At 46.3% G+C, this 286,664-nt stretch overlaps 6 protein-coding genes and 2 long non-coding RNA genes across 14 annotated transcripts in view; 5 read left to right on the forward strand and 3 right to left on the reverse strand.

The window, feature by feature from the left end:
* The first annotated feature begins 38,443 nt into the window (after positions 1–38,443).
* On the forward strand, positions 38,444–42,680 carry SLC32A1 (solute carrier family 32 member 1). Its single transcript, XM_006188631.2, is given in 4 exon segments — positions 38,444–39,072; positions 41,431–42,306; positions 42,308–42,370; positions 42,372–42,680. Coding segments are annotated over 4 exon segments (1,581 nt in total). The 5' UTR covers positions 38,444–38,679; the 3' UTR covers positions 42,621–42,680.
* Positions 42,681–50,031: 7,351 nt separating this feature from the next.
* On the forward strand, positions 50,032–79,039 carry ACTR5 (actin related protein 5). 6 transcript variants are annotated; one of them, XR_004313230.1, is made up of 10 exons: positions 50,032–50,705; positions 51,856–52,085; positions 54,755–54,924; positions 56,746–56,964; positions 57,834–58,015; positions 64,284–64,400; positions 65,145–65,284; positions 66,352–66,484; positions 67,572–78,040; positions 78,793–79,039. XR_004313230.1 is itself a non-coding variant. In XM_032462296.1 (9 exons), exons 1-9 carry the CDS (start codon positions 50,307–50,309, stop codon positions 67,827–67,829), a joined length of 1,848 nt encoding a protein of 615 aa, XP_032318187.1. In that variant the 5' UTR covers positions 50,032–50,306; the 3' UTR covers positions 67,830–78,703. The 6 variants fall into 6 exon arrangements, 1 of the variants encoding a protein (XP_032318187.1); XR_004313229.1 differs by lacking the exon at positions 78,793–79,039 and having other exon boundaries at positions 67,572–77,309; positions 77,925–78,703; XR_004313233.1 differs by lacking the exon at positions 78,793–79,039 and having other exon boundaries at positions 67,572–69,251; positions 77,925–78,703.
* A 14,336-nt stretch (positions 79,040–93,375) lies between these two features.
* Positions 93,376–109,091, reverse strand: LOC116657807 (extensin-like). Its single transcript, XM_032461196.1, has 2 exons — positions 109,080–109,091; positions 93,376–94,534 (listed from the first exon to the last, which is right to left on the reverse strand). Exon 2 carries the CDS (start codon positions 94,267–94,269, stop codon positions 93,376–93,378), a length of 894 nt encoding a protein of 297 aa, XP_032317087.1. The 5' UTR covers positions 94,270–94,534; positions 109,080–109,091.
* Positions 93,433–187,215, forward strand: PPP1R16B (protein phosphatase 1 regulatory subunit 16B). Its single transcript, XM_032462298.1, has 11 exons — positions 93,433–93,578; positions 118,759–119,109; positions 164,228–164,298; positions 168,143–168,288; positions 170,900–171,003; positions 172,538–172,662; positions 174,724–174,849; positions 175,400–175,475; positions 176,139–176,268; positions 176,362–176,530; positions 182,525–187,215. Exons 2-11 carry the CDS (start codon positions 118,860–118,862, stop codon positions 183,032–183,034), a joined length of 1,707 nt encoding a protein of 568 aa, XP_032318189.1. The 5' UTR covers positions 93,433–93,578; positions 118,759–118,859; the 3' UTR covers positions 183,035–187,215.
* Positions 152,218–179,322, reverse strand: LOC116658013. Its single transcript, XR_004313234.1, has 4 exons — positions 179,312–179,322; positions 162,039–162,045; positions 157,308–157,310; positions 152,218–152,886 (listed from the first exon to the last, which is right to left on the reverse strand). It is a non-coding gene; the product is annotated as an uncharacterized LOC116658013 (long non-coding RNA).
* Positions 187,216–189,084: 1,869 nt separating the features above from the next.
* On the forward strand, positions 189,085–206,871 carry FAM83D (family with sequence similarity 83 member D). Its single transcript, XM_032462297.1, has 4 exons — positions 189,085–189,604; positions 198,936–199,103; positions 203,007–203,131; positions 205,439–206,871. Exons 1-4 carry the CDS (start codon positions 189,125–189,127, stop codon positions 206,415–206,417), a joined length of 1,752 nt encoding a protein of 583 aa, XP_032318188.1. The 5' UTR covers positions 189,085–189,124; the 3' UTR covers positions 206,418–206,871.
* Positions 206,872–213,050: 6,179 nt separating this feature from the next.
* Positions 213,051–276,060, forward strand: DHX35 (DEAH-box helicase 35). Its single transcript, XM_032462299.1, is given in 22 exon segments — positions 213,051–213,201; positions 220,044–220,177; positions 230,458–230,535; positions 237,337–237,441; positions 239,381–239,442; positions 240,285–240,354; positions 242,153–242,212; positions 247,113–247,196; positions 247,198–247,226; positions 248,314–248,410; positions 249,282–249,440; positions 251,299–251,509; positions 255,651–255,775; positions 259,280–259,334; positions 262,161–262,256; positions 262,560–262,654; positions 264,223–264,300; positions 265,763–265,892; positions 268,890–268,971; positions 270,884–270,955; positions 272,015–272,126; positions 274,840–276,060. Coding segments are annotated over 22 exon segments (2,019 nt in total). The 5' UTR covers positions 213,051–213,161; the 3' UTR covers positions 274,885–276,060.
* Positions 257,680–286,664, reverse strand: part of LOC116658014 — a 29,749-nt gene continuing 764 nt past the window's right edge. The window contains exons 1-3 of one of the 2 annotated variants that reach the window (XR_004313235.1): positions 286,448–286,664; positions 285,877–285,963; positions 257,680–258,965 (exon numbers count right to left, since the gene is read on the reverse strand). The exon at positions 286,448–286,664 is cut by the window's right edge and continues 162 nt beyond it. This is a non-coding gene — a long non-coding RNA (uncharacterized LOC116658014). The remainder of the gene's footprint in view (positions 258,966–285,876; positions 285,964–286,447) is intronic. The other variant, XR_004313236.1, reaches the window with a different exon arrangement.

The following is a 286,664-nucleotide window of genomic DNA, read 5'->3' on the forward strand; positions in this document are numbered from 1 at the left end:
GTGATGGCTGCCACGTGTGTCTGGGGCAGTATTTACTCTATGGCCATACTGCCTCTGCTCAGGGATGGGGCAGCTCCTGGGAACATCATAAACCCAGCTGAGGCTGAACCGAGATAGTAATCCTCATAGCAGCCCTCATCCTCCATCCCCTGTCACTGGACATCCTGTATTCAATCACCCACATATTCATTTCTTTTAATCATTCTCTTCTTGACTGTGATAAAGTCATTTTTATAGCGCTGAGAACGTGCATTTCATTTGAATTAAGTGTGCTGCAGTCGATCAGTTTTGTTGAAGAATCAGGCTGATAAAGGAAGACATATTTCAGTGGTTCCCTTCCTTTTAACTGATTGTTCTCCAGGACACTATTGTAAGTCTCATTCAGGGAGTGTGTGTATGTGACCATCTGCATACCCACTTCTAGACCTCTGGAATGCTAAGACCATCTGGAGCCTATTTGTAGGAAGGACATCAGGGTTTTCAGACCCAGCAAGGGTCCCTGTGTACATGATTGGCATTCAGACCTCAGAACCGCATGTCTTCAGGGACAACAGTCAGCCCTCTGTATCTGTGGGTTGGGCAGGCACGGAACCCGTGGGGCGCGGAAACCACATAGTCATTTTATATAAGGCACTTGAGCATCCGTGGATTTTCACCTCCTGGAAGGGTCCTGAAACCAATCTCTTGTGGATACAGAGGGTCGACTGAAGATGAGTTTGGACAATGAGCATTTCAATAGCAACCAGTGGGAATGGAAAACGGGAGGATTCTCCCCCACATAACCTGCTCTGAGTAAACCCTTATGCCTGCCAGTGGTGGAGGGGAGAGTGTGTAAGCACAATGACTAGCTGAATTTTCTTCTTGGCCAGCTGGATGGGATTTTGAAACTGATCTTATTTGATTTTACGAACTAAGTGATCTGACAGTTCTGACTCCCAAAATTACGGAGTTAATCCAGCTTATTTCAGTGATGTTAAATGGGGTTGCACAAGTATCCCTGACCCTGGGGAACCTCCTAAGTTCTTCCGCCTGTCAAGCTGACTACTTCGTTATAAGAGCTGGCATCTTCAAGAGGCCAAGTCTGCTGGGGCCTCCCAACCATGGTGCAATGGACAAACTGGCTGAAGGAAGAGACCTTCTAAAGATGCCAGCCTGGGCCAGAACTGCCGTGTTTAGGGACAACATGTCACTGACTCCCATGGGCCCACTCTGCCTTGGTACCCTTCCTCATTTCATCTCCAGTCATCTCCACCCGTCTCCCTCTAGGGAGGGACTTGAGTGTGGAGTCCCCCAGAATGAGGGATGGCTATCAGGTACGTGATATGCATGTGTGTGTAGATCCCTGTGTGTGCATCTGTATGGGTGTGCTCTGTGTGTACATGCATTTTTGTGCCATTTTACAGTGTGCACATGTGTGTGCATATGTGGTTTAGACCCTATGTACATGTTTGTACCTTCTCTGCATATGTGTGCACAGTCATATATGTGTGTGCCTGTGTGACCACAGGCGGTAGGACCCTTTGATGACGGGAGGAAGTCCCTCACACCTCACCTCTCCCTCACCAAGAGGACTTGTGTGTTGCTAAGGAATGGCCTGCAGGAAGGATCCACCCACTGGGTGGCCCAGGAGGTCCTAGTCACAGTCTGGGGTTAGCTGCTTCTCTGCCTCAGAATTCTCCTACATGGTCAAACTGAGGTGGGAAGCCCCATGAAAAAGACTAGCAGGACCCCCCGGCAAGGCCACTGCTCTCCTGCCAGCACCATCCAGTTCCCTGGCCCGGCGGCATTATCTTCCCTTTTGCCTCTGAAAGGATTCTAGGAAAGTGGAACTTATCCCTAAGATTCTACTGGTTCCCTGATCTAACTCCTGATTGGTCTATTTGTAGCACCTCATTTGCATGGAGCTCACTCCTAGTCGGTCCATTTCTATCACTCCTGATTGGTCCATTTCTACAAAGCTTGTTCCTAAGTAGTCAACTTTGTTACACCTTATTTGCATACGATGTTGCCAAGTGTAGACTGGCAGCCTATAAAAGCCTGTATAAACCTACAGATGGGATCCAGAGCTTGGAATGTTAACTCCTCTGGGCCCATTGTGGTAATAAACCTGAGTTCTCCAGTTCTCCGAGTGCTGCTTGGTCTCTCGCCCGGATCCGGGTTCCTGTCACAACTGAGCTGTAACACTGAGCTATAACACACTCTGCTGTAAGAAAACCACTGAGAAGCACATTATTCTCATATCAGGAAGAAACAGTGATGACCTCAGTTTACCTGTTTGAAGAGACAGTGCAACCCTGGCCCCAGATTGTCCAGGATTCTAGAGTGTAGATGGAGTGGTACCCTCCAAGCCACCCACTGCTTCTCTCTCCTCCACCAGTGAGCAGGAGAGGGGTGTCCATCATGCGAGGGGCCAGCAGTTTTCACCTGGCTGTGCTAAGACCTTAGGAAAGTCATTTCACCTTTCTGAGCCTCAGTTCTCTTATGAGATAGAAAACTGCACAAGATTGTTGCAGATTACATAAAGTTAAATCCTATATAAAATGAGGAAATGCTCTCTGACCAGGCTCTCCCGGAGGGCATGGACCATGTCTTCTTATCTTTTTCCTCTAGTGCTTTGTAGGGGACCCAAAGAGTGGCAAGATCTTAGTTCATGTTTCCTAAAGGTCTGGATGAGTGGATGAATGAAGAAGCGTGTGACAGTTTAATTTTTGCGTATTCTAAGACTGAATTTCTCAGCTGTGTTTCACAGAGCATTATTATTCCTTGAAGTCTCAATGGGGGTGGAGGGAGTCATTGTAAAGGACTATTCTATAGGTAAATAATGTTGGAATATGGAAGCCCTTGGGGCATCCCAATATTAGTTAATAAAGTCAGTGCATGTTTACTGAGCATCTACTATATGCCTGGCAGCATTATGGATGCTGGGGATAGAAAGAGCTGTCAATAAAAGAGAAGAAAATATCTTCACTCGTGACGCTTCCTTTCTAGTGCTTGTTAGTATCTCACATTAGGCTCTGAGAAGTCCAGCAGTAAAGAAACCTCATAAATTTTGTTTAATCCAATGTTCTCCATATTTATTTAATTATGGAAACTCCCTTTTTCTGAAATTAAATTTTAAATTTGCCTCATTTCTCATTACCTGTCCTACTCCAAACTCCAATCTCCCCCAGAAGAGCTATGGAATATAGTAACTAAAATAACCAGTTCTAAAGCCATGACCTGGCTTCTGGATCGCATCCCCACCACTTGTTAGCTATGCGACCCTGGGTAACCCTCAGTTTATTCATGTGTAAAATGATGATAATAGCAAGGATTAAATGAGATAATGCTGTATCTTCAATGCTCAGTACTGGGCCTGGTGTGCAGTAATTATTTTAAATAATATTTATCACTCCAGGTCTCCTCAAAATCTACAAGATAATGGCCAAGTTCCCTACACGGTACCCGGTGCTCTACTCACCTCCCCAGAGTCATCTGAAATTATTCTCCCTTTTATGATCTGGTTATTCAGAGCCACTTCCCAATCTCCATGGCTCCCAAACAGTCCCCAGTCAATTCATACCTTGGCTCACATGCTGCTTCTTATACCTAAAATGTTGTTCTCTGTGCTGCCCGCCTGGAAGACACATCTTCCAGACTCACCCCTGGAATCACCTTTATTACATTTGTACTCATGCCTTATCCTCCAGCTCCAATTAATTCACTAGCTGGTTGCACTTGTGTAAGTTACGAGGAAAGGCCAGTAGAAGAATCACACAATAAGCAGAATCACGACAAATAATTGTTGTTCTATGACTCTAAGTTTTGGGGATGGTTTATTATCCAGCAATAGACAACTAATGCAAGCTCCTTGATGTTAGCAAAACTGGCCTCGATTTATCTTCATCTTGATCACTGTCATGCAGAGGAATCCCTCGAACCACTGATGAAGCCAGGAGATAGTAAATACCCGGGATTGTCTTCTCTCCAGACTACAGCTGGGATAAATGAGGGGCATCTCGTAAATCACCAAAGGAAGGACCCTAGTAGGAAAGAACTGTCTGAGAGTGTGCCTATCAACAGATCAGTGACAGACACCTTGAGCTGTCCAGGGGTCTGCTTCTCTTATTCTCAGGGAACCCAGTCCCATTCTCTGTACCTGGCCTCTCCTGACCCAGAATCACCCTACTCAACCCCTACCCTAAGTTGGACATTTGTTCAAGTCAAATTTAAGTAGAATGTTTGTATCCTCACCCTTCCTTCTCCTTTCCACTCTCCCTTTCGGGAACCATCTGACTGTTACAATAAAAATCCAGCTTTATGTAAATACCCTGTCCTCCAAGTAATAAATGCCATTAGCTGAGCCCGTCTGAGAAACCGCAGGCTTTTAAACATCCATCTGAAGATCTTTGAAAGCTCTCTCGAGGCTGTTTCTCATAATTCACTAAGTGGGAGTTGGTAATAGCTGTGTTAAATGGCCAGGCCTGGCAATTCGCAGGAGGTGTGTCTGTTTGCGTGTTGTTGTTGGTGGTGGGGGGTGTGTGTGCTGGGAAGAGGATGTTCTTTCTTCCATGCTGATCGGTTACTTATTTTTAAGAGTCCCCCTGGGGGCTCACAGTCTTTTGATGAGCTATTAATGAAAGAGCCAGATCTAATAATTAATTTCCCCAGAGTTATTATTTGTTGTTTTGGCAACAATTCTCTGAAAAGCCTTAATATTCACCTCGCTTCCCAATGGCTGAGGAGGGCCATGAGTTGAGGGGAGAAATGGAGTCTACTCATTCCATAGTCATATATTGAGCACCAACTGTGTACTCTGCACTAGGCACTGCATTAGATCAAGATACACCCCCTGCCTTCAGGGATCCTTCAGTCTGGTGTATGGGGGTGGGTGGTAAGACAGGCAGTGAATAGGAAGTTACAGTACATGTGATGCATACCACGGAGGGGACAATGGAGGGGGCTGTGGGAGTATGGGGGGCACATAATCCAGATCTGAGGAGTAAGGGAAGGCTGCCAGGAGGAAGAGTCCTTAATGACTGCTTAGAGTTATCAAGATAAATAAGAAAATAGAGAAAGAGAATGCTCTAAGAGAAAGGATCATCATGTTCAAAGACTGAAAAGAGAAAGAGTATCCATAAAATTCTGGTGAGAAGGTGGAGTACCAAGAATTCTCAGTCATTGTTAGTGGGAGTGTAAATTGGTACATTTTATAAAATAGTTGGGCATTATCTGGCAAAGTTGGAGATATGCAAGGCCTATGATCCAGCAATCCCATTTCTCTCTATAGATACTTGTGTACACATTAGAAGACACATACACAATGATCATAGCAGCATGATTTGTAATAGTCAATAACTGGAAACAACCCAAATACCCATCAACAGTAGAATAATTAATTGTGGTATAATCATATGATAGAAAACTATGCAGCAGTGAAAAATGAAACGAACTATAGCTATGCGTAACAACATGGATAAATCTTTCTTATATTAACACCAAAGAATACATACAACATGAATCCATTTATGTTAAATTAATAAAAGGCAAAACTAAGATATTGTTGTGGGATACATGCAGAGATTGTAAAACTATAAAAGAAAGCAAAGAAATGATTGACCATAGCAAATGGAATAGTGATTTATTCTAGGGGGGAGGATGAGGTCATGATTGAAAAAGATCACATGGGGAGTTTCAGGCAATGTTCCACTTTTTAATTTGATATTTATAGATGTTTACTTTAAAATTATTAAATAACTGTACATTTATGTCATCAATTTTTCTAGATGTGTGGTGTGTTTCACAATTTTTGTTAAAAGAGGCAAAAAAAAGATCACTGTAGCCTCAATTCCTGGGTCTCTACTCTGGTCACATCCATAAGAAGCCCAGCATGCTGATGGGAGGGCTGGAGGTGGCCTCAGGAACTGGCGCCAGCATCCTGGTTTGGGGTGTGTGTGTGTGTGTGTGTGTGTGTATGTGTGTGTGTATGTGTGTCTCCTAGGTAACTCTCACAGTCGTGGTACCAGGGGTTTCCTGGTATCTGAAGTCCTTGAGAGTCCCTTAAATGATCTCCATGAAATATAGCATGGCTCAGTCTCCAGAGAATCTTATGTGAGCTTGGATATGAGTTTCACAGGTTTGAAAGGAGCCAGGTGATGCTCTTGGAGAACTTGAGGAGATACAGGGTATTGCTTTGTCTTTTCACCTGTAAGTCCCCAGCATCAGCTAGGATCTCAAGGTGCAAGCCCGTCATGAAATCCAACTTCAGGGGCCTTGGTCTCGCCCCTGTGGGCTTGAGGTGGGTACACTAGAATGGACGTTACCATGAAGATATGGTGTGGTTCTGGGTGACTCTGAATCCTTGATGTAAATGGACCTTGAATGCAGGATGTGAGAAGGAGATGGATGTCTCAAGGTGGTCAGAACTGGAAGGAACATAAGTGATATTCTGAGTTCAGCTCTTAATACTTTTTAGTTCTTGATTAAGTCTAAAGTCAACTTTATAATTATTCATTTATAAGAGTAATACATTCTCTTGGAACAAGTCGTACATTATGGAAGTGAGTAAAGAAAATGTTATAGTTTCCCCAGCCCTCCTATGCTTTCAGCTTGTGAGTGAATCAGCATGAATAGCCTGGTATACTTTCTTCCACATGTGCCAAGCTCCTACACACATATATATAAACACAATCTGGGGCTTTTTTTTTTTTCTTTTTCAGAAATGTGATCATATGGTATCATTACTCTCTAACTTGACATTTCACATTACAACATATCTGGACATCATTCAGGATCAGCCCTTCCAGATCTAACGTATTTTTTCAATAATATGCAATATTCCTCAATTGGAATTTAGCATAATTTACTCCATCAGTCCCTTGCAGTAGACTTAAATAATTTCCTGTTTTTGCAACTAACAGTAATGTTCAACAAATACCCATTGCGTATATCCATATGTCCTGATAACATCTTTTTTCTGCAGGATAGATTTTCAAAGTCAAATTGCTGAGTGAAAAAAATGCACTTTTTAATTTTAATGAATCCTGACAGATTACTTTGTCTAACTGTTGTAGTCATTCACGCTTTTACCAGTGATATAGGGGAATTCTCATTTCTCTGTTCCCTTTCCAATCCTAGCTGTTATCAATTCACAGGGTTTCCTTCCCCCAATATGATGAACAAATGAACAAAAGAGGGAAAAAACAAATCAAAATGAACACTGCAACAAGAAAAAAAACCTTGTTATTATTTTTATTTGTACTTACCTGGTCATTGTAAAAGTTGATTATCTTTTCAAATGCTTGTTCATTTGTTTTTTCTTCTCCAAGAAATGCTTGTTCGTATCATTTACTCATCTTTGTATCAGATGATGGCTCTTTCTATTATTGATTTGCAGAAGATTTTTACATATTAAGAGTAACAACACATTGTCTATCTTGTGATATTTCATTTATAAAGATAGAGAAGTGGTAATGCAGAGGGGAAATGAGTTGCTTAAGGACACCAGAATGCAAATATCAGAGCAGGACAGGGTCACACTTTTAGATTTCCTGCACGGGGTTTCATCCCTTGTCCACTCCACAGCTTAGACCATTGTGGTAAATTTTCTGGGAGTTGCTAGAACTAATTTTCTCATAGTATTATCTTCCTTCATCAGATTCATCTGATGCTTCATTAAAATTCAGAATCTGGAGTTATACCCAAAACCTACTGAATCAAAATCTCTAGAAGTTGAGCCAATGAATCTAAGAGACCTTTTTATGCTTTTCTTATATTCACTAAAGTTGGAGAACTATTATCCTAAACTCAAAATCCTTGCATAGGCACAAAGGGAACTGTCTAGGAAAACAGGGGTGGAAGCATAGGAACAGAGCTGTCACTAGGCGTCTGTTGGCCTCTTGCTACCCTTAAGCCAAAAGCAAGCTTTTGTGGCAATAGGGGTGAATCTAATATATCACTTTCTTGCTGGTATAAAGGTGTAAATGTCAATTTCTTCTCATTTTTGTGAAGATTTGACAAAGCACTTAGAGCAGCGTCCATTTTAATCAACAAAAAAGCCAGAAAGATCACAGGGCGGCAAGTGTGCCATATCCTATCTGAGCTTTAGGTGGATTTGAAATTGCACTTTTAATTAAAATTGGCATTTCTGAAGCTCAGAGTTGGAGCTGGCCGTTTTGCTGGGGGAATTGCAGACAGTGAGGCAAACAATCTGAGAGGGAGATTTAAAGGAGCAAAGAGGAAAGCTTGTGTACGAACAAGAAGTGCTTGTTTAAATAATGAAGTGAAGAAAAGATAATGTAAAAAATGCCTTTGTGTTTAAATAGGTTTCCTTAGAGACCCGTGTAATTGAAGCTGAGCTGTCTGTGGTGCTGACGACTGGAAGAGTGGAAAGCTTGTCAGAGTTAAGTGCCTGGCCCATACTTACTTCTCTGTTCATCAAGTTTGGCCTCTTTGGTCAGTTTCTTTTCAGTCAATGATGAACACATTGCCTGATGTTATACCATAATATTATTTATTTACTTAATCCACAAAAGTTACTGATCACCTACTATGTATAGTGTGTGGTACTCTGAGGAATGGGAAAAAAAATGTTAACCCAGAATCATTGGATCCTGTGCTGTAGATGTTGCAGCGAACCTCAAAGTTGATGTTAGTCCAAGAAAGATCTAAGGATTTTGTAAACCAGTAAAATTTAAAAACAATCAAGGACAGTTCCAAGTAAAAGACATTTAAGAACATTAACTATCATTTACTCTCTCCATCTTTTAATAAAAACCAGTACATTCACAAACTGAAGGAGTACGAAGTCCATAATCTCAGAATAAAACAGTTATTTAAAATAGATTTATTAAAACTCACTTCATTGTCCTCACTTTTATAGTTTCACTAAGAGCCACAGAAAATTTCATCACACACTGGCATCATTTTAAAAACTGGCATTTGGGAATAATTGATCCGTCATCCAGGCCCTCAGGAAATAAACAGAATCTCTATACACATTCAAATCAGAGGTCATCTACCTTCCGGGTGCACATCTGACCTCCAGGTCAGCCTGTTGGACAGTCTTTTTAGAAAGTTCTTCTTCTTCCTATGGTGACAGTGTCTTAAATATGGAGGAGGAGTGTGTCTATGGGAGTAAGTGGGTGGGGATGGAATTAACACTTGTTGAGAACCCACTATGTGCCAGAACTGTGACTGTGACGGATCCTATACCTAATTTATTCCACATAATCTGATGTTCACTCTCATTTTGTGAGGTGGGTAAAATCAGCATCCCAATTTGGGGATGGGAAACATGTTGCATATAAGAATTTAATTTATAAGAAAAGAACTTTCAAAGATCAATTTAGAGAGAAACAGTTAGTCAATAAATGGCAGAAGGGTAATTGTTTAGAAAAAAATCTGTTTCAATCTTCACATCAGAGCAGTCATCAAATAAATTCCAAATGAGTTAAATATTTAAACATAAATCATACAAGTCACATAAAGTATTTTTAAAATAGAAGACATGAAATTGAAAAGTTATCAAGTCTCAGGAGGAAAATAGATTTTCAAAGCTTAGGAACAATTGGAAAAAAAAGGAAAGTTGAACAATTAAATATTCAGGGTGGAACCATTCTATTACACTTCTTTTTTAATCTTGTTTTTTCAATTTTTAAAAATTTTTAATTTGTTTTTGGGGAGGTAATTTATTACACTTTTAAATCTCATTTTGCGAAAGTCGATAATTTGAGATGCTGGATATATAAAATTTTAAAGTTAAACCCATATTGATCACTTCTGGAGTAGAGGAATTGACTGGGAATCCTGTAGAAAAAACATTCTCTATTTTAATCTGGGTGAAAATTAATCGAGCTGGATGCATACTTGAGATTATTACACCTCACTGTGTGTTAGTTATACCTTGATTTAAAAAAAAAAACAAACAGAAAAAAGTAAAATCCACTCCAAATGCAGTATCTCTGTTTTGGACTACCTAGGGGAGGGAAACCAAATTTCTATAGCAGTAAAATTTCTTGAGATCATTGTGTCTTGTGTGAATTCAGGTCACATGGTACTGACTTGATCCCAGTTCGTATGAAGAAGATTTGAAGGTTCTAGTTGACCACAAACTCAATTCTTATGATTCAGCCAGTAAAAGAAAGTGCATAACCCAAGGTTTTACTGGTAAAGCCATAGTGTCAACTGGGAAAAATAGACACCTGTCTTGGTAACCATTACCCCACCAGGCTGAATTGACTTCTTGTTCTACATGGCAGAGTGTGAGGAGAAAGGCAGTCCAGCCTGAACTTCGGAGTGATACTGGCCTGTGTTTGAATCCCAAATCTACCAAGTATATGTTGTATGACCTTAAGAGAATAATGTCACTTCTCTGAACTCAGTCTCCTCAACTGTAGAATGGGAATGCTAATAGTACCAGCACTATAAGGCTAGTATAAAAACTCAGTGAGGTGCTGTAATACGCTTGGTGTAGTGCCTGACACAACAACGCCCTCCACCTCAGCGTTAGTTATTATTAGTGGTATTGTTAGCTGTGGATTCCAGGGTTTCTCCTCGTATGTCATCCCCATGGGATTCCTGAGGAAGTTTCTTTTTTGAGGAACTAGGGAAATTGTGCAGTCATTTGCCAAGAGGACTGAGTTGCTTCCCCCCCACCGCCTCCCGCCACTGACCTAGAGGTGCCCCAGAGCCTGCGTGGTCGCATTTTGCTGCTTGAGTTGCTGCAATCAATGTCCAAGGCAGCAAGCAAAGCAGGGAAGGGGGCTGTGCAGGAGTGAGATGAAGAAATCGAGAAGCCAGCACAGCTGTGACAGGAGCTCATTGACTCCTTCCCCCCAAGGGCCAGCTTGGCCAGCTGGGGAGGCCTGTCATTAACTCTCTTTATTGTCTACATTTTTTGCCTCACTGACTCATCTGAGAAGGCAAATGGGACTGGCTTTAAGTCACTCCTTGCATGGATATTGCTTCATTGGCTTCTGGAACTGAGAGGAGCTGGAATCACTGAAAACACTGACTGCCCAGCAGGCATTCACGCATGTCAGATGGGAAACTGAGTATGCACATAAGTTGGGGTTTGTCCCAGGAACTCATCCTAAAAGGATCATGGTAGTTTCCACCCAATCATGCCTTTGCCCAAACCCAGAGTCTCCTACCTCTGCCATTTGGAGGGTCAGCCTTGTCTTTTCTGGCCAAACTCATAAGCTCACCCCTTGCATTTTAAAAAATGTGTTCATATGGTATCTCCCCAAACGGTAGAAGCACTGTGTCATGGATTTGGCATGTTGACATTGATGTGTTGCATACTTGCCATGAAACAGACTCTCAGAGCCTCAGTCTCCTCGTCTATAAAATGGGAAGGATTACACCTGTCTTGAAGGGCTGGGTGAAATTTAATAGCATTATTCTCCACATTGAACATTTACCAGACGCTAAGTGCTTGAACAGTATACCAGATCTTAGATAAGACTTTAGATCTTATCTGATATAAGTCAGATCTACCAGATCACCAGGAATTATGTCCCTGAGAATTCCAATGTTCCTGAGGTATTAGGGAGGATCTCTGAGCTTCCCCAAAGAGTTAGAGTGTGTGACAACTCTCATTTATCCAGACTACCCAAACCCTCTCCCATCTGCTGCCCACCTACCCTCAACTTGCCCAGGGTTAAGCTCCCAGTAGTTGATGCTCCCCTGAGTATCTCCATCTCCATTTTCATCCTCTGTGGAACACAGCCTCAGACACTCAGGTGGGGCTATGCTACAAGGTAGTGAAGCCCTTCTTGACTTTCCAAAGAAAATTAGGTGGAGAAAATGCACTCCTATTCAGTAACGTGTGCCAAGTACCTGCCCTGTTTGGAATTGTGGGGCCTCCATGATTCTCCTCTATGACATGGAGAGAAGATGTGTTTTGCTCAGGATCAGTGAGGGTTGACAGCAAAGCTGAAGTTTGACCTTGGGTGTATTGCTTCCTGGCTATTCCTTTCACAATGGATCAGCCAAAGGCACATGGAGCATTCCTGAGATAACCTATCCAAAGTCTGTTCACATAGCCCTCCTTGGGAATCAGCCACACTGTGACTGCAAGTCAGACCTTGGAGCTTTCCCTGATCAGCAACTTCCCTGCTGCAGAACATACAGAACTAAACAATGCACTGGCTGATTCCAGCCCAGGAAAATCTTAAAAAAGTTTTTAAGCTAAAAGATGGAACCCAGGACTCTCCTTCTGCCAATGTGAGGATACATGAGCCAATAAGTTAAAGAGAGACCAGTTTTGTATTAAAAGTTCAAAAAGATACAGGGTACTCAAAGTAGATGGAGGACAGTCAGGGAGAGGTGGAATGCAGGGGAAGCTAAGCAGGGATCTCATTCTTCCCTAGTCCCAGGCATTGCCACCTGCCATTACTGTGAATTCAGTCCAGTTATTAAGCCTCCCTCATATTTTATTTCCCCACTTATAATATGGGGGATATGATAGCACCTACATCACAAGGTTGTTGGGTGGATTACATGAGCTGCAGCACATCAAGAACTTAGAGCACGACACAGTAAACTTTGTTATTGTTGTTGCCACTTCCTTCAGATTCCTTCTTTGGCCAATATTGGTGTGGAATATCTAATTGCCCAAGTCCTTCTTGTTTAAGGTCAGAAAGACTTAGCTTCAATCATTCTGCCATGACCAAAATAGCCTTTTCTTTAAGCACTGAGCAAGTTGAAAAGTACAGACCCTAAAATAACACACCATTATTTGGCCTGCAAAGGACGTCTTCTCCTTCCCTCACTATTCTCTGCCTCCTCCCTCCCTCTCCTTTTCTTCCCTCCTTCCCTTCCTCCTGCCCTTCTTTCTTTCCTTACTTCCCTCCCTCCCTCCACTTCTTTGTAGAAAGCTTCACGATGCGCTGTCCCTGGTGCTGACTCATTTTTTCTCCCTTGTTCAGCCAGGGAAGGTACACAAATTAAAAGATGTGTAATGCCACAAGCTAGGGAGTATTGAAGCTGGAGACATTCCCCAAGCTAAATTCTGTGCCTTTGGCATGGCCAGAACTGCCACAGTGCCCCAAGAAAGATGCCCAGAGATACTGACCTGGCCTGGAGATGCCAGTCTGGGTTTTGCCCCCTTCCCATAGCCATTAACTTCAGAGCTCAGGGCACAGACAATTAGTGCCTTATCTGGGTACCCCAGGGACTGCTATTGGTACAGTGATGGCTCCACTGGGACCGTGAACGTAGAGCCCAAGCAGGATACACAGCCTGGAGATAAGGCTAAGAACAGACTCCCTATGGCGCTCAGGTGCTGTTCATCAGAAATCGACAGCCTCACAGCCTTGGCTGGTGACAGGCACAGGATGATAACAATGCCATGTGATCAGTAGCCTTGGAGGACAAGCTGTCACTGGCTCACAAAGATAAGGGAACAATGAGCAACCTCTCCACCTAGGGAGGCGCCTGCACAGAGCCTACAGGGCAAAGCAGCAGGAGCTGAAGCATGTCTCAGACCCCTTACACCTCACCAGGGCTTGCTTCTCCCAGCAGGCCCCTGGAGTTCCCTCCTGTCACCCTGGGACCCCGGCCCCCATTATGCACTCACTTTTCCATCCCCTGTTCTCTGAAGTTAATCATGTTATTTCTAGAGCACAAGTGTTAAAAGGTGATAACAGACGAGAGGTTTCCTTCCCACCTCCCTGCCCCGCAGAGGCTGCTGAGGGAGTGGAGTATGTGTGCGAGGGAGGGGAGAAGATGGCTGGGGGAGGGGGACTCTAGATGATTTATCCAGGCCATGGACTCCACATGAACAACTGCTGAGCCGCCTCGGAGGCAAACCTGAGGCCAATTTAGGACTTTTGAGGGATCAGGAGGGTTGGCATGGAGGGGCTACAAGCAGCATTTTCAGGTATCTTCCCATCCCACCCACTGTGGAGCAAATCTACTGACCCCACACTTGGTCCTAGTTTGGAGAAGGCTTCTGCTGCCCTGGCCTAGCTCTGCCCTTCCCCGCTTTCCCTACGATCGTCACCGCAGTCATGAAGTGGGGAGCCAAGATGCCTTGACTCTAGTCCCTTCCCTGGTCCAGCTTTAATGTGTGATCTCAGGGGTCATAGGTAAGTCATTTAGCTGTCTGGCCTCAGTTTCTTCACCTGTAAACTGGAGTTACTAATGTGTGACTGTCAGATCTGCCAGGTGGTATGAAGTTCCAGTGAGGTAAATATATGGGTGGAGGAGGGAAGTCTGAGATTGAGCCTTCACAAAACAGGCCCACAGAGCAGGGCTGGGTGTCAGCCTGGGCATCCGCTCTGCTTGACTCCCCAGGGGTGAGGTCACCCTCCCGCAGTTTCCCTTTTGTATTCTTTCTGCTCCTCTTCTTCCACACCTGTGCTGTGATTTCTTACTTGACCTCTCAATTCCAGTGACTTCCACACCTCTTCCCCCATCTGTTTGTACACATGGATACATTCTGGACTTTGTTATCACCCATGACCTTCCCATCTTTGAAATATTAAACTTTCTGATGATAGCCTCCCATGTTCTCAACTGTCTTTCCAGTCTGCCTTCTCTTTAGCATTACCAAGATCTCCAGTTTCTTACCACTTCCATTTTCTACCAACACACCCCGACTGCTGCTTGCAATATTCTCTTTCTACCTTATCAAGAGCCCCTGAGTCATTGTATTAAACATTTTCCTAGAAATAGCTCTTTTGTTCTTCTGCTGCCCTCATTTATTCACTCACTCATTTACTTATGCAATACATTGTTATTGAGCATGTACTGTGTGCCAGGCACAGTGCTGGGTTCTAGAGAGACAGTAGTAAACAAAACAGACATTAATTCTCCTCAAGAGCTCCACAATTTGATATAATCTAATTCACTCTTGGCCCTTACATTTGGGTGTTGAGTGTTCCTAAAAATTACTGGTTTCTAACATTCTTTGGACTCTCACTGTTGCCAGAAGTCCTTCTACATGCTCTGTACTTTCCTTCTCCCATTCCCCAGTGACTATCTCAAATATCACCCCATTCCTGAGCTTCTGCTATGTAAACTTTCCCCAGTCTCTCCAATCTGACGACCTCGCTTTCTACATCTCTGCAGTTTGAGGCCTTTAGGTCTGATAATTCTCAACAGTGGGGTTACACTGTATATGGCATAAGAGCAGAGGAGATGACCCTCCACAGTATCTGAATTTAGTCTTGCCTCTGATATGGTCTTACCGGGCAATCTCAGATGAGTCTCAGTATTCCCATCTTTTAAATGGGTGCTGCATTGGATCGGTGGTTCTAGTTATTTTAGTGTCCCAACATCTTCAGAAATTGTATTGAATCTATGAGATTCTCTCCTCAGAAGGGTACCCTTGCACACACATTCCACTGACAATTTTAAGTTCATGGACTCCCTGAAGCTCACTTAAGAGCATGTGGATTAGATCAACTCTGTGGACTTTTCAACTCTTTGGCCTAAGAATTGCTGATCTTAGGTTGCCTCCAACCCATATTCTAGCCTTTTCCTACATCAGGCTGCAGAGGATAAGAGGCAGAGTTTAAGTGTTCATTGGAGGAAGCAGAGACAGGAATGATGGTGGACAGGTGTTTCTGATTCTCTCCATGGGCATAATAGTATAAAAGAATTTCTCTTCCTTAGTCATGTCCCAAGAGTGCTGAATTAGAAAGTGTGGGTGTATTATCTCTTACTGGGTAAAAAAAAAAAAAATACCCCAAACTTAGCAGCTTAAAACAGCAGTAAATATTTATTATCTCTCATAGTTCTGTGAGTTAAGAATTTGGAGTTGGCTTAGCTGGTTTGAGTCTCTCACATGGTTATAATCAAGATGTCAGCTGTAATCTGAGGGCTTGACTAGGACTGAGGATTCACTTCCAAGGAGACTCACTCACCTGGACAGCAAATTGGTCCTGGAAGTTGGTGAAAGGCCTTGATCCATCCCCACATGGGCCTCCCCCAAGGCTGCCTGAGCATCCTCATGACATAGCAACTGGCTTCCCCCAGAGCAAGTGATCCAAGAGAGAACGAGGTGGAAACTGCAACGTCTTTTCTGATCTAGTCTCAGGAGTCACATATTTTGCCATTTCCACAATATCCCATTGAATATACAGGTTAGCCCTATACACTGTGAAAAGAAACTGCACCAGGGCATGAATTCCAGGAGGTGAGAGCCACTGAGGGCCATCCTGGAGGCTGGCTCCCACAGTGGGAGATGTTCCCAAGGGGGAAACTACCTCATAAGTTGGGAGACTCTCAGTCATATCTGCCTGGGCTTTGGGGGACATCTGTAAGTCTTTAATTGTTTATTTCCCTTAGCATTCCAGCTCCATGAGGCCAACTAGCAAAGCTTATTACTCTTTCATTACAAATATAAGTGTATAATTTATCACCGTGTCATGAGTAGTGGTAACAGCCAACCCTTATGTAGCAGTTACTATGTGCCGGGCACATCCTAAGCACTTGACATATATAAACTAATTCAATCATCAAAAAACCCTATGAGGTAGAAGTTATCATTGTCCCCCTTTTACAGATGAGAAAACTGAGGCACACAAAGTAAATTCCCCAAGGCCACACAGCCAGCAAGTGCCAAAGCAAGAATTCAAACCAAGGGAATCTAAGGAGTAGTGCTCTTAATGTTGCAGTTGACCACCAGCAGAAGGGTCATAGATGGCACGAGATGTAGAAGCTCCCAAGTTCCCCTGGGAGCATTTAGAGGAGGTCAGTGGCTGGGAGCTGGAGAGGACCAACACATAAGGGCAGGAGCCAAGGAAGAGCTTGGGAAGGAGATGGGGAGGGGCAAACTAAGAGGCAGGAGATGCGTTAAGCTGGGAATCAGATGTGGGAGGATAGAATTTGGCCAAAAGCTGTACAGACAGACCACCAAGTGGTCGAGGAGAATGAGGATGACATTAGAGGCCCCGGATGCAGCAGTTTGGGAGAGGGATGAGTGGGTCCCAGATTACAGCAGGCTGGAGTGAATTGGAGGTGGAGCAGCAGGTGTAGACCCCTCTTAGGGGAGGCTGGCTGTGATTGAAGAGGGAGGCAGCACTGGGGAGCGTGGGGAGAGAGGGAAAAGGGCCGTCCCAGCAGGACGCGAACGGTCTAGGACAGAGCCCAGCCTGAGCCCCGCCTCCCACCCAGGCCAAGCGGAGCAGAATCTGCCTGGCAAAGGTTTGTTCTCGATCCCAAAAGGAAACCTTATCCCAGTGAGTGCCAAGTGAGGCCTGAAGACACAAATATTTACTCGGCTTCTTCCCTTCTTGTTCAAATAGGGCTTTGGCTTTGAGGCTGGAGGCTGGCTGCTGTAGCCAGGAGGAGAGAAATTAGTGAGGGTGGAAGAGTGTGAAGGAGCAGCAATTGCTCGTGGGGCCAGTAAAAAATCCCCCAGGCTCCACAGCTACTGGAATCCATTAGCTCATCAAAGCAGCTAAATAACACCCCTGCTCTTTCAGGAGACATCTGTTCAAACAAAGGCAACCTTTCCCCCACACCATCCATCTCCACTGCGTGCCCGCTCTGTCTGACTGTGGCTGAGCCAGTCCTGTTGGGTTATGTGTTACTGCCTCTCTGTGCTCCAGGCTGTAAGATGGTGTGTTATTTCAACAGAGTGAGGGTGTGTTATATTATTATTGCGACCATAACCGTATGCTTCTCTGGGGCTGTGCCCTGTGTGGGTTTCTTTTTGCCTGTATGTAAGAGTCCGTGTTTGCTGCTGTGTCTGAACTACTCTGTGCATGTGTGTGTGTTTGCAACACTGTCTTGCTGTGCAACTGAATTACGTGGTGTGTGGCTATGTCACCACAAGACTTTAAAGTGTTTTTTTTCCTGTTGTGACAATTTGTTTGCCATATGTTATTTTGAGATAGTGTGTTACTACGCGTGATTTGGTGGTTCCCTCTGAGACTTCTCCTCTGTGGGGGTGTGTTTGTGTGTATACACTATAAAATTGTCACTGAGTTTGTACATGGCTATACTATGCCATCTGGTCACATACAAAGGTACATGAACGGTGGTTTGACAGGGTGAAACTGTGGGAACTGGGTATTGTGGTACATACAGTGAAATCGTGTGCCACTGTGGGCCCTTGTGTGTTTTAGTAAGATGCCTCATTGCGATGGCTAGTGTGAACAGAAGAACATAAGTCTGATTTCCCTTCCCAGTGGACCAGGGCCACCCTCAGAAGCATCTGGCCAGATGTGGCCTGGATGGTGGCTAGGGTGGGGCACCACTTTTCCTCAACTGCTGGATGAAGTTTCAAGCCCCAAATCCTAGGAAGGACCAGGTCAAGGGCAGAGGCTACATTCAAGAGGCAGTCAGCCCAGGAGCTGGTCAAGGGAAGGAGCCTATAGAGAAGGGAGTGGTGGTCAGGTTTGAGGCAAGGACCCAGCCTGGAGATTCCAAAACTGTCCAGTAAATCCCTGTTGCCACTTTGATGTAGCAGGGTTAGACTAGCAACGTCCACACACATCCAAATCACTTAGGATATTTTTAAAATGCAGGTTCCTAGGCCAATAAACAAAGGTTCTGATTTAGTAAGGCTGGGGCAGGACCTTGGTGTCTACATTTTTGGGGGTGTCTACATTTTTAACAAGAATCCCGGGTATTCAGGGGACCACACTTTAAGAAACATTGAATTCCAGGAACCCTAGGAAAAGATGCTGAGAACATGAGGTACAGTAAGGACCTCCAGGTGAAACAAGGAAAGAAAAGAGGGGAAAAAAGGAGAAAGGAGAGGGAAGATGGAGATGGGTGATGTAGCAGGCGTTGTCAGAGCCCTGCCCATATCTCCTGAACACGCCCCATCCCGGGCTGTGCCAAGTCCGAAGGTCTCCTCACCTGAGCCGGTGCCTGGGGCAGCCTGGACTGCCTGGGAGTCAATCCCCAGCACCCAGCATCCCTTAGCCGGTGATGCCCGGGAGTGGGGAAGAAATGCCCTGCTCCCTCACCCCCCAGGCGGCACAGTTGGAGGTATGTGCTCTCAGAGGTCCCCAGTGGGGCTGAAGCCCAGCTGCCCTCAGCAAAACTTGCTCAGCAGCCCCCCTCCTGTGTGTTTCCTTGGCTCTCTTCCCTTCCCTCTCTGGCTTGCTCTCTGACTGGTGCTTCCCGGAATAACCTGCCATCTAAAATACCGGCGTTCATGTCCTAGCCTCAGGGTGGGCTTCTCAGGGCTGCCAACCTAAGACAGGTAAGGAGAAGGAGCCCCAAGGCTCCTCAGTGTGAAGAATCTAGGGGTGCTGATCAGAGCTGGCCCACTGGAAGAGCAACTGGGGTGGAGAGTCCCAGGCTTCTGCTCCTGCTGGCTGTTTGAAACCCTCAGGGGCTACAGCTGCCTGCTCACACCCCAAAGGGGTAAGTAGAGAAGGTTATCTCAGTACACCTGTGTCTTATCTGGTCTTTGAGGTTCCAGATCAATTTGTTTGCTCCTTGGAAGTCTCCACTTCCAAAGCATTGTTCTTGAGGCCAGAGGCTGTGACCACCCCCACCTCCACGGGCCTGGCGGCCAACAATTCCACTCAAAGACACCTTCCAGGGTACCCCTCCTAGCCCCTGGCCTGGGGAGGCTGCAGCAGGCTTTGGCAGGATCTGCTAAAACCTCTGGCAGCTCCAGTTCTGGGACCTCCTTCCAGCTCCATCTGGATGGAATTCCTCCGCTCAGACTGCTCGGAAGCGATGCCTGCGCTGTCAGATGCTGCCGCTCTCCAACAAACCCAGCCTGTCTCCCTTGGGCAGCCCACCATCTGCTTTGGAAATTTCCTGCAGGAATGTCCTGCATGAAAAAAAGACCCCTCTCGGATGGGACCCAGCTGTCCAAAGTTCAGCCCCTGTGAGTAGAGACTCTGGGCTTTCTTCTGGGGTCATTTCAATGACAGTCTTGGACAAATGTCCAGCACTTCTCAGACTACACAGCACCATTCCAGTCTTACTCCCAGTGCTGGAAAAGTGAGGGCTGTGGGTCTGATCCATGGGTCTTCGCAAATATGTTTCATTGCAAATGCTGCCCTTATGAACGGGCGGTTGCCCAGGGCACCATGGTGAGGATTCCGAAGCTGTGTCTGAACTCAGAAGATGGTTGCAGAGTGGCTGGGTGATGGCCTGGAGCCTGGAGTGGACAATGGTAGCAGACTGTCGATGACCCGCCCTGCATTCCCTTGGCCACCTCCAGGCTCATTTCCAGCCTCGGCAGACAGGTCCAGGACAGTTCCATCTCAAGTGTCTGGTTCATTTTTCTTTTCAGCCTGAAGGCTTTCTCTGGGGCCATGAGCATTAGTCCAGCCCACTCACAGGGCAACCGGGAAGTGCTGGGGAACCAGAGAGGGGGGCACTGGGAGTCAGTGGGGCCATACTCCACTTTGTCCCTTGGGACAATTCTAAGTTACATTCAGTGTGATTCCTTGGAGGATCTTCAATACGATGGAGCCCCAGTTGTCCACAGCAATAACTCACTCATCGGCATACCCTTCTTCCCTTGGCTTTCTCCCTACCTGCTCCCTCAGCGTGCTTCCTAGGATCATCTCACAAATAAACCACTTGCTCCTAAGTTCTTGCTTTAAAAGGAACCCAAACTCAGACAAGAGTGATGGCAAATGTGTCCACCCCCTGATTTGTACTGGGGCTGTGACCACAGCACTGAGTAGCTTCGACTCTAAGTGCTGGGAGGTGGGGTTGGGGAGGGGGATAGAGGCAAATGAGTCAGAGTCATAGCCTTGGAAAGACCTGGACTCTTGGGGCTGGTGAACATCTAAGTAAATAACACCAGTGATGTCCCTAAGCAATGCAAAACAGGGGGAGCGTGGGGAAGGAAGCAGCTTGCCTCTGCATGAAGAGGGCCAGTGGAGGTTTTCTGGAAAAGGTAACAAGATGAGCTGAGCCTTAAGGATGAGCATGATTCTTTGTCCTCCGTGTCCATGATATAGTGTCGGCTCTTCTAGGAGCACTGTCTTCACCCCCTACTTCCTAAAATGGGTCCCACCCCTCAACAGCGGCTGTCACAGCACCTGAACCTCTCTTCAGAGCACTCCACAGCACAGGGCTGTTTGTGTGATTATTTGACCAAACATCTGGCTCCCCCATGAGATCACAAGCTCTATGAAAGCAGACTAAGCCTGATTTTGGTGACGTGTCAGTCTCCAGTATGAATGCACCTCCTTCCCCTCCCCTCTGCCATTGCCCTAGGTCTGGCTTCATCATCTCTCACCTGGATTCTTGTACCTGCCTCCTTGCCAGTCTCCCGTCCTCCTCAGAGCCACCCTGTACCACCGCTGGTGTCACCCCCTGCTCCCCTCGCTCCCAGCAGCTGTAATCAGTCCCCCTCCCCCAGGTGAGGGGCTAACTCTGACCTTGATGGAAAGGGATTATGTCTACTGCCTGAAGTGTTCCCAGGCTTCGTGTAAGTCTTGGACCCCTACCCACTGAGTGACAGCCTTGCCCTGAGAGCACCCCAGTGTGCAAGCTGGTAAACGGAGGCAGAGCCCCTTCCTCAAGGAGAAACTCTTGGATTTCTCCTCTTCCACGCAGCCTACCCAAACTCTGTCCACTTGGGCTGTATTGGGTGCCTCCTTAGTGTACCCTCAGTCCCCTGGGCTCCCCTCCAGCTGTCTGCCCTCCAGGACCCTGCTGGGTCTGGATCAGTGCCCACAAGCCCATCAGCCCAGCCCTCTCCAGGTCCCCTCTTTCCCTAGGGACTGCTTCTTTGGGCCCCCAGCCTCGGTCCACGCCATGTGATAGGTTCACAACATTGCCACCTTCACCCCAGGGTCGACTCCTAAGGCCCCAAGCTCCTGTCCCTCAGTCCCCTCTGACTGGAGGTGTCTGGCTCTGGACCAGCTCAGCTGCCCAGTCCCAGCGCCTCCTCTTCTTCACCAGCCCAGGCTGCTTGGCTCTCCCTTATGTACTGAAGCCTCTGTTCCCATGCTGGCCCCGTCCCCTGCTCCAGCCAACGGAATACTTGCAGTTTCTCAAATGCATCTCTTAACCTAATCTAACTTAACGTTAGAATGCCCTCCCCCCTCTCTTCAACTGGACAACTCCTGTGCCCTCAGGGCTCAGCCCAGCTGTCACCTCTTCCAGGAATCCCTTTCCCCCGTTCTTCTGGTCACGAGACTCTTTCGTTGGGAGCCATCTTTTCCCCACATTACACCTAAGCTACCTAAGGTGAGCCCCACTCTATGACCTCTTTCCACGTTATGGTCAATGGGTCCCCGATGCCTAATGTTTAGAACATAATGTGACCTCATCCCCACCTGACAACTGAGGCACATTCATGGGAGTGAGATGAGGCTGGCACTGCTCCTGTGCTCCTAGAAAGTGTGGGGTCCAACAGGCCTGGGGTTGAAACTCAGATTTGCCACATGCTAGCTGTGTGACCTTGGCCAGAGCCCTGCAACTCTGTGAGCTTTGATTTTCTCCTTTGTAAAATGGAAACGTTAATACCTGCTTTTCAGGGCTGCTGCGAGAGTCGGGTGAAGTAATGAGCATGAAGTGCGTAGCCTGTACCTGATATGTAGGCAGAGCATCACCAAATGGTAAGAATAATTGTCATGAGACCAGTCAATTAGAATACCTCTGCCACTTTTGCAGCCAGAGCAGCGGCCAGGAGTGGACTTTTGGCTCAGACCTGACTGTGCCTGGCTTGTGAATGTTCGTGAATCCTCTAAGACCCAGCTCTGGCGGGGGGAGAGGGGGGCCTGGACAAGTCAGATGCAGTTTGGGATTTGTGTTGAGGACCTGGGTCATCGAACTCTGGGTGATTGATGAGGCTGGTGGGGCCATGGGAATCTGGGCTGCAGGGTTGCAGAGAGGATGCCCGCAGCTGCAGCCTTTCCTCTGGGTGTCCTCATCAGAGCTGTTCTTAGAGGCAGAAAATAGGCCGTAAGTCTTGACCAAAACACAAACTCCAAAATGAGGATGGAGAATGAGACATCCATCAATGAGCAGCGGCTGGGCAGGTGGGGTACCACCCAGGCCAGAGGGGACTCAACCGCATTCCTCCAGCCTACGTACCTCTAGTTGTCTGCTTGAGCTTCTGCCTGGGATCATGCCTTTAATTCTCCTTTCATGTCCAGGCCAAACTCCCAACTTTTGGTGCAGGAAGGCCTCCCATCAGCTCTGGCTTTGACCAGATGAACTCACCCCTGCATCCTATGGGCTCCTGTCCAGACTCTAGTTTGAGGTCTGGCATTTGTTTATGATACCAGAAGTATCACTTAACCTTCAGCATTCATCTCCAACCCAAGAATGACCAGTGCATAGCACTGTCCCCTCCTACACTCAGGGCAGACATCACTAATTGATCAGACAACCCTTCCTATTGAGGATACAGTTTGCCTCAAAATCCAGGGGTCCTACAAGCCACTGCCAAATGACTAGGAAACCCATTTTATTCAAGCAAAGGTCTCTGGGCCCAGGGGACAACAATGGTAATGATGATGATGACATCGATAATGGTGGTGATGGTGATGATAATGGTTTGATTTGCAGATGTACCTAGTGGCCTCAGGCTTGCAGAAGGCTATCAACTACATTACTTCCACAGTTTATCCCTGTAACCTTTGAAGATAGGTAATTGTATTATTTGGGTCTCTTTAGGTTGTAAGTAACAGGATTTTTCTCTCAAACATGCTCGATAAAAAGCCCCACAGAGAATGCTGATGTCTAGGCCTGGCTCACATCACGGTTCCTGGGATCTGCAGGATTGGCCCCACCTATGCCATAGGCACCGGGGACGAATTATTATGAAATGGGGTGGGGAGCAGGTGATTCTCCCAGAGAATGGATCCTAGAGTTAGAAAAAGCACAAGTCCACAGGAGTAGGATTGCCTCCCCTGCCACCCTTTTTCCAGAGGAGGAAAGTGGTTGCTCTAAGAGGGCAAGTGCTTTGTCCAAAGCCACACAGCCAGTGGGTGGAAGAGCCAGGATGAGAACCCAGGGTCCTAAAACTCTGAGTCCTGGATGCTCTTCCCTTCACAAGAGCCACTTCACAGAGGCTAAAGCAAAGTGACCCTAACCACCTTCGAGAAAGCCCCCAAGACAAAGCACTCTGAGATGGCCAGGACCACAAAGGCTCTTTATCAAAGCGGACAGAAGGTGCCTCTGTTCTGCCATGGCTCCTCCCCAAAAGGCCTGGGCATGGATTCAGAGGGGACAGTGGAGGCAGGATGAGAAGGCACACTCCCCTCCCAGCCATCAGCCAGCCCAGGCGCATCCTATATCCTCCAGCTAGGTGACAGCAGGGGTCCAAATAGGCAATTAATTACTGCCTGGCGGCCGCTGGCTCCCCCACCCCTCTGCCCAGCCAAGTGTGTAATGAAAATGGGAGCAAATCAGACTCCTCTGCCCAGAGGGACCCTGGCCCGCTCAGCTGAGGATGCGCTCTGGGGGAGCCTGGGAAGGGGGCTGAGAGGCAGGGGTGAGTTTATTAAATCAATGAGCTTCTCTTGGCCCCTCATCCCTCACCTTTCCCTGGTTGTTGGCTGCAGGTACAGTGTTCTCAGGGCCCTGCTCAGAAGTGGGCCCCTCCTGACAGCCTGAGTAGAGGATTATTGTTGACATTAATCTTCCGTGATATGAATGGCAGTGTGTTGGGCTGTGTCCTGTACTTCACAAACATTCTCCCTTTAAATCCTTAAGTGAGTCCTTTGATGTAATTTTTTTTAGTTTTTATATTTTATTTTATTTATTTTTTAGGGGGTACTGGTAATTAGGTTTTTTTGTTTGTTTGTTTGTTTGTTTGTTTAATAGAGGTCCTGGGAATTGAACTAAGGACCTGGTGCATGGCAAGCATGCTAAGCTCTACCATTGAACTGTACCTGCCCCCCTCTAATTTTTAATCCCTATTTTACAGATAAGAAAGATTGAGACACAGAAAGGTGAAATGGGCCCTCAGGGGATGGTATAATGTAGTGGTTGGAGTATAGGCCCACTTAACATCCCCGACTACTCACCCGATCTGGCCTAGGCAAGTTACTTAAGTCCTCTGTTCCTCAGTTTCCTCACCTGCAATGTGATGACCATGGTCATATGCACTTCACAGGGTTGGCTAGGACAGTGTTTCGTGTGAAGCATCAAATAAATGGTAGCCATGTGGCTTTAGAAGACAGGTGCCATTCTGTCCTGGTTCCACAGTAACTTGCAAATAGTAAATGCACTAGATGCATAAAGTGGATCATAACACCTGCCATTTGCACCCCACACACACAACCAACACCACGAGGAGCTAGGGAACTTTTCATTCACCAGATTTCAGGCACATTCTGAATCCTCTCACCAGCCAACACCTCAGTTGCGTATGGTTTTCTGTGCTTTGTGTTAAGAACCTAATGGGGAGTTTTATTTGTTCCCAGAGGAGCCATGTAAAATTTGGGGGTGAATTTGCTTTTATAAAACTCAGACACACACACCCTTGCTAGAGATTCTTAGATATTCCCCCCAAACCTAATTGAAAAATTCTTACCCCTGAATAGGGGAAATTGACTCCCCCCGGCCATCCAGAAAGACAGATTGGCGAGTGTGCGGCCACGGCGCAGTAAAGGGAAGAAGAAGAAAAACTCAGTCCAGATCAGTGGCATACAAAAGGCAAGTCACTCACAACTAAAGTGAGCCAGGGACTGCCCCTCCCTCGCTGACAGCTTTCTGGGGGTTCTTGGCTCCGCCCAGCCTCTGAATCTTGAGGTAGTGGGGCTGGGCTAATTCATTTCCGGTAGCCCTGGCACCCTGCCCGGGGCCCAGCACAGAGCAGGAGATTGGTAAAGGCTGAATAAATGGATGAGTGAATGAATGATGTATCTATTGGGGGGAAGCTGTAGAATATAAAGAAAAGAGGGAAGGAAAGAGAATTAGAGAATGCTATTCTCAGCTCCTTTAGGATGCTGCATAATTTTTATATTCTGATGTGAAAGATCTCCAAAGATAAATTAGGCCAAAAAAAAAAAAGAAAAAAAGGAAAAAACCCAAAGGGCATAACAGAGTATAGAATGTACTACCTGTTTTGTAAATAAAACAGGAAAAGGACAGTCAGAATTTATATTTGTACTTGTTTATACATCTCTGCTTGTGTGTAGGCAAATGGCAAGAAACCAGTAACAGGGATTAGGGCGGATCAGAAGGTGGGAGGGTGGGAAACGGGTGAGAGGGAGACTTTTCACTGTGTACATTTATACTTACGTCTTGTTATTTCTCAACCCTATAAAACAAACAAACAAAAAATAAATCAAGAAAGGAAAACAAGACAACAACAACAAAGGAAATATCTACTCCAGGAAAACACTGAGTAAGAGTTACGCCCTTGTGTGATGCCAGTGGAAGGGGGGGGGGAGAGACTTAGTTAATACCTAGTTACAGCTCATCTTCTCAAGGTCTTAGCTTAATTAAGGGCTTGGAGATCACCTAACCTATTGATCTTGGACCAGAGAGCATTAGGTGAATTCTCAGGAACTCTGAGCTTTCCAAAATCGTTTCCCTGACTCCCACATCTCTCTTGCCAAAGCCTCCATGATGGTAGTGGCTCCTGGGGCTACAGACGGCAGGAAAGAACTCTTGGAGGCTTGGAGACCAACCTAGGGAAGGAGGAGGAAGGAGAAGAGGTGAAGGGTCTGAACAGAAGAGGCCAGGGAGCAAAAAGAAGGAAACCTGGTTCCTGCCTTCATTGCCCCTCCCCCATCACCCACCTGTTGAGAACCATTGAAAGATCCAATATCTTGGAGAGAGACTTCTGCCAGCCATAGAATCAGGTAGGGGCAGTCCTATGTGGACACCCTGTCCGATCTCCAGGGACAAGGAGCACCCCCTGACATCAGGGTTCCATTTATAATAGCCCAGCGTGGAAGGTGCACCACTGCTTTTACGCAGCATTGAACTGGGAGGGCCCCAGGGGCTGAACCTGAGCACCAGGAGCTGGGAAGACAGCGTGGGGTCGGGGGTGGTCTGCAGCACCTGCCCCTGGGGGCAGGACTGACTCCGGAGCCAGAGGGAGGAGGCCAGGGGCTGGGGCTGGCTGGCCTGACTCTGAGGGGCTTGGGTGCTGCCCAGGCACAAGGATCTCTCCCCATCTCTGGGATGTAGCCTCAGAGACCTCGCACAGAGGATCTCCTGCCTCAAGCAGGCCTGCAGCCTTTGAATGTCTGACACTGAGGGACACTGTCTATAGGGGGCTCTGTGGTGAGCATGCTCATTTGGTTTTTACATCTTTGAGTGGAGGAGGCCTCCTAACCTTTCAGGTACCTTCATTTGTAAGTAGCCCAGGCTATGAGTCTCTAAAAGGACAACCCCAGTCTTGGTCTCCAGCTGCCAGGAGTAGGGTCAGAGGGAGGCCCCCAGCAGGCTTGTAGAGCGCCCCATCCTTGGAGCCCTGCCCTAGAGCCTGGTCATCCCTCTGTCTGAGATGAAAGACTGGGTCGGGGCATTGTCTCTGGTATGTGCAAATGCCATTTTCAGAACAGGGTCTGTTCATTCTTGGAGCAGACCCAAATCTCATCCCCACCTGTCAGTGTCACAGCCTCTTAGGCTGAGCATGGTCAAAGCTGGAAGTAATAACAACAACAACAACAATAATAGTAATCACAGCAGCCGTTTACTGAGTGTTTCCAAAAAGGCACAGGACTTTATGTCCGTAATCTCATTTAATACTCACAACAATCCTACCAGCAAGGCAGGCACTTGACGCCAACTGGCAGACAGCTAGTCCCCCTCTGGTGGTGACAGCTATGACATGGGAGGCTTGGGAGCTGTTGGCAGTCATGTTCCCCCGACGTGGAAACAGTTCACAGCGGAAGGAAACAAAGGTGACATGTTAAGGAAACAGAAGTAAGGAACTGGTCCCAGCTCCCCTAAGGCCATCCTGCTTCCTGCCCTCCCGTCATTATCTGGGACACCAGCATCCTTCCAGTAATGACTCTTTGGACCTCAGCTAGTGTCTGAGGTTGAGGATAAATGAGACACTACATTTAATGAGGTGATTTAGCACATTAGATGGAAAAATAAAGCCTCAGTAAGTGGTAACTGCTATTTCTATTCTTTTTTTTTCTTTACTGGAGGTACTGGGGATTGAACCCAGGACCTTGTGCATGCTGAGCATGCGCTCTACCACTGAGTTATACCCCACCCCCACTGCTATGACTATTCTTAAGAGAGCATGGACTCAGCTCAAAAATACACCCTAAGAGGCAGTCCAGGTGTGTAGGGCAGAAGGGCAAATTCTGTTTCCTATGCACCAATTTGAGCTGGGTGGTCCTGGAAACCCCTTGGACAGGACAGGCTTGGGGGCCAAGAGGAAAGTGGAAGGAGTCCCAGCAGGGAGCAGGGGGTGGTCTGAGCAATGATCCAGGGGCTGAGATGAGGAGACAGGTCCTGCTGAAGCACAGACTAGGCAGCTTGGGGACACAGACCCACCTCCCCCTGGCCAGGGCTTGGAGGCCAGGGGTGCTTAGCATCCTCATGGGCTCTCAGGACAGTGGCTTGTCCAGGGGCCTGTGGAGAGCCTTCTCCACAGCAGGCTCTGTGCTGAGCTCAAGGATACAAGGACCAGTAAGACACAGGCTGTCCCTGCCTGTACCTGCAACAGGCCAGGGCAAAGCAAAAAGAGTGGTCGGAGTACTTAGGACAGGCAGACCCCAGACTTGGGGAATCAAGGAGAGCTTCCTGGAGGAGGTGACATTTAAGCAGTGACCTAAGAATGCATAATAATATAAGCTAATACCCATGAAGGATGTATTACATGCGAGATCTTTTAGATGCTTTATCTTCTTTAAAATAATCCTCTCTGCCTCCCTAGGAGGGAGGTCCAATTATCCGCATCAATCAGATGAGGATACTGAGGCTCTGCTTGGTGAAGTGAGTCTTCTGGCCACACAGCTACAAAGTGGTGGAGATTGGATTTGAACTCAGCCCTGCCTGCCTTGAAGTGTGTGTTCTGAACCACAGAAATGAGAGTAAGTGGGGGTGGGGGTGGGAAGCAGGTCACTCCCTGTAGCAGGAGGACGGAGATCCAGTTGAACCGCGGACGGGAAGCTACTGAGGCAGGGTGGGGTCAGTACATAGGGGGCCTTACAGGTTGTGAGCTTGGGGGAGGGAGTTTGGACTTCGTCGTGGATGCAGTTGGATGGTAGAGATGGCCAGACTTGTCTTTAGAACTTGACCAAGTCAGCATCCTGCTCACAGATGCAGCTTTCAGTGGCAGGGGATGCCGGCACGTAGGCTCGGCAACGCAGGCTCGGCGTGCCACTGCCTCCCTGGAGGACAGGGTCTTCTTCTGAGACCCACATGCCTCTCACAGGCCCCCTTGGGGCCCGGGCGATGGAGAGGAGGAACAAAGTGACTGGGCTTCCAGCTGCCCCGCTCAGATCCTTTTCCTCTTGAGTAAGGAGTGAGCTGGGGCCTCTCAGCCAATCACAAAGCCCACCCTAAATGGGCCATAATGACTCCTGATTGCTCCTTTGTCGCTGAGCTGGCTCTCAGCTCCACTTCCCTCTGAGGCTATGGGGAGGGGGAGGGGGCGGGGACAGACCAATGTGCACTGCCGGTTTTCTATTTTAGGATAAACTCATGATGTGGGGATCTGAGCCCCCGTGGCCCTCAGAAATCCAGGTGCCAGGCACAGATGAATGAAGGAGGGTGGTAAATAATGGAGGTAAATAGAACCAGATCCCACAGTGGGCAGGACTTTACAGTTTGCACAGCATCTCTCTGATCAGGGGTCAGACTAATGAGTAACAGGCTCAGAGAGGGATTAGTGAACAATCACAAATAGTAGATAATGGAACCAGGTGAGGTTTCATTCATTAATTCAGTCAGCAAACATTTATTCAGCACCTACTGTGTGTCAGGCACTGTGCCAGGTGTTAATATAAACCTAGCTTTTCCAGTTGTGACCACAAGAATAGCTCCCTCTTATGGAGCACTTAGAGGTGCTTTGCCACTGACATTTTATGTGTTGTCTCACTAATCTTTCTACCAACACTGTAAAGTAGGGTGAAGCAGGTGCTTGGATGGGGCAGGAGGTGTTTCTTTGTCCATCCTAAAGATTGATATATGTCAAAGATGGTTCACAAATAGGAGCATGTGGAGAGAAAAGGGACTGGGGGCTGTGGAAATGAGAGATGGTCCAAAGGGGAGAGGTGACCTTACAATGGATGATCACGCAGGTGACTCCAGGAGATCCTATCAAAGAATTCACATCCCATGAAGGGTGGGGAGCCTGGGTGAGTTTATCAGAACACACACACACACACACACACACACACACACACACACACACACACACACACACGGATTGTGTTGTACTGAAGATCTTACTTGAACACAGAGTAAAAGCCTCTTTCATATCTTGCTTTGGACTCCGTGTACAGCTCTGAGCACCGACCAGTTAAATAATGAATGTCTCAGCTTCTCCCACTGCTGGAACATCATTCCAGGACAATCATTTTTATTCTCATTTAACAGATGAGTAAACTGAAACTAAGAGACCCTGAGTCACCTGCCTGGGTCACTCAACCAGGAGTGGCAGAGTGGACTCTGGAGCTGAGCTCTGAACCAACATCCCCCTCGGGCTATCACTGGCCCTGTTAGTTGTGAGGGCAGCCTGGGTGTCCTGAATACCTGGCAGACAGTGGGTGGATCAGCTCAGCCCCTCACTGTAAAGCAGAAAGCCCCCACCCTCTTTCCTCTCCTCCCCACGGCCCAGCTCTGCTCAGAGCTATTAACCAGGTCACGCTGGCTTGTCCCAGTCCAATAGTTCCCTTAATTGCCTTTTTATAGCACGTCGTACAACTGTTCATTACACTGTCATATTTCCCCTCGAAGGCAGCAGTGGGGGAGCAGAACCGAGGATGGGGACCCGTGCAGGTGGCAGGGGCTGTGTGTGGGGCACCAATGTGTGAAGCTTATTTTCTACTTGGTCAGAATGAATTAAACTCGTGCCTCTCACACTTGACTAGTACACAGACCACTTGAAAAGGGGGGAAAAATCACAGCCCCCTCCCAACAATTGACAAATTATCTTTATTATGATTTTACTGAAATACGTACAAACATAGGTATAAATCCTTATCCTTTTAGCTTTATACAACTGGAAAAGCAAAGACAGCATACCAGTGTGATACAAAGCTACAAAATCAGAAATGTCAAAGTGACACGATTAATTTAATGTGATGGATGATGTGTTGCTAAAATTAAATCGCTGCTTGTGCAGTGTGTATGTATGGCTCTGTATGCTTCAGCATTCGGTCCCCCTCTGTTCTTTTGTCATAAGGCCCACGACAATTGAAGCAGTATTTGGTAATCCAGGGGATCTAGAATCTGCTGGTAGATTTTTTAGATACGAAATAATACAACATGCAATTAACCAGTTCTGGGTGAGAGCCCATGCACTCCAGGTTAAGAAACAATCGATGTCCCAGGAGTCTCCCCATCCTGTGGGAAGCGCCATGTGCTCTTGAAGCTGGAAAGCCCAGGAAACAGGGCTCAGCCCTCCATGGCCACTCAGACTTTAGTGAAATCCACAAGCTCTTCTGAGCATCTACTGTATGCCTGCTCTGTGCCTCTCCGCCTCCCCGTCCCATGGAAGTTGCCAGAGTAGTTGGAAGGAAGATAAGGGTGACCAGAGTAGACATATATGCCAGTCAGTACAGGGAGAATTCCCAAAAGCAAGCAAACATGGAGATCTGCTTGGTATTTGGCCAGTGGGAGCCAGATCTGGACTTCAGCCCTTCCCTGGCATCCAAGGCCTAAGCCCTTCCTGGCAGACTCACTGAGAATGTGGAGGTTATAGGGTCAGCTCTGATCCTGGGTTTGAATCCTGGATCTGTCACTACCTGGGTGTGAGACTTCGGGCAAGTTACTTAACTTCTCCGTATGCCAGTGTCCTCATCTGTAATGGACATGAAACCAACCCAAGCTGACAGAGATGCTATAAGGCAATAGTGAGAGAACACAGGCCAAGCACTTATCCTAGAACCTGGCATAGAATAAGCATTTGTTAAATATTAATGTTGGTATCTCACTAGACTCCAACTCTCAGAAGAATTGGAAGAGAAAGAAACTTCTAGAGTGGGCTCTTAGGCTGGAGACCATAGAGTCACCATGGGTGGGCTACCAAGGATCTGAAACTCTGTGTGACATTTAGTGCTTGTTTCTGGAGAGAGGATCTTTAGCCTCAGCAGATGTTCAAAGAGGTTGTGACTTAGAAAAATCTTTGGCCACTGAGCAAGTGCTGGTCAGGGGCTGGCAGATCACTCAGTGTCTTAGCTTCAGCCCTGTAACAAAATACCACAGGCAGGGTGGCTTACACAACCGGCATCTGTTTTCCTCGCAGTTCTGGAGGCTGGACATCCCAGATTAAGGTCTGGCAGGACTGGTTTCTGGTGAGGACTCTCCTCCTGGTCTACAGATGGCCACTTTCTCGCTGTGTCTTCACATGGCAGAGCAAACTAGCAAGCTCTGGTGCCTCCTCTTTAAGGGCACTAATCCTGTAGGATCTGGGCCCCACCCTTATGAACTCACTTCCACAGAGTATCTATCTCCAAACAGTCACATTAGGGGGCTAGGGCTTCAGCATAAGGGATTTGAGGTGGGCACAATTTGGTCCCTAGTACTCAGGGAGGTGGGCTATCTCTGAGTGAGGGAAGGTTTTGACCAGCAAAGATCCTTCTAAGTAAGGACCATGCCCAGTTCCCCTGACCCTCCATATCCAACACCTCCCCACCCATCGTCCTTCCAACCTTCCCCTTTTCCCTGCTTGGGCCCATCCCACACCATCTCTTCAAGTCCAGCCCTACTGTCTCTGCCTGTAGCCTCCAAAGATGACAGTGGCCTAACCTAAGGATTATGGGAATTTAAGGAGACAATCCCCAGGGTGATTTCAACAGTGCCTGGCATGCAGAGAGCACTCAGTAAAAGTTAACTCTGAACCAACAGGTTTGAGGGTCCAGGAGGTCAGACCTACATCAGCTTTGTACTCCTGGAGTCCAGGAGCCTTGTGGCAGGGCTCACTGGAGTCAGAGCCTCCGCCACAGCTGTCTCTCCCAGTTATAACCAGTAACCCACAGATTCCCAAGGTTGCTGGGAGGTCTTGCAAGGAGTCCTTGAATCTAGATGTGCAACCCAAGCCCTCTCAGAACAAAAATCACATCTCACATGTGTATGTATGGCTGACTTTCGACTATCTAGAAGGTGATGTGAGCCTAAAAGGCGAATCCATTTAAAAGAGCTACAGAACTGAGAATTCAGAGCTGGATTTTGGCCAGTGCCCATGTATGTCTCCTCAACCAATTATACCAAAAGTTCATGGAGGGGGGATGATTTTGTGATACACATTTACCCAAATCACAAATGTTTACTGAGTCTCTACTGTATGCTGGGGACCCAGTGGGGGAAGAGGTTGCCATGATCCCTGCTTCCCAGTAGGAGGCTATGTTCTCAGAAGAGGGCAGGAACCCTTGGTTTAACCCACCAAGTCTGGTCCAGGGCCCCTTCTTCAGTTCCAGGCAGCTTCCTCTGGTTTCAAATGCTGCCAAGGGCCAGGCCTAGGTCCCCATATCCCCTGCTCCCTGGCTTCTTCTCAGAGCCATCCACACAAAACGCATGAACCTAGAAGCCCAGAAGTCGTGAATCCAGCCTCCCTTGCCCTGAGTCAGGACTCCACATGATCTCTGAGAGGACATCCAAGAATGGGATGCACACTGTTTCAGCAAGGAAAACCCCTAATCTTCACAAAGTCATTAATGTGTCCTAATACGTTTGGCCTGAGCTAGCAGAGGCAGCATCTACACCATCCATGGTGCCGCCTCATTTGTCTCACCAAAGGCAGAAGATCCAAGGTCTTTGTTATGGACCTGGCTTGCCCCCATGGAGCCCTCAGCCTTGCCATTCACTCTCCACCCTTGTGCCCATGGACATGGCATCAGGAAATTGGGTTCTGGTTTGAGGCAAGATGGGCATGACTTTCCCCAGCTGTAGGGAAACCTCACCAATGCCCTAGCTTGAAGGGAAGGAGGGGGATTTAGAGTCAGTGCCCGTCCCCTCAGCAGGAAAAGGCTCACAGACAGAACATGCCCTGGAAAAGGAAGGGGAGGGGGTCTGCCTGTGATCATTCAGCCCCAAAATGATGCTCATGATGTTGGCTTTTCAGGCCATTAATTCAAGGGCTCCATGCCCCACCCCCATGGTGCTGGCTGCTCTGGGAGATAAGCCCAGTTCTATTTAACCCTATTTATTCCCCCAAAGTGTCCTCCATCTCTGCTAGCCAGGCATTTAACCCTTTGGGTACTGGAGGAATCAAAAACAGAATAATCTCACGTTGGCAGAGGGACCCCACCTGGGTCCAGGCCACAAGACTGATCCAGAACATAGTTCTAGCTTCATGGGACTTGGCAGGAGTCCTGGGAGTCCCTTACTGCTCCTTCTCAGGCACCCCAGGTACCCCAAGATGGTGGGACCTTGTGTGGCCAGGGAAGACAGCCCCCACCTCCCCTCCCACGACAGGCATCAGGGACAGCTCCTGCTTCCTCACCACACATCCTCCCAGTCCCCATATTCTTACACACAGATCCAGGTTCTGACATCGGCCAAGAGGAAGGCTGTGGCATCTCTATCTCTTTTGTGCCCTGCTGGCTGCTGCCTCTGCCTGTCATGTCCTGCTCTGTCTCCCTGCTGCCTCTTCTAGCATGTTCCTTTCCATGTCTCCTCTGTCCCTTTCGTCTCTTTGTTTTCTCCTCTTTTCCCCTTCAGTGATCACATAGGGGTGGCCTAGCCTTTGTGGCTGCCTGACTATTGGTCTCTGTGAATCTGTGTGTGTGTGCATGTGTGTGTGTTCCTGTGTCTGGGTGTCAGTGTTTGTATGGGCTGGCCTGTCTCTGACCTGTGTGTGTTGCTCTGTCAATCTGTGTGAATCTGCCGGTGTACTTGAATCTGTGGGTTGGTCCTCATTTCTTTGTGCGTCTGTCAGCTGGCTGGTCATTCTCTGTGTGTGAGTGTATGTGTGTATGTGTTTCAACTTAGGAAGCCAGGCTGCTGCAAATTCCTCTCATGAGGGTGCTCCTGGAGGAGCTGTTGGGAGAATTTGGAGATTGATGGCCTCACCAGAGCACAGCCCAGCTCATTACCAGCTAGGTAGGTTGTCCTGTTTATCTTGGGAGGCTGCCTGCCTTCAGGTCAGCCCAGGATGGGAAGGGGTGAGGACAGGGAGGTGGGGGCAAAGCCAGAGAGTGTGCACTCAACTCACTTCAACTCTCAGGGCCAATCACAGGCTTTTTCTTGTATACTCACTTTCCCCCAGACAATGAGCAGCAGCCACTGGGTATAGCGATAACCACAAAAATGATACCAAAATAACTGCTACCATGTACTGGGCACTTAGCATGTGCCAAGAATTTTATAGACACGATCTCATTGAATCCCCTCAATAACTCTAGGAGTCTGTTGCTATTATCACATTTTAGGGACGAGGAACTGGAAGCTAAGAGATGTTAAGTAAGTCATCAAATGTCACACAGCTGATACGTGATGGAGCAGGATTTTCCAATAAGGGATGGGCTGCTTGGCAGCTTGCCATCCTGGCCTTCAGCCTGGGAAAAGGTATTTACTGCAAACAGCAGGAGAGGAGAGGAACAGAGGTGTTCCTCCCCAAACTGCTCACATTTGATTACAGCCAGAAGGACTGGAGTCTGATTTTGAATTTCATCACTTTTGACAGTGGGGTGGCCAAACACCAAACAACCAGGGAGAGGAGATGGAAGGACAAGATGATGTCACGGAGGGGAAGGTACATTGAAGCAGCATCAGGGTTCCGGGGTCCTAGCCCAGCTCTACCCTGGACTCTGTGTGACCTTGAGCAGGACACCTTCCTGCTGGGCCTCGGTTTGCTTATCTGTCCAATGAGAATGAAAATGAGGCTCTGTTGGGATGCTTTAGGGATGGTTTAAGCATTACAGAGAGGGTGATTGGACTGAGTGCTCTCTGAGGTCCCCACCCCGAAGAACTGAGGTGGGGAACAAAGATAGGGACGGTGCCTGTGTCATCTTCAGCTAGAAGAGAATGCCATGCACAACAGGGCTTTGAGGAGGTTTGCTAAATGAATGAGTAAATGAGTGAATGAATGACATCATTTCTCACTACTCAAAGAACTTTACAGCCCTTCTTCGGTCCTGCAACAGTGAACATCAGCAGGGGAAAGGAAAGAGGGGATAAATACTCTGGATCCTCATAAAATCCACACACTGAATAGGCAATGATAACTGATACCTATGTGTCATTGATTCACTTGTCGGAAGGCATCGATGACCTCTTCAAATCTTGGTGTGTATGGGGGCACTAGGGAACTCTAGTCTCTGCCCAGATCATCTCCTGTGCAGCTAAAGAATTTCACCAAAAACAGAAGGACAGGGATAAGGATTAGGAAGTAGAGATCTTTGTGTATAGGAATCTGTAGGAAAAAGGCTCTCTCCCAGCATCTGGGGTTTGGGGCAGAAGGGTCTCTGTGTAGGGTAAATCTCTGGGATGGGAGATAGGAGGGGATTTTTCCCCAAAGCCTCTTTGGAAGAAAGTATCTCTGTGTTTTTGGGGCGGGGGGTGGGGAAGGATCTCTGTCCTGTCTTTGTTCTGAGTCCTATCATGATTTGGAGGGTCTGTGTTTGGGAGAGGGCGCTATGGAGAGGTTTTCTTGTCATAGTGGCTGGGAATGGGGGCACTTCCATTTAGGGGGAGGATTTCTGTCTTGGTTTTTGCCAGGCAGGCTCTTGGGGGAATTTAAGGGGGTACCTGGGGAGGGATTATGAGCATCTCTGTCCAATGTAGTGAAGGTTCCCTATCTGGAGAGGAGCTTCTCAGATGACTGTGAGGTGCTGGGGGATGGGGGGCAAGGGGTGGGTAGGGGGTAGAAGGGAAGGCATGTCTTGTCTTGGCAGCCTCAACTCGCTGGTCAAAGCCCTCAGGCCGCCCTACTTGTGCGCTGATTTGAGCTAATCTAGAAGTGTCACAGGGGAGGAGGAGACTAGGGTTCTCAGACAGACTGGGTCTTGGGAGGGGGATCACTGGGAGCCCTTTTTGTTTCCTTCAGATTCTCCCCCATCCCACCCCCAGTCACAGCCACTAGTTTTCTTCCACCTAGGGTGGGATGGCCAGGTCGCTGACGCAGCTCTTTACGGCTTAGGAGTCCAGGGCAGAAGCCCAGCTGGGAACACACTGCAGGGACCTACACCGAGCGGCAGACCCGCAGGGAGACACAAATACAAAAGGACTCATACAGGCAAAAACGCAAGCAACCTCTTCGGGAACACATACACTACATAATCTAGCACACAAGCTCTGCGCACACGCAGGCGGAGATGAGCGCAAAACTACACATTTACAGAATAAACAGTTACCAAATCTCACCCTTGGAGTCCACTCGGATCTAGCCCATAGCAATATCTGATACAGTGTCGGTCTTTGTCTCTGGGTCTTTCTCCTACTCTCCGGCGTACACACACGCAACTCACTCAACAGAAACAGCCTAGGATTTCACGGACCCCAGCAGCCACGATGCAAGCAGGTCTCCAGCGCACCGCGCGCCTCCGCTCCCTGAGCCGGCTGCGAGCCCTTTTTCGCTCTGTGCGAGACACCGGCTGCGCCCCTCCGCGGCGTAGGCACTCGAAGACCCGCATCGAGATTGTCGACAGGTACCTTCAGTCCTTCAGTCCTGCCTCTTACAGACCCTCAAACGAAAAGAAAGCTAACAGCCAACCTTTTGCCTTCGTTCCGCACACGTTTCGGGGAACTGTAGCAAGAGACTAGCAGAATCGCTTCCATCTCGGCGTCCCTGGACGGGCGGAGACAGCCCCAGTGACTCAGACCCGGGCTGAGCCTTCTTTAGAGCGGTCCTCGATGCCGGATACTTCTGCCTTCAAGAGGGGCTTGCGACCCGGTTGAAATGCCAGTGATGGGTGCCAGGGAGACAGATCGATGCCCAGACGGCCCGCGCCGCCGGAGACAGGTAACTGTCCTTCTGCCTTTCTGGGTGTCTGGACCAGTCCTTGGCCAGAGGATCTGGGGCCGAAAGGCTCCCGGACTCTGGAGGGGGTATCAGGGGACGCGGGACTTACAGAATCTGCACCCAGGATCCCCCTCCCTCCCTGCTGCGGAGAAGTGGGAGGGGCCAGGATCTGAGTTTAGCCCCTCCCCCAGAAATGCAGCACTCCGGCCCCCATCCCGCCCTCCGTCGCGGGGTCCCTCCTGCTCCCTTCCTGTTGGCCCTTCTCCTGTCCCCATCCCAGTTCTCCGGAGTCCTTCGGTGCCCCTTTCTCTTCTCCTTGCCCTCTCCTAACGCCTCCTGCCTCTCGGAGGTTCTCCCTCCCCATCTTTCCTCCCGCCCTCGCCTAATTCCAGGGGGCGGGAGCGTATTGGGCTGCGCACGGGTGGGGGCGCCTCGCCGGCTTCGCGTAGCTGCTCTGACGCCGCCGCCGCCGCCACCGCCGCCGCCCTCCGCAGCCCAGCCTAGCGCCCCGCGGCAGCTCCGCAGTGCACTCGCCGCCGCGGCTCCGCCAGCCCCGCTGCCCGCCTGCCCGCCCGCCGGGTCGGCCCAGAGCGAGCCTCAGACACCAGCCGAGGGGGTCATGAGCCAGTGCGCCCCGGGGCGCCGCCGGGAAAGCGAGCGAAGATAGCGGCCTCGCGTCCCCCTGGCCCTCGCCGCCTTTCCGCCCGTCCGCCACGTTCCCAGCCCCTTCTGTCCTTTCCTCGGGTCCCGCCGCCACCATGGCGACCCTACTCCGCAGCAAGCTGTCCAATGTGGCCACGTCCGTGTCCAACAAGTCCCAGGCCAAGATGAGCGGCATGTTCGCCAGGATGGGTTTTCAGGCGGCCACGGACGAGGAGGCGGTGGGCTTCGCGCACTGTGACGACCTTGACTTCGAGCATCGTCAGGGCCTGCAGATGGACATCCTGAAAACCGAAGGCGAGCCGTGCCGGGACGAGGGCGCCGAACCGCCCGTCGAGGGAGACATCCATTACCAGCGCGGCGGCGGCGCGCCCCTGCCACCCTCGGGCTCCAAGGACCAGGCCCTGGGAGCTGGTGGCGAGTTTGGGGGCCATGACAAGCCCAAGATCACGGCGTGGGAGGCGGGTTGGAATGTGACCAACGCTATCCAGGTGAGCGCGGGATTCCCAGCTCTGCTTGCCACCCCCCACCCCCAAGTTCTGTGCACCAGGCTCTACCCTCAGCTGAGTCCTCTGGCGATCTGGGCCTCGAGATCCCCTCCTGTACCCGGGATCTCTCCTTCTCCCATCCCTCCTAGCCCTGAGTGGTAATCTATGCCCCCAGGCGATGTCCCGATCCGGCACCCCACACGCGGCCCTAGCCGCAGGACAGCTAGGCTGAGGTTCAGTCAGTGACACTAGCCCTGAGACCCTGCAAAAGCGAGGGAAACAGGACGAGGGGGAGTGGGGAGGAGTGAGGGAGAAAGAAAATCAGGATTGGACGGAACAGTATCGCCTGGGACTCCGGAATGGATTCACAGCTGCATTTTCGGGAGAAAAAGAGAGGGAGAAATCGCTGAGCTGGGAGTCCCCTCCCTTGACATACGCGAAACACACGCGTAGACACCACGCATATGCATAGGCAGGCCCACATGCCCACAGCCCCCTCCCCCACGAAAAAACGCTGGTCACAAGTGCACACGACATACATCTATATATAGATCACAGGGTTGTCCTCAAACGCACGAATTTTATACACCCCTACACCTCCCCTCTACAGAAACACATACCTGTACATACCAAGGGCACAATCGTAAACCCGTTTGACGATAACACATACACGCACAGACTCATGCATACGCTCTCACGTGCAGCCCTGTCGGGGACAAACAAGTATACGCAAGCACACACACACTTGTGACCACACAAGCACAATATGGCCACTAGTACCTCAGCGCTACCTGCACACAGACTCACCCTTCTCGCCCGAAATCCCGGTTACACCGCAAAGAGGGGACCAGCTCCTTCGTGTGTGACCCTGGCGAAGCCGCCTCTAGATGCTCTGAACCGCCTCTGGTCGCCAGGCTCGCCACCCTGTCACCCCTACTCTCAACCCTCAGTCCCCACCAGGGGGCGCCCTACTCCGCCGGGAGCGGGTTTATAGTATGCACAACGACCCCGGGAGCTGGCGATGGCGGGCAGGCCCCGACTCCCGGAACAGAGGAGGCCTCAGCCCTAGGCGTCCCCGGACCCTGCGGCTGCACCCTACACCCCTGCCCCTGGCGTCCCCAGAGCGCATGGTCATTGGGGCGCAGAACGTGGGTTTCCCGGTAGCTGGAGGCCGCGACGGGGTTGTTCCGGGACCCGGGCTCCCCAGGGCTCCGTGGGCCCCTGCGCGTTAAGTGGACCCACCCGAGGGGCCTCCCGCTCCAGGACGGAGCGGGACGGCCACGCGGAACCGAGGACCGGAGACCGCACCTGTCTCCGTTGCCGTTCGCACCTTCACCTGGGGCGTCTTTGAAGGCCCGTTCCGGAGGCCTAGAGGGAGGCCGGGGTGGGAGGCTGGAAGCCTGCAAGTCTCGAGAACCCTGGATTTCGTTAGCTTTGCTTCCCCGTGTGGATTCTAAACCCTCCTTCCACAGTTCTGCCCCCCCGGATCCCACAGCTTCAGGTTATAGACTCCCGCTTGATTGCGCCTTTCACAAAGCACTCGTCCTTTCCCCGTAGGCCCCTAATCCTGCTTGTCTCTAGCACTTCCACATCGTCCCCTTCCTTAGGAATGCATCTCTCCGATGAAATTCCTGCCTGGCCCAGAGGCTCCCCAACCCAGCCTCCCCAGCCCCGCACCTCTGGCCTCACCCCTAAAGCCCTTCACCAGCAACCTCAGGTTCCCTATGTTCTGTCCTCCCTGCGGCCTTGCCCCACACTGAGCCCCTCTTCCTCCCTACTGTATCTCCTTCCCCTCCCACTGCTGATTTTAACGGTCCCTTCTCCAGTTCCACCCTTAGACACCTGCGTTTCCCTCGTTAGCTTCCTTGCACCCCATTCCAGCCCCACCTAAGACTCCATGTCCCCTTTTCTTAGTGGCTGAGGCTCTGGTCTCTACCTTTCTCCTCGCCTTTTACCGGCCAAGCCCCCTCCAGCCCCTTCTCATCTTCTCCCTGGTCCCCACTTCTGATTCTGTCCCCAGGAACTACCCCCAAGGGTCTCCCCATACACCTTCCCTCTTTGTGACTTGACCCCAGACTCGGCCTCCTCCTTACCTCCCAGCCATTAAGCACAACTTTCTTTCTCTCGTTCCGTCCTTAAACAGTTCCCCCTCCATCTGACTCAACAGCTGAGGCTCCCCATTAGGCCGCTCTACATCCCCATTCCAGCCTACCCTTAACCTCTCCTCGCTGTGGCTTGGGCCCAGTTCTCACTCTCCTTAGCGCCGCCTTCTGGCTACAGCCTTAAGTCACTCCCCCAGACCCTCTCCCCCGAGACCGCTTCCACTAAGCGCCCGGGTCTGGTTGCCTCTTCGCTCCGCAGGGCATGTTTGTGCTGGGTCTGCCCTACGCCATCCTGCACGGCGGCTACCTGGGATTGTTCCTCATCATCTTCGCCGCCGTGGTGTGCTGCTACACCGGCAAGATCCTCATCGCTTGCCTGTACGAGGAGAACGAGGACGGCGAGGTGGTGCGCGTACGGGACTCGTATGTGGCCATCGCCAATGCGTGCTGCGCTCCGCGCTTCCCCACGCTGGGCGGCCGCGTGGTGAACGTGGCGCAGATCATCGAGCTGGTGATGACTTGCATCCTGTACGTGGTGGTGAGCGGCAACCTCATGTACAACAGCTTCCCAGGGCTGCCGGTGTCGCAGAAGTCTTGGTCCATCATCGCCACAGCGGTGCTGCTGCCCTGCGCCTTTCTTAAGAACCTCAAGGCCGTGTCCAAGTTCAGCCTGCTGTGCACTTTGGCCCACTTCGTCATCAACATTCTGGTCATTGCTTACTGCCTATCGCGGGCACGCGACTGGGCCTGGGAGAAAGTCAAGTTCTATATCGACGTCAAGAAGTTTCCTATCTCCATTGGCATCATCGTGTTCAGCTACACGTCGCAGATCTTCCTGCCTTCGCTGGAGGGCAACATGCAGCAGCCCAGCGAGTTCCACTGCATGATGAACTGGACACATATCGCCGCCTGCGTGCTCAAAGGCCTCTTCGCGCTCGTCGCCTACCTCACCTGGGCCGATGAGACCAAAGAGGTCATCACGGATAACCTGCCCGGTTCCATCCGCGCCGTGGTCAACATTTTCCTGGTAGCCAAGGCGCTGTTGTCCTACCCGTTGCCCTTCTTCGCTGCTGTCGAGGTGCTGGAGAAGTCGCTCTTCCAGGAAGGCAGCCGCGCCTTCTTCCCCGCCTGCTACTGGCGGCGACGGGCGCCTCAAATCTTGGGGGCTGACGCTGCGCTGCGCGCTGGTCGTCTTCACAGCTGCTCATGGCCATCTACGTGCCGCACTTCGCGCTGCTCATGGGCCTCACCGGCAGCCTCACGGGCGCCGGCCTCTGCTTCCTGCTGCCCAGCCTCTTCCACCTGCGCCTGCTCTGGCGCAAGCTGCTGTGGCACCAAGTCTTCTTCGACGTCGCCATCTTCGTCATCGGTGGCATCTGCAGCGTGTCTGGCTTCGTGCACTCACTGGAGGGCCTCATTGAGGCCTACCGAACCAACGCGGAGGACTAGAGCGAGCCCCGGCTGCGCTCCCGCGCTCCCCTCCCCTCCCGACCAATCCCATCCCCACCAGCCCCGTGCGCCCTGCCGCCGCGCTTGGGAAGCCAAGCTTTAAACATCTCTGGTTCCTAATTTCTGATTTTGGGGGTTGGGGGCGGGGGGGATAGGGTTCCACAATCCATCGTGTCTGCGTTTCTGTTGTCCTTTATTTTACACAACATCCTGGTAGCCGGGGAGGCGAGGGCGCATTTGTGGGCAGGGTTTTCTGTCCTTCCAGGAGAGGCACCGACACTTTGATCCCTGTCACCGAAAGGGGTGGGAAGGGAGGGAGAGGGGGCGCAACTCACAGCGCAGAAACTTGACCTTGGGGGGACATTTCATAGGCATCCGTGCTCGGAATCTGCAACGTCCAGCCATTTCCAGCAAGAGCGCTTCCCATTCCGGAGACATTTCAACCCTGCATCGGGAAAGGCTGGCCGGAAATCCGTTTCGGGTGGGCGGTTTCCTTGCGCGAAGCCGGGAGGCAAGAAGCCGCGGCGGGGCCGGCTTGCTTGCCGGTTTTCAGGAACCCAAACTCATCTTGTGCAATTTATCAGGTTGTGGAACTGTTCTACTGTGCGTGTGGTGTGCTCGTGGTGAATAAGATGAAATGTATATCAGAAAAAAATCTATCTCTAATTTATAGTGCGGTGCATAATTATATCCGCAAATAAAGAAGAAACAAAGGCACTCGCGGCCTTGTCTCAGTTCTACATTTTCGAACCCGCGGGGATCCCCGCGCTGAGCGGCGGAGAGAACGGACTCTGGCCCGCCCGGTGAAGCAAGTGGGGAAGAGAAGCAGCTGCAGAGCCCCGGGAGAACTCCAGGCAGTGTGAAGGATGGTCAGCACCAAGGAGAGGCTCTCCAGATGCTTGAGGGGTGGGGGAGGACTCAGGGGAAGGCGCATGTGGTCCGCCCAAGGTTTCGGTTTCAGTGTGGCCTTGGCCCCCCAGTTGCCAGGACAAGGTTATTTCCAAATCTCTTCCGGGAGGGGGAGGTTGAATCCATGTGAAATTTGGTGGATGCTCCCAAGTTCCAATCCTTTAAAAAAAAAAACACCAATTTTTTAATTTATGTACAGAAAGCACCACACTGCAGGTTTAACAAATATTTAGAGAGGGTTCATCAGAGCTGGGACTGTGCTGGGTGCCAGGAGAAACAAACTCAGCCGTGCCCCCCTGGAACTTACAGTCTAGTAGAGGACAGGCAGGCAATAAACAGGGACACAGCAGTCTACAACATGCCTACCAGCTGTGAAGAGAGCTATAAAAGAAGTCAACAGCGAGTTGTATACTTCCCAGCTGGGTGCCAACCTGGCCTCCCAGGTATCTCTCACCCTGGAGGAACCCCACCCCACCCCCAAGTCTGAGCTGGAGTTTACACAGCCACAGTGAAGAGATCTGGCTGTTTGGAAACATCAGCCGTAGCCATTCCCGTCCCAGCCTCCTCTTTTCCTGAGCAGCCTGTCTGAGAATGTGTTTGCTTAAATTACCCAGAGGATCCCATTCTTTTTGGTGCAGATCCAACTCCAGGGGCAGCCCTCCTGCTGCCTTCAGGAGAGCCAGTCCTGGGGACGTTGGAAAGGGTCGTGGTCAGACTCTCCAGTTGGGATCTGGGAACTCGGGGAAGGCTGGACCTTTCCTGGGGCTTTCTCTCACTGCGAGAGAAGGCACGTGGGAGGTTCTTAGTCTTTACCACCAAGACAGAGGCCTCATTTGGAACGATTTCTTCTGGTGCGATGGGCGCGCGGGAAAGAATAGGGAAAATGCCGAAGTACCCTGGCCATTTCTCCCTGACCACTGCGACGGCACGCGTGCGTATATGCTTGTGTGAGAGAGCGCGCCTACTGGAAGATAAGCGCGGCCTGTAGGAGGGGTGGGGGGAGGGGTGGGTAAGGGTGGGGGTGGGGTGGGGCTGTATCTATGTCTTGTGAAAGTCTTGATGAATGTGTGTGAGTGCTTGTGTGTGCAGGGTATCTGTGAGCGCCTGCTTGCGACAGAGGTGACCTCTCATTGCCCTGGTTCTGTAGTCACCGAACGGGAGAAGAGCAAGAAGGATAAAATTCGGTCCCTTCGGCCGCTCGAGGCTGTGACGATTTAAACTGGCCATTAGAGATGTCCCCTGTCACCCGCCTAATGCCCCTTTGTCACTATTGTCGCAAATTCAGGATCCGGATCTGGCCAGAGGATTCTCAATTTCTAGTCCCTCTAATGCCCTCTGATATTTCTGAGGCCTGGAAAGCTAACTGTTCATCTTCCAGCGCCGCTTCCACCGCTTCTCAGCGGGTCCACCCACCCTGGGGTGCACTCTGAGTTGGACCTCTGTAGCCTCCAGAAAAAGCCTGGACTTCTGCAGTGGAAGTGAAAGCGGGAGCGTCACGCTGCACCAGCTCTGTCCTACCCGTCTTTAAAAGCACAAATGAGACACCAGGCAGGCCCCAGACTGCTGCTGCCACCTCCGCGGATTCGCCTGGATCCGCTGCACTGTATTCTGGCTCCAGGCTTTGTGCTCAGCTTCAGGAGCTTGAGTCCCCCCCACCCCCCACCCCCTTCGCGGGTCCAGAAAGGCTGAGGCTGGAAAGCCATGCTCCTAGGCGCCCCAGTGGAAACCCTGCCCCCTCGTGGGCAAGATACCCATCGCCAGATTCTAATTCAGGCCGATGGGAGAAATAAGGAGCAGGAAAAAAAGGCATCCATCTCTGCCTAACCCCCAACACCAAAGTGCATGGATATAAGTTGAGAATTCCTGAGCTCTCCTGGGTCCGTGATGAGCTCGCAGTACCAGTCTGAGGGAGGTGAATAGGCCCCATAAGGTTAATTCCGGGGTCGATTGAGGAGGGAAGGAATCCACCCAAGGACCGTGCACCCTGCCCCCTACCCCGGGTTCCATCAGTTCTCATCTGTTATTAGAAGAGTTCTGGCTCAAGGCGCTTCTGACCCTGACCCAGCCCAGGACCTTGGGAACCACCAAGACCTTGTCCCCCGGTGGAAGCCTCTACCCTGTTGGGAGCTGGCCCTGCCTGGACCCCAGCGGTGAGAGCGCAGGCTGCTGGCACTCACAGAAGGGTCTCCACCTTTAGAATTCTCTCTCAAAAAAAAAAAATATATATATATATATATATGTGTGTGTGTGTGTATTTAATGGAGGTACTGAGAATTGAACACAGGACCTCATGCATGCTAAGCACGGTGCTCTACCACTGAGCTATCCCTCTCCCCCCACAATTTAAAAAATTTTTAAATATAAAAATTTAATCTTGATCTTGATTATTGAAAAAAACTTTTGCAACTCCTTAAATTTTGCTCTCTTAGCAAATGCCTCACTTTTTCACACTAGTCCCAGCCCTGGGTGTGAGGTAGAGCTTGAGAAATGAGTTCTACTCCCTGGAAGTATGGATTGAGACTTTTCAAGAGTCTGGTTGCAGTTGATGCTACGGTGGTGCTGTGGTCGCCACTTCTGCCAGTTGTGGGGTCCAGGAGGGACCAGGCAAGGATGGTCCTCTGGCCATGAACACCCCACAGGATGATCCAGCAGTGCTCAGCCATATGGGCTTCCTGCAGCTCCCAGCAACCCTCTAGGGGTGGAGTGAAAACAGGGTAAAGAGACTGAGGATGCCGCAGAGGGCATGGTACGGACTGTAGACTAGGGAAGGAAGCACAGTCCAAAGGGAGAGTGCAATGAAAGGAATGACTATTGTTTCCTGGTACCTGGCACAAATTCTGGTAGGCACAAGGATTTTTTTATCAAATATTTATTGAGTACCTACTATAGGCCACACACTGGACTAAGGACTGTTCTAGGCCCCAGGGATGCAGCAGTAAACAAGATAGACCTGGCCTCTGTGGGAGGGGTCAATACCCCATCCTATGTCCTTGCATGTATCTGAGTTCACCTGAAGCTGTGGACATTTCTCAGGAACCTGACAGTGAACGATGACAAAGCGCCTCCCTCCATCTGTCTCTCTTTTCCTCTGCCTGAGGGCTTTCTAGGGTACCTTGGAACCCAACTTGGAATTGCTGGGGAGTTAAAAGCCCCCCAGTACTCAACTGGCAATAACTGCACATCTCCTGTCCTGTGATGGGATTATTTACGGTCTATTCTAGAAGGTATCTCAGATGGTTCCCAGCAGGATTGAACCACATATGTCCATGAGCTCATCAAAATACATTTTATTTGGCTTTGTCCCCCTTCCCTGTCTCTGTTTCCCTACTTCCTCACTTGTCCTTCCTGGGAGCGCCTTCCAGATTATTAAGTGCACCTGAGTCCTTCTCGCAGCATCTGCTTTTGGAGAAAGCTAAATGCAGACAGCTCCTGTATTCACAGTGCTTGTAATTTAGGGTGGTAAGTCCCAAATATCTATCCTTAGACAGGTGCCAGGCAAGGTGAGTCAGTATCTGGGCTGCAATCCACACTGGGTGCTGCAAGACCCTGGAGCATTGATTCTCATACTTTGCTTCCTTTTACAGTCACCTGGGGAGATTATAAAGTTCCTCATGCCTGGGTCTCACCTCATATAAGGAAATCAGAATCTCTGGGGGTGGGGTGCAGACATCAGCACTTTTCAAATCTCCCCACTCAGCAGTCACGAGTTTAAAGCAATGATCAAATTGTGCTGGGTGGGAATTTATAGATTCCCTGCCTGAACAGTGGGGTAAGTTCTGGGTTAGATCTCTCCACCTTGCCTTTCTGGGGGGAACTCCCTTGTCCATCGTTCTCAGGGCTTTTGGCTTTGCTCTCTGAGTTCTTTCTTATCCATGATCCTCTTGAGAATTTAGGAGAGTACCCCCTCCTCGAGGTGGCACAACATTCACACCTGGCTTCCTCCTGGTGCAGGTTTGGGACCCTATGGTTACCTTAGAAGTCAAATACATAAAGAAAATTGGAGTGCAGGCTTGTGGTTTCTTGCCATACAATTCCCTCAAAACTAAGTGTTACAGGTTGAATTATGCCTCTCAAAAAGATGTGTGGAAGCCCTAACACCTAGTTCCTGAGAATCTGATCTTATCTGGAAATAGGATTGTTGCAGATGTAACTAGTCAAGATGAGGTCATACTGAGGTAGGGTGGGTTCTTAATCCAATATGACTGTATCTTTATAAGAGGAAAAGAGATACAGAGAGACACAGAGAGGACACCACATGACAATGGAGGCAGAGTGTGGAGAGATGGGTCTACAAGCCAAAGATTGCCAGCAACACCAGAAGCTCAGAGAAAGACATGGGACAGATTCTCCTCTAGTGCCTTCAGAAAAAGCATGGACCTACTGATTCCTTGGTTTTTGGAATTCTAGCATCCAGGACTGAGAGAGAATAAGCTTCTGTTGTTTTCAGCCATTCCAGTTTGTGGTATTTGTTATGGCAGCCCTAGGAAACTAACACAGTGGGCTTCTGATCTATCTTCTAGTCACTTCCATGGGCAAATAATCACAGCCATGGATTTTGTCTGATACTACTTTGTGCAACAGAGTAGCCACTAGCCACATCTGGCTATTTAAATTTAAATAAAAATGAAATAAAATTAAAAATTCAGCTCCTCAGTTGCACCGCTAACATTGCAAGTGTTCAGTGGCCACATGTGGCTAGTGGCTGCTGCATTAGACATAGTGGACTGTAGAACATTTCCATCAAGTCAGGAAGTACTACTGAACACTACTGCTATAGCTTATCAGTCACTTTTCTCCTGCACAGCAATCCTAGACTTTCAGTGGATTATAAGAACAAATGCTTTTCTTATTCATGGGTCCATGGGACAGCTCAACTTTAGGTGGCAGTTGGCTGGACTTGGCTCCTGCTACAGTCTGTGTTGGGTCTCCTCCACGTGACTCTCACTGTCTTTAGACCCAGGGCATGTTCTTCTCATGACCAAAAGCAGGAGAGTAAGAGGGCAGTCTAAGCCACACAAGTGCATTTAAAGCCTCTGCTTAGATTACATTTGGCTAACAATCCACTGGCTAAAAGCAAGTCACACGGCCAAGCCCAATATTGATGCCTACAGTGACAGGCCCTACAAAGTTACATGGCAGGTGGTATGGATATATAATCCTATTATAGAGGAGTGAAGAACTGGGAACAATAATCCAGTCTACCTCACCTATACATAGTGCTTCCCCTCACCCCCGAAAAGGTAATACTTTCATACAGTTAAAAAAAATCAAAAGTATATCCAAAAGTATGCAGTGAAAAAGTCTCCCATACCTGACCCACTCACCTTGTCCCTTTCCTTTACAGGTAAACTCTTTTTTTAAAAACTTTTTTTATTGAGTTATAGTCATTTTACTACAGGTAAACTCTTTTATTGGTTTCTTGTCTATCTGCATGAAAATACAAGCAAAACCATATATATTTGCTCCCTCTTCCCCTTTCTTAAAAGGAGTTCCCTATAAACCTGCACTGTCTTCTCATTTCTTTAAAAAAATCTATCTTAGAGATTTTTCCATATAAGTATATATAAATGTAGTTCTTAAACCTTATGTTCATTATATTTAATGTGTCCTGCTCCTCCCTGCTTTCTCAGTTTAATGATGGATACCTGAAAGGGTCTGAGATAATGGCTTGTGTTGGAAGGCAACACTTTTAATCTGACTTTGCCACTTGATTGGCTCCTGATTTGGCCTAGAAGTGTTCTAGAGGTTATTTAGAACGTTTTGGGGGTCTCATTTCTTGCTAAGGATGATTGCTTATAATTAACTTGTTTTTATCTCTCCAAGTTATGTTCCAGAGCTGGGAGGGCAGAGTCATGGCAGCTGCTCTAATTCTTGCCAATCCCTTGGCTGGTAGAAAGGGCGAAATGCAGCAGGGAAGAATTTGCCCAATCCTAATTTTAGAGCTAAAACTGGAGCGAGTGGTGGTCATATTACCTCCATTCCCACCCCTATTGGCTAGAACTTAGTCACATGATCACACCAAGCTAGACGACCATGCAGGGGAATTGTACCACTAAAAGGAAAAGAGAATATACATATTAACAACTAGCATGTCCTTTTCTCATTGTTTGAGGTATCTGAAAGGGCAGTCTGTAGGAATTAATAAATAAGTCTATTTTGAAAGTTTCTATTGTACTATAAAATATAAGATGCAGAAGAGTGCACAAATCATAGGTGGATAGTTTGATGAATTTTCACCAAGTGAACACGCCTGCACAGGGCGCTCCTTGTTCAAGAAATTGAACACTCAGTTTCCCTGAATTTGTTTCCTTGACAGCGAGGCTAAGGGCGAAGTAATCATGTGGGGGTGGAGCCAAGGACGGTTGAAGGTGTTACGCGGCAAATAGGGCGTGGCTAGGAGGAAAGGGAGGGGGGCCCTGATCAGATTTGGAAGCCAGCGAGGGGCGTGGCCTGATGGCGTTACGCGTTAGGGGCGGAGCTTACTGGCCCGGAATCCCGGCTAGAAGGAAGGGGCATGGTCAGGTTGGATGTTGCGGGGAGGTTAAGCCACAGCCACGGTGGGCGGGGCTTAGCTATCCCGAAGGCGGCCTGGGTCACCAGGGGCAGGTTAGGTGAAAAGGCTGGCCGGGCTTAGCGAGAAGAGGAGGCTTGGAAGCCCCATTTACGCGCGAGGGCGGAGTCTCGAGCCGTTTGGGCTGACGCTGCGTCGGGGCGGGGCTTTGCGCCGTCTTGGTGGACGCTGCGCCGGGGGCGGGGCTGGTGGGCGCGAGCTCCAAGATGGCGGTGGCCAGTGGGGCCGCGCCGGCTGTGAACGTGTTTCCATTCCGCGATGTGCGGGCCGCGCCTGATCCGGTGCTGGAGGCCGGCCCAGTGGCACACGGGCCACTACCGGTGCCATTAGTGCTGGACAACGGGTCGTTCCAGGCCCGCGCCGGCTGGGCGTGCCCGGGGCCGGACCCGGGCCCTGAACCCCGGCTGCAGTTCCGCGCCGTGTGCGCCCGCGGGCGGGGCGGGGCTCGTGGCGGAGCAGGCCCGCAGGTGGGCAACGCGCTGGGCAGCCTGGAGCCGCTGCGCTGGATGCTCCGGTCGCCCTTCGACCGCAACGTGCCGGTGAACCTGGAGCTGCAGGAGCTGCTGCTTGACTACAGCTTCCAGCATCTGGGTGTCTCCTCACAGGTGAAGGGCGGGTGGGTTGGGGTTGAGGGGAGGATTGAGATGTGTCTCCGGGCACTCTGCCCTCTGAGGGATTATAGTAACTCCTATAGTCCTGACTGTCATTTAGTCGTTCACTTAATCAAATATTAAGCTCCTGTCGTGTGTAAGCCCTGTGCTAGACGCTTGGGGTTTAGCAGTGAACAAAACACCCTTTTCTCTTGGAGCACCTAATGCTCGTTTGTTAATAAATTCATTTATTAACAAATAGTGTGAGGAGCACCTACCCTGTGTCAGGCACTTTTCTAGATGTTTGAAATACATCCATGAACATAACACAAAATCTCCTGTGCTTACGGAGCTGGTATGTAAAGACATTCTAGTATGAAAAGACAGGCAGTAAACAGTAGAATTCAGTAGTAGATTCTATGGCATGAGAGGAGAGGAGAGGGTTACATCTTTTCAGTAAGATGGTTGGGGAGGACTCAGGGAGAAGGTGATGTTTGAGCAAGGACTAAGGGAGGTGATTGAGGGAGCATTATTCTGGAGAGAGGGATCAGCCAGTAAAAAGGCCCTGAGGCAGGAGTGTGCCCTAATCCTAATTGAAGGCAGCCAGAGTGAGGGGGAGGGTAGTAAGTGGAAGAGGAGGTCAGAGAGGTACCGAAAGGGCAAGTCACAAGCCTTACAGGCTTTCACTCGGTAGAATGGGAAGCCATTGCAGAGTGTTGAACAGAGAAGGACGTGACTTATATTCCAAAAGGATCACCATAGCTGCTGTATGGAGAATGGACTGGCCTGGGTCATAGTGTAGAAACAGACCAGTTAGGAGGCTGTTGCAGTTAGGAGATGGGGATGATGGAGGAATTGGGGATGTGGTAAGAAGCAGTTGGATTCTGGAGATATTTTGAAGATAGAGCCAACAGTGTTGGCTGACAGTTTGGTTGGGGCTTTACTTAAACACCTTAAGTAGACCTTACTTTCATACTTTCCAAAACAATATCCAGGAGAGATGAGAGTTTTACAGTTGCTTCTGATCAGATTTTTGATTGGAGATCAAAAGCAAATTCAGCCCTTGCAATGAGGATTTGGAGGGTTTGGTTTTTTTTTTTTTTTTAATGCTTTAAAAAGAGTATTCTTTCATCACCTGTCAACTTACTCTTTTCTTTCAAAGTAGGGCTGTGTCGATCATCCCATAGTTTTGACAGAAGCCGTGTGCAACCCACTGTATTCACGACAAATGATGTCAGAGCTTCTCTTTGAGTGCTATGGGATTCCTAAGGTTGCCTACGGAATAGACAGCCTCTTCAGCTTCTACCACAATAAGCCAAAGAGCTTGATTTCCAGCGGGCTCATCATTTCATCTGGATACCAGTGTACACATATTTTACCCGTCTTAGAAGGGAGGTGAGTTGGACTCATGGCATTTGAGTGCTGTTCTGAGAAACATTCAGGAAACATTTATTGGGCACTTACTTTAATGGTGGAGTGGAAAGAGTGAGTACTGGACCACAAACTGGCCTCTGGGCTTAGCTCTGACCTCTCTCACTGTGTGAGTACAGATAAGTCACTTACCATCCATCCTTTGTGATCTCCTGGATGGAGCTGGGGTTGATGGTCTCTGAGGTCCAAATCCATAATTCTAGAATTTTATGATTCTGATTTATGGTGAGATAACTAACACAGTACCTGCAGGTTGTAGGTGCTCAGAAAAATGTTCTGAGTAAATTATTTAAATATATTTAATTTAGACTGTCTTTTATTCGGGAGTTACTTTTTAATTAAGAGCTTATTTTGTTGTTCAGAGCTCTTTAATCATGTTTGTTTAGACCTTTCTTTTCAAGTACAGTACCTAGCACTTAACAGTTGCCTTCATAACTGTTTCCAAGTTATATAAAAGGTGAGGGACAGTTTCTGTCGTGTTTAAAATCCATGTTTGTTTTATAGTTGGGCTGTTAAACAGTTGTCTGATAAAGAGACTAGGCCAGCATCGTGCTCTCCTGACAAGGTTTCTCTTTGCATAGAGAGGGTGTGTAAGTGGGAGAGGACACTGGCTTTGAAGTTGGAAGCCTGGGTTTGCAGCCCGGCTACGGATGAGGTACTTAACTTCATTTAGTTTCCTAACATATAAACTTGGGAAAAACTGATTCCTCAAGGTTACCCTCAGGATGAAATGAAATAATGTGGGTGATGGCACTTTGTAAAACAGTCTGAATATTTACATGAAAGTAAATGCTGTTGAATTTATTGAGCCCTATGTGTAGTGAGAATTTCTCTTGAAGTTGTTACAAAAATTCATGAACAAAAAAGTAATTCTTAGACATTATCAAAAACTCCTGATATACTGAGTATTCTATTTTATGTAAACAGAATATGCAGAAATTAAAAATTATATAGTTCTTTTTTATGTTATATTGAGAGAAAATTATTTTACCTGAAGGCTAAGGAATGATCAGATTGGAGCATAGCCTGTTCTATGCTGCCATCTGCTGGTGAAGTATGGTATAGCAGTGGCATTTCAATATACTGCTGGTTCCTAGTGCTCTGCTTCTCTTAACTTTCTCACATTAAGAAAATGAAGTCATGAAAAAATGCTCAATATCACTAATTATCAGAGAAAGGCAAATCAAAACTACAATGAGGTATCACCTTATACCAGTCAGAATGGCCATCATTCAAAAGTCCACAAATGACAAATGCTGGAGAGGCTGCGGAGAAAAGGGAACCCTCCTACACTGCTGGTGGGAATACAGTTTGGTGCAGCCACTGTGGAAAACAGTATGGAGATTCCTCAAAAGACTAGGAATAGACTTACCGTAAGACCCAGGAATCCCACTCCTGGGTATATATCCAGAAGGAACCCTACTTCAGGATGACACCTGCACCCCAATGTTCATAGCAGCACTATTCACAATAGCCAAGACATGGAAACAGCCTAAATGTCCATCAACAGATGACTGGATAAAGAAGAGTTGGTGTATTTATACAATGGAATACTATTCAGCCATTAAAAACCGACAACATAACGCCATTTGCAGCAACATGGAAGTTCCTGGAGAATGTCATTCTAAGTGAAGTAAGCCAGAAAGAGAAAGAAAAATACCATATGAGATCGCTTATATGCGGAATCTAAAAAACAAACAAGCAAACATAACATAAATACAAACAGAAACAGACTCATAGACATAGAATACAAACTTGTGGTTACCAAGGGGATGGAGGGTGGGAAGGAATAGACTGGGATTTCAAAATGTAGAATAGATAAACAAGATTATACTGTATAGCACAGGGAAATATATACAAGATCTTATGGTAGCTCACAGAGAAAAAAATGTGACTGAATATATATATGTTCATGTATAACTGAAAAATTGTGCTCTATACTGGAATTTGTCACAACATTGTAAAATGATTATAAATCAATAAAAAATGTTAAAAAATGTTAATGTTAAAAATGTTAAAATGTTAAAAAAATAAAATAAAATGAAGTCACTCTGGTTCTCCTCCCCTTCACTTCAGGTCAAAGAGGTCTTAGGTGACTGCAGCAAACTAGCATGTGTGTGTTTGCATCAGTAGTAGTGGAGTGTCTAGGGAAGGGGCTCTCAATCTGGCCTACCCTGGAGCTACCTGGGAAGCTTGTTAAAATGCATATCCCTAGGCCCACCCCAGAGCAAATGAGTCCTGGGAATTAGCATTGTTTAACATTTTCCACAGCTAACTCTGGGATATGTGGCCCTGGGACCACAGTTTGAGAAATATATGATGAGTCCATGAGGGTCTAACTGTAGGGTGTGTGTTCTTCCCATTGAACCTGGTTTCCTCCTGAGACTCTTGCCAGAAGTCAGATGTTCAGGTAGCTGTCTGGACATGGACTAGGAGTGCCTGCATTGTGTAGGAGGTTGCACCAAGGGAACTTTGAATTCCCTTCCAACCGTAAGATTTTATGTTCCCCCAGCTGGTTGGTTTCTTCCTTGTTTGTTTACATTAAATTATCCTTTTCCATCCATGGTGCTCTATATTCTCTCCACAAAAATTTGCCAAAAATTTCAGTGCTGTTTTCCATCCGTTGGTTGTAGGTTAGATGCTAGAAACTGCAAACGCATCAATCTGGGAGGAAGCCAAGCAGCTGTCTACCTCCAGCGTCTCCTGCAGCTGAAGTACCCTGGGCACCTGGCGGCCATCACTCTCAGCCGCACGGAGGAGATCCTGCACGAGCACAGCTACATCGCGGAGGACTACGTGGAAGGTGAGGAGGAGGACGCCTGCTTGCAGCTTTTGGATGTTGTCTACCTTTGGGGCATTCCTTAAATTGTTGCCAGGATGACTCTTGTGCACTGTTTTACTCTTTTTACTTTTTAGCATTCCCTTCCCATTTTGGTATTTACTTTCTTAATAGACTTTTCAGTCAGCTGATAACTGACATATGTAGGTTCTTTTTCAAAGTTATTTTGGCTATTCTAGTTCCTTTGCCTTTAAAATATAGATATTAGGATCAGTTTGTCCGTATCTACAAAAAAGTTCTGTTAGCATTGTGATTGAAATTACATTAAATCTGTAGATCAGATTGTATATAAAACAACATTCTAAATGTAAATCCAGATATAATATTAAATCTAGATTGGGGAGAATTGACTTTTTTTTTTTTTTTTTTTTTACTGTGTTGAGGCTTCTAATCCATGAATATATGTCTTTCCATTTATCTTGGTCTTCATTGATTTCTTTCATCAGCATTTTATAGTTCTCATATAGATCCTATACATGTTTTATTAGATTTATGTCTAATTATTTCTTTTTTTACTTCAATTTCCAATTGCTTATTGCTCTTGTATAGAAATGCAATGAATTTTTATTTGTTTACCTTATATTCTGTGACCTTGCGAAACTTACTAGTTCTAGTTTTTTTTGTAGGTTCCTTAGACATTACTAGGTAGATGTGTCATCTGTGAGTACGAACAGTTTTATTTCTTCCCAATCTGTTTGCCTTTACTTCTTTTCCTTGCCTTGTTTCACGGCCAGGCCTTCTAGTGCAGCATTGAACAGGAGCGGCAAGAGTGGACATCTTTGCCTTGTTCCTAATTTCTGATCGTGTGGAGGGGAAAGCATTTAGTCTTTCACTATTAATTATATGATGTTAGCGCTAGTGTTTTTGCAGATATCCTTTATCGAGTGTAGGAAGTTTCTTTCTGTGCCTAATTTTGCTAATCATTTTTATCGTGAAAGGATTTTGAATTTTGTGAAGTGGTTTTTCTGCATCTGACATGATCCTGTGGTGTTTGTGCTTTGGACTGTTAATATAGGAGATTATAGTGATTGCTTTTCAAATATCGAACTAACCTTGATTTGGGGAGGATAAACCCCACTTGTTCATGTGTTTTTTTTTCTGTATTGCTGGATTTGATTTGGTGAATTTTTTGAGGTTTTTGTGTCTATGTTCATGAGGGACATGGATCCACAGTTTCTTGTACTGTCTTTGTCTTGTGCTGGATCCTGGCGATGCCGGTCTGATTAAATGAGCTGTGTATTTCTTGTGTAGGTCTTAGTGTTGCTCTGGAGATGACAGTCATCAGACTTTTCACAGTCTTCTTAGAATCTCTTCTTTGCCTCTGCAGGTGGAGCGAGCAGATGCTAGCCCTCCAGAGGCCCCTCTGTCCTTCCTCTGTCAGGCTGGGCTTGTCGTATGTGTCACAGCCACATACGTGGGAAACCCAACAGACCTTGTCATAGTTTTTGCTTTCGGTTGTCAAACATATTTTAAAGAACCCAAGAAGAGGTTAATCTGCTGTGTTCACCCAGTAGATTTTCATCACTTCTGTTGCTTTTTCCTTTACTTCTGGTGCTCCAGTGGTGTCACTTCTGTCTGAAGAACTTCATTTAGCAATTCTCTCAGAACAGGTGTGTTGGCTTCATGTCTGGGTTTTCCAGCTGCATTTCGTTGATCGGGTAGATTTAGAGATGGGGTGGTGTGTGATTTCTCCACCTTACTTGGGCCTGGAACCCAGTCTTGACTTTCTCATCTCAGTGCTAATAGTGTTTCCATTTCCTGATTTCCAAAACCATGCCTTTGAAGAATTGCAGAAATGGCGGTGCCCCGATTACTACGAAGACAACGTCCACAAGATGCAGCTCCCGTTCTCCAGCAAGCTGCTGGGCAGCACCCTGACCTCCGAGGAGAAGCAGGAGAGGCGGCAGCAGCAACTGCGGCGGCTGCAGGAGCTCAACGCCCGGCGGCGGGAGGAGAAGCTGCAGCTCGACCAGGAGCGGCTGGACCGGCTGCTCTACGTGCAGGTAAAAGCTGGCCCCACCGCAGGTCCCCAGCCTTGCTCAGCACGGTGGGCCCAGAGAGTTTTCTTCCGATATACTCTCCCTCAGCCGTAGAGCGCATCAGCTGTCTCAGTCCCCCTGGGGTCAAGGAGGAGGCCGGGGGATCATCCGCATGGAGGTCGTGGGGCGCAGAGGGTGGTGTAGCCACAGGCGTTTCTGAAAGAGCTGTGGCCTTTGACCTTGTTCATTAATTTTATCCTTCTAGCCTCTTTTGTTTGACCTTTAACTTCTTTTTAGAGCTGGTTCATTTATTTATCCTGGTTTATTTGTTTTTTTCCCCATGTCTTTTTTGGGGGAGTAATTAGGTTTATTTATTCATTTATTTTAATGGAGGCACTGGGGATTGTGTGTGCTAAGCATGCACTCTACCACTGAGCTATACTCCACCCCCCCTTAACTTTTTAACTTAAGTGTAGTACATGTGATACAAAGCACGTGGATCTTAGGTGTGCAGCTTGATGAATTTTCACAACTGAAACACACCATGTATCCATATCCAGATCAGGAAATAGAACATTACCTCCTGTCAGTAACTCTCCCACCTCTTCCCACCCAAAAGCTAACATTTCTGACATTGGTCACAGACATGAGTTTTGCCTGATCAGGAGGTGCTGAGTTGGTGGTGCAGTGGGAGCCCCGAGACAGCTGAGGAGGAGGGCAGCTGTGCGCCTCTTGGTGGGAGGTGTGACTTTGTAGAGGGGCAGGTGGGGACCTCAGGGAGCCCTCTCCTGCCGCAGTTCTCCGTTGAGCATCTAAGCGACTTGCCTCCTTCCTGTGTGGGATTGCCCTGATGCACATCGTTGAGGGTGACTTGTGACTGCTCTGCTTGTAGGAAGCTTCTAGAGGAAGGCCAGATGGATCAGTTTCACAAAGCTCTGATGGAGCTGAACATGGACTCCCCAGAAGAGCTGCAGTCCTACATACAGAAGCTCAGTTCAGCGGTGGAGCAAGCTAAGCAGAAGATCCTTCAAGCAGAGGTCAACCTCGAGGTGGATGTGGTGGAGAGCAAGCCAGAGGTACCGCGGGCCTTGGGAGGGAGGTTCCGCAGGGTTGTGTAGAGAGAACGGCCCTTTCTCAGGGCGGGAGGAGTGCCCGGGGAAGACTGACATCAAAGGGGTTGCGACCAGACTTGGGGGAAGAGAGCAGGTGTGAAGTCTACAGGGACATGGATGGGGGCGGTGATGGTGCTGAGCTGGTGCCAGCTGAAGTCCTGACCCTAGGGATTTCACCCAGTAGAGCTCTGGCGCCCTGGGGGAAGTGTCGAGGGGGAGCAGCATTCACACACCAAACATGTAGCCCATCTTGAACCTGAACCTGCCACTCTGATGGTTCCTGGGCGGTTAGTCATACATCCCCTTAACTTTCCCCTGATCTTTTATTGAATATGTTGTGGTTGCCCTTCCATCTACCTCGTTTCCTTCTCCATGCTCCCTAAGGACAGGGGTATGCTTCACACATAGTTCAAGAATTTTTTCCAGCCACTGATAGCCATGCTCAATAAAATGTTTGTAGGTTTATTTAGGATCAGCTTTTTGTTAATTACCAACACTGACTCTTTGATCTTTGGTGTCTCTCCTTTTTGTTTCCCTGCCAGTGGACTGTTAATCAGTGTTGATGTGGCCAAAAGTGGCTGGGGTGGCGGGGCTGAGCTAGGGCCCTAGGTGATTCAGAGCCAGGGCCTGCGTGGTGAAGGGGTGGCCTGCAGGTCACACCTTGGCCCCAAGTCTCTGGCTGGCTCTCCTGTCTAGAACTGGACAAAAGTGGTAATAAGTGGATATGTTATTCCCGAATCTGTCATCTCTCGAGTTCTAAAACCAGGGAACTTGTTCATTGCCTTGTGATACTTCTGGGGCAGGATTATCCCATGCAGCTATTGGTTTTTGTTTTTAAGTCAACTTTCTTTAAATTCTAAAACCTGTATTTTTGGAAAGTCCTGTGGAAAGCTCCAGTTTGATGCCGTGTAGTGTGGTGCTTACCAGTGACTTCAGAGCTGCCTTCAGCTCAGCAGGCAGCCTGCTGTTGCAGGGACTGTCTTGGCTGGAGGCTGGCTCTTCAGGGCTCCTGCTCTCAGCCTCCCCTTCCCCACCTCTCTGACAGGCTGCAGACACATGAGGGCAGCGACCGGCCACGAGCCTGAGTGTTTGATAGAGCCAGTTCCTGAGTTAGGCGTCCTCAGCCCGGTGTTTGGGGTCACAGAGATGTGCGGTGAAGAGACCTGGCCCACCAGCTGACCCCTGCGCAGCGTCCCAGCTCCGGGGGCTGATGTGCCTTTTCTAGTTTGCTCCTCCCACTTCTCATGTCTGGGCTTCAGATTTGAGCTCTTGTTCACTGGGATCCATACCCAGGTTGCCTTTGTTGTTAGTTTATCCGCACTTAGTTTTATCATTCTTATGAGTAACACGGCCACAGGGCGTGAGCATCTTTATACCAGGGATGTGCCGTTAAGCCATCCTGCAGGTGGGTGATTTCAGACTTAAAAAGGGGAAATCAAATAACTGAAGATGTGACTCCCCAGCAGTTGGGGAACTGGGTTTTCCTTTGCTCTGTTCATTTTTCTGCATCTGTTACATGCCCTGGTTCAACCACTCCGTTCACCCATTCAGCAGATGCTTATTAAGTCCCTGCTTGGTTTCTGGGCTCTGAGGGTACATATTCAGATCTCTCTGGGTTTGGGGAAATTTTGGGATGTTGGACTTTGTTTTGTTTGGGTTTTTTTTGTTTTGTTTTGTTTTTTTGTCTTTTGGTGGGAGGCGGATTAGGTTTATTTATTTTTTTTATACATGTATGTTTTTTAATGGAGGATTGAACCTAGGACCTTGTGCATGCTAAGCATGTACTCTGCCACTGAGCTATAACCTGCCCCCTTGAAATGTTGGACTTTCAAAGGCTTTTCTGTGTACAACAAATTTGATGAATTGATCCGTCCCTAAAGCTCTGATGGTCAGTCAGCATTCGTTGAGGGTGATTGTTAGAGATTAGGATCAATTACAGCAACATTCATGGGCTAAATTTGGCCGCAATACTGACCAGCCAGTTCTACCTTTCACAAAGTATTTGCTGTATTTTCAAGCAGTGTAATTCTTTTAGGATGGAGGGCATAGACTTATGTGGATCATAGTTCATATTGAAATGCCATCTAAGCAGTAATGGCTGAACTGAATTAATATAGCTAAATGTTTCAACAGTGTTTTTTAAAATCCACCTTTTCCTATAGACCAATCTATTCCAGCCCTCGCTATTCTGCAAGTATTTGATGGGGGTGTAGTAAAGCAGTACGTAGGCTTTGTTAGCATTCCTAATCAAGTATTTAGCCTAGAAGATGCTCGCTTTGCATCGCTCCAAGTGCAGCGTAAGGGGGCGTGAGGGGGAGAGCACAATTTGAGAGCACCCTCCTTTGTTGGGAATCACAATGGGCCAAATATAGAACGTTCTCTTGCCTGACGAGCCAAGACCAGAGCTGGCCTCTGCATGTTTTGTGCTGCTCAAGGCTGTTCCAGGGAACAGTGCTGCATCTTCTCTGATGTGCTTGGCAAACAGTGGTTCTGTTCAGTTCCAGAAGAACAGTTGTGTTTGTGTTCCTGAATGCCACGCAGTACATGTGGAGACCCTGGCAAACCCTGGAGGGTGAGAAGCCAGCCGTGGTAGAGGAATCTGTGCCCTGTCGGATGCCTGTTGTCGGCACTGAAATCACTAGCTTTGCTCTCCCTGAGTCATGTGAACTGGGCTAAATAAAATTTCTTTTTACCAATTTTAGTGAAGCTAAGATGTTATTTGTAAGGTGACATGCTTTTATTAAAAAAAGTTATTTTATGTTGAAATAATTATAGATTCACAGTAAGTTTGAAAAGAAGTACATAGAGGTCCCATGTGCTCTTCACCAGTTTCCCCCAATGGTAGCATCTTAGTAACTGTAACAAAACCAGGAAATTGACGTTAGCACAGTTAACAAATCTTACTCAGATTTCCCCAGTTTTCTATGCCCTTGTGTGTGTCTAAAGTTCTAGGCAATTTTATCAGGTATAGATTTGTACATCAGCTCCACGGTCAAGATGCAGACCTGCTCCATCACCACAAATATCCCCCTTGCTTCTCTCTCACAGTCACACCCTTCTCTCTCTCCACACCCTCCCACCCACTTCCTAACCCCTGGCAACCGCTAATCTGTTCTCCATCCCTGTAATTTTCTCATTTTAGGAATGTTGTATAAATGGAATCGTAGGGTTTGTAGCCTTTTGAGTTTAGCTTTTTTCACTCAGTATACTTTCAGATGTTTTTATTTTAGGGTGTATGTGTTGGTGATTATGATTTTATATTAAGGTGACATGCTTTTTGAATATAACTAGATGTGAAGGTGGATAATAATGTGTTTGTTGCAGCCAAGAAGGCTCTTTGAAACCCCGACATCTTACAGTCCTCTCTACTCTAGAGAAGCTTGAGGGAGTATCCCAGGGGCCCGCCACTCCGTGCGAGACATGGGATGCCAGGGACTAGGGGTGCAGAGGTGATGAAGATACAATTCCTACCCTCCTTGGTGCCTCGAAAAATAGGGCTGTAGCAGCATAGTCAGACTGTAAGAAAACTTAATCAGGTGCAGTGGCAGATGTGTGTGGGAATACAGATGGAGTTTTGAGAAAGGCCTGGCATATTGCAGCTGAGCCCTGAGAGATTATTTGACTTCAGCAGATAGCACATGAGGAAGGAAGGGCGTTTTAGATGGAGAGAACCGCACACGTTCGGGAGCAGAGCACATGGGGTACAAGAGAGTGGGCGATGGTGCCGGGGAGGGAGGCAGTGGCCTGCCTGTAAGGTCTCTGCCAGTCAGCCTGGGTAGTAGCCTTGAGACACACACAGCTTTCACAAGATGCTGAGCAAGGAAATAGCCTGACGAGATTTTATTTTAGGAAAATAACTGGTGGCAGTTGGGATGGTGGATTTAGGGAGAGGCAAGGCTGGAGGTGGGAAGACAGGATGAAAGTGTGCTGTAGTCATCCAGGAGAGAGCTGACATGGACCCGAAATTTGTCAGGAGCCATAGGGATGGAGGGCGGAGGAGGACTCAGATCTTGGTGCCGCGTAGGAGTGGCAGTTGCTGATGATGATAGAGCCTGTGACACGTGGCCAGACCCTGTGCAGGTATCATCTTGGTTAGTTTTCATATTCCGTAAGTACTGTCATCATTCTCATTTTATGAATAAGGAAACCGAGGTTTAGGCGAAGTGAAGAAATTTGGTCCAGGTCACACCACTAGAAGGATTGCAGCTGAGACTCGGGCACGTGCAGTCCAGGTCCAGGTTCTCTCCGGTCACACTGAGGTGGGTTGAAAGGCAGAGGGTGCAGGGTGGTGCCAGTGGACAAGCTTAGGGAGGTAACGAGCTGGGTCTGAGCGCCTCATCTCTAAGGTCTCTGTGGGGCAGCAGCTGGGACTTCCCAGGGCCCAGCTGTGGAGGGACCTAGAATCCCATGGGAAGTGAGAGAAAAAGAATGCCCAGGCAGGCCCCCGCTGCGGGGTTGGGGGGCGGGAGACAAGCCAGACAAAGAGATGGAGACAGAGTGGTCAGAGAAGAGAGGAAGCAGAGGGGTGGGCGGGAGTGTTTTGAGACCATGGGTGGTAGGCTCAGCCTCGGATAGGAGGTGACACACTCATGCCTTTGAAGACAAGGAAGGGAAAGGACAAGAAAAAAAGATCAGGAGATGGGATGGAGATTAAATAGGTGAGTTGGTTTTTTGAGGCACAGAAGGCGACCTGCAGGAAACGGTGGAGCAGAGATTAGAAAGGGGGCAGAGCAAAGATTGTCAGGAGAGGAGTCAGACACCTGCCGTGGGGGCTGCAAGGAAGCCGAAGAGTGACACGGGTGGCCTGGTAGCCTTCTGGGGCTTTCTCGACTCCTGCCTCACCAGAAGCCTGTTTCACTTAACCTGCTGCTGGATGAAAAAGCACTCCACACTTAGAAGCTGGAAGCAACAGTCACGCTGTTGTGTTCACAAGTCTGATGGGTCAGGAATTCAGACAGTGGAGGAGGGCTGTCTGGGGCCTCAGCTGGGATGACTTGGGCAGTTGGGAACTGCAGTCCCTGGAAGGTTTTCCCTTCTCTGGCATCTGGGCTGGGATGACTGAAAGGCTCGACTCAGCGGGGCCACGGACCTGATTACCACGCAGCCTCTCCGTATACCTGAGCTTCTCAGCACGGCTACTGGCTTCCAGGAGGGACTTCTGAGGCGGGTAGCCAGAGAGCACATGTTGACGGGTGTGGCCTTTAAGAGTGACTTCGCTTTTTATATTTGCAGCTGATACGAGTAGGTTCTAGAGAAGTGTAGTTAAGTGCTGTGAATTACGTCAGTCATAGACCCTGAGGGAGGAGGGACTCAGAGGACACGCACCAGATGTAAGGCTCTCCCCCCGTGCAGCCTCGGTGGTTGGCATTGAGTCTGCTTGAACCCTCCCGAGACACCCTCCCTTCAGGCAGTCCTTTCTACAGCAGCCATCATGGTTAGAGCATTCGTCCACAGAACGCAACAGAGCATTTCTTCCCTTAACTTCTCCCATTGCAGTCCAGAGGGTACAGCTCGTCTGCCTTTCACGTGGGAGGACAGATGTCTGAGGACAGCATCCAGGACCATCCCCCCAGCTGCCCAGCTTCCTTTGTTCAGGTCAAAATGAAAGGTGTCCTGAATCCTCGATTGGGGACAGTGCCTGCATGTCTAGTCCCCAGTTCAGGTTCGTTGTCATGAAGAGGAAAGCCTGTTCTGCAGGACTTCACAGATAGGATGCATTCGGCCACCTTGGAGTCTTTAGTCACATCCCCAGCCCATTAAGGGCTAACAGTTAAGCCTGTTGGTGTTGGCACATATGTTTGTTAATTATTAAGACGTTTACTTAATTTTGCCTGTAGTCCAAGCCACTGTGTAGGATGCCAGCTATCATACCCTCTCCCTGGAGTTGTGTGTGTGGAGGTGTGGCTGGTACTGGTGGCCAGGTCTCCTCGGGGCACCAGACTTGGTGCTGGCCCCATCCCAAGTTGTCAGAGAGAAGGTGGGAGTCAGTGAGGCTTGTCTAAGTAGGAAGGGTAGGGGATAAGAGCAGAGCCCATCCCTGGCTTTTTAATCTTTTAATCCTGTGCTCATGTGTGTTCTTCTTTTTTTAATAGTTTAGCCAAGTGTTCGTAGTTTTTATGTATTGACATACTTTGAGGACGCTGGGTGAGATCTTTTTGGTGGCAGTGAACTCAGAGAACTAAGGCTCCCCGAAGTTACAGGTTCTGTTTGGTTGTGTGCATCCTTTTCTCAGACCCCGGACCTGGAGCAGCTCGAGCCGTCTCTGGAAGACGTGGAAAACATCAACGACTTCGAGCCCTTGTTTTCAGAGGAAACGCCCGAAGTGGAGAAGCCAGTGGCCACAGTCCAGGTTGGACTCTTGTAGCCTTGACCACGCTGGTGCCTTGAGGCCTGATGACATGATCAGTTAGGTCTAGTCTGCGTCTTTAGGAGTATTTTCCCCTAAAATCCCAGTTGTATGTTCTAGAAAGGAGAGTACCAGTGCTGGAAACTTCCAAAGTCAGGGTTTCCCCACCCCGCCACCCGGGTGACTGATTGAGGTTGCAGCACCAAGCTCTGAATCTGTGAGAAATAGCCTGCCTGGTGGGAGCACTTGGGCGAGTAACTGGGGACTTGTGACCCGAAGACTTGGCTTTTCATGGTTGTATGTGAATTCAAGCCGGGGTCATAATGCTTCATCCCCATTTGCACCTGTGTTTCTTGTCATTACAATGGTGACCAGATAGACTGGCCTGAGGCTGAGACGTACCTGGGAGAAAGCTTTCTCGGCTGTGCAGGGACCCGGGCATGGAGCAAGGCCCTGGCAGGGGACACAGCCTTCCAGAGCAAGCCCTTCCGCCACCGTTTGTCACCAAATCTCTTTCCCTGCATCTCAGGGACCATCTTATGGTGCAAATACATGGTGGTTTATAATCCAAAGGTCAAAGAAGGTAGAAGGTGAATGATCAAATCAGGAGAGTTGGGGAGAGGTCATTCTGACATGAACAAAGCACAGAAGCTGTATTGGAATAAGAAATGCAATTTGAGGGAACTGGCAACCGAGATGTTTGTCATTATGGCCTAAAAATATCTTCTAAACCTTGGGTTTTTAAAGCCCGTGTTTAACTTGGCAGCGTACCACCAGCTGTTTGTTGGGACAGAAAGAATTCGAGCTCCAGAAATCATCTTCCAGCCGTCCCTCATAGGAGAAGAGCAGGCAGGCGTAGCGGAGACGCTCCAGTACGTCCTAGACAGGTGAGGCTGAGGCTTCTTTTCCGGCTGTTTTCCTGAACCATTTCCTTGAATTTTGCATCGAATGGTGGGTTTGATGGCTGGGCATTTGGAAACCTCCCTCACTTTCTCCTCGTTGACTTGCTGCTGCTCGGAGAGTATTCTTTCTCTCTCACTAGGCCTGGCACGGAGGTGGGGGCTCCTTGATTCTTTTCTGAACATTTCTGAACGTGAATATAAATTGTAAAGTTTGAGGAGCTTTCAAGAATTTCTTTTGAGTTTGGGCAACATGATAATATATGTGCATTGGCTTTCATATAAATCTTCACATTACTGAAGATGAGTGATTCTAAATCACCCTAAAAATGTGCAGAACTTACAAGTGTTTTCCCTCTTTGCAGACACTTTATTTAAGAATTTGCTTTTCTATACGAACATGCCTTCCCCCACCCATTTATACGGCATTTTCCTGCAGTGTGAGTTTTCATATTCAAGTTGGACAAGTAGGGAACACAATTTTGTAGTCCTCTGACTGCTGTTGGTTAAAACAGGATGGAAACTTACACACAGCACGAAAAAAAGCTGTTGCAGCTACCTTGTTTGAGTGGCTTTGAACTTTGTCTAACAATGGGTGGGAAAGTGATCAAACATGTATAAGATAAAACTGGTATTAAAAAAAAAACACAGGTGATGAGATGGGTCCTCAGTAGAGGCAGGACTTTGGAGGGTGATGGAAATGTTCTGTAACTTGGTTGTGGTGATGGTCCGTAGGGTATATAAGTTTGTCAGACTTTATCAAAATGTATTTCAGTTAATCCTCAATGAAGCCAGTTTTTTAAAAACATGTCTTAGAAAGGCATAATATTCTAATCATGTGAAGGAAATGGACTGGCCACTCAAATTAAGGTTTTAACTAGCTATTTGGCCTTCTGTGAAGACACAAGTGAAAAATGGAAGGTGAATTTTGTTGTTTTTTTAACTTTGTGAGTAGTATTTTCTGGTTTGTACTGAGAGCTTACATTTCCACATCCACAGTCTCTTCTAATGTTCAAGTTGGAGGGACTGTAGCGGAGGAGTGGTTTCTGTCCTAGGTACCCAAAGGACGTTCAGGAGCTGCTGGTTCAGAACGTTTTCCTCACTGGCGGGAACATGATGTACCCTGGGATGAAAGGCAGAATCGAGAAGGAGCTTTTGGAGATGAGACCCTTTCAGTCTTCTTTTCAGGTACCAGTTGTTCATGCAACCAGGCTGGTCCGAAAACAGCATTAATTATTTGTTTTCTGATTGCAAAGGTAGTGAAGTGTAAATGAGAAAAATTCCTTTATACTTCCATGATCCAGAGAGAGCCACTTTTGACGTTTTCATGGCTTTCCTTCTGGTCTTTAGTCTGTGGTTAATTTTTTTTTTAATTGAAATATAGTTAGTGTGTCAGTTTCTGATGTATAGCATAATAGTTCAATCATACATTTACATACATTTATTCATTTTCATATTCTTTTTCATTATAAGTTACTACAAGATATTGAATATAGTTCCCTGTGCTATACAGTATAAACTTGTTTATATGGTTAGTTTTCAAAGCAGAATGGAAATCACATTTTTGTACTCCTCTGTTTTGTTTTGATGGACAAAGAAAGACCTGCATCCAATAAAGATTCAGAGCATACGAAAGCGTGGACATTGAGAATAAGGCCTTCTCTTTACCCAGACCCCTGTGACCCAGACCCCTGGGTCTCCTGAGGATGAGGTGTTTGCCATGTAGAACGTGTAGGGTGGGGTGGGGTGGAGAGAGCATTTCACACAGGGACTAGCAGGAACGAAGGCTCAGGGGCCAAAAGCTTGTTGAGGGCTGAGCAGTAGCTGAGTGTGGCTGGAGTGGTTGCAGTTTAGAGGCTGGTAGGGCCCATGTGGTGCAGGGATCAGGTCCAGGAAGGCCCTTGTCCAGGTCGAGTGCCACCGCTGCTCCTCTCACCATCTGACAGCTCGTGGTCAGTAGCATGGGATCAGGAGGCAGAGCAGCTGGTCCCCGCCTTACATCCGACTCCCCGCCTTGGCCCCAAGTGGCAGGTCTCCTACGGATAGAATAGCTGACAGTTGCCGATCCTGGGAGATCATGGCTTTGCATTCTTGTGTGCTTTTGTAGAGAGTCAAGGGCATTTCAGCTCAGCTCTTAGAGGGTGCAGAGATAGACCTACCCCATCTTGGGATCAGTGGAGCCCCCCTCTGTGTATGTTTCTGGGAGTAAAGTGTAGCTGGACCCACCAAGCACTCAGTCCCTGAGCCCTGATGGGAAATGCCCTTCGTGTTTCAGGTTCAGCTGGCCTCGAACCCTGTGCTGGATGCCTGGTACGGTGCTCGTGACTGGGCCCTGGACCACCTGGACGACGAAGATGTCTGGATCACCAGGAAGGAATACGAGGAGAAGGGAGGTGGCTACCTCAAGGAGCACTGTGCCTCCAATGTTTACGTCCCCATCCGCCTGCCCAAGCAGGCCTCACGCTCCTCAGAAGCCCAGGCATCAGGCAAAGGCTCGGGGGCCAGTGGAGGCGGTGCCAGCGAGCAGGCGTAGCCGAGGGGCCCCTCCAGAGACCTTCAGCCACGTCGGCCAGTGTGACAGGGCAGTGACTCTGTCAGATGTGCCCGACCCGAGTCGGCTGGGAACATTTGGCTACAAGATGGATTTCTTTCTCCTGCGGAGAACAGTTAAGAGCCACTGGGAGCTACCCTTCAGAAGTGTGTTCATCTGGGGACATCTGCAGTGAAGGGACTGTAAGAGGCTGCTGGCTTTGCTGAGCTGTGAATGAAGACAGTATGGGGGACGGGGATGCATGAGCTGCACAGGCTTCCTCCTCCCTGCATTTTAAAGCCTTTTTTGTTTTTTGGGGTTTTTTTTAATCCTTTAAATTTTGTACTGTCAGTGTAGATATTCTTCCAAATTTATTAAAAATTGTGTAGATGCCCAGCAGGGGGCATTCTTTCACATACACAGGAAAAGGGTACTGTTCATGGCAATAAGAGCAGTCACCCACGAAGTCTCAGGGGCTGGAAATACGTCCCCCCTCCTGTATGTCTGCTCAGGAATGAAAGGGGCCCAAAGAGAGAAGTCACATTGTACGAAGTCACTCTGTTAGGGGCCTGCCTGGGGCCCACTTCTGAGTGGGCAGGTGGGGGGCTAGTAGCCCAAATATTGTTTATATTTTCTTTGCTGGAAATTTTTCCACCACATGAGACTTTCCTACAGTTTTTAGAAATTTCTGTCCCTGTGAGTTTCTTGGCTGCTTAACTTTTTCAGGCCTTTTTGAAGAAAGAAACAGACTGGAAAGGGTTGGTCCTGTACCCTTTTCACAACCTCACATTCCCTGGACCTTTGCAGCTTCATCTTAAATGGACAGATAACCCCTCTCTTTTACAGAGATCGTTTGGTGAGAATTTTAACTCAGACACCAGTTATCAAGCCCAGAAGGCCCCTGAGCTGCTAGCATCCTTGTCACAGAATCCATACGTCTAAATCCCATGGAATCTCTAGCCCATCCTCTGATGAGGCTACCTCAGAACCAGGCTGCCCATACAGTTTACCAGGGATGATCGCCTGCATCTCCAGCTCTCAAGGGCTGAGATGCTGAAGACCAGAAAGGGGCAGTGGTGGTGGAGGAGGAGGAGGAAGACTCAGGCCGACTCGGGATCTCCCAAGCCCTTGCCAGGTAGCACTCAGCCATCCACAGCTGGGCCCAAGGACTGATGAGACAGTGATAACGAGCATGAGCTGTCAAGAAAGGACAGTTGCAAAGAAGGCCGGACCAACCTCCATGGGAGAGGTTTTCATATCACATTTCCAGGAAGAGGAGTGATGCTAACTACTGTTAGGCCTGGGGAGACGGGGGGCTTTCTCCCATAGGCAACACTTTATTTTTAAACGCCTGACCAGCAGCAGTGAATGCAGAGGAGTGCCATGGAGGTCAAGCCTTGCTGAGAAAGGACCCTGGGTGGGCAGGTAAGCTGAGACACAGCAGAGTCAGACAGCAAGTGTTAAACTAGGCCTGAAACTGGGGAAGTGGGCTGTGATGAGGCTGAGCCTTGAGCTCTCCCACTTTATCTCTGACCCCTCACACTGAGCGTGCAGTGACCTCCCAGGACACCCCTCACCCTCTCACACAAACCACCAGCTGAGCACTCATCATGATACTATGAGCTTTTTCTCTGCCCCAGGGTGGTCTCTTATAAACTGTCAAGCGTTCCCTGAGATCATGATGTTGGTTTCATTCAGCCTGGAGAATCCACAGCCCAGTGCTGGACCTGGAGGGTGCTGAGGGCTCACAGGATCTTTACTGAATGACCAGCTGTTTGGGTAGATAAATGAATGATGAAATCTCTGAACAAAGAAAATTTGAGAATAGCTTGTTCACTCTGTTAAGAGGAACCATACTGAGGATGTCCCCTCAGCCAGGGAGCCCTACTCATGGAGACATCTTAAGTCTTCCCTTTGACCCTGCCAAGACTGTTCCAGGATAGAAGGTGGATGTGACTATAGCTGAGTGGTCTGGGGGCAGCTGTGAAGGATCAGACACCCAGAACCCAGCTTCAGGCTTTTGTCTAGGGTTGTGGCAGGAGGAGGTAGCCCAGGGAAGGGAGAATCTGTCTTAAGATCAGACTTGGCTCTGGGGTTGAGTCAGGGCAGCTCTGAAGGTTGGGTGGCCACGTAGAGCGATCAGGGCCTCTTCCTGGCTAAGATGTGGTAGGGGTATCCCACCGACCTGCTCTGCCTTCATCCCCCCCACCCCTTTGGACTAAAACAAACTTTTACTGTTCACAGAGTTACATCTGAGTTGCAAAATCTTTTCCCCTGTACTTCCCCATTCATTCTGGGCTGCCACAATCTGACAAAGTGTAAGGACACATTTTTCTTGCATTTGTAGTGGAGCCTCTGCCTTCCTTTGCATTTTGCCCTTTCTGCCTCCCATGGGCATCTCTGGAAATAAACAGTTTTACCACAGCTGCAAAAAAAAAAGTGGAAAGGTAAGAAAATAGGAGTTAAGAGTGAAATAAATGTTAAAATATGGGCAGAGAACACTAAACCAAGAAATGGAGAAAAACCAATTCATTCAAATACAATATGCAAAGATTATTTTATGCCTACCTAAGGGATTAAGTGAATAAGATGAAGTCTTTCATTATAGAACTTTGTGACTGAATCATTTCAAGAAAATTAGAAAATGAGAGAACAGAGGATTAAAAATGTAGGCAAAGAGACTGTTTACTAAATAAGGTTTCTTTCCCCCTGAGCACACAGCTGCTCTGTATTTCCCAGCCTCCCTTGCAGTTATACATGTAGCCACTGGAGTTCTGGCCAGTGGAGTATCAGCAGAAGAGGTGTACACCATTTCCAGGGCTGTCTTTTACAAACCCCCTACAAGAGCCCCTCTTTCCCTGTCCCCTGGCTGAACAGAGAGCAGTCTTAAGACCCAAGAGGAGCACGGAGCCATAACATGGAAAGAGCTGAGTCCTTAAAGGACTGCTTGGAGCAGAGGCCCTGCAGATTCTTCACTACATGAGAAATAAACTTACTGTATGAAGCCACTGAGAGCTTTGGCCATATCTGTTATAGCAGCTAGCATTATTCTAACTAAAACTGTAGGTTAAAAATAAAAATTTCATTAACTTCATGTTAATTAGGAGGGTTTGTTAAGGCAGAAAAGTTTTAAAATAATATGAAATAAGGAGAACAGTGTGACAGTCATCCCCTTAGTTAGGAAATGGGAAGAATTCCTTTTATAGTGCAGGAAGATCAAGTGAGAAAGTGAAATCACCCAGGGATTCCAGGAAACATGGGACTAAGCTGACCCAGAAAGACCCCTTGCGCCTGCTACAAGGTATACAGGAAGTTGATATATATAGCTTAAAAAGCAATGCTGAACTTAGAATCATAGATACCATGAAAAATCATGGAAATCAGAAATTAATACCAAAAATCCAGACTGGTAACCGAAAGTTGGCACCGAGGCAAGCCTTAGGTTTCAGAAAGAGTCATAAGTCCTTGGGGTGGGGAGGGACTGCAAGTTTTAATGCCTAAGCAGGGACCAGAGATGTAGCCTGGGCCCTCCTGAAGGGAGGAAACTGGAATAAACTCCCCGAATAAATAATACTAACTCCGCAAGAGTAGCCGCAAAGAGACTAGAAATAGAACCAATAGATCCAAACCCTTGGGAAAGCCAAGCCCAGTAGTAGAAGGGAAGCTTGGGGGCGGGGGGGTGGAGCAGCCTCGTTAATACGAAAGTAAAAAGTAAAGTGGCATAAATGAGTTCAAGTATGTTAATCATAATGTGAATAGATTAAAATTGGCCTGTCAAAAGAAAAACGAGGAAAGAAAAGAGATTGGATTGAAAATACGCTATATAGCTGTAAACTATAGACAGATTTACAATGTAAAGGGCTAGAAGGTAAACCAAGCAGACGGATACGAAACAACTGATCTGCTATAGCCGGAGTAACATCAGGAAAACAGTCTTTAAAGGAAAAAAATATTATTAAAAAGGGACTCTTCGCTTAGTAATAAACAGTTCACACAGAGATATAACAAGCCTGAACCTAACCTGTGTGCCTCGGATAAAATAGCCACAAAGTGAATAAAGCACAAATTGACAGGATTGTAAAGTGAAACTGACCAGTGGAAAGTGCCCAGGAGGCTCAGGATTCAGGAGCTGCGACGACGATGAGACCCAGGAGTCGGGTAGGCCTGGCACATCTGGGCTCTGGGCAAAGTCCAGTCCCCTTGGTGCAGCAAAGGGGGACTTGAGGCTCGGCAGCTATACCTGGACTCCTAGCCTCCCCCTCGGGCCCTCCCAAGGCCTGGGCTCACTGGAATGTTGGCTCTGGCGTTGATGGTCCCCAGTCCTCTCTGAGAATGGCTGTGTTCAGGAGGAAGGGAGACCTTCAGCTGGAAGCCACATCCTTTCTTCCTCTAGCAGCAGGTGTACCCCCTCTGCTTTTCTTCCTCCTGCCTCTCTGCTGGCGCCTCTGGCCCTCAGAACTCTTGTGGGTCAATCTTAGAGTAGAAGCAGACAGAGGCTGTTGGATAAAACCCAGTAGGAAAAACAGGCAGATAATTCCATCAAGTGCATTCTGGTAACTTGGGGGTGTCTGGGACCCCAGTCTTCCTGCTCCCCCACTTCATTCTTTCCATTGCTTCCCCTCCAGCAGCCGTTGGCAACCAGAGCAGCCCCAGGATTTCCTCTTGTCCAGCAAACCTTAGGGGCATAGGAGCCTGCCCCAGCAACTCTGCCCTCTGTCCTTTCATCACTCACCTGCTTGGTGGCCAGGACCCTCACCTTGGGGAGCAGCTGAGGTCAGGGAGGTCAGGGTGGGCATCACAACTCAACAAAGGCAGCTGAGCCCTGGGAAGTGGCAGATGGACACTGACCTACTTACCAGCTTTTCCCTTTCTGTTCCCTCCTTCCACGAAGTCCTCTCCTTTATTCTCCAATTCAGCTTCTTTTTCTGAGCACCCAGTGTCCCAGGCTCTCTTCTCTCTGCCCCTCACTTGTCAGTGCTCTTTTTCCTGTCTCAGGCTCAGGGAACCCCATGGAATCTGACTGTCCTGGTGACACCAGAGACATTTCCCATACCACACATTTTCACTGACCAGTCACCATGAGGTCAAGATGAGTCTGTGCTATAGGGAAAATAAGGGTGGTGGAGTGGGTTGAATAGTGTCTTCCACCCCTCAAGTGCTATGTCCAGGTCCTAAGCCTGTGAATGTGACCTTATTTGGAAATAGGCTCTTTGCAAAATAAGAATCTTGATGTGATATTCTGGATATAGGGTGGGCCCCCCATCCAATGAATGGTGTCCTTGTAAGAGGAAGGAGAGGGAGCATTGACAACAGAGGGACAAAGCCATGTGAAGACAGGCAGAGATGTGGTCACAAGTCGAGAATACCAGGAGCCACTAGAAGAGGGAAGAGGCGAGGATGGACTCTCCCCTAGAGCCTGCGTGGGGAGTATGGCCCCCGTGACACCTTGATTTGTTATCCAGAATAAATCTCTCTCATCTTAGGCATCAAGTTCGTGGTGATTTGTTTTGGCAGCCCTGGAAAACTAACACAGTTGGCCAGTTGAATCTGGGAATGAACCTGAGTGTAGAGGGGAAGGTGTGAAGCCATAAAGAAGTAAATAACTTGCCCATAAGATGGAGGAGTCCTAGCAATAGCAGAATCTGGATAACAGACGTAGAGGTCTACCCCCAGGTAAGCACTGACGATGAAGGAGAAGGGAGAAGGAAGAAGGGGCTTGGAAAGTACACAGGACCGGATCAGGCAGTCCTGGAAAGGCACCCTTTTGGAGGGTGAGGGGGGCACCTCGGAAACCCGAGGTGGGGTGAAGGGAAGCACAAAATGGGCTGACCCTCCGAGACTTAGCAAAGCGAGGCTGGACCAGAGGAAGCTTGACCATGTAAAGGTGCCAGTCAAGAATCTCTCATCACAGCACCAGGAGGGGGAGCACTTGAGAAACGTGGAAAACCATCCAAGCCCCCTCCCTGCCCCACTCTTTATCCATCTCCTCCTGCTAATAGTTGTTTAGGTAAATCTAACATGCTCAAATATGAACATTAATAAAATTTCAGCCTCCTTATGGGGATATAGTAAAAAAAAAAAAAAGACCAAAAATTCAAGCCACTGTAATGCAAACATTCCAACATGAATTAAAGATAGACAAGACAGTGCAGATGTGAGGACACCACAGAACAAATGAAACATTTCGTAGAGATAGATGTGAAATGGAAACTTTGCAGGACTCAGCAAAGAAATGGAATAACAAGGAAAAATTATCTCACAAACCTTAATTCAAGATGCACATGGGTGAAGATGTTCAACTGAAAAAAAAGGGAAAAACTTGAAAGAAAATAAGAGGAAGTTATAGTGAAGGAAAAGAGGTAATGGAAATTGAATCAAATTGGATATAGTTGAAGAAAATACAACTATATTGAATTTTGTATTGAAGAGGAACTGGAGAAAAACAATGGAACAAAATTAATATTTAAAATAGTAATTCAATAAAATTTCCTCCCCCTGAAAGGAAAACACCTTGAATATAAATGCTGTAAAGACACACTGTGTGCATGGTTGGGAAAATTGACTCAAAAGTGTCAACTCTAAAGATCCTAGTAAAATTATTATGTCAAACTCTGGGAAAGGTGCTAGTTAAAAAAGAAATCCTCTGGCCTCTAGGGAAAAAAGACAAGATGGCTCATATAATAAAGAGTAGATGGCATCAGCCTCTTAACAGTAGCGTGTAATTCTAGGAAATTGATAAAAAGAAATTGAACAATTAGAAAACAAAACTCCTTTTGCCACTTTGGGAATTTGCTATTGGTGTCAGGTGTTTTGCTGTTCCTTGTGTTATAAAGCCCATATTGCATTGTTAATGTGGTTCTGTTTAGTCAGTAGGCTTTTGGAAAAATCTAAAAAGATGGTCTTCCACATTTACCTACATGTCGACTTTCTGGTACAGGAAAATCGGGTGGAGGAGGACATTTATTTGGCCACTAATCTGCGTTTGCGCCACCTTCTTAGGAATGTGGAACGGGATAGGGGAGGGGGCTTCTCCTCTGGCTGGTGCCTAGTATTTCCAGAGGAAATGCAGTGGGATTCTCCTGGCTGCCAGTCCTCAACCTGGACAGGAATTGGGAGATGAATTCAGCTGCTTGGCATGCTCCAGCCTGCATGACGTGTTGATAAACGTCTGGCTGGGAGTGGGCTTTATCTTATCTTGCTGGCCCTTCCTCAGCTGCGGATTGCCTGGGAGTCGGGTTGGTGGGCCTTCCCCAGCCTGGACAAACTGCTGGAAACTCTTTAGTTTTCGTGGTGGGGTGAGGTAAAGCCCCTCTTTACCTGCTGGATCATCCCCCAGCTTGGGACACTTAAGCAGTCACTTGGGTTGGGTTTCATCGTAATTGTTTTAAATTTGTAAGGCTTTATAATCCAGCAATATCCATGCTATGGTCACTATTCATAGTAAAGGGCATTCCAAGAGAATGAACTAATTCTTTTGTTGATAGTGATTCTGTCAGCCTTTGTCAGAGACATTCCTTTAGCCATTGTCAGAAGGTACACCCGAACGCTTAAGTATACAAATAAGAATCTGAATAAAGTTGACTGCAATATTTACAGAGGTCCCCAGGGGGAGGATGACCTGGCCCTTTTCTTGGCAGCTTTTCCCATATTCTACATCTGACAGTAGAAATCTCTTACAAGATCATTGAGATAACAGTGGGAAATTTGGGGTCTTACCAATTACACTGAGTTAATCCTGGCATCTGCTCTGCATGTGCCATCATAGGTTATGGGAACAGAGTCTTTGGTGCCACCTAACGGCTTTCTGGGGGAGCAACAAAGATGGGGCTGATTTTGAAATAGGACCAAATTTAGAAGAGCTTCCAGAGGAATCTGGTTGGATGAAGAAGAGCAGAGGTGTATCCTGGGAACGTGAAATCCCTTGGTTTTGGTTCTTTGTGAATTCTGGAAGCAGGATCTTAAAACTTCTCACGGCCCTTTTCTTTAACATGTTCCGAGTTTGAGTTTGTTCTTTTCACTCCCTGCTGTTTAGTGGGATTCCAGGGTTTGGCCTTGAGAATGGAGAGCCTCCTTACTGACAATTTCTAATGAAGAGAATCTCAGAAGGAAAAGAAGATGTTCCCTCTTCCCCTGCCAGTTTTGAAAAGCAGACTGTTTCTTGAGAGCAGTAGGCAGCTAGTCCAAAGAGCCTGTTCTGATAAAACGTGGGACTCTCATCCTGTTCTGATTGTGGTTTGCAAATGGTAAAAGTAACAAAAGACCTTTAAGTCACCTGGATTTCAGAGAAATGTAGTCATGTGCTGTTTAAAAACATCTTTCAAAAAATTGGCAGCCTTGCTTAATTATATGTTGCGCTAGTAATAACATTTCATTTGACAGCCCTGTTTTTAACAATGAAGGTACAACTGTTTTTGAGTTATCTGTATTGGCCAGAAGAGCTTTGCAATTTCCTTCTTCCTTCTCCTGTGACTACAAGTTTAAATTAACAGTACATGTTTTGTGTATTTGGCTTTGGAATCATGTTTATGTTATATACAACTATGAAACAAACAATTTCAATCAAAATGAAAGCACAATCCTTAAAAATCAAAATGAGAATGTTTAAAAATGAAACTGATTACTATGTATCAAGTTGGTAGTTCCCTCACACAGAGAGGTCTTATTTTAATTCTTTAATTAGATGACTTTAAATAGGTGACTTTAAGTGACTTTTTTCACACATGAGAAAAACCCAGTATTTGAACGGACATCGTTAGTGGGATATATTCTAAGAACAAAAGAGAGCTGCAAATAAATTTTACTGTGTTCAATAATTATGTTGTTAGTAATAGCACTGGTATAGTTATTGTGAAGATATAAATGTATTATGTATGTATATGCAAATAATTATATTAATGTTGTTAGGAACCAAGATTTTCAGCGTAAATTATAAGGCATAAAAATATAAAATCAAAAAATTAAAGTCCTGTAATCCTAAATTTGAATTACAGATGCCATTATGAATACAGGATATATTTTCTCTCTAAAAAGCATTAATTTCTTAGCTGAAATATGATCTAGAGATAATGAACAGCCCAGTATCAAGGAACACCCCTAGTGTGGCTTCTCAAATACCGTTTCTCATTAAAAGGAAACAGGGCTCCTTGGAGAAATGGCTGATTCCAGTTCTGGGGCAGGAAATATACAAGATAAGCCTGGAATATCTTGTTGCATCAGAAAGCAAAGAAACTATCAAAGACTGCTGAAGACTCCAGGGATCATATCAAAGGAACTCAGTGGCTCCCACCCTCTGGCCCAAAAATGGAACTATTTGAGCATGGGAAGGAATAAAAATGAAGGATTAAAGCATCGAATATTAAAATCCATGAATTCATCATTGGTTACATTTGAAGGATCCAGCTCGTAATTTTGAAAACCGATAAAGAGAAAGAGGAGAAAGTAGCAGGCACTGCTCCTGTCTTTCCTGTGCCAGCGGACCCCATGGTAACCAAGTAGATGATAAGGGGTTTTATAGAGGATTTTCGTTAATACGTGAAGAAAGAATGATAGAATACCATTATTTTCTAACTCCTGATTGTGGCAAGAGACAATGATCATCAATGACAGCTAAAAACCATTTAGTGAAAAGCTGGCAGGGATCTTTGTAACGTATGGATATTGTGTGCTTCTGATGTGATACAGTGTCATCCATAAGGTATTCTTACAAAAATTGTTAATCTGAATCTGATCAAGCCTCCATTTAACTGCCACTTTATTGGAAATACTAGGGACAGAGAAACCTTGTGTAAATCGGGGTCCCAACAGGAAGCAGATGGTGCACTCAGGTTAGGAAAACAGGAAGAGGGTTTATTACAAAGGTGAAGGCAGAGCGCTGAAGGATGTGTGGGATCCTGGGATGAGTGGTGTAGAGGCCTTTACCAGTAGGAGGGAGACATTACCAGAACCTGGAAGGGGAGAGGGTTGTGTGGAGCAGCTGTCTTGAGAGGAAGTCACCTTCAGTCCAGAAGCACAGCCCATCCAAGGTGGGCCTTGCAGGGACGGAGTCGGGGAAATAAGCACTCTGATCACATTCTTCTCCCTCCCTCCCACTCCTACCAGGGCTCCCTATTGGCCAAACCCAGCTGATGCCAGAAGGCAAGCGAGCCTGGCTGCTATAGCCTCCTGGGGCAAAGCCCAGGGTGGACAAGGGTGGAAGGAGGATCTGCATGGGGCAAGTGAGTAAAATGTATCACCAACATGCTAACACCACGGGGTTGCCATCAGCAAAATACAGCACACAGTAAATTCTTCAGGACAAACAACCTTCTTTTCTTCCTTCCATTAAATAACCTGCGAAGAAAGGGGAGAAGGGGCAGGGTGGGGGAGATTTATCAGTTAAACAACTTTTTCTCCCTTAACAAATAGATTTCAAATAGAAAGAAGGGGACCTGTAAATTAAAAGACATTTGAGCTAAAACAGTTACGAAGTATAGACCTGTGGGTCCTGATTCTGACAAATCAACTGGTAAACAAGATCAGCTCCTGAAAAAAATCTGGGAAAGTTGAACACTGTCTGGACATGTGTTATGTGATTATATGAAAGAATTATTGATAGATTTTAATTTTTGGATATGATCGTGATATGGAGAGAGAGAGAGAGAGAGCAGTAGCTTATAGAGATACACCCTGAAGTATTTGCAGATGGAATGGTATGTCTGGGATTTGCTCCAGAATAAACCAGTGGGTGGAGGGGAGTGGAGGGAGGCACAGATGACAGAAGAGCGGCCATGTGTTTATTATCATGAATGTGGAGGGTAGGTACATAAGGGTGCTTTATACTTCTCTCTCTGCTTTTGTCTGTTTGAAGTTTTCCATTAAAAGAAACAAAAGTAACACTACTTTATCCAGCCTTGTTTTGTTTGTGATGTAGCAGATATTATTCAAAATCACTGCAAGTGGAGTTGCTTCTTTCTTCTCTTTTAAAAAGGTATATGCAAAAAAAAAAGTATGTGCATGTATATATGCCACAAGCATGACAAACACCACCAGGAGAATGCAACCAGCCTGTCCACTCCAATGCCATCCGTGTATCCAAAGTTACACACACTTGTTACACAAACAGTAGCAGACGATACACAGTGTAACAGCATACCCAGCCAACCGTGCCCCGTAAGTACAAAGACAGCTTCCACATTCTTTTTTCCTTTCTTTCTTTTTATATTATGTTTAATGAAGAATGCATTCGCAAGTTTCTGAAAAAATCACCCTGCAACCCTTTGCTCTTTTCTACTAAGAAATGTGATACGGTTGCAAACGTTTTCCCGTAACGGGTGTTTGTCATTGGATATTTGTTGAGGTGTTTTTCCGTGCAGAATTTGTTATAGACTCAAATCAAGCAATCTTTTAAAACTGCTTTTGGGTTTCATGTCATCCTTAGAAAAGCCTTCCTCACTCTGAGAGAATGAAAAGAAAACAAAACAACACCAAGCCCTATTTTTTCCCCAGATATTCCTGTTAAGCCTTTTTATGTAAAAAATAACCTGCATGATGGCATAAAATACAAATGGACAACCTAACAACTTGTAAGATTAACAGTTGTGCAGTCGCTGATGGTCAAGAAACGGCACTGCTTCCCCTGCCCTTCCTGGCCAGGAGCCCCCAGTATGATCTTTCCCAGTCAAAATCTCCTTTCCCCTTGCAGTAACCGCCATACCAACTTGTGGAGTATTCCTTTCTGTGCGCTTTATAGTTCTACCACCGAATTATGCATCTCTACACATTGTCTGTATGTGCATCCATGGTGCACGTAGCCACGACTCATTCATTCTCATTTCTGTATAGTATTTTATTGTGTGCATGTACCATGATTTATTTATCCAGTTGGAATTCATCTTCGTGTAGGTTTGTGGTAGGTCTCCAGTGGAATTTCTTTTCAGATGACTAGTCAATTATCCTAACAGTATTTATTGAGTAATCCATCTTTTTGCCACTGATTTAAATGCCACCTTTATTATTTATTAAATGACCTTATATTTTTTTGGTCTACTTCCAGACTCATTCATCTGCTCCATTCATCTCTCTGTCTATTTATGATCTCATAATGAACTGTTACTCTCACTGTATTATACACTTTGTGGTGTGGTAGAGTTTACCTTTTCAGATTTCTCTCTCTTCTCTCCTCTCTCTCTCTCTTTCTCCAGGACTTTTCTTGATTTTCCTGCATGCTCAGTTTGTTCCAATCAAGTTCCAAAGTAATCCCACTGGAATACTTACTTGCATCCCATTAAGATTATAGATTGAAAGATGAAAGTTGTTATCTTTTCTTTATTGAGTCTTCTAACCAGAAATGGGAATGTGCCTTTTTCCTTTGTTCGGGTCTTTATGTCACATAATAGACTTCAGAATTTTTATTCGTGTATTTCCATTCTTTGTGAAGCAACTCATCCATTTAAACATTTGAATCGTATTCCATTATGTGTCCTGCCAAAATTTATGTAATCCACTTTTGAATGGCATTTGAATAAATCTGTTTCCAAGATTATTCTGTTACAAATAATGCTGCAATAAATAGCCCTACAAACACACGTATTTGGGAAGGACACACTGCAAGTGAAACTGCTGGGCCAAAGGATATTTTAAATGTTTACAGTGTTATCAAATCACTGTCCAAAAACAATACCAATTTACATTCTCCCCCAAAGATATCCACCCATTTTTTTTCACACTTTGACTAAACCTCTGTATTTATCATTTTAAAAGCTTTTTCTAGGAATCAGAAAAGTATATCACACTGTGGTTTTAGTGAATACTTCTTTGAATTCTGGTCATTTATATTTCTTTTGAGCCTCCCCTATTCCCACCCTTTGCCTACTTTGGTAACCGGTACATCTTCTTCGTATATGTTCTTTATTTTGTGTGTGTATCTTTCATTTTATTAAATTATTAAACATTGAAGTCTACTTTAAAGTCTCACATTACAGTTTCTACTTTTCTTCATAAAAATGTCATGGAGGTTGATTCCTAGACATCTTGTAGATTTTATTGCTGTCTGTCAGTAAATGGCATCTTTTTTAAAAGGACTTTTAAAGGACTTTGTTTGCTGCTGGTATGTGGGAACATAATTGATTTTTATCATTAATTTATTGATGTTGCATCTAACCCCTGAAGAACTCCCTTGTTAGTTCTAATGACCTGAGTGGAGAATTTGTTGTATTTTTTTGAAAAAATTTTTTATTAAAGTGTAGTTGATTTATAATGTTAGTTTCAGGTATACAGCAAAGTGATTCAGTTATACATATATCCATATATATACACACACATTCATACTCACACATATATGTATATTTTTTCAGATTCTTTTCCATTGTATGTTTTTACAAGAAATTGAATATAGTTCCCTGTGCTATACCGTAGGTCCTTGTTTATCTATTTTGTATGTATTAATGTGTGTCTGTTAATCCCCAACCCCTAATTTATCCCTCCCTGCCCTTTCCCCTTTGGTAACCATAGTTTGTTTTCTGTGTCTGTGAGAATCTGATGGATTTTTTTTAACATATAAAATGATAGACATGTTCCGTGTCATGTGATCGAGTAATTAAACAAGTCTTGTGACGTAGAATCCAGGAACTGGGGAAAGGGAGACACAGAACTGCAGAGTCTGGAAGGAAGTGGAAGGAGTAGGGAGAGAGAGACAGAAGAGAGAGACAAGAGGAAGAGAGACAGGAGCTGAGCAGAAGGGGAGGACTTTGGAGATGTGACACAGGTGGACAGGGCAGAAAAGAGGGTTCGAGTAAGTGTTCCTGGGGATTTTGTGTCTGTAATTCCCTTCATGGTGCTTTAGGAACAAAAGCTGAGTTATATTGTAGCATTTGGTGGGGGTGGGATTAGGGGCCTGGATCGTGCTGCTGTGGCAACAGCAGTGTTTTGAGACTGGACCTCGTGGATCCTGGCTGCAGACGTGCACAGACCAACCATGAGACTGGGTCTAGAGCAAACGAAATAGAGAAAAAGGAATGAAAAATACTATATGGATATAATAGGACAAAGACTGGATTGCAAAGAGGCAACATCATGGCCATTCTAGCATAAAGAGAAAATCCAGGATATTAAAGAGTAGTTTGCTATCATGAAAAAATAAAAAGCAATATGGTGATAAAATTATAAAATAAATCAAAGTAAAGTTAAAGTCTATAATGTCCTCGATATACAGTACAGGATTATAGCAGGAAAGTAAAATAATCATTTACTGGTAATTAATAAACAACATTTAATAATAACCATTATTATTGTTATTATTGTAGTTTTCTAGCTAGATCTGGGCTGGAATTCTGAATCCTCCGCTCACAAGCTGTGTGAATTTGGGCAAAGAAAGGCGTTTCTTGGAGGGAGGGTATAGCTCAGTGGTAGAGCGTATGCTTAGCGTGCATGAGTTCTTGACAGTACCTCCGTTAAATAAACAAACAAACAAACCTAATTACCTCCCCCTACAAAAAAAGAAAAAAACTAAAAAAAAAGGCAATCCCTGAGATTAGGAGGTCACCGAAGATGGCAAATCTGAGACAAAAACACAGGCTTGTAGAAACAAGACAAAACATGCACACTGGCTTGTGACCGTGGGACACATAGGCCTCAGCTGAGATTCCTGGACCAGGTGGGCTGGCCCGGCCATCCCCTGCGCTTGGTCTCTCATCCTCAAGTCTACCCCGGTTTTGTCCACAAGGTGGCAGTGTTCCAAGAGAGCCAGGCACAGTGCACAACCGCTTCTTTTCAAGCTCCTGCTGATTTGCTGATGCCCCACTGACCACAGAGGGTCACACAGACAAGCCCCAAGTCAATATGGGAGGGGGCTATACAAAGGTGTGGCTATCATCAGGAGGTGTGGTTCCTTGTGGACCATTAACGTCATGGTGTTACCATGTAATGTACAGTGTAATGTGCAAGGCATACCTGGCCCTCAGCCTACTCATAAGCTCAGGTGAGACCTTCCCTGGAGCAGCCCAAGCATAAGCAGGTGAGACCAGCACATGGGACCAGAGCTGGTGCAGTGGTGCAGTGTGAACGATTGCTGGGGACTGACGCCTTGATAAGAGGATTGAACCCTGGGTGGGGGCAGCACAGAGGAAGCCGTCAGAGGCCCAGTGAGGAAAGAGGTGACGAACGCAGACTCTGGAATGGGCAGACCTGGGTTCAAGTCTTGACTCTGCCACTTGTCCTGCGGCCCTGGGCTAGTACCTGCCTCACTTTGGCTATGGGCTTCTTCATTCATAAAGCTGGCCTCACAGATTGTTGTAAGATTACATAAGATGAGTAGAACTTAGCCTGGCACAAAGAAGCAGTCCATAATGGCAGTGGTCATGGCCAGTGTGGCAAGACTTGTGGTAAAGACGATGATGATGGTTGGCTGGGGATGGCATCAGGGATGCTCTGGATGGGTGACTGAGTGGCCCATGAGAGAAGGCAGTCCGGGGCATCCCAGGCAGAGGACACAGCATATTGAAAGGCACTGGGGTAGGTTGAGTATGATGTGCTTAAACTCTGATGCCGTTGGAGCGTGGGGGGCAACTGGAGAAGGAGTGCCGTTGAAGACTGCGTTTTCCCAAGATGGCCACAGGAACATGTCCCATACCACACGCTCTTCCAACAGTGTGACAACAGTGAGCTGAATTGTATACCCCCAAATTCGTATGCTGAAGCCCTAACCCCAGTACCTCAGAACGTGACTGTATTGGAGACAGGGTCTTTAAATAGATGATTAAATTGAAGTGAGGCCATTAGGGATTGGCACCCTAATCCAATCTGACTCTCGTGCTTGTAAGAAAAGGAAATTTGGACACACAGAGACAGAGGGGTATGTGTGCACCCAGGGAAGACCATGTGAGAGCACAGCAAGAGGGCAGCCACCTGCAAGCCACGGGGAGAGGCCTCAGGAGACAACAAACCTGCCAACACCTTTTCCTGGACCTCCAGTCTCCAGAACCGTGAGAAATGAATTTCTATTGTTTAAGCCACTTGGTCTGCGATATTTTGTTACGGCCACCCTAGGAAACTAATCCAGTGACCTTGATCTTCTCCCCATCCAGTGGAGGCTTGTGTCCTCTCCCCCTGCAGCTGGGTGGAGACATTCCTGCTTGGACCCAGCTGCCATGCTGTGAGGGAGCCCAGGCTAGCCCACACGGAGGGACCGCATCAAGAGACCCATGGAGAAGTTCCTGCTGACCATCCAGGCGAGATCCTAGCTGACAACAACGCCACTCAGTGACTCCCGCTCCCAGGTGTTGAGTCACCCCAGTCATTGAGTCTTTCCAAGCTGATGCCCCAGATGTGTGGAACAGAGGCAGGCTGTCCCTGCCATGCCCTTTCCAAATGTGGGACCCACCAAATCCATGAGCACAATAAAATGGTTGTTTACCCCACTAAATATTTGGATAGTTTGTTTCACAGGCAACAGTCATTCTCGAAGGCTTTGGTTTTTCCGGAGTATTTACCGCCAGAACGGTGGTGGTACAGCACAGAATGCCTCTCTCCATCCAGAGCACCCCCAACTTTGACAGAGAGCTGTTGCTGTGATGGCCAACAGAAGGAATGCACTGTTCTCCTTTTCTTTTTAAGAGAAGCTTCTTCTTTTTCTTTTTTAATTGACATATAGTCAGTTACAATATGCCAGTCTCTGGTGTACAGCATAATGTCCCAGTCATACATATACATACATATATTCATTTTCATTTTCTTTTTCATTAAAGGTTATTACAAGATATTGAGTATAATTTCCTGTGCTATACAGAAGAAATGTTTAATCTGTTTTTATATATAGTAGTTAATATTTGCAAATCTCAAACTACCAAATTTATCCCTTCTCACCATCTTTCTTCCCCAGTAACCATAAGATTGTTTACAATGTCTGTGAGTCTGTTTCTGCTTTGTAGATGAGTTTGTTAGTGTCGTCTTTTCTCTTTATTTAGATTCCACATATGAGTGGTATCATATGGTATTTTTCTTTCTCTTTCTGGCTTACTTCACTTAGAATAACAGGTCCATCTATGTTGCTGCAAATGGCATTATTTTATACTTTTTTATGGCTGAGTAGTATTCCATTGTATAAATAAACCACAGCTTCTTTATCCAGTCATCTTTCCATGGACATTAACGTTGTTTCTCTGTCTTGGCCATTATAAATAGTGCTGCTATGAACATTGGGTACATGTATCTTTTCAAATTTGAGTTCCCTCCAGATATATGCCCAGGAGTGGGATTGCTGGATCATATAGTAACTCTATTTTTAGTTTTTTGAAACTGTTTTCCTTATTCTTACTCATTCATTCACTTAATCATTCCATTCATTCACAATCCAGGAGGGTGGTAGAGATTACTACCAGCTACACTTTGATTTAGTGTCGTCTAAAAAAGCATAATCTAACATTACTGTTTTTTCTGTGCTTTCGCCTTTGCTCATGATATTTCATTTATAAAATCCACAACCCCTTACACTCTTCCCCAAAACCCAAAATTCTCAGAAAACTGAAAGATTTTTCATCAGTTTGCAAAAGCTCCCTGAGTAGCTAAACCTAATCTGAATTGACCTAAGGCTATTTATAGTCTTTCATTAACATTTTCACAGCAGAAATATTAGTGTTTGATTATGGGGTGCCGCCCTATATTCTCCTCTAGGGCTGCTACACAGCAGACGACATTAGTTCTCGAAGTGGGGGCCCCAGGCTAGCAGCAGCATCTGCATCCCCTGGGGACTGGTTAAACGTGGGAACTCTCAGGCCCCACCCTGGACCTATTGAATCAAAACCTCTGGGATGGGGCCCAGCTGTCTGTGCCTTACCGAGTCCTCCGGGTGACTCTGATTCATGCTCAAGGATGGAAATCACTGAAACGGGGTATATGCACCATGTTACATTCCTAAAACTCTGAAGTTCTGACTTCCAGGGCGCATTTGGCACTTATGGTTTCAGACGAGAGATTTCTTGCAGACCTCTATTTTGAAATTTCAAAATTAAAGGAAGCCATGAGAGTTTATGTTTAAAAAAGAGGACAGAGGTTTCTTGTGGAAATGGAGGAAGAATGTGATTAATAATGATCCAAGCTGACTTTTTCTGAGTGTTTTTAACCTAATAGGCACTGTGCCGAATCTCCTTTCACCAAGTCCACACAATAACCCTAGGAAATAGGTATTTTTATCATGCCCATTTTATGAATGGGAAAACTGAGGCAAAAGGAGTGAGCAACTGCTAAAGCTTGGAGAGGGCCACCACCAGGAGCCATGGCCTTCAGTAGAAAGACACAGCCAACTTAGATGGCCCTATTTCTCTTGCCCTCTGATCTCCTGTTGGTACCTCCCTTTGGCACCTGAAAGAAGCCAGAAGACAAGGGAATCCTACAGTTAACCACAGTGGTGCAGAGCAGGGTGAAGGATGGAGAAGGAATCTGTAGTGGCCGTTCTACCGCGTATGTACGTTTCATAATTGGATGCTATTGTGTTTGAAAATAGAAAAGTATCACCCTGCAAGTATCCATTTGCAACCTGCTGTTTTTTCCCTCCACTCACATTTTGTTTTCTGGGTTTATCTGTGTTGATGCAGGTAGCTTTATTTCAGTTCATCTTCTTTGTTGTTTAGGATTCCATCATATTAAAAATGCCCCTTAATTCATTGATGTCCATTCCCCCATCAGTAGACATTCAGAACGCTGCCAGTCCTCTGTGATTACAGATAAAGCTGCAACGAATATCTGCTCCTCCAGAGCAGGGGGGAGGCCTTCTCCAGGCCAGGTACTCCTAAAAGTGGAGTTGCTGGGTCACAGGACGTGCGTATCCAACTTTCCTACATGATGCTAAATTTCTCTCTCCAGAAGTTGTACCAGTGGTCCTCCAACCCCAGGAGGTTTCTGTTTCACAGTCCTAGCCTGTTCCAGTATTGAAAGGCTTTTTTTTTTTTTTTTTTTTTTTTGCCATTTCTGACAGCTGTCGACATCTCTCTCCTGAATGTTTTATTTGCGTTTCCCTAATAATCCCAAAGTTGCCCATCTCTTCAACCAATCTGTTGTTTGGGGATAAACATTTTGCCTTCTTTCTCAGGCTTTGCCTCTGTAGCTTGCAAGCCTGGATTTCTAGAATTCCAAAAGACCTTTCTTTTCTCTCTCGTCCGAGGCAGTAACACATGCAAAGTGCTTCAGCTTTCTGGAGACTCCCTGCGCTGTGGATACTACAGACTATTTTGCAGCTGAGGACTGAGGAACCAGGTGGTGTCTGTCCTTCCCCAGAAGCAGAGTGACGACAGCTAGATGGGTGCAGGGCTGCGGGCAACAGGGGCAGCAAGAACAAGACAAAAATTGAGGGAAGAAAACCCAAATCTCAGTTTATAATTTCCAGAATATGATCCTGCTGCATTTTCAAGCGCTGTTCATTGAAGCCCATAATATGTTCTCCCTCAGACCTTCAACAGCCTTGTAAAGGGTCGCTTCATTCATTCAACAAATCCTTCCTGTGTTCCTCCTGTGCGCCAAGCTCTGTCAGGCCCTAGAAAGTCAGCGGTAAACAAAACAGACGTGGTTTCTGACCAGTGGTGCTCACCATCTCTATTAGCGTGTTAGGGCCTGCTGTAATGAGCAACCACACACTCAGGGCTGAAACAACACAAATTTATTTTCTCATAATTCTGGAGGTTAGGAGTCTTGAGATCAAGGCATCAGCAGGGCTGGTTTCTTCCAAGGCCTTTTTTCTTGGCTTGTAGGCGGCCGTCTTCTTCCAGTGTCTTCACGTGGTCTTTTCTCCGCCTCTGATCTCCTCCTCTTATAAGGACACCAGCCCTATTGGATGGGAGCCCAACTCTCTGACCTCATTTTCCTTTCCTCACCTCTTGAAAGGCCCTGTCTCCAAATATGGCCTCACTGTGGGGTATGGGGGGCAGTTAGGGCTGCAACGTATGGCTTTGGGGGTGGGGTGGGGGGCACAGTGCCGCCCATAACACTGTTTAATGGGAGAAGCAGACAGGAATCCAACAGTCACAACTATGTGTACAATTACAACTGTGGTGCCTGAGGCCATGAGAACCCAAACCAGGGGGTTTCTAGGAAGGTTTCTCTGAGGAAGTGACATTTGGGCTGAGACCTGAGAGAAGGATGGGGGTGAGCAGGGGAAGAGCGAGCAGCAGGCCAGGCAGAGGGAAGCGGATGTGTCAAGAGATGGTAGGGCCCGGCGGGGTGTTGGAGGAGCCCAAAGCATCTAGAGGCACAGTTGCTGGGGGCGCCTCTAGGGACGGTGAAGCCTTGGGCCAGACTGAAAAGACCCTGGGCACTCCTAAAGAAATACAGATCCGGGCTGCACTCCAGGTCCACTGAACCAGAATCTACAAGGGGAGGGCCTCAGGAATCTGCATCCCTTCCTACTCCCCCAATTTTTTTTTTCTTTTGAAAGATACCCAACTTGCAAAGAAATTGAAAGAAAAGTACAAGGAACCCTTGAATACCCTTCACCTAGATTCACCAGTTGTTAACGTCTTGACACATTTAGGCTTTTCTTTCTCCCTCTGTCGCCCTCTCCTCAGCAAGCATCCCCTAAGAATAAGATAAGGACCTTTTCCTCCGTAACCGTAATACCATTATCACGTCTCAGAATATTAACATTAATCAGTAATGTCATCTGATACCCAAACAAGAGTTCAGTCCTCAGTGGTATACAAAATTTCTTCTATAGCTATTTACTTTTTCAATCCAGGATCCAAAGTCCACACATTTTATATATATATATATATATATATATATATTTTGTTGTTGTTGTTGTTATGTCCCTTTCATCTCTTTTAATCTAGAATAACTTGCTGCCTTAAAACAATTAGCTTTTTAAAAGAGAGCCCCGGCTTGTGGAATGCCCCACATTCTAGATTTGTCTAAATTTTCCTCATGATTAAAATCAGGTTAAGTATTTTTGGCAAGAATATGACATAGAAGATGTTGAGTACACCTTCTTGCATCACAAGGGGGCACACAATGTCAGGCTGTTCCGCTCTCCATGATGCTGGGTTTGGTCGCTGGCTAAGGGGTAGACTGCTGGTTCTCTGTGTTGTGAATGTAACTTTTTAATCAGTAACTGATCTGATACTTTGAACCATGTGAATATTCTGTTATCCAACTTTTCACCCAGTGGCTCCAGCATCTCTTGATGACTCTTGCCTCCTCAATCAACGATTACATTGGTGCTTGCCAAGTGGCTTCTGCATTTTTAAAAAATTGAAATATAGTTGATTTACAATGTTGTGTTAGTTTCTGGTGTACAGCAAGTGATTCAGGTATGCATATACATTTTCTTTTTCATATTCTTGTTCATTATGGGTTGTTACAAGCTATTGACCATATCTCCCTGTGCTATCCAGTAGGACCTTGTTGTTTATCCTATTTCATATATAGTGATGTGTATCTGCTAATCCCAAATTCCTAATTTACAACCCCCCCCTTTCCCTTGGGTAACCGTAAGTTTGTTTTCTATGTCTGTGAGTCTGTTTCTGTTTTGTAAAAAAGTTCATTTGCACCATTTGTTTTAGATTCCACAGATAAGTGCTATCATATGATACTTGCCTGCATTTTTAATAAGGGCCCCATGTGACTTTTCTACTCAGGGAGTTTGGGAAACCCTGGTTAAGTCAAAGTAAGGGATACAGGAGAATGAGGTGTTGCTATCAAGGTAGCCGGAGGCATTAGCTAAGATGAATCGTTCAGAATCAGTTAAATGCATATTGCTAGGCCCCATCCTACACCCAAGAGTGAGAGAGGGGTGCAAAGGAAAGGCCTAGAGGAAGCAGCATTTTAACACCGTCTTCCTTTCCTTCCCCCTCTCCCCCCCCCCCCGCGCCAGGTGATTCTGTGCTCCCCAAAGTTTGAGAAAACAGGCTTGGGGCTGAGGCTTAGTTTAGCCTGGCTGCACCTTGCATTTTCCACTCCCCTAGGGAGTTTTTGTGATCTTTGTATATGTTTTTAAAAGTAAGAGCCGCACCTCCCAAATCTGATTCAAGTGGCCTGTGGTGCAGCCTGGACATCAGCATGTTTAAAAAGCTTCCTTGGTGACTCCAACGTGCTGCCAGGGTTGAGAGCCACTGGGCTAAGAGAGTTCTCTCTAACCTGAATATAAAAATGAAAACCGACTTCCCCTGTTCCTGGTTCCCCTTAAACTGCAGCACAGGACTGAGCGACATGGGGCTGAACTCACCTGCTACCTGAAAACATCTGGTGTTCCCTCCTCACCACTTAAAATGGGGCTCCCATGGTGTGCTCTTTGGGGCGTTTACAACAGCACAGGTCGAAGAAAGGTCACTTCCCTCAGAAGCACAGGGACATGGGAGAAAATACACAAAGACAGGCAAGTATTGTACAATCATAGTTTTGCAGATCAGGAAACCAACACTCTGGAAGGGGAAATGACCGCCAGCGAGTTCACGGCAGAGCCCGGGCTCCTACCCAGCACGCGTTTCTCCCACTTGGTCATTTTCACTGGAACCCACGGGCACCCTCTGCACTTCTGGCACTTCTGTTGGTTGGTCCTGGCCTGGAGCCAGCATCTTCACCATCAGCCACTTCTCCAGGCTTACTCTGGACCAGGCACTGAACTCAGCGTTTGTTGAATGAATGAATGCAGCCTGCTCAGCACTTGCCCACTGGTTGGCATCAAGAAACAGTGGATCAGATAACTTCTAAAACCAATCCCCTTGAGGCTGAATTAGTTCATTTTTTTTTTCCATAGACTCAGGAGTTGCTTGGCCCTCTTTCTTCTGGTTGCCTTGCCTCACATCATAGCAACCATTTCATCACCCAAATTCTGCTTTCTGTCTAATTTATATGTAACTATGAGTTGACTTGAGTTGCAGTTGACCAGTTGCCAACATTTGTTATTCCCTGTCTTTTTGATTATAGTCATCCTAGTGAGTTGGAAATTGTATCTCATCATGGTTTTGATTGGCATTTCTTTGATGGCTAATGAAGTTGAGCATCTTCTCTTGGCCTATTTGCACATCCTCTTTAGAGAAGTATCTATTCTGATTCCTTGTTCATTTTTAATTGTTATTTGCCTTTTTATTATTGAGTTGTAAGAGTTCCGTTTATAGTCTAGAGACAAGTCCCTTATCAGATACATGCTTTGCAAATATTTCCTCCCATTCTGTGGGTTCTGTGGGTATTGCATTTGTTTGCTAAGCTGCCATATCAAAATACCACAGACTGGGTGGCTGAGACAACAGAAATTTATTTCTCACAGTTCTGGAGGCTAGAAGTCCAAGATCAAGGTGTCTGCAGACTTGGTTTCTCCTGAGGCCTCTCTTGGTCTCGTAGGTGGCTGTCTTTTCCCTGTGTCCTCACATGGCCTTTCCCTTGTAAAGGCATCTTTGGTGTCTGTTCCTCTTCTTATAAGGACACTGGGTATACTGGATTAGGACCCCATCCTAAGGGCCTTTAGTTTGATTTAATTACCTCTTTAAAGATCTTATTTCCATATACAGTTACAGTCTGAGATACTGGGGGTTAGGAGCTCAGCATTGTGAGTTTTGGGGGAACACAGTTCAGCCCATAACAGTTATCTTTGCATTTTCTTGGTGGTGTCCTTTGAAGCACAGAAGTTTTTCATTTTAATGAAGTCCAACTTGTCCATTTTTCCCTTTGTTGCTTGTGCTTTAAGTGCCATACCTAAGAAACCACTGTTTAACCCAAGGTCATGACTTATGCTATGTTTTCTTCTGAGAGTTTTATAGTTTTAGCTCTTACATTTCAGCCTTAATCCATTTTGAGTTAATTGTATATGGTGTGAGGTGGGGGTCCAAACTCATTCTTTTGCATATGGAAATCCAGTTGTCCTAGTACTGTTAGTTGGGATAAGAAAAACCCCAATTCTTTCCCCATTAAATTGTCGTTACTCTTGTTGAAAATCAATTGATCATAAATGTAAGGGTTGATATCTGGAACCGCAGTTTTATTCCATTAATCCACATCTATCCTTATGCTGTCCTGATTACTGTAGCTCGGTGGTAAGTTTTGAAATCAGGAAGTGAGTCTTCCATCTGATTCTGAATGTACTTGAACTTTTGGTATCAAATGTTGTGAGCCGTGTAAGTGAATAGCAAAGCATGGGGATTTGGGCCCATACTCAAAGCATCACTTCAGGAAGGCAGGCTCCAAGTTCTGTGCATGCCTTGGAGAGATGGAGTCCCACCCTCTCGGCCCACAGCTCTTCATGATAAATCAATGGAAACATTCTGCAGAGAACAATGAGGCCCTTGGGTTATTTTAAACATCACTTAAAATCTTCCCCACCTGTTCTGCTCTCTAATTGCTCTTACTGAAACAGTGTCATGCACAACTGGATTATTAATGAACTGAGAGGAAGCCAGGGGGCAAATTGAGGAGGGGCTTTTAAAGGAATTGGTGGGGTTGGGAGCCCCTAGTCAGCCCAATCCGGAGGTTTTCACTGCCCCAAGAAAGCTTTGGAGTTTTCTTAGCAAACAGGAAATCACTAAACTCAGATTATATCCTCAGACTCAGAAGAAGGTTGCTACATAATAATGAGTAAAGGAGTTCTGTGAACAAGACTGCTAAGAATTGAATTAACTGGGTATCACCCCCAAACTCCCCAAACCTAAACCTTCTTGGTGCCCCACTGGCTGGCCCTGGGGTGCCAAGGGCTCTAATCTGAAGCCCGAGAAAGCTCAGGAAACAAGGCCCTTTGTGGAGAAGAGAACTCTATTGTTCTAAAGCCAGTGTTCAGCGAAGTGTGGATTCCAGAGAATGTTTGGGGATGGATTTTTCCCCCTTTTGTTTGTTAACTTTCTCTCCTCTTCCTGGAGGGTGGGAGTGGAGAGAAGGGTCCCCTCAACAGCAATTTAAAAATAGTTAAATCCATTGTCCTGTAAAGGAAAGATGGTGCGGAGCGCAGGGGCCATCACCTCAGGAAGGAGGCTTGAGTTAGATGATAGAAGTCACCGGGTGTGTTTTGCGTTTTATTTTTAGCGTTAGATCTGAGGGAGGCAGCCCCTTTCTAGATCCTGCGCCTGTCACTCAGTGGCGGACGTCAATGGAGGTACGACCACTTCCTTCCTCCGCCTCACCTCCTTTCTTTCCAGAAAGAGGAAATGATGCGATTCGACGTCGCAGGCCACGGCCCCCATGCTCCCACTAGTCTCGTTCTCGCTCCCCGGCTCCCCAGCTGGGGGACCTGCTCCCACAGGCTCATCCCCGGGGTAAGGCCTGGTTGGGCTCCTTGATACCCTAGGAAGCCTTGAGACTCAGGCTGCGCAGGCCTTCAAGGTAGGAGACTTGAATTGCTATCACTGGTACTAATGCTGTGTGACCTTGGGTGGTTTACTGCAGCTCTCTGGGCTTCTGGGCTTCATGATGCCCTTTCCATCAAATGGGAGCAGGAATACAGTCCTGGGCTTTCCTCTTTCCAGGGTAGTGGTGTTGGAGGCTAGGAGGAAGACCGTAAGGAAAACTCTTTCAAACCTTGGCGGACCCCCATCCGCCTTTCAATTTACAGCTGCTCAAAGTTGGGGGGGGGGGTGAGCGCACCCGGAGAGGCGGGGATTCTTCCCGGAGCTCAGTCGCCTGCCAGGTCTAGTCGAGCGTGCGCACCCCCTTCCCTCGAGCTCAGGCCCCGCCTTGGGGGAGGAGCCGAGGGGCGGTGCGGAGGCTCGCGGCGGAGCAGAGCAGGCTTCTGTCGCCGCACCGGCAGCTGCGGCTCAGGGACGGACAGACGGAGCCAGGGCCGGGAGCCGCCCGGGGCAGGGCTCGGGAGAGCGGGTGAGTTCCCCGGCGGCGCCGCCTGCCTCCCTGCGCTCTGCGGCTTGACAGAGTAGGGATAAGGATCGCGGCGGGGAGGTTGTCCCAGCCTCCGAGGGTCTGGCCAGGGGTTTGCTGGGCGCTTTGGGGAAGGGCGGTCGGCAGAAGATAATTGAGGGTTAAGGGGAAACTGGAAAGGCGGGTACCAGGAGCTCAGGGCCGAGGAGTCGGGCTGGGGTAGGGGCGTTCTTCCGGAGACGATGCCAGGGTAGGGGGTGCATTGGCAGGTTGTTGGCTGGGGCCGCCATGGCCGGATCTTGGGGCGGGTAGGGGGCTCCTGGGCTGGTTCTGGGCTCTGGGCCGCCGTCTGCCGGGGGATGCGATGCCGGGTAGTGGGAGCCACAACCGGCACCAAACAGTCCCGGCGCCCAGCCTGGGTCTCGGCACGGGGGCGCCGCCCCCTCGCGTGGTGGCGCTTGGTCCCCTCAGGCAGTGGCTGGGCGGCGGGAGCGCTCCTGCCGGGGCGGGAAAGGTCCCCAGGGCAAGCGCTCCTGCGTGCAGACCCGCCTGCCGCGGGATCCAGCTGACAGCGCCCGGCAGCCCCGGGGAGACTCGGAGCATGGTTGTTCCCGGCGTCTCCAAAGGGCCGCCGTGCGCCCGCTGCTCCGGCCGCTGCGCCAGGAGCGCTCCTCTCCTCCCAAGTCCCGCGCATCAACTACAGCCAGAGGAGCGCCCCCGAGCGCCTAGGATGGGCAGAAACTGTGCAGCCCTCCTCAGAGAGGTCGCGCAGAGGGGTCTCCCCAAGGTCACCCGAAGTGCCCCGGCTGAGCTGCCCAGATCGTTCCGAGTGGAGAGCCAGGAGGTGCGGGGAGGGGGTGTCGTTCTCTGCCCGCCTTCTTCTCTGAGGCTGACTCCCTCCCTCCCTCCACCTCCTCCCCCAGTCCTGACCGGCTTAGCGGGAGATTCTGATGATGCAGCTCCCAGCCTCGGGCGGATAATTGAGCCGAGACGAGCTTTGAATCTGGCCCTCAAAGAACGGCCGCCAGTAAAGCCGGAGGCCCGATGCTCCCGGGCATCTCGGGAGCCCAGGGGGACAGACGCTGCTGCATAAGCGCTTCTCAGAACCGAAAGCCGAGCTGCTTGCGCGCCCATGTGATTGGATTCCACATAATGGGCTCCTGTTCTCGCTGTCAGAAGCGCCCACCAGCTCCCAGAGGCCCCGGGCACCAGGTGCCGCCTCTGAATCGCCCTCTGGGGGGGACCCGGGGCCCGAGGTACCAGGCGCCCTTGTGCCCGTAGGGCTCTCCGGGGAAGGGGCCTGCGGTTAGCCGCCTGGGCCCGTGGGGGTACTTCCCTGTGGGCCTTTCCATTTCCCATGGCTGGTGAAGCACGGGAGAAAACCCCTCCATTTGGGACGCCTCCTCCTCGATTGGTAATAAAGCTTCTTAGTTCAGCCAATGACTAGCTCTCTGCCTGAGGGCAAGGCACTTGGCCTCCCAGCCCAAGTTACATCTAGGAAGTGGGGCTAATCAGGCCGTGGGAGGATGCAGAGAGGACCCTGTGAAGTGCTGGGTGCAGCGGGCACCGCAGTGTGAATGCTCTTAGGTTAATACTGGCGCCTTTTGGAATGGTTTGGAGTGGGGCGTGTCTCTTTTAGGCTGGAGCAGAAGTGGAGCCCTGGTGGGTGGTTCTGCAGGGGCTGAGGGAGTTTCCTCATCTTCCTCCCTCAGCGCTGTCAGAAAGAGGCAGCTTGCAGGCGGCTGGTGGGCGCTGGTGAATCCTTTCAGCTCTGGGCCTGCTCCCAGGGCCGTCCCACTCACCCCTCCCCAGCTCCCCATCTCCCACCTGCCTCCATGGATGTTGGAGGCAAGATGTCAACCAGGCCACTTTGGACCTTCAGCTTTGTAACTTCCCATCACCTGGAGTCTATCCAACAGTGTTCCCCTCCCTGGGAACTTCCTGACCCCTCTCCAGGTACCAGCTCTTCCCAGCCTCTGAAATGTCTTCCTCAGGAAGACAGCTTGATCCTCTTTTGGTCTCCTCTTGCTGTGCCATTCATCCGCAGGCTCTGGGGTTCCTGTGTTGGGGCTCCTCACATCCTCGCGCTCTCTGAATCTCCCCTGGCATGGAGGGATGTGGCAGGCAAGGCCCAGTGCATGCTCAGACTTTGTTGTCTTTCGTAATTGATGCTGGAGTGGAGGATAAGTTCTAATCCAGCTGTTAAGTCTGTTCAGGAGCCTGAGCCACAGGGCTAAGAGGATGCTGATGCTGGAACGTAGGTTTTTCCCTAAGGCCACAGCCTTTTGCAGAGCCCATTTGGACTCTGGAAACTAGGGCCCCAGGTTCTTCTCAAAGCCCACTCCCCATATCCAGAGTCAACATTCTCTAACCCATGGAGGTTGCAGCCAGCCTGGTTTTATGGATCACGGAAGGCACATACCTAGATTCCTGTGCTGTACTTGGACCCTCAGTCACCTCACTGAACCTTGACGCTTCTCCCAAACTTGATCCCTCTCCCAGCCTTGCCACCCCCACCCCCACGCCACGTGCACCCAGGACTTGAAGTGATTGGTGTATAGTGGGTCCCAAGTGGCATTCTTCCAGCAGAGGCTAGGATGACCTTCTTTATGCTGAGTACATCTTAAGAGACTGGGATTCACGGAGGGCTTGGACAAGCCTTCCTCTTACAAAAAGCCCCAAGTGTGAAGAGCAAGGGAGCCAAACAGGTCTGGTTCAGATGATCGCTCTCTACTTAAAAGCTCTGTGACCTGGGTAAATGATTTACTCTCTCTGAGTCCTGGCTTTCTCATCTGTGAAATGGGAATAACAGTAATGCCTACTTCATGGGGTTGTGAGGACTCTGTGAGCCTGTGATGCATAGAAAGTGCTTAGTACAGCACCCGGTAGGGACAGGAATGCAGGAAATGATTATCATCACCATCACCACGGTTTCCTCCTTTGCACTGGGCTCTCACAGGTCCCACCGCCTCCAGTCCAGGGGAAATCAGACCTCTTCTGCCTCTAGCTATCAGGGCAGGGAAAGCCCCTCAGCCTGGGGCCCTGATTTCAGGGAATTCAAGTTCAGTGTAGGCCTGTCCCCAGGAAGTCTGTCATTCAGCCTTTCTCATCTGGCTGCCATTTTTCAGGATTTATTGATTCATTCAGTGGATGTTTACTCCATTCTAGACCTTGTGCTTAGCAAGGGATTTCAAGACGAATAAGGCAGCTCTCAGGCTTTGCAGTCTATGGGCAAAAGGTGACAGTGAGGACACCGTGGGATAACAGCTTCACTGGCAAGAGGCAAAAAGGGTTGTAGAGAGATGGATGGACAGGTGGGCTCAGCTAACCAACCCAGGTGTCATTCCTGAACCTGCCACCTTGTAGCTGGGTGGTGATGGACAGAAGCATTGCCTCTTGGGTGGTGATATGAGGAGAAAAGTGAGCCCATGTGGGTAAAAACCTCAGCTCAGAGCCTTCTAGGTATTAATCAGTGTTGGCAAATGTTAGCTGCTATTATTATTATTAGTTGACGATGACCAATAACAGGCGGGCGAATTTTGCTGTGGGAGCACATCTGAGCCCTTTAGAGATGGTTTTCCAGGTGGCAGCGGGTGGGCAGCCCGAGCCAAGAGAACAGCTTGTGCGAAGTCACAGAGGCTTCAGAGTGCCTGGTGTCCTGGAGAGCAGTGGGCAGCACTGCAGTTACAGCTGGAACAGCGTCACCCTAGGGTGTGACAGAGGCAGGGGCAGGAGTAGAGGCCAGGGAGGGAGGCAGAGGCCAACCTGCCAAGGGATCCCGAATGACTAAATGCTCACTCACCTGAAGCAGCCACCCTGCAGCTTCCAGAGTGCTGTCAGATTGCAGTCTGGGATTAACTTCTGCAGGCCGGGAAGGGCTGACCTGTGCCCGTTTGCCAGTGCGTTAACTGTCCCTTCCTCTTCCTTCTACCTGAAAAGCACAGAGGCCCCCCTCCTTCCTCCTGAGCTGCTTTTGCTACTTCCGCAACTGTTTCTTTCTTCCTGGGACTCTCATTTGAAGGAAGGGGATGTGGGTGGAGGAAGTGTCACACTCTGGCTCCCTCATTGACCATCATATTGTACCGAGTACTTTTCTGGGTGCTGGTCACTGTCCAAGGTCTTTGCCTGCATTGCCATCCAATCCTCATACCAGCTTCTCGAAGTAGATACACTTATCCCCACTGCACAGAAGGGGAAACTGAGACACAGAGGGTGAGGCCCTTTGCTAACAGGCAGGTGGCTCATCCTTGGCAGGAACTCATGTCTGGGAGTCTCCAAAGTTGCTCTGTGCTACCGTGTACCCCCTCACTCATGCTGTTGGTAAGTATCTAAAGCTGACAGCACAATGTATGGCTTCTTTCACTGTATACTCTTGGATGCTGGGCAGCAGGCATCTTGGAGATGGGGCACAGTGGAATGTGCTCCGGGTACCTGGGGACTGCCCCATTCTCTCCTGGCCCTGATTTTAGGGAAGGCCCCGTGTGCAGGCACTTGGCAAGGGGACAGTGTTCTCATATGTTTCAGAAGCCAGGGTGGCCTTCCTCGGCCAGCCGGTGTCCCACAAATGTGCCTTGTTGCAGACAGTTTGCAGTATGATTGATGCAGCAGCTGGTGGTTGAGCTCCACGGTGACCCCAGGAAGGATTGAGTTTTTTAGGATGGCTGATCAGAGCATCACGTGACCACATCCGCCACCTGTGTACTGAAGACATCAAAACAAAGGCTTGAATTTCCTTTTCCACAAGAGGCAAAGTTTAGGGCCAGGGTTCAAATCCTGCCTCTGCCTTTCACTGGGTTTTGGGCCTTGGGCAATTTCTTCACTTCCTTAAGCCAAAATTTCATCATCTGGCAATATAGGTCATATATACATAATTCAGAATTGTCACAAGGATTTGTAATCATACATAAAATTGACTTCCATGTTGTAGACAATACTGGTGTACTATCCACAAAATTCTCCTCCATAATTACCATACTTGTGATTATATGGCTATTTGTGTCATTATTCTTTTACTGTCTCCCCCACTAGGCTGATGGTTCTCAACTGGGGGCGGTTTGACCCCTTGGGACATTTGGCAATGTCTGGGGACAATTTTGGTTGTCACAGGTGGGGATGTGCGGAGGGGGAGGGGAGCTGCTGGCATCCAGTAGGCAGAGGCCAGGGATGCAGCAGTATATCCTATGGTGCACAGGGCACCCCCCACCACCAAGAATTTCCCGACCCCACATGTCCGTAGTGCCGAGGCTAAGAAAGCTTACACAGGACAGGAGGCCACTAAGATCAGTGACTGTGTCTGATTCATTCAGCCCCGTGTCCCCAGCTGCCCAGCCCGATGGCCGGCACATGGGAGACAATCAATATGCATTAAAGGGATGGATGAGGACTTGGAAGGCCTTATGTCCCTTGGAGTCCCAGAGGTTTGGCTTGCAGGACATTTTGAATGGGCAAAAAGAGATTGAGATGAACCTGAATGATGAACAGCCAATGGGTAATTCAGGCCAAAGAAATTCAGACCAAGCTATTTCCCTTCCTGAGCAGGTGTTTAGGGGCCCGAATTATCTGAAGTGTTGCTCCGATCGCTGCTGCACTTTGCCTAGACAGATGCAGGACCCACCTTTATCTGGACAAGCAGTCCGGTGCAGGGAACATAGGTGCTCGCAAGGAACGCCCTGTCAGCTAGGCCCTTGGGATTTGCTGAGCTGGGGCGCAGCTGCTGTCAGCTTCCTGTTTTTTCCCTTTCTGGTGGAATGAAGGAAACCCACTGAATGGCTATTTTTCCACTGACATTCACAGCAATGTGATAGGCCTTGGATTAATGAGGTCAAGCTCCAGTGTGAAATCTGCCCAATAATTTGAAGCTTGGCCAACAGGAAGACATGGCTTGTTTTCTTTGGGTATTCGATGTCTTTGGATGGCTTTGGCCAGGGAAGTTGGGGTCACGACTCTGTACAAAAGAAGGGAATGTTTTACGCCCCGGGTTTATAGAGGCTGGAGTTGTTGTCTCTGTGTCAATTTCAAGCTTTCAGTTGTTGTGTCTCCCTTTAATTTAGGAAGGTTTCTTTTATAGTAGACTTTGAAATAAATAATTCATTAAAGCAAAGGTTCACCGTGAGACCCAGGCTGGCTGCTGAGCGTGGATCTGGGCTATTGAAAAGACCAGACTGTTTTTCCAGGGCTCTTCGGGAGTTTGAAGGAAAAGATTGGCCCCAAAGGGTGTTTGGACAGGTCGGAGGTGCACATTGGTTAGAACTTACTCTGCTGGGGGAAAGGGATCTCAGGCATATGCCTCCAACTTGCTCACCATCGTCTTGGGGTTTTTGTAAAATGCAGAATTGGATTCAGTAGGTCTGGGGACGGAGCATCCCCATTTATAAGAAGCCCCCATTCTGCTGGTCTGAGAACTGCGCTTTGGGTAGCAAGGGTCTGGGGAACCCCAGACTACAGGTGAGGGGTCCCTGGTGTCACCCACTCAAGCACAAAAGCAGAATTAGCCTGCTGTGCCTGTGCACGCAGCCACCTGCTCTGCGGGCTGGCCTACTTACTGCGCTCCTTCTCATTGTGCCCGGGTCTGGGACCAAGCATGAGGGTAAGTCTGCTTGCTCCCAAGGAGCAATGGAAACAGCCAGAACCGGTGTGAGGGGCGTCTCTTGCTTCCAGAAACATGCGTCCAGGGACACACTGTTCTTGGGTCACCTGGTCACCCGGGGCTTATTAAACATCCAGATCCCTGGGCCCTAGCCCGGCCCACCTGCATCAGAACTGACCAAGGTTGGGCCCTGGGAGTCTGTATTTTTAAAAGTGTGCCAGGCGATTCTGATTCCTAGCCAGGCTGCTGGAGGGGAAGCCGACAGGAAGAATTGGCAGCACGTGGAAGTTAATTGCTCAGCAGGATGTGTAAGGTTGTAGAGCTGTGTACTGCCTGCTGGCACCCAGCTGACGGAGGGGCCGACAGCTAGCCTGCTCTGCTCGCCAACCCCTGCAGTGTTACATCTGCCTAGAAGGAAGGGCATCTTTTTCTTTATATTAATAATAATTATTAACATTTGGCGCTTTTTGTGAGCCAAGCACTATTTAACTTTTAGTCCTCCTAGCAACTCTAAGAGGTGACATGACTATGCCCCTGATTTTATTGCTGAGGAAAGTGAGGCACAGAGATTCGATGACTTGCCCTAGGTCGCACAGCTCGTAGGTGGTGGAGTCAGGATTGGAAACCAGGACATCTGGCTTCAGAGTCCTTGCACGTAATCATTACCCTCTTGGGCTTTTGGGACATAAATGCTGTTGTACTTCATAAGCTGTCCCTGCCCTGAGGGCGTGCCTTTTTCTAGTTCTTCCCCAGATGGGGGAAAGGCTGGCTCCGGAGTCAGACCTGGGTTCGATCCCTGCCTCTACCACTTCCGGTAACCTTGAGAAGTTACTCACTAACTTCGTTGAGCCTCAGTTTCCCCATGTGTAAGATGGGAATAATAATAGCGTGGGATGACAGGGTTAGCTGTTTAGCCTGTGCTTGGTGCACAGGGTATACTTGATACATGCCAACAACTGTTATTACAGTAGTATCAGTAAAGGCAGCCCCTGGGAGGCATAGACAGCTTCAGAGCAGAGGGCATAGGTGAGCCGAGCCCTGTGTCACTTATGTCCCTGGGGGCTGGGTCTGCTTTTTTGTGCACCCAGGTTACTTATGTCTGTTACCTACCTAGGCATTCCTAGCTGTTGCTTCTTGGCTCTGGTTACAGGCCCCAGTGTCCATGCCAGCCTGGTGAGCTCTCAGAATTTCTTGGCTCCCAGAATGTTTCAGAGTCTCAGTCAGAACTGGCTTTATTTCCTGTCATCCAAGAGCAAGTAGAAGGCACACATCCTCACACTTATTTTTTTCAGGGCTCTTGGCTCTTCTCAGTGACTCCCTGTCCCCAGATTCCTTTCTGGAACTCTGTAGTCATCACCGGCTCCCCCATGGCCTGGGCAGAGAGCAGACTTTGCCTTGGAGTCTTTGCCTCTTGCCTTATAAAGAACTAGGGAAGAGTTTCTCCAGAATTTCATTTGTTTTCTTCTTCTTCTTTTTTTTTTTTTACATATGAAATCAAGCTTTTATTTTCTTATTGTATCTTATGCTTTTTAACGATAAAAAGACAAACTCATTATTAAAATTCAAATAGTACAGAAATGTGGAAAATCGAAAGTGAAGTTTCCCCAGTCATCATCCCACGCCACTCATTCTTTTTCCCCAGAAGAAATCCCTGAATGTTTTATGTGTCTTTCCATATATTTCTTATGCATATACAAATCCACATTCATTTACATGTTTATCCTCTTTTTTGTTTTTGACATATCTAGACAGCACTCTTCTGAAACTTCCTTTTTCACCTAATTTATCTTAGCATATGTCAACACACGTAGATCCACCTCCTCCTCAAGGCTACATGATGGTCCAGTGATAAAACTTTACCGTCATTTGTTTTCTAGTCCCTTGCTGATAGTGATTATTTCCAGTTTTTTTCCTACTATGCACACATGATGCTGTAACATCCTTGCTTGTACAGCGTGTATCTTTGTACACTGGTATGATTTTATCTGTAAGGAAAATTCCCTGCTGTTTGAACTATGACATTGTCAAATTATTCTCCCAAGAGCCAAACCAATTTCTATGCCCTCGACCGGGTGTGTGAATGCCCCCTTTCTCACCCCCTTCTCCAACACTGAGTATTAAGTAACTTTAATTTTTGCCGGATTCAGATAGGAATAAAACAGAAAGCATGTTTCTCAGTCAGCTTCCAAGTTACTTCAAATTTTATTACCCTTTAGACTGTGGCTACATAAAGATTGTTAAATATTCAAGAACTACGTTTTACCTGGCTTGATCAAGCTTGGAATTTGAGCTAGAAAAATTAAATTAAACCAGTTCCTATCCTTAGGTTGGTCTCTGCCTCCTGAAGGAAGCAGACCTGCGGACAAATAAAGTAAGAATAAAGCGGTATGCTTCGAGCTGTGCTAGAGAAAAGTCTCAGCTCAGTTTTGTTTGATAAACTCTTCAAGAATATCACAGAAGAATTTGTAAAATACAGTGTACACTTTATCCCAGTGGGAGGTGGGTACTTGAAATCGTCAAAAGAAAATGACTTGTTAGTAGGACAAAGTGCACGCAGCTCACCCCTAGTGGGGGCAGCGGAAGAGGTGGGCAGCTAGAAAGGGATAAGTAATTTTGAAATAGTCTCTTTGGTGGTTTCCATGTTTACTAATGGGGTTTGTTTGAGGGCAGCTGAACAGAAATGCAGCTGAGTCTGCAGCTGGTGCTGATTACCCATCACACTTACCTGGGCAACTGTGTATGTTAGTCCAGAAAGAGTGAAAGCAAGAGAGTAAAAGGCTGGCTTTGAAGATCCATGAGCTTGGAGCCCATAGAGGTTGGACATGGGTAGCATGAATCGATGGTTACCGCAAGGGTTACAAGGTGTGCTCTGAACAGTGCCCATTGTAGACTGGATGCGCATAACGGGCGTTCAGTGAATGAGTGAGCATCAAAGGTGTCTCTGTCTTGTCAAAGGGCCTCCTCCTCAAAAAGAATAGATCCATTTAGAAAGAGGTATGATCACCTGATCTTACCGCCTGTGGGGATCCATGCCTTAGCAATACATTTTCCTTGGGCCACCTGCCTCAGCTAGCTCTTCATTCGCTTGGGATAACTTAAGAACAACACAGGGCAAGCAGTGGTTGAGAATATCTGAAACAGTGCTGTGGGATGAAACTATCCATCATTTTACAGCAGACCTTCCAAGCTGGGATCTATAGAGCCAACTGCAAAGCAAGCAGAGTTGAAAAGATTCTGTGGAGCGAGAGGCAGTCCTGACATATCCGTTCATGGATGGTAAAGGAGGAGCCAGGGAAGGTACATCCTGGGTCTGGTTCTGGTGTCCACTGTCTTGCCCCAACAGCCAGGTTTCTTTTGTCTGGTTTGATGCTACAGCTCTGGTTCCAAGCCAGAGGACCACTGCCTATAGAACTGACAGAATAGTCTCAGTGAATTCAGTCTCTTGGTCCCCCACCTCCTGTCTACCCTCTCTATCTACTGAACACCTACCACATGCTGGGTGACTCTAGGGTGGATGTAAAGGTGAATAGCATATGTCTCTTGTCTTTCGAGAGCATCTGGTCCAATGGAAGAGGCAGACCTGAAACTAACAATTACTCCGGAGTGTTGAGTGCCGCAACAGAGATGTGGTCAAATGCCTTGGAATTAGAGAGGAGAAAAGAAACCCATTTGGCACAGATAAAGAGCAATTTTGGAGGGAATAAAAGGAGCCGTGAGACAATATTGTGTAAATGAGACAAGGCAAGTCAAGTGCTGAGCATGGTGCCTGGAAAGCACTTAAGACATGATCGATATTATCATTACAGCACTTGCGCGAGCTCTCAAAGAACCAGGAAGAGCTTGCCAGGTGGAGAGAAAGGAGGATATTGCCACTTAATGGAACAGCACGAATGAAGGTGAGGCAGGCAGTGTGGTGGAGAGTGAAAACTCCATGGGCTCTGTAGCAGAGAAATCTAAATCTGTGTTCAAATCCTAGTTCTGCCACTCACTAGTTGTGACTTGAGGGATAAAGGCTCATCGTGGGGATCACAGTTAATTTACGTGTAGTACCTGACATGTAGCAGATGTGTCTCAACAAATGGTGGGTACCACTGCGGGGGTGTGAACCCATCAGACCTATTCAGTGTAGCTGGAAAATTGAGTGCTTGGTGGCTTGGGGGTGGGGAAGGAGTTAGGATAGCCAGGGATAAAGCTGAAAATATCAAAGCCAGATACAGGATGGTCTGGACTATTAGGCCAAGAAATTTAGACTTGACTTTATAGGCAATGGGGAGGCATTTAATGCTTCCTTACAAGGGAAAAACAGGATCAGACTTGTGGCAGAATGAAAACTCTGCCAGTGGTGTGGATTGTGGGTTGGAAGGTAAGAGATAGAAGCAAGAAGAACATTTTGGGAAAAGCTGCCTTCTATGTTCCTGTCTTGGCAACCCAAAGCCCACACTAGCCTAGTGAATGCTCTGTTAAGTCCTGCAGTCAAGTGTGCCTAGGGAGGCAAATAAGGGCAGTGGTTCAGAGTATGGCTTCAGTGTCAAGGCCAATGTGGATTTGAATCCTTTTGGACAGGATTTGAATCCTAGGACAGAATCCTAATCCTGTTGCTTACTGGCTGTGTGACCTTGGGCAAGTACATAACGCCACTGCACTTTAGTTTACTCTTCTATAAAATGAGGATTAATAGTACCTTTCTCATAGGCTTGTTGTGTGATTAAATGAAATAGTGTAGATAAAGCATTTAGCTTAGCTCAAGGAATGTAGTAAGTGTTCAATAAAAATAAATTTTTAAAAATTGTTTATTTCACCACAGAACCCTTTCCCCATGTAACACCTATTGATCTCCTCTGGAGCTCCTAGTGTCCTACAGACAGCATGTGCTTTAGACTTTCTCGAGAAGCAGAAACACTTTCTGCTCCAGAAAATAGTAAGGAAGGTTGCCAAGTTCTAACACAGTGGTTCTTGGATGCACAGTAGACCCACCTGCGGAGTTTTCAAAAATGTTGATTCCTGGCTGCACCCCAGACTAGTTAACCTAGAATCTCTTGATGTGGGACCCAGGCATTAGTTTTTTTTTTTTTTCTTGTCTTTTTTTAATATTAATAATTAATTAATTTATTTTTATTGAAGTATAGTCAGTTTACAATGTTGTGTTAATTTCTGGTGTACAGCACAGTGATTCAGTTATACATATATATATATATAGTCCTTTTCATATTCTTTTTCACTTTAGGCTATTACAAGATATTGAATATAGTTCCCTGTGCTATACAGTAGACCCTTATTTATCTATTTTCTAGTATTTAGTATCTGCAAATCCTGAACTCCCAGTTTATCCTGCCACCTTTCCCCTTCCCTGCCCACTGTAACCATAAATTTGTTTTTTATGACTGTTTCTGCTTTGTAAGTAAGTTCATTTGTGTCATTTTTAAAGATTCCACATATAAGTGATATCATATGGTATTTCTCTTTCTGGCTTACTTCACTTAGGATGACAATCTCCAGGTCCATCCATGTTGCTGCAAATGGCATTATTTTATCCTTTTTTATGGCTGAGTAGTATTCCATTGTATATGTATACAACTTCTTTATCCAATCATCTGTCAGTGGACATTTAGGTTGCTTCCGTGTCATGGCTATTGTAAATAGTGCTGCTTAATTTTAATGATTTATTAAGGTAAAACAAAGAAAAGTACACATATCCTAAGTGAATGACTTTTTCACCAATTGAACATGCCCACGTAAGCCATAACCTGCTCAAAAAACAGTATTATCAGTACTCCAGAAGCCCCTCTTATACCCCTTCCAAGTCTTCGTACCCCAAACCCACTATAATGATTTGATAGCATAGTTTTGCTTTGCCTGTTGTTGAATTTTACATAAATGGAGTCATATAGTATGCATTTTTGTGGCTTATTTTGGTTAACATTTTGAGAGATCTGTATCATCAAGTGTAATTGTATATTGTTCATTCTCACTTCTATGCTATGTTCCATTGTGTGAGTACACCATAGTTTTTTTCCAAACTACTGTTGGTGGGCATTTTGGAAAGTTTATACTTTGCAACTGTTACAAACAGTGCTATTAACATTCTTGTAAATGCCTTTTGGTGAATATATATAGAAATTTCTGTTGGGTATATTCCTAGGAATGAAATTGCTGGATTATAGGGCATCATATGTTCAGCTTTACAAGATATTGCTGAGCAGTTTTTTAAAGTGGCTGTACCAATTTATATTTCCACTTGGTTTATGAGAATTCTTGCCAACCGTTGGTATTTTCTGTCTTAAAAAAATTGGCCACTCTGGTGGATATATAGTAGTCTTGCTTTGTGATCTTAATATAGGTTCCCAGCATCTCCAGGTGATTCCAACATGAAGCCAAATTTGAGAACCTTTTTCCTAACAGTTTTTGAAAAAGAAAAACACCCATTAATGGAACTGTATAAAGAGATGTTATAATATAAAAATGACAAGTGCCTCCCCATTGACTCTCTTTGACGTCTGTACCCTGAGTTTTTTATAGATCTGATCTGTGTAATCAGCCAGAGGAGGATGCTTTTTCTGTGGAAGGAGAATGTAGAGGTGTATTAAACCTGACAGCCTGCCCCTCGTCCCTCTGTGCTTTATGTGGGACAAATGGTTCCATCAGGAGTGATCTGGAAGCTAGGATAGAGCCCATGGCAGGACTTCAATCTCTTCTTCCAATTTAAGAAGTGAAAGAGGAGGGAGGACATGAGAAATGAGCAGCAGTCTATCCAGATGTCGTCAGATGAAAATATCTGGTCTTCAGGATCAGAGTTTAAGATTTTTTGTTGTATTTTTGCTCCCCAGAGCTTGCCCAAGACCTGGCACTTGGAAGATGCTTGAGAAAATGAGCATTGAATTTCATATCAGAACTGTGTAACTGTCCTGGTGAAAAGCACAACTCACATGGATGCAGAAGAAGGTGTTGATAGGGATTTAGCCCATCTGATGAATAGTTGTGCTCTCCTTTGTAGTTTCTGTGCTGTGGCTGATTTTTCCTGTTTATTTATTACAAGCATATTTTCCTTTATACCCTCGAGCAAAGATATAATAGCTGTTTTAAAATCTTTATCTGTGAACTTCAACAGCTGGGTCATCCTGGGGTAGATCTCTATTGATTGCCTTTCCTCTTGAGTTTGAGTCACATTTTCCCGTTTGCTTTCTAAAATTTTTTTCTAGTAATTTTATGTTACATCTAGAACACTATGAATGAGACTTGAAGAGACTCTTGATTCTATTATGTTCCTCAGAACAGTCATGATTTAAAAAATCAGTTAACTTGACCAAACAAACTCAAAACTCAGTTTGGGGTAGGCAGCAGCTGAAATCTTTCTTTAGTCCTTTTAGCCTTAGTTGGGCTGCTTGGAACCTGCCCTGTACATGCATCACTCAGGGAGATTTGGACAGAATTTCTACTCAGCATTTGGGGCTACCATCTGTGACTCTTTTCTGGGATTTTTTTTCTCCTCACTTTCCAACTGTAGTTACCTGAACTATATCCTTTTAATTCCTCAAACAGCAAGAGCAAAGGTTTTCATCCAGGTTGTAGTCACCATGTACGACATTGACTGGAACCTGCCTTTGGGTAAAAAGCTACAAAAACATGGAATTTTCCTACTACAAATTCCTTTCTTTCAAGGGTTGACTCCCCTTCCGTTTCTGTCTGCTTGTGGGTGAACAAATCTAGTGCTTTCCAGTAGGTTTTGTGTGTGTGTGTGTGTGTGTGTATGTGTGTGTGTGCAGAGTTCACAACAGTTATATTGTGAGAGAGTAGGTCCAATCAGAGCTGCTCTGCCATTACCAGATCAGAACCTTTCAGATAGCTTTGTTCATTAAGGGGCCCTCAGAACCCCGCTACTTTACTGCCTAGCACATAGTAGATGGCAGTGGATATTTATTTATTGATTAAATGAATGCAGCTTTAAATTTAAAATGGAAGTAAATTAGAAGATAAAACTGCCAGAAGAAAATCCTGAAATTAGTTACTCACTGATGACATAAAATAGAGAGGATGTTTAGAAATTTGCTGGAGAAAATGATGAGTGAGAGGAATGAGATAATATTAGGGCCTCTGATAGGTGAGTGTGGACCCCAGTGGCTAACAAAGAGAACCTGAAATTTCAATACAAGGAGATAAATTCAATCGTGAGAGTAACATCACTTTCATGGGACTGAATCTATGGCTTATGGAGAATTTACTATGTGCAACAGAAATAAAGCCGGTCAAAGGGGAGGCAGAGGTATGCTTGGAGTTCTGTACACCCAAGAGGAGCCAAGAGGAGGGACTCAAAGCGAAGGAACTTTGGCTGCTGATCAAAGAGGGGAGGAACAAAAATGATGTAAAGGCAGTCTACTACGGCTTGCTTCTCTGCACGGTAACTTAAAGGGCACAGATCCAGCACTGAGAGACTTCAAAGCCCATGGATTGGGTGGAAACTTCACTTACCAAAATTCAGAGCGTCTGCAAACTTCCCGATTTATTCTATTGACAGTTTCACCTCCCGGAGAGTAGAGGAGAGAGGACATTTGCTGTTATGAATCTGGTTTGGGAGCTGTTGGGTGAAGTGAAAATGAGAAAGTGCTCACCAAGAAAGGGAACACTAGTCATACAGGGGCTGAGTTCACAGGGCTTGGAAGGCAGATTTTATGAAATTTAGGATGAGATACATATATTTCCTGCCTAAGCCTCTGAAGGTGATGACAGCTCCAATAGTAAGGGAAGTTATGACTGTAATCAATTATCCCCTCTCTGTGTAGATTTCATTTATTTTCCTGCAAGGACGCCTCTTCTTGCTCCTAGTCATGCTTCTGTGGGCCATCTTCCCTGTCTGACGTTTTGTCTTTTATCTTCAAGCAGGGGAGATATTAAAAATACTTAACTGTCACAGCACAGGCACAGACCAGTCGGAAGAGTTGCCAGCCACACGCAGCTGGAAGGTCAGCCCAACATATAGGTTTCTTAACCTCTCCGAGGCTCAATTTTCTCCTCTTTGAAATGCGAACAATACCTACATTGCAGAGTTGGTGCAGTGATTCCAAATGATGTTACATGTAAAGAATTTGACCTACGGAAGATGTGCAGTGCACAGAAGCTCCCATTATTACCCTGCATTCTTTATCTCTGGGTTCATTTCACCTACACAAGTTATAGGTTCTGTGATGCGTACCTTTAGTTTCATTAAGCATGTGTTTTTACTCTATGCTGATTCCAGCACAAGTATTTGTTTTATTACAAATTGATCTGCCTGGTTTGTTAGTCGAAATGTCCTCTTATCTCCTAGGTCATTAACATCTTGGATTTTCTAAAATCTTCTTGCATTTCATGAGGAAGATCTTTTAAAGCATTTGTGGTTCTTTAAAAGTTTTTTTCCCCGTTCCTTCTTTCTCTTCCTCCTTTTACATATGTAGACTGTGGAATCAGATAGACCTGGCTTCGGATCCCAGCCCCACCACTTCCTGGCTGTGCAGTTCACTGGTATCCATTGTCTGCATTACTCTCGTCCTTTGGCTCTTTGTTCTTTCTTCCTCCCGTGTAGGGCTTTCTTTTTTCAGTCCAACTCTCTGTTTTTTTAGTGTCCTTGTTTCCTTGGAATTTTTCTCCAAAACTCCATGAACAAACTATATGAAAAGCTTTTAAAAATTCCCATATCAGATACTTCCTAATTGGCTAAGAACGCCCCTGGCTAAAGGGGAGGAGATATCTTTGAGGTTTCTGAAGTGGAGAGAGGCATCTTGTTAGGAAGCAAACCAGAGTCCCCTTCCTCCTTTATGTTGGTAATGGCGTGAGACCCAAGATGCTTAGGATAGATGAGGATAGATGAGTATAGATGAGGCAGTGATCCCTGCCCCACCCTCTTCAAATATGGACCCCATCCAGTTAGGAGCAGGGTGCTTATCTCCCTCCTCTCCAGAGGCAGTGTTGGGCGAGGTGGCAGTCCCTGCTGGCTTAGCATCCTTCTTTCTAGAACTGGAATCCAGTCAATTTAAGGGGATGGAGTCATGGAGGACAGTTCTTCATTCTACCCTGCAGGGCAAGTTATTGGAGAAATTCTTACTAGAACCTAAGATATTCTTGACCCTTGTCTACCATTGAGGCTGCAGTGCCCTTGGTTTAATGATACACTGGTATTTGAGGGGTCTTTCCACTCAGTCTGATAACTTTCTAGATGTTTGTGTTGAGGACAAGAGGATTCAGAATCAATGGAGCAAAGGCAAGTATTTAAATCCAAGTTTAGGCGAACCCGACGCAGAACAGAATTGCATATTTAGTTTGAGCGCGTGCAGCCACATCCCACGCCATCATCTGTGGCAGACATTACTAATTGATCACAGCACACATCTCTCCTGTTATCACATGGGGTCTTATAACTCCTGCCATCACTGCGCTCCAAGAAGCCACCACCACCCCTTAAGGTTGGCACAACAGAGGAAAGCTTAGCCAAGGATGTCATACTGAGAGAGGGCAGCAGAGCGGGCAGAGGCCACTCCAGGCTTAGCCAGTGTGAATGGCCATCCCCTGTTTAATAAATGTGTAATCCAGGAGGGCATTCTTTGGCCACAGGTGGCCTCCTTTGGAAAATGATCCCTCCAGCTGCAAAGGGAGTTTTCATCTCCCTGCAAAGGGAGGGGGTGGACCACACTCCCCCAAGCCTGGAGAAGCAGTATGTGTAATTTGACTCCCATTTCCCTGTGCTTAGCTATTACATAAGCTTCTTTAGAAGACTGGCTGTTTGGTTTAGCACCGTGATGATGACTGACTAATGTGTTCGGAGACATCATGTCAGCTTTGCATGTGCCCCATCCTTGACACCTCTGTTCTGTCCTCTACAGCCTCCCCCACACTGGCATTCTTACCCACAGGCATGTGGGCCTCTTGTGGATTGAGGTTCATAGGGAGAAGTGCGTGGAAGATGGGCATGTTCATGGGTTTTTCTTCACCCGTTCGAGCTGTGGCTTCCTTTGAAGTATTCCTGGAGCTGAGTCAGAGAAAGCTATCTCACCTTCACAGCTAGAATGAATCCGAACATCATCAATTAATATACTTGGAATGGTCCTTCCATGCTGTCTAGCCTGGTGATTACCAAGTGCTGGGCTGCAAATATGGTGCCAGAGTGTTTGCTCCTAATACAGATGATCTGTCTGCCAGGGTAGGATGGGAGCTCACCAGGCCAGTCCCACCTCCAACCCTGCATGGACCGTCTCTCACAGCAGCCTCATGGGTGGTCATGGAGCTCCTCGTGGCAGGGACCCCAGCATCACGCTATGGCTGGGCTTTGTTGAATTGCCAGTGTTAGACAGTTTTTCTTCATGCTAGGCTGATTCTGCTTTTTCATTTTACCTGCCGATGATCCCAACTCTGCCCTCTGGACTTGGAACAAAGCTGATCCTTTTGTTCATGACTTTTGTTAAGGCTTGGTCCTGTATTCCCAGTATGGCCCTACCAGTGCAGGCAGAGGTCAGCTGGGCTATTATCTCAATGCTGGCCATGATTCTTTTCCTGAGAGAGCTCAAGATGCATTAGTTGCTTGATGGATCACTGTGTTTTTGTTGAATTTGTGGTTGTTGAGTACTGCCACCCTCCCCTCTCCTCCACCTTCCGCCCCACAATAAACTCTTGCCAAGTTGGGTTACAGTAAATGGGCTTCAGAGGACAGTGACAAATCCAGGCCAAGCCCAGGACCACCACTCAGAAATCTGAATGCAGGACCACAGGTGGCAGAGGCAGAGCTAAGGAGCAGAACCTCGGGGACCTGAGTCCCACAACAGATTTAAAACTGGGATGTCTGTCTAGGATGACTGTGCCTGAAGTCTAGAAGGTTCATTACAGCAGGGGTAGAACAGAGAGTCCACAAAACTCCATGAGAATGGGGTTGGTGGGGGGACAAGGCTAATTTCTAATTCAAATATTTGGAACATTAAGGGCCCCAGAAGTCTCTTTGCTCATGAGTAAAGCATCTTTATACTGGGGGATGGGGGTGGGGGTGGGGGTTGGCAGGAAGGGGGAAATGACGCTATTATTCACAGAAGTGTGTTGTGGGAGGGCGGGGGTGTGCATCCTTTAGCAGAGAAAGTGTGTCCCAAGTGAGCTCAGAAGGGGGAAAGCCGGTGCTGCGTTTTGTTTTCCTTTTCCCCTTGTGCTCAATGGTACAGGAAGCGCGAGGCGCAAGCGCTCACGGCCTTCCTCCCGGCTGCTGCCAATATTGTGTGGAGAAGAATAGCTGTAGAAAAGGAAAAAAAAAAAAAAATCTTAACGTTTTAACAGTGTGAACTTTGAGACACTGTCTGACTCATGTTTTAAAGTCTCTTCAATTTGAATTTACCTTCCTTCGTGTTGTTTTTCTCAAGGCACCAGGCTCGAGTCCAGAGATGTGTCAACCCTGGGATGGAGGCGTCGCAAAGCCTGGGCCTCTTTCCCCCATCTCAGGGGGCGGGGCTGCTGTGGGCACCGGGCCTTGGCCTTCCAGCCCTTCTTCAAGGCTGGCCTCAGCTTGGCGGCTGCAAGATGGCCATTTCAGGGGAAGTGGAGGTATCTGGTAATATGCCTCAGCAAGAGACCACTCATGCTGCTTCAGGCAACATCTTTCTCTGGGGGTTCCATTCCTGAATCCCTAAAAGCAGCATTAATGTCTGTTAGGGTACTTTTGGCTACAAGTAACAACAATCAATTCAACTAGCTTAAACAACAAAAGGGATTTTGTTGGCTTGGATAGCTAAAGTCCTGAGGTCCCTAAATGGAAGGGCCCTCTTTCCCTGCTGTGACTCCCAAGTATCGGCTTTGTCCAAAGCCAGCCTCCTGCATAGCAGGTGGCAAGATGGGGGCAAGATGGTGGCTTCTGGCAGCAATTGCCATTCATGCTTCCGGTTCACAAGCAGTGGGAATAGAGAGCTTAGTGGGAATGACCAGCTTAGGTCATGTGCCTACCCCCTAGCCAATCATGCTGGAGGGACTTAGGCCAGCGCTGACAGGCTCTGGCCAATCAGGGCCCAGCACAGAGTGATAACTGGGAGAACTCCAAAGCCCACCACCAAACTGTCTCTCAATGGGCCCGTGCCTTTATTCCTCGTCTTGTTTCCTCAGAGGCATATCATCCCCCAAACATCACTCCCGTAATAGCCTTCTTTTCATTTTGGGGGAGAGGTTCTGTAGTGCACCCTGCCCATGCCCTCCACCTCGCGCTTCCCCTCAAGGCTCAACTCTCGGGAGCGCAGCCGGTTTCCCTAGACGTACACTGCTGGTTTCTCCCTTTCTGGGGCAGCAAGGATCAGTGGAGGCACCAACGGGAATCAAGCTCAGGCTCTGTCAGACAGCAACCTGAGGCTGAATCGAGGCTCACTCCAATAACCTGTTCCTGCCTCACTGAGGCTAATGTGCCTTGGCTTCAGACTTCAGGCTGTCCATGATCAGATTATTTTGATTCATCCACCCAGACCTCAAACAGCCGTTTGTTGGAAAAATTAAGTACTGCGCCCTGTTTGCCCTAGCTTCTGATTTCTCTTCTCAGAGCACACACACTTCCGGATAACGTCACCCCCAACATGGCCTCTGTGGACCCCTCCCCCAACCGCCTCTCCAGCCCAGCGCCTCCATTAGACTTGCGGCCCCACGTGCCCAGGTCTCAGCAAGTTGGTCCATCCGGATGCTCTCACAACACACGAGCTCGATATGTCTCCTTGGAGCTGGTTTTCCTCCAAATGAGGTCCTACTTGGGGATCCCCTTTAAGTGTGGATGATGCCATTGCTCTTCCGGGTCCTGGCAGTTTGGGCTGTGTCCCTGTTACCAATCAGGGGTGTCTCTGGAAGTATGGACAGGTGCACCCGGGTCTCATGAGGGGGCCAGGACTTCTGAGGGCTGCCCCAGCACCCAGGCCAGTGCCCTGTCTTGGGGGCTGCCCAGCTGCTGTGTTAGCAGCATGATGGCAGTTCTTTAATTAGACCAAGCAGGGTTTTCTTGGTCGGGGGTGGGAGGAGGTGTGTGGGTCTATTGGGGGAAACTAGGTCACCTGAAAACCAGCAGTCAAGAGGGAGCTGTCCTGGAGCCCCAGCTCCAGGGAACCCGGAGGGGCGAGCCGGGTGGAGCTGGCAGGGAGAGCAGAGTTGGAGAAAATATGCCCTGGCCCCCTTTTTTGGCCCTTGGGAGACGTTGTCCTCGCCTTTCTCCAGGGGGCTGAGCAGTTGTCCTGATTCCTTCAAGTGAGCAAACTGTCCAAGCCAGAGAAGGCACAGCAGTTGAGTGCCTTCTGTCTGAATGGGGCCTGCAGGAGGGAGCACTGTACTAGGAGTCAGGCCCAGGGTTCAAGTTACTGCTCAGTCTCCGTATCCTGTGACTGTGTCCCCCACTCCCTTGTGCTTCTGCTTTGTCATCCATCCAATAAGCAGGGACCATACCTGTCTTTATCCTGCTGTACCCTAGCCCTTAGTCCTAGCATGTGGTAGACATCTGAGAAATATTTGTCAGATGAAATAATGAGCTCATAGGAGTGCATCTCTTATAAGATTGTTGTCATTGAGGGTCAGTGGCCAGGTGTTCCCCAAATGCCAACCACTTACAATTGTTGCCAGCACTAAATACCATCATCATCATCATCATCATCATCATCATCATCATCATCATCATCATTATTATTTTTTGCTACCACTTAGCAAACTTTCCACTGGAGTCGATTTATTTAAAAGGAAAATTTTCTATCACTCCCATAAATAAACAGTAACTGTGAAACCAAATCCACAGGAAAAAAAATCGTGTTATTGTATTCTATCCTAGACACAATTGCTTGCCCAAGGCTATGAGCAGGAGGTCTGTGTTCTCTTTGTTTACAAGGGAAATTGACATGGTTGTAAAGATGTTAAAGGAGTAGCCCTGAACTGACACTTCTGGATAAAATCTGATAGATTGAAAAAGAAGTGAAAATGATGTAACTCGCTCTCTCTAAGTCCATGTTATATTAAGCCGTGTCCTGTACTTTTGAAAATTCCCTTGGGGGAGGGGTTCTCTTTCCACACTTAGGGAAACACCTGGCTGGGATAATGGCTGAGGAAGTTATTGGAAAGGATTAAGAGTTTTAACAGAGCTGCTGGTATGATTATTCTTATCTTTGGTTTTAACATGTTTTTGGTAACTCCCATTTATTAGGTGAGGAGTGAATACTTAATAATGAAGAATTGAGTAACCATCTGTGTAGAGAAGCTTAGGGGCGAAATAAATTGTACAGAATACTTAGACTGATCTGACATCAGTGGACATTTTATTGTCTGGCCGGTGAGGGAAAATTTGCCGTCTCCAGAGATAGCTGCTGGGCCACAAGTTCTTCTTCAATTGCTTATTGGACAGCTCTGGAGACCGGGTGTCTGTTCTTTGGGTGCACACCACTGCTCTCCTATACCGTGGTCCTGTTCTTTATTGAGGAGACTCATAGTTCTTGTGCAGATTGGACCTCTGGGTATTTGGAGACTGCTGTCTCATTCTGCCTAAGACAGGACTTGCAAACTCAGGTGACCAGAGCCAGCAAGTGATGCCAATTAGTGAAGGAGGTCAGGTGGGAGTCATGGGAGACAGTGGGGACTTTTGGAAATCAGAGGGATGGGCCCTGTCTGAAGGGGACAGTTTTACTCCATACCTGCTGATTGTTGCCATTAAGCCCAGCATGGCCAGGTACTGAGATGTTTGAAGAAAAGCTAAAATTTCGATTTTGGATATAAAATCTTACAGTTTTAAATGTTAGCAGTGAATGACAATATCGTAAAACATGGTGTGGACCAAAACCCAACCAACCAACCAACCATCCAAACATGATGTGGACCACAGGGGACTTTCTGGTTGCCTGGCCCTGAACCCCCAGTTGCTCACTGCTGCCTCCTAGACTTCTGTTCAGTTTGGGCTGGGCAGCCCCATCCACTTCAAGCGTGATTGGTGTGTGTTGGTTCCCAGAATTCCCTTCACGATGGTCAGCCCCTCTGCGTGCCTTTGAACAATGCCAAGCTCCTTCTCAGCCCATGTCTTCTCACCTGATGAACTCATCTTTGGAGATTCAAATCAGTTACCTTCTACTCTGGGGAGCCTTTCCTCATAACCCCAGGCAGACTAGCTCTTCCATTTTCTAGCTGTGTGATGTTGGATAGGTTAATTAATTTTTCTGTGCCTTGGTTTCCTTATCTGTGAAATGGGGATGAAAATAGTACCTATCTCATTAGGTGGTCAGGAGGATTAAATTAATTTAGAGATATGACAGACAGACACACTTGGGTTTCCTAGAAGGCAGAGCTGGTCCTTGATCCACCTCTAAACCAGGACTCATCACAGGGCAGATGTTCATTAAGTGTTTGATTCTTTGAGGAAGTGTGGAGAAGTAAAGATGTGGTCCACTAGTTCCCAGTGAGTTCTGATGTCATGATGATACAGTGTGGTTGTGAATTCACCTCTTCTGAGTTCCTTACTTTTAAAAAGCAATATCTATCTAAAAGGCTAAAAAACAGTCAGCACACCAAATTCTGGCAGAGAAACTGGATGGTCCATACACTGCTGGTAGGAATGAAAAATGGTACAACCACTCTGGAAGACAGTTTGAAAGTTTCTTTTAAAACTAAACATGTAATTACTGTACAACCCAGCAATTGTACTCTTGGGCATTTACTCCAGAGAAATGAAAACTTACGTTCATACAGAAACTTGTACATGAATGTATTAGCCCTAAACCGGAAACAACCCAGAAGTTCTTCAATGAGTGGATGGATAAACACTTACATAAAGTGGAGAACTACTCAGCAACAAAAAAGGGACCAACTGCTGCACAAAACAACTTGGGTGAATCTCAAGGGATGTTGCATGAAAAAAGTCAATTCCAAAGGTTTTCTTTTATATAACATTTTTGAAGTGACACAATTCAGGAGATGGGGAATTAGATTAGTGATTGACAAGGGCAAGGACAGGAGTGTGTTGGTAAAGGGGAAGAGGGATGCTTGTGTGGTGAACTGTATCTTGACTGTAGTGGTGGATACACAAACCTAAACAGGTGATGAAATTGCTTATAACTACACACACACATGCACGCACACACACACAGAGAGAGAGAGAGAAATGAGTGCTTATGAAACTGGGGAACTCTGAATAGATAGGTTGTATCAATGTCAGGTTGTTGGTTTCAGTATTATACTGTAGTTTTGCAAGATGTTACCATTGGGATAAATGAGGTAAAAGTTGCAGGGGATTGTTCCATAGTATTTGCTACAACTACATGTGAATCTATAATTATCTCCAAATAAAAAGTTTAATTAGTTAATTTAAAAAGCATTGCAAGATATTCAAAACAAAAGAAAACAAAACAAAGGAAAACCAAGTGTAGTCCATTTGTTTCCTGCTCAGCCTTGCCATTGGCTTACATTTATCCTTGAGATCAGGTCCACTCAGATCCCAGGAGCCTTTGCCCTCTGAATATTGCCAGGCCTACCCCTTCCGCATTCTTCCTGTGTACCCTCAGGGAGCGACCTGAAGAACATTCTGACTTAGCCTGAGCTCTTGAGGGTCCAGATGATGGTTGAATCCTGGTCTTTAGCTTCCTGAGGATGGGTGCCCAGAGTGAAGCGGGGAACCTGAAAAATTAATATCACTTGCTGAATCCCAGGGCTATCCTGATCCCCTTGGTGACAGCGAGCATGTCCACAGCACACAGACGTAGACCTATAGCCAGCAACCTGCAGTTACCCACCAGCCTCACCTGTGGGATTCCCAGATGCGCTGCATTTCCGTGCCCCTGTTCTTTTTCCTCCAAGCTTGTTGCTCTGTGCTAGTTAGGCGTATAACTCTTTTGGCCAGCTCTTTTTCTTCCTTGTAAATTCTGGGAGGTGGATACAACATTTTACAGATGGGAAAGCAGGCTTAGAAAGGCTCGAGTTGTTCCAAGACCCTTTCCCTGAGTGTCTGAGAGCCCAGAGGGTCTGTGCTATGTGAAGACAGCGACCACTTGGCTTAAGACTCTGAAATTTTGTTGACCTCATGTTGTCCAGGAATTGATGAGAGCAAGAGGTGTGAATTTTTTTAAAAGTCATCCAAAGAGGAAAACTTCAACTAAGATATCTTAAGTCCTAGGAATTCAGCAATGATCAAACTTTGTGGTCTTAGGACCCTTTTATACTCTGAAAATTAAGGATCCTAAAGAGCTTTTGTTTATGTGGATTATCTTGGTATAATATTTATCATATTATAGATTAATAGAGACATTTAAAATATAGTAATCTTAGCTTTAAAATAACAATAAATCCCTTTTAACAGTAACCCCCCATGTGTTATAACAATAGAACAACCTTATATGAAATTACAATAGAACCTCCAAAAAGTGAGGATTATTGTGTGATGGTGATGGAGGTCTTAATGCAACAATGGTAATTATATTGCAATATATGTGTATCAAATCAACACGTTGTACACCTTAAAACTTACACAGTGTTCTAGGTCAGTTATATCTCAATTAAAGAAAAAAAAATAGGGGAGAAAAGAGTTCGTAACCAGGGAGGCGGGGGTGACGTAATCAGATCGGTTTTGAGCCTGACAAGCGTGTCCCTCTGTGTCTCTCCCCACCTGCCCCACAGGCCCCAGCATGAGGCCCCAGCCCCGCCGGAGCCCCCATGCTGCCCCGGCCCCCGGCACGCCGTGCTAGCCCCCAGCCAGGGCGCGGGGAGGCGCGGTGGCCATGGCCAGCCACGTGGACCTGCTGACCGAGCTGCAGCTGCTGGAGAAGGTGCCCACGTTGGAGCGGCTGCGCGCCGCCCAGAAGCGCCGGGCCCAGCAGCTGAAGAAGTGGGCGCAGTACGAGCAGGACCTGCAGCACCGCAAACGCAAGCACGAGCGGAAGCGCAGCACCGGCGGCCGCAGGAAGAAGGTGTCCTTCGAGGCCAGCGTGGCCCTACTGGAGGCCTCGCTTAGGAACGACGCCGAAGAAGGTAGGTCCTTGTTGATGGGTGGCCGCCCGGACCTCGGCGCCTCCTGGGCAGGGTTTGGATTCCGGATTCTGCGCAGTGGAGGGGAGAGCTGGGTGCGTCTGGCCCAGGCCCAAGTTCGGGCAGCCCTACACGTCTTAGGAGGTGGGTGGATGTTTCTCAGAAAGGGTCTGAAATCTGAAGACTTTCATCTTTTTTTTGGAAACAAGAATTTCAGCCTTTGGCTAGTAAATCCTAATTGTCCTTCCCTCCCAATATTTACTGTCAGCCCATTTCTTGGGCATTGCCATTTCAGATACGGCGGTGAACCCATGGGATCGGGTTTCTCTCCTCCGAGAGCTCAGTACACGTAGGACCTTGCATTTCCTGAGTCCCTCCTGTGCGCGGCAGGATTATCTGCTGGTCCGTTTTATTTGGTCTTCACCGCAGAGGTGGATGGTTTAGAAGGGTGGTTAACGGCATAGGTTAGATGATCCAGGTCTAAAACTGGCTTTGTCAGTTATTCCCTGGGTGACCATGGCAAATAGGCAAGTTGCTTCAGCTCTCGGTACCTTAGTTTCCGCCTCTGTAAAATGAAGGATAATGATAGTATCTGCCTCCAGGGCTTTCTGGGAGCGTTAGAGAATACCTGTAAGCTCTTGGCATGCTCCCTCCTACTGTGTAAGTGATTAGTATGTTTCATTTTATTATATTATGACTGTATTTCACTTCATTATATTTCTATACATTAATAGAAAGTTACATACAATTTTACATATAATATATAATTATATATAATATAAACTGAATATATAGGGTGTCAAGAAAGTCTGGAAACAGACAATGTACACAGCATTGTCTAGGATATTTTCACTCTATAGAGGGAATGAGTAAGTACACTCTTATAATGGGCAGCAAACCCACAAGGCTGTGAGGCCAGGGACAAGAGCCTAGATCCTGGGAATTCTGATCCCAGCTCTGTTCCCTTGGTCAAGGTTCTGAATCTCACTGGGTCTCAGTTTCCCCAGTCTGTAAAATGGGTATCATCATACCTGCCTCTTGGGTATCATGATATCTGGATCATAGTGTGCATCATCATCATCATACAATTAAATAAAATATACAGGATATCCATAAAACCTGGAATCAGAGGATCCACGATTTGACCAAAGCCCTCTTCTGTGAGCGTGCTCTGAAGGATGATGCCTGCCCACTGTTCCTCTGAGATGTGTACATGCGTCTCGTGTCCCCTTAGCATGCTCTGGTCCCTCCCTGTATGCTGAATCCCTTCTGCCTGTCCTTGGAGGAACCTAGCTGTGTTTCCTGGGTCTCTCTGGCCTCCTCACACCCTCCAGACACTGAGTACCAAAGCAGTAAGTGGAAGAACTGAGAGGTGGAGGCATTTACCCCAGCAGGATGTTGGGGTTTATGAACATTTCTCCTCAGGTTCTAGAACTTTCTGAGAAGCACAGTTCCATTTCTGCCCTGGTTACAGAGTGCTCCGGGAACTGAGCAGAGAGGCATTTCTGGAGCCACTCAGCTGGAAACAGTGCAGCAGAGAGTGTGGGGTGAGCAGCCCCTGTGAGAGAGGCATGAAATCTCAGGCTCAGGACAGGGCCCTGTGAGGCTCCTTCCCACGTGTCATTTGCCGGGTGATGCGGCAGGTCCCTCCCACTCAGTGGGTGGCATGTCATGATGTCTGATTTTTGTCGTGGGCGGTGGTGCCTCAGCCCTCCTTTCACACTCATTTTCCACTCCCTTCTCCCCTGACAGATTGCCCTTTGCCCTCACTGAAGGGGCTTTGCAGAGGCTCTTGTGAGCCGGATGACATGCCTCCCCCTCCCCCACCGCCCCTCCTGTGCTCCCACCGGTACTGGTTAGAAGGAGCACTGGGCTTCGGTCCAAGGTCCAGGAGCCGCTAGGCCTGCATGTGACCTTGCACAGCTTGTTTCACCTGTCTGGGTCCAGTTTCTTAATCTGTAAAAGAGGTTTTTTTTTTAAATTGAAGTATAATTGATTTACAATGTTGTGTCAGTTTCTGGTGTACAGCATAGTGATTCAGATATATATATATATATATATATATTCCTTTTCATATTCTTTTCCATTATCGATTATTAGAAACTATTGAATATAGTTCCTTGTGCTATACAGTAGGAGCTTGTTGTTTATCTATTTTGTATATAGTAGTTTGTGTCTGCTAATCCCACATTCCTAATTTATCCCTTCCTGCCCTTTTCCCTTTGGTAACCATAGTTTGTTTTCTGTGCCTGTGAGTCTGTTTCTGTTTTGTAAATGAATTCATTTGCCTTATTTTTTTTAGATTCCACATATAAGTGATATCATATATTTGTCTTTCTCTGTCGTCTGACTTACTTCACTTAGTATGATCATCTCTAGGTCCATCCATGTTGCTAAATGGCATGATTTCATTCTTTTTTATGGCTGAGTAGTATTCCATTTTACACACACACACACACACACACACACCCCACATCTTCTTTATCCATTAAAGAATGGATGTAAAACGGGTTTTGAACACTAGCCCTCAAGGGTATATGGCAAGAATTGGACAAATCCTGGATGTGACAGCTCTTTAAAAAGTGACCCTGAACCCTGCACCAGCATAATGATCATTGTAACACACTTTTCCCTCTTCTTCCTCCCACAGAATTTGATGTTTTTAAGAACCCAGCTATGTTGTTCTTGTAAAGATCAAACAACATAGAAATGTACAGAGAAAAAGCTCCTCCCTCTCTCCCCTCTTCTTTCCCTCTTTTCCTTCCATGATTACTTCTGCTCTGAGTTTGAGGTGTTTCCTTCCAGGCATTTTCTCCACTGAGCTATGTATTTATAGACTTGGAGAACTGTAGAGCTAGTTTGTGGGTTTTGTTTGTTTGTTTCAGCTTTTATGTAATTGATGACATAGTGGATACACTATTCAGTAGTTTTTCTTTTTTTTCACCCAACAGTATATCTTGGAGGCATTTTCATGACAGTAGGATGGAATGGGATCTACATCTTTCTTTTTAACTGCTTCGTAGTATTCCACAGTATGGATTCACAAGACTTTTTCAACCAATTCCTTTTTGTTAGACATACCAGTTTTTTTCAGTAGTTTTGATTTTGCCACAGTGCATGTTTTGCGCACACATGCAAATGTTGATCTGGGACAGACATTAAATTTGAATGAGAAAAGTGCTAGTAAATCCCCGGGGCTGGTCCCCTGGCTCTGGGGACAGTCAAGTGAGCGTGGAAGGCCAGAGCACCATGCCCTGTGGCAGGCGGTGGGGTGGGGTGAGAGGCGCCCTGGGGTCCACAGGTGTCTGGGTTTGAGTCGGGGTGGAAGCTGCCAGCAGCCAGCAGGCGCTGTCACCAGGCTATGCTCAGCTTCTTGGCAGCATGACCGAGCCCATGCTCCCAGCAGGCTGGGGCGGCTTCTGCGTGCTGGTGGAGCGGGTGTTGGGGAGGCTGCTGGGGCATTAGCTTGCAGCGGGATGGGAATGTGGGGTGGCAGCTCCCCCGCTCCCCTGAGCTCACAGCAGTGGCTGAGTCAACCTCCTCCACCTACCAGGGCGATGTGAGTCATTCCTAGAGTGAAGGCAGAGCTGAGGAACTCACTGCATTTCCTTCTCTGGCTCTGCAGCGCTTTCAGGCTAATATCCAGGCACCAGGGACCCTCCGTGGCCTTGGACTTGCCTGAGCCCCACTCTTATGTTCCCGCTGCCCAGCATCAGCTTGTGCTCCAGCCACCTCCAGCTCCTCCGGCTTCCTCCCCGTGCCCTGCGTCCTCTTACCTTTCCGCCTTGGCATATGCGGTTCCCTCCATCTGGAACACCGTCACCCTGACTAACTCCTACACCCTTCAGGTTTTGGTTCTGTGTGACCTTCTTGGGGAGCCATCTCTGATCTTTTTCTGTACCCTCTCCCTCATCACTAGGTAGAGCAGTAACTCAATACACAGCTGCCATTTCCTGAGAGGCAGTGCAGTGTCGTGGTGAGAAGCATAGACTCTGAAACTAGTTGTCCAAGGACTCCCTGTCCCAGCTCTGGCTGTGCAGCCTTGGGGAAGTTAGTTAACTTCTTGGTGCCTCAGTTTCCCCATCTGTAAAAATGAGGATTATATGATACATCTGCTTCAATTTAACCCCAATTGGGTTGACAAATGTGGGAGTGGTATGGTAAGAAGAATATATGTGAATTGTTGTTATCCTGTGTTATTTATTATTCTGCACTTACTTAATCTCTTGTTAGCATATATTCTGATTGTCACCATTATTATTATTATTATTATTATTATTGTTATTATTATTGTTATTATTATTATTGTTATTATTATTATTATTATTATTATTATTATTATTTTGGTGGGGGGAGGTAATTAGGTTTATGTATTTATTTGTTTTTTTAATGTAGGTACTGGGGATTGAACCCAGGACCTCATACATGCTAAGCATGTGCTCTACTGCTTGAGCTGCACCCTCCCCCCTCATCATTATTATTATTGATCAAGTACTTGCTCTGTACCAGATAAGCCCGCTTTACAGACATTATCTCAGTTAACCTTCACAGCTACCTCTGAGTTAGAGTCAAACCCCATTTTTTTTACTTTAAAATAAGTTTTTTTAGAACTTAAAAAAAATTGACATATAGTTACTGTACAATATTATATAAGTTAAAGGTGTACAGTATAGTGATTCACAATCTTTAAAGGTTATACTCCAGTTATAGTTATTACAAAATATTGGCTATATTCCCTGTGTTGTACAATATATCCCTGTAACTTATTTTATATCTAATAGTTTGTATCTCTTACAGGTAGAGCATCAAACCCCATTTTTAAAAAACCAACGCTATTGATGTGTAATTGGCATATCAGATTTGCCCATTTTAAGTGTACAGTTCAGTGATTTTCAGTACATTTACAGAGTTGGGCCACCATCACAACTCAGCTTTAGAACATTCCATCAATCCCCAAAGAAACTTTGTGTCCAATTTTAGTCATTCCCAGTTTCCACCCTCACCCCTTCCCCAGGCAACAACTAATCTATTTTCTGCCTCTGTGTATTTGCCTTTTCTGGACATTTCATTTACCTGGACTCATACAATGTGTGATCTTTTGTGACTGGCTTCTTTAATTTAGAATGATGTTTTCAAGGTGCATCCAGGTGGTGGCCTGTATCAGGACTTCACTCCTTTTTATTGCCCTATACTATTCTGTTGTATGGATTTTTTTTAATCCATTTTGTTTTTTTATCCATTTTGTTTATCCATTCACCATTTGATGAACATTTGGGTGGTTTCCATTTTGGGTTATGTTGCATAATGCTGCTAAGAACATTTGTATGCAAGTCTGATGTTTAATTTTAATTCTTACTTTTTATTGAAGCGTAGTCAGTTTACAATGTTAGTTTCAGATGTACAGTAAAGCAATTCAGTTAAACATAGACTATATGCAAGTCCTTTTGTGAACGTATGTTTTCATTTCTCTTGGGTAGTTACCGAGGAGTGGAATTGCTAGGTCACGTGGTAAATTTATGTCTAACTTTTAAGAAACTGCTCAGCTGTTTTCCAAAGTGGCTTCACCATTTTACATTCTCAAACCTTATTTTAGAGATGAGGCCAGTGATGCTCCGAGAGGCTAGGTCCCTTGCCACGATCTCACAGGTTTTAATGTCCGACTCGGAATTCGAACACAGACGCATTGTCCCTGAAGGACGTACTTTTAACTTCCCAGCAGTCCTGGCACCTCTTGGTTTTTTTTTTTTTTTTTCCCCTAGAAAATTAGAGAACTATTCACTTGTGGTTCTGATCTGTGCCTCTTTGGGCTGTAAGGACGCTGGTGTTTCTGCTGGCCTCTTGGCCCTTAGTATTGGGGGTCCCCAGATAAACTCTTCAGCCTTAGCTATGACTTCTTTCCACAGCCACGTGAGCCAGCCTCTCCTGAAACCACCAAACATTTAAGTTGTCAGCGCTTCTGTTCTTCCCTCAGACTGTATAGAATTCTTTTTATGGAAACTGTTTGAAAAAGGAAAAAAAAAAAGTTTGAGTGGTTCTTCTCTGGCCTAATTTTGACTCTTCAACTGTTATTCTTATGGTAAAGGTTTTCAAACTTAAAAAAAAAAACAAACCAGTGGAAACTTTTCTTTAGATGAAATATGATGCGGAAACCCAAAATGTAAAACACATGAAAGAACTATTCTGGCTGAGGTGGGGGGAGTGGGTGCTGGCTCCTCATCCCCTACTCCTCCCCCCACACCCCCACAAATCTCTCCCGAAGCCCCAGGTGCGTTGGTGGACACCTGGGCCCTGCAAGCCAACCTTCAACCATTGACTCATCTAAAGCACAGCTCTGACTTTCACTTTTGATGATTATGAAAGGGGAAGTTTCTTTTCTCCTAATTATAAAACTAATGCATCCTTGTTTGTAGAAAAGTTTACAAGTACAGAAAAAAAAACACACCGAGAAGAAAAGAAAATCACTCATCCTCCCAGTGAAGAGCAACAATCATTGATAATATTTTAGTGTCATTGTATCGGTCAGAGTCCTGATCGGAAACAAAGATCCCCTCACATGGGATAATCTGAGAAAAGTTTAATGAAGGGACAATATGCAAAGAGTTTAGGGCAATAGTCCTCCACCTTTTTGGTCCCAAGGCCCCTTTATATTATTAAAAAAAAAAAAACTGAGGACCCCTAAGAACTTTTGTTTAACTGTCCTGTATCACTATTTACTGTATTGGAAATTAAAACTGAGGAATTGAAATAAATATGTATTCATTCAGTAAAACATACAAATAACTTCATTATCCGTTGTACTAGTTAGCTGTTTCTGAGCAGACGAGTTCAAAATTTAGCAACTTCAAGCAATAAATATTTACCTCTTTTCACAATTTCCTGTGAGCCAAGAATTCAGGGGCAGCTTAGGGTCAGTGATTCCAGCTCAGGATGTCTCAGAAGTTTGTGTTCACCTAAAGGTTTAACCGGGGTTGGAGGATCCACTTCCAAGATGGCACATTCACATGGCTCTTGGCAGAAGGCCTCGGTTTCTTGCCATGTGAACCTCTCCCCAGGGCTGCTTGAGTGGCAGCTGGCTTCCTTCAAAGTGAGTGACCAAGACATAGAGCGAGGAGGGAGCCACAGCACCTTTTATGACCTAGCCTTGTAAATCACATACCATCGCTTCTGCCATATTCTATTCATTAGAAATAATTCATTAAATCCAGCCTACACTCAAGGGGAATGGAAGTATTTGGCTCCACTCCTTGAAGGGAGATAGTTTATAGACATGTTTTAAAACCACCACACACCTAATAGATCTTTTTATGAAAAATGATCTTTTCAAAATAAAAAAAATAATGAGGAGAGTAGCCTTGTCTATGCTTTTGCAAATCTTTTAAAGGTCTGGCTTAATAGAAGACAGCTGGATTCTCCCATCCACTTCTGAATTCAATCTGTTGTGATATGTTATTTTGGTTGAAATAAATGAAGAAAATCTTACCTCATACAGATATGCAGTTGGAAAAGAGGGCAATATTTTAATTGCCTTTTCAGATAACTGTAGATATTCTTTGAAACTGCAGTCAAACACAGCAGGTGGTAGTTTGTTGAAGGTTAATTGCAACATGGAATCTGAAACTAGATCTTTTTTTTTTTTTAGCTTTTTTTAGGATATTGCATGAAAATCCCTTGGTTTGTCTTACATTTTGAATGGCTCCTTTACCCATGCATACTTTTTTTTTAACATAATACATTGGTCTGTTAGAAAATACTGGTTCACTTTTCTGGATATGACACCAAAAGCACAAGCGACAAAAGCAAAAGTAAGTAAGTAGGACTATATTAAACTAAAAAGCTTCTGTACAGCAGAGGAGAGCAACAAAATGAAGGTGCAACCTACAGAGTGGGAGATATTTACAAACCACACATCAGATGAGGAGTTAATATCCAAAACAGAAAAGGAACTTACCAACTCAATAGTAAAAAGGCCAAATCGTTCAATTAAAAAATGGGCAAAGGGCCCAAAGAGACAGTTTTCTAAAGAAGCTATATGAGTGGCCAACAGATACAGGAAAAGATACTAGTCATCAGGGAAATGCAAATCAAAATCATGGTGGGGTATCACCGCACACCTGTTAGAATGTCTATTATCAAAAAGACACCAAAAAAAGTGTTGGTGAGAATGTGAGAAAAGAGAACTCTGTGCTCTTTGGGAATGTAAATTGATGAAGCCACTATGGAAAACAGTATGGAGATTCCTTTAAAAATTAAAAATTGAATTACCAGATGACCCAGCAATCCCACTTTTGGGTATATCTCCAAAGGAATGAAAAAGAACTACCTTGTAGAGAGATCTGCACTGCAGTGTTCATTGCAACATTATTCACAGCAACCTAAATGTGCATCAACAAATGAATGGATAAAGAAGATGTGGTATATATACACGATGGAATATTATTTGGCCATGAAAAGGAATGAAATACTGCCATTTACAACAACATGGATGAACCTTGAGGGCATTAGGCTAAGTAAAATGTCAGAGAAAGACAAATATTATACACTTTCACTTATATGTGGAATCTAAAAAAGTCAAACTCATAGCAACAGAGTAGAAAGGTTGTTGCTAGGGGCAGGTGAGGGTGGGGGTCAAAGGGTATAAACTTCCAAGTATAGGATGAACAAATTTTGGGGGTTAAATGTATGACAGGGTGACTACTGTTAACAATAATATATTGTATATTTGGAATTTGCTAGGATAGTAGATCTTAAATGTTCTCACCATACACATGCCAAAAGGGTAATTATGTGAGATGATGAAGGTGTTAACTAACCCTGTTGTGGTAACCATTTTGCAATATATACATGTAGCAAATCAACATGCTGTACACCTTAAACTTTCAGAATGTTATATGTCAGTGAAGCTGGAGGAAGAAAAGAAAATATTGGTTCATTGTGTTATGCAGATCTTCTAAATGTTGATACATTTCATTATATGATATAAAAATTTATATTTTCCAACTATAATGGAAAATCTGTAATGGAAATCTGCAAAAAAAAAAAAACCACAACTCTGAATCACTATTGTTGTACACCTGAAACTAACATAGTATTGTGAATCAACTATACATTAATTAAAAATTTGTATTTTCAAGATCAATCTCACCAAAAAATTCTTCAAGTACTGGGAAGCCGTAAGGTCATGGTGATCATACCAGTTTTACAAAATTCTAATTTTTGTCTGAAATCTTAAATTCTTTTTTTTTTTTAATAGAGTTACTAGGGTTTGAAACTAGGACCTCGTGCATGCTAAGCATGTGCTCTACCACTGAGCTATACCCTCCCCCCTCAAATTCTATCATTGGCAATAAACACTATTCGTTGTGGAAGGGTCTCTTTGTCCATTTTAGAGAAAAAGACTGGTAACCATTGTTTGCAAGTCATTCTTTAAGTAAAAATGGTGTTCCATGGGATAAAGGGCTGGCCTCACACGCAGCGTAATCATTCAAATAATGCAGATTGAGACAGTGATCATACTTCGTGTGTACTTCTCATTTTGTCATGCAGAGTATTTAAAAAGATGTGATCGAGGCTTGAGACATAATAAAATTAAGACGTTTTATAGCTTCAGCAAGGACATTTTAAAGTGAAACTGGCATTGATTTTTTTTTTTTTCTGGTTATGGTGTGTGTGTTTTATTTTGGTGTTTTTATTAAAACTATTTTTTTAGAGCAGTTTTAGGTTCACAAGACAATTGAGGGGAAGGTACAGAGATTTCCCACATACCCTCCTGCTCTCACATGTACTGCCTCCACCATTATCAACACCCCCCGCCGAATTGGGACATTTATTACAATTGATGAACGTACGTTAACACGTTGTAATCACCCAAAGTCCATAGTTTACATTACGATTCACTCTTGGTGGTGTCCATTCTATGGGTTTGGATATTATGCGTTGCATAATGACATATATTCATCATTGTGGTATCAAACAGTATCAGACTGTTTTCAGTGCTCTTAAAATCCTCTGTGTTCTGCCTACCCAGCCCTCCCAACTCCCTAATCCTTGGCAACCACTTATCTTTTTACTGTCTCCATCGGGTTTGCCTTTTCCAGAATGTCATATAGTTGGAATCATACAGTACGTAGCCTTTTCAATTGGCTTCTTTCACTTAGTAATGTTCATTAAGGTTCTTTCCTCTCTTTTCATGGCTTGATAGCTCATTTTTTTGTAGTGCTAAATAATATTCCATTGTCTGGATATACCAGTGTTTATCTATTCACCTACTGAAGTACATCTTGGTTGCTTCCAAGAACCATAATTGGCATAATTTTGGCAATTATGAATAAAGCTGCTATAAACATCTGTGTGCAGGTTTTTGTGTGGTCATAACTTTTCAGCTCCTTTGAGCATGATATTTACCATATATGTTTAGCTTTGTAAGAAACTGCCAACTGTTTTCCAAAGTGGCTGTACCATTTTGCGTTCCCACCAGCAACGGATGAGAGTTCCTGTTGCTCCTCATCCTCACCAGCATTTAATGGTGTCGATGTTCTGGATTTTGGCTGTTCTAAGAGGGGTGTAGTTGTGTTTCATTGTTATTTTAATTTGCATTTCCCTGATGACGTATGATGTGGAGCATCTTTTCATATGCTTCTTTGCCATCTGTATCTCTTCTTTGGCTTGATTTTTTTTTTTTTTTTTAAAAACTGTGCTTATGAAGCGGTGAATACTACTGTGATTACTAGGACTGTTTGGTGCCACTGGACTCACTCTGCTAAAGGTACCGTGGTTTTACCTGCTGTTGCTTTTACACCATCAGTGCAAATGTCAACACTTTGAAAAAGGTAAATAACATCTTAGTGCTGCTATGAAGATAGATTTGACCTGAATACTCCGAAAGAGTCTTGGGGACCGCTTTGAGAACTATTGGTTTATGAGAACCACCAAGGAATGGTGCAGAACTCTGGGGCTAGTATAAGTGAGGTGCTTACCATCCCTAGACCAGAAGAGGCCAAGGGAAGGGACCGTTCTGACATGCAAGGAGGGTACTTTATGGAGAGGGCTGCCGTAGAAGAACAGTGGTCTCCTCCTCCTGCCAGGCACCCTCCAGTCTTCTGCCCATGCTTCTCATTACCAAACCCAACCAAAAGGCAGAACACAAGGAAGCCTATGGTGTAGTCCGAGTGGGTGGGCTTCCCCAAGCCTGAGAAAGGGTGGATCTGAAGGGACAGATGGGGATGCCCAACCCAGCTGTCTTCACTCTTTCATCTGCGTCCAAACATAGAGTGAGTATGTGCATATTTACAAAATAACTTTCACCCTAACATTCATCTGTCAGTTCCACAAAATTAAGCTTCTCCTCTGTGCTTTGAAGAACCTAAGCAAAGTAACAGTATAAATAAGGTTTGGGATGGGAGGCCACGTGTAACCTGTGACATCAGGGAGAGAGTCTCTGAGGACGTGATTTGGGCTGAGCTCTGAATGTGGAGAAGAGGCAGCCACATGGGGGTCTGGTGAAAGGTATAAAGGGCATGGGATGGGAATGAACTTGGTGTGTTTGAGGACAGAAAGAAGATGGGAGATTGCAAGGTGGCCTGGAGGACATTGACTCTTGAAGACGTGGTAGGATGTGTACATTTAACCTGGTTGGGATGAAAAGCCACTGGTGAGTTTTGAGAGAAGGAAGCATATGATGAGATACAGATTGTGAAAAGCCTTTACAAAGACAGTATGCGTGTATTCTTCTGGGGGGCTTGTGTGGGGACAGGGAGGCCTCATCACAGGCTGGCTCAGTGGCCCAGGTGAGAGCCTGTGGTATTGGCCATGGAGATGGAGAAATGGGGAGGTAGAGCCTCCAGGGCTTGTGTGTCAGGTGGCAAAGGGAGGGACCCAGTGATGACTCCTGGGTTTTTGGTTTGAGCATCTAGGTGGATGATGGAGACCTATTTCGAGACTGGAAAGATTAGGGTAGGAGGGACGTAGGATTCTGTAGAGAACCCAGAGTTCTATAGGGCCGTCCAAGTTGACATGCCCTGTTAACATCCCAGTGGTGATCTCAGGGATGGATATAAAAATTTGGAGTCATCAGCTTACAGATGGGACCTTTTTAAAGCCAAGCGACTGGATGAGATCATCTAGGGAGCAAGAGACAGCAAAGAAGGGGCCCAGGAGAAAGCTCTAGACCACCTTAATACCTACATGTTGAGCCAAGAAGAAAAAAACAGAGGGGACCAAAAATCATCTGCCAGGAAGAAAGAAAACTAGGATGGTGTGGCATCTCAGAAGCCTGGGGAGGAGGTGTTTTTACAAAAAAGGACTGTCAGCCGAGTCAAATCTTGCTTAGAAGTTGACTATTTTATCCTCTTGTTATGTAGTCTCTGGAAAGGAGATTTTAAACAACCTCACACACCCCTACCTGAATGTACCACAAGTTATGTAACCATTCTTCTATTGTGGGATTTTGAGGTTGTTTCTAATTTTTGCTACTATAAGTTATGCCATGGTGATTAGCATCGTATAAAAGTATTTGGCCACAGCTTTGATGTTTTACTTATGGTACATTCCCAAAGGGTCAGTAGATTCAGGGATATAAACATCTGCAAGGCTTTGATATAAACTGCTCATCTGTTCCCCAGAAAGATTTGCATCAGTTTACACACCCACCAGCAGTGGGCACCAAGGCCTGCCTCCCCTCTGCCTCCCTCATCCACATTGGTCCATGGCATTGAAAACACACTTTGCTGACGTGTTTGCTACATGAAAAATACTCCTGTTGTCCTAATGTGCTTATAGTTGAGATGTTTAAGGTTGAATACGTATTTATAAGCTTATCGGTCATTTCTTCTTTCCTCTGAGTTGTCTATATTTTTGTCCATTTTTCTACTAGTGTGTTTCTTTTTCTTAATCGATTTCAATGATTGTATGTGTGTTTACTTTAATATTTTTGTCTATAGTATATATACTTTATGCCCTAGACTTCTTAATTTTTATGTAGCCAAACTTAATGATATTTGCTTTTTTCCCCCCAATTATTTTGTTCTTTGCTTTGATCCCTCTAAAACAGAGGTCAGAAAACTATGGTGGGAAGGCCAAATATTCCCTCCATCTGCTTTTATAATTAAAGTTTTATTGGCACACATCCACAGCCATTTGTTGACAGATTGTCTCTGGCTGCTTTCATACTGCAGTGGCAGAGCTGAGTACTTGCAACAGAGACCATAAGGCCTGCAAAGATGAACATATTTACTCTCTGGCCCTTTTCAGTAAAAACTTTGAGGACTCTTGCTCTTAAGTGTTTCCTCATCCAATGATGTACACTAAGCTACCATTCTTCTAGATTTTTTGTGGTCTTATTTAAATAAATTAAAAATATAATCCTTCTGGAATTCATTTGAATGTAAAGTAATAACTGAAAAATCTGTCTATCTCTATTTTGTTTCCAAAGAATTCTCTGTTGTCTAGCATCCTTTCTTTCCCCGGGAGTTCGCGATGCCACTCTTACACCCTAGAGCCTTGCCTATGAGGGAGAACTGTCTAAGATACTGATTCTGTTTCAACAATCTGTTTTTTGTACCAGTTACACACTGTTTTGATCCTTGTATTAAAATATTGTGGCTTGATGTAGGATAGAAAAGTCCTTCATATGGCTCTTCCTTTTCAAAATGTTCTTGGTTATTTTCAGCTTCTTGTGTAATACTTAGGACCTTTTGGTTACGTTTTCCCCCCAGAGCTCTAAAGTAGATTTCTCTAGAATTGATCAGCATTATAAATGGATGTAGGGTTTCAGTGTTTCAAGATGAAAGGAGTTCTGGAGATGGATGGCGGTGATGGTGGCACAACATTGTAAACATCTTTAATACCACTGAACTGTACACTTGAAAATGGTGGAGGTGGTAAATTTTATGTTATGTGTGTTTTACCATGATGACAAAAATTGAAAAAAAATTTTAACCAAGGACTGGAGGGGAGGGAGAATGGGACATTATTGTCTAATGAGTACAGAGTTTCGGTTTGGGAAGATGAAAAAAGTTCTGGAGATGGATGATGGTGACGGTTGCACAACAATGTGAAAGTATGTGGTACCACTGAACTGTACCCTAAAAATTGTTAAAATGATAAATTTTACATTATGTATATTTTACTATAATTTAAAAAATTAATTTGGGCTAAACTGATATCTTTATCATAATGAATTTTTCTAAGCAGGCAAATAGTACATGTCTCTGTTGGGAAGATATTCTTTCATGTCCTTTAGGAAAGCACAACCCCAGAGTCCTCCTTCGTATTAATGTGTCAAAGTCAACCATTACCCACTGGGGATATTTGTTAGATAGAAATGAACTTAACTATATTGTTATTTGTAGTTGGCATGTGGGAACAATAGAGTCTGCCTTCCTTTCCTACAGAAACTTGGAAGAAGAGTTCTCTCTAAGGATTAAATTATTACAAAACATGTAACGAATCAGAGTAGAGATTTATGCACAGACGTTCATGGAACAGAGTCTGGACATCTTCAGACCAGCACTGGTGGGTCAACAGTGAACAAGAGACTGGGCCAGGCCATGTTGGAGCCCAGAATCTAGCAAAGTCACTTTGAAGAAAGCGCAGTCTTAACATGCTTAACGGTAGATAATGTTACAAAGAGAGTTTTGCCAAGAACAGATGCCTAGAAAAAGGAGGCTAGGGGATCATTTATGAGCAATAAGATCTAGATACTGTCCAGGAGAGAGGACAACATGACCAACAACTTTGAACATTATCATCCTGTTGCTAAGACAATCTGATTACAGAAAAGGGCTTCAACTCATGTTGATGTAATGCCATTAAACATGATGATTATTTATCTCCTTGCAACCTTCCAATTATAATTTGGTATCCCAGCTGGGTCTGCCTACATACGCAGAATAAGTTGACCATGCTTAAATGAATTTCTGGCATGCAAGACAATTCTCTTTCTCATGTGAAACTGGCATCATGGTTTTATTCAGCAGCCTATATGCTTGGATGGTGTGAGACCACTCTTGGGAGAAGAAACCACTTGTAGTAGGCTGAGAATCCAAGGTGATGCCAATCCGGGAGATTCAGCCAATTTGATCCTCTCCTGGAATCTCCTTAAACCCAACATGCCGTGACACTCAACCAGCATTTCCCCTGGGTGTTGATAAAGAGATATATGAGTGGCTTATCAAATGCTCACTGAAGTCTAGACAGTTCCTAACGTTGGCATTTCTCAGTCTAGTGACCCTGTTGAGGAGATAGATGAGGTATTTCTAGCATGATTTATTATTTTTTTTTGTTCGGCTTCTAGGGACCACTGTTTCTTTTCTAACGGAGTGAGAAAATGGTCAGTATTTCTGTCAAGGAAACTCAGAGGCTCTTTAAATGCATAAACCCTAACCCTTCCTCTCAAAAATCACAGAAGCCAAAATCATCAACCACGTGCAGGCAGGTTGGGATTTGAAAAAATGGAAGAATGTTCCATAATCTGCTCAGCATATTGCATTATCCAGCAGATTCATTCCATGATTGTACCAACAAATAGAGATATTCCCACTGCCCCATCCTCTGTCTGCCATATTTAATGGAGGGACTTTGTGTCTGGAGCAAATGGGAAGACAAAGGATAAATGTTACACCTGCTAAGTTGGAGAGAGGGAAAGGGTACCTCTGTCATTTACACAGGAAAAGCCAAATGAAACCTAAATCTTGGTGGAGGAGTTAGGGTTCCCAGTCCCTCAGGAGAAACCCTAGGACATAGGCCTTTTGGCTTATGGGCCTTTTGGGGTCCCTGAGCATCACAGAGACAGCAATGGCACTCTTCCGGCTGAGTCATTATCAAGAACTATGCTGTGTTGGTTGCCTGTTATTGCATAGCAAACCACCCTGAAACAAACCACCTAGTGGCTTCAAACAGCTTATTATTTCTCAATGATTCTCTGAATTGACTGGTCAGTCTTTCACCAGTCTTGGGCTCATTCGTGAGGCTGCTGTTAGCTGCCAGGTAAGCCGCCGATTGGGCTCAGCTGGGATGACTGGGCTTCTCTCTCCATGTGGTCTTCCATCCTTGGCTTCACCCAGCATGGTGATCTTAGGGTTCCAAGAAGGCAAGCGCCGATGCACAAGCATTTATTAAGCCTTAGCCCGCACCGTGTTTGTTGATGTCTCGTTGGCCAAAGTCAGTCACGCGGCCAAGCTCAGTGTCACTGTGGGAGGAGTCTATACAGAGTGTGGGTACTAAACAGCATGATTCATTGGGGGTCTTTATTGTTACAATCTACTACCCATTGTCGACCTTGCTTTGCTCTAGACTGAAATTCTAGCAACTCAGTGTGATTACCCCAGGCGTAGATCAAACACTGTGATTGGCTGTTGATGTCCCTGGAATGCCTAGGATGTACTGGGTAGACCAAACTCTTACTTACTAGAGTCCTCTATCTGGGAACCCTAGACCCTGGGTTGAGTATAACATTTGCGTGATAGGCATTGACGCTAAAACCTTGTGGCAGTTCAGAATTCAGTGCTGGGGAACAGTGTTTATGCTTATTTAATTTTATTGCTTATTAGCTGCATAGCCATGACAGTGATTAATGTGACTTCATAATATTATGTTGAACCCCCAGTAATTGGGGTTAAAGTCTGGATCAATGTTGAAACAGAAACAGGAACAGAAAAATAACCATCAGCCAGATGGAACAAATTAGTGGTTCACAAATGCAGTGTTCTTAATAGATAAAATCTTTCAAAATGTGGATGGCATAGGGGAAACTCAATCAGTGGGGGCCCTTCACGGGAAAGGTGAGAAGCTTTGCGGAGAGGTGAGTAGACTTTGGAGGTTAAGAATATGAAGTCAGACAAAAGTGAGTTTTAATCTCAATTTTGTGACCTTGAGTGAGTTACTTAATCTCTTTATGCTTAGATTCCACGTTTGTAAAGTGGAGAGAATAATGCCTGTAGTGGTGGAACTGTGAAGATTCAGAGAGATAAAGGCTGGACAGTGAACATAGTATAGCTATTTCTATTATCTGCCACTAGTTTCTGTCACAGCGGGCTAGAGGCAAGGTTAATATCTCTTCCTTTTTCTTTCTGATTCTTCTGCTCACCCCCACTGCAATTACCCCCATTTTCTCTCTCTCTCTCTTTACTCAGTGCCAGCCTCTTATCAGTCATTTACGTGAGAACATTCTGATTGTAGTCATTTACACTTTAGTATAAAAGATTTTTTTAAAAAAGTTTTTTTTTTACAGCAATTTTTATTATAAGATAGTAGAAAATGAAAGGCTTTGGCTCACATAATGGAACACTTAAAACCTGCTTGTGTTAGGGGGCCCTTTCAGAGTCCCTAAAGCGGAAGAACCTGCCCCTTGAAGAACTTCTGTCAGACCACTGACTGAAACCACAGAACTCAAGGTGCTGGGGATTTCCTGGTTTCCATGTGTCATCTGTTAAGGCAGCCACAAATATCCATTTTGCTTGGCTTGAGCCATTTGAATGTTTAAAACCCATCTATAATTACAAAAGCTCTTTAGAGGGACCTTAATTGGCTTCTATAAATTGCTTTCTCTAACCTTTCCAAATTAATATGATCTATTCCCTTGTCATTAAAAAAAAAACCTGCTAGATTATGTCACAAAACTTCTCCTAAGTTATTTGGCATCTAACATTTTGTCTAGGAGACATGGTGGCCAACCTTCCTCTGAACGGGCTTGGTTTCTACATAGTCATTTTCTTCCGACTCATGACTCTCTTCTCCATTTGCTGCCCACGGATGCTGAAAATAGCTCGTTTTCTGGCAAGCTTGGGATGAGATTCCTTATGATTTAATCAGATCCATGGTAAAGCTCTCCCAGCTTTGGGGAGAGAGCATCCTGAACTGCAGGGATGGTTCGGAGCAGGGCCCTGGTGAGGAGGAGGAGCCTCTTGCCTCAGCATCACACCCAGAACTGGGAGAACTGCTACAGGGCTATGCCAGCCAACCCACCAGGGTCATCGTCTGTGTCGGAGACTCCTGGCTCTGCCTGGCAGTGTTCCATACCTGGTACCATGTGGGCTCTGCTTTCACACTCCCGGGAGCCCAGACCAAAGGCCTCAAAGATAATAGGCAGGAAATATTCCATGTCTAAACATCAGCTGCTTGGTCCAGGAAGAGACGGTTTCCTGCAGAGATAAGTATATATAGACTAGGACAGATTTGTTCTGACAAAAGCCAAGATTCCCTTGGTTGTTCCAGGCTTGTGTTAAATTAGAAGATAATAACTCTAGATAATATAAGGATGAGAGAGATAAGTGGCGGAGTAACTTGGGGATGAGTGATCATCTGAGAGGGTGATAGAGTTGGAGGATGAAGGAGCAGCTCGGACAATGGGGAAGCAGCTGAGCGATGAGGGAGTAGCTGGAGAATGTAGCTAGATTATGTAGGTGAAGCACAAAGTGGGCGTTACTGCAGTGGGACCATTCAAGAGTCCCAGACCTGGAGTAGAGGTAGTACTATGTGTAGGCCCACTTAATAGGTGGATAAAGTGAGGCTTAGAAAGGTCTGGTAACTTGCCCAGGTAAGTGGCTGAGCCAGGACTGTCTGAAGCAGAACCTGCACTCTAAGCCTTATTGCAGCCATGTGGAGCATTTATCCCTCTTCGAAAGGCCAGTCCTCCCCATTCACCATTTAACAGCACTTGGCAAAGTCTGGGCCAGGAATGAGGGCTCTGGAAGAGCGTCCTGCTTGAGGAAGGAGACTGAGAAACAAGACAAGTGCCCATGGCTCCCACCTGCGGCGGGGTGACGGATGCAGCCACCTAGCAGCCACGTTCCAAACTCATTCCCAACAAGGTCTGTCACATAAAGGCACAATTTAGAACCTGTCTTCCCCAGGGCACACCTACCACTGACAATCAGACCTCATTTGCACTGAGACATTTATAGTCCGTGGTGAATTTCCATCATCCCTATAGGAGGAGACGTAGGAAGAGAAAAGCTCCTGGGTTTGGGAAGATTGTCTTTCTCTCTTTTGTCCTTTCCAGCACATCTGGAGCCAGATAACCACGTGAAGGGTCATACCTTGCTGATGTTTTCAAAAGCATTTTCTTTTTTTTCCGTTCTTTTCTTATTGAAGTATAGTCAGTTTTCAATGTTGTGTCGATTTCTGGTGTATAGCGTACTGTTTAAGTCGCGTGTATACATACATATATTCCTTTTCATATTCTTGTTCATTATAAGTTCCTACAAGATACTGAGTATAGTTCCCTGTGCTATACAGTAGAAAATTCCTGTTTATCTATTTTATATATAGCAGTTAGTATCTGCAGATCTTGAACTCCCGGTTTATCCCTTCCCGCCGCCTTTCCCCCATGGTAACCATAGGTTTGTTCTCTATGTCTATGAGTCTGTTTCTGTTTAGTAAAAAAGTTCATTTGTGTCTTTTTTTTTAGATTCCACATGTAAGTGATATATGGTATTTTTCTTTCTCTTTCTGGCTTACTTCACTTAGAATGATGATCTCCAGGTCCATTTGTGTTGCTGCAAATGACATTATTTCATTCTTTTTTATGACTGAGTAGTATTCCATTGTATATATATACCACAATTTCTTGATCCATTCATCTGTTGATGGACACTTAGGTTGTTTCTATGTCTTGGCTGTTGTAAACAGTGCTGCTGTGAACATTGGGGGTGCATATGTTTTTCAAATTATAGTTTTCTCCAGGTATATGCCCAGGAGTGGGATTGCTGGGTCATATGGTAAGTGTATTCGTTTTTTAAGGAATCTCTATACTGTCCTCCCTAGTGGCTACTCAAAACCATTTTCTGACACTAGGTGCCTGGAAAACATTTTATACGGCAATAATTCTAGGCTTCAGAAAAAAATTTTGATTCAAAATAGATTTACGCTTGGGTCCTAAAGAGCCTGTTCTCCTTACTTCGTGAAGGCAATGCAACCGTGTCATGTATGATGTGATGCCCTGCTGCTGTCTCTTAAGATAAGCCACTCACTGCAGGAAGCTCTTGATTGATAAAATTGTTTTTCACTAAAAGCAGCTTAAGGTTAAGTGCTACTTCATGGAAGGGGTAGAATTTTATGCAGCTGGATCAGTAGGTAGGTTTGGGGGCATCTCAAATACCATCTTTGTCTCTGCAGCTGAAAATATATTCCTAAAGCCCACACAACGCTGTAGATGTCTTAAAACTCCATTTTTGGCAAGTATATTCTGGTCTTGGTGTGCTCTGGCTAATCAACAGCTTCTGACTCATGGCACTCAGTGACTGATGATGGCATTGACCCAGGTGTCTCTGAGGGCATAGCTGATGGGGGCCTGAATCCCCCAAGTTGTTTGAGCCCATCAGTCTCTCCTAGTGGCCCTGGTTTGGGGACCACATCTTAGCTCAGGCTGCCCTAGCATGATACCAAAGACTGAGTGGTTTAAACAACAGAAGTTCATTTTCTCAACATTCTAGAGGCTTGGAGGTGTAAGATCAAGGTGCCGGCATGGTCAGTTTCTGAAGAGAATCCTCCTCCTGGCTTGGAGATACCCATCCTCTCACATGGCAGGGAGAGAGGGAGCCAGCAAGCTCTCTGGTGTGCCTTCTTCTAAGGGCACTAATTTCATCATGACATGACCCCCTCTAAACCCAATTATCTCCCAAGGGCACCACCTCCAAACACTGTTGTGATGGGGGGTGGAGCTTCAGTGTATGAGTTTGAGTGGGGCACAGTTCAGTCCGTAGCAGGCACCTTTCTGTCATCAGGCCAGAGGGCTGGCTTCCTTGGTGCTGCCAGGGTTCCCTGCGATGCCGGAGAAGCTGCTAGGGATTCCCCAAGGGGGGACACAGAGGCTGCCCAAGGCTAGGGGGCTATTCCAGAGGGCTGTCCATGCTGAAAGAAAATTCACTGCTGAGATTGGAAAAGCTCTGGGCGCTCTAGATCCTGGCAGCCTCAGGATGTATGATTTTGAGGGGTGAATCCTGGTCAGAGGGAAGGCCTTAAACCTGATTTCTTGGGCAAATGAATGGGCCTGGTGGCTGACACCCTCTTTGGGTCATGAGATTTGAGGAGGGGGATATGATTCAGGTCCGCAAAACCACGGAGAGGACAATGAACTTGACCAAATCCCCGATGTTACCCAGAGGGGTGTCTAGGCTCTCATTGGTCCCTTGGGGCTTAGAGACTGCCGTGGCCCTGGGTCATAAAGGAGAGTGTTTCTGGATTCTCCTGGCTGAGGACTTGAGCCTCCTAACCACAGTGACCCCTGGAAGGCACGCCACCGAGGGGGTCTCCCTGGATGCGAGTGTCCTCTCGTCCTTACCAGCCATAGGACAGACTACAAAAGGTGTGGAAATGGAGAAGTTCCCTGACCTCCTGGTCCTGAGACAACTGTGGTCTGACCACAGAGAAATGATGTACATCTTACTTCCCCCTCTGGTCTGTAGAGCATGACCTTGCCGGTTTCATTCTGCCTCAGCCCAAAGGTCCGACCGTGGGCTCCACTGCACCAGGCGAGGGTGAGGATGTGGGCTTCCCACACTTCCACTCCTGTCTCCCCCTAGTCCCAGCCCCGACCCTGTGCCCTCTTTGACTCTAGCATAGATGATGGTAAGAATCAGATGCTTTCCAGGTTTGTGTTGTCTCCTCTACACACTCTGTGTGACTGTGGGCAAGTCGCCTTTCCTGTCTACCCTCAGTTTTGCATCTAAACAGTGGCTGTAACAACAACAACCACCTCAATGAAACTGTGAGAAGTAAATCAAGCTGTGTATGTTAAGTGTTACCTCGAACGCTAATTGACACATAGTAAGTGCTCAAGAAAGGAGAAGTCCCTTCTTTTCTGCTGGGTGGTACCAGATGAGATGAGGATGCTTTATTTAACAAAAGCTTCCATAAAGAAACAGCAATTCCGCTCTTAGGTATTTACCCAAGAGAAATGAAAACATATGTCCACACAAATACTTGTGCATGAATGTTCATAGCCACGTTATTTATAATAGCCCTAAAGTGAAAACAAGCCAAATGTCCATCAACCGATGAAGGGATAAACAAAGTGTGGCATATGCCTACAGTGGACTGTTCTGCCAAAAAAAGATATGATACAGGCTGTGATGCAGATGAATCTTGAAAACATACTGAGTGAAAGAAGCCAGACACAAAAGGTCACATATTGTATGATTCTCCTTGTAGGAAGTGTCCAGAATAGATAAATCTATAGTGACAGAAAGTAGATTAGTGGTTGCCTAGGGCTTGGGGTGGCAGTGGGGAGTGGCTTCTAAATGGGTGTGGGGTTTCGTTCTGGGGTGATAAAATGTTCTAAGATTGATTGTGGTGATGGTTGTTCAACTCTGTAGATCCAGGGGCAAAAAACTCATTGAATTGTGTGCTTTAAATAAGTGGATTGTATGGTATGTGAATTGTACCTCAAGAAAGCTATTTAATGCTATGAAAAGTTGGAGTTAAAAAAAAAGAAACTTACCAGCACTTGCTATGTGCCAGGCACCTAAAATGCCTCATAATTATTAACCCACTGAATCCTCATCACGATCTATGAGAGGTACTGTTCTTACCTTGTTTCCGCAGTTGTGGAAACAGAAGCACAGAGAGGGAAAGTAACTTGCTCAAAGTCACACAGCTAGTTAGTGGCAGATCTGGGGACTGAACTCAGGCATTCTGATTTCTGCCCAATTGTCACACTAAACTGCCCCACTTTTGCCACCATCAGAGGTCAGACTGCGTGACAGAGGGGTTCACAGGCCCTCCTCAGCCTGGAAAGACCTCTCAAGGGACCTTCCAGGACCTGGGTGGGCTGTAGCCCAGGAGCAGTGCCGGGGCTGTCAGCTCTCACTCGGTGTTGTTGCTGGCATGCTTTTTCAGTGGGAAGCCGTGGGGATTGTACTGAGAGTTTCGTGGGGAGGCAGGAGAGGGTGCTAACATGGCAGCACCTAACCGGGGCACTGTTATTCGTCTCAGGCTGCCCTTTCCCACTCTCCAGCCTCCTCTGTCAGCTCTCACTTTCTTCTCACCACGCCCACCCACAGCCTTGCAAAGTCTCCCCAGTTGGCCACAGAGAGCCGGTCTGCACCCTCAGCTTGCAACCCCTCTGCCAGGTCAGTGACCACTGCCCCAGGATCGATGGTTACCCTCCACTGAAAGTTCCAGCTCAGCCAGGTTCCTTTGACAGGAGGCCCTCCCAGCCCCCTGGGAACCAGACTCCTTGTCACTGCCTCCTGGGGACACACCCAGGAGGTTTGCCCCATTGCAATCCCCACGGGTCAAGGCCCTGAGCCTCAGGGTAGAACCACAGGCTCCTGCAGTGTGACCCCAGAGAGCTGACTCACATCAGAGTCACATCAGACTCCAAGGCTCAGTGAAGCCCCGGCAGCCTGGTCGGCCACTGAGGGTGTGCTGTGAGACTTTCCCATGATCCCAGAGGCAGGGCAGTGATTGGTGGAGGGCGAGAATGTGTGAGTCAGCCAGGCCTGGCATCCAGCACTGACCCTGCCGTGGCCCTGGGCAAGTCACTCCATCTCTCTAAGCCTCAGTTTCACCATCTATAAAATGGGTGCTAACAGGAAGCTATGAGGTTTAAAGAAGGAAATGTAGGTCATGTGTGTGGGCACACTTCCTGGCACACAGCAAGCACCAATAAACAGGATCTTACGTTACTATTAGGGTACCCCTGGCATAGACCTGGGCCGTGGCTGATGACTTCTGTTGAAGGCCTTGTCTGAGCTCTGCCCCTCAGCCTGAGCCTGCCAGGTGGTAATTTTTAGCTCCCAAGATGCCACTTTTGGACTTTGTTTTGAACTGATTCTTTCTCTTCTCAGTGGTGAGCTCAGCAGGTTCTGCTGGGCCCTGCCCACGAGCTGGGCTCACAGCCCTGAGAAGCCTTGACCCTGAACCATCCATGTTACGTGGCCATGCCCTCCCCACCTTACCCCTGCCCCCACTCACCCTGAACCTCTGAGCCCAACATTGTGAGGTGGCTGGGGGACCAGCCTTTCCGGAGAGGAATGCACTGACCACTGGGGAGGGCAGGGCAGTTGGAGAGGCAGACCTTGGTCAGTGGCCAGAACCTAGGTACCAGGGTGGGAAGGGTTTGGGGCCTGACTGTATCCATAGAGAGCCAGGTTCTAAGATGCAGATAAGAAGTGGGTGTTTCTGGGTGACTCTGAGGGACTAACAGTCTCTGACCCAGTTTGGGAGCTCCTGGCACGCAGAAATCGATTTACAGACTGGCGCATTCCACTTAATTAGCCTGGCCTCCTTCTGGCTGGGAAAACACCATCTAATGGGCGGGGTTGGCCTGAAATCATGCCGGTGGCCTCAGCCCCAGTCCCGCGAGGCACTCAGTCCCTCAGGCTCTGTCCCTTTAGCGAGGCCGGAATTCAGAATGGCCTGTGTTTCCAATTTGGAGGTTGAGACAAATCCTACCCTTGTCCGACCCCAGGGAAACACCAGCTCGAACCTGGCAAGCGTGAGACGGCTGTGGGGCCTGGGATGTGAGGGGCCCCGAGGAAGAAGTAGGAGCTTCGCCCCAACATACTCTGCCTCCTTGAGCCCTTCAGCAGGTGCCCTGCCTCCACTGGGAGTGGGGACACAGGCTCCTAACTTCCAACTGTGCCCCATCTCTACGCCCTGCATGGCGCTGCATCCTTTGTAGCATCACCTGGATACCAAAGTCCTTCAGCTTCACAGATGAGGAGACTGAGGCTCAGAGAGGGTGTCACTTGTCCAGAGGACACACAGCTAGAAGACAACAACTGTATTCTTCCCTCTGGGACTCCTGGCTTCTAGTGCAAAGCCAATCTACCCCTGCAGAGCCTGTCTCTATTTTGAGAGCAGCACTCATCACCTGTGTTTCAGAAGCTCATGAGGCTGGATTCCTGCTCCCCGACTGGAAGGAGGATGATCACTCAGCAGATCAGAGGAGGTCCCAAATCCTGGGAGTGCAGTCCTCTGTCGGCCGAGTACGTGCACCATGCGAAGCGCCCATGGGTTCTGCCGTTTACTTGCTAGGTGAACTTCAGCAGCGAACTTGATTCCTCGGAACCTCTTTCCGTCATCTGTAAAATAGAGTAACAGGAGCACGAATCTTGGGGTTCCGGTGAGGATTAAATGACATACCAAGCACCTTGTGCTTAGTAAGTGTCCCACAAGTAGGACAGTTGGCTCACCAACTCTTACGGTTAGCTTCTTGGACCCTGGCACAAAGGATCCCTCACTCTGCGGATGTCTGTGTGGGACAAGGCTCATTTTTCCCTCCACAGGGAGGGCATCGCTGGGCATACAGGGGGGCAGCCTGGCATGGAGGGTGGGCCTCCCTGACCTGAGCCCAGCTCTGCCTGGTTATGTCAGGCAGTGGGTGGGGCACAAGCTGCCAAGTGACAGCATCCCACAGTCTGGAAACGACCATTTTTCTTTTTATCTTGAAGTAAAATTCATATAACAGAAAATTAATCATTTCAAAGTGTACAAGTCAGTGGCATTTAGTGTATTCACAATGTTGGGCAACCATCACCTCTACCTAGTTCCAGAACATTTTCATCATTCGTAAAGAAACCCAGTACCCATCAGCCGTCACTCCCTAGGTCCCCTCCCCCCAGTCCCTGGCAAACACCAGTCTGCGTTCTGTCTCTGTGGATTTGCCTATTCTGGATATTTTGTATAAATGGAATCATACAATGTGTGAGCTTTTGTGTCTGGTTTCATTTACACAGTGTAATCTTTTCAAGGTTCATCCATGTTATAACAAGTATCAATACCTCATTCCTGTTTATGTTTGGATAATAATCCATTGAATGGCTATGCCGTATTTTGTTCATCTGTCCATCAGGTGATGAAGAAACTGCTGTATTTAAAAGGGATTTGAGGAGAGGGCAAAACTGGATGGGGGCACACACACACACACACACACACACACACACACACAGGCTGCAGCCCACCCTAAGGCTGATGGTCAAAGAGCACTGTGGTCATGGTTCCTCTGTCCTCGTCAGGGCATTAATATCCAAACATGCAACCTGCTGCTGATGGGGGTGACGGGGAAGTGGTTCCAGGGAGCGGGGATGGTTAAAGATCCACCAGGCACAGAGGAGCAGCTTCCTGTGTGGTCCAGCCTTGGAGTCACCAAAGTGCAGGGGTTAGACCCGGGGCCCTGGAGCGAGACGGTCCCGGCTCAGGTCCTGGTTCTGTTACTTACTTGGTGACCTTGGGCAAATCACTTGGCCTTCGGTGCCTCAGGTTTTCTTTTGGTTAAGTGGAAATAATAATACCTACTTAAAAGATTTGTTCAGGACTAAATGAAGCCTTTGCTTTGGCACATGTCCAGCGCAGAGGAAGACTGCAGTACGTGTTGGCTCTCAGCTGTTATCATTCTTGGATTATATTGGGTGGCTTAGTCCTAAAGTTGCCGTCTTGTGGTGCTGAGCCGTACTGAGCCCGACTGTGCCCGGTCCCTGCTGTGCACCCTTGCCCTGGTTCCATCCTTTTGAGTGGTTATCTTGGTACTGTGTATCCCTGTCACCCCCAAGGGCTGGGTCTGGTTTGGCTCAGCCTGTGTATACATCTGGCGAGCGCACATGAGCCGCCGCACGCCCACAGCACTTCTGCCCATTATCTGGGGAGTCCAAGCCTCGTGCGACCCAGGAGCTGAAGCCCATGCCTTGTTACTTTGAGATAATTTAAAATTCACTTGCAGACTGAAAAAATGATAAGAGATCCCTTCTACCCTTCACCCAGTTTACCCCAAAGGTAACCACATCTTACAAAACTGTAATATAATATCGCAAGCAGGAAATTGACATTGATACAATTCTCAACCCTGTTTATGTTTGGATAATAATTTGCCAGTTTTCATGCCTTCATTTGTGTGTGTGTGTGTGTGAGTGTGCGTGTTTAGCTCTCTGCAATCTTTTTAAATCACAAATGTAGGCTTGGGAGACCACTACACACACAGTCAAGGTGCAGAATTTTAAAATGTTGATGATATGTTAAAATAACATCTTGGAGACAGTGTGTTAAAGAAAATATATTATTAAAATTTCACCTGTTTCCATTTTAATGTTGCTACAAGAAAATGTTAAATGACATATGTGACCCACCTATGATATTTCTACTGGACAGTGCTGGTCTAGAACTTGACCATCACTCCAGCAAGTCCCCTCCTGCCCCTTCCCAGCGAGTTTTCTGCCTCCTCCCAGGCAAGTATTACTCTGACTTTTTTTTTATCTTAACCAAAACAGATTAATTGTATTGTTGGTTTTGGTTTTGGATTTTGTGAGGTGAAATCCATGTAGCATAAAGTGAACCATCTGAAGGTGAACACTTCAGTGGCATTTAGTCCATTTACAGTGTTGCACAACCACCACCTCTATCTGATTCCAAAACTTTTTCATCCCCTCAAAAGGAAACTCAGTACCCATGAAGCAGTCACCACTCACTCTGTCCTCCTCCCAGCTCCTGGCAACCACCAATCCGCTTTCTGTCTCTACAGGCTCTCCTGTTCTGGAAATTCCACATAAATGGTGTCACACCATATGTAACTTTTCAAGTCTCGGTTCTTTCACTTAGCGTCATGTTTTCAAGGCTCACGCACATTAGAGCACAACATTTTATGACCGAATGTTCGTACCCACTTGGGTTGTTTGTACCGTTTTGCTCTTTTTTTGGGGGGGGCTATTGTGAATAGTGCTGCTAAGAACATGAGTGTCCTTATGTTTGTTTGAATTCCTGTCTCTAATTATTTGGGGTCTAGACCGATGGGTGGAATTGCTCGATCATACGGTGATTCTGTATTTAACTTTTGGGGGCACCGCCAAACTGTTTTCCGCAGCAGCTGCGTCATTTTAAGTTCCTACCAGCAAAGGGTGAGGGTTCCAATTCCCACACGTCCTCCTGAGCACTTACTGCTGCCTGCTGTTTGTTGTCAGTCACTGCCTGGGTGAAGTATATAGTTAGTTTCCTTTGTTCTAGAACATCATGCAAATGGAATCACAGCATGGACTCATGTGTCTGAGGCTTTTTTCTCTCAGCCTATACGTGAGGGTATTTGAAACGTGCGCTTGAAGTTCCTGTAAAACTGTCATGATCCATGGAGATTATTAAAGGGGAAGATAAGATTCTTTAAGGCAAAGGTGGCCATTCACTCCCTTACCTTGAAATTCCCTGCTATGAAGGAACAGGTAGGGGTGCTTCAGTAGAGAACAAAAGGACTGTGACATATTTAGGGAGGTCAGTCAGGGAAGTTCTCTCCAAGGAGGTGACCTTGAGGAGACCTGAAGGATGAGAAGGAGCCAGCCATGTGGAAAGATAGAGGTTGAGCTAGAGGAGTGCATTCTAGGCAGACATAACAGCATAAGCAAAGGCCCTGGGGCAGGGAAAGCCTCCTGTGGTTTAGTGATAAGTTGGGAAGGGGGTGAAACCAGTGATAAGGCAAGAAGGAGGTTACTGCTGGCCATGATGCAGGGGCCACAACCTCGTGTTAGCTGCAGGGTCCTGGGACATGAAAGGCCACGCCCCGTGCCAGCCTTCTTGCTGCCTTCCCAGCTCCTCCTGAGATATTGTGGCTCAACCCAGTGTCTTGCAGCCTCTCAAACTAGAGGGCTGGGAGGTGGGAGGTGGGGAGGGGTGCGGTCAGGGGCAGCTGAGTCTGAGATTCTGGGACCTGTAATACCCATAGTGACTCTTGCCCTGGGCCCAAAGCAGGCTTGGAAGCCTGTGTCTCACTGAGCCCTGTGCACCTTCATTCTCCCAGGCCCTCGTGGGCCAGTGGTGGGTGGGCAGGATGCAGTGCAGGACTCCTCTCCTGTGCCCTCTGCTCACTAGAGAGCTTGGCTCTAAAGTTTCAAGCCCAGATCCACGCCCTGGCCAGCCTCCTGGAGCTTCGAGAACAAAGTGTACTGCACATAGAGTCCTGGCCCCAGGGACATGAGGGCACCTGAGCCCTGGATGGGAGAGGAAAGCTGACCCCATCCCCAAGTTATGTAAGGACATCTTTGGAATTTGGCTCCTTTTGAAGTAAAATGGGAAAACTACACCCAAACAAGCAGGTATGGGAATTAAATAGGAGAGAAACTCCCTCAGGGTCACCTGCAGGTCAGTCTGCATCCGGAGCGCTGGTTTATTCATTCAGCAAACTGTTGGCACCTACTTTGTGCCAAGTCTCATGGTGGGAGTTCAAGAGCGGGCGTCCGGTGAGTGTTTGTGGGAAGCAGAAGAGAGGAGAGAGAGGGGAGGGAGGGAGGGATGTTGGTGAGATGAACAGAAATGCCCTCACAGAGCCCACAGCCCAGGGACTAAATGTTTACAGTCCAGCTCAGTGCTGGTCAATAGAAAAAAATATGTAAGCCACATACTTTATTTTTTTTTTTTAGGTTCACCTAGAACATTTTATTTATTTATTTACTTAAAAAATGTTTTATTGAAGTATAGTTGATTTACAACATTGTGTTAGTCTCTAGGGTAGAGCAGAGTGATTCAGTTATGCACACATATGTATTCTTTTTCATATCACATACTTAATGTTAAATGTTCCAGTATGGTCGTCAAGTAGCAAAGAAACAGGTGAAATTAATTTGGAATAATATATCTTCTTTAACTCAATCTATGCTTTCAACATATAAGCAGGACACATTTTTTGAGACCTCTTCCCTGTCTATTTTGGATACTAAACCTTCCAAGTCCAGTGTGCGTTTTCCACTGACAGTGCAAGTATTTCCATTGGGGTTGTGTACATCTCAAGTGCTCCCACAGCCCCACGTGGCTGGTGGCACCCCACAGGCCACCGTGAAGGGGGTGACAGGCGCTGGCTGAGGTGCGCACTGGCTGCTGAGGGCACTGAATTCAGGGTCAAGGAGGCGGTGCATTGGGTCATGTACCCATCAGCTCATGGACTATTCATCTCAGGATTGTTGAATGTCCCCTGTGAGGTGTGAGGGCTGGACAGGGATTTGGCTGGTGGGAAGAAGGGAAGACTGTTTCAGACCGAGTGCTGGGCAGATTGCAGGCTTGAGGAGAGCAGGGCTGGTGTTTGCCTTGTTCACTGCTGCATGCTCACGCCCAGCACAGCCTTGGTGCCCCGTGAATATTTGTGGAGGGGGGAAGTGCGGGAAGAAGTTGAGTATTTCTAGAGCACAGGAGACACGGGAAGGAACGGGGATGGAGGAGTTGGGGCGTCGGGATCGCCGGGAAGATGTGCTAAGCCACCGATTGATTGCCAGGCTTTCCCTGAGAGCTCCTGATTCAGTAGGTCTGAGGTAGAGCCACTGGATTTATGCTTCTAGCAAATTCCCAGGTGCTGCTGCAGCACCAGTGAGGACCACTGGACTGGCTCCCGACAGTGTGGAGGCAGTGGGGAGCCATGAGAAGTCCTTGAGCAGGAGGGAAGCACATTCAGGTCTGTGATTCGGCAAACTGTATGTGGCCGCTGTCTCCTCCCCTGCCTCTCCCCAGCCAGGTCCGTGGTTCCCCCAGCTCAGGAGGGTGCTTCGAGACCCTGTCGCATCCTCACGCCATCAGGAAGACGGGCTTGTGCCCTTGGAACAAGAAAGAGACCCAGGTGATGACTGCCATATTTTCACCTGGCACGTCACCAGGCGGAAACAGAAACCCTTAGTCAGCTGTGGGGTTTAGTGAAGAATTTCCCCGGTTAACAGAAATTTAACTGACTGTCCGGGCAGGGGGAGGTCAGGTTCTAGGGCATCTAGGAGGCCTGGGCTGGGATCTGAGTGGTTCCGGCTCGAGATCTCTCGTGAGGTTGTGGTCCAGGTGTCACTGGGGCTCCCATCGTCCGAGGGCTTGACTGGGCTCCAGGCTGACTCCATGACGGCTCTGACATGGCTGGGGGCAGGAAGCCTCAGTTCCTCACTGTGAAGTCTTTCCACCAGCTGCTTAAGAGTCATCACAACATGGCAGCTGCTTCCTCCATACTGAGTGGTCCGAGGAGCAAGAGGGAACCTGCGCTGCCCTTTATGACCCAGACTCCGAGGGCACACGCCGCCCTATGGTGACACCCGTCAGTCAGTCCTGTTCAGTGTGGGAGGCAGCTGCACAAGAGTGCGGCTCTTAGGAGGAAGGGGTGCATCTTGGAGACTGGCTGCTGTGCCCAGGCTGTCATTTAGCTCTGTGTCGCCGTCAGCCCACAAGGTCTCCAGAGATGTCCCCCACCAACCGGAGCCACCACTTGGTGTCTTGGAGCTTGAAGACTGGGCTCTGCAGTCCTGTGGCATGCCTGCTGAGAGGGGGAGAGCCAACTAACTAATAATAATCATTATTATTTTTACCATTACTATAAATATCAATACTCTATAATCTACCTCTCAGATAACCTTATGAGGTTATAACTCCTCATTTACAGATGAGGAAAACTGAGGCTCAGACAGAGGCGATGACATGCCTGAGGTCAGGTCACTGGGAAATGGGGTCTGAATTCTCTTAGCCACTCCACCTGTGTTTCCAGGCCGGATGCAGTGCTTAGGTAGATTTCCTGTCCCTCAGTGGTGGCCTCTCTCCAGGGTGGAAGTGATTATAGCAAAGGACAGACTAGTCCTTTAATCCCTCTGGCTCAGAGCGTGATGCTGGGTGTGTTGGCAGAACAGGAAACAGGGATGCTCTGCGCTGCACACTCCCAGCTCTTGAGACCCGGGGTCAGGTGTAGCTTTAAGACACAGGTTGAAACCATCACTGCAGAGCAAGAATGGAGTTCAAGTGTGGGGCTACTGGAGTCTTTTACCAGGTGAGTGGCTTGAAGCAAGTTCATTAAACTCTCTGTGCCTCAATATCCCCGTTTGTCAAATAACATCGATCAGAGAGGCTGCCTCCGAACTGCCTGGGGCAGTGGTAGGGCTTCAGTGAGTTATTCCTGCACAGTGCTAGGCATGCAGTAAGTGCTCAATACATGTGAGACCCTATTATCACCAGCTCATTAAATGCTGACGTATCTGCTCTCTGTTCCCGCATCTGGCTGAGTCCTGGGGACAGGAGGGTTGAGGCTAGTCCATTTTCGTCTGTTGCTGGGAGCATCAGCAAGTGATCCCCAGGTCCCAGGAGGAGGACATTCCCAGCAAATTAAGTCCCATACTTAGTGATCCCTTGCCCTGGTCCTTCCCCAGCCAGACCTTGCTAAGAACAGTGGGTTCCAGAAGCTCTGGAAAACCTGCAGACTTGCTCTCCTCCCAGCCCAACCAGGAGAGAGTGGATTTTTCCATTTCCTGCCACAGAAGTGCCCCTGTTTTCCCACTGCCCACCCGGCTGCCCTGCTTTCTGCTCCTGAGCAGGAAGGAGGTGGGTATCTCGACGTCACAGGAGATGGTGCAGCAGGAAGGGCGAGTACACAGGACAGGGCCCCCTGCCTCCCCGGGGCTGGTGGGCCTGGGTGGCAGGCGGTATATACCCTATTAGAAAACAGACATCTCTGTTCTGCTGCGACAGGGGAGATAGTCTGCATCAGAAATGACAGACCAAACACCAGCAAACAAAACCCCCAGCCCGCAAACAGGAAGCAGGGGCCAGATAAAAATATCGTCTTTTTTTGCAGCTGCAGCCTCCACCACGCAGGTTTCAGAAGGTCGCACTCTTGATGGGAAACACGGCTGCTTTCAGAGGGGAGAGGCGGCTGAGCTGGGGTTGGAAGCGGGGGTGGGGGCGGTGTGAGACGGTGAGGAGACAGGTGAGCGACAGCTGGCTCTTGTGGGGCTTGTACCCCCTTCATTCCTCGGCACGTGAAGACCTTGTGCTTAGTCTGCTCATGCGCCTCTTGGCTAAGAGCCCACGGTCCACCTTGGACATCCATTGGTTTCTTCCTCTCCTACCTGAGACTTTTATTGTGAGAATTAAGCGACTGTGGTTTTTAACATGCTTTGCTAGCAGAAAAGCAGTGCACCAGAAATCAACAAACTTTTTCTGTAAAGGGCCGGATAAGAGGTGTTGTAGGTTCTGTGGGCTGTACAGTCTGTTCCCGCAGAGGAAGCAGCTGCAGGCAACACACAAATAAATGAATGCATATTTCAGCTAAATTTCACTTATGGACACTGATATTTACTATCATAATTTTCAAATGTCAGAAAATATTACTATTCTCTGATTTTTACCCCCGACCATTAAAAAAAATACAGAAAGCATTCTTAACAGGCAAGCAGTTCAGAGTGGTAGGATTTGGCCTTTGGACCATAGTTTGCCAACCTTGTCATGATACAAACAAAGTGGGTATTATTATTGTTAGTGTTTAACTTCCTACTCAACACAAGAATCCCAGCTTCAGCATTTCCTTTGTGGGGTCCTGCCAGCTTGGGACCTCATTTCTGCCCTAGAAACTCTTAGGAGAAATATTGTTCTTACCACTTGACTATCATTTGGGGAGGGTTTTTGTTTTATGGTGACATTGGAAAATTCTGATATTAAAAGTAGTCCATGCATATTTGTAAATGTCTGGAAAATTCTGGTAACCATAAAATAAAAATCACTGCTAACCACAGTTAACATTTTAATTTTTTTTTCCAATAAGAATTGTGCGTCTGTGTGGACACGATGCATTTTTCCTTTCCAATGGAGATTGCATTGAATATATAGTTTTGATTGTTTTTGTTCTTCCATTCTATATTATATATCAAGCATTTTCCTATGTCATTAAAAATTTCTCAAAGATACCAGCTGCGAAATATTCCACTATATGGCTGTTCCATATTTTACCTAATGCGTCTCCGATTGTTTAGACATTTGGGTTGCTTCTAGTTTTTCTCAGTTATAAGCAGTGTACATCAACAATGCTGCCATGGCCATCCTTGTCAATAAGTCTTTGTCTGGCACCTCTCCCCAACCCCACCAATCCTTTCTTTAGGGTGTGTCTGTGCTGAAGATTCCTAGGAAAAATTGTGCTTTTGGCTTATGTACTGACAATTTTTGTTGCACTGAATTTTTCTTTACAGATTTTGATTTCATAAGGTTTCCTAACTGATAATGACTTCACTTTCCCTACCCCACTGCTAGCCCCAGGCAACCACTGATCTGCTTTCTGTTTATGATTTCCTTTTGAAATCAACATGTTTTTTTAACTAACCTAAAATTGATTATCTTCTTGCCCTGAATTCCATTCCACACCAGAGTGATGTCGCCACCCCCGCTTTCCTTGTGTCTTCATTTGCCTGTTTTCTATTTGAGCCTTCCTTTATTTTCATTCTCTCTCTTATTTTGTTGGGATTTGTCTCTGGTAAGCAGCACACAGAGGAATTTTTTTTTCTTTTTGGCATCCAAATCTTTACTGCTTTATAGGGGAGGATAAATGATTGTGTTTACTGTTATAGTAAATAAAAATTTAAAAATATTATAATAGTAGATGTTTGGGTTCAGTTGTCTAGTTTCGTGCCTTATGGCATTGATGTTTCGATGTTATTTCTTTCATTTTGTGACTTCCATGAATACTACGCTTATTTGCTTTTATCTTTTCCATTGATCTAGAAGATACAAATCCTGATTTTAATTTCTCCATTGGTTACCTTTAAAATTTTCAGAAATCTCGACCAGACAGGCGGAAGGAAGCCCAGAGTGGGATTTATCCCTGTCCTGTGTAATGCTGTGCAGAGGGAGAGAAGCAAGACGCAGCATCTTTAGAGGAGAAAACTGGGAGCTGGACAGACAGGCAGGAGGGGAATATGGGACAACAGAACGGGATCAAGGAGACCAGATGGAAGGTTCCAGGTGGGCTGGTGGGAGCTGGCGGAATTTCCCCCTTTGTAGGCAGCTTGTTTTCTCTGCCAATATATTGATAAGAATGAGTATTATTCTTGGTCGTATTTGGGTGAGGATCTTCTGTCACTAGTTATGCTGGAAACACTGGTTGTGCCTAGAATCACCCAGACTAGGATTCAGTTTCAACACTTTGTAGCTAAGTAGCTTGAGCAAATCATTAAGTTTTGTTTTGAATCAGTTGATGATAGCACGTAAGTCACAGGGCTGTTGTGGGGATTAAGTGGGATGAGACTGGTAACATCTTAGTGTAGCACCTCGCACATGGGAAGTATTCAATAAATGTTAGATATTATTATGATGGCTGTAAAGCCATTTTAGTGTTATGTGTATGCAGCTCCTACCTGGAGGGTTCAAATATTTTATTACTTGCCTGGAGATATGAAATAACTGGCCTATTTAAAAAATTGAGGAGAAGGGGGAGGATATAGCTCAAGTGGTAGAGCGCATGCCTAGCATGCAAAGTGTCTTAGGTTCAATCCCCGATACCTCCACTTAAAAATAAATAAATAAATGAAATAAATTACCCCCCCTCTCAAATTGAGGAGAGATAAGTGGAAAGAGAAGTGAGGTAAAAGAAACGGGGTTGGGGAGCACTAGAAATTCAAGAGGGGGAGTGCAGGGCATTTGGGGAGAGAGGAGAATTGGCATAAGAGCCAATACCTTGGAGAGTTCCCTGGAGGCCAGTCTCTGCAAGGCAGAATGGAGATCAGGTTTCTGGGTCTGCATGGAGGCTGCAGGGGAAAGTGCTGGGAGAATTCTGGAAGTGGACTTAGTGAAGAACAGGGACCTGGCACAGTTAGGGTCTGATGTGTTCATGACTGGGATAATGAAGTTTAGGGTCATGTACCAGCAGTACCCTTGCCTTGAGTCCCTGAGATAAAGTACTTCAGGGCAGGATGGGGATGGGGGTGAGGGAGCGGGCAGAAGGGAGAGGAGGGGGAGGGAGACAGGGCAGTGTACACGGGCACAGTCTTCGGAGCTTTAGTGGGGAAACCTTGCAGACCCATGTTTTCTCCACATTAGATGAGTTAAATGTGGTTCTCCCTACATTTGAGGGAATCTAGCACATAAATGTCTGCTCCTACATTATGAAGTGATTCCTCCTCCAGCCCCACATTTCAGAAAGACTGTGCATTTTTCAAGAGGATTAACTGTAGCTCATCTTGTACAAAGGCTACCCTGGTTTCTCTTTGTGTGCTTGCTTATTTATTCTTTATTTTCTAGAACAGTTGTAGTTTCACAGCAAAATTGAGGGAAGGTACAGAGATATCCCATACCCTCCCTGGCCCCACACATGCCTAGCCTCCCCCGTTATCAACTGGACCCACCAGAGTGGTACATTTTTACTGTTGATGAACCTACGTTGATATGTCATGATTATCTAAAGGCCATAGTTTACATTAGAGTTCTCTCTTGTATTGTACATTCTATGGGTTTGCACAAATGTGTAATGACATATATTCATCATTAAGGTACCATCCAGAGTATTTTTCAGTGCCCCCCAAATCTTCTGTGCTCTGCCTGTTCATCCCTCCCTGCTCTCCAACTCCTTTTGCTGTCTCCATAGTTTTGACTTTTCTAGAATGTCATATAGTTGGAATCATACAGTATGCTGCCTTTCACTTTTACTTAGTAATATGCAGGCAGAGGGAATAGCACAGAAGGCGGCTTATCGATGCAAGAGAGAGGGTGGTGCCTGGTGTCTTTATAGATTTGCCTATTCTGGACTTTTTGTATAAATAGAGTCACACAATATGCAGTCTTCTGTTACTGGCTTCTTTCACTTAGCATCATGTTTTCAAGATACATCCATGGTGTAGCGGGTGTCAGCATTTCATTCCTTTTCATGGCTACATAATATTCCACGGCGTGACTGGACCATATTTTATTTATCCATTATCCATTGATGGATGTTCTGGATGTTTACACTTTGGGGCTATTGTAAATAGTGCTACTGTAAACTTCTGTGTACAAGTTTTTGTGTGGACATACGTGGTCATTCCACTTGAGTCTGTACCTAGGAGTAGAGTTGCCAGTCATATGGTAATTCTATATTTATATTTTGAGGAGCTACCAGACCATTTTACATTCCCACCAGCAAAGTACGAGGGTTCCGAGGTCCCCACATCCTCGCCCACACATGTTATTGTCCGACCCCGCCTCTTCTCAAATGGGCCCTGGAGGGAGGCGACCTGGGGAACACAAAGACCTGGCTCCTGGGCCCTGGGCCTGGGGATGTGACTTTGAGGGAGGCCCACCCTCCACCAGGGCTGAGTCATCGCCCAGGATCCTTGGGTGAACTTCTCGCCAGTGGGACGGGCTGCACCAGCCCCTGCGGAAGCCACCATTAGATTTGACTGAGTCTCCACCCCCAGCCCCAGGCGACTGGGCTTCCTTGGAAGCAGCTATTTCTGGCTATTTCTGCTCCAGGGAGGAGCAGCAGTGGGTGGAAAGGTTGAAGTTGCTCAGTGGAATGAGTTTGGAAGCGTGGTGCATTGAAGACCCAGGACAGCCTTGACTTGAGAGGCGAGTCAAGAGGCTGCTTCCTGAGAGGGCTGGCCCTTTCTGGCATCGTTGAAGCAGTAGGCTGAGTCCTGTGCTGCCCTGCCAGCAAGCATCCTGAGGAGGGCAGAGGGGAGGGGAGGGCCAGAGGGGCTGGTTTGATCAGGCTGCCAGTGCTGGACCCCGTGAGACTGAGCAAAGCAGACCTAGGATGTGAGGAGGGGGAAGAAACGGGGCCAGTATGGGCACGATTTTTCAAGGAGGAGGTGCAGCCTAGTCGGTGGGTGGCAGCAGCTGGAGCCAGGCCACCAGGGTGCTCGAAATCTGGGATGGGGTGGGGTCTACTGAGAATGGAGATGCAGCAGGAAGACAAACAGAAGGCATGTTGGAGCTCAGGCACCAGGGTCAGCCCCATTCATTTGCCTCTGGACCTAAACTGCTCCATCGGGGAGGTTCTGTGACTGTTAGCTACCGTTGTCCTTATTATCATGTACTGAACACCTGAACTATTGGCAATGATCTTCACCTTCTTGCTTTTCGTCATCTCTCTGGCTCTCTTCACTGCTAATAACTTTATCCGTCTCCCACATCTCTCCACTGCCCACCTTCCGCTCCCTGGGGCCTTGTTTGGCATAATTTTAGCAAAGTGGTTAAGTGTTCAGTCTTTGGAGGCAGCCAGACTGGGGTTAATATCCCAGCTCTGCCCTTCCCGGGTGCATCCCCTTGGGGAAGTCATTTCACAGGTTCAAGGCATGAGCCTCAGTTTTGTGATCTGTAAATTGGGGTGATACTAGCAGGCAATTAATAATAAGAGGTCATTAGTTCTCATAACCAGATTAGGAGGACTAATGGATTTGATGGACATAAAGATGCAACACAGTGCCTCGGGCACAGTCAGTGCTGGATTGTAGAAAGAACACCCAAGCTGGAGCAGAGGGAGTGAGGACTAGGGTCCTGGGTGGGAGGGTCATGATGGGTGCCTGGCCTCAGGGTGAGCTGACGGACTTCTCTGGGCAGCTGCCAGGTCTGACTGCACCACCAGCAGAGGATCAGGGAGGTGTATTTGCTGCTTCATTTCTGTGCAAAATCCATGCTTGTTGCTTTCCAGCCCCTGAGTCACACACCATGTGGTGTGTCTGCAGGGCTATGCACGTGTCCCTGGGAGATCAGTCCCACAGTCCCACAGACCCAACAAGCCACTTCGTGGGGCCCCAGAGCATTCCTCCCTCCGTTTCTTCCTGCCTTTGTTCATTCACACAATAGATATTAAACAAAAAATTTTTTAATAAAAATTATACATATTTAAGGTGTACAACATGATGTTTATCTATATATATAGAGAGAAATGATTAGTACAGCCAAGCTGATTAGCATATCCATCTCCTCATGTAGTTACTTTTTTTCTGAGACGTTGGTCAAAGGGTACAAAGTTGCCATTATGGAGGATGAATAAATCTGGAGATCTAATGTGCAGCATGATGATTATAGTTAATAACATTGCTATACTAAGTACCAGAAATTTGCTAAGAGAGTGGATTTCAGGTGCTTTCACTACAGTAGAGATTTCTTGAGGCCCTGCTGTGAGCCAGTCTCCGTGCTGGAGACCGGGGTCACCAGTCAAGTGGGATTTGCTGCCGTCATGGAACCCAAAAAACAAAACAAATAATTATATAATTAATATATACCAGCTAATCACCCTGCAATTACAAATTGCAGCAGGACTACTGTGAAGCAGAAATGCAGGGCACTGTGGGAGCAAATAACTCGGGCAACTCGACTGAGGTTGGAGTGATCAGAGAAGACCTCTTAGAGGAGATCTGCAATTTCTGCTGGAATCGGAAGGATGAGGAGTTTGCTGGCCCAAGTAAGGGAAGAAAGAGGGCTCCAGGCACAGGAAACTGTGTGTGTAAAGGCCTCCATGAGCTCAGTTTTTGTTTTGTTTTAAGAAATGGAAGAAGCCAGCGTGACTGAATGGGGGAGGGAATTGGGGGAGGTTGGGGAGTGGGGTTAGGTGGGGGTGGGGAGGAGCAGGACTAGATCACAAGGCGCCTAGGAGGCAGTGGGAGGAGAAGTCCTCATTGCTGGGTGCTGGGTGGGAAAGGGAGTCAGATGGGAAGGGACGAGAGCTTAGTGAGCAGGATTCCCGCAAACGTGATGGTGCAAGTCACGTGGCCAGGGGGCAGCAGTGCAGTCCCAGGGCCCTCCCCCAGCACCCCCGCAGATGCAGATTGTCCAGGGTCCATCTTTAAGGGGCAGGCACCTCTGCCTTGCTGTCCTTGTTCCCCTGGGCAGGAGCAGGACCCACACCCGTGGTTGCACGTCACTGAGCAGCCCGAGGTCAGACAGTCCGCTCTGTGGGGCAGAGTGTGTCAGGTGGCAAAGAAAACAAGCTTGTCAGCAGTGATTTCTCCCCACAAAGGCAGCCACCACCAGCTTCCTGCCTAGATGGGTTGGTTCAGCCTCACTCGCTACAGCTGGAGATGGAGGGGAGCAGATGGCCCTGCTTGGCCCAGATTCCAGCCAGATTGCCAGGGAGGTGTGGGCGGAGCGACGTGGTTGGCGCCAGGAGCAGGAATATATGAGAGGCGGGTGGGAGCCACCTCTTTGCCATCTCATTGGGGTCTTGCCTGTAGCAGGGGTGATGGGGACGTTAGCTGCGGCCTCACTGTGGTCCTTGAACCAGCCGATGCTGCAAGCTCCCTGGAGACAGATGGCCTCCTGCGTTTTACAACCAGGTTGAGAGCTCTTGAGACAGGCAAGATGTCCATGGTTACATCTCCGGTGCCCAGCACAGGGCAGGAACTCAAGTAGTTGTTTTTTTATTTTTATTTTTCAAATAAATGATAGTAGTAGCTCTCAGGCATTGTCTTACTTAATCTCCACAGCATCCCCACAAAGAAGATGCTGTTTTGATCCCTATTTTACAGATGAGGATGCCGAGGCACAGAGAGAAGGAATTAACTTCCCCTAAAGCCACATTTAAACAAATGTGGGAGGACAGATAGGTCACTTGGACAAACTGATGGCCAAGCCTGGTGTTGGGGCAGGAGCAGACCTGAGGCTGATGTGGTGGACTTGCCCAGCTAAAGAGGAGAGCATGCCCTTCTGGTCTTTGTCCTCCCTGAGCCCTGGCCAACCCCTTACATACCCCCAAGCTAGCTACCTCCATTGTGCAAGGCACTCAGAGAGCCAGAGGGGAGCCTGGACAGCTCTGGAGACAGGACTGCTGGGTACGGCTGAGCAGGCTGCACACTGCACAACTCCAGAGCAAGCTTTCCCCATAGACTGATGAGAACAGTGCCCCCTGGAATTGTGCTGGGTGGTAACCCTGTAGCCAGGACCACATCATGCAGGACTGTGAAGACCAAGGTGATCAAATCTTTTTTGGAAAGGGCCAGATAGCAAATATTTTAGGCTGTGTGGGCCATACTGCCTCTGCTGTCACGACCTGACTCTGGTGGTGTGGGGTGTAAGCAGTCACAGGCATTATGTAAATGCATGAGTGCAGGTGTGTTTCAGGAAAATTTAATTTACAGAAATAGGCTGCCTGCCAGATATGGTCCAGGGACCATAGTTTGCTGACCCCAGTAGTGGCCAAGGAAGGGTTTTGAACTCTGTTCTAAGAACAAGTTGGAACTACATGAGAGTTTTAAGTAGGGAGTGGGAAGAGGCAACTTAACATTGAACTTGGCCGTTGAGATGTCTGACTGTGTTCCTCTGGGGCTGCCATGTTTTTTGTGTCCTGGTTGTAGATCCCTGAGCTCTTCGGTCTACAAGAAGAGGCTTGGCCTGGGACCTGAGAGCCTCTGATGCTTACAGAGCAGAGGTCGCTCTGTCCACTCTCCCATCCCCCTCCTTCCCACCCCACCAGGGCTCCAGCAATGCTGGTCCCCATTTCTGGTCTCAGAGGCAGAGCGGAGCAGCCCTGGGGCCAAGAGCCTGGGCTTTGAAGTCAGAAGGATTTCAAAGGAGGGGCTGGGGGTGAGTTATTTCCTCCACTCGGTGGCATTTCGCTCTGAGCTGCACTTCCCTGACCCTCTGTCTCCTCTTCTCCATAAGAGGAGTAATTAGACATGAACACATGAAAGAAAAGTGGTTCAGCGTTGACCTGGGCACATAGGACGAGCTCAGTGAGAAGACACTGTTGGTAGAAGAATCATTTTTCTCGCTGAACCCCGGAGGCAGGATAGCCTGGCTGTGCACTGGGTGTTGGGGTCTTTGCTCCGATGAGTTGTGTCCAGAGCCAGGCTCCCAGAGAAAGTGCAAGTAGAACCACGGACGGGGCCTTGGCTCTTGGCTATTAAGGGCTCCTTAGAGACGAGGATGACTTGTCCCACCTCTTGGGCTGAGAATAACTGCCCGATATTGGAGTAATTATATGTCTTAGGCTCGCGTGCCACTGGGAGAACACCCCGATAATTACTGCACACAAAGGCTGCTGTTGGCAGCTGACGCTTAATTTCTGCCTCAAAGAGTGTCTCCTGGGAGGAAGCCTGGTCCACCACCCACCCCCACAGGATTTGAACCCTGGCCCGTGGACAGGCTGGCCTCAGTAATCAGTGGCTTCGCTATAGACTTCTCACATGGTTCTGAGGCTGAGACCAGCTACCAGGTCATCCTGTTCAAGGAACCTGTTGGCAACACTGCATATTCTAACTCGAGCCATCCGGGTCAGCACTATAGGGTGGACTGCTTTGCTCAGAGATGGAGAGGCTGTGTCCTTGGACTGAGCTAGGGGGCTGCCAATTAGGTCTGGGTCCTGGAAGGGTTATTGAGGATTTACTTACTGTGTGCCAGGCCCCAAGGAAAGAGCAGTAAGTGTCAGGTCACTGTCCTTCCCTTGGGGTTTAGTGTCTTATAGCAGACAAACCCAAAGCCCATAATTACTCAAGTAGTTATGTAATTCTGATTGTGATAAGGCTGTAAATGAGATGTGTAGAAACTGAGCTTACAATGCCTTCATCTGAGGAGTTTGGGCTGAAAGGTAAAGGATGAGGAGTGAGGGGGGTGTGTGTGTGTGTGTGTGTGTGTGTGTTAGTGTTGGATACTTGGATGCAGGTGGATGAATGGATGGTGGATGGGGGGATTCATGGATAGATGCATGGATGAGGGTGGATGGCTGGATGGTAGATGGCTGGATGCATGGATGGGTTGGTGCATGGATGGATGATTGAGTCTTCCAGGCAATGGGAACAGGCTGTGCTAAAGCTCAGAGGCCAAAGGAAATATGGTGACTCTGTAGCTGACAAAAGACCGTTGTGGAAGGTGTTCGGAGTTTAAGACCTCGACTGGGGAGGTAGGTAGGTTAGGAGCATTGAGTACAGCTGAGCAAGTTGTGCACTGCTCTGCCTCTCGTAGACCACTGTGTGAATGGTCCCCTGGGATTGTGCAAGATGGAGGCCTGGAGGCTGGGAACATGTTATGTAGATGTTCTCTGCCATAGTGAGAGTTTTGGACTTTTGTTCCCAAGCAATCAGGAGCCATGGAGAGGTTTCGGCAATTGGTGATGGGACTAATTTCCACGTATAATTCCCTAAAGTAGAGCAGTTCAATAGAACTTCCTGTGAAGATTGAAATGTCCTGTTTCTGCTCTTTCTAATATGGTAGCCATGCATGGCTGTTGAGCACTTGAAATGTGACCAGAGTGACTGAGGAGGTGAATTTTGAATTTTTATGAATTGACATTTGAAAAGCTGTAAGAGCTGGATGGGGCTAGTGGGTCTGTTTTGGACAGAGCATCTCCAGAGGACCTGACTATATCCCGTGTAAACTCCTGTCACTCTGGCCCCCAGCAGCCGTGAGCGCATCTCGGGCAAGTCTGCTGGAGATGTCACCTCTTGCCAGGAGCCTGAGTGGAGGCCTCAACCTCCCCTTCACTGGAGCCTCCATTCACACTCAGGCCAATGGTGCCTCCAGGGCTGTGGGTCTGGGAGCTGGGACTGATGAGGACAAGCTGGGGAACCACCCCATCCCAGCTGCTCCTGAGACCTCGGCTTCTTCCCTGGCACCCCTGGGGTTGCTGAGCAGCTAGTCAACCTGCGGAGTGGATGGCATGCCCTCTGTCCTTCACAGCTCCCTCGAGTTTGTTCCCCCACAGCAGAGGCAAATCAGTCAGGACGCCCATGGGCGCCACCCCCTTGCGTGGGTGGTGGGCCGTAGTGTGGAGATGGTGCCCGCCATGGGCACCAGGGGATGTGGACTTTGGTTCGTGTTTTGGAGGGAGCCAAACTGGGTGGGAATGGGAGGGGCTGAGGGGGGCAAGGCCAGCCTGCACCTCCCATCTACAGGACCCAGGCCTCCATCGCTGGCTTCCTCAGCATCACGAGGGTCTCATGCACAAGCCAGCTTGTGTATCCAAGTTCATCTAATTGCTCAGCAAACAGCCACCCCTCAGTCCCCTCTTCAGCCTAGAGGCATGCTTGCCCCCTGCATGGCCCGCCCTGGGGAGGCTGGATCTGGGGAAGAGGTCTTTGCAGATTCTGCATTTTCAGGCTTAGAGCCACTGGACAGGGAAGGGTCAGGTGGGCCAGACGGGAACCATGGGGTTCAGTGGACTCATCCCATTGGCTACCTGGACTGTTTGCTCCGTGGGGGAGGTATAGCTGGAGGCAGTGCAGAGATGGGTATCCTGAAGCTGGGAGGCCATGGCAAGGGTTCCAGCTGCCAAGACTGGGAAGGGACCTTATGGGCCAGCGGGCTAGTTCATTTGATGTTGGTCTCCTGCTACCCAGACTCTGAGCTGACCGAGAGCAGAATCCATGTCTCTTGCTCATTGGTGTATCCCAGCATCGTTCCCCATGCGGGCACACAGTAGGTGCTTAATATGTGCACACTGACTTAATGAATGAATGAACACATCGAAGCCTCCCTTTGCCCTGGCCCAAGTTTCTGAGCAGGTGGACTTGAATACATTGGTACAATTGATGTTGTACACTATGTGCATGCTGACCCACTGTCCTTCCCTTTGCACGTGGGTTCAGAATGAGAACTGGGACCTTAATGGGTGGGGAGGGATGGAGAAGGAGGGAGGATCCCAGTAATAAGGGGAGGGGCGTGGTCCTAAGCAAGAGAGATTCGAGGCTGTGGTTGGAGTTCACGTTGGCCTCCCTCATCCCCAGTTCCCTGCCCTACCCACCATCCCTGAAAACACACACACGCACACACACACACACACACACACACAGCTAGATAAAGGTCTAGGGAAGGAAGGGAGTTAAAGCCCCTGCTATCCCTGGCCCCCAAGGCTCAGTGGGGCCAAAGAAGGGGCATTTGGCAGTTGTGAGTGGGCTAATACCTGGTCCAGGGACCTGCAGTGTTAATAAAAACGATAACAGCCTCCATAATAAGAACTCACGTTCAAACCATGGGCCAGACGCCGCACCAAGCCCTGGCCACAGCTCACCTCAGTTACTCCACGTGATGCCCCTGTGAGGTAGGATTAACACCATCCCCATTTTACAGAATAGAGAACTAAGGCACAGAGAGGGAAGTGTCTTGACTGAGGTTGCACAGCCAATAAGAATGGCGCTGAAATTGGAATCCAGGCCATCAGACACCAGAGTGTCTGCTTTCAGTGACTAGAATGTGCTCTTTCTGGACAGCAAATATAAACTGCTTTGCTCTGTGCCTGACATACAGGAAGTGCTCAGAAAAAGTTAGCTCCTGTTCTTATTGTGCAGAATAAGTCAGGCAGTGCCATCCACCCCTTGGAAATCCTGGACCAGAGATCTGCGATCTGTGCCTCCGTTTCCTCATCTGTGAAATGGGTTGGTGTTGATACTTACCTCTCACGCCTGTTGTAAGGAGTAAACATGACTGCTCATGTTAGGACCTGGTGGAGAGTGGGTCTTATCTGGGTCCCTGGCATCACTGTATACCTGGTGTGTGACAGGACACTCACTTCCTGTTCCCTCTGTTGCAGTGCGCTACTTCCTGAAGAATAAGGTCAGCCCTGATTTGTGCAACGAGGATGGACTCACAGCCCTGCACCAGGTAAGGCCAGGCTCACTGGGGCCTCTGGCTCCGGGCTTTCCCCCTGGACAGGTGCCCCATCTCCCTGCTGTTTCCTGCCCAGAGCTTTCAGGGAGGAGGGGGAGGGGAGCCGCAGCTGCCCCGTCTGAAAGGCTCTTGTCTGCTTCTGAGAGGAGGGTGTCAGTTACGGACACACCCACGGAGCCCCCGTGCCCACGTGCGTGCGGCACTCACAGCCTCTGAGGACAGGGATCCTTTGTCCACTGCATCTTCACTGTCTGGCAAAGGGTTTGACAAACAAAGCAAGTTTGTCTGGAGCTTGACAGTTTACGAGGCACTTGTGTTTACACCCACCAAGGCATCCACCCATCCCAGTGACAAAAGTGATTGACAGGCGTGGGGAGTTGGGGATGTGACCTGCCTAAGGTCACACAGCTGTGACCTACGGCCAGGAACCATGCGCTGTCATAACATACATCCTTTTTAGGGCAGCGAGGTGGGCCCAGTCCCCTTTGGCTGGGAGGGGCTACTCTGCCTGTCATCTCTTGCCCAGATGCTGTGACAGCCCCCACTTGTCCCCAGCACTCAGGTGACCCTGCCGTGATCCATTCTCCATGCAGTGGCTGCAGGGATGCCGAGGCCCACATCTGCTGGCGTTACCGTTACTCAGAGCACTCTGGTGTCTTCCCATAATGCTGGGTGCGCGCGTACAAGAGCCTGAGAGCTGAGCTGGTACATCCACGGCCTTTCTGCTGAGCACCCCTCTGTCCTCTTAGCCATTAGCCTGATCATTTGATGTTGATCTCTGAGCTGCACGAGGGCAGAGCCTGTGTCTTACTCATTGGTGTATCCCAGCGTCGGTCCCCATGCTGGCATACAGTAGGTCCTCAAAGTGTGCGTGCTGAGTTAATGAGTGAACACATTGAACCTCCCTGTGCCCTGGCCCAAGTTTTTGAGTGGGTGGACTTAAATGCAGCCTGGTGGACAAGAGGCCAGGCTATGGGAACGCTGGGCTGGCAGGAGCCTCTCTATCTCGCTGTGAGGGCGGGAAGTGGGGACAAAGACTGGCCTACCCATAAGCGCCATGGGCGAGTCCCCACCCTCAGTCATCAGCCCAGTGGCTCCCTGTGTGTCCTCTTGGTTTCTCTTCCTGTCCCACAGGGCTTCACGCATCTGCTAATTCTAGCTGTGTGACCCTGGGCAAGTTACTTAAGCTCTCTGGGCCTCACTTGCCTCATCTGTAAAAGAGGAATAACAAGTACCCATCCCATTAGGTTGTTGTGAGGATTAAATGAATACATATAGAAACCCTACAAGCATCACGACATTGGATAAATATTACATATTCTTAGTATTAAAATTTGTCACATGTTCCACCCTGCAAAGCCACTTCATTGATGTAAAGTGTGAGTTGATTGTCACACCCCTTTAAAATATGATTATCCCCATTTTACAGCTCAAGAAACTGAGGTTCAGGGTAGCACTGTCCGATAGAACTTTTACGATGATGGAATGTTCTGTGTATCGACACTGTCCGGTATGAGACATTTAGCCCCACGTGGCTATGGAGCCCTGGAAATGTTGTTCTGGGGATTAAAAGAGGCAATGCATGGCCGAAGGTTAGCAACCCAGTAACTGCCTCAAAAAGCGCTAGCTGTGATTACTGATAACGTGGCATGTTCTTATTACTGCTGTTGCCAGGGGCTGCTGTTATTGCAGTCTTTGTTATCGTCACTGCTGCTGCAACACAGCGCAGGAGCACAGTAAGAAGAGCTTTCTGTGGATTTTCTGCTCTTGGCAACAGGCAAACTTCAGAGGTCTGCAATCTGAGAGCAGCATGGCTGGATTAAGGAGGAGGCTCTCTCTGACAGAGGGTGTGTGGAAGGGGAGTGACGGGGAGGCAGGGAGAGAGGATGAAGCCTCATCCAGGGCCATGGGGATAGGGACAGTGTTGCAGGAGATGGAACCCCCACCTAGTGATAGATTGGATGTGGGAGGTGAGGGGGCGGGAGGAGTCATCCAACTGCCAGGTGCCGTTGCCCACCTTGGGGAAGGCAGAGAGGAGGCCAACTCGCTCCACCACGTACCACCCACCATTGCACTCCTGCATCCAGCTCCTAACCCAGCCCTTGCTCTAGCCTCGTCTCCCAGGTGCAGACTGGCCCAGGCCCTGGGCGTCCCTCTTCAAGTCTACAATTCTGGGTGCGTAATCGCCCCATTCCCTGCCCCCGCCTATCCTCGTGTTTTCCGCAGCCCCTCAGGGTGGGATCTCTAGCCTTCCTGTCCCCTGATCCAGGCGCTGGGCTGCTCCTCCTCCTACTGGACAGGGCCATCTCAAACCCATCTCCCAGGGACAGCCCAGGAACCCTACCCTCACCTTTCCCCGCCATTTCACTCTGGTGCCTTTGGCGCCCCCTGCTGACTGTGCCAGTGCCACTGCATGGTTCTCCCACCCACCTGAGGCAGTGCCCTGCTCCACTGGTCCCGCGTGTCCCTCCTGTCCAGAGAGATGTCCCCAGACCCAACCAACCCCAGATGGGCTGCTTCAGAAAGAGAACCTAGGTCTCTGGCACCATCTGCATGCAAATGGCTGCTCCTTTCCCACATGTCTTTCTGGTGCTGAGCCCCCGGTTCTGCTGAGCAGTGGGGTGGGGGCTGTGGTACCGCCCCATCCCCATCTCCACACCCAGCTGGGGCCATGGGCTCCCACAGGCGCCCCCGCTCCTTCTGCTGATACCCAGTCACTTCTCCCCATGCCTGTGGTCACTTCTGTAGGCTGGGCCACCATCATCTCTTAAATGAGTAATTCCAACACAGCACCTCACTATCCCTCTTCTCCCCCCTACAAGCATGCAGTTGCAATCCGTTCTCCACGTGCAGCCAGAGGAGGGTTTTTTTTTAAAAGCAAGTTTGATTGTGCTGCTCCTCTGAGTATAACTCTGCAACATCTCCCATTGCACTGAGGGCGAAGCGCTTCCCTGGATGGGTAGGGCCTAGCACAGGTCCCTGGTCTGTCCCCTGCTGGCTTCTCCGGGGGTCACCTGGGATGGATCCCACATTCAGTAAAGTAGGTTCCTGTCTTCTTCCTCCTCTGTCCTCCCTTCTCCCTGCTCATGGGCCTGGCTTGAGGCCCCTCTGTCCCCGTGGAATCTTTCACTCTCTGTCCCTGGAGTCTGATGGCTCCAATGGCTGTCAGAGCCCTGAGTCTCTCTGGGAGGCTGCATTCTCATTGGGGCTGACCCACGTGTGGACAGGCAGGAGCACAGAGACGGCTGTCTCCTTGCAGGGACTGTACCAGAAGCCCTAGGGCCCTCATGCGGAGACGGGTTCTTTAGGGGAGGCTTGGTTACTTGGGACCTCCCCTTCTGGGTCAGAAATTCCTAAGTCAGAGGTTTCAAACTATGATCTAGGAGGCCACTGTTGGGAGGGGGATCTCGCCCTACCCCCTATCCCCGCCCCCACCAACACACACCCCTACTTCAGCCCCAGCAGCCCTGCTTGAATTTATTGGTTATCTAAGTTCTCCATACCATTTTGTTTGAAGAAAGCCTTCTGAAACTAAAAGGATTTTAAAGCCTCATTCAAAATTTTGTCTCATTCCACCAATATTTGCAAAGCATTTCATAGCTGACTTTATCTCATCTTTACATTTTTATCATGTATATTATAAACTCAAGAAACAGGCTCAGGAAGGTTGAATGGCTTACCCAAGACCACACAGCATTTTACGTAATGGAGCTGGCTTCAAACTCAAGTCAGTTTGGCTCCACTGTCCTTCTCGTGGTGTCTCGGGGGGAACTTGGTGTGTCATCATCGCCACCCGGGGCCCTGCCCGGAGCTGACCCTGCCTGTGGCCTCCTTGCAGTGCTGCATCGACAACTTTGAGGAAATTGTCAAATTGCTCCTCTCCCACGGTGCAAACGTGAACGCCAAGGACAACGAGCTGTGGACGCCCCTGCACGCTGCGGCCACCTGCGGCCACATCAACCTGGTGAAAATCCTCGTTCAGTAGTACGTGCCCCTCTCTCCCCTGAGAATAGCATTTCTCAGAGTTTGGATTTTTACAAGTTTTTTTTTTTTTTTTTTGGAACGGGGGAACTTTCATTTTCTCTTTCTCTTTTTTTTCCTGTCTCCTTTGGTGCCTGTCACTCTCTTCCTCTTTCTCCTCACATTCCCTTTCCATCCTTGTGTCTTCCTCTCTTTTCCTCTCCCGTCTCTGTCCTTTCATTCTCTTTGTTTCTCCCCATATTATTGTGGTGAAATACACTAACGTGAAACTGACCATCTTTGCACTACAGGAATAAATCCCATTTGGTCATGGTGTATAATCCCTCTGATATGCTGCTGAGTTCAGTTTGCTAGTATTTTCTTGAGGCTTTTGCTTCCATGTTCATGAAGAATATCAGTCTGTAGTTTTCTTGTGTCCTCGCCTGGCTTTGTATCAGGGTATCATTCTCTTTTATAAAATCTCTTTGTCTCTGTCTGTCCCCTTGAGTCTATATTCATCTCCTTCACTCTTATGTGTTGTTCCCATTTTTGTTTTTCTTGCTGTAGAAAAAAGGCACACATACTTCCTCGGCCCTGCTCCCCTAGATCCTGTCCATATGCTCTCCTTTGGGGCAAGATCTGCTTTGGGGGACGTCACGCAGCAATGTCTTTCCCAGGAATAAGGCCACTTCCCTCTATATCGCTCTGACAGTCTTCTCTCACCCTGAAATTCTTTCTAGTTTGCTCAGGTTCTATAAACACATAGAAAATACACAATTTCAAGTGTATTTAATTGAATTCATCTAATGATTGGTGGCCATTTGAGCTGAGCCAAGCCAAGGAAGTGCTGAGCACTGGGAACTCAGGGCTGCAAAAGTCCTGAAGAACCAGGCAGGAAATCAGGCGATTACAGTACCAGAGTTGAGACAGAGTGAGACCAGTGGGTTGGGGTCCCAGGAGGCCAAGGAGGGCGTCTGAGGGCAGGGAGTTAGGGATGGTGGCCGAGGGCTGGTGACCTTTGGCAGAGGTTTCAGTGGAGCAGCAGGGACCCATTGGGTGGCTGCTGGGGGGATGGCATGCCAGTACTGCCACCCTGGCTCAGAGAGGTGGATTAGCTTGCCCAAGGGCACACAGGAGCTCAGAGAGGTCACAGTGGAGGGCTGTTAGGCCAAAGGACTGGCAGGTGGCCCATGCCCGCACCTCTGATGAGAGCCTGGGTGTGGCTAAGTCTGCGGGAGCATCATGTAGCCACAGTCCAATCAGTGATGGTGCGAGAGGAAAAGGGAGTGCTGTCAGCCTAGTACAGAGGGTCCCCAGTACTGATCTGTACCAGAATCATGGGTTGAAAATACATAATCTTCTACCCTGCCCCTGAGAAACTCTGTTTCAGGAGGTCTAGAGTGGAGCCCAGGAAGCTGCGTTTTATTTCAGTGGTTCCTGGGTAATTCTGCCACAGGACATCCCAGGGACCATGCATGGCAGCTACTGGCCCAAAAGGCATATCTTGCCACGGAGACCCGAGGCTCTGTCCTGCCCCTGTCCTGGCCAGCCTTTTGGGCAGGGACTTAGAGGAGGAGGTGGGGAATAGCCGAGGATGTTTCAGTACGTGGGCCAAGACTGAAATAGGACAGGGAGAAGTGAAAAGAGCTGGCGCGTGAAAGAACCAGCTTTGAGTCTTGACCCCCCCCCCCCCAATATCTTAGCTGTGCGGCCTCAGGCAAGTGACTAAACCTGTCCGAGCCTCTGTTTCTCCTTGAGTGAGATGGGGCCAGTAATACTGAACCAAGAAGACTGTTTCGAGGATTATACAAGATGATGTGTGTAAAGGGCTTGATCAAGCCTGGCTCTAAGCAGATGCCTGGTAAGCAGTGCTCCTGCTGTTAATGTTTGTTGTATTTTCTTTTAAATGTTTTCTTATTTATTTATTTACTTATTATTGAAAAATAGTTGATTTGCAGTGTTCCTTTAGTTTCTGGTGTACAGCAAAGTGGTTCAGTTATATATATACAAACACACACACACACACACACATATATATACTCTCATATTCTTTTCCATTATGGTTTATTACAAGATTTTGAATATAGTTCCTTGTGCTATATGGTAGGGCCTTGTTGTTTATCTCCTTTATATATAGTAGTGTGTATCTGCTAATCTCAAACTCCTCATGTGTCCCTCCCCTACCCCTTTTCCCCTTTGGTAACCTTTGCCTGTGAGTCTGTTTCTGTTTCGTGAATAAGTTCATTTGTATCATATTTTAGATTCCATATGTAAGTGATATCATTTGATATTTGTCTTTTAAATCTGTCTGACTTACTTCACTTAGTATGATCATCTCTAGATCCATCCATGTTGCTGCAAATGGCATTATTTTCATGTTGTATTTTCTTATTTGACATCTGTCCTCAAGTGCCTGTCTGCTGGTTCTTCAACAGAACAGGAGGCTAGGGGAAGACTCCTGGGATTTTGCCCCTTGCCACGTGGGGCCCCTGAGATCCTAGAGATGCTATCCTTTCTGGGGTGCACTGTGGTGGGTTGGTGGGTGTTGGGGTGCACGGTGGGCTATGGATGAGAGGCTGGAGGGTAGAGGCAGCTAGACCAACCCTAGGAACTCACCCCGGGCCTTTCTCTGCAGTGGGGCCGACTTGCTTGCCGTCAATTCTGATGGGAACATGCCCTATGACCTCTGCGAGGATGAGCCCACCCTGGATGTCATCGAGACGTGCATGGCGTACCAGGGTAAGGGTAGGGCAGCCTGCCGTGAGTGGGCTCAGGGCGGGGCCACGGCCAGCATCTCTCATCCACACAGGGGAGCAAGTTCCCTAGCCTGCATGTCAGGGCTCAGGAACTAGGCTGGGGCCCCGTGGTGGGTGTTACCCGCGTGATGGACAAGATGAGGACACAGAACGATCCTGGAACATGTGCTGTGCACATGGGGGTGTTGCTCTCATCTGTGTCACCCACACGCGCAGGCCACCTCAGCTGGCCCGGGCTCTTCGTCAGCTGTGACAATTCAATTCAGTAAACATTTGTGATAAAGATACATTCCCATTTGGGAAAATAATACAAAGTCAAGAACATTGGCACGAGCCTGCTCTGTGCCAGGCACCACGCGGGCTGCCAGGGGCCCCGGGTAAACAAGATGTGGGCTGTTCTCGGCTCACAAGTGAGCTTCAGAGAGGAAACAAATGTAGCCATCAGAGAGACATGCCTCTCCTCCACCACCCCATTCCACACGGAAAGGGCCTCCTTTTCTGAAATAAATCTCAAACCCAGACCCTCAGCTGCAGTCCAAGGTCCTGCCGGTCCCCGCGCTTGTGTTTCTCCCCACGTCGCTGCACAAACCACCGATTTGACTTCTCCGTTCCTCGGAACTTTTCCTATTCACTTTCTGCAAAGCTTCCTAATGGTTTTTGTGCTAATCTGGTGAATCTGTGAACTCCTTCTCAGAATAATATTTTTAAACGCAGTTATCAAAGCCATAGGACTATAACGGAAACCACTTCTATGAAAGTATATGTCCCCAAATATTTTTAAATGTGTCATATAGAAATTTTACTGATTCAGGAAGCAATCAGATAAAATGAAAATACCTGCAGGTTCTGCTGGTGACAAAGTCACTGCCAGTTCTATTGTGAACTTGGCCTGTGTTCTAATGGAAGGAAATGCTATCTTTCATTTAAAGGGTAATGAAAATAAACATGTCATTCTTTTCTCCTTTCACGTTTACAGACCTCCCCTGAATTCTATCCAAGAATGCTTGATCTAATGGACCTCCTTTCAGAGCATGTCACTCTCTCCTTCAACACTATTAGTAGCTGCCAGTAACACTTAGAGTTTTAGCCAGAGAGTCAGGCTTGAAAATGTGTTTCTGGGTCCCTCCACCTCGATTCATTCAGCTCTCCATTTAAAAGTTATATGTTCGGTGAATTCCGTAACTGCCGTAACAAAGATTCATTGAGCATTGTGCCTGGTGCCACAAACACAGCTGTGGACGAGATGGAGGAAACTAACAGAGACCTGGGTCAGATGGGGTGATCAGGGGGTGTCAGATGGGGTGATCAGGGGAGGCCAGCTGGGGAGGGGATCCACGCCGGACCTAGAGGATGAGAAGGAGCCAGGCGTTTGAGAAGCTGGAGGCAGGAAGGTGGGTGGTAGGACAGACCCCAGGGAACAGGAGCCACACCTCCCCCTATCTACCTTCCTCTCACCACCCCTCCCCCTTGGGGCCTCAGTCCTCGAGTGCTGACTAAACCCCCCTCCCCCACTGCAGGCATCACCCAAGAGAAGATCAACGAGATGCGGGCAGCCCCTGAGCAGCAGATGATTTCGGACATCCACTGTATGATTGCAGCCGGCCAGGACCTCGACTGGATAGATGCCCAGGGGGCCACGCTGGTGAGGAGAGGGGCCTGGCTGGTTTGGGCAGGGCGGTCAGGACCAGAAGTGGGCCTGCACCTGGTAGAGGCCAAACATATTCAGCTGGGGCTTGTCCGTGGCCTTGGACCACCTCCAGACCCGCCTTGGAGCCGGGGTGGCCTCTGGAATATGGAGAGTGAGCAAAGCTGGGCTCAGGTGCTTTGAGAAGCTGGCCACTCTTGGTGATTCATTATTTTCTACTCCATTTAAAGTTATTACAAAACAGCTTTATTTCCTCATGCTGTACAACTATGTCCTTGTTGCTTATTTATTTCTATGTCACAGTTTGTACCTCTCAATCCTCTACCCTTGTCTTGCCCCTCCCCACTTCCCTTTCTATACTTGTGAGTCTGTTTCTGTTTTGTTATATACACTCATTTGTTTTCTTTTTTAGATTCCACATATAAGTGCTAACATAGAGTGTTTATCTTTCTCTGTCTGACTGATTTCACTAAGCATAATACCCTCTAGGTCCATCCACATGGCTGCAAATGGCAGAACATCATCCTTTTTATGGCTGAGGAATATTCCATTGTATATATATGTATTTTTTGCCACATCTTCTTTATCCATTCAAGTATTGATGGACACTTAGGTTGTGCCCATATCTTGACTATTGTAAATAATGCTGCAATGAACATTGGGGTGCGTGTATTATTTCAAATTAGTGTTTTCATTTTCTTTGTATATGTACCCAGCAGTGGGGTTGGTGGATCACATGGTAGTTCTATTTTTAAGTTTTTGTGCCTCATGCCCTTTTCGATGAACTGGGTCCCTACTCAAATCACCTGCTCAGCCCAGCACTCAAGGTTAGAGTCAGGTAGTTGGATCAAACGCTGTGTGAACGCTGTGTGATGTCATGACCAGGCTGTACCAGGGCATTGCCCACCCTGGCTGGAGCTCCTCTGGGTCTGTGGCTGGACCCTCTAGACACGGGGGGTCTGCACTTCTTGGGCTGGTCTCAGAGTGGCTCCACCCTCATGGACCAGGCACATACTAGGTCTTGTCATCACTTATGGCTCTCTGAGAATGTTAGTCCCTCATGGAGTGTTCATCATGTGGTAAGTAGTTTATGTATTTTCTGGGAGATTGAGCAAGTGGACAACTGAGGTCTACAAGGTGGCATTCATCACCAGAGGCCTTCAATGGCACCAGGTAGAAGAAATGGGGCCTCTGTGTGAGCTTTCCCTGATGGGATGTATTGGTTATCTATTGCTGCCTAACAAACTACCCCAAGATGTAGCATCTTAAAGCAACAGTAATAAATATATATTCTTCCACATAGTTTCTGTGGGTCAGGGAATTGGGAGCAGCTTAACTGGGTGGTACTGGTGTGGAGTCTCTCATGAGGCTGCAGTCAAGATGTCAGCCAGGCCTGCAGTCATCTGAAGGCTTGTTGAGGGCTGGAGGATCCACTTCCAAGATGGCACACTCACATGGCTACAAGTTAGTGCTGGCTGTTGGCAGGAGGTCTCGGTTTCTCACTTCTTAGGCTCTGTCCTTAGGGATGCTTAAGGGTCCTCACAGCACTATGGCTGCCTACTTCTAGAATGATTGAACCAAGAGAGCATTAGGTGGAAGCAGCATTTGACCTCAGAAATCACATACCACCACTTCATCATATACTGTTTGTTAGAAGCAAGTCACTTGTTCTGGCCCACATTCGAGGCGGCAGGAATTAAGCTTCATCTTTTAAAGAGAGGTGTGTCAAAGAATTTGTAGACATATTTTAAAATCACCGTATTGGACTTCTGAGATTCCTTCTACAGGGCTCAGCACATAGTAGGGAGTCAGTAAATGCTGTCGCCTTAACCACAGGGTCTCAAAGACAGGGGAGAGGAGTTCACTTCTCTGCCTTACCCTCTCGGTCCATACTGCAGACTTACTAATCCTCTGCAATGTGGCAGGTACTTCCACCTCATTCTATTCGATTCTACCGGCCCCAAGTATGATCTGGGACTTGGGTCAGGGAACGGACTCTCCTGCCTCCAAATGAGGGGACAACCCCTAGGGGATGCTCACGTCTTTCCTCTCCTTCAGCTGCACATAGCTGGAGCCAATGGATACCTGCGGGCAGCCGAGCTCCTTCTGGACCATGGAGTGCGTGTGGATGTGAAGGACTGGGATGGCTGGGAGCCCCTGCACGCGGCTGCCTTCTGGGGACAGGTAGTTGTCACCCACAGGGCTGGGAGGGAGGCCAGCACAGGGTCAGCCTGCTGTCCTTTGGGCTGGAAGTTGGTTCAGAAAACATAAAACCCATGTAAGGTGTTGACTATGGCTAGCGTATGGGATATGAAAAGATCTAGGGGGTTGGCGACAGCCGTTGACAAGCTGTGTCCTAATAAGATGATAATCAAATTTGCTAAAGTAGAAAATTCCCCGCATTTTTGCCTTGAGTAATTTCTCCATTTGTTTCCCAGTTACAAATCTCTGATTGCAGCTTTCACCGGTCCTCCTTAGATGCCTAATGGCTCTGGCATTACAGCTGACTCCTTCCTCCTTTGTTCTTTGGTATGGCCCAGGCATGCTGGAGGAGGTGTCAAACCCATTGCATTTGCCAGGAGTCCTGCCTGTAGGGTGCAGAGCCTTCCTTGGCAATCAGCTTTGCCCCACCATTCTTTGAGTCACATCCTAAGAAGCATTGAACACTTTCTCCACCTCCTAGACTTTCTGAGCCCTGGGCAGGGGGGGACCTGGCCTTCTTCCTGTGTTTTAGATGCAGATGGCGGAGCTCTTGGTGTCCCATGGGGCCAGTCTCAGTGCTAGGACATCCATGGATGAGATGCCAATAGGTAAGTCCAGCACAACACCTGGTACGTGCATAGGCTCTCAGTGATTTTTTGATGAGTAGAGGATAAATGGATGAATATAAGGTTGGATAGATGGTGAATTGATGGGTAAATGGATAAATTAATTGGTGGTTGATTGATGGATGGATGGATGGGTGGATAGGTAGGTGGATGACTGTATGTATATATGTATGTATGCATAGGAGGATGGGTGGGTCAAGGATGAATCTATGGATGGATGAATGGGTCAGTGAATAAGTAGATAGATGAATTAAAGGATGAGTGGGTGGGGAAATACGATTTCAGCATCTTTTCATCATTTTTTCTTGGGCTACATGGGGTACCTGCTTGTTTCTCTTGATACTTTTTGTATCGGTGGAGAATGGATAACTCTTCTTGGAAGCTATCAAAGGTGTATGAATCCTTCAGCCACAGCTGGGAATTGGGACTGTGCATGGGCCCTGGGTTTCCTCTTCTTTTACTCCTCTAAGGATTGGGTTGTAGCCCAGGAAACCAGGCTGGCATTGTTTTCTCCCTTCTCTCCACCCCCCAAAAGATGCTGGGCATTTTTGGTGGGTTTGGGTGGCAGTTCCTCTGGCCTGGAAGGCCCTCTGGGGTCACAGGCCCCTGTAATGCCCCCCATGATGGATTCCTCTGCCCCTCCAGACCTATGTGAGGAAGAAGAGTTCAAGGTCCTGCTGCTGGAGCTAAAACACAAGCACGACGTGATCATGAAGTCGCAGCTGAGGCACAAGTCATCCCTGAGCAGGAGGACGTCCAGCGCGGGAAGCCGCGGGTGAGTCAGGGGCAGGGCAGCCAGGGGCCCCCGTGCATGGTCCCACTCACGGCGCCTGGACGCAGCCTCCCAGCATCCCCCCTCTGCCCTCAGGAAGGTGGTGCGTCGAGCCAGCCTGTCGGACAGGACCAACCTGTACAGGAAGGAGTATGAGGGAGAGGCCATCCTGTGGCAGCAGCGGAGCGCAGCTGAGGATCAGAGGACCTCCGCCTACAACGGGGACGTCAGAGAGACCAGGACAGACCAAGAGAATAAGGACCCAGTGAGTGCCCACCTCCCTCCCGGCCCCCATGTTGGCCACCGTCTTGGGAGGGGGCCAGGGCCCCAGCCTGGTGTTGGCTCTTCATCTCAGAGCCCTCAGAGGAAGGTCAGCTGGCCAGCGGCCTTAGACCAGCTGGGTGTTGTATGATGGGAGTGTGGTTAATGAGGCGAGCGTAGGGGGCGTTCACATCGGAGCTGGGAGATTTGCACATAGGATGGTCTCATCATCTCCAGGGAGCAAGTGATGCCCATTTGCCTGCTTGGGCTCCAGCAGACCTAGGTCAGGGCTTCCCAGAAGAGAGGTTCAGTAGGGCAGCCACCCTGGGAGATAAGGGCACTAAAACTTCTTTGTAGGGTGAGGGGCGGGATATAACAAGATGTTGAGAACTGTGTTTACCAGAACACATCTGGTGGAAAGGAAATTTTTGAAAAACTGAATAAGGTGCTGATGGGACATCTAAGAAGCCCACCCCAGGAGTAGCCAGTGGCCTGGTCATCAAACTACTTTCCTAAGAGGATGCTGTCCTGGTTTCTGAGAAGTGCTGTAAGAAATGACCACAAACTTGGTGGCTTGAAACAACAGAAATGTATTCTCTCCCACTTCTGGACGCCAGAAGTCTAAACATGGAGGTGTCAATGGGGTTGCTTCCTTCTGGGGACTCTGATGGGGAATCTAGTTCATGCCTCTCTCCTAGCTTCTGGTGGCTCAGGCATTCCTTGGGTTTTTGCCAGAGTGCCTCCAATCCTTGCCTCTGTCTTCACGTGGCCTTCCCTGTGTCTCTGTTTTCTCTTAGAAAGATACCAGTCATTGAATTGGGGCCCACCCTCATCCAGTATGACCTCATCTTAATTTAACTAATTACGTCTACAAAGACCCTATTTCCAAATAAGGTCACGCTCAGAGACACGGGGTGAACGTGAGTTTTTGATGGGGGACACTCTTTGATGCAGTATTGACACACTGAGGCACTCTGGTCCATGCATGGCTGCAGTCTTGCTGAGTGGAGTGAGCAAGTTTGGGGACAGAGCAGAACTGCTGAGGACAAGACAGGAGGGGCTGACCGTACCAGTAGTGGTCTGCCTCTTTGGTTCATCCGTCACACAATGAGCAGCTGACAACATTTCTAGCAAGTACCACTTTGGAGGGATGCGAGATGGTTAGCCACCCAGTGTGCCCACATGTCTCAGGGGGACCCTGCTCCACCATGTGAACAGGGAGGTCATGTGAGGGCTTGTCTTGCCTGCAGGAGTGAAGGTGTTTACTGAAGAGAACCGAATTAAAGGGAAGGCTGGGATGGAGACGGCACACGTGGGGCTTTTGTTCTGCCTCATCCCTAAGCTTCGGGGTTGGGAGGAAGAAGAATTGTAGATTGCAATCAAATCACATTTCAGACACCTCCCAGCTATGCTTTCATTATTTTTTCCTCTGTGATAGAAGTGTAACTTGTGTGAAGTACACAGATCAAGAGAATTTTTTTAAATTGAAGTATAGTCAGTTTACAATGTTGTGTTAATTTCTGGTGCATTGCATGGTGATTCAGTTATATATATATATGTGTGTGTGTGTGTGTGTGTGTGTGTGTGTATGTGTATATATATATATTCCTTTTCATATTCTTTTTCATTATAGACTATTACAAGGTATTGAATATAATTTCCTGTGTTATACAGTAGGACCTACTTTATATATAATAGTTAGTATCTGCAAATTCTGAACTCCCAATTTATTTCTCCCTCCCCTCTCCCCCTGTAATCATAATGTCTTCTGTGTCTGTGAGTCTGTTTCTGTTTTGTAAATGTTTATTTGTGTCAATTTTTTAGATTCCAAGTATAAGCAATATATGGTATTTTTCTTTCTTTTTCTGTCTGACTTCACTTAGGATGACCATCTCCAGGTCCATCCATGTTGCTGCAAATGGCATTATTTTACCCTTTTTTATGGCTAAGTAGTATTGCATTGTGTATATATACATGTGTGTGTGTGTGTGTGTGTGTGTGTGTGTGTACACCATACCTTTATCCAATCATTTAAATGAATTTTTCAACGAACCCGTACAAATGTGTACCCTCGTGAATGTATAGAGCATTTCTGTCACCTCTGAAGGTTCCCATGGTCCCTTTTTCAGACCCCAGAGGTAGCCACTATTTAACCTGGAGCACTAAAGACTAGTTCTAGGGTTTGACTATACCACAATTTATGGGTCCATTCTCCCATTGGTGAATATTTGGGTTGTTAACAGTTTGGGGCTATTTTGAATGAAGCTGCTCAAAACATCCTTGTACATGTCTTTTGGTGGACACATTTTCTGGCGGTTATTTACCCAGGAATGCGATATGAGTCATGGGGTAGGCGATTTGTAGCTTCTGTAGATCCTGCCAAGCAGTTTTGCAAAGGGGTTGTTCCTGTCGGCTCTCCAGTCAGTGGTGAAGGCATCTTTCTTGCCAACTTTTGGTATACACAACCCGTCCTGTTGGGGTCGCCGTGTAGCTCGCATTTTTAATTTGTTTTCCTCTGATGCTGGATGATGTGCAACATTTTCATGTGCCTGGTGCCAGCTGGTTATCTTGTTTGTGCTTCATCTGTCCTTTATCCCCTTTTTGTTGGGTTATTTATCTTTTCCTTACTGATTCACAGGAGGGACTGAGAATCTTACAGAAGCCCTCATGGAAGCAGCCCCTCCTCCTCCACATCTGCTTTGTCCCTGTGTTTGTTCAGATCACATGGGCCCCCCAGGACTCTCCCAGAGATGCCGGTTGAAGTGAAGTCTTATAAACCATTAACCCTGTAGGGAATAGGGTTGGGGGGGTATGGCTGCCAGAAACTAATCCGAGTTCAGCCTGTGTTTGTTGTTGTTAATTTCTGAGGATTCCTCACCAAGGCTGCGGTTTGGGGTTGGGGAAGGCATCTGGATGGGCCACTTGGTCTCAGGGGCTGGGGTTTCAGGCCTGATGAGGAGAAGAGAGGGTACAGAGATGGTGTAGCCAAAAGCAGGCAGTCCTTTCCCAGGTACCCAGAAGTCCTGTCCCATGGGAACTGTCAGGGTCCAAGGCCCCTGACCCAGCCCCAGAGGAAGCAAGGCGATCACAGGACCCAGCTACAAAGCTCAAAGCTCCTTCCTTTTCCCTCCTACCTCTTTCAAGGCTTTAGGTGCTGGCAAGGATGTGATAGTCTCTAAGGTTAGGATTCTCAAAGTGTGGTCCCTGAACCAGCAGCGTCAGCATCACCTGGGGACTTGTTAGAAATGTAGGTTCTCAGGTCCCACCCCATATGTCCTGAATCATAAACTCTGGGGCTGGGACCCAGCACTTGGGTGTTTTAACCAGCCCTCCAGAGGATTCTGATGCACACAAGCATTGGAGAACCACTTATCTAAGGGAACATTTGCTCAGCCTGGCTCCCAAGTCAGGTTTCTGCCAGGGCTCTGCCCTGTTAGCCCCCCAGGCTGGCTTTGGTACATAGTTTTGGCAGAGCTGACACCCTAGTACCAGGGACAGCAGTGATAAGATAGCCCCGTCCCTTCAACCAGTGGTTCAGTCTTAACTGTATAAGAAAATCACCTGGGGCAGATGTTCTGTTTTTGTTTTTTAAAAGCCTAATGTCCAGGCTGCATTCCCAACTGATTAAATCAGGATCCTTACGCATGGAACTCAGGCATTGTATTCATGTATTTTTTTAAATCAAGTAAACTGTACTTTTTTTTGAGTAGTTTTAGGTTTATAGAAAAATGAGTGGGAAGTTCCAACTTCCCCCCATTATCGTGTCCCCTGGTTCCCACTATTACTAACATCTTGTTTTAGTGTAATACTTCCGTTATCATTCTGAGCCAATATCCATATACACTGATACATTATATTAACTAAAGTCCATGGTTTCCATTATGGTTCACTTTCCTGGTTGTACATTCTATGGATATGAACAAATGTATAATGTCATGTGTCCATCGTTAAAGTGTTAGAATATTTTTATTGCCCTGAAAATCCCCGGTGCTCCCTATTCATCCCTTCCCAACCCCTGGCAATAACTGATCTTTTTAAACGTCTCCATAGTTTTGCCTTTCCCCAGATATTACACAGTTGGAGTCACACAGTATGGGGCTTTTCAGATCGGCATTGGATGTGTGTTTTAAATCTCCCAGCTGATGCCAGTATGCACTCACAGCTGAGAACCCATGTCTTAGATCCCTGCTACTCAAATGATTGGCAGGAACTTGTTAGAAATGCTGAAATTCAGGTCTCAACCCAGACCTAGTGAATCAGAATGTACATTTTAACAAGAGCCCCAGGTGACTCACATGCACATGAAAGTTTGCGCAGCACTGATTTAGACCATCAAGAATCTGCATTCCCTGCCGCCACTGCCCCCCTCAGCCCTCCTGCCACCCATGTGACATCAGTTTGCCTGCGTAGTTCAGAGGAAGCCATTGAAGAAAAAAAGAAACACACACATAAATGGAGACTTACTATGGCAAACGTCCCTCCCCTTACCATATTTTAACCTAATTATATATCTTTTGGAGCTCGTTCCAAGAAATCAAGATTCTTGGAATCGCACGTCAGCAGATATAAATTTCCTTCATTTTTTCTACCAGCTGGAGAATAGCCCAAGTACTTGCCATCATTTCCCACCTACCTAATGATGGTTTTCAGGTTTGACTCCCCTGTGAACCAAAGTTCTAGAAATGGGCTTGCTGGTGCAAACTATATTTTTCTTTAAAAATGTTTTTGTGTGTGTGTAGATGATGTGAAACTGCCTCCAAAGAAGCTGTGGCATTTGACACTCGTATGTGTTTTCCCACACCCTTGCCAGCACTGAGTAAGAACAAACTTTAAAAGTACTTGTCAGGGGGTGGGGGTGGTAGTATAGCTCAGTGGTAGAGCACGTGCCTAGCATGCATGAGGCCCTGAGTTCAATCCCCAGTGCCTCTATTAAAAAAAAAAAATCATCAATGTGAATAAACATGGCATTTTGTTGTTTTAATTTTCAAGTCATTAGTTATCAGTGAGACTGAATATTTTTCCTATATTTATATGCTATATAGATCTATATTTTGCTGTGAGCTGCGTATTAGTATCCTTTACCAATTTTTTTCTATTGAGTAAATGAGCTTTTTACAATGGATTTGTAAGAGCTATTTATATATTTGGGAAATGAATCCTTTTCTGTCATATATGTTGCAAATATATTTCCAGTTTTTCACATGTCTTTTGACTTTGCTTATGGTGATTTTTGCTACTGTCAAATGTATCTACCTTTTATTTATAGTTTCTAGGCAGCAGTGACTTTTAAAGCTCTTGTTACCTAGGAGTTGCTGGGTATGAAAGATCTCTGGGTGAGACTCTCTCCCATTTGGAGTGGAGCTATCCCAGGGGTATAGAGGAAGGATTATAAGTGCCCCAAAACCCAACCCAATTAAAATTGACTTACACAAAGAAAGAATGCATTGGCTCATGTAACAGAAAGTCTGGGCCCAGCTAGATCCAGAGGCTCAAAATGTATCTATCGTCAAGATGCAAGCTGTGTCTGTCTTTGTCTCTGTCTGTCTCTGTCTCTGTCTCCCTCAGTCTTCCTTAATGTCGGCTTCACAGCCAAGCAGGCCCTTTGACATGGCATCTCCCCAGTACATCACTCTTACCACTGCAATTCCTGCAGAAACAGGTCTGCACTTTCCCGGTTGTTCTAGCATAAGTCCCAGGACTGAGTTCTGTTGAACCAATTTCAGTCAAGATCCCATCCCGAACGAGTTCCTGTAGTGAGTTTGTTGACTGGCCAGGCCTGGCATCACGATCTCTCTCCTGGATCAGAGATGGGAGCTGTGGTCAGCTCTCTCAAAACCCACAGATTGGTGAATTCCCCCCAAAAAACAGAGGTCCTGTTACTCAGGGAGGGAAATCAGATGAGGACAGGTGCAGACAATCATGCCCTCAGCAGAGGCGCAAGCGGGGCGTGGGTTCAGATCCTCCTGCCAGCTGGTAACGTTGTCCTTGTCACCCTCAGAACCCCAGGCTGGAGAAGCCCGTGCTGCTCTCCGAGTTTCCTACCAAGATCCCCCGAAGTGAAATGGACGTGCCTGTTGAGAATGGCCTCCGGGCTCCGGTCAGCACCTACCAGTATGCACTGTCCAACGGGGACGTCTGGAAAGTGCACGAGGTGCCCGACTACAACATGGCCTACGGCAGCCCTGGCATGGCCGATGCCACCCCGCCCTGGAGTGGCTACAAGGAACAGAGCCCCCAGACGCTTCTGGAGCTGAAGCGGCAGCGGGCAGCAGCCAAGCTGCTCAGCCATCCCTTCCTGAGCACGCACCTGGGCAGCAGCATGGCCAGGACGGGCGAGGGCAGCAGTGAAGGCAAGGCCCCCTTGATCGGAGGCAGAACTTCACCGTACAGCAGCAATGGGACCTCGGTGTATTACACGGTCACCAGTGGAGACCCCCCGCTCTTGAAGTTCAAGGCTCCCATGGAGGAGATGGAGGAGAAGGTCCATGGCTGCTGCCGCATCTCCTAGTCTCCGTGTGATGGGGCAGAGAGATGCTTTGGGGAGAGTGTCCCTGGAATCCAAGCCAGCCCAGCAGCCCTGGCTGGGGAGGCATCAGAGGGTGGCTGCGGGGAGGTGGGCTCTGCTTTCCCGAGGAATGCTGACCCCACCTCTCAGCCAGCTGTCTATAGCATCACCACTTCCCACGGTTCTGCTTTGTGCTGCATTGTCTGCCATCAAAAACAAGGCCCATGGTGGCTTCCTGACTTATCCTGGTGTCAGATTTTGGGAGGGCGGCTGGGATTCTAGTTCAGTTGTTGGACAAGGCTTCTCTGGACCAATACTCGCAAGTCACATATCAACACACACACACGTGTGTGTGCATACACACACTCAATCAACATGTGTAGGGATGATCCAGCTGAGCTCATGGGAAGCAGGTGGGACTGAGAATTCGTGGGTTCTTCCCAAGAAGACTGAGGTTAAGATTCAGAGTTGTGTCACCACTGCCACCGTGGCTTTAGCAGGGGAGGGGACCTGCTAAGCTGAGACCTGTCATCCTGCCCAGAATCATACCAGCGCTTGGTATCATAATCCATATCTGGCAGGAGCAGGAAGTCTTCTTTGTGTTCAGAGGGAGCTATGCACCCACATGGGGTAGATTAGCGGGTTAGAGGGCTTGTCTTCAGCCTTGCCTGTGCCAGGAGCCAGCAGTGTGAGCACCCAGGGGCCGAGGTAGAAAACCAGGCTATTCCATTCCTGGAATAATCCAAATCATATTTTGCTGTTGGATGGAAATATAAAGTTGAGGAGACGGGGAACTCAGTTAGTGTTTCCAAAAATGCGTTGATGAAAGAATTCTTTGGGGCTGTAAAAGTCCAGGTGTTGTGGGGGAAGAGGGGGTCACTGAAATAGCTCTCTTTCATGGACAGTATTGTGATCACTAGGTTTTACTGACTGGTGTTGGATGGAAAAATGAAGCTAAGTGAGAAGTTTCAGTTGGAAGGGCTTTTCCAGGGAGAGAGGTGAGTACGTGTTGTTAATTTCTGCAAATATCCCTGGTAACCATGACAGAGCCCAGCGCCCTGGCCAATCTTTGTGAATATTCAGATGGTTTCAGTCCAGCCTATCTTGGCCAGCCTTCCTCAGATGGAGCCATCAGAGTGAGCAGTAGATGCTGCTGGGGCTCCACCTCTCCCAGAGTGAATGCTCAGGACTCCCGGCCTAGCTTTGCTTTTTCTGGAATGAGAAAAGTGACACAGGTTAGCCAGTTGGCTCGTGTGATTTCCTGTCTGGCCCAGGGGCTCCCTTCCTGTTCCTCCCAGAGTTATGACGCCCCAGGACTGCAAATTCAAGGTGCCGGTGCCCAACACCCTGCTCTGCATTCAGGAGAGCTGCGGTGGGGCTAGAGGTGGGTCTTGCCCCAGCTGTACAATATCATAGCCCCAGTCCTTCTGATGCTGGGGAGGGAGAGCTACAAGGAACAGGCTGCCTGCAGCCCCCCCATGTCATTCTCTCATAAGCCCCTTTGAAATTGCTGCCTATGAGTTGGGCGCTGTTCACAGGGCTCAGCCAAAACCTACTGGTGTAACTAACTAGCGGCAGGTTTGTTTCCTGCTCTTTGCGCCTTTTATTTGTCCTAAAACTACCTCTTTAGAGCTCTGACGGAGCCCCCTAGGTCCATTCTGGAATTTGGGAGACAAATATGGGCTCCCTTTCACCTTCTTATTTCTGAGCCTTTGAGAAATTCTCCTGGAGGGACATCTGGGCGAGGGGCTGGGGCTGGAGGAGCCCCCACCTTGTGCCACAATCCCAGTAATGGGGTCTGGTGTTTGTCCCATTCTCAGACCCCCACTGTGGCCTCCATGGCTCCTGTCACCCCAAGGTGGAGCTGGATCCCAAGGGGCCTGGCTGAGACTTTACCGGGAGCAGGGCAGCTGGGCCAGAGAACAGGGGCCTCAGGGGAGTCACTGTGCCCCTGGTGGCTCCTGGATGCAGGGAGTGTCACAGCATCGGGCCACTCCCACCCCAGCTCCGGGACAGATCAAGTCTAGGGTGGAAAGGCAGGTCAGGCGACTGTAGACAGGCGTGCGTGACACCTGCCACATCCCTGGGGACTGGGGCCAGCTCTCCATCATCTCAGCTTATGGCTGGAGCAGGGTAGGGATGATCCAAAAACACACATACCTTTAGGCTTTAAAATAGTGTTCAGATCAGACTGACACTGAAATTCCTCTTAAGCTGACTCAAGCTGCAAGCTGGGAGGAGCCGAGGGAAGCCACACACTCCAAGGAGGGAGCTGTGCAGGTTTTCGGATCTGTTTGCTCAGGGGCTAGAGACTGAGGCTTTTATTGCCCTCTCTGAGCCCTTCTGGCTATTCCCTCTTTCTTCCTTGCCTCCTGTCTCCTGGGCCATTCCTCTCCATCCCCGAAGGCGGGGAATCCCTGTTGAGTCCCTGACAGGAGCCAATGGCAGACTCTTGGTCATTAGGTTGTGTTTTTAGGTCATTCATTTATTCACTCATGTAGTTTGTTGAGTAGCTGTGATGCACCAGACACAATGGTTCCAGGGATAAAGGAGAAATGAGACAGAGGGAAGAGACTGCACTTTACAGTTCTCATCCCTTGGGGACCACAGGTATCAGCAGCCCCATTCAATTCACCTGAGACAGAGGGGCTGCATCCTGGTCCAGCACCCCTTTGCTTTTCTGCTCCTAGAATCCCTAGAGTATGAATTCTTTTGGCTGGGAAGCTGCTGTCATGGCCACCCCTGGATAATACTTGCCACTAAATGGAGATGCTGGAGCTTGGGTTCCAGGTAGACACCAACCCAAGTCCAAACTTTCAAGGCTAGCTGCCTTCAGGCAGCATCTTTCAGGCACTGTATAATAGCAGCTTGAAGTCAGTGTCTAGAAGAACAAGGAGTCTGGAATTTGCTGCCAAATGCGTCTCATGTGCTTAAGCTCATTATCTCTTGCTCATTTTTGCTTATTTATTATCTAGTCTTCCTGCCCCACCAATGGATAATAGGAGGAAAAGGAGCTTCTCCTTTAACATGGAAGCCCTTCCTTATGAGTCTGCCTCTCTTCCTGGCAGGTGTGGATCAAGGAGCTGGGAGAAAGCTGGCAAGGTTGACCAGATGCCCAGCTCCCACTCAACCCAGGTCTGGTCTCACTTCCTGGCAGATTAAAGGAGGCTATTTCCAAAGCCTGTGCCACAAGACTCTCTGTGAGCTCTGGCCCTTTCTCCCACCCTATGCCCCAAACAAATGAAAATTTGTGGCTATCACCCGAGAGTGAGTTTCTGGCCAGTGGCTCAGGGAAGTTGAATGAACCCTAGACCCAGGTCTTCTGAAGACTTCAGAATGTCATTCTCCATTAAAGATGCTGCATTGATAAAACTGCTCTGTACTGTTTGATCAATTCAGTAGGCTTAGAAAAGTTAACAAGAGTAGTGTCCCCTGTCCTACCCACTAGTTTGCTGGCCTTGTGATAACAGGAGACCATTTTGATTATTGGTGTCAGGTTCCTTTTGATCTTGAGTTCTCTCTCCCACTTGCTTTCCCAGGGCAGAATACTGGAACACTTTCTAGAAGGGCACTCCTTACAGGATGCCCAGAGGACTGTATTTAACTCTTGCTATTGTGGCCTGGGGACAGCCTCCCCTCCCCCAGGGCACCTAAGAGCAAAGGGTCATGTGGTCAATGGGTGACTCCACAGCAGGGACCGACCGCCTTTGCTAGAAGCTCTCCTGGACAGAGTCTCTTGTTGGCCAGTTGGCCGGAGGGCTTGCTTCCTAAGGGCATCGCAAGTGCCACAGTTCTGAGCCTGGCTCTGTGCGCCCAAGAAAAGTCTGCTGACGTCCAGCCCTCCGCAATAATCCACCAGACCAGAAGCCACTGATGTCCAGAGAACACTTAAGAAAAAATGTATTTTATGTGAAAAAAAAAAGTTAAAACTCTGTATACTGTATCAGCAGCTTTGTGTAAAAATGGCAATCAAGAGAGTCTAATATATTTAAAACTTTTTTTAAAAAAAAAATCCTCGCAGATCTTTGATATTGTATTGAAGTAACTTCCAGGTAGCTCCTCGCTGGGGCTCCACCGCATCCCAAAGGGGCGTGCCCCTGGAGTTGCTTCCAGCTGCCAAGGCCTGTGACAGAATTCGCTGTTAAGAGTTTTTAATTAAGATTATTAAATTCCTTTTAATAACACCTGCTAGTGTGGCTGTGGTCATTGCTGTGGGCTCCCTTGAACTATATAGTGATTTGAATTCACAGAGAGTTGATGTCGGGGAGAGAGGGCAGGGGAGGGCTCTGCCACTTGGCCTCAGAGGGAGCTCTGAGAGCTCAGACATGGAGCAGGTATCTTTCTCGACTAGAAGACTAGATGAATTCAAGAAAAGAAGGGTGGTTGAAAATGACCTTCACTCTGTCAAATGTTTCTTTTGGAATTAACATGGAGCCCCGCAATCGCTCCTATAACTTTTTTTCCCCACGCTTTCAGAGGTTTGTCTGATAACTTATTTATTTACATGCAGCAGGGAGGCCCCTCTCTTCTGTTTCTTCTTCGAGTGCACTGACCTTTTCCATCGTCTTCACCCCAGTCCTTCTCCTCATACGGTTTATAGTGAGGAAGTAAAATACTACATACTAGCTCATATTACAATAATACAGTAGGTGAAAACGTGGTTATTCCCACTTCTGACCTCCGGCAATGCACAGCCCCATACTGTGGTCCTTGTCTTCATCACATACAGAAGTTGTTGGTATCTTGGAAGAGGATGAAGAAGGGTTCCCTCTTGGGCCCTTCTGGACTCTGGCTGTCAGAGTTGGGTCACATAGAAGGCCCCATATTTGGGTCTGAAAAACTTCACAAACAGGCTAGGGATGGGGAGGAAGCTCTAGAGGGATGTAGGGTCAAGAGAAGTTGTTTTAAGGATGAAAAATATTTCAGCATGTTTGTGTGCTGCTGCTAAGAATGAACCAGTAAAGAAGGGAAATTGATGATCCAGGAAAGAGGAGAGATTGCTGGAGAGGTATAAGTTAGTAGTAGAGGGATTACAGCTGGTGCCCAAAGGAAAGCACTGGCGTTAGGTAGGCTCAGGGACAGTCATCCGCAGTAAGGGAAGGCCCAGGCTGTCAGCAGAGATGGAGACAAGTAGGCAGATGTGGTGGGAGCACGTGGAAGTAACCTCCCTGACTGCTGCTATTTTCTCAGTGACATAGAGAACAAACTCTAAGATTAAGAAAGGGAGAGGAAAAGGTAGGGTGAAGTAGGAAGATACAGGCTGGCAGGCAACATTAATGGCCCACTTGAGATGATGACTTTAAGGCACATCCGATCAGCACGGTTGCGTTTTCTTTCCCCCAGCACCGTATGGCTGCCTGGGGGCAGATGAAAAGTAAGTGGAGAGTGGGGTTAAACCAGGGTTGGGGTTTTGCCAGGCAAAAAAACGAAGTGAGAGAAGAGAAAGCTACCTGAAGTTGGAATCAAAGGAGTGGCTATTATGATGGACCGGTATTTTTGAACGAATGAGCGAATGATTTAAATGCTGGGAAATAAAGGCAACGGCTGGTCTCACCCAAGCTCTGAGAACCGGGAAGAAGCACAGTCAGGGTACCAAGAGCAGGCCCCGGCCTCTCCTCGCTGTGCATTCTGCAGACTGCCCTGGGCCTTTCAGGGCCGCACCATGGGGCGGGCGGCAGGGGGCGCGCGAGGATGGCGGGGGCCGGGCTCTCCGGCCTCAATTAGGGCTCCGCTGCCTGCCCCACAGCCCGGGGCAGCATGGCCGCTCAAGCCCCTCAGGGCTGGAGCAGGAATGCTAGTTTGGAGCAAGAACGTAGTCGCCAAGATTAAATCCTACTAGGCAACCCAGGAGCAAGAATGTGGACTTGGAGGCGAGGGGCGTGGCCGGGCCGCTGGACAGCCAATAGCACGTCAGGGGGCGGGGCCGTAGAGGCGTAGGCTGCCCTCGAACTCTGCCGTTAGAAGAAGATAGCCAATGAGAGAGCCGGGGCGGGGCGGCTTGGCCAATGGCGCGGGTCGGTTAGATTCAAAGGTGCCTATAAAGTGGCCTGCACGCCCGCACTGGCCCGAATCGGGTGCGTTCCGAGCACCGCCATGGCCCTGAGGTCCGATGTCCTGGACGAGCTGCCCGCCGCCTGCCTGTCGCCTTGCGGGCCGCCCAACCCGGCTGAGCTGTACAGCGAGGAGCGACGCCTGGCGCTTGAGGAGCTGGTGGCGGGCGGCCCCAACGCCTTCGCGGCCTTCCTGCGACGCGAGCGCCTCGGCCGCTTTCTGAACCCCGACGAGGTGCGCGCAATTCTGCGCTCGGCAGAGCGGCCCGGTGAGGAGGGCGCGGCGGCGGCGGGGGCCGAGGACTCCTTCGGCTCGTCCCACGACTGCTCGTCCGGCACCTACTTCCCTGAGCAGTCGGACCTGGAGCCGCCGCTGCTGGAGCTCGGCTGGCCCGCCTTCTATCAGGGCGCTTACCGCGGGGCCACGCGGGTCGAGGCGCACTTCCAGCCCCGCGGCGTGGGCTCAGGCGGCCCCTATGGCTGCAAGGACGCGCTGCGCCAGCAGCTCCGCTCGGCGCGAGAGGTGAGCTGCCCGGCCTGGCCCCTCGGGTCGCCTCGGTCCCCTGTCGGACAAGATGCCCTCTTCAAAAATGGGGAAATGAGGTCTCCTAGGAGCGCGAGCCGGGTGGTCCCAGGGTCCCCGACTCGCCCCCACTCTTCGTGTATCCTCTCAGATCCCGATCCCTTGGTCACTCCTCTAGGCAGACGAGAATGGGAGGAGTCCTGGTCCCCAAGAACACGAATTGTGCCCAAGTTCCAACCTCCTAAAATTCCCCTTCCCTGGGAGTGGGGACCAGAAATCCATCCAGTTCCAACTTTCAGTTAAAACCAAACCAGATTCTCCTGGCTGTCAGTCCACACTAGGTCTCACTTTCTTGAGCTTCTTAGATGCATTACCTAAGATGCACGTAACCTAGGGGAAAATTCCTGAAAGACTGTCCTGGAGACAACTGTGGAGCAATAGGAAGCTATCCTTGCTCATCACCAACACGTGCCTTTTATTGTTGGAAGCAAATTACTAGAGTGGACAAGTGAAAGCCCTGACCCCTTTCCCTCCCGCCAGCCTGGAGGGGAAGTTGCTCCTTCTGGGAATAGGTGAAGCAAGAAGTGTACTTTTCCAGAGGCTGGGGAAAAACTACTGATACGCTTGCCTCAAGCCATCTCTTTATTCACAGTGGGTTTTGGTGCAGCTGTGGATTTGGCTCTTAGTGTGACCGGTATTGTGGTGCAGTGGGAGGTGTTGTCTCCCTGCCAGCCAGCATGAGACTGCAGCAGAGTGCTGGGTACCTAGGGGTCAGGGAGGAAGAATGCAACACACAAGGTGGGAGGGGCAGGGAGGAATGTGGCAAAAGACACCTTCCTCCAGAGCCCTGATCACCACCTGCCATCTTGCTCGCTCCCTGACTGGCAGTGCCCAGCTTCCTGGCTGGCTACCTGTGGCAGAGACATGGCAGGTAAAACCCCAGAACATGGTAAGTCTTGGTAGGGCTCATACCCGAGTGTGTATGATTGTGGTTATGACATCTGTACATCAAGTCGGTTGAAGTAGCCTAACTAGGGACAATCCTGGACTTACCAGTGTTCCTGATGCCGGGTGCTCTTTGCCTGATGATGGGGTTTCAGCGGAGTAGGGGATATAGTTGGCTAGTGCCTTGCTTTTGTGGCAGTAGCTATGGACTCCAGCTAGGCTGTTATCAATCCTGCAGTGCTTTTGGTGTGCTGAGGGTCCTTTTGATGCAGCAGACGCTTGTGGGTCCAGTGGGAAGATATAAAAGATGAAAGAAGGCACCATTTAGTGATAGGAGTGCATTCCCATTGATTGCCTCCAGGGGGAGAGCTTGGGCACTTGGAACTTGGGAAAAGTAACGAAATGAGTCTCCAGGAAAGAGAGGACTTGTCCCAGGGTAGCTGCGACTGGGAACCTGCCAGTCCCGCCTTTGGCTTAGTTTCTGTGCGCCTTTCAAAGTGTGGGTCTGCTGGGTTGAGTGAGGTATAGCATCTAAAAACATGCACTTTATGTACAGCCTGGCTTCTGACTATAAACTGATAGCTGACCTGGTGCTCAGCTGAGTTTCACCAAAGCTGGAGGAAATATGTTTTGGGCATTTTCTTTTTTGCTTTGGACTTCTTATTTTTAAAAACATTTTTTTATTGAGTTATAGTCATTTTACAATGTTATGTCAAATTCCAGTGTATAGCACAATTTTTCATTTATACATGAACATACATATATTCATTGTCATTTTTTTTTTCGCTGAGCTACCATAAGATCTTGTATATATTTCCCTGTGCTGTGCAGTATATATCTATTCTACATATGCCTGTCAGTATCTACAAATTTTGAACTCCCAGTCTATCCCTTCCCACCCCTCCCTTGCTTTGGACTTGTTGAGAGCTGAGATGTTTGCTTGTGGGAGAATACTGAACTACACAGAATTTTCCCTTATGCACGTGTACTCCAGAATCTATCCGTATACTATTGTATTTGTTGGTGAGTCATTTCTTTGTCTCTGTTGCCATGTGAATCCGTGTTTGGCTGGGCACTGGCCCCCACAGATCAGGTGGCAGTGGAGACCTTACCTGGAAGTGCTGTGTGCCCTCATTTGGCCATGTGCTATTGCTGTGGCTCTTGGGGTGTTCCTGGTACCTCAAGGGAGCCCACAGGCAAAGCTTGCCCTGCTAGGGGGTCCCACACTACTCAGACCCATCATTCTTACCAGCTGCACATTCCCTGTGTGCTTTTGTCCCAAGGGGTGCTTTGGCTATGGCCTCACCCTTGAGCATCCTTTTGATAACTTGAGCATTAGTAAAAGCTGTCACTGTGTTGACGAAGAGTCCTGCCAGGAGGAGTAGCAGCTGAGGAACCTGTCGGAGGCCCCCAGTGTGTATGTGGATGTTTCCAAATTAAGGCCCTCCTGATCTTATGCAACTCTCCTCTGAGTTACAGTAGAAGCTGGACAGCATCCTATGCCGGATGCCCATTTCAACCCAGGGCAGGCTCCCTCTGCCTCGCACTACTGACGTTTCAGCCCAGGTGGTTTTTTGTCCTGAGGGGCTGTCCAGTGCATGATAGGATGCTGAGCAGCATGCCTGGCCTCCACCCAGTGGATGCCAGAAGCACTGACCCTGCCACTAAAAAGGTTACCACTTTCAAAAATGACTTGACAGTCCCCTTGGTGAGTAAACGGACCCTTCTGCACAGCACAGTGCCCGGCAGCCCTGAGGAGGTATGGGGACTGGCTCTGTTTTCTGTTACGAAGTGGCTAGAACCACACTGACTGGTGCGGCAGCTGTAAGCCACTGGTGGCTGTTTAAGTTTATGTGACTTAAAATGTCATCCTATAAAAAATTCAGTTCCTCTGTTGTGCTAGTTATGTTTCAAGTACTGAATCGCTACTTGTGGTTAGTGGCTACCGTGTTGGACAGCACAGATACAGAACATTTCCAGAAGGTTCTGTTGGACAACACCTGTCTACAACAATGTGTATCATCTGCTACCTTTTATCTACGAGGGATATGAATACACACACACACACACACACACATATATATCAATACCTCTATATCCTCGTTTAGTAATATAAATGAGTCTGTATATACATATATCCTTGTTTGTATTTTTTTTAAATGGAAGAATAAATCAAAAACTAGTTGCAATTATTATCTTATTGGGGACGGAGGAAAGGAAGGGACGAGGATGGAAGCTAGGTGTGCCTGAATGTACCTTGTTTTGTAGGTTGGACTTTGGAGCCAGGCAAATGTTTTACATAGTTATAAAATGAAAATAACTTGCAGTGATAAGGCCTTTCCTCCGCCAGCAGAACCCCTCTTGATGCTTTCCTCTCCCTTCTAAATATCCCAGCCCGCCCAGAAATGCCCCTGTGCGAGGTCGGTCCCTCCGCCACAGGGCTCGTGAATGACTGGCTTCCCGGCCCCTGCCTTCCCAGAGCGGCACTGCTGGCGCTCTGCGGACCGCTCTGCAGACCTGGGCTCCACCAGCCCTTTCGTCTCTTACTGAAATTGCTAATTTTATAACAGCAGCCCATGAAATGGAGAGAAAACCGCATGCACAAATGAATTCAGGTTTCACTGTCGAAACTGACATGCTTTTTGTCTTTAAACCCTGAAGGAGATATCAAGATTGTTATTTAAAGATTTAAAAAAAAAATTTCAAGGAGATATTTCTGTTCTATTAATACATGTAATAAATGGGGCAAAAATATATATAGCGCTTTCCATTTTTTTTGTCCTTAGCCAGAAGTGGCAGGAGCCCTGGGGACCTGAAGGAAGTCTAGTTTGGGTGTCATGCGATCAGCATGAGGAATTCAGCAGACAGGCCCTTGCTGACCACTGGACAGGCTGTCTTTACATGTGCACAGACCTTTGGTAGAATTCCAAGGCATCTTGCACACAAGCTTAATGACTGTGGGTGGGAAGGGAGAGAAACTGAGGTACAGTGAGAAGGGGTGAGTGGCATGAACTTCCTGCTCCAGGCAGAGGAAGAACTGGAATGAAAACAGGAATGACTGACCCCTGAGCGGCCCCTCCAGGCTGCTCACCTGCCTGGTCAGGGCCCCGCCTCGCCCATCGAGGCTGCTCGAATTAGGCCGCAGAGCTCCAAGGGGCTGGGCTGAGGATGCCCAGCTCAGGTAGATTGACTTTGCACAGGGTGGTGGCAGAATTAGGACTGAGACCACGATTAGCCGCCATATGAGGGTTTTCTCTGGGCCAGGAACTGTCAGGTGTTCTCCCTTGTCCGAACCCACTGCAAACACTACAAGGGAGGTAGCATTATTCGCATGTTGAAGAAGCCAGCAGAACAGAAGTTACTTACCAGAGGCTACATGATGGTGCTCGGAAGTGAAGGAGCGTGCATCCCCATCCAGGTCTAACTCTGCAGCCTCTTCACATGGCGTCTGTGCCTCTGAGGTTTCCTAATTAGTCAGCAGTACCGCTCGGAGGGAGCAGTGCCCGGGGCCCTAGGCCTTGCACGTTCCCTAACGTTCACTCTGTGAGCCAGCGTGTGTTATCAGGGACCACCCTCCATGGTGGGCTCAGTGTGTGGACTTTAAGGAGTACTCTACTGATCCTTTTAGGATTTACTCCAGGCTCTCAGTCATCTGAAGACTAGTCATTACATGTGTTTGGGATAATGTTTAATCTGACACTTTTTAATAGGTAGCTCTGGGGTCTCCCAGGCTGGGCTGAAATTCCAGTTCCTGTATTTACTTAAGTGTCACCTTGAACAAGTTCCCGGACCTCTGCATGCTTTATTTTTCTTATCAGTAAGTTGGAGATAACAATTAATGGGGTTTTCAAATCTCTAGATACTTCTCTAGAGCTTTTTGGCAAATGGAAGAGATTCCAGTTCTACGTGAAAAAGTAACACAAATAGGAGTCTGTGCAGATACCCCAGGGACTGCCACCCAGTAATCACGTGGATCACCGGGTCCCGTGGTATAAATCATCAAAGGATAGTTGGAGTGACAGGAGGTAAGGCTTGAGGTTTTGTCACTCATGATGACATGGGACTTGACACAGGAGTGGCTGTTCTAGATTTGGCTGGAGAAGAGCGGGTACAGCGTGAGGACGGGGCGGCGACCAGCCATCCAGGCGCTGACAGTGGGGTGTTTCCTCCTGTCATGTTATGACCGACGTGCACTGGGCTGCAGATGGGCTTCGACCCTGGAACAGACGCTCCAAAGCCACCACCCACAGAGCTTTCCAGCCCTAAGAGAGCAGGCAGGCTCCTTATAGCACAGGCTGGGACAGGGCAGGGCCCACAGTGACTGTGTGGGCCCCTGACAGGTGTGGGGTGCCCACCTTCCCATGTGTCTCTCCCTTGTCCATCCCACAGTGTGCCTCGGGGCTGGGGAGTGATGACCACTTTCAAGGCCAGGTGTACTGTCTAGGGCCCAGCAGCCTGCAGCATGAACGCCAGCACCTGGTTGCGGCCAGCCCGGAAGCAGGCACTTGGCGGGCTAGTGAGTGAGCCCAGGTCAGTGCTCAGTTCAGTGAAGAGGCTTGAGGAGCCTCAGGTCTGGTTCAACTCAGAATGGCAGTGGGGGAGGGGGTGGGCAGAGCATGTAGGGGAGCGAGGATGGGGTCTGAAGGAGGCCAGGGAGCTGATTGCTTCCACACCTGGGGCTATTCCTCCTACAGGTGGCTTTTAAGGGTCCTGCTCTAGAAGGAGAGGAGGCGATGTTGGGTACAGGAGAAGTCAGGGAAGAAACATCTCCGTCCACCCTCTGAACGCCCTGTGGGTGTGAGAGGCCAGAGTTCAAATCCAATTATTTTCAACACACAGGAAAGGTTGAGGCTTGAAAACCAAACAATGAAACTAATAGCAAATTAAATACTTACTCATTATCCAACAAAGGTGGTGTTCGTACAATTGTTAAGTGATGAAATCAATATTCAGTTTGGCAGGCGCCTTATACCTTATGTCCCTGCTCCTGGGGCCCTGCCTCCAGCAAGCCTCCAACCCTCTGTAAGCCTGGCCAGCGGGGCTGGCTTCCTTGGTCTCTGTCCCGGGGTACCTGGGTGCACATCCATTAGCCCCATCACTGCTGGGTTGCTCCCAGCTCGTCCTCTGTCTCTCCTGAGGACCAGGACTGACCCTAGATTAGTTTTTCTCTCACTTTCTCTCATGAGCTGGACTCTCATTCTCACACCTGTGCATACAGAACCCCCTTATGAGGTTTTCCTGTGACCACAAAATCAGTTTCGAGCCCCCTCAAGATTGTTTCTTTTTCTGTTTCCTGTTTGTGCGGCCCTGGATCTGCCTCTGCCCTCGCCCCCTGCCCCTTCTGTCCTCCCGCAGCCGGTACAGAACATCGCTTGCCCTTCCCGCTGGTCCCTTTCCCTTCTCTGCGACTCTCATGGCTTCCTGCCTGGCCCATTGTCAAAACCTCTACCACTGATTTTCCTTCTTTCGGTCTTTAGTCCTCTTAAATAAACATTTGCTGAACCTAAAAAGCTGTCTAAGTGCCGGCTGTGTTGCAAGCACTTGGGTGCGTGGCCCTGTGTTGAAGGAGACCCAGGTCTCCAGCCTGCACCAGCCTTCCCGCATCAGTTTCCCCTGTCCTGCTGGGTTCACCACTGAACTCATTGCTCTTCCTAAACCTTCCCTCCGTGGCCTGTATGATACTGGCGCCTTGGGCGGCATTCAAGGCCTTCTGTGCTCTTTCTTGCTCACTCACCCGTCTCTGTCATCCCTGTCACTCCCTTTCCCGCATACCCTGCGTTGCAGCCAAATTGGTACATCCCCATCATTTCCTTCCTCTTCCTCTGTCATCACGTGGCTTCCTGCCAGATGCCCTCCCCTTCACTTCTCCCCTGTCCAAACCGTCCCTATTTGTGATAGCTCAAATGTCCTCTCCTCGGGGACTCCTTCTCCGCTGTTCTTTGGTAAACATTTGAGTGCCTGTGTTGGGTCTACCACTGCGAGGGAGATGCTTTACTGTCTCCCCCTCCTCCTGAAGACTCCCCTGATTTCATTATGTCTCATTTTGCTTCCTTGCATCCCACATCCTCTCTTTGTGGGGAAGTCAGGATGTTTGTTGAATTCTTTATAACCATCTTCCTGCCTAGTACAGGATTCAGCCCACAGGTAGACTGCGGAGATGCTGGCAGCATAACTGAACACCTGTTTCATGCCTGCGCTAAGCCCTTTCCATGTTTTGTCTCATTTAACCCTCACAACAGCCCTTTGATGTAGCTGCTGTTGTCCATATCTTCCAGAGGAGGAAACTGAGGCTCAGAGAGATTAAGCAACTTGCCCAGGGTCACACAGCCAGTAAGCTACAGAGCTGGGATCTGTGCCCAGGCCTTTTTGGCTTTTAACCACTAAGCTATATGACCTGAATTAGTGGGATAAATATGACTCCAAAGAGGATGTATAAAAATGCAGTGGAGGATGTGAACTTTGGAAGATGCCAGCAATTTAGAAAGAACACTTCTTATTTTCTAAATCACTGTCTCCAGTGGGTTATAGCTGTACCCTTTGCCAAGAATAACTCACAGCTGGGGCTTCCGCAACATGGGGTGGGGGAGGTGAGGAAGAAGGCAGCCAGAGAGAGAAATTGGTCTTCCAGACTCCCTCACAGCAGTGACTTCCTGGGAGCTGGCATTTCAAGGTCCCTCCCCTGGTAGGTGAGACTCTGAGGTTTTAGGGAAAAACAGCAGACTCTCCTCTTTGTCTCTGCACCTCTTTAACAGCCAAATAGCTAAGGGGTAATGATTCTGGGGTACTGTCCTGAGTCCTCTGGGGCCACAGGAGATGAACCAATCCCTTTTAAGGGCCTCTGCTCCCACAGAAGAGGTGAGACCTATAAATAAAGCAGCTTCATGTTCAGAAAAGGAGTTGATGTGATTCAAAGAGATTCCTGTTTTTATGGCTGCGCTTGGGAGGAGGGAGACACCTCGCAGCCCCAGCCTGCAAAAGGGCTCCACGCCTTAGCCCTGAAGGGGGCGCTTTCATAATGTGGCCTGGTTGCAGTGGCCTGTACTTGGCCTGCGTGTTTTTATCTATTTGTTTACTTTTTTTAGGCAGGGAAGAGAAGGTAATTAGGTTTATTTATTTAAATGGAGGTGCTGGGGATTGAACCCAGGACCTCATGCACGCCAAGCCCACAGTCTACCACCGAACTGTGCCTTCCCCACGTCAGCCTGCGTGTTTTGATCCCCCCACAGCCCTGCTCTCAGACCCGCGGCGGGTGCGATTAGACTCTGCTGCTGAAGCCGCCTCTCTGTAGCAGGAAGGCCGGGAACTGGCAGGTGTCCCCCTGCGCTGAACTGCCTGGACCTGCTCAAACTCTGGGCTGGTCACCGTCGATCTGTGAACCAATACTCGAGGGATCTTTTGTACCCTGCACTGCTTGCAACGCAGTCATTTAATTCTCACTACAAACCTACTTTGCAGCAAAGGAAACAGACTTTCGAAGCAGCTGTAATTTGCCTGAGGCCACAGGGCAGAGGCAGCCCTCAATTAAAGTCTGTGCTGTGTGTGTAAAATTGATCAGGATGCACAAATGGAGCCAGGTTGTTGGGGAGAAGAAGGGACTGGTGCAAGCTTCAGGGCAGCATCCTTAGGACAAATTTCTGTGTTCTTGTTGCGGGCTTGCGCTGTGGACACATCCCGAAGTAGAGGGATTGCCTTTTACAGAGGAGAGGCTGGCTCTGGAAGTCATTTGGTTAGAGCCCACCCTGTGGGGGGGGGGGGTGGACGAGATGCAGATTCTGCGACATGCAGGGATGGAGGCAAGAGATGGGAGCATCAGCTTGCCTGGTTTGATTGGTTTCGAGCCATGAATTGGTGGCAGATGGGGCGGGCCTTTCCAGATTATAATAAAAAATCATCCTATGATCCTAAATCAGACAGTAATCAAACTCAGTACTTGGGGAATGGTACACCTAGCAGGGGGCCTCAGAGATAAGGTTTTACATGCCTAAGATGATGGTGTGCCAGCCACAGAACCTCGGTAGCTTGCTGGTCTGAGCTGAGCCTGTAAGGTGGGGGTTTTAGTAAAGGAAGGGAGTTGACTGGAACAGGTTCATAGGAGGGCAAGGTAGTTTTGAGAAATTTGCAGTGTGGAGGAGAGTGGCTAGGAGGCTGGTGGGAAGGTTAGCTGGGCGAAGTCCAGATTTGTAGGATATAGTGGCCTGAGCATCTTTGGAAATGGAAAAGGGTCCACAGTGAGGGGAGACCTGATACTGCGGAAGGAGAAGGAAAGATATCAGAAGATGGGGCTCCCTCTGCAGCTCTGAGATGGGGTCTGGAGTCTGGACAGCGAGCTGTAAGGTGCTGTCCTTGTGGGCTGACCACTTGATCTTCCCTCTGCCCCTCACCTCAGGTGATCGCAGTGGTGATGGATGTTTTCACGGACATCGACATCTTCCGAGACCTGCAGGAAATCTGCCAGAAACAGGGAGTAGCCGTATACATCCTTCTAGACCAATCTCTACTCTCTCAGTTTTTGGATATGTGCATGGATCTGAAAGTTCATCCTGAACAGGAAAAGGTTGGTGTTCCACTGTTTCTAGTTTCACCACGATGAGCACATAACACCCGAATATCCGTGATCTACCTGGCGGTTGGTGGTGGTATCCCCATTGCAAGGGAGGGACCTGGGGTTGGGAGCAAGTTGTGTGCCTGAAGTCTCACAGAAAAGAAAGGACAGAGTCAGGACTCAGACCTCAGCCTCTCCCTCACACTGTGCTGCCTCCTCATAGGGAGCTTGTCTGTGGCTGGCAGCTGCACCAGTAGGCCCCAATTTTAATCGTAACAACCACACTTAACAGGGTTCTGCACTGTCCTAGGCTCCTGACAGTGTTACCCAACTTCATCCTTACAGCCGGCCCATCAGGTAAGCGGCATTATGTCTGTGCTTCAGATCGGGAAGTACTGTAGCCCAGTGGTGGGATGGAATTGGACTCTCCGTCTGTCTGCCTGCCTCCAGCCCTGGGGTTCTTAATCACTGTCACTTAATCACTGTCACATGCTGCCTCTCACTTCTCATTATTATAAAATTAGACTTATTATGTCCTTTGCTTGGAGCATGAAAGTAATTTGAGCTTAAGTATTTAAATGTAAGGTTATATAACTCAGCTAGCTTGTTCTCTTTCATGGAAAGAGGCAAGAAAAATAATCACGTATTACACTATCCCCTTTTTAAAAATTAAGCAACTTATGAGCTTCCAAACTTAATCCATCAACTTGGTTCATCACCTTAAGTCATCAACTTTGTTTATCACTTATGTGAGTGCCTGCTTTAAGCTACTCACTACTCCAGGTACTGGAAATAAAGCGGCGAGCAAAGTGGACGAAGAGTTCAGGCCTTGGTACTGTAGGTTACCACACAGAGGATGTGAACTTAACAGCTCGTTATCATCGAGCAGTTTGGTGCACAAAATTTTGGCTGTTTAACTTCTCCCACTGAGCTCTTGATGATTGCTCTCCCTAATGAGGAGACTGAGGCTTGGTTTTAGTTAGGTGCCTATTAACTTGTCACTGGTGCTACAGAGCAAATTCACAATGGGGGTAGGATTGAAGCTTGGAGACCGATGGGAACAGCCAGCCGTGTGATCTGACGGTCAGTTTAAAAATGAGATCAGGTGGACCCAAGGGAAATGCAAGTCAGGCATGGAAAAGCACATCTTCATCCAGCCAGAGGTTCAGCCCATGCCTGCTCTGCCAGGGGGCCCCGTGAAGAAATTGAAGGTGTCGATGTTTAATTTCAGGGTGCTCTTGCTGTAATTGACGTTACGTGTGAGTAGCAGGAAAATCACAGAATAGTCTGACCACTGCTTCCATTGAAGTGATTGGCTCTGATTCACCCGCCCGACAGAAGTCTAGGAACATTTGCCGACTCAGCTGCCCACTGCTGGCTGCTGCCTTTGTGGGTGTTCAGATCGTCTAGGAAGGGTCAGAAGGAAGTCTTTACCTTTGGCTTCACCGCTGTTCGTCGGGTCTTAACTTATCCCTTGGGACGCACCATCTTCCCTGGGGCTTCACACACGAGGGCATGTCAGGGCTGTTGACTCTGCACCCTCACTTCGTGGGCCTGACTTCTCCACCCTGGCACTATGGCTGGTCCAGAACATTGGGTGTCCTGTCTCTGGGAGCTTGGTCACACGTTTATGTGCACTCAAAAGTGCTTTGGCCACAGTCACAGAGGCCTGCCAGGTACATGCCAAAAGGAAAGATGCACAAAACCACCGAGATCTGCCCGCAGTGATGCTCTTTGTGCTTGTTATATGTGGATCCTTTGACGCTCTGCTCAGGAATCTCCAGGAAGCCCTCCCCTGCCAGCTCCACATGCACCTCTATGGAAGCTTCTAGTTTTGGGGGGTTTTTAATACTCATTTTGAAATAATTTGATTTACAAAGGAGTTACCAAAATAATATAAGGGATCCCTGAATACTCTTTACTCCAATTCCCTAAATGTTAATGTCTTACAAACTTCAGTACAAGTTTCAAAATCAGGAAATAAGCTTGATATGCTATTATCTACTCTACAGACCTAGGACATTTCACTAATCCTTCCGTGAATGTCCTTTTTCTTACCCAGGATCCAGTCCAGGATCATATCTTGCATTTACTTGTCATTTCTCCTTACAGTCCTCTCATCTGGAACCAGTCCCTTTCTCTTTCTTTGTCTTTAAGGGTCTTCATGCTTTTGAAGAATACTAGCCAGTTTCCTGTAGAATTTGGATTTGTCTGATGTCTTCTCCTGGTTAAATTCTGGTTAAATTCATATTTTTCATTTTGGTGAGAACACCACAGAAGTGATGTTATGTTATGCCATAGCTTTTTTGTTTTGTCTTTTGTCTGTATTTTGAAATGATGATAGGTTCACAGAAGTGGCAAAGATAGCACATAGAGGTTTCCATGTTTCCTTCACCCAGTCTCCCCTGTGATTACACCTTACGTAACTTACAGCACAGTATCAAAACCTGGAAATTGATATGGGCACCATGTGTGTCGATAGTTCTGTGCCATTTTATCACATGTGTACCTATGTTTAACCACCCCCACCATCAGAATACAGGTAGTGTATTCTGCCTAATAGCCTATACGCTATTCCATCATCACACAAAGATCTCCCTCCTGCTACATCTTTATGGTCACATCCGCTCCCTTCCCCTGGATCTTTCACTCCAGCAACCACTAATTTATGCCCTGTCTCTCTAATTTTGTCATTTAAAGAATGTTATGTAAATGGAATTATACAGTATGTGACCTTTTGAGATTGGCTTTTTTCACTCGGCATAATGCCCTTGAGATCTGTCCAAACTGTTGTGTGTATCAATAGTCTGTTCCTCTCTATTGCTGAACAGTATCATATGTTATGGTTGGACTGTAGCTTGTTTAACCATTCACCCACTGAAGGCCATGAGGGTAGTTTCCAAGTTTTTTACTATTATGAATAAAGTTGCTATGGATATTTTTGTACAGGTTGTTGTGCAGACAAAGGTTTTCACTTCTCTGGATGATGTCATATCTTGCTATAGTTTTTTAACATTCATCACTTTTCTCTCTTTGTCCTTGAGGATAAGGAGCATGCCTTCTATCTGTGTTGTCTCGAGCCTTGGCACATAGTAAAGACTTTCTTTGTCGAATGAATGAGAGACTCGAACAAAAAAATCTTAAACATTTAATTTAAACGTGTAAGATTTCTAAAGGATATATGGCCACTGATCTGCTCTGAAGAATGATGATTGTCTTAGTATTTTGCATACCATTATGTTTGCATTTCTGTGTGTCATTTTACGAGGATAATTATGCATACACACGTGATGTATGGCCCCAGTGTATTACCAGAGCACCTTTTTGCTAATTATGTGCTTGTGGGAGAAATGACATTGCTCATGAAGCCACATGTGATAGGGGTGTTTCAGCCGCCGAAGTCCTATGTCAGAGAAGTCCTGCCTCTGTTCCTGTCCCCACACCCATCACATGTGGGGTAAGTGTGGATGCCTATTATTCACTAGCAATGCTACTCAACAAAAGAGGAGGAGAAATAGCTCCTTTAAGCCTTTGTTAAAATGTTATTTATTACTAGCATGTTTTCTTTGACGATTTTATGCCCCACATTTTGTTTCAAAATCCTTTCTTGGATTCTATTGTTCATTGTCTCCAAAAAGTGAGTCTTCCTTTAGAGCACACGTCCACAGGAACTAAGGGTCTCAAAAATCCCTATGAGGAAAAGGCACACGAGAAGATGGACTGTGTGAAGCAGCATTACTTGAGTCCTGAGAATCACCTGGGTCGTGTACAGTGCGGGTTGGTACTGAGTGGTGACTGTGAGCTGCTCATCTGCCAATAAGCTTGTCTTTTGGAAGCTGTAAGTAAACTCAGCCCTCTTTATGCATGTGTTCACGGGATGGTTCACTTCTTTTTCCCCCACGCCTCCACCCCCAGCTGATGACCGTTCGGACGATTACAGGGAATATTTACTACGCCAGGTCAGGAACTAAAATTGTTGGCAAGGTTCATGAAAAGTTCACACTGATTGATGGCATTCGTGTGGCCATGGGCTCTTACAGGTGAGTTTCTAACCCGTCTGTGCTTGTTGCTCTAAACTCATTAGGGGAAGTGTGTGCCTCTAGGGGTCCCAGCTGCTTGTCTCCCTCCACGTGAGCCTCTGCAGCTGAGCATTCTGCGATGTGTGCATCCGTGTGTGTGTGTGTGTGTGTGAGAGAGTAGGTGAATCAAAGCCTTCTCCGCTGGGAGGTGGTCGGGGTAGGGTCACCTCCTCGGCCCCGGGGGCCACAAAACTCAAGTCCAGAGCTCGAAGCTTGCCTGGAGCCCCAAAGGCGAGTGGGTCCAAGATTCTGGGCTCAGCCAGGACTGCAGTGGATGTGTTGGGGCTTCACAGTGACAGGAATAGTCCCAAACCCTGTTCCTTGGGGCCTTTGATCCGTCCTTGTCCCTGCTTGCTTGGAGGGGAGGGCAGTTGCAGGCATCGGCCTCCGTGTGGAGGGCACAGCCGGAGCGTCACTCCTTCGTGCTGCTTCAAGCCTGTGACTTAGGTGCTTTAGTCTAGAAAGTACCGATGATATTTCTGGCTCCACCTCTGAAGTCTCACTTTGGCAACGGCATCGAGGGTAGAGTGCGGGCAAGCTGAAGGCAGGTGGAGATAATGAGTGGTAAACCCCAGTCTTCAGAGGCTAAGATACACCATGTTCACTCCCGTGGCTCGGATGGTCACATGTTTTGCCACCTCGGTGTTAGATCGTCTGATGGTTCACATGAGATGTGTCTCTACTTTTTAAAAAAGAAACACACATTTTTGAAACAACATGCATCCCAGGGTGGTAATTGTGTGTCAGCCCCAGGTAAAGGGGGTGTGCAGATGTCCCTGCGAGATGAGCAGTCAGACCAACAAACAGTAGTTTGAGTCTTTCTTCTCAAACTACTGTCATTGCTCAGAACAAAATTTGAACTCTTTCTCAGGACGTCCTTTCATAAGAAGTTTGAAAATAGCACGAGCAAGCTAGCTTTTCACCCAAAGTGGTATTTATCTATATTAACCAAACTAAGCTCCACATGGTTTTTGGCTGTTCTGAAATATAAAATATAAAAATTACCCCCTGCAAAAGGAAATATGCTGCTGCTGAGATGGAGGATGATGACAACTTCCATTTGCTGAGGACATTTTATGATTCTGTGGTGTTGGAGAGGTGTCTAGTTTACATGATCTCAGGGTTTTCAAAAGGACCTTTCTTCTCAGGCTCTGAAGGCAGCTGTCAAAGTGAATTTGCATTGACCTGTGTTCTTGGTTGCAAAAGACAGAGTTGATACTATGTTTCATGATTTCTTATGTAAAACACCCTACTCCTGATACAAATTTCTGTGTCAGTGGGGCAGTTGCAAGTGCAGAAAGCTAACTCAGACTACTTCATGCAAATTGGAATTTAATGACTCTGGTATAAAAAGGCTCTGTTGGTTTTCAGCTCACCTTGACCAAGAGGCCATGCATTTATCAGAACACTGTTTCCTGGGTCTGCTTTTCTCTGGTTGATCCTTATTCTCAGTCAGGCTCTCCCTTTGCAGGCAAAGATCCCGTCTTACCCACGTGGCCTCTAGCAGCTAGCTCCGGAATAGAGAGCCTTTCTTTCTCTCTGCACTGGTATTGGTCCTTGAAAAACTACTTGGCTTTCGCTGGCTCAGTGCCCCCCTGAGTAGACCCCAGTATCCCAGGGTCTAGGATACTCTGGCCAGCCTGGGTCACCTGCCCACCTTATTGTGATTGGAGAAGGTGCATCAATGAAAGGTTTCTGAGGCGAAGTGGGCGAGCTCCTGCTACCCTAGAAAGAAGAAGCGGTGCTGGACAGCTAGGGGCACATGGCCACTATTCAGCTCTAAACGTGTGCTGAGAACAGTGTCATCGTTAGAATGACCACCACATCTCCCATTGTGAAAGTGGCAGCATGGAGGTGGTGGCGAGGAGCTCTGTCCCTGCAGTTCTTAAGGACTGGGGCCTAGTCTAGGCTCTGCCACCAGCTTCCCACTGTGACAACGCTAGGCGGCTTCCTCACTCCTCAAATGAGGGCGCTGGCCTCAGTGCTTTAGAAACCCTTTCTAGATTTTAGCACCTCTGTGGCTAAGGTGTGTAGGTTTCAGCGTGTTGGTTAAACAGTGGCTTTTTAACGTTTCTGTTAACGCGTCCCTACGCTATATACTGTGCTAAGGCTGGCTGAATTCACACCAAATGGTCAGTGTGCTGTCTGTCACTGGAATTGTGACCTTTACGCCACAGAATATCTGGGCTTTATATTCAGATCGACAATAAATAGCTGAAGATTGCTCATCCTTACCAGCTTCTGTTTGTTTTGTTTTTAATCCTGAAGTTTTACGTGGACGGATGGCAAATTAAACAGCAGTAACTTGGTCATTCTGTCTGGCCAAGTGGTGGAGCACTTTGATCTGGAGTTCCGAATCCTGTATGCACAGTCAAAGCCCATCAGCTCCAAACTCCTGTCCAACTTCCGAAGCAGTGGCAAGTTTGACCATCTTGTCGACCAGAAACCACTGTCCAAGGAGCTCACGCTGGGCAACCTGCTGCGGCTGCGGCTGGCCAGGCTCTCGAGCACCCCCAAGAAGGCTGCGCCGGGCTGCGCAGAGGGCCGGGCAGAGGCCAGGCATGGGGACTCCGGCTCCTCCACCATCAGTGAGGAAGACTACCTCGGCAGCCGCAGGGACAGACCAGAGAGTGGGAAGGCGACCGATGCTGCCACGCAGACGGAGCCAGGAGAGGAGACTCTGGCTGTGAGTGTGAATGATGCAGGGACACAAACCGGCACTGCCTCTGCATGTGCTGGCACCCAGACCACAGTCACCACCAGGGTGGTGAGCTCCCAAACTGAGGTCCGGTCCACGTCAGCCACCACCCAGACCGACATGGATGAGAACCTTCTCTTCTCTCAGGGAACCCAGTCGAAAGAAGGGTCACCAGTATCAAGGATGTCTGTGTCAAGATCTTCCAGTTTGCGGTCTTCTTCCTCTCTGTCCTCCCAAGGCTCTGTGGCCAGCTCTATTAGCTCCCAGACTTCCCTCCGAGCCACCGACCTCATCACACCCGGGCACCCTACGTACTGGAGCACCCCCCGCTTGGATCTGTGCTTTAGAGACTCATTCAGAAACTTGAACAAAGAGCGGCAGTTTCACTTGGCTGGAATCAGGTCCCGGCTCAACCACATGCTGGCTATGCTCTCAAGGAGAACATTCCTTACTGAAAACTACTTCGGCTTTGGTTCTGGGAGTTTCACCAGATCATCAGCTCATTTGCTGGCGGTCAGAGATATCACACTTTATCCCTCCTACCAGTGACTGCTCTGCTCATGCACAGCCTCTGGCTTGGAGTAGATGACGTCAGAGCATCCTGCTTTACACGATGTCTCCTGTCCCTAATTGCCTTTCTTTCACTCTGTCTTTGAATTCTAGAAACTGCTCATTACTGTACGTGCTTTAGTTTTATTTTATTTTTAATCATGTATAAACCAGGTATTGGTTTTACATTTAAACACTATGGGTACAGTTTCTTTGCACTATTTTATTATTGATTTCCTTTCAAGAGAATGTTTCGGGGCTCTCAGGCAATTCAGGTAAGAGAGAAAATATGTTTTGCATTTTTCTAGATATGTGTACTCTTCTGTTTTAGAGGTTTGAATCACTTGTTTTTATGATCAAATCCTAATTAGAAAAAACTTAAAACTGTTTCTTAAGTGTCTGTCTCTCCTTTAGAATATCTGTTCTTAGTATTAAATAGTTGTAAACAACGCTTGTTTGGTGGTGGCTCCTGGTTTTTTTTTCTGTTCACTTTTCTCTCTTGCACTTTTCTGTTTAACTCTAGGAGTGTGCCACAAGTAAATGCACCTAATACATAGTTATGCAGGGTTTTTTGTTTTTAGCAGTGTTAGGGTGGAGAAGTAGATGATCCAAATTATAAAAGAGAAAATATCCACTTAAAAGTTAGAACACATAGGGTGATACCTTCCTTAGTGACAGGAGTATTGATGTCACTAGCTCTGTAGTTTGAGGAAACTTACCAGACCTCACAGTTCTTTTCATGTGCTCCAGCTTGTCTTTTTCAAAGAAGCAGCTTGAGCTATTCAGACGAGGACCTTGGTTCTGTTCTCTGCCATAGAACGCCTCACCGTGCATTCCTGGATTCATCCCTGGTAGTAACTCTAGTGGCCCCACGGGCGTAATTTCATCAAATGGGTGTATTGACAGTGATTTAGCAATCTAATATCCTGGAGCAGGGGCCAAAGAGGACACTGACAATTATCCCAGATTCCTAGTCCAGTGGCAGGCAATGCAACCGGTTTCTACACCCTGCTAAGCAGGATTGGTATACCTGTGGAATCCTGTTTTTGTCCAGTCTCCTTTCTGTGGACAGACAAAAGGAAGAGAGTTAGGTGATGGTTTCCTCCTTCTGAACCGACAAGAGCAAAAAAGATCTAAAATAGGGGAGGGGGGAGGGTGTTGTCTGCCACATGCGCAGATTCTGATGTGCATAGATCCTGAGCACGCCTGCAGGTTTCCATGTGTGCACTGGGATTCCCTTACGGTCACCAGATTACTGGCTGGCTTAGTGTCATATTCTGGGCTGGGAAGCAGAACGGACAGCTGGTTTCATGTCTGGCTGTAAACAACTGTGGCCCAAGCCTCACATAAATATACTGTTCTTTGAATCCACTTAGACTTAGATAATTCCCTTTGTGCTGTCTTTGACCCTCATAACAATGCAGTGGTTGGACAGCTGTTATTCCCAATTTTCAAGTGAAGGAACTGAAGCTCAGATTAAGTAGCATATTCAAGGTCACGTGATTGAAAAATGTCAAGACAAGCATTTAAAGACAGGTTTTCAGATTCTCAGTTCAGTACAGTTTGATGTGACTGCTTCTTGATGGGAACTATGGAGGCATTAGAGGATGTGCCCTGAGAAATGGCAGTTAATGCAATGGTGAGTTGAAAACTTAATTAAAACTTAAGCTCATTAACAAATGTAGGTAGGTTTGAAATTTCAATTCAATGTGTTCTACGCAACTATTAATAGGCATTCATTAAAAAAGGCTCTGCCGTTTAGTTTGGAAAATGATGCATCAAATAAATTTAAACAGGATTCTTTATTGCAGGACTACTCAGACTTTTGAACGAGGTTATTACACTGTGACTTTCTCAGAGGAGGGCAGGTACATGGCCTCCCACAAACTTACCTGATTACAGAGTCCTTTTTGTGGAACAGGATGCAAAACCATTGTTCTCTGAAAGTGTTGCCAGAGATTAGAAATAAGAACAAGAGGTATATGGAATCCTAAGAAAATGGCCTGGTCTCTTAGAGTAAGCAAAGCTTTTCTGGCGTTTGAGTGTGGAAAGAATATTATTATAGGATGGAGTTTCTCAAGGTCTCAAGGTCAGATCTGAGGGCCACCTGCTTCAGAGTCAGCTGGGGTCCTTGTTTAAAATGCTGACTTACTGGCCCCACTTCCAGCGGAGGGGAGGCTGGGTATGGCAGACTGTTTGGTTCAAAAATATTTGTTGCCCCTCCCTGGGAGAGAATTATATCTCCTTATCTGTCTAATGTCAGATTTGAATGTAAATATTTCAATTATATATCTCTAAAAGATTAAAAAAAACCTACAATGCTTTGATCACACCTAAACAACTTTGATAAAAATTTCTCAATATCATCAAATAGTGTTCAGACTCAGCCGTCTCATGATTTTCTCCCTAACTTACTTGAATTAAAGATCCGTACAATTTCAAGGTCAATCCAATCAGATTGCAGGGTCGACATTCTCTTGAAAAGCTGAAGGAGCCACCCTACCTCTGCAGGCAGTTGGGTTGAGGAGTATCTATCTTTTACTTAACAGCACTTAAAGCAACTAACAAGAAAACCTAGGATACAAGATGGTGCACGTGGACATTTACATGAAAGAAACCTGAGGTGAGGATACAGAAAGGGGTCGGGAAGGAGGCTCTCAGTACATGCCACCGTGACCAACACACTTCCTATGGGCAGGCACACACTTTAAACTTCTCAGTAGCTGAGGCAGAAAGAAACCTGGTCAGATCTACCATCCACAATGTCCATAAGATTAAAGTAAATCCAGGAACAGGAAGAACAATTCTTGGTACTAAGATCAGGTAAGAATTTCTCACAGGGATCCTCTTATAAAAATGGTACTGTAAAGTGTTCTGAGAATACCATCATGATAATAAACACCTTGACAGATGTTCTGGGATGTGCCCAAACTCCGGGCTCCACAAGGGCAGATGTTTAAAGCTATAAATGAACTGAATGTATTCAGACATATTTCATGAGCATGGAGTATATACCTTAGGTTGAGTATGTTCACATAAGCATTGTTATTCTAGGTTCACTGGTACCAGACACCTAGAAATATACCCTAGTTTGCCTGGCAGAGGTCCAATTTATGCCTATGAATTCCACCCTTCGTTCTCTGCGGTGTCCCAGTTTCAACAATAAAGCATACAGTCATCCTATCCAGAAAGCACCTGGCAGACCTGAGGAGGCCCTCCCCCGGTTCATCCAATTCCACAGATGCACAGTGTCCCTCAGGCTGACATGACGGACTCCCCTAGTAGCTAGCTGAGTCTCTTTCCTAGTGGTTCTCTCTCCACCTCTGTACCCATATCCTTGGAGCTAAGTGAACACTTGCTTATGCTAATACCTGGGTGAACCTGATCATTTGCATATGAGTGAAAAAACCGGACAGGTTTACATGTGTTACAAGTTGCAGAGGGCTGCACCTTAGACCCAGTGGAAAATCCCAGTGGAGTACAATTCAGGAAAGGCAATTCTGTAAAGAACTACCTCATTTCAGGCTGGGGCATAGTGCTTTCTAACCTGGCTTCACGGAGGAGACCCAAGGGCAGTCAGGATTTTTCTAAGGAAGCTGAAAGTTCTAGCACATGAATACATGGTATAATGGAGATCTATTATTTTTTCTTCATTCGACCTCTGATAATCTCACTCTCAGAAATCCTTCTGAGAAACCATTCTGTTTCCAGTTCTCCGTCCATGTGGTTCAGATGACGCTGACCACACCTGACTTAGGATGGAGTGTGTGACCTAGGTTTAAGCCAGTCAGTACACCAATATTCCCTGACCCTAGTGAGTGATTCAGGGATGGACATATAGCCAGTCAGGTACTTTTGCTAGGAATTTTTTGGAAAGAGCCTTGATGCCTAGAGGATGTGGTGGCTGAGCTGACATGGCCACTAGGTAGCATGTGACAGCTGGGTCTGTAGAATGCAGAATGTTATGGTCAGAAGCAAGCCCTGATTATGTCCTATGTGTCCCAATGCAGCTGTGTCTCAAATCAGAACTATTCTTGGACTTTTTATATTATATGAGCCATTTCTGCTTAAGAGACAACGGATTGGGTTTTCCACTACTTATTACATAAAAGCCTTAACTGGTATAAAGATAAAAGTCCTAAGTCCTATGCCTCCTAAACATGGCCAAGATGGTTGGGCTGGAAATATTTCAAAGCAGAAAGTACCAGTTAACCACCTGCCATAAACAAAGACAAACTTCTATAATGTATCTATGGAAAATTTTGAGGAATATCTTGTGGAGTATCTATTACCATTTGGAAGTTGTGAAATATATGCCTATGTAACAAAATGATCAAACTTTCATGGAATTGTTGGCAGTGAACTAAATAACTTCCGGATGCTATTTCAAGAAATAGTGTTTTAATTTTTAGAGTAGTTATTTTAGGCCATTCTTTCTTAAAACAGTTAATTAGGAAAGATAAGATACTCTATTGAGACCATTCCTAGTCTGCGGCAATAAAACCACACCATCAACATCCAAGTAATTTCTTAGGTATTGTCTCTAATAGAAGTCTTTGAAAGGAAAATGACCCATCAGAGACAGCTGGACTTAGAACTTTCTGAGGCAGATGAACTAATTCTTATCTAGGAGAGCTAAGCTCTAAATGGTTTGGGAATCAGAAAGCTTAAATTCTAGTTTCAGTTCTGATACTAAATTAGCTCATTGATTCTGACCAAATCCTTTTAACTTCCATGGACCATAGTTTTTTCCTTCTGTGAAACAAAGAATTTAGACTAAATGTTGACTAAAGTCTCCTCCAGCTTGAAGATTATGATCTAGTGATTTGGGCACAGCCACTATACTGTCTCTTTGTAAATAAGAAGTCTTCTTCATGTAAGTGATAGAGTAATTTATAAAAAAAAAGAAATCATAAAAAGTGACAGTGATTTCATTTTCCCTTGTATTTATGTATAAACCCTGTTTTGTATACATGGGTCCTTAGTGAAAATCAGACAAAAATTATGACATTGATCCTTTCTTGTTTTAAGAAATAAAGCTAAGTATAAAGCATGGTGTTCACATATGTCATTACTCAATAGGCACTTTGTTATTGGACTGTAATATGAATATGACATGCTCCTTGTCCTCAAGATGTTCCCAGTGTAATAGTGGAGGCAGCTTAACTAGGTAGTTCAACTAAGTAAGTGTTACCACAAAAGTGGGGACACAGGTTCTGAGTCTGCAGAGGGAGAATGCTTAAGTTGGATAGGGAATTTAGAGGTGTCTTCTTAGAGCTGACTCTTAGAAGGATATTTGAAACGATGGATGGAGAATTCTACACAGAGATTATCATTTATGGAACCCTATTTTCGCTATTATGAAAATAATCGAAGGGGATATTTGGAAAATGAATGTATGTATGTAAATTCTTATTTTTTCTCCCGGTTGATTTGTTCTATTTGAATTATTGAGAGCTAAAGTTGACTGAATGCCTATTATGTCTTACACTGTGTTCCTACTTTACATGTTATTTCATTTAATCCAAAATTTTAAACCTCGTTTTACAAGCTAAGATTAGATGACAGCTAGGAGCTAGGAAATGGCAAAGCTGGGATTCCAAATCATGTCTCCTTGTCTCCAAAGCCCTTCATTCTTTTCAGGACTATGCCATTTCTCTCAAAGAACGCAGAATTTTCTTCCCAGCTCTAAAATGCATAGATTCTGAAGCCTCTCATTTCCTCCCAATTAGTTGCCTACCCACTAAACATTTCTACTTGAGCTTATTAGCTCTCATCAGCTTTCCTTTGGATTAGTAGAATCTTTCTCAAGCTAGCTGCTGGAAACATCTGTGGAGCTTCTTAAAATGCAGGTTCCCAGGTCATGCCCCTGGAGATTCTGACTTGGGATTGGATTAGGGTCTAGAATCTGTATTTTTAACAAGTATTTGAATCATGAGTAGTCAAACTGGAGAAAACATTGGGCTAGTACCCTAGTCTAACAGATCTACTCATTTCTAAGTCTCTTGTTTCAACCCATTCCCCATCCGCCTTTTCAGCATCTCTCAACGCACCTGAAGACTTCCATACCGTTTCCATTGTCTTATTTACTTAATAATAAACACTGCTTTTTATCGAGCATTTATTCATTTACTATCACCCCCGTGCCCCTCCGCCGCCGCTTGGATAGAAGCTCCGTGAAGAGGTTGAAACTGCAGTACCTGGGCGCAGGAGGCGCCCAATAAATACCTACTGAACCAGCAAACCCACGAGGAAGTTACTTTCATTAACCTCCAATTTGATAATCTAGAGGTGACTAAAAGAAACAAAACAGCTGTGACAGCTTGTAACACAGCAGTCAGTTTGGCATGCACGCCCCCTGTCCACCGCCTGCCTCTGACCGCGGCAAGCCCTCGTGCAAGCGGCCCCGTCCCAAAGCTCGCCCTTCCGGAGGTGTGCGGGCGCCATGCGGGCCACGCCACGCTCCTAGGAAGGCCAGCCGGCACCAGAACCGCCACCCTAAGAGGAGAAGAAACGCGCCCTTCTTTTCAATATGGCCGGGCGAGCCGGGCGGGTCACATGCGCCCGGGGGCGGGGCTGGAACGCAGGTCACGTGGCTCGGAGGGGGCGGTGGTCACGGGGGCGTGGCTGCAACACCGCGAAACCTCCTGCGCCCAGGCTCCTCGCGGGCCACGCCCCCCGCCCCTCCAGGGGCTCGTGCGCGACGGAGGGGGTGGAGCTTTCCTCGTGACCTTTCACCCAAGCATGGCTGCGCCCGTGGGACAGGTCAAGTTCTGGAGACCCGGTAAGGCCCTTGAAGGAACGCTGGACACATACGACGGCCTGACTTTGGTCTTAGCCCCGCGGCTGGCGTCCTGGGGCCTGCGGGCCTGCGCGTAGGCCTGACCTCTGTGGGCTGGCCACCGCCGTCTCGGTGCTGGTGGGTTCGGAGGCTCAGGCACCCACAGTAGGTCCCGAGGGATTCGGGGGTCTGCTTCCCGCCTGGGCAGAAACTCTGTGTGACCTCGTTTCAGTCTCTCAGCCTCCCCTAGGCCTCTTTTCCTAACTCTTGATGCCTGTCTTGCCCAACCCGCGAGATGGGGAAACGCTAAAGCGCCCACGCGTGTCCTGTTACCGCCCTGGGGCTACGCTGGGGCCGGACAGGTGGTGCTCTTCCGGGTTCCGGAGTTCATGTTTTGAAATCGGACTGCCTGGTTTTGAATTCTCGGTTCTGCCATGTAGTAGCAGAGTTCCTTTGGGCAAGTCATTTAATCTTCTTAGCCTGCCTCCTGACCTGTGAAATGGGCAAAATGGTAACACCTGTCCTGGGGCTGAAACGACGGGCACGGTGCGTTGTTTGACCTACCGTCTAAGTGCTTATTAAAAGGGATAGTATCTTACTCTGTTTTAGGGTAATCCTTGTCCATCCCAAGTGTCTGCCAGAAAGTGAACACTCTCCTTCATGTTAGCTGCCATCCACTTTCCCGCTTGCAGGCCAGCACCAGTCTCAGCCACAAATTGCTTTGCGTGTTTTGTTTGGATTTACTCATTAGTCAGGATTTTATTGAATGTTTACATGCCTGGCCTTTCCTCCCCTTCCATCAGTTTCTCATGAAAAACAAAAGTTTCTTAACAGTTACCAACTTGTTTTTTTGCACCACTGGCACCTTTGCACGTCTGGATGTGCAAAGTATATTGCAGCAAAAATGAAATAAGACAGAAGGTAATGTAAGGGAAGCTTTTGAAGGGAATTTTAGGGTGGTTCCCTGAAATTCTGACTAAGAGGATAAGTGATGCTGAAGGCAAACCCAAGCGAGGGATGTGTTAATTCTTTTTCAAAATCTGTGATTTGTTATTTAACAACAATTTTATGATTCAGCATTTCAAGTCATCAGCCAATTATTCATCTTGAGTTTTATTTGTAGCCAAAACTAAGATCCCATTAGGTAATGAGATACCCTCTATTTTATTTCCTGAAGCCTTTGATAACGGGTCAAAGTGTTAAGTACAATAAAGGCCTGAATGAATTGCTTGAAAATCAGACCAGGATACTCTTGGGTAAAGAACATGGGCTTATTCTAACAGTGCTATTCCATTATTTAGTTCATTCATTGAAGCTGTACTTACTGAACACCTAACCTTGTGGTCAGGAGACAGATGTGGATGACCAGGGCCCTGCTCTGCTCTTAAGATTTATACTCTTTTCCCCAATTATAATAAGAGGTTGGGTATCTTTTTGAAGAGATTTTAAAATGAGGCAGAAAAAGGTGGTGGTAAAGAAGATGAGCTCCACAAGGGTCAGACTGTAGAGACGTTACTGACTGTATTTACTAACTTGGTAATTTAGGAAAATCAGTTATCCCATTGGTAAATTGGGCGTAACACCTACCCAAAGGATTGTTTTGAGGATTAAATGAGAATACATGTCAAGCTCTTAGCACTAGATACATATTAACTATTATAATTACATGGAAGTATAGAAGAGAGGGAAAGGTTGAATGTGTGGATAAGAAATACTTGATAAAGATAGTGATTTTTATTTTTTTTGTTGAAGTATAGTTGATTTACAGTGTGTTGGTTTCTGGTTCACAGCATAGTGATTCAGTTATACATATACATATTCTTTTTCAGATTCTTTTTCATTACAGGTTGTTGTAGGATATTGAATATTGTTCCTTGGGCTGTACAGTGGGACCTGTTGTTTATCTATTTTATATATAGTAGTTAGTATCTGCAAATCCCAAACTCCTAATTTGTCCCTCCCCTCCTTTCTCTTTTGGTAACTGTAAGTTTGTTTTCTAGGTCTTTGAGTCTGTTTCTGTTTTGTAAATAAGTTCATCTGTGTTATTTAGATTCTGCTTATAAATGATATATGATATTTGTATTTCTCTGTCTGACTTAGTATGATAATCTCTAGGTCCATCCATGTTGCTGCAAACAGCATTATTTCATTCTTTTTTTAAGATAGTGATGTTTTTGAAGTGACTATTGAAGCACAAATCAGGCTTTGTTCTGCGGAGTGGTAGGAGAATGGCGCTCTCAGCAAAGGGAGTAGCTTGAACAGGCAGATTGGGACGGTGTCTCAGCAATGTCCAACGCACCCAAATAATTGAGGAGTATGTGGTGTTAAGTGGTAAGCTATATTTGGGGGCACGGCAGGAGATGAAGCCTAGAAAGATAGGTAGATGCCTCATTGTAAGAAGTCTCAATGCAAGTTAAAGTATTTGAATTTTTTGGGGTGCTGCTGTCAAAAAATTCAAAATGATATCTGCACCCCAGTGTTCATAGCAGCACTATTTACAATAGCCAAGACATGGAAACAGCCTAAGTGTCCATCAACAGATGACTGGATAAAGAAGATGTGGTATATTTATATAACGGAATACTATTCAGCCATAAAAACCAACAACATAACGCCATTTGCAGCAACATGGAAGCTCCTGGAGAATGTCATTCTAAGTGAAATAAGCCAGAAAGAGAAAGAAAAATACCATATGAGATCGCTCATATGTGGAATCTAAAAAAAAAAAAAACAAACCATGAATCAAAACAGAAACAGACTCATAGACATATACAAACTTGTGGTTGCCAAGGGGGCGGAGGGTGGGAAGGGATAGACTGGAATTTCAAAATGTAGAATAGATAAACAAGATTCTACTGGATAGCACAGGAAAATATATACAAGAACTTACGGTAGCTCACAGAGAAAAAAATGTGACAATGAATATATATATGTTCATGTGTAACTGAAAAATTGTGCTCTACACTGGAATTTGACACAACATTGTAAAATGATTATGAATCAATAAAAAACATTAACCCCCCCCCAAAGCAAACAAACAAGAAAATAAAGTATTTGAATTTCACTGTTTAAGCAGGGGATGACACGATCAGGTATTTTTGGAAGATAACTCTGGCAGTGGTGTGCAGAAAGTTTGGGGGAAGAAAGTAGAGTCAGGGACACCTTTAAGAGAAGGGATATTGAAAGCCTCAATTCTGACATGTGAGCAGAGGGGAGAGACATTTTAGAGGCAAGTGTGTGGGAAGGTAGAGTCAGTAATAACTGAGGTTTCTGGGTTTGGTGACTATCTGACCCAGAGTGGTTCTCAAATTTTGCTGTGTAGTTGAATCACTTGGGAAGCTTTTAAAACTCCTGCTGTTTAGTCATACCCCATGGCAATAAATCAGAAACATGGAGGGCTAGGAACCAGGCATCAGTATTTTTTTAAAGATCCCCTGGTGATTTGAGCATGCATCAAAGTTTGGGAACCACTGGTCTAGGTAAACTGTGTTATCACTAACTGAGATGGGAATGGATTTAGTGCACACTTCCTGAGCCCTGACTTTGTTAGTCACTTTTCCTTACATCATCTTACTAAGCAGTCACTATATCTGTGTGATGGAGGTAGTGATCTCATTTTACAGATGAGGAAACTTGAAGTTTCCTTTAGGTTTGAAAATAGGATGCGGGAAATACGTGGTGAAGGTCAGGAAGCTGATTGAGGGTGGATATAAGACTAGATGAACATACCCTATAGGCTGGGATTTATAAGCTCAGATAGCTGTAGGGGCCTTTCAGGCAATCTGAATAAGTGAAGCTGCTGGGTGGAAGTAATATGGAGTGGTGGGAACTGTGTGTGCACAAACTAGAGTGTGCAAGACTGAGAGATGTATACAGTGGAGGTTACACCCGAGCATCCATATGCTATCTAAAGCAGGAAGCTGTAACTTGGTTCCACCTAATGGTTGTCATATGGGCTCAGATTTTTTTTTCTCTAAGCCTAATGTCCAGAATGGGAAATTTTTATGTTTTAAATGAACTATTTCAAAAATTCTAACGATGGTATGTTTGGGGACCTCAAGTAACTAGTTTGTGATCTCTTTGTATGAGCTGCCTGAGATTTTTGTAGAAAAAAGTTTGATTTAATTTGCCAGTTCAAGTAGATCAGAAAGGCCTGGCCATTTTCTTTCATTCATTCAACAAATATTTAATGATAAATAAATATTTGACTATGCGCCTGGCAGACACTTTATAGCAACAGCTTAGAAGAGTTTTTGACCTGATATACAGGAAGAAATGTATTGTGATCCAGCATGGGTATACAGAATATACTGTGTTATAATCCAGCATGTGTGCACACCTGCGTTTGCATGCACACAGACACAACTGAAAAGTGTACAAAAACAGTGTTGCTTTTTGGGATGCACTCTGATACTTTCTATTCTAGTTCTAGGTCATTATTAAAAAGTGCTGGTCATGACCCACTACATGAATGTCACAGCCCATTAATGGGTTACCTCCCTCAAACCGAAAAACTGGGTTAGAGGGAATGCTGGAATGGGGTGGGGTTGGGGGTGCTGTTATCAGCCTTGCTTTATAGATGGAGAAATGAAGGTCTTTGTGGTTTGCAGGATTTACAAATTTGTTACTCTCTTAAGCATTGAGAATGTTCCCAAGGGAAAAACAAACCACTGGCAGCCAGGTTGGGCCGTGGGATGTACGTGTAGCGAGGAAGCAGCCCTGGTGTGGCTGAATGGAGTCTTTTGTAAGGAGGAGACATGCTCCTCATTGATCGGCAGCAGCTGTTCCTGTAAAAGATCTCATAACTCAATTATACTGAGGTGGACTTGGCAGTGGGTTAGGGACAAGGAGGGTGGGGTAGTCAGGAAGACACCTGCAGTGGATTAAACCTTGGTGTGGGAGGAAGTAAGAGACCTTGCAGGAGCAATGTAAAAATACTCTAGACGTGCTGTAAAGGTTTAAAACCTTTTGAAAAGGAGGGACAAAAACGGAGCTGATGAGGATAGGGTATTCTTTGCTGAAGTTTTCTCGAGTGAAGATTACAAGGAGTTAATAAGATGTAGCGGTGGTAAGGGGAGAAAGGAAAGGAAACCTGCCTCTTTGAGCCCAGGCTTTGTTCCAGGTCCTGTTCTATCTTTTATCTCATTGAAAGGAAGGTCAGCATTTTGGCAAAAACATTACAGCAGTGCCCCACTTACCTGATTTTTGGCAATCTTGGACCTCTGGAACACAACTATGTTCCTAGAAACAAATGGCAAAGGGATCAGAGGTCTATGGGAGTGATTCTGCATGTCGCTCTAGGGGGCCTATGGACCTCCAGCATTTTGTGTTCTGATAAATTACGTTCTGATGTATTTTTCAGGAGGTGGAGTTCATAGCTTTTATTAGATTGTTGAAGGGATCTGGGACCCTCCAAAATGTAAACATAAATCATTGGGCTAAATACTCTTATCACAAAGCTGCTATACTGTGACAGATTTCAGCATCACAGATTCTGGGTACAGAAAACTTGGGAAATGATAGTTTGGGGGATTATCCTGCAGCACCCCTAACAGAAGGCTCTGAACTTGTAGAGAGGGTTTTTATTGATTCACAAAGGCAGCATACGCCAGTGCTGAACAGCTCTAACTTGTAGAGATATCTTCCCTATGTTGAGTTGAATTTTGAACACTGTATCATTTACTTATTACTCTGCCTTCTGTCCTGGGCTCCACAAACAATTTGGCGTGAAAGGTTGTGGAGGCTGATCATAAAAATTGAGCCTAAGACATTTTTCTTTTCATGCTAAAAATCCATGGTACTTTTAACAGCTTTTCATGGTGGGATATGGCTTCCCCTTTCTTCACCAACTGGAGCCCCGGTTTGTTGTTGTTCTTACCAAGAAGCCATCATGGGTACCTGGTGTTTAATCTGCTTAGCTCAGTGGTTTCTTGGACCGGCACTTCCCACCCAACCACTCCAATTTTGTGATTCCAGTAGGGGCTGCCACTTATGGTACTACCCCCCAGGGCTGTGGTTGATTGGATCAGGCTGGGCTTTGGACCTAAGCTGGGAGAGAAAGAGCCTTCTCCACTCCCCAGGCAGACCACAGACACCTGTGACCCCTGGTCCCTCTCCCAGGTCTGTAATTTTCTCCATTACCACTTCGTGCACTAAGTTATGTTCTTCTGGGAGGAAGAGTAAAAGAAGCAAGTCTGCTCTCCGAGGGTGGGGCCTGCCTCTGTAGTGCTCACTGCTCTCTCATGCTTCCATCCTTGCGGGGGGGGGGTGGGGTGGTGGTGGGGGTGGTGGTGAATGAATGATTGGTGGAGGAACTGTGAGCCTGAGCTCTGGCACTGGCCGCAGCCTTGATCCAGGCTCTGGTAGAGAAGCCAGCCCAAGGGACTGCAAGGAGCCTGTCGAGAGGTGCAGACAGAGAACAGCCAGGCAGCCTGAGAGTCCCTGTGCCTGTGGTCCCTGAGCCGTGCTGCCATTCTGCGGTAGCAGGATTCATCGTTTGCCTCAGCTAATTCCCACTGGGTCTTTGTCACTTTTATACAGAGTTTGGTTGTAATCCTGACATGAAATCCAAACTCAAAGCATTGTCCTCTGTCATGTACGGTTGTGTGTGGCCAGTTTGGAGCCCAAGGGGACCCACATCGCCTTTGTTCTTGGCGCTGCAGTGAGGCTTATCTGTGTTCTCATGGATACTTTTCTAGATGCCTTCCTGAGCCTACAGTTTAATACCTCTTAGTTGGAGATAAAATGCATTGCTGCTGTTGTATATCTTTGTCTTTGTAACTTTTGCACACTTTTCTGCTCACTGTATCAGAGAATCTGAAAAAAAAACCCCATTTCTGTTACAGGTACAGAGGGACCAGGCGTCAGCATCTCTGAAGAGAGACAGAGTCTAGCTGAAAACTCTGCGACCACTGTTGTTTACAATCCTTACGCTGCCCTCTCTATAGAGCAGCAGAGGCAGAAGCTGCCAGTGTTCAAGGTACACTGAATAAGCATGTCCAGCCGTCGGCCCAGAGCAGCCTGCAGTAGCTTTATCCTTGACACTGGAGCAAACAATGTCCTCTTACTCTTAATACTTTAGAACACAGTGAGCTCAGGAATACCCTTATCTGAAGGAATCAACTCTACAAAATATGTGTATTAGTTAACCTCAAAAATCTGTAAAGTCCATAAGATTTTTTTTTTTCCGGTTAATCTTACAGATTGGAAAAACTGGAATGGCATCCTTTTCCCCTCTCTGCTTTCAATTATGGACAAGTTCAAACATACAGAAAAAGTAGAGAAAACGGCACTGTGCACTTTTATGTATCCGTCTTCAACGAATTACCAGCATATGGCCAATTTTTGCTTTCTTTTTAAAGGCATACTTCTTTTCACAAGTTTAATTAGAAATCTGAGGTTGTTTCTGTTGAAGAGGTTAACTCCCACTGGGATAATGTCGGGATTTTGGTGTGGTTATTACATAACTTGTGCACATCCCGACACTTGATTTTATTAGTCTCCTGAAATGGATGCATACTCATCTCACAAGGGACCCAAGTGTAAACTGGAATTCAGAATCTGTTCATTTGCAGTGAGCCATAGTTCTCAGGGACAGGTGGACACAGTCCATGGTACACTCTCTCCCTGTTACCAAGTCCACATGGGAAGCCAGACTGTAATCAGGAAGTAGGCCCAGAGCCAAAGGTGACTTAGGTCTAGTTGAAAGATATTTATTTCTTATAGTCCCCTGATGAAGGGTGATGAACTCTCCCTGCCTCATATGATGCCTCTAGAATGACCTGAGTAGGTGTGGCCACCAGCACCCACATCTCTCTCTCTCTTTCCCCTGGACAGTGTTGGGCGAAAGCTGTCAGGTTCTTATACGTGGGGAGTTTCTTTGTCTAGACTATGCTAATAACTCCTCTTCTATTACTATGTTCTTTCTCCAAATAAATATGAAACAGCCACCTTCTTCATTTAGCCCAGTCACCTTGACTAGAGATGTACGTGGCCCCCAAGGTTTCCATCACTCATGTACCGACAGTCTCTGGGTTTCTTCTGCAGGTGATTAACCTCATCCGTTATGTGTAAATGTAAACCAGTTTGAGCCTCAGGAGATAAGATTATAGGTTCAGCATTGAAGGACACAGTTTGAGCTGTGATGAAGTATCTGGAATCTGGAGCTAGACTTCAAAGTTCAACCCCAGGCTTTGTCATTTATGTGCTGTGTGACCTTACTTCACTGTCTGAGCTTCTGTTTCCTTATCTATAATATGGGACTAATGATCCTGCCTCATAGGGTGGTTATGAGGACCAGATGAGATAGTCCACAGAGAGCATTTAGCAAGACATGTAGTAAATGTTCAGGTACAAGGATAATTATTGTTTATTGAGTATTTAGTTTTCGTGACTGTTCTTCATCCTCCAACTGTACTTAAAAAATATAATATAAACAGATGAAAAAGAAAAGGCAGCAAGAAGTTAACATATTGATGAAAATAAAATGTTAAGAAGAGGTATATAAGTTATTGATAAAAATCAAAGCAGAGTTTAAACGTAGTTATGATCTCAAGATGTTAAAGATAAAAAAGGATAAAAAGTTACCTATTCACCACCCTCTTCCCCACTGAAACTAAATAGCTTTCAAATAGAAGCTGAAGCAGGTGGTTATGGCTCAGTGGGAGAGTGCATGCTTAGCGTGCATGAGGTCCTGGATTCAATCCCCAGTACCTCCATTTAAAAAAAGGAGTTGAAACCAAAGCAGCAGTAAATGTAAGGCTCACCTGCTTTTCCTCAGTGCATTTCAAGGTGGGCTTCCCTTAGGCTCCCTCCCACAGGCTGGTGTTCTTTTTGGGCCCTGGCCACTGCTGTACAAAGCTGTCCTCTTACTCCCTTAAACTCAGCCTCTTTGAGGCTCAGTCTGGTCCTCTGCACCAGCCCTCCTTGATTTCCCTGCCTGCGCCTGTCCAGGGTACCGTCATTCTCCCGGGCTTCAAACTGCACATCTTTTTGTCATCTCTCGAATGTCACACGTTGGAGTCTCCATTTGCAGTGCTTCACATTTTGCAGATGAAGGATGAATTAATGCCTTCAGTTTCTTCATGTTTAAATCAATCAGAGCTGCCCTGTTTTCTCAGAACACAGCATATACTGCCTTCAGGTAAAGTCCAGACTCTAGCTCTACATTTAAGTCTTTTGCAGTGAAGCCCTGACTACACCTCTTGTTGTTCATTTCCAAACCAAACCTATGAGCCTTCTGTGGGCTTTTTATAGGACCCTTGAATAAAGCCCGTATGGTTTGCTTATTTTCGTCTTCTTTCCTTGACTTACGTTATTTCCCTTTCCTGGGATGCCATGTGTGTCTCTTTCTATCCATATTCAAATTGTCTTTCAAGTTTTCCTTGACCACCCACTCACCTGTCCATCCATCCATCCAGTGGATGGATCTATCATTTTACGGAATATCTGCAGAGAACCCAAACGTTTCCCCTTACCCTACCCAAAACAAAGCACAGGGTCCAAGCAGTCAATAGGAAAGCATCTAGTCATTAGATCACCTGCAGCAGAATGTCCTTTGGGTGCCTGTTGAAGTGCAGATTCCTGGCCCCACCCTAGCCCTGCTGAATCAGAAACCCTGAGGGTAGGGCTAGAAATCTTCATTTTTAACAGATATCCCAAGAGATTTTCTTACACTAAAAGTTGAGAACTACATATTTCGCTTCCAAATAATGCCAAATTCAAAACCTCAAACAGCCAATATGTTCTTTTGTCAGTAAGTCAGCACCCTGGCTCTCCCAGTCTTCACCAGACCCATTGTTGGTGTGGGATCAGATGAGCTGAGCAGTGATCAGAGTTGGGGAATTTGGTGGGGTTTTGCTTCATTCCAAACCAGGAATTTGTGGAATACCGTCATGACTTTCTTGATCATCAGGGCTGTCTGTAGTCAAATGTGGGACCAGAAATACATTCTGAAGCTAAGTACACAGGACGTTGGAATTATCTGTGACTTTTCAGTGGCCAGACCAGCGATTCTGCTCATATTGAATGGGTAAAGGAAGGCCCAATTGAAATAGAGATGTAACCTATGGGTGCTTTATCGTGAACTTGGCTTTAGAGGTAGAGGTGAAAGCATATTCTTTTTGTTTGTTTTCACAAGTTAGTAAATGAAAAAAAATTTAAATTAGGTAATACATGCATATTGTACAAAATTCAGAGGATCTCCTTCACACCGTGGCTTCCCAGCCACTTTCTTCCACTCCCTGGAGACAGTACAGTTCCCAGTTTCTTGTTTTGTTTTTCCCAAATGAGCTTATACATAAAGAAGCATGTATGTATTTACCCTTTCTTTAAAAACACAAACAGTAGTGTATCATTCACGCTATCCAGTGCCTTGCTTTCTTACCATAGCAGACCTCATTGACCATTCCATGTCAATACAGGTGGCCATTTATTCTTTTAACAGCTGTGCAGTATTCCATCATTGGAGTGTTTCATAACTGTTGAACCACTCCCCTGTTGATGAACATTTAGGCTGTTTGAATTTTTGTTCTTATGAACGATACTGCAGTGAGTATGCCTGTATGTACGTCTTTATTCCCGTGTGTTAGGATGTCTGTAGTAGTTTCTTATCAGTGGAAAGCTCGAATCAAAGGGTATGTGCTTTATATATTTGGGTAAGTTACAACCCTGAGCTGCAGCTGTATCACCTTATACTGACACCAGCAGTACCTGAGACATATTTTGATATATATCGGAGATAGATTTTGATGGTTCTTTTTAAAATTTACTTTCCTTTGGCTGACAGCTCATTTCATGATGTTTGAATATCTTTGTTTAGGTCTTTTGAGAAAATGTATGGCTATTTACAATGTATGGTTATATTTTTTTCAGCTTAGGAATCATATATTATACTTGATAGAAAACTATCAAACAGTGGTGATTGTTGGAGAAACAGGATGTGGGAAAAGCACTCAGATTCCACAAGTGAGTATATATTTAAACGTGTCTTTGTACTTAGATTTGATTGGACAGATTTTGTAACTTGAAAACTCTTCTTGGTTATTTTTTGCATTTTTAAGATCTCTCAGAGAGGAAATATTCCACCCAACTGGATGTTTTTGATTAAACTTTTGGGCTGTATAATTTCTTTCATTAGTAGTGAAGTACAGTCATCTTCAGTTTATTATAATTCTAGAATAATAACAGACTGGCCATACTTTTAAAGGAATAATGGGGGCTCATTTGAAGAGGTGTAACGCATAGTTTTTGTCCTCAAATAATTGTGGTTGAAGAGGAGGAGTAAGGTGAATACTACTTGAGTTGTAAATAAAAATTGACTTATAGAATTATACAGTGCTATGGAAGAACCCTCTCTTACAAGGCAAAATCATAACTGGTGTGGATAGAAGTGGAAAGAGGGATCAGGAAAGGCCTTGTGAAAGAAATGACATTGAACAATCAGTGGGAGCTGGCTGGGAAGATGTTCTCATCTAGTGAATATTGTGGTCAGAGATGTTGGGGTGGAGAAGTGTTTGGGCTCAACAGAGTGGACAGATAGGATCAAGAGTGGAAAGACAGGGTGAAGTCACAGCGTCTTGAGAGCCTCGACTTGGAGGATAAAGAATAATACTTAAGTGGTCAGGGATAAGTGTCCTTGTGGATTTTTCTTTCCTTTGTTAGTATAGATTCTTACTGAAGTATCAGAAAATACATACCAGAAAGTACTTACATCGTAATTGTTCAGCTTGATAAACCTTCACAAGTGAATACACCTGTGTTACCAGCACCCAGATCAAGAAACAGAACAGAACATCACCAGAACCCTGGAAGACCCCTGTTTCCCCTTCTGGTCTCCAGCCCTTTCTTCCTGCCCCTACAAAATACAAGGGTAACTCTTCTTTTGGCTTCTAACACTGTAGATTAGTTCTGTCTGTTTTTGAACTCATAAAGAAAAAAATAAAGCTGCTTTTGCCCAACACAATAGTGAGTTTAGGATGGGGCCCAGACAGAGGCATTTCATAAAATTTCCTCAGGTGATCTGATGTGCAGCGAGGGTAAGGTAGACACAAGGGAATGACTTGGTGGAGAAAGGACAGCAGAGGAGATGGTGACCTGGAGGGAGAACATATGTGCAGGTGGTATCAAGACCCTGGCAATTTACTTCTTGCAGAGAGACACAGGAGAAAGGTCTTGTTGCATTACTGAGTAATAATAATAATAACAACAATAACAAACCAAGTAACTAAGTAATAATTATAATAAGTGCACATAAAGTGATCACTTGACACATATCAATCAGCGATTTTGTGAGGCAGACTCTAGTTCTCTTCATTTTACAGATGAGGACACTGTAGAGAGAAGTGAGGTGGGGTTATATAGAGCAGAGGTCAAAGGCCATGTGAGATGAGATGATTTTAGTTTGTTTTGGAATTAGTCTGTATGGTTATTTAGTCAGCTTAGGATAAACTATGTTATGATAACAAAGAACCTGAAAATCTCCGTGGCTTAAAAACACAAAGGTTTCTTTCTTCCTCATACTCTGTGGTCTTCTTGGGTTGATGACCGAAGGTAAGGTCTGCTCCACGTGATCACTGGGACCTAGGCTGACGCCGCAGCTCCTGCCTGGGGCTTGTGGGTCTTGTAGTAGATGACGGAGTCATGAGCTGTCTCTTAAAACTTCTGGCTGGAAGTGACACTTCTCACATTTGTTGGTCAAATCAAATTACATGGCCGGGCCTGATAGCAACAAGGTGGCAGAGCATATTGCCCTCCCACAGGGATGCATAGCAGATATTTGGATCAATAATGCGATACAGCACAACAGTCTGATCATTTCCCCCAGCGAGGCATAGCTGCCAGGGAGCAGAGAAGACCTGCTGAGGGGCTGAGTTCCAGGGAAAGGATTTTCTGAAGAGGAGAGGGCGGGTGGGGCCTGAGGGTCCGACCTGGGCAATGTGGCAGCAAACACGGGCAGTATTTTTGGCTTTAATTTTAAGCTTTCTTTTAATATTTTTAATTTTGCAGGGGAAATTTAGCAGATTCATATGGTTTAAAATTCAAAAGACACAAAAGGAGATAAAAAGAGAAAGATTTCCCTTCTGCCCTGTCTTCTGATACCTAATTCTTTTATGCAAATACAATTGCTTTTATTAATTTCTCAGAGATTTTAATTGGTTTTACAGAGAAATGTGTACACACACACACACACACACACACACACACACACACACCTATTCCTTTCCCTTTAAAATACAAGTGGTATCTGTAAATCTCTGTACATGCTTTATGTACCTTGTTTGGGTTTTTTTTTTTCCCCACTTCATGCATCATTCTTTTTTTAGTTGCACAGATTCTACATGATTGATTTTACCAGTTCCCAGTTGATAGACATTTAGGTTGTTTCCAGTTTTGTGTTATCACAATGATGCAGTGAGTTAGTTTGCAAGTATCTCACTTTGCACACATATGGGTATACTTATAGAATAAATATAGTTATGGAGTTGCTGGGTCAAAGGGCGTATGTATTTGAGTTTAATTATTTTTAAGGAACTATGATTTTTTTGATAAGCATTGTGTTTCTGAATAGGAAATACGTTCACGGTACAAAATGCAAAAAGCACAGGGAATAAATGGTAAAAAGTGTATCTCCTAAGCTTTACTGGTGAAAATGACTGGATTATTGTGATGGATTATATTATTGGTTCAAGTATCTGCTCCCTCTCCTGTAGAAGGATTATTCATCTTTCCCCCTACTGTTCAGTTCCACTTCTCTGAGATCAGTCACAGTTTCCAACTTCTTGTGGAGCTGAACGTGAGTTACAGCCTAGGGAAACTGGAAAGGCTGAGGAACTGAAGGTCATGGCAAGAAAATGAAGCAGGTTTTTGTTAACAAAGTGTTTTGCTAGATTTATATAATATCTTTCCTTGGAAAAGTACAGCGTGCCGTCGCATCCGACAGCAGCCTTGGAATTTCACAACTATACGTGGAACCTAGATGATATTTTTCCCTAGCGCTCTGTCAGAACAATGGACCACGAAAACAGGTTCTGTACTACGGTTTTTATTAGTACTGTGTTTGGTGAAGTTCTTCCTAATCCCAGTCTTTGACGAGAAGACCAGATGTGGTGACCCTTGAAAAGAATGGGGAGAATTGAGATGGAATTCAGCAATTTCCCTTTGTGACATCCTCTGCCTCTTGATGTCAGCACCATACCTGCTCTTGCAGCAGCTTTAAATTTCCACCTGTCGGCAATCATGAGCAGGCAGAAGTCCGAATCTCCAGTGTATTGAGAGTCTGCCTTCGTGGACAAGTCTCTTATTGTGGAAATTACTTTTCTTTCCCATAACACTACAACTAGGAGATTTACTACTAGTGTGTGTGATTTCTAATTTGGTTGGTAGAACTGTGTCCCAGTTATGTGGCTTTGGTTTGCTGAGCTTGAATCCCAGCTCTTAGATTTTTATCTGTGTCCTTGGACAAGTCAGATGACCTCTTTGTTTCCTCATCTCTAAATTGTTGACGATGCTGTTCTGCATTAGATTTGTTGTGAGAATTAAACAGGGTTGTGCATGCAAAACAGTTTCTGGCACTTAGTGATGTACTTGGTGAGTTTTAGCTATTATTCCTGTAGTTCTGTTTCTGCATTTGTGTTGATTGGGGTGGTTGGTAGTATTTTGTGTATGTATTCAAGGTGAGAAAGAGAAACTTGACACTTTTTTGCAACAAGAAAACCTACATTATCTAAAACATTTTGTTCCTTACAGTCATTTTTAAGATAATTATTTCTAGCTAATTTAAGACTAACAGGAAAGTTGCAGAAATAGTACAAAATTCCCTTATACCCCTTACACCACTTCTCCTATTGCAATAATGAAGAGCAGGACATGAACGCTGGTGCAATACTAGGAACTGGACTCTGGCCCTTACATGAAGCTCATCAGTTCTCCCACCAATGTTCTCTCTCAGGTCCAAGATCCAGGGTCCTGCATTGCATTTAATTGTTGCTTCTCCCTAGTCTCCCCTGGTCTGTGAGAGTTCCTCAGTCTTTCCTTCGTCTTTTATGACCTTGACATTTTTGAAGAGTCCTGGGCATTTACTTTATACAGAGTACCTCAGATTGGGTTTGTATGATGTTTTCTCATTATTAGAATGAGCTTATGCATCTTTGGTAAGAATCCCACAGAAGTGATGCATCCTTCTTGGTGTGTCATATCAAGGGGGTTGAGGTGTTGAAGTCTTGTCACTGATGAGGTTGAATTGATCACTTTGTTAAGGTGCCAGGTTTCACCTATGAAGGTAACTGTCTTTGCCTTTGTGGGTGACAAATCTCTTGGAGGAGATATTTTTAGACTGCAAATATTCTGTTCTTTTTCAAACTGTCGCCAACTAATTTTAGCCTCCCTCAGTGGATCTTGTCTGCAGCAGCTACTCAGGTGTTTGCCGAATGATGATTTTCTCTATTCCTTTTTCATTCTACAGTTATTAAATGGAATCTTCTGTGAGGAAGAACTGTCCTTTCTCCCTCATTTACTTATTCATTCAATTACTTCTGTTTATCAGAATGGATTCATGGATATTTACTTTGTTGTATCAGTTAAAATTCGATACTGTCATTTACTTTGTTGCTCAAAATGGTCCAGCTTTGGTCGTTAGGAGCTCCTTCCTGCGTTCTTTCTAAAAGCCTCCATCCTTTTTTTTGAATACTTCCTTACTTTCTAGTAACACATAATGTCTCAGGCTTGTCTTATATTTTTCCTGCACTGGCCTTGGGATCAACCACTTCTCCAAGGAGCCGTGGTTCCTTTTATTGGAGAAGGGTATTTAAAAGTGAAGATTTGGGCGTTAGTGTGTGCATTGCTATTAAGGTGTCATTGCTATGAGTCTCGGTGGGCAGACATAGGAAATATAGATATATATATGTATTGTATATGAATACTAACCTGCACATATAAAAACACTTATATGTCTGTATCAATCTGTAAATATATTAAAAAACATGAATTTATGCTGATGATTGGTTGATTCCAGTCCAACACCATAGGGCTTAATTTAGTCTCTCCTTGTTTGTAACTCTTCAGCAATGAGAAACTCCATCCTTATTATATACAATGTATTTATTTACTGTTAAATTCTAGCTACTCAACTAAAAGAGCTTCAGATTTGCTAACCCATGCCCCTAACATTTACTAACTGGAGTATAGGATTTAGGTAGAGTTCTTTTTGTTTTGGGCCTTACAGCATCCAGTCAAAATACTGTTTTCCAGTTACTTACGTTCGTTCTTTTCTCCATCCCCTTCAGTGTGATCATGTTATTCATTTGTAATACAGAAAGGGTCATTGTTAGTAGTTTGCATCTCCTTTTGGTTTCCCTCCACATCCTGGTTGGTTTTGTTTATTTGTTTGGGTACTTGAAGAGTGTGTGAAACGTGGCTGTGTTTCTGTGAGTCTGAGGTCAGGGAATTGCACCTCCCTCTGCATCCCTGCTGCCCTGGTTCTATTTCTCGCCTTTTCCACCCCTTTCCTCCCCATCCTTCATGGGCAACCATTCTCTTTAGTTTCCAGTTTGCTCTTCCTTTATTTCTTTTGGACAAATGATCAGATACATACAATAGCATTTTAAATCTTTTTCTATTATAGAAGTAATAATATATTTGTTGTAAAAGAATTTAGACATTACAAAAATACGTAACTCTGATAACCACTGTTATCCATTTTGGATTTAAAAAATGCATATAATCAAATAAATACATAAGAAATACATATGGCAAATAAATACGTAAATAAATCAGATAAATACATATAGTCAAATTTTACATTTAGTAATATAATCTAATGGCATATATACAGGTGTATAAAATCTGATTATTTAATCTGACTAAAATGTTTTATATGGTTGATATTTATATGGAACTGTCTCTGTGTGTACTTTAAAATTCTTTGTTCTACAGATTTAGCACTGTTCTGAGTGACCCAAGGCTGGTTTTTCCTTCCTTGGGGCAGCTGTAGTATGGGGAAGTTTAAGACCGGGGAGTCAGAATGTTGAATTTGTGCCTTGGTTCATCTAATTATCACCTCTGCTGTGAACTTAAGCAAATTACGTAACATTTCCAAATCTCACATCCCTCATCTGCAAAATAATTTTTAAAATGTCTGCTGGGACAAGAGCCACCTGCTATTTCCTTTCTCAGTGATTGTAACACAATCCAGGGTCATCTTGGGGGAGACTGATTCTGGAGAAGTGGTATCAGCTATGTACTCAGACGTGCTTTTATTTGTAGTACCTTGCAGAAGCTGGCTGGACAGCCGAAGGAAGAGTGGTGGGAGTGACCCAGCCTCGAAGAGTGGCTGCTGTGACCGTGAGTTTCTCTTTTGTTGTAAAGGCTCCGTCTGCGTCTTCTATTTCAGTGACTTATTTTTTTCTTGTTTTCTAAAAGCTCCAAATGAATATGACGTTGCTTCTTAAGAATTTAATTCTTCAGTTTAAAAAAGAACTATGATCTGATTATTTGTAAAATTGATACCTGTACATAGTAAATTTTTATGTAGTAATAAAGTACAGAAGAAGTCAAAACAAAAAAAGTAATTTAAAAAACCCCCATATCTCACCATCTAGCAGAAGCAATGTGAACATTTGTGAACATTACGTCAAGCTTCTCTTTTATGTTCACATAAAGATGAATGGCTGGATGGATAGAAATAATTTTCTAAAAGTGTGTTCGTAGCCATATATTTGCTTTTTGTTGAATTTAACAAAAGAGGAAACTTCAGTGAAATAGGAGTAGTTACTGAACTTTGGATAAACATTTGTTCATCACAGGAGAATTTATTAAAGTTTGAAAGTTAAGAAAAATACTAAAAAAGCTTTAAGCTGTTATTTGTCTTTGAAGCTTTGTAATAAGTAGTTGCCTATTACAAAAGAAGAGTCGCACACTTAAGCTTTCCCCCTTTCTTCCCTCCATTTGTGATAAATGCAGTACTGGAATTTTAATGTTAAGATTTATAAAGATAGGTTCTTTTCTGTAATTGTAACTTGCACACGTGTTTATTTCTAATTTAACAATCACTAATTATTTTCCATGGTTTTGCCAACCTTGAATTGCTCATTTCACTTTATTTCTTGATTGGCTAAATTTTACATACCTGAGAATGTCTGACTGTGGTCGTTGTTGATATGAAATTCTTGGTTCACACTCCCTTTCCCTAGTTGCTGTGCAGACACTGCCTTTTGGCCTGGAGCATCGCTGTTTAGAAGTCTGAGGTCCAGTGGGGTTTTCCCTCTGCCTTCTTGGCTTGCTTTTTCTGCTTGAATGCTTGTAAGATTATCTTTGCGCCAGGATATGTCTTGATGCTGATTGTTCTAACTCATTTTTTTCTTAAATGTGGAATAACTTTAATTTTTAGGTTCAAATATCTTTATATCAGGCAGGTTTTTGTCTATTATATCTTGGCATACTTTTCTGTTCCATTTATTTTATTGTCTTTTCTAAGAGCATCAATTAAGTGTATACTAGATCTCCTTTGTCTCCTTTCAGTATTTATCAGCATCTCTGAAATCATCGGCTCTTTTCTCGTTTGTTTTGTGATAGTTCTTCAAGCCTATCCACAATGTTCAGAATTGTTTTTAGCCAAACGTATTCTCTTTTGATACCTTTATGTCTCTACCTTGGTCTCATAATCACTTCTTTGAATTTTTTTTCTTTATTAGATAGAGAAGTGACGATTTAGAATGGGAGGAGATACTACAATACATTTCAAATTTTAAAAACTGATAATACCATAAACATTAAACTCCAGAAAAATAGCATAGTGTTTTTTAAAATTAACTGCCTGACACATTACTGTAAATCTTTTTTTCCTGCAGTTTTTGGCTATAACCCCACTGATCACCTCGTCATTTGACAACAGTTTTCTTTTATTTTCCTACAGAGTAGAGCAGTATTTTAGTGTTTCTCTGGCATGGCTGATTCAGATTTACTTTTTATTATCGATACTGTAGAGAAGTTCCTTTATCTTTGTAACTGGCATTTGTCGCATTGTATAAATTTGGGAAATTTTCTCACATTTGGGAAGAGCTTCTCTGTAGTTTCTTTCACGTCCAGGCTGTGAGATTTGGAGGTTTCTGACCTATACATTTGAGACCTTCTTTCTCTTTGACTCTCCTTTGACTTTGTGTCTCTTCCTTAACTTGTTTTTAGCTTAAGCTTGTGAGCTTCTTTCTTTTTTTTTTTCTTAAATTACAATGTTGTGTTAGTTTCGGGTGTACAGCATAGTGTTTCAGTTATACATATATACATAATTTCTATTCTTTTTCATTATAGGTTATTATAAGATATTGAATATCATCCCCTGTGCTATACAGTATGTCCTTGTGGTCTATCTATTTTGTATATAGTAGTATGTGTCTGCAAATCCAGAACTCCTAATTTATCCCTCCCCCTCCTTTCTCTTCTGGTAACTGTAAGTTTGTTTTCTTGGTCTGTGAGTCTGTTTCTGTTTTGTAAATAAGTTCATTTGTGTCGCTTCTTTAGATTCCACATATAAGTGAAATCTTATGATATTTGTCTTTCTCTATCTGACTTACTTCACTTAGTATGATAATCTCTAGGTCCATCCTGTGATTTCTTTGCAGCTGAATTTCTTTTTTTTTTTTTTTAACATTTTTTATTGATTTATAATGATTTTACAATGTTGTGTCAAATTCCAGTGTTCAGCACAATTTTTCAGTTATTTATGGACATATACACACTCATTGTCACATTTTTTTCTCTGTGAGTTATCATAACATTTTGTGTATATTTCCCTGTGCTATACAGTGTAGTCTATTCTACAATTTTGAAATCCCAGTCTATCCCTTCCCACCCTCCACCCCCCTGGTAACCACAAGTCTGTATTCTCTGTCTGTGAGTCTATTTCTGTCCTGTATTTACGCTTTGTTTTTGTTTGTTTGTTTGTTTTTTTGTTTTTGTTTTTGTTTTTGTTTTTTAAGATTCCACATATGAGTGATCTCATATGGTATTTTTCTTTCTCTTTCTGGCTTACTTCACTTAGAATGACATTCTCCAGGAGCATCCATGTTGCTGCAAATGGCATTATGTTGTCGGTTTTTATGGCTGAGTAGTATTCCATTGTATAAATATACCACATCTTCTTTATCCAGTCACCTGTTGATGGACATTCAGGCTGTTTCCATGTTTTGGCTATTGTAAATAGTGCTGCTATGAACATTTTTGGGGTGCAGGTGTCATCCTGAAGTAGATTTCCTTCTGGATACAAGCCCAGGAGTGGGATTCCTGGGTCATATGGTAAGTCTATTCCTAGTCTTTTGAGGAATCTCCACACTGTTTTCCATAGTGGCTGCACCAAACTTCTTTGCAGCTGAATTTCTTTGGCTGAATTCTACTCTGGTTCCTTTGGGTAATACTTTTACAGTTTCTTTTTAAACTACTTTTTTGCTCTTGTTCCTTTCTTTCCTTCTTTCTTGGTTACATTTAATGCAATGGGCTGGGTTAGTACTTTTATGGTAATTACTCATCTTTGAGTGGGCCCATCTGCTGGCTGCGCTGGTCTGGATAATGCACTGCCTCTCCCCAGTCTCTCACTGTCCTTTGCTCAGGGGTCAGAGGCCGAGGATCGGGTCAAGCACTCCTCAGTGATTTGAGAGGTCTGCAGTAGTTTGTGGTAAGGTGCTCTGGGTGCTCTGACTTGGGATTTATACTCGCTGTCCAATTTGCCTGCCTTCTCCTTCATCTCCCCTTCTTTGTGATTCTTCGCTGTCAAAGTGGGCCTCCATTGAGGCATTTCCTGTGCCCCCTGGGCCTGAACACAGTGTCGCTTCTTGTCTTCCTAATACAGGGCTCGTCAGCCCTGGCTTTTAGGGTGGCGACACTTGCATGAAGGAAGCCAGCAGCTGGCTCTGGTTGTGGGGAGGCCTGGACCTCACGGTGTTTGGCAGCCTTGCTTCCTAGTTTATTGTTTGAGCTTGTGCCTGTTTCCATCCTTCCTTGGAGATGGAGCTTTTGGTTGATAATAATGTTTTATTTCTTCTGTTGTTTTACATTAGCCCTGAGAGAGGGAAGTGGGGGCCAGAATGCCTTTATTTTGCCATCTGTACCTGGACAAGAAATTCTATTTCCTTGAGTTATTTTCACTCTGTACAAGTTTTAATTATTGTGTAATCTTTTCCCCCAGAGTTCATTTTCTAATTGTCTTCAGGTTAGAAACTATTGGATAAACATTTCCCAAGTCTTATGTGTGTGTATAAAAATAGAAAGAATGGCAGCTAGACTACAGTGTTAGACTTAACTTTTATGTCATGAAAGATGATTTTCAGTTACTTAAAACATTTGAGCAATTTTTTCTGTTTGAGGTTTGGAATCCCAGCTCTTAATCAGTTTGCATTTTAGTTCCAAATTTGTAGCCGTGGATAATTTCCATGAAACCACATGTTTTCTCTTAAAGAACAAAAGTGTATAAATTAACCGTGTAGTATTAATAGAGCTGTCAAGTTTGAAATGCTACATCTCAAAAAGCACTTTGTGTGCAGACTAAAATCCGAAAACAGTCTCAGAGCCTAAGAACAGATTGCACAAGCCGTTGCTTGATCTCCGTGAGAGGCAGTTCCTTAATGAGTATGATCATTGGACTCATGTGGTCCGGGCTTGACTTCAAGACCGCGCCCGGCCTTGACCTGTGATTCAGGGCAAGCTCTAAGCCTGCTTCATTTCAGTTTTTTTTCTTTGTAAAAGGGAAGGTCTCTCGCCCACCTCCCAGACTTTGTGCATGTTTAGTGAGATATAATTTGTGAAGGCTTGGACCACACCACCTGTACTTAGGAGGTGCCTTTGATCTCCTTTTTCCTATTTCTGCTTGTTTCTGTTGAAAAGATAATATTTATCCAGTATAATTGATGAGGTTATTGGAAGCAGAATTGAAACAACAGAGGTAAAAATCTATTTAAAAAACCAGTAGAATATGGCCTTTCAGATGTCCAGTGATGTGAACATACATGATGAAATTTCTAAAAATGAATTTGAAAATAGAATACATTTTATAGCAAATGTATACAAATAGTGAGATAATAAGAATAAATATGGCTTCATAAAATGATTATGTTTTTATGGAGAGGTCGATTCATTTATGCTCATTCTTTTTTTTGTTATATTTATTTATTATTTTTTAAATTGAAGTATTGTTGATTTACAATGTGTTAGTTTCAGGTGTGACGCAAAGTGATTCAGTTATATATATATAACTTTTTTGACGTATAGTCGGTTTACAGTGTTGTGTTAATTTCTTGTGTACCCCATAGTGACTCAGTTATACATACTCCTTTTCATATTCTTTTTCATTATAGGTTATTACAAGGTACTGAGTATAGTTGTTGTTTATCTCTTGTACATGTAGTAGTTTGTATCTGCTAGTCCCAAACTCCTAATTTACCTGCCCCTTTCCCTTCAATAACCATAGTTTGTTTTCTATGTCTGTGAGTCTTTTTGGTTTGTAAAAAAGTTCATTCTTACAAGGTGATTTTCCCCATCAGCTCCAGTATCTCTTGCACATATTCTCTATTTGTACTATTTTTCAAGATTTCTAATTTAATGATCTGTAGGGTTGAAATTGAAACATAACAGTAACAACTGTCCCGGTGAAATACTGGTTATGGGGAAATAGAACCTCCAGAGGTAGAGCAGCGTAGGGTGAATTACCAGTTTCACAAGGTGTTTTGAAAGACTCTGTGGTGTACGCCAGCTGCTCAATGGCTGAGTCTGTCTTGGCCAACCAGATCTGCAATTTCAAGTCTTTGGGTAGAGCCACTTCTGGTCCTCGTCTGCTCTTCAATTTCTTAAACACTGATGATCAGATAACACACAGCAGGCGTGCTAGGTTCACAGCTGAGTGTGGAGAGCCTCTGGGCTTTTGGGCCTAGGGCTGCTGCGGTCCCAATGGCTGTAGCTGGAAGCTCTGCCTCCGGACACCTGTGTCAGCTCACGTTCCAAACTCAGGACGAGGGACTCTGTGGGGAGGTCGCCTCACCTGTGAAACGAGATAGGAAGCATGAGGGTTGGTTCGTGTGCCGGGCCCCCAGGAAACGCCTGTAATTTTGCTTCCCTTTGCTTCTTTTCAGTTAAGTAGTTTACATTCTGAACGTTAAAGTCTTAATCTTCTTTCAAGGTGAACTAAATTATAAGCAGTATTGCTCTTCCACCTCTATATTTGTTCATTATTTCAGAAATTTTCTATTAATGAGTTAATAGACTTTGAATGGCTCTCTGGAGTAGTGGGAGATCTTGCCACTGGATTCTTTTTTCTCTTTCCTACCCTCACATTTTATTTGTCTAATATTGGTAGGTGAAAAGTGTATCTGTAGTCTGTGGTCTTCATAATATGTATTTTGTTTTCTACTTTTACTTTATTATTGTTAACTTGGATCCTTTGTTAATCTTCTCATCTACCTTATACATTTTTTTAACCTGCATTCTTGTCTTTATTTCCCTTTTTAACAGTTTTGGTAACTGGGACACTGTCGTAAATTGTTTTAGATTATCTTGCTCTGGAAATGTTATTCTTTTGCCTCCAAAGAGAAAATGAACATGCATGGCCTAGTATTGAATTTGATCATTCTTGTTCCCTTGCCTTCATGGTCCAGTGGAAGGTGTTTTATTTCAAGGCATGAAGACACGAAAATCTGTCCCAGCTGGTATGCTAAAGAAAGCTTTAGGAACAGGGTGAATCTTGTAATTTCTTCTGCTTCCCTTTTTCTTTGGCCACCAGGAAATCTAGAGCTGAATTGGTGGCTCAACTTAAATAACTTTGACGTATTTACATTTTTAAAATTTTCTTATTGGCTTTGATCTTTTGAATTTCATCTATAATTTCTTTAATCCTGATCTGTAACATTTTTACGTGATTCCATTTTTATTCCATATTTACTGTTCTTATAAGTTGCCTCAAGTCAATTATCCAATGGGGTGAGATATATAAAGTTAATAGATTGCAAAGGTTATCACACTATTTCTCTAATAACCTACCCCTTTTCTTCTCATTTTCCACTGTGTTCACATGCTATTTAAAAAATATGACCTTTAGATTTTCCATAGTGAATGCTCTGGACAGTAATTTCTATGTATCTATTTTCAGCATGATCTTTCTTCCCAAAGGTTGCAGGGAGAGTAGCTGAGGAAAGGGGTGCAGTGTTGGGCCATGAGGTGGGCTACTGCATCCGCTTTGACGACTGCACCAACCCGCTGGCTACGAGAATTAAGGTGAATTGCTGAGCTGCGTTTCCTGTTGTAAATAAGGAAGATTATTGGGGCGGGAGTTGAAAACCTGCAGCTGTCGCTGCTAAGGCACTGATATGGTGGCAGAAAGTGTATGAAATCCTGGTGTTCAGGGAATTTAGTCTGCTGGGAAGTACAGAGCTCCTTCGGAGTCCTTGCATCTTAGCCCAGGGAGGAAGTAGGGTTGAGCCCTTGGTTCTACAAATGAAGAGGTCGAGGACTTGGGAGGGCGAATGACCTGCCTGAGGCTATATGCCCATTGGCGATAGAACCAGGACTCAAAGCAATCCTTTTCCTGTGTGTTTTATTGTGTTTCCACCAGTCCACACAGCTGTCTAAATATAGGCGCTTACCTGTAAAAGACTTAAAAACAGGGACAAATAGTATAAATTGGTAAGGTGTAGAATTCCCAAGTGTTATTTTCATTGATCAGAACTTTCCCATTTTCACATGATAATGGGTTTTATGTGTGTGTTCTTTGGCTTCATCGCTACTACTTAAATAATTAGCATCAGTAGTAATCAGTGTACAATCAACTCAGCAGTGTCCACTGTTACCACTGCGCTGGAATCAAGGTCTCCTCAGATGGTATTGTAAACAATGAATGAAAATGCTCTGATGAAATGAACACTGGTCAATAGAATCTCAGTGACCTCTCAGTTTGCAGCAGAGGAAAGCTGAAAATAACTAGATGAGCTAAATGAACAACATACTGGTTTATAAACATGTGGACCTTGTTTTCTGAATTTCTGTATTTTGTTAACTTAGACATTCATTTTGCTAAGTAAAGGGATTATTCTATACCGTCAGATGTATTTACTCTAGCTAATTTTTAGATAATTTTCAGTGAATTACACAACCAAATGATTCTAGAGAGTCATGAAAAGCGTTGTATTCCATTGGGTGGTAATTTCAAGGCTCTCAGTTCTTGGCTGGTGTTCTTGCCCGGTGGTCTGTCATTGGTGGCAAGTTCTCACTTTCACTCCTACGTGTATATGTGGCAGCTTGTGTCAGGTCCAAGAAAAATACGATGGAAATGCATCCTTCTTTAAAAAAGAAAACCGAGTAAAAATACTAACATACAGCATGTGAAGAAAATGTTTAGCTTTATTAAAGTACTGAATTGTTTTTGGATGAGAGTAACAGCATTTAGTTGTTACTGCATTTTTCAAAGGCATTTTATAAACATTCATTACTCCTTAATGCTAATAGCTGACATTCTTGGGCCCTCTCTGTGTGCTGGGGCCTGTGCGAAACACTTTACATGTCCTGTCTCACTTAATTCTCACAGTGACCCTGGGAGGTCGATGCTTTTATCATCTCCATTTTACAAGTGAGGAATCTGGCTCAGAGAGGGAAGTAACTTGCCCAGGGTTCACACAGCTAGTAAGATGTAAAGCTGAGATCTGAACTCCCAGCAGCCAGACACAATGGCTTGTGTTCTTAACCACAACCCTATCCAGCCTCCCTGAAATAACATCAGTGGAAACTGAAGTCAGTAACCTCAAGAGCTGCAAGTCTGCGACCTTTGGGACCTTTTAGGAACAGTGATCTCAGACTCATGGCATAGCCCTGGGCAGACAGGTTTGTCTTCACTGCCTGTTCGTCAGCAATACCAGTGGTACAGCTCAGAGGAAATGGGGCTTAGTCTATGCTCACAGAGCAAATGCAGGTCAAATTTTGCTAACAGATTTGCAAGCCCTAGCCGAGGGTCCCACGTTCGAAATCTTGTTTGCGAACAATTCCATTGGCTGATAACCAAAGTGTTGGGGCATTTTTCACAGTCCTTTGTGGGAATTGTCTTGCCCACACACTGGTGATGAGATTGTATTTGTTTAGTTGCACCTGAACTTTTTAAAGAAAAAAATCATTCATACACAGTGTAAATGAATTATTTCTAAAACTTTGTGTTTTTGTGTTTTAGTTTCTGACTGATGGAATGCTGGTCAGGGAGATGATGGTTGATCCATTGTTAACAAAATATAGGTAAATGTGTTTTTCCTGTGATAATTTTTCTAAAGTTTCAAAAGTGCACAAATCGGTTGAAAAGTAGGTGTGTTGATATCTGGGATTCGCAACCACGCTCAGCTTTCCCAGAGCTTTTCTCCTGTCTCTGGCTGTTGTGACCTTTGATGTTTTTTTCCACAATTTACAGGCAGTCAAAACTGGGCACACGCAAATCCCTGTCACTGTTTGTACAGTCCATTGACTTGTTTTTATCTCGCGTCTGTTATGCTCCAGGATGGATGGTTACCAGAGTCACAGCACAGAACTGGGCAGTGTTTTGTTGAATGTAAAACACAGAGCCCAAATAATTATTTACCGTTTCCTCTTCATGACTGTCTTTGTCCACCCCTCATGGTGTTCCAGTTGTCCCACTCAGGCGCTGTGGTATCCTGGGAAAGGATGTCACATTTGACTCTTGTTTCACATGCGATGCAGCTGCAATCACGTGCCTCTTTGTGCTGTTTTCTGCAGCTTAACAATATTCTGGCAGTTGGGCCTTGTTCTGATTTTATGTGCTCTGTGGGGTTATGTGTTATATTATAATTTAAAATCATGTATTACATACTATTAGAATCCAGTGTGAGTGGGAAAACTCTTTAAAAATAGCAATAAATACACCATTTTCTTCACCAAGATATGTTGCTGTCACCATTTCTGTTAACTTAAGAGTTACCTCTTTGTCAGAGGGAAGTTAACTTAGCTTTACTGTTGATACAAGGTGATCGCGCTGGGGCTGAATACCCAGCGGTCCCTTTGATGGTCTGGATGGGCTTGTACGGTGGATGGTTTGATGCTCACTGAGATCTTCCTTCTGACTGTAGTGCCATCATGCTGGATGAAGCCCACGAGAGGACCTTGTACACCGACATTGCCATTGGTTTGCTGAAAAAGGTATAGCTTTGTTGCCAGACTTCTTTTGTGTATTTCTGTTTTGTTTGTCTGATTAGGAAAGTCATTGTAGCAATTTAGAAAATCCAACAAAATTAAAAAATTAAAATCACTCATAATTTTACTCATTCAGAGAAAATCACTGGTGGAATGTTGGTATGTTTCCTTCCCTTCTTTTCTCTTTGTGTGTCTGTTTGTTGTGTGTACATGCATCTGTTTTGGCACCATGGGGATTGGACTATATGTGCTAAGTTGTATCTTGCATATTTCTCTTAACATTACATCAAGATCATTTTCCTGTGTCATCAAATATTCTTTGAAGACATTATTTTTAATGGCTGTATAATCATGTCTCTCCCATAGAGTACTTGACTTTTCCATTACTGTTAGGTATTTGTACAACTTCCAGATTTGAAGTATTTTAAATAATGTTGCATGGAGAGCCCTTGTAATTAAATCTTTTGCTTTACTATTTCTTTTCTTTTCTGTTTTTTTGACTTTTTATTATAGAAGATTACAAGCATTCCCCAAATTAGAGAGCAGGCTTTAATGACCCCCATTGCCCATGCATCTTTGGCAGTTACAACCCATGGCCGGTTTTGTTTCATCCTTAGATTTAAATTAGTTAAAATAGAATAAAATACAAAATTCAGTTCTTTAGTCACACTGGCTATATTTCAAGGGCTCCATAGCCACATGTGGCTAATGGCTACTGCATTGGACAGAACCCCTCCATCACTGAAGAGAATTCTCTTAGACAGAGCTGCTGCCCTATATCATAATTTGTTGTGAGGCTTAAATAAGATAATGTAAAATTTTTAGAATGGCGCCTGGCACAGGGCCACAAATAGACTAGGTACCTTTGTGCAAATTAGAAAAAGATGCCCCCATTGGGAAGATGTGCACAGCTGGGTGAGGGGGTGGGTTGGATTTCAAAGGCCCATAGCCACCTCAGTCAGGCATCTTTGTGCAGTGTACATACTATACAACTGTATGCAGAGACCCTGAAATAGCATATAACTTAGTATATGTTAGCTGCTATCATTATTGTTATTTTCATTACTATTTTATTCCAAAATAGTGGCCAAATTTATGGCCAAAGAGTTAGACTTTCTGATACTTATGAGGAATTGTCGCATGAGGTTACTACCTTCTCAGAAACAATATAATAAGGGGCCCTGTTTGACTGAATCTTTGCCAACACTGAAAATAAATCCTTCCAATGTGATGGATGAAAAAAATAATCTAAAAAAAAAAATCTCATTATTGTTACATATTTTTGCTGTAGTTTATTTGATCATTTTCCTATGCCTGTTGATCAGCTGTTTCTTTGAATAACTGTTAATATGTTTTGTCCGTATTTCTGTCTTGGCATTATCATTTATTGTTTGTTTGCTTTTCATGTATTTTTTCATACTTTAACCGTATATACATAGATTCCAACTCTCCAGAGACCTAAATGTCAGGAAAACATGGTTTTACTTTTGGCAAATTGCAAATTGAGGTCTTAAAGCTTCTTTATACTCTCTATACGTTTTTTTGCGTTTTGTTTTTTTTTTTTTTTTTAGCTTTTTAGTTTAGAAATTTTGATTACTCACACAATTAGCATAGTATAATAAACTACCTTTTCATTGGTGACTTAGCAGTTATCAACTTGTGGTCAGTCTGATTTCATCTGTAAGCTCCCTTCCCACCACACAAAAAAATACACTGAATTATTTTGTAATAAATTTCAGATATCGAATAATTTCCTCTGTAAGTGCTGCACATTATCATTGTTTCCTAATGCCTTCTTTTTTAGATTCAGAAAAAGCGAGGGGATCTTCGATTGATTGTGGCTTCAGCCACGTTGGATGCAGAGGTATGAGCATTTCCCCCTCTCCTCCTGTCCACCGTAAGCACTGGAATTATTGGACGTGGCCTTGGGGAGTTACCTCTAGCAAGAGCTTCCTTTGGCATGATGGCCTACCTTCCTTATGGGGCCATCTGATGTCCTGGATTCTGTGTGATCAGAGGATACTCCTTTTCAGCTTGTGGGTGGAAATGAGCCTATAATTAATTGCACTCATTATTACCTACTTGTCTTGTTTCTCTAGATACTGTGTTTCTCCCCACATAGGCAGCTGCTTTTTATTACTCTTTTTATAATAAGGCTATATTTCTTGAATTTATGACTATAGCATTTATAGTTAGATTTTTGGGGTATAGTTGAAGTTTTCCCTGTACATACAATAATTTCCAGGCTATAATTTTTTTATGGCTCAGTTTATATTATGTTTTTCTCTTAACAACTATTAGTTTAGTTCAAACGGCAGTTCAACTTAACACTTTTGACCGCTTTTTATATATATCCACCCACACACACACCAAGCACAGAAACGCACTCCCCAACTTCTCAGGGAAGCAGACACGTAAATAAATGTTTACGGTTGAGTATGTTCAAGGTGCTGAGACAGCCAAGGAGGGAGGGGGTGCTCCACTCTAGCCAGCTGAGGCATGTCTGGAAGCTTTCACAGAGGAGGGACATCCTACCTGGGTTTGAAAGATGCACGGAAGTTCACCAGATGGGCAGGAGTCGGGAAGGGCATCCTGAGCTTGCACAGAAGCACGGGGGCATGAAGCCGTGTGTTCAAAGGGCTGTGAGTCGGGTGGAAGGTGGGCGTCTTCCCTCGCATACCGGGCCCTATTGGGGGTGACTTGCCCCCAGTCACTTCTCTGACTTAATCTCCTTATCCTGCAGCCTCAGCTTGCTGTTCCTCAGAAAAAGCTAAGCATGCTTCTGCTCTTGGGAGGGGTGGGTGGGGACCCTCTTTCCAGACCGTTCTTCCCCAGATGCTTTGCACTCATTTCATTCCAGTCTTGATCAGACAGTAGCTCTCAGAGCAGCCTCTCCTGACTGCTGTCTTAAACAGTGCCACTGTCGCTCTCCATTCTTGCTCTCCGTGCGTTTTCTGTTCAGCACTTACCACTAGCTAGCATTATATGCATATCTGAGTGTTCGCTTGTTGTGTGTCTCCCATCACTACAGTGTGAGCACCATGAAGACTGGGTCGCTGTTGGTATTACTCATTATTTTATCCCTTTCATCTAAAACAGTGTCTGGCACAGAGAGGGTGCTTTGGTTTGAATGAATTTTGATGGAATGAGAGCAATGGGAGATTAAAATGGAGAGGCTGGTAGTGGTCAGATTACAGAAGGCCTTACAGGCCACACAAAGGAGGAAGGCCTCCACCCCGCACCTGGGCAGGAGCTCCAGCAGGGTGTGAGGTGTGGCAGCGACTTGATCATACTTGAGTTCTAGGAAGATCACTCTGGGTGCTGTGTGGAAGAGACAAGAACAGATGTGGAAAGACCAGTCAGAAGGCCAGTTCTGTCATGCAGCTGAGATATGGAAAGGGCCTCGTCCTGGTCTCCCTGTGGCTTCTGGGATGTACAACAGCTTGGAGGGAGAAAAAACTCAGCATGGCTAAGAGAGGTGTCTGCACGTGTCCCCTGGCTTGTTTCTCAGACCTTCTCACGGGCTGCAGGAGTCTGTTGTCTTAGGTCTGCCCGTGATAAGTTTTGCGTTAAAGCTCTCTGTTGCGCCCTTGAATGAATTCCCATGCCTTTTTCCCAGGAGCCCTGCAGGGGTGCTGTTCTGAGGACTGAGCCTGGCCTCATCTCTCGTTGCCTTCTCCATGGCCAAGTTGCCCAGAACATCTCCATTTTACATCTCATCTTCGTCACTACCCCCCCTTTTAAAAATTGTTCCCGATAGTTTTTATAGTGTTTGAAAACTATAATGTCCAAGTCTTTTCTTAGAGTCACTGTTAATACTTGGTTGTTGCTTACAGCTGCCTTTCATTGTCTTCTGGTGTGGCACAGAGATCTAAAAACAGCTTCTTTCCGTTCTGCCTACAGACAGAAGGCAGACAGAGGTGGACTTCCTGGAAGTGATTTTTCAAGTGGGAAAGTGGGACGGAGTTGACGTGTCATCCCTTGGGTGTGCTAGGACACAAGGGCTGCTGAGATGTCAGCAGCATTCAGCGGGGCCTGGGGTGGGCTCAGGCCACTCATGTCCTCATCCTTCCTCACACAGCACTGCCTCTGTGGGGGAGGGGAGGTCTCAGTATGTGTGTGGGGGGACGTGGGTGGGTGTGGGTGCCGGTGGGGCGTGATATGTGAGTTCCCACATGAGAGTAAGAGAGTGAGGATGAGGGAGGAAGGACTGCCGTGGGTGAGAGAGTGAGTGTGTGTGTGGGAGTGGGGCAGGGTGTGGCTCAGGTAGCATTTTGACCCAGAGGCCCAGGGTGGCCAGAACTCATCCCCGGTCCTCCAGCTGCTGGATCTGTGGGTGACAGACTCATTCCAAGCTCCACTGCCTGAAGGGATAGATGCCACCTGCTCTGGTTTCACTCTGAGCCCGAGGTGGCCCAGCCTGCAGGTGAGGACACCAGTGTCTGTGGCTGGGAGGTAGAGGCAGAGTTTGACGGGGGCCGATCAAATAGTTGCCTTGAATGGGTGAGCTGCTTTGTTAGCGTCAGCCCAGTTAAGCCAGCAGGTATAGAACATGACCGGGTGTAAGTACGAAGTATTTGTCAACCATCGACCATCGCACCACGTGGTATTATTTTTCTTTTATTGGCTTCCATTCACATGGCAGAAAATATGATGGCTGACACTGCCCATAGTTTTTTGTCACAGGTCCAGCTACTTGAAGAAAGAATAATTTCTCTTTCCAGATTTCTAGAGAAGGAATTTGGGGTCTGTTGGGGTCAGGTGCCCACTTGGGGCCAGTCTGCACAGGCCGAGGGTGGGCATGGCTGCTGGGGGTCCAAGTCCTTGACGTTTGAGCCACTTCAGCGGGACCACTATGACTGCCTGCTGAGTGCCATTGAGGCCAGTGGGGGACTGTGCCAAGCGCAGTCCCCCACACTTTTGAGGAGCAACAGCCTTGCAGGGTGTAGAGAGCAGTTTGTTACTTTGTCAGTGAGAGGGCCAGCTCCGAGGTGATGCAGGCCTCCTCAGACCTTGGGCTCCGGCCGCTGTCAGGGGCTTTTTTACACCTCCGTCTCCATTCTGCTGTCATCCTAGGAAGGGCTGCCTCTTCTCCTTCCCAGCCAGCGATCATCCTCCTCAGTCTTTAAGGCCTAGCCAGTGGAGACTGTCACCTCCAGGAAGCCCTCCCGACAGCCAGTCAGCACTGGCCTTTCCATCTCTCTGACTGTAACTCACAGCTCTTTTCTGGTCGTCCAGTCATTGGGCCTCAGTTTATGTTGTGACTGGTTCTTTGCACGTCTTCCTCCCTGGATTATTCACACTTTTGGGGGGGGGGGTGGAGTCTCTTCTCCCTCGTCTGTGCAGTACTTTTAGTGTGCCGTGCTGTGCACACCGTAAGACACAGGAAGGCTGAAGTCACTTGAAGGGAATTTACCCAAAAGGAGGAGTGGAGAGGTGCCATGTGGTGCTTGTTCTTCCCAGCACAGCACAGTTCTTTTGTTGGCCTGAGGCACTTCTGTGTCTCTGCTTCCTCTTCTCAAACACAGCTTTGAGGTTAACATGTAGCAAGCATTTAAGTATTCTGTAGTTCCACCCAGTCAACTTTTTTAGAAGTACTCCTCCTAGCCTTTCACTTTGTATTTGATGCAGTTCCTCGGTACACCCCTCGGCTCCCGGTTTCCAGGAGCAGTTGTGGGCATGTTTAGGGAAGGTACCTGGGGGAGTAAAGAAGACAGCCACGTGATCACATAACCAGGCCTCCTAGGAGAAGAGAAAGTAATGCTGAGCCAGGTCTCGGGAACGGGAAGGCCACTGAGTCAGATAATGGCGCCCTCCGCCTACCAGGTTGTGTGGGCCCCCGCAGCTGGGCATCAGCTCCCCTCCAACACACACTCTCCCACCAGGATGGGCACTCAGTTCTTCTCGGTCTCAGCTTCTCTGTGTCTTGGGGTCACATTCCCCAAAGCAGAGATCTTCGGTGGAGCCTCTCTCCCCCATTGTTGGCCAGAGCTCTCATGCCAGGCCTCCCTGTAGACTGCAGGCCTGGTGGTCAAGTCCACAGACAAGGACACGGCCACCCATTCAAGATAGTTGCCAAGAGCCAGGGTCCTGTGAGTAGGAGTGTCAGAGAAGTGAATAATTGGTGATCCTCCCCATGCAAAACATGTGCTACCTCCTGTAGGGCATGTACAGATGGAGAGGACCCCATCCCTGCCATCAAGTGACCTGAAATCTACTGGGAGAATTTGAGTCAATACAGTTCTGCAGCTATGGTACCAGGAGCGTACCTGCTGCTCATAGACGTACAAGTTTCCTTTATAAACTGACAACTTGTGTGATCAGAGCTGTGCTTTCCAGATCAGAACTACGCACCAACTTGATTTAACTTGTATTTTAACTTGAATCACGCCTTTTGACCTAATTTTCAGTTGAATAAAATACAGGAGGGGTGTGGGATAGGGTAAGTATACCACAGCTTCATGTTGACTCAGATACACTGCTAAATGCAGTTTGAAAGTCTAACCTTTATTATTTCCATTAAATCTTCCATAAAGAGTCCATCACTGAGATGTGATTCTCCACAATCGCAGTAATAAAAATATGATTTTTAATGATTATTTGTAGCTCCTAGTCTGTATTATAGGTATCCAGTCCCTACTCCCTATCCTCTGCTCTTCCAGTTTTGTATCATTTTCTTTCTTTCCATGAATTACTGTGGACCTTTTTTGTTGTTGTTTTTGAGAGGAATGAAGAATTGATTCTTTTTTTTTTTTTTCTTTTAGAAATTTCGGGATTTCTTTAATCAAAATGACACCAGTGACCCAACCAGGGATACGTGTGTGATCCTTACAGTGGAAGGGCGAACAGTTTCCAGTGGACATCTTTTATCTGCAAAGGTTTGATGACGCTTGGATCTTTAACAAGGGCAGTTAGACAAGGAGGCCTGTTCTGTGGAACGAGAAGCAACTGCACCTGCTCACAGCTCCAAGGGCGATGTGCCAGGCTGGTGAGGAGGGACGTGTTTTGTCCTTCCTGTCCTTGATAGGGTGTTCTGGAACTCTGCTCAGTATCACTGCTGAATTTAAACTCCCCATACTGACAGTGCAGGTTTCTATCAATCTGTGGTCAGCAGCTCAGCTGGAAAGAGCAAACTGCTAACAAGGTCACAGGGAAGAGGGCTCTTTAGTTTTCAGAACTGGGCTTTCCAAGACTGTCAGCTGGGGCAGTGTTGGTGATTTGAATCATTTGGTTCTCAGTTCTACATCTTGGCAAGACCTGGTTTTCATTTCTGGGAGGAGCCTCCCCAGACAGGGGCCGGGGGGTCATCCTAGTTCCTGTGCCCAGTCATTGGACAAAGACCAGGAGCTTGGGCCAGTGGTGGATAAATCCAGAGAGTTGTGGGCTTGACTTCTGAGTCGTTCTGGCAGGACAGGACACCCATCAGCTCCACCTACCCATCTCAGACATGCTGCCAGGGGTCAGGAGGGGAACTGGAAAGAGTGTGGGATCAGCACTGGGACCATAGCCCCCAGTTTCACTGGCCAGGCATCTTTGCATGCTAAAGATAACACACCTAGTGGGGAAGGTATAGCTCAGTGGTAGAGTGCAAAGCTTAGCATGCACGAGCTCCCGGGTTCAATCCCTGGTCCCTCCGTTAAAAATAATAAATAGATGAATAAATAAACCTAACTACCCCGCCCCAAAAAAGATAACACATCTATTTGCACGGGTTTATTGCTTTTATGTCTCAGCCAATGAAGCCAAAAATCATAGTTTATGTGTGATTATGGATTGTTTTTGAATGCTGCATTTAAAAAAAGAAAAAAAAAGAATGATTATTTATTTTAATTGTTCCTGTACTGATTATCTGCTGGGCAGGCCCAAACTACCTTTCACAAGGCTTCGCTGCCAGATTGTTAGGGTAACTGACTTATAATTAAAGAGCACGTTCTAGCGATGAATTTATCTCATGCATCTTTTCAGTCCTGTTCCAGATTATATCAAATCAGCTGTAGAAACTGTGATGAAAATTCACCAGACAGAGGGAGATGGAGACATACTAGCATTTCTTACTGGCCAGGTAATTCCATTGGACCTTTTCTCTGATGAACAGACACGTTAAGACAGCACCAAAATTTGTACAGAGGCCTGTTACTTTATTAGCCATTGATTTCATGTTTTATTGTACTTTGTGATTACTTAATTGCATAAAAAATTGTTTAGTTTGATGTCATTCTTCTAGTGACTCAATTGCCAGAGAGTCATTAGCTCCTGCCCGTTCTGTCTGCAGAGGGTTAAATGTATTTTAAATTTATTAGCTAATTCCAAAGTAAATTAGGAAGTTGGGTCAATGGGCCATTTTGATACCAGAGTTGAACGTTGCATCAGGTGAATTTGTGCGTCCGTGTTGCTGCTGCATCCCCTTCTCCCGGTGACGCCTTTGCAGCTCGTCCTGGGGGGACAAGTAGGCACATCACTGGGAGAACACAGCCCAAAGGCTCACTCAAGGTTGTAGCTCTGTTCAGAATTACCCTCTAGCTGTAATCATTTCCACTGTCAAACATTTTCCATTGTTCAGTAATCTTTTCTAGGGAAGACTTACAGCGATTTTATATGCCACAGCTTGTCCATATGTACGCCACGCTGTTTGACACAGTGCGTTAAAAAAGCTCAGTAAAATAGTCATTGTTTTATTGGGGATTCTTCTATTGACTGCAGATAGTATAGATTTCAATAATTAACCTGACTGTTGCGAATTTTCACCCCACTGACACCGTTGTTTGTTAGCATTTGATTAAATACCACCCCTATGTGGAACGTGATGGCTCTGAAAGTCATGAGTCTGACCACACTTAAAACCCTGATCCCAGCTTTCATCTTCTTGCCGTATGGTAAAATGACATGCTTCAATTTGGTCTTGGTTTCTTTGGTTCCTGGGTCAATGTTTTTAGGAAGAGGTGGAAACTGTCGTGTCTATGCTGATCGAGCAGGCTCGAGCACTGGGTCGGACTGGGATGAAGAGACACCTCCGGGTTCTCCCCATGTATGCAGGACTGCCTTCCTTTGAGCAGATGAAGGTGTTTGAAAGGGTGTCACGCAGTGTCAGAAAGGTGAGACTAACCCCAAGGGCTGAGGGTGTTTGCAGCCGTCCGTAATCATGTTGGTGTCCCTTTGCCATCTGCTGGAAAGATGTATTTTAAATTGAAGTAAAACTTGCTAAATAGGAAGGTTTCTTTGAGGATTTTAGGCCCATGTTTCTATGCAGCAGATCTAGAAGCATGCCATAAATAATGAGTTGCAAAGATTTCTAAACCTGCCCCACAGAAGGTTCGGTAATTGTCAGAGTAGATAACTTCTCTGCTTCCTTTCTTCATGTCTCATGTTTCTCCATCACACAGCATGACCTTGGCTTAAAGGACTGTCTTGATGGGTAATCATAATCAGTCAGGAGCTTTAGATTAGTTACTGCAAAATGGTTGCTAAACCATTTGTTTTAAGCATCAGTTTGCCTAGAGAGCCGGTTTAAGTCAATTACTTCAAGGTGTGGCTTAAAAATATTTAACCTTGAAACTGGAGTGGGGAAAGGCTTGGGGAGAAGCATCGGTTTGAAGGAACCAGTTGGCAGCGAGTCTGCTTCCTGTTCAGGGTCTCCTTGGGCCTTGCTCTGCTTTCCCTCCTGTGACCCGAAGTTGGCTCAGAGTGGCTGTTTATTTGCAGGTGGCAGAGAAAACAGCAGGTGAGGGATGGCCTCCTGGCCATTGGGCTGGAGCAACTCAAGTCTGTCCCGTCAAACATGAGCTGCAGCCAGTGGTCAAGAGGACCTGGATTCTGTGCCTGACTCACCAGAAGCCCTGGGATGAGTTACTCAACCCCGAGGCTCGGTTTTCTCAGCTGTAAACATGAATAAGAGTAACTTGTAGATGGCTGGTTTTATAGCATAAACTCCTGACTCTCCTCTACATAAAAATGGTAGGAAGATTTTTATGAAATGATTGATGTGAATGTTCTCGGAAAATGTTCTAAGTGCCATTTATGTCTCCTGCTGCTTCACACCCTCCAGGGGCAGCGCCTGGTGCCTGTGGAACAAAATGCAGACCCCTTAAACGTGGCCCAGAGACCGTGCATGATCTGGTCCCTGCCTCCCTCTTAATCTTATCTTGTTTTTTACTCTGGTCTCTGGCCACATTGGCGGTTTCTCCTTCCTCTGCCTGGATCTCTAAAGGATTGGCTGCCGCTTGTTACTCAGGTCTCAGCCTGAAATCATCTTTTAGAGAGGCTTTCCCTGGCTATCTAATCTGAAGTAGCAGGCTCCGCTATTATAATATTACATATAATGTATACACTGAGCACTCCATAATATTTAAATATTTCCCTGTTGCATTTCCTTCCTAGTATTTGTCACTCTGGTTTATGTTCAGTACTTCCCCACCCAGACACTCACACTGGAATGTAGACTCTGGGAGAGCAGGGAGCTTGTCTTGTTCATCATACATTCCTGGCACCTTGAAGAGGCCCTGGCAAAGTGCAGACCCTCAGAAAACGGTTAGAATGGGAGCAAATAAATGACTAGACACGTCCAAGGTGGTGATTTACTGAATTGTGCAAAAGGTAAAAACTGACATTTGTTGAATCTTTATTCTGGGCCAAGTACCAAGATCTAATCACTTCAGGCATATTTCACATTTAATCTTCTCAAGAACCCAGGAGAGGGTAAACATCATTGTGTAGATGAGCAGTCATGCTCAGGAGGTTAAGTAACTTGTCCAAGGCCCCACGCTTAGGGAGAAGCCAAACCCCAGGTGCTCTGACCCTAAACTCATCATGTTCTATCCAGCATACCAAACTGCCTCTCACAGATGCTACACTGTCGGAAATATCTTTAAGTCTTTTAGGATTTTGATTCGTTTACTCAAAGTGAAGAGAAACAAATAACTGTTATCCTTGCTCTCCTTTCTATGGGGAACCTAGGTGATAGTGGCCACCAACGTGGCAGAAACCTCCATCACAATCAGCGGGATTGTGTATGTGATTGACTGTGGTTTCGTGAAACTCCGAGCCTACAACCCTAGGACAGCTATTGAGTGCTTGGTGGTGGTCCCAGTGTCCCAGGCATCAGCCAACCAGCGAGCAGGACGTGGTGGCCGCAGCCGCTCAGGAAAATGTTACCGCCTTTATACAGGTAAGTGTGGCTTTCTCATAGTCAGCCTGTGCGTCGGAGAATATAACAGATATCCACCTGTAATGGACAGAACTTTGCATAAGATCCAGACTTCCCTCACGAGGCCCTCTGTCATCACCCCCACACCCCCAACCTTCCTCACTCCAAATGCGGCACTTCTTTGCAACTGCTCCCCACTGGCCAAAGCTGGACCATGAATTACCAATCATTTGCCATCCCCTTTCTGACTTAATGTCGTGGCCTCAGCCTGTCTGTAGCCACGTGACGTGTAGCTAGGGCCCTGCGGCTCAGGTCCTGTCTTTATTACCTTTCCCTTAGCTTCATGTGCTGTTTTCTTGTTCTGGGATCCCTGAATCCTGTGCGGCCTCAAATTGGGTTCCATCTTTACCCCTGGTTCAGAGCATCTCTGCCGAGCTGAAGTGGCTGGATCTATCCTGAGACTCATTGATAGAAAGCAGTTAATTGGTCAGTTCCTGCTCTGTGCCATGCACTGTGCTAGGCTCCAGGGGAATCAGATGAGATTATAATAAAGACTGTCCCAGCCTTTAAGGAGCTTTCTCTCCAGCTAGACGACAGCCTTACCTACAGAAATGATGTCCTCAGAGCTGCTTTTTCCCTCTTTGTACTTCTCTTTTATGGGCTATAGTATCAAGGTTTCTCTCAATGATCCACACTTATTTTTCAAATCATTTTTAATTCCTTCCTCTGTCCAGTACCCATCTGCAGTCACTTACCAGATCCAGAGCTTTTACCCTTTACTACTTCTTTCCTTTCTGGTGATTGTTGTCTTTGTTCAGTCCTTGACATCATTCATTCTTGTAGCAAATGTTTACAGAGCTCTTGCTCTGTGCCAGGCATGGAGCCAGGGCTTAGAGATCTAGGGCTGACAGCCCTGGGTGGAGGCAGACTCACACACAGATCGGCATATTATGGTGTCTCTGTAATGGGTCTGAGCTTTGGAAGCAGAGAGCTGGAGTTACTGTGCTGGAGAGGGCACTACACTCAATATTTGAGCCCGATCTCATTGGCAGCCCAGTAGTTAATCCAGGTGAAGGGATGTACCAGTATTTGGAGGCGAGGAAGAGGGTAAGGAGGATTCATGGGAGGGAGCGAGAAGGCAGAGCCTGAAGCCAGGGAGGTAACGGTCTTCCCCTGAAGGTGCTAAGAAGAACGAGTAAAGTGGAAGGAGGAGAACCAGACCTAAAAGGTGAACTGAAATATGGGGGGAGGAAGTGTTGAGAAACGTAAAAAAAAATTATTGAGGTGAAATTCACATAATGTGAAATTAACCATTTTGACTTGAACAGCTCAGTGACATTTATTATGTTCACACACAGTGTGTGGCCATCACCTTTATCTAGTTTCAAAACATTTTCACCCCTCCAGAGGAACCTTTTGCCCATTAAACAGTTTCTGTCCATTTCTCCCTGCCCCTGGAAACCACTAATCATTGTTCTGTCTCTTTGGATTGACAGTTGGCCCTCTGTATCTGCAGGTTCAAAATATTTTTTAAAATTCCAGAAAATTCCAAAAGCAAAGCTTAAATTTGCTTGCACACCAGCAACTATTTATGTACCATTTATAGTATATTTACAACAATTTACACAGTATTTACATTGTAGTAGGTACTATAAGTAATCTAGAGATGATTTAAAGTATGTGGGAGGGTGTATGTAGGTTACATGCAAATACCATGCCATTTTATATAAGGGACTTGAGCATCCTCGGATTTTGGTATCTGTAATAGGGGAGAGGGGTGTTCTGGAACCAACCTCCCATGGACACCAAGGGATGATTGTTTCTGTTTTGGATATTTCATATAATAAGATGTTTTGTGTCTAGTTTCTTTAATTTAACATAATGCTTTCCAGGTTCATTTACATTATATCAGTACTTTGTTCCTTTTTATTGCTGAATAATATTCCATTGTATGGATGTACCGTCATTTGTTTATCTGTTCATTAGTTGATGGTTGTTTCCACCTTTTGGCTATTGTGAATAGTGCTGCCATGAACCTGCATGTACATGTACTTGTTTGAGTACCTGTTTTTAATTCTTCTGGATATACACCTGGGAGTAGAATTGCAGAGTCATGTGGTAATTCTTCGTTTAACTTGAGGAACTCAAGTTACTTTTAAAGAGGAAATGGCCAGCATCATCTCATACTCCAAAGAAATCAAACAGTAGACTGGACTAAAGATAGGCAGGTGGATTAGGTTAAAAGGTCACTGGCTCCCTCAGCATGAGCAGTTTTAGTGGAGGTGGGTTTAGGGAGAGGCCACCTGACAGTAGTGGGGTCCAGCCTCTAGGCTGTCTCTGCTAACCTGCTTCCAGATGAGCTCTCAGAGGATGCAGCCCTGAGCAGGGTGCTACCTGTTCACTAAGTTTCCCAGAACCTTGCAGGACTTTTTCTAGCTTGTCTTCTCCTGCTGTCCACTGACACCTACCCTGCACTGCATCCCTGCTGAACTACACGCTTCTTGGACATACCTGCTGTTTTCCCACATCTACCTCTCATACCATTGACACCTTTCTTTGGTATCTTTCCCTTTCCTCTGCCCAAGCAGATGCTCCTTATCCTTTAAATTGTCTCAAATGGCAGTGCCCTTAAATGCCTTCTTCCACCAGCTGTCCTCCCTCCCTCCCTGAGCCTCCAGTTCTCTGGGAGGACCCCTCAACGGGACCTAGCCTGTTCCTCATCTTGGTCCCAGGCCCCTTCATATCACTGAAGCTTCTCAAAAGCTGTTGGCCTATAGTCCTTGCAGCTCTTGGCCTAATGTCCTGTGTGCTCGAGTCCTCAGTAGACTTTGAGTGTCACTGAACTCTTAGGAAGCACCTGCTTCCTGTCGTTTTCTCAGCAGGATTGTCCTCTTAGCTGGTAACTTTGCTCCTTCTCCCTTGGTCAGCAGTGTGCTTGGAGAGTGTAGTTATCCTACCAAAAAGCTATCCCCAAGTGCTCTTGAAACTCAAAGGGAATATCCCATGTGGAACTTCCTGCTGTTGCCTCTTACCCAGAACCTTCCAGTTGGACCCATGCATTTGGCAATTTGTATCAATCAATCCACCAAATATTTATTGTCTATTTTCTCAAAGAAAACCTTTTTGAAGTCCTTAAGTGATAGTGCTATTTCTTCAAGGCACCTTTTGTTTTGTTCTGATTTTTTTTCTAGTTAACTGAAGATTTATGATCTGAATGGAAGTTGGGCCACCCTTGTGTGAAAGGAGGGTGTGCACAGTTGAAATGTTGACTGATGTGGGAGGATTTTGTATGTAATCCTTCTGCATGTAATCATAAGCTTTCTAAATATACACAAGAAGGATTTCATCTCTTCCTGCCCTCTTTTTTTTCCCCCACCCTTTTACCTAGCTTTTATAAAAAGGCCTCCCAGAGTCTCCTGCCCTCCCATCCCCCTTCTCCTCCCCCTCCTCACCTTGGCACTTCTGAGCCTTGCGGTGCTTTTTCCTGTTTAAGGTCACCTTTTATTCCTGGTGGTGCATGTAATCATTCAGTAATCTTTGGGGGCAGCATCAGATTCTGGGTGTGATGTATGTCTGCCTGGCTCATTGATTTAAAAAATTAGATTTGGACAGTTTTTGCTCTGTATACAATTTTTTTTTTTTTAATGGAGGTACTGGGGATTGAACCCAGGACCTCGTGCATTCTAAGCATGTGCTCTACCCTCCTCCCCCAGTTCGGTCATTTTTTATATTCTGGTGATGCTCTGGTTGTGTTTGGGTTATATTTGGTTGTTCATTTTGAAATTGTTCTTTGCTTTTATGTGCAGTTCTTGCTTCCTTGACTTACTCTGTCCCAAGCAGAGGGAGTGGTAACTGAGCGTCCACAGTGATCCAGCAAATAACCTGTTGCTTTGATTTGATGTTTTGCTAACAAAAAGCACATTTAAAAAAGCAATCTAAAGTAAAAGGGCAAACTTTTATAAAGAGATACTGTCCAAATATATTTATCTAAGGTATTTAAAAAATAGAATGATCTTTCCTCAAAGTGAGACAACTGAATGTGGCAGTATCATATGCATCTGAGCCAAGACTCCTAGAGCCTCTTGGTAGACTTAGAGAAGGACCGTGAATTGCATGTGATTGGGACATTTGATCCCAAACAGTTCTGACTTCCTATCCACAGAGGAGGCCTTTGAGAAGCTGCCTCAGTCCACCGTTCCGGAGATGCAGCGGAGCAACCTGGCACCCGTCGTCCTGCAGCTGAAAGCGCTGGGAATTGACAACGTCCTCAGGTTCCACTTCATGTCGGTGAGTCCTGCCTTCTGTCTGCGGCATCGGGGGGGGGGGGGGGGCAGAGCGCTCCCAGGGGAGCGGCAGGACGTTGTTACAGAGCGTGTCACCTTTCTGGTTTTTTTCAGTTAGCTTATGTGTTGTGTGCAGGGTACAGGGGAATACAGCCAGATAAGGCAGACACAGTTTCTCTTCCTGTTTGCTGGGGGAGAGAGACAAGTCAGTGGGTAATTACAGTGTGTGTGCCCAGTGCTCGGAGAGACAGAGGGACGGCCCGCAGCCCAGTCAGTCACATCTGAGGCAAGGCCTGAAACCCCAGTAGGATCCCGGCAGGTCAGGAGGGGTGCAGTGACCCGGGATAGCCAGGCTGTGTGTAGGCCTAGATGCAGAAGTGTCACGACTCAGGGGAGCCAAGAGGGCCTTGGTGGAGCTGCAGGGAAGATCCTTGTGGCCGACTGCATTTCTGATCAGGTCCTAAGGCCGGTCTCCAGGAGTGGCATTATTGGGTCAAAGGGCCATAGTCATGTCGTAGGTCCTTGTTACAAGGCCACTCTGCTTCACAGGTATAAACTCCAGTGGTGCATGAATGCCCGACTCACTGTGCCCCCATCATGCCTTGTCATTTTCTTTCGGGGTTTGCTAATTTGATTGGGGGAGGGGGAAGGAGGAGAAATATTATCTGTATCTTATCCTTTTTGATTTCTCATAAGAAAGTTTTTAAAAAAATTATTGGGTACTTTATATCTCTTCTGAATGGTTAAGCCATTTAGCTGTTAGAATTGGTGTTTATTAGTCATTTTTAGAAGTCCTTTAACTTTAAAGACATTAATTTTTGTCTATTTACTGTTTGTTTATTTGTTGGCTTTTTTTTAACGTACAGACAGACATGCTAAACTTTTCCACAGTAAAATCTTTTTCTTTGCCTCTGATTTCTTCTGTTACTCTTGTGCTTTTGAAGCACTTCCCCAGAGGGAGGTCAGTTAATGTTCATTCATGTTTTCTTCTTGAATTTTTATGATTTGAAGACTTGCATTTTAACTGTTTATTCTGTCCCAGCTGTATTGGTATATGATGTGTGTAACTAGTCTGGATTCTTGGATAATAAAGCCCCTAATGTTGTATGTCATGACACACTAAGCAAATGAAAGAATAGTGTGTCAAACTGTCATCCTCCCTTTCAAAGAAAACAGTGATGTATGTTACCATAAGTATGGGGAAAATACGCTCTTGGATTATTGGTGTAGGTACAAGAAATTACACAGAACAGATGAACATTTATGCAAATTGAAAGCTTAGGAAAAGCTCCACGTCTCCGATTAAAGGAAAACATAACGGCAAAAATGACAGATCAACGTCTCAAAAACTACAAAAGAGTTTTCAGACATCTTTTAGAGTAAATCAAATGTCCACTGAAGGCAAAACTAAAGGAAAGGAAGCAGCATGAATAGTGACGTGTTACAGAACATGTTCGGCTTCTCCAGGAGAGATGAGTGCAGATTGAGAGAGCGGCACCACTTTACGGTAATTGAATGAGCAAACATAAAGAAAAGCGATAAACCCCGAAGCAGACACAGTTTGGGGAAAGTGGTTTTATATTCTGTTTCCGTCCTCATGGAGGGCTTCTGACATTCTATGAGCTGTAGAAACACCTGGTATTTCTTCTCAGGGGAATTTCTCCTGAAAAAAAAATAATTCAGAAGAAGAAAAGAACTCACATGTAGAATAATGTTTATAGTATCATTTTATATTAAATTTAAAAAGATAATAATGGGAATGATAAACTTTTGGACAACTGAAAAATGAGGAAAATATATCTAAATTTATCTTCATATATTCCCTTCTGGTTATTTTCCCCTGAAATTTTTTTTTTAACAGTTAATATCACAGGATACATGTCATTTTGTATATTTAGCTGTGTTGATTATAGTAGCAAAGAGCTGAAAACAACTTGAATGTCCAGTAGTAAGAAAAATTGCTGATTTTACAGAGTATGACCTTGCTGGAATAATGTGCTGCTATCCCAAGTAATCACTGTGAAGTGTCTGTAGGTACGAGAAACAATGGAAGCAGAAAACCATACAGTGAGGAAAAACAAACTAAAATTATACACATGCAGTCCTTCCAACTACATTAAAACAATGTGTGCATATGATCCCGAATCAGATGAGACCATAGAGGAAGAACAGTAAACGTGTTTAGGTGAAAATACTCTGGATGTGACTGGGGTCAGGGGACGGGTCAAGTTTGGGTTTATTTTGATTAATGATAAATTCACAGAGCAGAATTTGTAGGGCTTGGTGATTGACTGGAAGTAGGGCCAAGGATTGAAAAGAGTCAAGAGTTTTGACTTTTGGCTCTGTTCTTTTTGTTTTGCTTGTTTGTCAGTTTTGTTCTGTAATTATTCAGATCCCCATTCAGTGCTTGAGCCATCCCTGTTAGTCATGTAATCTCAGTGTAATAAAGGTTCCAGCGGGATGAACTTCTTCATTTAGGTGCTGTGTATGTTGCCTCTTTGTAAAGTAGGATATCGTGGGCACCGAGGAAGGGCCGGTGAATCAGTTACATGATTTAGTCAGCAGTGATTTATTGACTATCCCGTGTGTAGTGAATCAGGTCTAGTCCCTACACTCATCAGCGTGTGCGCGCAGTCGGCACAGCTTTTGAAAGGACAGCTTTGTTCCGTGGCCGTCAGTGGGTGGGGTAGAGTGGGAAGAATGAGAATTTAGTTCAGCCTCCGGCTTTGCCACCACCTGACTGCCTCCATGAACCTGTGTGAATGTCTTATTAACTGTTATTCACTTTCCTCATCGGTAAAACAGTGTGATACTTCAAATACATTTGTTGTGAATGCACTTAGGAAGAAAAACTATACAGTTTGCAAAGGGACTGTAATTTTATTATGTGGCTTATAGGTGAAATAATTTAGAAGAAAACAGCAATGATGCTTGGCACGTAGTAGATGCTTAGTAAAGATTCATGAAAGGAGAGACACAGTAAGAATTCAGAGAATCAGACTGAAGGGGACTAGATCAGCTTTGCTTAACTTCAGATTGTCTCGCAGTCTCTATTCTTTTCAGAAATTCAGGTTCAACTTCTGTCTGTTACCCCTACAGGCAGGGCTCTGGGTGATGCAGAGATGAATCAGTGCTGCAGTATCCGTCAGCCCTGCAGCATCTGCAGTATCGTGCAGCTTCTTAGGAAGTTGAAGCTGTGAAGTAAAAATTAGAAATGTGTGATGAGAGTTTAGGGAAAGCAAGGAGATTATTTCAAGGTAGGGACCCCTCACTTCTGATGGAGGGGAGCAAGAGGGAAAGCTTCAAAGGAAGTGCTTAATCAAGCTGAGGTTAAAGACCACGTAGGACCAAGGATGCTGGGAGGGAGAGGAAGGGCCTTTCAAGGGGCTTGGAGGTTGGGAAGTATGGGGCATTTTAGGGGGAAGAGCGGATATGAGCAGGAAGTAGTCACACTGTTATGGCTGTTACCTGATGAAATTAATTAGGAGGCTTTTTATGTTTTTTACAGCCCCCTCCGGCACAGTCGATGGTTCAGGCGTTGGAGTTACTCTATGCTTTGGGAGGTACACCATCTCTTATTACGTGTTTTCTTATCTGTTTGTTACTATGTGATATTAGACAGGCTGTATTCACCTGAGGGCTCTTAGTATCTTCAGGGGTGGGATTGGTTCTCCCCATGTATATAATCCTCTTCCTGACACATGAGCTTATAGAAATAAGGTGGGGCCACGATTAGATCATGGAGTCCAGTAGTGACAATGAATTTACAAAGCACGTCAATACAGCAAAAGCTGTTAATTACCCTGACCGCAGCTACACTCCTAAGAGACATCCACAAGATTCTCTACCAATGTATTTCAGGTGGTGTGACCTCTCTGGACCTTTTTCTCTGTCCCTCCACCCAACTCTGAAACCTGGCTCAGCATTCTCTGCCTAACCCCTCTTCCTCCATTCCTGGAGTTCCCTGTGGAGAACTGGGTGGAAGACTAGCCCGTGGTAGTGTTGGGGCAAGGAAACACCGTATAACAGAGGAACTTCTATTCTCTTGTTTGAAAATGTGGTATTTCCCTTAAGATAGAGAAATCTGTGGCCTAAATTCACCTCTTCAGGAAGTATGTGTCTTTTCTGTGAATGTGGCCTCGGTGAATATAATGTCTTTTTCTGTTGTTCATAACATCTTTATGAGGTATAATTCATATACCATACAGTTCAACCATTTAAAGTGTACAATTCAGTGTTCTTTAGTATATTCACAGGGTTGTGCCCATCGCTACAAGTTTAGAACACTTTTATCACCCCAAAAAGAAACCCTGAACCATTACACTCACTCCCCATTCCCTCTCCTCTCATGCCCCCAGCCTAGGCAACCGCTGATCTGCTTTCTGTCTGTGTAGATTTGCCTATTCTGTACATTTCAGATAAATGGAATTACATAATGTGTGGTCTTTTTGAGTGGCTTCTTTCATTCAGCATGTTTTCAAGATTTATCTATGTTGTAGCTTCATTTCTTTTTTACTGCTGAATAATATTCCATAGTGTCAATATACCACGTTATTCTTACCCATTTATCAGTTGATGGACACCTGGGTTGTCTCCCCTTTTTGACTCATATAAATAATGCTGCTGTAAGTATCCGTGTGCAGGTTTCTGGTGGATGTTCCTACCAGCATGTACGATGGTTCCAGTTTCCCCACACAGTAACAAGTCGCCAGTGCTTGTTACCTGTCTTTTCTATGGAAGCCATCCTTGGGGATATGACGTGGTATCTCGTGGTTTTGATTTGTATTTCCCTAATGACTGTTGATGTTGAGCACTTTTTCATATGCTTATTGGCCATTTGTGTATCATCTTTGGAGAAGTGTCTATTCAAATCCTTTGCCCATTTTTACTTGGGATATTGTCTTTTTATTATTGAGTTGAAGGAGTTCTTTATATATTTTGGATACATGTTTCTTATCAGATTTGTGATTTGTAAATATTTCTCCCATTTTGTGGGCTGGCTTTTCACTTCCTTGATGGTGTTGTTTGTAACACAAAAGTTTTAACTTTTTACATAATTCGATTTGTGTATTTTTTCTTTCATTGCTTGTGCTTTTGTTGTCTTTATCTAAGAAATCATTGCCTAATCCTTGGGCATGAAGAGCTCTCTTAGATTTTCCTTGAAGAGTTGCTATAGTTTTAGCTCTTACATTTAGTAGGTCTGGGATCCATTTTGAATTAATTTTTTTGTGTACGGTGAGGTAGAGGTCCTTCTTCATTCATTATATTTATGGTACTGTCCTGTGAAGGGATAGCCTGTTATTGATTTAAAAAATCTTCAGTGATTTAAGGGACCTTTGGGGTCTACATCAAGTCAGCCCAGGGTGAGCATGTGCCACAGTGGGTTTCTATCCCCTGTTTTCAAGCATGTAATCAGAACTTGAAAGCAATATTTCTTGAGATAATCTGCAATGAGCATTAGAGAACATTGACTACACAGAAGTTTTTCATTTGGACTAATTTTCCCCAAACGAATGAAATTTAAAATATTTTTAATTTTTCACTGCCCTGAATAAGCTGGAAAAGCTAGAGGGAAACACCCAACTTAATTTATTAGCTGAATTATCACCTTTTAAGAGATGATATCGGGACCGAAGAGAAGTGGCCTTTTCTGTCTTACTCTGAGCTCTGCAGCATGTGTTTTAATGGGAACAGTTTAAACCACAGTAAAACAGCAGTCTGTATCTTGGGAATCCAATACCTGGGAAATGGCTGATGGTAAAGAGGCAAGGAGGGACGTGGGGAATTGAAGGAGTCAGCCCCGTTCAGCAAACTGCCCAGGAGGTGACTGGATAAGCAGCCCTGGTTCTGGCACCAAAGAGCCAGCTGGGCACATGTTTAGGCATGTCAGAAGCTTGACCTGGAAAGAGGTCCAGAGTGACGGGGAGAGAGGAGCAGGAGAGGGGCAGAGGAGCAGGAGAGTGGGGGTCACAGAACGGAACCTGGGGAGGAGTGCTTCCAGGGAGCTGTGGTCAAAGGCTGCTGGAGACCCCAAGGAAAGTACCTTTTGTGTTTGGCACTATCTGGTTGCTGAGCCCTTTGAAAGAGCAGTCTTTTGGGGGTAAGCAGCCCAGGAGAGGGTGGGAGCAGGAGGAGGCTGCGGGCCATTTCCTTATAATCAAGTCCTTGAATAGAAGCCATTAGAAGTATCAGTTTTGCAAAACGGAATATTCAACAGCTCTGAGGAGACCTTTTCTTGTATTCTTAAAGCACTCCGGGTCAGATTGAGGTTGGGAGTGCGTGATTCATCTGTTGGATACCTTTTTTTAGCATTTGTCATCTTTTATTCTCTGTATACTTTAAACACAGCAGTACGTGCCTTCTGATTTTTGCTGCTGTTCTTACGGCAGGTCTGGACAAAGACTGTCGCCTAACTGAACCGCTTGGCATGAGAATAGCAGAGTTTCCTTTGAATCCCATGTTTGCAAAAATGCTGCTTGAATCAGGTAGGTGGAGACCAGCAGTTCTCGTTGACTTTATTTTGACTTTAATTTGTTTCTCAAATTCTGTGCTCCCAGGGAAGAGGGCATGATACAGTTCAAGGGGTAAAGGAGCTTTCATCTAAAGCTGTCTGGTTGGGGGCTTGTTGCCAACTTGTGATTCAGTTATCAGCGTCATTCATTAATTCAGTAAACACTTGATTGTTTCCGATGGGTCGAGTACTGATGTAAGGAAAAGAACAGAAAATGTCCTTTACTTCTCTTTGACACATTGTATGCTTGAAATCAAACATGCTTTTTGTTTTATAGGAAATTTTGGCTGTTCTCAGGAAATTCTAAGCATTGCAGCCATGATGCAGATCCAGAATGTCTTTGTGGTCCCCTCAAACCAGAAGTCTCAGGCTGTGAGTCCGACTCCTCCCCCCAGCTGTTATCATATGAGTCTCGAGTCTCGTTCATCTTGGGCTTTCCTTTGTTAAACTGCCCAGGGACTGCTCGGGACGGAGCAGCTTACACTCTGAGTGTTAACTGTGTGCCTGACACTGTGCCACACATTTCACCTGCATCACTTCATTTTGTCTTCACTGTAGACCTGGGAGGTAGGTGCTACTATAATCATTTTTAGAGGTGGAGGCACAGAAAGGTTAGGTAACTTATTCATGGCTGCACAGCTGAAATTGGTTGGAGTTGCCTTTCACAGTCCAGAAGCCCTAAATCATCTTAACCATTGTCCTATTGACTTTCCCATAAGATAGGTTTTTTTGTTTTGTTTTGTTTTTAACTAAGGCTGCTCTGGGAGCGACCCTGGTGGGCACATTAGTGACGTAAGGAGTCAGTGCCCGGCACAGCCAGGTTGCTGACAGGGCCCTACCAAAGGTCCAGGCATCAGTAACGACCCAAAGAGTGAACCCTGGAAAGAATGAACCCCGGGGAGGTGAGGCGTCCTGATGGAAGGAGGTCCAAGATGAGCGAGTCGGTTCCTGCTGGAAGGGTCAGGGAAGCAGAAGCAGAAGGTGAATGAGCAGGGAGGAGAGAGACTTTCTTACCGACTGTTAGCATCTTCCCTGACAGCTGTATGACTAGAGGTTACAGAGTTTTTGTGTTGTTTGTTTGCCTTTCCATTAGCCTTTTTAATAGTCTTCCCTCAGGACAGGCAAACTGATTTTTAAGATGAGGAAGGTGAAGTTCTGACCACTCTGTCTAGAGTCACAACATACCCACCCCCACCCCGTTATTTCTCTCCCCTGGCACTTCTTACCACCTAAAGGACTGTGTATTTTGCTTATTTATCTTGTTTGCTGTTTTTCTCCCACCACTGTTTTAGTCACTGTTACAGTCCAGATGCATAGAACAGTGCCTGGCCTGTGGTAGGTGCTCAGGAAATACCTGTTACTGAGTGAATGGAAGGAGAGGAGGATTGATTATGTGGTATTTGATGCAAGGAGAAAATTCTGAAGTCAGTAAGTCTATTTGTGTACTTGTGTATAGACTGGATCTGTGGCTCCTTGATCCCATGGGAGCAGATGTCATTGTCCAGGATCTCAGATTCCTAGTGGTAGCTTAGTGATAGAGAGTGTCTTCCATGCTCCAGACAGTCGGCCCCCTGCCCTCCTGGAGTTCACATTCTGTTAGGGGCTGGGGGGAGTTCTCAAAGAGACGCTATTGTCTGGATAGAGGAAGAGAGAGACGGAACACTGCCACTTACCTAGTACCTGTGCCAGGTTCCAGAAAAGGGGGTTATCTTCATCCCCCCGTGGTCTTGATAGGTGGGTTTAAAATCCCAGTTTACAGATAAGGCCATTGAGGCCGAGAAAGGTTAAATGCCCAATATGAGATCTTCCGAGAAATGACACAGCCAGAATGATGCAAACCAAGTCTTTCTGACTCTACAAGCTGTTCATCATGTGGTGTCGCCTCCTGGGACAAGAAGCTCACAGGAGTCAACTTCTAAACATTGCTTTATTCTTTGCAGATTCGAGTGCACCGAAAATTTGCTGTAGAGGAGGGCGATCATCTGACCATGCTCAACGTGTATGAAGCCTTCATCAAAGTAAGCACGGCACCACTCCTGAGGCCCCTCCACACACCCGTCCACTAGCGGCGACCTAGGAGCGAGGATTCCGGAAGTTCATTTCATAAAATGGCCTGGAGACCTCTTTGTTTTCCTGTTCACTTATTGCCAGGGCTTCTAATCCATGGTGGTTTTCTGCTTTCCCCTGCCCAGAGGTGTGGGCCCCTGGCAGCGGCTGGCGCTCAGCTCTCCTCGGCCCGCTCTCTCCTCATTCTGTCTCATATCTGCCCAGTGTTCACACAGTGTTGCTGGACAACACTGTCTGACAATTGAATAGGAAGTTCTGATATATTTTCTGCAAATAAATGAGGCTGAGAGTAACTTCCTTGAATCTTCAAAGCCGTCTTCATGCTCTTGAGGTTTCATATAGCCACCGCTCCTCCCACTGCCAGACAGGCCCTGGGAAGACATTCAGGCATTGATTCGTGTATGTTCACATGTCCTACCCACATTTAGCCATAGGTGATGTTCATTTTTGTTGTTGTTAATAGTCTGTGAAACGAAGAGCAAATAATACAGCTTAAAGTCCTCACTAAAAATTGCTGAAAAGAGAGCTCTAAAGATGATGGAAACAGTGCGAAAAGAAACTTCTTATATAAAGGAAAGGATGTAAGGGGGAAATGAGACATTTTAGATCTTCAGTATCTTGTATTCATTTATTAAATAATTTCTTATAAGAGGAGAAATAACTAAGTTTTTGTTTTACCAGAGATTTGATGGGAGATTTAGTTAATGAACAGTTTTCAGGAAACCCCATCTCTTATTGAGATTATTAACTATGGGTTAAGTCAGTTAAAATTCATTTGTGCAAACACAGAGTACCATCTCCAGCCTGAAGCTTCCTCTACCAGGGCTACAGTGTATTATTCTATAGTTACCATCTGAGAAAGTCCTCATTGAATTATACTTTTATTTAAAACACTTTCCTCCCTGGCTTGTAATTTCAGAGGACAGCAATAATTTAAGACCTAATGATTGTAAATAGAACAAAATTAAGCACTGTTGATAGAAAAATCATACTTTGGGGATATATAATAGTAATTTGTAAATTATTTCTAAATTGGCAAGTGTCATATTCCTTGCCTGTAGTCAAATAAAGTGACGAACTCAAGCCTGCCGGAGAGGGCTAGGTGGTACACAGAGAGCTGCAGGGAAGTGGTTCTTGACAGTTCGCCACTCCCGTAGGTATTAAAGGTTGAAAACGACTCTGCTTGCTATTAAGTTCTCATCTGCCCTTGAGCTCAGAGAGTGAAGTTGGAGAGCAGTCAGATGGCGAGTATTGTTGTCAACGTCTGTTCAGAGAGCTGCGGCCAAAAAGGGCCAGTTATGATCTGATGATCTTGTCCCACTGAGCGAGCGGATGGGGAAGAGACGTGAGTGGTCTCAGCCAGGAACAGTTCTGTGCTTTTCTCACCGTCCCTCTGTCTGGGTTGTCCTGCAGCACAGTAAGAGCTCTCAGTGGTGTCAGGAGCATTTCCTTAATCACAAGGGTCTCGTCAGAGCTGCGGCAGTGAGAGAGCAACTGAAAAAGCTACTCGTCAAGTTTCAAGTGCCCAAGAAATCTAGTGAAGGTAAGAGTGAACCGCCGGCGACACCGCCTCTGCCCCGTGTGGCCGCGTTCTGCGAGCTCACACCTGGGCCGCCGTGCGCGGCCCAGTGAACCCTGGATCTACACCGGCCCCACAATTTGAATTGCCTGTGTTGGTGAAAAGTAGTATAGTTTTTCCCAAGGATGTCTGTTTCTATTTCTGAGGACTATTCTTATTAAAAAAATTTAACAAGCCCTGACAACACTTAAAAATCATTAACATTCACACCATTGTATGTTACATGGTTAATTTTTCCATGTAGATTTTGCAAGAAAAATGTCTGTTAAGTGGGCGGTGTTTATGGCCATTCCACATAAATTGCATTTAACTTTCAAATACAGATATTACGAGAGCAAGTGCCGTGTGGTTAGCCTAGGCAGTCCCCAGGGTGAGACAGTGCTGGGTTAAGGCACGGTTTCTGGCCTCTGGCAGCGACAGCGATTACTGGTAACGGAGGACACACTAGGTTGCCCCACGGCAGGGCTTCCACATATATTCTCTCCCTTAGTCTCCTACTCTGAGGCATAGGCGATGCCATCCGTGTTTTACAGAGGGCCTGTAAAATCCCAGGGAGAAGCTACTTTTAAATTCAGGACAGCACAGCTGGTAACCAGCAAAGCCAGGTCTGTGTGGCTCAGACCCACATTTTGAGGAGGCGACACACCTGCTCGTTCACTCAGCAGTTGTCCTTTGAACACCTCGTGTGTGCCGGGCACTCGGTCCCACTCTTGGCCTCACTCGTACTCGCTCATGTTCCTGAAGTGCCTGTCGCAGGCCTGGCAGTGTTGCTTCCCATACGTGAATCCGTTTAATGTTCATGGCCCTCCAGTGAAGTACATGCCGCTGTTATCCCCGTCCTATGGACGAGAAAAGTGCGCTGAGATGCAGCGAGGAGCTCGCCGCTCGAAGGGCCCACAGTGAATGTGCAGGGGAATCAGAGCTCAGGCAGTTTTTCTCCAGAGCTTTATTTGGCCTTTATACTAAGAGCAGCTAATTACACAGTGACAAAGACCTGTTTCTTACTCTCAGGAAACAGTGCAGTGACAGGAGAGGGTCCTGCAGAGAGATGACCACCACAACACAGGAGCATCCGTGTCTCAGAAGCTAGCAGAGTAGACACTTCAGGAATCGGGACACCGCAGTGGCAGCTGTAGTCAGTATGGGGGTGACAGAATCACACAGGGGCTGGCCTGGGGGGCGCACAGCAGGCTTCTAGGGGTGGCGGAATCCAGTCGAGGGGAAAGGGCATGCTAGGCAGGGAGGACTGTGGAGACAAGTGCTGGGAGAGAGCTCGGAGCATATTAGATGCCCAGTGGGTGCCGATGAAAGACTGAGCTCACGAGAGAGGGAGGAGTTGGAACCTGGGTGACCGGGCACAGTTGGTGTCATCGGTAGAAGCAGGAAGCTTGCAGGGACAGCTGATGGGGTAGAGGGATCTGGCACCTGTCACCCAGCTGATGGATGACAGCCGTATATCTTCATGTTCGTTTCTTAACCTGCTTTTCATTGTCAACCCCTCGCCCAGGAGAAAATTTACATTGAATTTAAATTCTTCCTCAAGAGAGAAATCAAGTACTAAGGAATAAGATTTTGAAAGGTAGGGTTGAGCTTTGGAGGGTCATAGTCATTGTCGTATCTACCATTGCCCACTACCCCACCCTCAGGGGCCAGTTTTCCCCCTTTTGGAAGTGGTTTCATCCTGATAAGAATGCACTTCCTCCATAGAAATTTCTTTTAGGCAGTTGGAGAGAAGGGACTGAATCAAGGATCAGATTGTGGTTAGAAAGGTAGATTTGAGATTTATCATTTCTGTGCTTAAGAGCAATAGAGAAAATCATGCAAACTCAATAAATTACATGCACATTTAAAACTTCTAAACGTTAAGGAAAAAGAAAGCAAACAGTTGAAAAATATTTTCAGCATACATAAGATAAAAATTTTAAAACCTTTAAAACTTTATTACAGAATGAGTTTAACATATTAGGGGAAAAAAATCCCACTAGTTTCCAAGTTGATAAATGGGCAAAGGAATGGAATGGAAAATTCACAAAAGAAGAAATACAGCTAGTAATCAAATAAATGTACAGTAAAAGAGGGGGTACCCTTTGGCCAAAACATGGCTGGTAAGAATACAGTGAAACTGACATCCTCATGCGTTGTTGACGGCTTTGTGTAAATTATACCGCCTCGGGGGAACTTATTTACCAACATACTGCAGTTTGCTTGATCTAAGACACCATCATTTGTAAGGCACACATCATTAAGAGAAAAAAATACTGCCAGTTATAATTACAAAATGCTGTCCTAATTTCAGTGAGTTAAAGCATAAAAAAGTGACAGTTTAGAATTCTCATCAATTCTGAGAATTGATGAAATATGGTATGTCATGAGCCACAGATGATATTATCCTTTGGCTCAATAATGTGGATATATCCTGTGGAAATCATCCAGTAAGTGGGCAGGCTTTATCTGTGGCAGATGTTTACTATAGCAACACAGATACCAATTAAAATGAGTATGTTTGAAAAGTTTGAAGAATTACATACTGTAGCTTATAACCACAGAAATGATGTTGTAGTGTTAGTGTCCCAGTTTGTGCCTTATGGATGGAACATCATTCCTGCAAAATGCTCTCCTAAAAAGGACTTCCCAGGGTCACTGGCCAGCCTGTGAGGTGCTCTGTAGGTTCTAGTGCCCAGCCTTGGTCTGGTCATCTGTGGTCCACGGGGGATTGGGGGTCCCAGCTTAAGGGAACAGTCCAGCATGTTTCCCTTAGCAGCCATTGTGAGGGTGGGGACCTCCACAGATGGCGCCAGGGCAGGCCTCCAGCACTGGGAAGCGTGGTGCTGGGACCTGTTCAGGAGACGGTTGCGAGGTGGCTCAGAGCAGCCTGGGGTGGGCCTCACAGCACAGGCCAGAGCACGCAGAGCATGGGGCAGGCAAGGTCTCATCCATCACTCTGTTTGCTCCCTTGTGCAGGTGATCCAGATCCGGTCCTGAGGTGCATTGTTTCTGGATTCTTTGCCAATGCAGCAAGGTTTCACTCTACTGGAGCTTATAGGTAACATAATACTTCGTGAAGTTATTTAAGTCATGGAAATCTTAAAAATGATCCAAACCCCAGAGCAAGTGGATATGGAGGGAAAGTAGAGAGATTAAGCAATTAAAAAAAAATTTGTATCAAGCCTCCTTCTAAAGGTGCATTGAGGTTAGCTGTATAGCTTTAAGTGAAATAACTTATGGAAATGATTCTCAAATGTTCAGCTGTCCACATGTTGTAGAAGGATGACAATTAAAAGTCTGGAGGCTGGTGATGTTTCCAGTCTAACAGAATAATAGGACTGAAAGGAACCATTAAAGGTGATCTTTCCTAGAGAAGTTCCCTTTACCGTTGGGAAAGTTCACGTTGTTTGTAGAGATCTGTAGAACTGATGCCGCCACCTACCCTGACACATTTTGGCCACACTGAATGTTGGCAGGTGCTTCTTTGAGCTGGCTGTCCTTCCTCCTGCTACAGATTACAGCCTGTCTCCTCCAGTTGCATTTTCTAGGCACAGAAACGTCACTGACCCTTGATGCTCTCCGAGAACCTTTAGTGTATTCAAATACTGGTAAAAGCTCACACAGAGTTCAGCCCTCTTTTTCCCAAACGGAATCATTCCAGTTCTTTGAGTTGTGACCTTTGGTCTGTCGTTTCTGTTTCTGAGCTCATCTTAGTCTCAGAACTTCCCTGCAGCCGGTTAGCATGCGGTGATGACCGCAGGCCCTTCTTCAGTCAGGAGCCCTCAGGAGGCTCTCTCCCCAGCTTCTCTTTGCATTTCCTCCATATACTGTCATTAGCTTTTTCCCCTTAGAAAATATTACAGTCCTGTGATCCTGAGGTCGTTGTGATGTCCCTTGTCCTGGACACTGGGCTTTGTTAAATGAGCCCAGAGTTGCACTGAGCTTTTTTGTGTGTTTTTTTGGCAGCCAGGTCTCCTCCATGTAGTATCCTAGTAGCTGACTGTCTGAGCCGATGGACAGCACCTTGCATTTATCTCTAGTGTGTGCTGTGTCACTCCAGGCCAGTAGTCTGTCCTGTCAGCAGCATGTCTGTTGCCCATCGTATGTGCTCCCCCTCCCGACACCGAGTTGTCCCTGTTTGCGGCAGCTCTGGGGAGGCCCGTGAGCTTCTCCAGTGAGCACCGTTATTTTGTTGTCATTTTGATTGCCCCACTCTCCTCAAGAGTATTAATTAGCAATTTTTACTAGCATTTACAAAATCCTTTCACCAGTGTCCTCAGCAGAAATACAGGCTACGTAACAGGCTTTGTGATGGTCGGTCCTTTGGAGACCAAGTTCAGTGTCAGTTGCCCGGTAGGACAGCCAGGACCCCAGGCTGTGGAGAGAAGCTGGGTCATGGCATTTGAACACACGCAGAAACACTCTAATTATGGTTTGGGCAGCAGCATCCTAGTCTGTTAATGTTCTCTTGTGAGCTGATCTTACCAGTAGTCTTGTGTTCAGTAGCATTTTTTTTTAAATTGCATCAAATCTGAGTTGGAATTTGAAATACTATCTGAGAGAATGGATGGTTCAGTGTTGAGCTTTCTCTTTCCCCCGTTATCATCTCCCCCATAGTCTTTATCTTTACTATTTAACTTTGTTTAATAGAAAAGATTATAGAAATAATCATATTTCTGTCCCCAAAGAAATTTTTGAAAAAGAACCCACAGAAGATAAATATTCTGAATCGTTGTTTTTGAATGTCCACATGTTGCTTTTCTCCTGCCTTTTTTGCACAACTTATTCCTGACTTTTGGGGCAGCCCCGGGGGAGGGGTCACAAAGGGCCCAAGAGACGCCGGAGAGAAGAGTGTGTGTGTGTGTGAAGTGCAGCCTGCGTGCACTGTGATGACGGCACACACGTCTGGGGGAAGGTCTCACTCTGAGTGCTTAAAGTCTACTTGAGGCAGAATTGTTCTGTGCCCCAAGGACCATCCGTGACGATCATGAGTTGCACATCCACCCTGCGTCGGTCCTCTATGCAGAGAAGCCGCCTCGCTGGTAAGCCCCCTCCTGCGTCTTAGCCTTGTAAGTGCGCTGAAGGCAAGGCCTAGGTCCTGGTCTCCGCGGGCCCCCCCCGCGCCCGGCACAGCGCCCGGAGTACCAGTGCCCGGGGCACCTTTGTTGATTTTGTTCTGAGTCAGCTACAGAATCTCTGCTCTAGCAAAGATCTCTTCAAGCGAACGGTGTTACTCCTCTGTTCACTCATCCTGCCGAGCAGACGTTCACGGTCATGCTCGGACTAGATGCTGCATCCTCGTGCTGGGCACGGCTCTGCAGGGATGAATTCAGGTCCCAGCCCGCAGCCGGACAGAGGGACACAGATTCCAGTACCTGGGGAGAAAGGCTTTCACAGAAGGGTGTATCTGGTAGATGGCTGTGGATGGCACTTCCTGTGCCAGGCAGAGCCAGGGCTGGCTTCAGGGAGGAGGCTATACTGGCTCTGGAAGCTGACACCTGTATCTAATATGTGCACTTCAAAAATGTAGGGATTTAAATTATCTCCTTGGCTTTTTGCTGTCTTTTACCTCAGCCTCAGGCACGCTTTTTTTTTTTTTTAAATAGAAGTATAATTTATATAGATTGGAAGAGTTTGACAACTGTGTGCATCCATGTAACCCATACTCCAGTAAGATATAGAATATTTTCATCTCTCTAGAAAGTGCCCTTATGTCTCTTTACAGTTAATTCCCAGCTTCTTTCAGAATCAGTAAGCCTTTGCTTCTATTTCTGCATTTCCTAATAAAGTCATTAGGCTCCGTTCAGAGTCCTGTAAATACAAGCACAAGGATCCAGAAGGCCCTGTCCTGATAACTGAGATGTTCTGGAAATCACGTAGGACTTAGTGTCACCTGTAAAATGGACATGCTGTTACCTACCACTCAGATCACGAGGCTTATGTGAGCAACACGAACGCGTGTGTTTAGGGTAGTGCCTGGCACACAGGACAGGTGCCCGTTACAGGTAAAGGGGAGAGAATCTTGTCAGCTCTAATTGTCAGTGGTTCTGAGTGTCATCCTAAGAGAAAGGAAATTAGCTCATGTTCTCGTCTTGTTTCAGGGTCATCTACAACGAAGTTATACAGACCTCCAAGTATTACATGAGGGACGTGACTGCTATTGAATCGGCTTGGCTGTTGGAGCTGGCTCCGCACTTTTATCAACAAGGGACAGTAAGTTCCTTATCAAGAGGTGGTGCTGTTTGTTTCCTATTAGTCTGATTTAGTTTTTGTTGGTTTTTTTTTTCTTTTTTTACTGCCTGTTCTTAAGATTTTTTCCTTTATTTTTTGTTTTTTAGCATTTTGAATTGTGCTGTGCTTTTCTTTGTGTTTTTTCTGCCCGGGTTCTTTGAGCTTGTTGAATCTGTGGACTTTCTTTTGACCACATTTGGAAAATTTGGGGCTGTGATTCGTTAAAATATTTTTTCTGATCCCAGTATCCTTCTCTGCTCTCCTTCTGGAATTCCAGTTATGTACATGTTAGAGCACTTGATATTGTCCCACACGTCACTGAGGCTCCGATCTCTTTTTTCCCTCTTGACCTGTCTTCTTGTTTAGCAGTCAGTACATCTGCAGTGTCCACGCTTTTGTTAAGCCCTTATAGAAAATATTTCATTTCAGATATTATATTTTCCATTTTAAAATTTTCATTTGATCTCTTAAGTTTTTATTTCTGTTTAGAGTTTCCATGTGTTCACTCAATACATTCATCTTTTTCTTTAAATCTTTGAACATATTTATATAGCTGTTTGAAAGAGCATGTCATGCCCATTAATTCAACATCTTTGCCATCTCTAGTCTGTTTTGTTTTTAGACTGTTTTCCCGCCTCGTTCCGGGTCACATTTTCCTGCTTCTGTTGTGTGGTGGTTTGTTGATGTACGCTGGACGTTACAGGTGCTTTGTTGTGAAAAGTTGATTTTGTTGTCTTTAAAGAATATTGAAAATTTTTTTTCTGGTAAACGGTTTAATTCCACTGAGACCTGATTTTACTCTTTATGGGGCAAGTCTTGAGTAGCCCTGCTCCTAAGACATGGGCTTTTTCATGTTACAGCCTAATGTGTAGGATGTTTAGTGAGGTCTTTGCACTCTGCTTGGTCAAAACCCCAGCGTCTCCAGCACTGTTCACACCTTCAGAATCCCCCTGTCAGGCACAGCCCTCCGGTATGTCTTCTCTGCCAGCCGTTTGGAATCTTGGCCTGCGCGTGTGCATTCAGCCCGTGTTGCTTCCTGGGTCTCCTCCTTTCTGATGCCCTGTCCTTGCATACTCCAGCTGGCCCGGCAGCTCTGAGCTCTGACCTGTATTTCCTCTGCCCAGTGATACTGTTGTTCTCTGTATAGGATTTACTTCCCTGTGACAAGGTTTGGAGAGCTGTGCAGAGCCCTGGGATGAATATAACGCTCCCCTTGAGTGTGTCCTTTTTCTCAGGGATTACAGCCCTGTGCTGTCATTATGTAGACCCTTGGAGAACAGAATTACCCTAGAAGCAGAGGCATTTTCCATTCTCAGCTCAGAATGACATTTTCTCTACATCAAACCCACAAAGTTAAAGAACACATAGCCCTAGAATTTTGAAGAAAAAAAAAGGATAATTCCAAATGCCTGTTTTTCAGCTCAGCAGCTCCACTCTGATGACTGCCTGTGATCAGAGTAGTTTCAGAGAAGCCGGGACCTCAGAAATCACCTAATTCAACAGCCTCACTGTACAGCCAAGGGCCTTAAACCCTGTGCCCTGTGCCTCCCACACACCCTGGCCTGGAGAAACTTGGCCCCTCCTTAACTGAACAGCCCAAAGGCACGTCTATGACCTTGTCCAAAATGGGTTGATTTCACCAAGAGCCCTGCGGATCTCCAGTGGCTGCCCATGGGTGGTAGACGGTCCTTTGTTGAACACAGTGTAGCACGTCGCGACCGTCCACAGCCCACGGATCACCCCCGGCTCTGTTCCTGGCACCTTTGGTGACTTTCCATTACCACTGTTTTTCAGAGAGTTGCTCTCACCCTGTAAAGAGGCCTGAAAAAAGTCCAGAGTTAGCTTTGTTTATACCCAACATTCTCCTCAGAAATGAGCACCAAAAATGGTCCCACGCGCATGATGACCTCACCCCTGTTCCCCAGCTAAGGCTCTGAGTGCCTCCCGTTACTTAGAGGGGTCACATCAGGTGAAGTGCAGGGAGGAGAGAATTTGGAGAACTCCAGCCAGACCCACCACTGGAAAGAGGAAGCACAGGGGACCCATTCAGAGGTTTGCCTTTCAAGTCCTTAAGATTTTTTCTCCTCATGCTGAGATACCTTTGGAATCTAAGGGAAATGTTAACCAGGGCCTCGGCAAGAATCTATACTGGTCCTTTCTCAGGCCTGAGTGGATAGAAAGTATGACTTCGGGCAGCTCAGTCCAGACGTGTGTCCCGCTCACTCAGTTCCTTCCCGCCATGCCTGGTGGCGCGTTGCGTCGTCTTTGGCGCCTGGAATTCTTTCAGGGCCTGCGGTTCTCTGTCAGCGATCGGATGGTTGTCTTGAGGCCACTGTAGATGTGCTAAGAAATGGGGTTTGGGCTATGAGCATGCCGGGGGCTGGGGGTTCCTCGTGTGAAGACCCGCTGCGTGTTAGGGCGGCACACCCGGGCGAGCGCCTGCTCGTTGGCTTCTGATTATTAAGGGGTATCGAGGATACCTCAGTTGTGAGCAGAGGTCCTTTGTTAAAGCCACTTCCTTTGTGGGTCCCTTGGGCTCTTTTCCTCCAAACTCTTGCCTGAGGGGCAGGGCATTTACTGAGATGGCGTGGACCAGGTGGACGCGTTGATGTGGTCACTTACATGGGAATTACACTGAGGTCCACTTTCTCTGTCTAACCAAGCCCCACAACAATGTTTTTCTCTTCTCCTGCAGCACCTGTCCCTCAAAGCCAAGAGGGCCAAGGTCCAGGACCAGTGAGCAGAGCTGGGCTGCGGACCGCAGGTACGGCTTGCTACCCTCTCCTCCACGCGGCCACCCCCCACCCAGGGTGGGTGAGCCGGCATCGGCTCAGTGTGGAATCTTCAGCTGTTCTGCAGCCCATTCAAAGCCCCTGCCCTCCCAGTCCCCTCAGCATCCGCCTCCCTTGCCAGGGTCCCGGAGGAGTTTGTGCCTGGACGGGTGTCCCGCCATGTGGGAGTTGGAAGGGCCATGCTCCTGGCTCACCCAGCACCCTCCCTGACCCGGCATGCCACTTCCAGCAGGCCCGTCCTGGCCCAGTTCACAGGGAGCGAGGAGGACAGCAGGCCACTGCAGCTGAAGTACCATGCTGGGTGGGCCGAGGGCTTGCTGGGCTGGCTTTGCTTTCCCTGTGGGGCCGCGGCTCTGTTGACCAGTGAGATGTGTGGCCACAGTGCGAGCAGTGTGTATCCGCGAAGGTCTGAGACCCTGAAACACTGTGGGATTTCCACCAGCATCACCGAGGGTCATGCCTGCTGGGCACAGGGCTTCCCAAACCAGGCAGCTTCTGTTTTCCCTCTGCTTGTGTCCCTGTTTGTCGGCAGCCAGGAGACTTGCAAGGATTGGTGACTGATGGAGAGGACCCGGTGTGCTGTGCTGTGTGCTCTGTGCACAGGGTCCGTCTCTCTGTTTCACAAGTGGGCTCCGCTTCCCCTCCGCATACGATCCCATGTCCCGATGCCACCAGTGAGTGTTCATCAGCTCAGACCCCATCCGGAAGCCTCTGTAGCAGAAATTCACTGTTGAGAGGCTCTAGACTTCTGTGGCTCAAGAACGTAACTCGTACATTTGTTTTTTGTGTGCCTGGTTCTGGTGAGAACGCGGGGACGGGGCGGGGGCTCCCCCATCAGGCGCTGGTCTCACTGGCGCCCCCAGCGCTGCTTTGCTGTGATGACATTTGCATTTCAACACGTGACCGATACAGATTGTTTCCTCTTAACTGTTTCAATGATGTTTATCTTAAAAACATGTAGCTTGAGAATTTATTTTTGTACTGATACTCGTTTGGATGTGCCACTTTTGGCACCAAACATGTATGTCATTTTTATTTCTGTTTTATAAACATGTAAATAATAGTGATAACTTGTTAATAATATAAACCTTTATACCTAAAGTAAACGTATTCCCTCCCACCCATGGTTCTCGTGGTCTGTATTTTAAGATGGTCCAATCAATTCTTCCAGTGATGCTTGGCACACAGCAGCTTTGGGGCCACATGGACACAGGAGGCCCCATACAGCAAGATCACATGACCAAATGGCCTCAGGACCTTATTGGAGGGCAGGGGGTGGGTATAGATGTAGCTCAGTGGTAGAGCATATGCTTAGTGTGCATGAAGTCCTGGGTTCAATCCCCAGTACCTCCATTAAAACAAACCAAAAAAAAGACCTTGTTAGAGCAAACAAGGGACGCTGTTCAAACGAAGTCCCAAAGACAGTCCAGTTCTTGCCGTTTCCGACTGGCATTCTTGTGAAGAAAGATCAGAAATACTTTCTTTTATAATTTAGGGCTGGGGCTGGTCCCAATGAGCTTCTGTTGGGGCGCAAGGAGGAGATGGTGCAGGATCCTCACCCTCTGGCTGAAACTGCAGAGCAAAAACAGGAGATGAAACAGTCGGGGGTGCAGCCTGGAGCCAGCACGCATCACTGGCCACCTCTTCCAGCACGTCTGGGCCGCAGGACCTGTGCCCCTTAGGCAGCCCCCACCAGGCAGGCCTCCGAGCTTCCTACCCCACGTTACATCGCAGCCCATGGTGTATGGAGGGGAATCTCCACGGTCAGGCTTGCAGCCGCACGGTCATGGCTTGGCCGAGGGGCACCTCCATGTGTGTCTGAAGAACCAGATGACCTCGGAAGGAGCGATGACCCGGCCTGGCTGAGAGAGGCTGGCAGGGCCTCACAAAACCTTGTCCCCAAGCGGTTCCACAGGAACGAGTCCCCTCAAACTCCACCTGGGTTTTCAAATATCAGATTTCCACAGCGTTGCCATGTCTCCCTGACACTGAGCCAGGTGCTCAGCGCAGACGTGGAGGGGCGTCTGCGCTGGGAAACGGGGTGGAGGCGGTGGTGAGTGGTGGTGTCCTGTGGGCCCGGAGCGGGCGCTTTGTGTGCCTATGGCTCCCACCCTGCCGGTTCTGCCCTGGAGCTGGTCTCCCTGCAGGCCAGACGACGCCATCACAAGCAGTCCCTGGTCCAGCCAGTGCTCCTGCCGGTCTGAGTCCAGTCAGCAGGTGTGGGCTGAGCACCTGGGCCGCATGCACGGCATGGAGGTGGGTGGAGATGTTTGATGATGGGTGACCAGGTGAGTGGAACCGCACGGAGGACAGGGGACAAGAATGACAGTGTGAGAGACTGCAGAGGCCACGGCGGGTGGTAGTTAGAGGCCAGGCAACATCCAAAAGAAGCTCCCTGACAGACCCTTTCCTTGTGAACATCCATTACAGATCATGCTGACATCCCACTGCCCTGTCCCCTCCCAGCTGAGCCTTTCGCTTTAGCTGTGAATGTGGAGCGTCGCCCAGTCCCCCAGCTCCACGTTCTGGCGTCGGCATCAGCCCAGCCGGCGACCAGCGCTGCTTTCTCTTGGTGGCCTAGTTGCTGCCCCTCCGTCCTGGGTCCCCTGCCTTCTGTCCCTGTTCTCAGCTCCGCTTTGCAGAACCCTGGGCTGATGGCTTCTGGTTTCATAGGGTTAGGGAGGTGAGGGGCACGAGGCTGAGGTGCCTCAATTCAGATGACCATGGGACCCTGTCCTGGACCAGATCTCTGGTGGTGGGACCTGGGAAAGCTCCAGCCCAGATGATTCTAATGATGTAGTGATTTGGGAACCAGTGGTAAAGGAGACACGGTCATAAATACATCAAACCCAGGGAGGGAGGTGTGTCATCAGCTGGGCGGTCAAGAGGAGCATCAGATGTGAGTGACAGTTTTTATACAGTTGTACTCTTATCACGTAACTGGATCCCACCCTGAGCCCACTGGCCCGTTCCCCCAAAGCACTGTGGTCGGTGGGGTGCGAATTCAACTCTGGGCGGGTCACCAATGTCAGCCCACCAAGAGTTTTCCTGACTGCCTTCCTCAAATGAGGAACATATAATAATTAGCATTTTGTAAAGCTTAAAGTTATTCTGTATAAAAGATCACCCCATCCTTTAGTGATTTTTTTCTTTTGTGCTAAACTGTTCTTTCCTTTCGAAAACAATGGTGATGTTATTGGTAGTTTAAAAAAAATGTTTTCCTTAGAAAAACAAAATATCAGCAATCTTACATCAGTCTTCCAATTAAGAACCAATTCAAAACAAGGCCAAAAACTGGTTAATGAGATCCCCAAGTCCAGGAACCACTGGGTTGTGGGCCAGCTGGCAACATCTGCACCAAGCATCATAGCTGTGGGGAGACGGAGCCACCCTGCCAAGCAACTGAATTGCAAGCAAACTTCTGGAGCAGCAGGAGGACTCCCTGTCTTTACACAACTGGAAGGACTCAAGTTAGCAGGACTCAGCCCCCAGATCCCTTACCTCACCTTTAGATAAGATCAGATCTTTTCCACTCTCCAATGACTCATCTGGATTTTTCGTCCACCTTCCAACATGTGCTGAAACAGGATGCTGGAACTCTGGATTTCTTGTCCTTTTAATCTATTTCTTTTCTGCACCTGGCACTGGAAATAGCCAAGCCAATCATTTCACACACAGCTGGCCACTCGGAGGAAAGTAGCCAGTCTGCATGGCAGGTGTCCTGGAGACGGCTTGTCCTGGGGTCCTCCCAGTCACTGCTCTGCCTGGCGATCCAGGGGGATGTTCTGGCACCTCCGGTGAATCACGGAGATGCTGCCTTCAGCATTCTTGGAGGTACTGAGCTTGTTCAAACAGGCTGCCTCCTTGCCTGTCAGAGAGATTCCCAGGGCATCACTTTCCCTGGCCCTGCGGTGTATGTGGCCTCGGCCTCGGCCTCTCTTGTGGGTTCTGCTAAAGGCAGTGAGTGAGCCAGCGAGGCTGGGAGGTTCATGAGTGAGTTGGTGGACTGGTGAGAGGCCCAGTGGGGATGCCCCAGAATCTCCATAGCCAGGTGAAGGCCCACCAGGGGCCGCTGCCCACAGCTTGTGTGTTGACCATGGCCTGGGCAGAAGCTCTGAATACGAAGGTCCTGGCCAGGCTCTTCCCTGCCCCAGACTGATGGGGCGGAACCGTCACCAGATCCGAAGTAGCCCAGGCTCCCTGCCTCTAGCCCATGGCATCTGGACCCCAGGGACCCTGAGAGCAGGACTTGGCTGGTCAGGACTTAGCAGTCTGCCTTCAGTTGGTTCCTTTGAGCCTTTTCCTCTCCACTTCCACTTGCTTTGTTTTTGGTTTTGAAGTGCACTTGGGTTTGCTTTGTACCTGCTGCCACTGTGTTTACTCTTAGCTCTTGTTTGTTCATTTTTTTCCACATGTGCGTATGCTTTGTCCCTTTAACTTATCTCTGTGGCTTCTGCATTATTTCTGTCTTGTACCATGAAGTTTAAAAAAGAATAAGGTGTGATTTGCCTCATGTTCTTACTCTTTTAAAAAGTATTTTTACCTTCACGTTTTATTCTAACTTCTTCTTTAAACTCTACTTACTTGTTTCTAACTTTTGTTTTATACTTTTAGGTACAAAGAAAAACTTCGTTCAATTTTTTGGTTTTTAAAGAAATTAAAAAAAATTTTTAACGGGGGGAGGTAATTCAGTTTGTTTATTTACTCATTCATTCATTTTAATGGAGGCACTGGGGATTGAACCCAGGACCTCATGCATGCTAAGCATGCAGTTTACCACTGAGCTATACCCTCCACCCATCTCAACTTTTTGTTTTTATTCTGTAAAGATTTTCTTTTGTGAGTTTTATTTTCTCATTTTAATCTGTTAGTTAAACTCACCTTAACGATTTACTACTCATTTCATTTTACTTCAGTTTCTTCTTTCTCTTATATCTTGGTTTGCTTAATTTGTTTCCATGCCTGGCAAAAGGCCTAACAGTAGGTGTGAGAGCAGAAGGGAAGACGTTTGTAATTGCTGAAACTAACAAGGGATTATGTGTCAAGAACAGACCAGGAGCTCCTATGAACCAATAATAAGGATCGCCCGACAGAAAAAAAATGGGTACAGGGAGCGAGCAGTTTATAGAAGCAGACCCCAGAGTCTACCAAGCCTGTGGAAGCAGTTCAAATCAATGATCAAGCAATAATTCAACATCACTTTGCACCCATCAGATTAGCACAAATTGCAAAGATGGGTAATGCCAAGTGTTGGCAGAGACATGGGGACCTCGGTGCACTGATGGAGAGAGCCACCTGGCACAACTCATCAAATGAAGTATGTGTATGCCCCCCAGTCTGGAAATTCCATGTCTGTGTAAATGTTCCCAACAAAAAGTCTCACCTGGGTTCGTAAGGAGACATGTATAAGGATGCTCACCCAGTGTGATTGTGGTTGGGAGGGTAGTAGTGGTGGAGTCAGGGGTGGAGGAATATCCATCCCCAGGGGAATGTGCAGGGAAGATTCAGGAGATGACACCATGCAGCCATGGAGTACTACAGAGCAGTTTCAAGCCACAGACAACGTATAACACAGACCTTCAATATAGCTGAGCAAGAAAAGAATCAGTGAGATGTGACAATTCCATCCACAGATGCTAAAAATACATTCACACAAAAAGCAATAGAGAGAATCTCATCAAGATGGCGGAGTAGTAGGACCACGAGCTCGCCTCCTCCCACGAACACAACAAAACCACAACTGACTGCTGAACAACCACCGATAAAAAAGAATGGAACCTACCAAAAAACCTTCAACTGGAGACATAAAGAGGGAACCACGGCGGGATGGTAGGAGGGGCTCACACATGATATAATCGGGTCCCATACCCCCTGGGTGGGCAAACCACAAGCTGGAGAATAATTATATTGCAGGAGTGAGAGGTCTGAGGTCTGGTCTGGTGTCAGGAGGAGCCCCCAGAGCACTTGGCTTTGAAAGCCAGTGGGGCTAATTGCAGGAGCTCCACAGGACTGGGGAAAACAGACTTCACTCTTAAACAGTGCACACAGAATCTCACGTGCACTGGGACCAAGGGCGGAAGCAGTGATTTCATAGGAGCCTGGGCCAAACCTGCCTGCTGTCCTGGAAGGTCTCCTGGGGAGGAGATAGAGCAGCAGCGGTTCATTCTGGGGAAATAAAAGCTGGCAGCGGACATTCAAGGAGTATTCATCTGCATGAATTTTCCTAGCTTGGGTCATTAGTACCAAGACCTGGCCCCATCCAACAGCCTATAGGCTTAAAGGCTGGGATGCCTCAGGCCAAACGACTAACTGGATGGGAACACAGCCCCACCCATTAGCAGACAGGCTGCCTAAAGACTTCCTGAGCCCACAGTCCTGCCCACCAGAGGGCCAGGATCCAGATTCACCCACCAGGGGGCAGGCACTGGCCCCTCCCACCAGGAAACCTGCACAAGCCTCTAGTCTAGCCTCACCCACTAGGGAGCAGACACCAGAAGTAAGAAAACAATCCCATGGACCGTGGAAGGAGCCTGCAAACGCAGGCCAGAATCTCCCCTGGGACCAGCTGGCCCTTGGCCTTTGGGTGACGAAAGGGGAGTACACTGCTGGGATGCAAAGGATGTCACCTACAGAGGGTCACTTCTCCAAGGTCAAGAAACATAACTAACCTACCACATACATAAAAATACAAATAGAAATTTAGACAAAATGAGATGGCAGAGGAGTATGTTCCAGGCAAAGGTGAAACATAAAATACCACAAGAACGAATTGACAAGGAGATAAGCAATCTACCCAAGAAATAATTCAGAGTCATGATTGTGAAGATGATCAGAGAACTCAGGAGGAGAATGGACGCACAGAGCAAGAAATTAGAAGCGTTTAGCAAAGAGACAGAAAACATAAAGAATAACCAGAGGTGAAGAATGCAACAACTGAAATAACACTAGAGGTAACTAAGAGCAGACTAAGTGAGGCAGAGGACCAGGTCAGTGAGCTAGAAGACAGAGTAGTGGAAATCACTATGCCAGAACATTAAAAAAAAAATCAAAACAAAGAATGAAAAAAAATGAGGATAGTTTAAGAGACCTCTGGGACAACAGGAAGCACACTGAACTTCAGCATCATAGGGGTCCCAGAAGGAGAAGAGAGAGAGATAAGGACCTGAGAAGACATTTGAAGAGATAATAGCCGAAAACTTCCCTAACTTGGGAAAGGAAACAGTTACCCAAGTCCAGGAAGCACAGAGAATCCCACACAGGATTAACCTGAAGAGGAGCACGGGGAGGCACCTAGTCATCAAATTGACAAAAATTAAAGATACACAGAAAATGTTAAAAGCAATAAGAGAAAAGCAACAAATAACAAACAAGGGAACTCCCATAAGGTTATCAGCTGATTTTTCAGCAGCAACTCTGCAGGCCGGAAGGGAGTGGCACGATATATTTAAAGCGGTGCAAGGGAGTCAGCAAGTCAGTCAAAGTAAATAAATAAACCCAATTACCTACCCCCCTCCAAAAAAAAAAAAAAAAAAAACAAACCCTAAAAAACAAAACAAAACAAAAGTCAAAAACAGGGGGTGAGTATAGCCCAGTGGTAGAATGCCTGCTTAGCATACACAAGGTCCTGGGTTCAATCCCCAGTGCCTCCATTAAACAAGCAAAACTTAACCCCCCACAAACAAACAAAAATTATAAAAAATAAATAAAAGAATCAGACACCATGATCCAGTAGGATTTATTCCAGGGATGCAAGGATTTTTCATTACCTGCAGATCAATGTGCTACAGCACATTAACAAATTAAAGAATAAAAACCATGTGATCATCTCAATAGATGCAGAAAAAGCTTTTGACAAAATCCAACAATCCGTTTACGATAAAAACTCTTCAGAAAGTGGGCATAGAGGGAACATACCTCAACATAATGAAGTCCCTATATGACAAACCCACAGCTAACATCAAACTCAACAGTGAAAAACTGAAAGCATTTCCTCTAAGATCGGGAACAAGACAAAGATGCCCTCTCTTGTCATTTTCGTTCAACACGGTTTTGAAAAAGTCCTGGCCACAGCAATCAGAGAAGCAGCAGAAATAAAAGGAATGAAAATTGGAAAAAAAGTAGTAGAACTGTCAGTGTTTGCAGATGACATGCTACAATACACGGAAAATCCTAAAGACTGCAGGAAGACTACTAGAGCTCATCAATGAATTCAGTAAAGCTGCAGGATACAAAATTAATACACAGAAGTCTGTTGCATTTCTATACACTAACAATGAAATATCAGAAAGACAAATTGAGGAAGTAATCCCATTTGCCATCTCATCACAAAGAATAAAATACCTGGGAATAAACCTACCTAAGAAGGCAAAAGACCTATACTTTGAAAACCATAAGATGCTGATGAAAGAAAATGAAGATGACAAAAACAGATGGAAAGATATACTATGTCCTTGGACTGGAAGAATTAATATTGTTAAAATGGCCGTACTACCTAAGGCAATCTACAGATTCATTGCAATCCCTATCAAATTACCAATGGCATTTTTCACAGAGCTGGAACAAAAAAATGTTAAAATCTGTATAGAAACACAAAACACCCCAAGTAGCCAAAACAATTTTCAGAAAGAGGAGCAGATCTGGAGGAATCAAGCTCCCAGACTTCAGACTATACTATGAAGCTACAATAATCAAAACAGTATGGTACTCACACAAAAACAGACACATAGATCAATGGAAAAGGACAGAAAGTCCAGAAATGAACCCACACACTTATAGTCAATTAATCTACAATGAAAGAGGCAAGAATATAGAATGGAGAAAACACAGTCTCTTCAGCAAGTGGTGTTGGGAAAACTGGACAGCAGCATGCAAATCAATGAAGTTAGAACACTCCCAAACACCACACACAAAAATAAACTCAAATGGCTTAAAGACTTAAACATAAGACAAGACACTATAAACTCTCCAGAAGGAAACAGGCAAAACATTCTCTGACATCAATCTTAGCAATGATCTCCTAGGGCAGTCTACCCAAGCAATAGAAATAAAAGCAAAAATAAACAAATGGGACCTAATTAAACTTATAAGCTTTTGCACAGCAAAGGAAACCATAAACAAAAAGACAATCTACAGAATGGGAGAAAATATTTGCAAGTGATGCAACTGACAAGGGCTTAATTTCCAGAATATACAAACAGCTCATGCAACTTAACAAACAAACCCCAAAAAACTCAATCCAAAAGTGGGCAGAAGACCTAAATAAGCATTTCTCCAATGAAGATACACAAATGGCCAATAGGTACATGAAAAAACGCTCAATAGCACTAATTATCAGAGAAATACAAATCAAAACTACACTGAGGTATCACCTCAGACCAGTCAGAATGGCCATCATTCAAAAGACCACGAACGATACATTCTGGAGAGGGTGTGGAGAACAGGGAACCCTCCTACACTGCTGGTGGGAATGTGCAGCCATTATGGAAAACAGTATGGAGATTCCTTAAAAAACTAAAAGTAGACTTACCATATCATTCAGCAATCTCACTCCTGAACATATATCTGGAGGAAACTCTAATTCAAAAAGATACATGTACCCCAATGTTTACAGCAGCACTATTTACAATAGCCAAGACATGGAAACAACCTAGATGTCCATCGACAGGTGACTGGATAAAGAAATTTTGGGTGTGTGTGTGTGTATGTATGTATGTGTGTGTGTGTGTATATATATTATATATATATATATATATACACACATACATATTACATATAAATAAATATAATGGAATACTTCTCAGCCGTAAGAAAGACTAAAATAATGCCATTTGTGGCAACATGGACGGACCTGGAGAAAGTCCTTCTAAGTGAGCTAAGGCTGAAAGACAAAGAAAAATACCATATGATATCACTTATATGTGGGATCTAAAAAGAAGATACAAATGAAATTATTTACAAAACAGAAAAAGACTTACCGACATGGAAAACAAACTTATGGTTACGGGGTATGTGTGGGGCAGGGAAGGGGAGATGTGGAGGGATAAATTGGGAGTTTGGGATTTGCAAATACTAATTACTAGATATAAGAGATTAAACAATAAAGTCCTACTGTATAGCACAGGGAACTATATTCAATACCTTCTAATAGCCTATAATGAAAAAGAATGTGAAAAGGAATATATATTTATATAATATATAAAACTGAATCACTATGCTGTATACCAGAAATCAACACATTGTAAATAGACTACACTTTAATAAAAAAAATTAATAAATTTCAAGTTAACAAATATCTGGAGAGATTATTTTTAAGTAGACATTCCTAAAACACAATTATTTCTAAAGAGTTCACCCAAAAGCTCTTATCTCATTTGCACTGAATTCACTTATAACAATTTAATCATATCAAGTTAGTTAAATTTTTTTCTGCTGACAAACTCTGAAACAGGAAGAACATGACATTACTGACCTTCATTAAACCCAGGTACAATAAAAAGACATGTCTGCATTGATTATACCAAGTTTAGGGTAGCTTTAATATCAGATATCAATCCAATATTGAACATTTCCTGGATCACATAAACCTGAAATTTGTTCTGTGTTTTGTACTTCGACGTATTTACTTTGTAAGCACTTACTTTTAAGTCAATTAAATAGACTTCATTTACAAGTTAGTTTTTAGTAAAAACAGAACCAGAGATCTCAGTTTTTCTGCTTGAGTTTTTAAAAAAATTGTTTTTTGTTTTCTCCTCCTTGAGACCTCAGTTAGATCACTTCCATCTCAAAGGCACAGGAAAAGGAATGTAAATTTCCCCTCTGCTTTTACAAAACTGAACCATCTCATTTATTTTCAGGGATTTTTTTTTCAGTTCCCAAATAATCCACTCCAGTTTAAAGAAATAACAGCAATAGACAGTAATGCATATGTATCATTCACTCACGTTCACCCGCCTCACTTCCAGCAAAACCAGGAAGAGAGAACCGGATTTGTACTCAGGTACCGAGACACACACACGCCCCTCCACTGCCTGCAAGATAAAAGCCAAACAGAAAAAGGCCCACTTTAATACAGCAGAGTCACTGGGGTCATTGTTCTCCAGACCTCAGGGAGCACTGAGCCCACACAGAGTTACAGTAAAAAAAATACCATTTTCTTTCATTTATGGGATTGTAGCTGAAGATTTCCCAGTTTTACAAGATATACCCTGAGGCAACTGTAAGATGGAACCGAGCTCTGAGCATCCATGCTTAATTATTCACGGCCGGTGCTACCAAACAGCAAGCTAACAACAATTCACCACGCCCTCTCGGGGTCACAGCTCCCCAGCCAATGGCCCATCAATCCAAAAGGGGAGAACCCCAACCAAGATGTCAAGCCCTGCCAAGATGAAACTGAGTAAATGATCAAGGCTAGTCCGCAAAGGGAAAATCCCAGCCAATGTTCCGCTGCAGGTGAAGCCTGTGCAATGGGGAGGGATACCCTGGCAGCATCACACGAGCCCCGTTACTCACCAAAGCCATCTCAGCCGGCCGGTGCAAGCACTGACACGTATAAACAACACACACAGTCCCGTACAAACATCAGGCGACGTGAAGCCAAAAAGTCCCACCTACACTCCCAGATGGAGGCTTCCAGAGTGGCCTGGCTCCAGAAAAAGAATGGACCCAGAGTGGCTCCCAATGAGCCCAGAATGACTCCTTCCGTTCTGGGAAGTAGGTAGAGTGGATA

Source organism: Camelus ferus, chromosome 19 (genome assembly GCF_009834535.1).
Source record: "Camelus ferus isolate YT-003-E chromosome 19, BCGSAC_Cfer_1.0, whole genome shotgun sequence".
Classification (NCBI taxonomy): Eukaryota; Metazoa; Chordata; class Mammalia; order Artiodactyla; family Camelidae; genus Camelus; species Camelus ferus.

Excerpts from the sequence above, each read along its gene's own strand:
- LOC116657807 (XM_032461196.1), bottom strand. The coding sequence starts at position 94,269 with ATGCGCGGGACTTGGGAGGAGAGGAGCGCTCCTGGCGCAGCGGCCGGA.
- FAM83D (XM_032462297.1), top strand. The coding sequence starts at position 189,125 with ATGGCCCTGAGGTCCGATGTCCTGGACGAGCTGCCCGCCGCCTGCCTG. Across the intron at positions 189,605-198,935 it reads AGCTCCGCTCGGCGCGAGAG|GTGATCGCAGTGGTGATGGA; the intron begins GTGAGCTGCCCG and ends CCCTCACCTCAG. Across the intron at positions 199,104-203,006 it reads TTCATCCTGAACAGGAAAAG|CTGATGACCGTTCGGACGAT; the intron begins GTTGGTGTTCCA and ends CTCCACCCCCAG.
- PPP1R16B (XM_032462298.1), top strand. The coding sequence starts at position 118,860 with ATGGCCAGCCACGTGGACCTGCTGACCGAGCTGCAGCTGCTGGAGAAG. Across the intron at positions 119,110-164,227 it reads TAGGAACGACGCCGAAGAAG|TGCGCTACTTCCTGAAGAAT; the intron begins GTAGGTCCTTGT and ends CCTCTGTTGCAG. Across the intron at positions 176,531-182,524 it reads ACCAAGAGAATAAGGACCCA|AACCCCAGGCTGGAGAAGCC; the intron begins GTGAGTGCCCAC and ends TGTCACCCTCAG.
- ACTR5 (XM_032462296.1), top strand. The coding sequence starts at position 50,307 with ATGGCGGTGGCCAGTGGGGCCGCGCCGGCTGTGAACGTGTTTCCATTC. Across the intron at positions 54,925-56,745 it reads CGCGGAGGACTACGTGGAAG|AATTGCAGAAATGGCGGTGC; the intron begins GTGAGGAGGAGG and ends ATGCCTTTGAAG. Across the intron at positions 66,485-67,571 it reads CCTTTCAGTCTTCTTTTCAG|GTTCAGCTGGCCTCGAACCC; the intron begins GTACCAGTTGTT and ends TTCGTGTTTCAG.